This window comes from Hippoglossus hippoglossus, chromosome 14 (assembly GCF_009819705.1).
Source record: "Hippoglossus hippoglossus isolate fHipHip1 chromosome 14, fHipHip1.pri, whole genome shotgun sequence".
In the NCBI taxonomy this organism is placed as follows: domain Eukaryota; kingdom Metazoa; phylum Chordata; class Actinopteri; order Pleuronectiformes; family Pleuronectidae; genus Hippoglossus; species Hippoglossus hippoglossus.
The window spans coordinates 24116187-24342441 of NC_047164.1; the positions used below are offsets into that span (position 1 = coordinate 24116187).

The 226255-nt window shown below is 39.8% G+C and overlaps 2 protein-coding genes across 37 annotated transcripts; both read right to left on the reverse strand.

The window, feature by feature from the left end:
* Window positions 1–10207: 10207 nt before the first annotated feature.
* On the reverse strand, window positions 10208–198595 carry dlg2 (discs, large homolog 2 (Drosophila)). 27 transcript variants are annotated; one of them, XM_034605663.1, is made up of 28 exons: window positions 197353–198587; window positions 196456–196587; window positions 161016–161167; window positions 154450–154518; window positions 107006–107089; window positions 105701–105862; window positions 103838–103897; window positions 55676–55729; window positions 54655–54705; window positions 52541–52665; window positions 46185–46354; window positions 45674–45810; window positions 44334–44478; window positions 43450–43615; window positions 40772–40831; window positions 39467–39622; window positions 33519–33675; window positions 30395–30497; window positions 22530–22644; window positions 21856–22032; window positions 21264–21339; window positions 18814–18910; window positions 16832–16882; window positions 15360–15461; window positions 12762–12934; window positions 12547–12656; window positions 12218–12309; window positions 10208–11126 (listed from the first exon to the last, which is right to left on the reverse strand). In XM_034605663.1, the coding sequence occupies exons 1-28, from the start codon at window positions 197369–197371 to the stop codon at window positions 11020–11022; spliced, it is 3102 nt and encodes a 1033-aa protein (XP_034461554.1). In that variant the 5' UTR covers window positions 197372–198587; the 3' UTR covers window positions 10208–11019. The 27 variants fall into 27 exon arrangements, with proteins under 27 accessions (XP_034461554.1, XP_034461553.1, XP_034461556.1 ...); XM_034605662.1 differs by having other exon boundaries at window positions 105701–105865; window positions 154450–154515; window positions 197353–198586; XM_034605665.1 differs by having other exon boundaries at window positions 43474–43615; window positions 105701–105865; window positions 197353–198490.
* On the reverse strand, window positions 196123–219388 carry sytl2a (synaptotagmin-like 2a). 10 transcript variants are annotated; one of them, XM_034605653.1, is made up of 21 exons: window positions 219361–219388; window positions 215596–215907; window positions 215230–215384; window positions 214697–214820; window positions 213737–213809; window positions 213268–213376; window positions 213100–213138; window positions 209091–209675; window positions 208252–208326; window positions 206281–207393; window positions 205290–205382; window positions 205066–205113; window positions 204853–204941; window positions 204528–204632; window positions 203935–204104; window positions 203641–203743; window positions 203276–203540; window positions 203079–203184; window positions 202265–202470; window positions 200338–200577; window positions 196123–196134 (listed from the first exon to the last, which is right to left on the reverse strand). In XM_034605653.1, exons 2-20 carry the CDS (start codon window positions 215694–215696, stop codon window positions 200429–200431), a joined length of 3708 nt encoding a protein of 1235 aa, XP_034461544.1. In that variant the 5' UTR covers window positions 215697–215907; window positions 219361–219388; the 3' UTR covers window positions 196123–196134; window positions 200338–200428. The 10 variants fall into 10 exon arrangements, with proteins under 10 accessions (XP_034461544.1, XP_034461546.1, XP_034461541.1 ...); XM_034605655.1 differs by lacking the exon at window positions 209091–209675 and having other exon boundaries at window positions 206281–207915; XM_034605650.1 differs by lacking the exon at window positions 213100–213138 and having other exon boundaries at window positions 206281–208326.
* Between the last annotated feature and the right edge of the window lie 6867 nt (window positions 219389–226255).

Consider the following 226255-nt stretch of genomic DNA (forward strand, 5'->3'; position numbering starts at 1 on the left):
GCTCGAGGTGAGGCTGCAGCTCGAGGTGAGGCTGCAGCTCGAGGTGAGGCTGCAGAGGTTGCTTTCTCTAGTAGGATTTAGTTTTGTTGCAATTCCCAGGGATTTTTTTTTGTGGTACATTTTAGTTTATAAAAAGGAAAAAAAAAATTTCATCTACTCCTCCTTCTCAGTTATTGCTTTTATTTTTCTCAAGTTTTCAGAGCCAAATAGTGTCCTCCACACCTATCTGGGGGGGGTAACGGCACTACACACCTGTTTACTCAAGGTTCACTGAAGCTCAATTCAGTATGTAGAACACCACACTGGAGAATCAGTTGTTCCTGCTGTTGTGAACACGCCCGTTGTCAGGAAGGGGATGTTGTTGTGTTTGATGTTGCTTTTTGATGAGTCCTATAACTGCCACTGGTACAGAGCGCTGGTCACCTGTTTATTCAAAGTTTATTAACATTGAACATACCACGTGTCTAAAAGCGTCAAAAATTAATGGTTATAAAGAACAAGAATGGTTCTCGAGATTTGCGTTCCACATACATGCAGACACAGACCGCTTTCCATATTGTGAATAATACTACAATTTTAGAAACGATTACTTCTTTGATGTACTCTGCAGCCAACCTCAGAATTATTACTTGACATTAATGAGTCCTCAAACAGTTACTACAGTAAACTGTAACTTTTTATTGTTTGTGTGATGGACACTATGTTCAGAGCTTTTCATATTGGCAGTGAAGTTGGAAAATGTTGCTTTCATCCCACCTGATTCATCTGCAGCGAAGTCTCTGTGTGTCCATATTCAACAAGATTCTACTTTTTGCATTGATTTTGTTATTCATAAAATTGAGTTTGCTTCATTACTGTTCATGTCTTTGGCTTTCATAACTTTGAATATTTTGCAGAACTGGTGGTGTGTTTTCATGCACTGCATTTAGGCTATTTCAGATGTATGCCATGGCAATCGTCAGACTAAACTTTTCAAAAAGAAATGCTCTGTAATTCAGCTTGATATAAAGAACACAAAGTTAGTGACATGTAGCATTATTTTGGTGTTGAGCCTGTTGATAAAGGAGAGATAGTATACAGTCTATCAATCAGATGTTTTTATACTACTGAATATGATTAACACACAGTATAAATTGTTCTTCATGACTTGACCCTGGTGGTGGACGGGTCAAGTGGCGATTGGCATTAACTGCAATGGTGGTTTAAATGGTCTTCAGCTAAATACGTCAGTGGATGCTAGGAAAGCGCACTCAAAGATAGAGGTGGAGCCTCCGTGTGATGAGTAGAAATGGTTGGCTGACATTTGTACTGATTGAACTCACACTAAAAAGCTCTATCAGAACAATAAACTGAAGAAAATAAAAAAAAAGAAACAATGATAATATCCAGATACAATACACAGTGCATTGGGCTGCTGTGGCTAAGGAGGAAGAGGACATTGTCCACTAATCGGAGGTTTGGGGGTTTGATTCCTACACATAAATGTGTGTGTGAATAGACGAATGTCAGCTGTACTGTAAAGTGTTTTGAGTGGTTATTAAGACTAGAAGAGTGCTATATAAATACAGTCGATTTACCATTTGATACATACATTCACTCAATTGCGGCTAACAAGCATACAACTGCTAAAAAAGACACAAGGGGAAAGGTCACAATATGAAAATGTTACTTCTCTAGCTCATCATCCTGAATTTGTGAGAGATAGAGGCTGTTGTGATATGATGGAACTCGTTCCACAGCTGTGATACCAAGTATCTGACATAGAGCTGAGACGGAGCTGGTAGAAGTAGAGAGACACACACATGGAGAAAGAAACCAGTGGACTGATCTTAATAGGTTTAATCTAACAAACATGGAAAGTCGGATGCACTTTCATTCTGCTACCTAGGACAAGATAACTGAGCAGCAACAAGGTTAATCATTTTAGATTCAATTCAATTTAATATGTACCCTTTTATAACATACATTATCTCAAGGCACTTTACATAGTAAGGTCGACCCTTGTCAATAAAATGCACATTTGTGGGAACTGTTGTGTTTCTCTATTATAGAGAAACACAATAGCAAGAAGAAGTATGTTAGCGACTGGGAAGAGAAAAACTCATCATTAACAGGAAGAAACCTCGAGTAGAACCAGACTCAATGTGGGCGGCCATCTGCCTCGACCGGTTGGGGTGAGTGGAGAAAATAATATGGTTTGTGACTTTCTACATGGTCGGGCAAGTCCAGTTTTTCTCTTCTCTTGAATCCAGGTAAGGTGCCTGCCCGCATGGATGGAGTGGCTATCTCCCTCTCGTGCTCTGCAAACAGTGGTGGTTAGTAACCATACACACATTGAAAATGGGAGAAACTAGGGGCTGAAGACCAGTCATGTGGGTAATGCTGATTCAATAATATGAAAGGAAATAGTCCCTAAATGGTTACCTGCCATGGAAAGGAGCCAGCCAGCCAGGGTGTGGGCTTCCAGGGGAGAAAGAAGGGGCTCAAACTTCAGCTACAGTCCTAATCCAGGAGACTGGGTGGGCATGAGTCAAAGCTAAGGAGGGCTGTGCAGAAAATCAAGGTCAGCTCACCAGTAACCTTCCATCCACCGAGGAGCTTTGACTTAAGTTAAGGGTTCTTGGAGCAATTCAATTATCTAGTTACTCTGTTTGAGCCAAATTTTTAAACAGCATAGTATTCCTGTGGCGCACTGATGATACTCAGCTGTATCTGTTCTGCAAAGCATCGGAATCTGCAGAGTTATCCTCCTGGTATAATTGACAAAACATTAGATAAAGCCTGTAACTGACTTCCTAGCATTGTCCCATCTGTTTGCCATGACTACTCATTTGGTAAAATGAAGAAATGTTGGAACAGCACTGTCTTTTTTGATTGTTTGATGGTTAGTTAGAATATCGTGGCAAACCTTTTTCTTATCAAGGGTCATTCAAAATGTTATACATCCTTTGAGGGCCATACTAAATTGTTGAACACACCTATGATGCTAACCTCTCTAATGCTATCTACTATGATTTGTCTGATGAAAGATGGAAGTGATTATGAAGGTGCTGGTTCTCCAGGTTTGGGTTAATCAGTCTTGATCAGAACCGAGAATTGGCAAAAGCCAGAAAACTTTGGTACATGTCTCAGATTGAGAAATTCCTCAGGACGTACAGTTGACAGAGTTTTATCAGAGAGAGGTTGTTGTAGATACTCTCACTTTTAGCTGGTTGTTCTTTTGGAAGCTCCAGCATTTTGTTTTGAAGATTCCACATTGAACAACTTAATAAATTTGTTCAGTTCCTTTTTATTCACTTTTTTCCTGTCCATGTCCTGAAACTTTGATAAATGCCTGAAGGAGTTTTAGAAACAGCATTTTTAGAAGTCATTGCAAGCTTCTATTCTTGCAAAGTAGGAAAATCTACCAACTCAGCATTTGCACACGATACCTTAGGTCTAGCATCTCTGCAGTGGCAACAAGACTCCTTCACAAATTCTCCTTCTAAAAGGTTTTAGATTCTTAGCTATACGAGCTCACTCACCACACACTTTTGCGGGTTTTTTTTCAAGATTGTCACTGTCTTAATGTGGTCATGTAAAAGATACTTGTTGGACACCAAATCAATTTTAAGAGCACTTGTCTTCACATCTCAGTTCAGCGGCACGTCTCCAGCAGGAATGGCACAGAGATTGGACTTTTCCATCACTGCGTGTTACTCCCTGCAAACTAGACACACTGGCTAGTCTTTTATTTCAGCATAAAAATAATCTTTACATTTAGGTATAATTTCCCTCAGAAAAGCACACAACATTCCACATCTACTTTACCTCTCAGGAGTCACAATGAATTATGCTTGTCAACAGGTTAGACAGTTACATTTCTTGGTTTTCTTAGTTTTTTGCTTTAGATTGTTGCCGTAGAGATATGCAACAATCTAAACTTCCCAAGCCACTGTGTCTTACTCAGTAACTCTTATGTTCAGGTTTTTTGCAGACCAAGAAAGGACAAGGACACACTTGATAAGAGGTCAAGGTGGATTTATTGGATTGTTGCGTCAACCTCTCTCTCCAATCTACTCATCACCAGTAGCACAAGAACTTCAGTACTCCATCCACTCAGAGCCTGATGGTCAGCCGTACCACTGTGGCTGCTAAACTCTTGGCCAATTAGATATAATTTAATCCACTGTAATTTTATTTTAATGAAATCTATGAATTTGAGAACTTCACATAATATTGACCATTAGAATAATACTGTTAATGTAGCATCAAAGCTAAATTTATCTACTGCCACCCACAGTATTTTAAGACAAAAAAATTTGTTTTTTGGAAATTGACAGGGCTTCTGAACAATAGTCTGTGTTTAAGTATTTAGTAAGAGGTATAGAATACAGGGTTTGAAGAGAAGAATGCACCATATGATGCTGATTTGCAGTGAGTATTAGTTTGCAGTATTAGGGAAATATGCATTATTTATTATTCAAGGTATATTTATGCCCTCTAGTGGGCTGATGGTGACACAGTATGCAGCGCCTGGTTTTGAGTTTGTGTAGTGTGATGTCATTGATCACAATATCAACAAGTTGAAAAACACTGATATTTCTAGATGTAGCATTTTTCTAGATCTAATTAGTGTCATTTGAGTGAAGGAAACATTCATTTAAGCCTTTAGTCCTTTAGCCCCCTCCTTTCCAAGACTATACTGACAGAATACCACTTTGACGGACTGCTATCCTAGCATTGGAACCATTTGATATTTCATACATTATTGTTCACTGTGAGGTAACACTTATCTTTTTTTTTGCACATCATACAAAAAAAGTCTGAAGATTAACTGCTGCATGTCCCGGATCATTTATCGTGAATAATATAAGAGTATAGAGGTTGCCTGTCTTCAATATTACCCAGTTTTCACCAACTTTCACAACTGTTCCTTTGTGGCTATATGATCATTAAGGAAAGGTCTTGTGTGTGTCCTTCTTAGGATAAGGAATGTGTATGTGGGCAGATACATTTCACAAACTGATGAAATCAATAACACAAAACTGCCCTTCTTTTAAAAACTAAGAAGGGATCTGTATCATTTATCTTTATCCACAACACACTTATTGGCAAACTTCCTCTATACCTGACAAGTCTTTTAACTATTTATTGTTTCAGTACGGTGATTAGTGAGCAGAGAAGATGGTCCTCCGTCATGGTGCAGTCAGGATAAACCTGCCTGATGATATTTACTGGTTTGGTGTGATCTAAAGCTGTAGGGAATAAGAATTTGTGTAGTTGGGCTTGTAACATGATGAATGGTAGATGACAAACAGCAGCATTTCACAAATCAATCCACAAATGATTGTGTTCAATATTTTACACTCTGCAGACCCACTGCAGGTAAACAGCATCCCTTCTTCTCTGCTGACATTAAATACCGGGCACAGCGCACATTAGGGGCCTAATTAATCATAAATATTGAAATAATCTGTGTCCTCCTTCCCAGATAGAGTTGAAATGGTCAAAAGTGACCAACCTATAGTTTTTATTAATAACAACCAACTTTTTGATAACTAAAGGAATGTTTTATGGTTGATATAATAAAGCAATTGCATCTTATCACAGATTGAAACTTTATTCTATAAATTATGGACACTGCATTGACTGCTTATGGTACTTTGCAAGCACAGAGTTGAATGTGAAAGAAATTGTCAGCACACTATACTGAATACAGTTCCTGTGGGAGACATTGTTATCAAAACTCTTTACAAGTATAGAGATAAAGATGTAAGTTAATTGAAATACTGAAAGAAAGTATAAGTGGCTCAAAATTAGGACCTGGGTGAATGTATCCACTGCAGTGCCTTTATATTGTGGTCAACACAAGTCTGTCCATAACAAGGATGTAACCTCTCTAAGAGTGTAATTGATAAATTAGTTTTACTTTGCTACAAGTCATTATACATCTGGATCTTTGTGGAATTTAAAAGCACGTATTTCAGACATAGAAAGTCAGGGGATTTAACTAATGTATTGGTTTAATGTGAGGTTCTGTCAATAAAATATTTCTTTACCTTTTGTTTTTTCTAATGAGTAGTGAAATATTATTATTACATTGATTTCTCCAAAGCAATACAGATAGATATGGAACATCAGGAACAGATGAAACTCCTCCTGCAGACTCTGCCCTGGAGTCTAATAATGATCATTTTGCTGTTAATGATTAAATAAATAGCCTAACAAGCCCATTGCAAATATGAGGATCAATACTGCTGTGGCAGACTGATTTGTCCACTATGGCCATTAAAATGGCCATTAAAAGTTAAAATTTGCTCGTCATGTTTATAGACTGAGGCGTTTGGCAACACGTGGGGACCTCTGCTGGTCACATTTCAACACTATTGGGAAGAGGACACAGACTATTTAAATATATATACAATTCATCAGGCTACCGATGCGCTGCATCAGGTATTTTATGTCTATATGGAAATAAAAGAGCATAAAAGCCATTCAAATGTGTTGTGTATGTACATATTTATTGACACATTTATTAATCTATCCATCTATCCTACTCTTTGGGCTTTATTTTGAAATATTTACTTAAACTCCTGGGTCATTTGTTGGCCTTCTTCAAGCATTAATACAACATGGAAAATGAAAAGAGGTCTTTACAATAATATAAATGTTAATTGTTTTTTCGTTCATTTTTGACTTCGTGCTGAAGAAGCAACACTCGCTATCCAGGGACACATGAATATGAATTCAGCAGGTTATAATATAATGATTCAAAAAGTTGCAGAGGAGCAGAATAATTTATTCACTGACTCTGAGAAATGCAGTTGCGCATTTAAATTTCAAAGCATCACCCTTTTAAATTTCTTTGACATAGCTGAACACACTTGTGGCCTGACTTCTACAAGGGAATGGAACATCGTTTAGAAAGATCATCTGCACACCGTGGTCACAGCTATGTGTTGAACTTGAGTCCAGTTCCTTCCAAAGCAGCTCCATGAGGGTGAAGGTGTAGAAACTGTGCTGCTCTTCTAATGTTGTGGCTCATTATGTTTCTGTACGATGAACCTGATCTGACCAACCAGTCTGTATTCATCTGATAGACATATCAAGTTCTACTTCCTGCAGTGCAGTATTGTCCTAATAATCTCTCTGAGGGTCTATCATGACAGTTACAGGTTCCAAAGCTATTATTAATCTATTACTTGATTTGAACTGTGAGGTGTCTTTCTTGTTATATAAGAACACCATTGATTGATAAGTTCGTGGAGGTCTAGGTCCAGCGGTCGTGGAGCCTACAGATTCCTTCTTTGTGGAAACTGGATCTTGTCTCTGACCGGCCTCATCTTCCAGGCTCTGCCACGTTTCCACGTCTTCACTAGGCTGTATAGGGACGCCCCCTCATGGTTGCCACCATTTCCATGAGGACCTCCTTGTGTGATAAGCCCTTGAGGCCGAGGTGGTGGACGACTGCATGAAAGAAATTGTTGTCCATCTTCCCGAACAGTTCTGGCTTGCAATTGTTCAATAATCCGAAACAATATTTCCACAGAAGTTATTCTCTTCAAACTTTCTGCATAAACACACACAAAATACAACAGCACGTGTAACGAGTATAATAATAATATAATAATAATTCATCTCCTTAGGACTTATTAATCACAGCTGAAGGTTTAAAAACAAAACTGAATAAAAGCAGGAGGCCCAAAAAGACTCATGTGCAGAGCAGCCACCATGTTGAAGTGTTGAAGTGTCAGTTAAATCAAACTTGTTTCCTCCAAACAAAGATTTGCTTTAAAAAAGTATTTTTGTGTGGTATATAATAAGAAAATCATTATTTAACAATTATTAACAACTAGACTTTAAAGGGTATATAATAATTGGGGTAACCAAAACACATTGCTTGGACACCACCTCTTACAACAGTGTTTTTATTTGGGTTTAAAATAGACACAAGTCTGATTGAATGTTTAAAATCTGCAGTTGGATCAAATCTTAAAAGACAGCAGGTAGGCTACCTCAATGCTCCAGTTGTGTTGAATATTGCACATCCACGAGACACAGAAGACTGTTGCAACATGCATAGGTCAGACATCCTTTACATTTCCACACAAAACACCCCACTGGCCTGTAAAATATCACGTGTTAAAGTTTTCACAATGACTTTGGAAGTATTATATTAGTTTTGCATTAGTATCAAGCCAAGATATATTTTCTTTCACATGTAATATTGCTGGCCAATAAGACCTCTGAAAAACACAAGAGCCAAAATATTCAGGTGTTTCTCGAACCCCCATTTTAAAATGCGTTTCTTGTTGTGACATGAATGCAAATTTTTCTGATAAATTTACAAAATATAAAATATCTCTTCAGTCTTTTAACTTTACAATTTCAAGACGTTCACCCTCAGCAATAAGACATATTTTCAATTCAGCTTCTCTCACTCAATTGTAGACGTGAAGGAAAATTAAATACAATTTTTCATCCTCAAAGGAAAAGTACATTTATAAGCATTCAGCTTTGATATATATATATATAGAGTAAACCTAGTCTGTTAAGGCAAGTGGTGACCAATATACGTTATGGGAAGTTTGCAAAAGAATGACGGCAGATATCTGGAAACACAAGCATTGATCTACACATATCACAACTGAAAACATTTGCTCCATCAGCCACAAATCTCAAGCAGTTTATGAGAAGGGAGCAGAGAAAGATCTTATTTGTACATAAAACTTGAAAGTCCACGCTCATTTCCTAAACTGAGGTGTGTTTTCAGTGAGTCTTATCAGTCGATGCCAAGTACAGTATATGGTCCATACAAGCAGGTCAGAGTTCAGTCTCCTCAGGTGTCACTGTGCCGTCTCACACAATAAACAACGGATGTGATTTATATTTGTTTTAAAAGTTGTATTCATTACTTTTAGCATACAGTGCCCATTTCTGTCACAAAAATCAATAAGTGCACTTTAGAAATGTCCCATTGATTAGAAACATACCTGCAATAAATGTAACTAGGATATTTACTAGGTAACAGGTTGGGTGAAACATGCTGTCTAAATCAAATAGCAGTAATACTAGAATATATATCACACACAAATTGTGGGAATCTAACAGCCAGTGGCGTTGCAGCTAAACAAAACAGGGAGGTCATCACAATGGTTAGATGCATTAGTCATTCCAAGTGCTTAAAGTACATAATGGATTTTTATTTTGAATAAAGCGAGGTACTATATTGTATGCCCTTTCAAACAAGGCAAGCAAATGGTGAGTAAACACATACACAGTAAACATACTGTATCGTGCTGGGTCTGTTAACCATCTGCTCATCATCATCAGGGCTCATCCACTTCTAAAACAAATAGGAATAAATGTCAGACAGCTGTATTCAGGTGTCTGGGGTCTGTGCAGCTGATTCAGGACCGGGTCTATCATCCTGTCAGGTGTTCAGCTCATGGCTCCAACTTATACAGCTCAGACAAGCCATGACTGAAGCGTTCAATAGGTTCACTGTCAGGCCACCGACAACAACTTGTTAGTACCTTGTTGCATTATCAGTATCATTAGTTACATTTTGGTCCATCTTAAAACAATAGTCAGGTTCCCAGATGAGCATTGAAACTGCTTTTCCTAGCCTCGTGCTCACACTGGCCATTGAAAGATCTTATGGAATTCAAATGTAAGTGATGAGACAGAATCCAGTCTCCATTCTGTGCAAATATATGTTCAAAGGTTTATATTAATATGAAGCTGCAGCCCTCCCTTCTTCTGTAAGTGTCCCTCCACCACAGCTCTGTAGGGAAAAACTATGGGAAAACACCAATATATATATTTTTTATATATTAACGGAAGAGCAGCTTCAGGTCATTAGACCAGATTGTGTGTTGGGTTGATCAATCTGTATGATTATAAATCATTATGATCAAATATTTACCAAAGGGTCTTTGGAGCAACCTGCCTGTGGAAACCTTTGAATCACTTCCTCTTCAAAAACTCACCTTGTTTAAATATTTCACTTCCTTATTTTCTGTACAGTGGTGCTACAGAATACTCAGACTTATCTGCGTCTTGCTGTTAGTTTCGTGAGACAAAAACGTGTGTCGGTATTAACTTCAATCACTGCCCTCTCCTCTCCAAGTCTTCAAAATTCTGGAACGTCAAATGTCTCTTTCAGCATTATATTCCCATCCATCCTAACACAGTCACAACATACTACATCACTCCATTAAAATATGCTCTGTAAATGACCTTTTAATCAAAGTTATATTTTCAATAATAAATAACTCTGTGCTTTTGTGCCCTCTAGCAATTTAAGTAGCAAAATATAGTGGTACATCTCCAATGCAGATAGCAGCTTTCTCCCTTTACTTATAATTGTCAATGCAACAGCTGAATAAGAAATGTCTGCTTTAAATAAAAAAACAAAACACATGAACATTTTACAGTGAACAAAACATTTTCCTGACACATGCTCATGTCAAGTCAGAGAAACAAATACAGTGATTGAAAGAAGGAATGGCAGTGTAAACGAAGACAAAAGCTGTGTTCAGGAAATGCACAGAAAATCTGACAAAACATTGAACTTTATATGAATATTTGCAATGTGAAAGGAAGGGGAGAGTGTTGTAGTTGGAATACCGAGTTTCCTTCCTACATTAGCAAAGCAAAGACATTTGCATTGTATAAACCACCTTCAGTTTCCTGCTTGAAATTGTACACAGTGCCGTCACGGACACGAACCCATATTTATTTAACTTCCTTTACATTTCTTTTCCTTTTTCTTCAAACAAAAATCAGCAAATACACAAACAGTTGAAGTTTGAAGAACTAACATTTTCTAACACTCATTTACATTCAGGAACATTCATGTTGAGTGAAAAATGAAGCAGTAACCGAACAAAAGAGAAAAATAGAATAAAATAATAATAAAAAACAGAATCAGAATAATTATTTATGAAGACTATTCATCGCCATAAATTATTGTATGATACAACGTGTTACTATTTTCTAGTAGTCCAGACTCCTTTCCAGAGTGAAGAGTTATTATAGTTTCTCCTTTGAGGGGATCCAGATATAGGGTCCTGAATGTTCCTCTATGACCTGTTTGCAGTGGTTATAAATGTCCTCTAAGGTGTCTCCTTGAACCAGGGCTGCAAAGCAAAGGGAACCATATTGTGGAAATTTGTATGGAACAGGTACGTCAAACATAGTTACAGCCACACATGCATCTATACATTCATGAAGCCTCACATTTGTCAAATGTTAGTGTGTAGGATGAGATTTCTGGTGGTAGAGTAGAATAAGACCCTGTGAACATGCTCATCCCATGTTTAACACTAATTGTCTGTTTTCGGTGCTGTGATCACATACACGTCATGTCTTTAACACGAGCTTACCTTCCTCAACATTAAAGGATTTCATATTTCTGTTTGACTATTAAGGGATTATGATAAACACATGAAATGCTAATTCCCCCCCCATATGATATCTTGACGAAGGCTGACGCAGGTAATAGCTCAGTTCTGGTTCTGCTTGATCTCAGTGCTGCGTTTGACAAGGTGGTCATAGTGTTATGATTGAAAGGCTGAGGACCTATTCTATTTTCTCTACTTCACTGTCTGTTTTAGAATCATCTCTAAAACTTACATTACATCACATTTCATTTAGCTGCACTTTCATCCAAAGAGACTTCCAATAAGTGCATTCAACCATGAGGGTACAACCCAGAACAACAAGAATCATGTAAGTACATACAAAGTGCTACATGTAAGTGCCATATACTGTATAAGTGCAACTAACTTTTATTTTTTTAATTTAAACACCAGAGTTGACAATGGTTATTCGACCATCATCTTCTTAAGGTGTAATTACCAAATGGCTTTTATATGATTGTGTTTAGCTATTACTTATGTTTCTCTTATCCTTTTTTTGAGCAATATTTCAGTTTCTTGTTGTTGATGTTTTGTATTCTTCTTTTATTGTGTCCACTTTGTGAAGCAATTTGTAATGGCGGTTTTGAAAGGTGCTATATAAATAATGAATATTATTCTGCATGGCCTGAGTTTCTGGTGTTAGGGCGGCATCTAGTGGCCGTGAGTGTCACACTTAAAACATTTAACAATAGGTTTCCTTAGAATTCATTCAAATTAAGTTATTCATATACACTACTAACCATCTCAAAAAAGATATATATAACAATCCTTAAACTCATTCCGTTGTATGGTAAGTATTAATATCATACCTGTGAAGAATTCACCAAACTCCTGCTCCAGCTTCATTGCCCTGTCAAATGTCTTCTTGGCTTGATCCTCTGTCAGTCTCTTATTTATGTCCCTGCGCAGGGAAGAGGAAACAGAATATCACAGACCCACACATGATTCTGTCTCCAACAGCTTATACAATGCATACAAATATTTAATAAATATCCCTAACCCAACACACTGCTGCTTCAACTACATTACAAAACAATTTACAGTTGTTTATATGCTGCCTATTAATATGTTTTTTAAATATTGAATATAGAAAGAAATGTAGAGTGTCATAAGCCAGTTAACAAATATGAATACTCACATTAATGAATCAATAGACTTTGGTTTGATGAAGATGGCGATGGGATAGAGTTGTGCTACTTGTAGTCGTTTGATGGCATTTCCAGACACATCCAGAATGCAGTGTTTACCCTGAGACAGAGGCAGCACAATTTCAAACAACACACAAAGCACTCTAACAGTGATCTCTCAGGTTACAATGTGAAAGCTGCACTATGCATGCATTGAGAGGCTCACCCTTTCAGCCACATATTTCACAGACTGGACACTTGTTCCATAAAGATTATCATTGTACTGTCCCGCCTCAATAAACTTGTGCTCTTGGATGTCCTTCTCCATCTGCTCTCTGGACATCACAAAGTGGTAGTCTCGCCCGTCCACCTCGTAGTCCCTCTTCGGCCGAGTGGTATCTTTGGTGCAAGGAGGGAAATATGTATGTATTATTAATTAAACTAAATTAAATAATTAATATGTATTACAACTTGTAAGTGACACACCATACGAAACCAGCCGACACGTTAAATTATCACTTTCTATAAAACACATATCAGTGTTTAAAAGTCTTTATATATAAATATTAACATGTACATTAGTTGTGATAACATTTTGTAATTATCACAAACAAATACAACAATGGTAGAAATGATTTGTCACATCACTGATAATATCAGAGTGAATGTTTCTTGAAGTCGACACCATGTGTTCCAAAAAACCTGCAACTTTCCTCCATAACAGGATGTTTTACATGTAGTTAGGACAGTTCTGTTCTGCACTATAGGAACTGATCCTACTGATCCTGACTGAGCGGCAACCACAGCCTGGTCATTTTTTAGAGCAAAAGTCCTGAATACTCAAAGTAATGTTTACCTTTAAAGATATCAACTCACATGTTAGATGTTTTTTAAAGGACAGAGGGGAAATGGGACATTAAACGATGTCTTTAAACGTATGGAAGCACCTAAATTCAGGGAGGTGAAGTGCGGTGGATTCTCCACTGTGCTACAAAAACACTAAACAGGGCAGGGTGAGGATTTATAAGTATTTATGGGAAGAAATTACTCATTTTCTAAATGAAAGGATGAAGGAATCTATTCAGCTTATCCACTCACCTTGGTACCCTGAACTGAGAGCAGCTTTATATGGTTCAAAAGGCAAATTGAAATAAAAGAGATGGGTAAATCATAACATGCAAAATAAAAACGTTTTTGGCTGATGAAGAATGTGTTACACAATGCACAGAAGAGTGAGGGGAGGCTGTCTGGATGGGTCACAGTGGGTAAGATGTAGATGCTGCCGTAGCACACACACAAATACACCAACCAGAAAATCAGTAACTTCAGCAAAGGATGGTCCCTCCATTTATACAACTCTGGCAGCATTACATCAAGTTTCATGGGCAGGTTTGTCTTGTGCGTATCGCCAACGAGGCTGAACAGTGCCCTTCTCTATTCTCTGAGAAATCAATGTAATGTTGAAAAAAGCTCGCAAGCTTGCAATGTTATAGAAAGTGAAAAATAAAAGTCCTGGATCTGCCTCCCTTTCTTAATCTACATCAAAATTGAACAGGTTCTTCCTTTGGTCAAGCTCGACCCCTCCACGACATTTCATGGAAATCGGCTCAGTAGTTTTTGTGTAATCCTGCTAAAATAAAAATAAGATGATAACATAACCTCCTTTGGTGGACGCAAAGATTAAGTTCCACAGTGCACCTGTTTGTTCCATTATTAGATACAAAAATGTAACTAATAATATTAGATAATGTTCAAATAATAACTTAAAAGTAAAATATTAAAGTCAATAATAGTTAGAGTTTGAAAAGTGACGTGAACATGTTAGTCTCTGTATAATACCCTGTAAAACCCCAGTAGCAACCTAGAACATATGTGTACTTTACAATAAATCATATGTTATTCTTTAAATTGCAATTATATTTCTGTGTCATCAGTATTATATTATTACCCCAAGATTTTCTTTACATCCGCTGTATGTTATAGAGACTGAGCATCTGCATGGAGGAAGGTCAGGAGGCAGTAACAACTAAAAACACATTACCTGTTTAATATTCCTGTATTATATCACACATCAAGATTGATGCTCAACATACTCCGTATCATACCTAATATGTTTGTATGTGTTTTCTAACAATAAGAAGTAAAATATGATATCAGACAGTATAATATTATAGTGACAATGGTCTCCAGTTTCTCATGATAATCAGGAAGAGGTTTGACTGTCAGGTGTCACAGGTGCTGCTGCAGAAGTGAAAGCTGAGCAAAAGTGGTGGAATATAAACTGGCACCCCCACATCAGGATCCTTAGCAGCGATCGCCAGTGCACATCAGTGTGGCATCATCATCAGTGTGTGCAGTTGGAAACCAGATGCCTGCGTCTAAACACATTTATGGCTTATGTCTGCTTCACTGTTTGGACATAAGGTAAAACCACGGCGGACATTAGTTTTCATTATAAGGTGCAAGTGAGCTTTTTCTTCTTGGATTTTATGAAATTCTGTAATAACAAATAAATATAATAACAAAGGAAAACAAAGCTCTATAATCTAATTTAACATGTTTTCGCTCAATGATGACACAGTAACAGACATATGAGGAAACACTGGTGGGATGAGTGAATGATGTTAATCAGCAATGAAACTTGAAATATCCCACTGACTACACTGGATATGATCACGACCACAGGTGATGAAGTCAGCACATCAAAACAGTCATTTCCCCATTTCTACACACTGTTAGTGTCACATTACACAAGTACAATGCACTAGAATAGTACCTGTGGTTCACTGTTGTCCTTTCAAAATAAAGTCCTGCTATAACTTACGTGGTACACAAGAGCCAAACTTGTCTGGAAACTCTGATATTAGATCATCGTTGATTCTGTCCTTCATCGGTCCGAGGATGATGACAGGTCTGGCATAACTAACTGCAGGCAGAAACAGAGACAGACGATATTTCTTACAAATGTCTTCAAAAGCCAACACTTGTGTTTTAAATGGTCTTTAATTGTAAATTGTGCAGGTGAGATGCAGCTACTGGTTGTGTACAAAGGTACAAAACAGAACTATGAATACCAAGTATGGATAATAACACTCAATATGGACAATAGTCTGTGTCATTCTGTACCAGCATGCAGCGTCATGTATGAAAGAAACACACTACTATCTAAATGGTACCCTTCTCATGGTGAAGCTTTTCTTTGGCCTCATTGGTGGGACTCAGTAAATATATTTAAGGATTTATTATGTAAATATAATAAATTACTAAAATGATGTGAAAGCTTCTTTGGTGATGCTCTAGTAACTGACGACATTTACTGCAGGTCTGTTGCTTACCATGATACTCTGAAACAAGTGAAAATATGATTTGAGATTCAAGATGTTTATTGTTACACCGGCTATAACCCTGTGAAATGATTTTGTCAGAAATATTAAAATAAAGTTCAGTGCTGACAGTATATATAATTCATCTCTCTGCATAGCGTATCTGATCAATCATTCAAAGTTATCAAAAGAGACACTGTAGTTATACAACAAAATGAAAGTTAATAAATGTGATTTAATTCATACATGTAGTATGAATAATGATTTTTGGCAATATGTTTTTTTTTAGGATAGTTACTTGCGTTGATTCAGATATTCTCTTTTCATTGCTATTCTTTGTTGTAACTAAATGGAGCCTTGAGCTCATTTAGACAGACATGGGACTCATACACCATCCAATCATATAAGTCCATGACCTATATCTCTGAATATTGCTGCTCCATATTAACATGCACATTCCTCCCTGCTGCCACACTGCTGCCAGCTTTCAAACTGTTTTCTTTTCACATTTTTAGAGATTAATTCATGGATCTTGATTTTGGGGCGGATCTGGATAAACGGGCAGATCCAAGACATTGTTTTAACGTGGTAAGACAGGGTTAGCCTTGGTGGAAGCATGCACTCTGCGAATACCATTCGAGGCTATTAATGATTTCTTAAATGCATGTGATCAGGTTCATCTCATGCTGGGGTTTGTGTGTGAGCTCATGGGTTGTCTGTGTCGAGCTTACTCAGATTTGTTACAGACCATCACATGAACAGTGCCACGCTGGCAAACTGATGCTCTGCTTCGAGAAACAGTCAAAGCCTTGACGTGAGAGACTTGAATAAATATAAATAATAAAAATAAAATAAATATTTCCCTGCCTGGAACTATGAATTACACAGGCCAAAGCAGAGTATGAGCTTTTCTGTCCATGAGTATGCTGAGGGAGGGCTTTGATGACACATTCAGTCAGAAATGAAGACTTACTTTCTTGCCGCAACACAGGCTCATATGAGAGGATCACTTCATCTTGACTCCCTGGTGGGGTACACAATGGAAAACATTATTACAGTATTTGGACAGATACTGATGAGTGACATAGACAACATGCCTTGTTGAAGCCACATGCATGGCAGCATATGAAACAGCACGTCTCTGTGGTCTTTGGTCTATCAACCTGATGTCTTATTATATAACAGTTTAATAATATGGCCCTGATGCAGCTCCTCTTCTAGATAAATGAATCAGGTGCTAAACTGTCAAAGCCAAAGAATTTACCAACTGTTTAGCATTTACCTCTATGTGTAGTTTAGTATCACCAACTTCTCCAGCTTCCCAATTTAGTAAATATGACACTTAATATGGGATTCAAAGATTATAAGATATATAAAAATATATCACACTAAGCTATGTGATATTTTTGTGACTCCACTGTATACATTAAGCAAATCATGTGTTTTTGTTGGGCAGTTGTGATGTTCAAAGCTAATGATGTTAGGTCCCATATGGCTTCAGTGAGAAAAGCTCATAGTGGGCAATTCGAAAAATGGGAATCCAAAATTAAAGCTGATTGGTGGGTAAGGGCTTTTTGTTTGAAATGAAATTTTCACTTCAATCAATATGAAGATACAAATAAGCAAATTAAAAACCATGTAGATATTTTGAAGGGGAATGAAGTGAATGCAACTAACTACTATCTTCTTTGAATATCTGCCTCTATCCCAAAAGACTGAAAAGTTCACAGTAAAGAACACATTAGTGTGATCTGCTCCAAAATCTGCTTCAAACTGACATGCTCACAAGCAAAGACAAAAACATTTGAATTGTTTAGGCCAGCATCATGCAAACGTGCATTAAACATCGTAATCTGAGGACACAGGTCAGTCATGGGTGGAATTATAAAAATGTTAAACATCTATTCAGTCTGAGATATAGGTCTGGGAGGCTCCAGTACGCAGGGACTTCTCTGGATGCTCATTAACCAGCGTGTGAAAAGCCTTCAGGAGGCCTGAGAGGCTGTGCTGCTTCCCTCGGATTAACCAAACAGTTAGTGTGACCACCTCATTCTACCATCATTACAGACCAGGCTCTCACCAGCACTAACAGGTATACAAATTATCTAATTTACTACCATGCTCCACTGAAAATAAGAACCTCTTCTAAGTAAATCAATATTCTGCCTCATTCTAAATTAATGCCCGTGCCTAAAGATTAATCCTAGTTAGAAAAAACTGTAATCTCTAAGAAAATCCGTACATGACGTGTATTCCTTGTGACTATTTAGACTTTACCCACTGTGATCCAAACCTTGAATTTAGTGAACCAGCTCAAAACAGAGGTGAACACTGCAAACGGAGAAGCATGACAAATCCAACAGATGCAGCATGCAACAATGCAGACAAGAGAAACATGTTCAGACAGGAAACAGTGAAGAGGAAACTGTTGGACCAACTTACTGAATGTCTTTGTCCCATACCCATCATCACCTATCCCCAGGATGTCCTAATGGCCATCCACAGAGAGCCAGAATAGAAGAAAGACAGGAAGGAGGACAGCCGCAACATAAGCAAAAGGTTCAAGGCAGTGAAAGGAAGGAGCTGTGGGCCCATTGACGTGTCCCTGTCCAAACCCTGAGCAGCCAGCAGGGGGAACCAAATTCACCATAATAAAACTAGGGCTGTTGAGATTCAACCTAAATGATCCCTGAAGGAAAACTGGGTCGAACAATATTACCATATGGTAACATATCACACAAATGAACAGCATTGAGCTTCCCTCCTGCAGACGGATCAGCATCCGAGCCACAGTGTCTCTGACTGCGGTCCAACAAAAACACGATGGGAAAAAGAGGAAGCAGAAGGAAGCTCTACCCTTGAAATGCTTAACCCCCTGTTAAGACATTTTGACCTCACATGTGACCTACACTGACCTCTGCATGTACATACATGTGTGTCTGTGAGCTTACTTACGGTCTGAATCACTGCCATCCTGCTCACCCTCTTTGTTCTTGTAGAATGGGAACTTTCGTGTAAAGATGAAATTCTTTTTACGTTTATCATTGAATGACTGTGAAGGGAGAGAAAGCATGGGGCAAACAGGTACATCTGTCACGTTCATGCAGACAAAACAACTGCTTGCAGAAAGTGGGACGTCAAGAAGTTTTCACAGTAAAAACTGACACATTCCTGAGACTTTTAGATGTGATTTATTTTTTACTGGATTAAGTTGGTGACGGTTTTGTGACATCATAAAATGATGCTGATCAATTAGACCATCATTAGAAAAATAAATATTAGATTGAGAACAGATTTTTCTTTCAAGTCAAACAAACAAACAAAAATGCTGGTTCCAGTAAAATGAATAGATCAAATAAAATGTTCACTTATGTGAACAAATATTCATTAAAATAAAGCAGGCAATTATATCAGTGGTTATCATTTAATGGATAAAGTAAATAATATAAAATCCATATTTTTGGATTTAGCTCCCTTATTATAAATCATATGGATATACATTATTTATAGAATCTCCTTGGAAGTTTGTCATATCTGACTTGACTGGGTTGAGAGGAATACAACCAGAACTCATTACATATTATTGGGAGATAAGCCAATAAGATAAATGATGAGGAACAATGATCTTTCAGCTGTTGCAGAGATTTGTTATCTTCAGGTGGTTTGCTTTCCCCTTTGGTATAACTTATTTGGGCAGGTGTGAACACAGCGAATTAGGACCAAAGCATCCACACCAAGACCATCTCCTCTAATGGGTCTCTGTGAGGTTTGATCGTGGTAGGAACTACCAAGAGTACCTGGCAAATTAGAGATAAACAGCCTCTTTAGCCAGGTGTGCATTGCATTCTGGGATGCAATAGAGCACGTAAGGAGAAGTGCCTTCAAGGCGTTATCATGTAATAATGTAGTAAAGACTACTGAGTACTAACGTGATAATCCAGTAAAGACTATGAGTACTCAGTCCTTCATGCATTAAAGATTATACTGAGTACTCACTCCTTAATGTAATAAGTACTACTGAGTACTCATGTCATAATGTAGTAAAGACTACTGAGTACCCATGTAATAATGTATGAAAGATTACTGAGTCCTCAAGTCATAAGGTGGTAAAGACTATACTGAGTACTCAGTCCTTAATGTACTAATGATTATATAGAGTACTCATGTAATAATGTAATAAGCTATTCAAGACTGTTGAATGTTGCTGTATTTGTTCCTGTTTTTCTCTTGTCTCTCCTCTAGCTCCACCCTGATTAAACCGATCAGTCCTCAATGAGGTGCACCAGTGGATTGAGGTTCTTTAAAAGCTCCTGTGTCAGGATCAGAAGAAAGGCTTCCAGTGTGTGGACTGCTGGTTTTGCTGGGCCTCAGCCTGGGTTTTTAACATGTGTGTATTGTGTTGCTTGTGGCTGTCTGTTGTGCTGTCGTGTCAGTGGTGGTCAGTGATCTCACATGTTGTATGCCCCATTCTTACTTCTTGACGTACCACAGTTGCAACAGAGGCATTTAAAGTAAAAGCAAGGTGAGAGAAGCGTTACCGAGGACATGCTTTGAGAGACATAACATAACTCAGGTTAAGTCATAGTAAAGACACATGCAATGACAGAATGAAAAGATGGAACTCAAGAGGATGAGACTTCAAACAATGAATATGATGTTACTTCATCATTTGAAAACAAAATGAACCTTCTAATGTGTAATATTTACACAGTTTTGAGAGCTTCACATAGAGAGGCAGGCTAAAGTGTATTAACAGCCCCAGTTTCAGAGCCCATCGCTTACTTATGTTAATTAAAAATCCAGTTTGTGCAGTAGATGTGATGGAAAGAGTACATTACTTATACATATACTTGCACTTTAACACAACTCAATGAACAAAAAACCTGAGTGTAAAGTGAAACATGGTTAAAACCTGGTACAAAAAGTTTGACCTCTGGAAATTTAAAATCAATGATTGTCCAAAAGGAGGTCTAAGAAATTGTTTTACCCTCATTTTTATCTTTGTAAATGAACACTAGAAAGAGGAAACTGGCTACTTCCTGTCATTACATGGCTTGTAGAAATGTGCTACTGTGTCTCACGGTTGTGTGATGTCTTTGATGGATGTGCTCTATATGGACACATGATGAAACTGGCTGATGTTCTCCGTTGAATCAATGAAATCTCTCCCTTTTCAGAGTAAGTTGTGAATATCGAACTGCAGTTAGAACATTAGAGCTAAAGAACAAACATCTAATGGTGAAAATGTGGTTATACAGGAAGCCATACACTCGGTCTAAAGACTTGAAGAAAGAACATTTTCTTTTGCACAGGAAGCTCACTGTTACATATGAGCTGCACCATGAATCATCAAATTAATGTGGTAATATAAATTGCCACTCGGCAGATCTCATAAAGGCACTTACCCCTTTGGAATCAAATGACCCTGGCTTGGCATTGAATTTCACAGTCTTTAGACGCGCCCGCTCCTTCCTCTCCACCCTGCAGAGCAAAGAGCTTTGTCAGTTGTTTACCACAGAGATGGGATGAAACTGCTCCTACTCACAATACACTCTGAGGAGAACAAGTCCCCAACACTTGTACTCTAAATTTCTGCTCTTCTCAAACATCACTGATGACTACAGAGTATCTAGAGAAATACTAATAACTTGTCTAATGTGTGCCTGCAAGTATGTGAAGGTTTCATTGAATTAGACTATTCCTTCCCTGTGCTCTACCCTTGTGGAAGGTCATATTTTTCCTTTTTTTCCTCACTGGGTGTAGGGACACTAAGGCCGCTCGTAATGACAGTCTTTCTCTTCCTAAAATAAAACCTTCATAGAGGAACATCAAAAAGCTGATGTCTGGGTTTCATCACGTTTTTCCTTCTCAATCACAGAGACCCCTTTTTCCTAATTTTATTCCTCAATTAGAAATAAAGGATCATTATTATTCTTACAAATCATCAACAGGCTTTTTGAATCCCCTCAGCCAGAAACATTTTTATCTGCTGCTCACCGTCTCTTGCTGGGGATGACACCCATTTCCTCACTGTCCCCATGCGGGGTGACGCGGCGTGCCTGCCACCACTCGTCATCTGAGGCATTGATGACGTGGAGGATGTCCCCATACCTGAAGCTGAGCCCCTGGCTGGGAAGGCCGCTGTCCTTTGACCTCTCATAGTCAAACAGGGCTCTATTCAGGGGGAGATACAGTATCAGGGCCATCAGCATTATTAAAGCAAATGCACTGGATTCCTGTTAGTTTCACCATTGCTCCTCCTTGTCAGTTCTTGTCTCATTTAGTTAAAGGAATCTGGACAAAGCTTACCAGGTCAGAGAATAGTGACTGTTGCTCTATAGCAGTTATAATAGGAAATATTTAAGGCACTTATCTTAAACCAAGGTTTACCTGCATATGTATGTGTGTCACTCTTGACATTCAGCAAACACTTCATGTTACACAAATAAACATCCTGAGTAGCATTCTTTTAATCTTCTTCTCGGTCATTTGCATGAAAATGAAAAGTAAAATACAGTATTCTGATCATTTTATCATGGTGTTGAAGTAAATCAGAGATGACATCACATGGAGGAAATTGGAGGCATGAAGTGGGTGCCTTTTTATTTTCTAAATTGTCCGAATTCATCTTGAACATCCAAAAATGAGGGTAAAATCCAGGACAGACCAACCTCACATAGAGCGATCTCTTTTGATTGGTTCGCAGGGATCCTGACCCAGAGCTCATGCTGTGGTTCATCATCTGTTCCCGCAGGTCATGGATTTTGGCCTCAAAACGCCCATATTCTGTAAAACAAGATTAGAATGGATCAAGAGTGACAGTCAGGTCTACATTCAAGAAGAGGGGGTCGACCTAGTGATGCTACTAAAGCTGAGTGTGTCTCCTGTTACATGAAGAAGAACTTATATAAATTCATGATTATTCTCCCTGCAGAAAGAAACAAAGGAGGTGCACTCAAGGAAGATTTGCACTTAAAATATGCTACTGTACATCATTTTCACTGTAAACTCCACACAGTGTACTGTAGGCAGATTTGACTTATCCAAGTCCATATAGGTACAGTGCCTTGTATAAGTATTCACCCCCCTTGGACTTTTCTACATTTTGTCATGGTATAACCACAGATTAAAATTTATTTCATTGTGATTTTATGTAATGGACCAACACAAAATAGTGCATCATTTGGAAGTGGGGGGAAATATTACATGGATTTCAAAATTATTTACAAATAAAAATCTGAAAAGTGTTGAGTGCATATGTATTCACCCCCTTTACTGTGAAACCCCTAACAAAGATCTGGTGCGACCAATTGCCTTCACAAGTCACATTTGCAAGTCACATAATAAGTAAATAGTAAACCTGTCTACAATTCAATCTCAGTATAAATACACCTGTTCTGTGAAGGCCTCAGCGTTTGTTAGAGATCATTACTGAACAAACAGCATCATGAAGACCAAGGAGCTCACCAAACAGGTCAGGGATAAAGTTGTGGAGAAGTATGAAGCAGGGTTAGGTTATAAAAAAATATCCCAAGCTTTGAACATCTCACTGAGCACCATAAAATCCATCATCAGAAAATGGAAAGAATATGGCACAACCGCAAACCTACCAAGACAAGGCCGTCCACCCAAACTGACAAGCCGGACAAGGAGAACATTAATCAGAGGAGCAACCAAGAGGCCCATGGTTACTCTGGAGGAGTTGCAGAGATCCACAGCTGAGGTGGGAGAATCTGTCCACAGGACAACTATTAGTCGTCTACTCCACAAATCTGGCCTTTATGGAAGAGTGGCAAGAAGAAAGCCGTTGTTGAAAGTGAACCATAAGAAATCCCGTTTGGAGTTTGCCAGAAGCCATGTGGGAGACACAGCAAACATGTGGAAGAAGGTGCTTGGCCTCAATGCAAAATGCTATGTGTGGCAGAAACCCAACACTGCCCATCACCCTGAGCACACCATCCCAACAGTGAAACATGGTGGTGGTAGCATCATGCTGTGGGGGTGCTTCTCTTCAGCAGGTACAGGGAAACTGGTCAGAATTGAGGGAAAGATGGGTGGAGCTAAATACAGGGCAATACTTGAAGAGAATCTGATGCAGTCTGCAAAAGACTTGAGACTGGGGCGGAGGTTCATCTTCCAGCAGGACAATGACCCTAAACATGCAGCCAGAGCTACAATGAAATGGTTTAGATCAAAGCATGTTAATGTCTTAAAATGGCCCAGTCAAAGCCCAGACCTAAATCCAATTGAGAATCTATGGCAAGACTTGAAAATTGCTGTACACAGACGGTCTCCATCCAATCTGACTGAGCTTCATCTTTTTTGCCAAGAAGAATGGACAAACCTTTCCATCTCTAGATGTGCAAAGCTGGTAGAGACATACCCCAAAATACTTGCAGCTGTAATTGCAGCAAAAGGGGGTTCTACCAAGTATTGACTCAGGGGGGGTGAATACTTATGCATCCAACAGATGACAACTTTTTTGTTCTCATTATTGTTTGTGTCACAATAAAAGGTATTTTGCACCTTCAAAGTACTATGCATGTTGTGTTGATCAAATGGGAAAAAGTCTATTTGAATTCCAGTTTGTAACAGTACAAAATGGGAAAAAGTCCAATGGGGGTGAATAATTATGCCACCATAATTATTACCACCCTGACACACGAATAGAATCATGTAGAGGGGATATATTTGAGACTGAAGCAGCTCTCTGTGCTGCCACGTTTATACTAATAATACACAAACACGTTGTTTCTTTTGTTTACAACAATGCACTTTGAATGAACCACCATGCAGTCAGTGGCATCTGATGCCATGGACTGAATCGCTCCGAGCAGAGTAACAGGATGAAAAGCTGTCACTCTGGTGACAAGTATGCTCTCCCTGACAGCACAGTTACTGTGATGATAAAACAAACTGATGTCTTGAGGCATGGCAAGCTTATCTGTCACTTACAGATTGTCCAGTAAACAGAGTTGAATTGACACAGCCAACTACTGACTGCACAACCTGTCTAGATATCAGGGCATGAAAAGAAAAGGAAAATATATCACGAAAGAAATTTAGCTCAAATCACCAAAATATGTTCTAATTTTACTGTATTTTCAGTATTGTTTTGCAAGAAACCATGTTTTACAGTTAGAAGCCTACAAGCTGCCACACTAGCTGGAAACTCTCACATGTCTTCTCAGATGCTTATGTGCCTTTAATCATAAGAGTTAGGCTACCAAAGACATGAAAGGGCTGAGCATATCAAATAAGGAACTTAAAACATCACTTATTCAGATATTTACCAGCAACAAAATGCAAAATCACAATCTATTTCAGAAACTTAAATTATTTTTTCTCTGCCAGTCTTAATCTAAAACACCTTTCACATACCTGTCTGCATGTTTACTTTGATGGTAAATCTTCTATGGCTGTGGTCTCTTCCTTACACTGTGTTCCCCTTGTGTTCCTTCTCTCTGTTCTCTACACACAGTCCATTTCTGTGACTGAGCCGAGTGCAGCACTAGGTAGTGAAAGGGAAACACCTCTCTCCCTCTCCCTCCTGTCATTGCTTATAGCAGCTCAGGGGCGGAGACAAGTGTAAACGGATGCACAAACAGGATAACTGTTTTTAAACCCCATTTACTTGAAAACCCTTCTCCCTTTTACTTATGTCTAACAATGTATAGACAGTTATATCATAAACATGTTGTTGGTTCTTAGCTAGTGATTAGAGAGGATGTTCTTGGCTTTGGTTGTAAAAATGGCCACTGGCTATTGTAGGTGTTCTTCAATTTTAGTTTTTCTGAAGCCACTTTTCCTAACTCCACACTAAAAGCTCATTCAGAACCATTAAGAGCCACAGACTTGCCACCATCAGACTATGTGAAAATTGTCTCACTGAGTGGAGCAGAGCAGGTTACTGACAGGATATTATATTATTATAGATTATAAAACACTGACAGAGGATCTTTCTTTTTGGCGTGTAATGAAACAACAGAAGATGAAACATATTCTGTTGTGCGTTAGCGCGTCATTTAGCTGCAAAGCTACAGTAGGTACAACAAGCTCTCTCTGCTCAAGCTGTTTAAACCATCTGAGGATCCCATTCTGAAGAGACATGAAATTAAGTTTACATCACCGCTACCATTTGACATCAGATGCCTCAACAAGGAGAAGCAGTTCCAGCGATTGCATTAGAGAGGTTAGTGTGAAATATGTGTTCAATAATTTAGTATGGACTTCGAAGGATATTATAAAAATTGAATTGACCCTTGAGAGGAAAAAGGTTCCTCATCCCTGCTTTCGCTCATCCGGCCTGTATCTACAGAACTGTCCAACTTCTGCTGCCAACTACTAAAGAAGAATACATTCTTCCTTAATCTAAAAGCATTTCAAGGTTCTGAAGGACTGAGTGTGATACAGCATCATGGCACCCAGCACTCTCTGTCTGCTCTTTCCTGTTTCTGAAGGCAAAGGTCTTATGGAATCTTTGCTTTTTAGATTTCCTTGCAGCAGCCATCACTTACGTTTCAGAAAAGAATATATTTAACCCAGGTGGTATCCAGGCATTCATGCAATGTAGTTTTGCTTTATTTTTTTGTGAGATATTCACAAGAATGAATAGGATTACTGGTGGGCAGTTTGCATTTAAACTGAGCTGCAACAGAAGAGTACTGTGTGGTAATAACCTCCTCAAAACACAGCACATTATAAAAAACACACTTTCACAGGGGAAGATGGGGGACAGAGTTTGGAAGGTCACAACCTGGGAGCACAGGAACAAAGGGTAAAGGGTTGAAACACTGTGGGGGAGTGAGAGTCAAACGGGTGGGGACAGGATCAGGTGTGCTTTGGTGGGAGTGAACAGGCTGTCTGTGATCACATTCACTCAGTGACTCTCACTTAGCCGAGCCCTGGTGAATAAGGCTTAAGCTCAGAGCAGCAACAGGTGCCAGTGGCACAGACCTGGAGCAGGAGCATGGGCCCGTCGTGGTGAGCAAAGAGCAAGTTCTGATGAGTAAGAAGAAAAAGCACTTGTTAGTCCCAGAGGAGTTCAGAGCCAAGTTAGCCATTTGTAAGATGTCACCTCAGAAGGGAGATTTGGGATTTCAAAATCATCCCTGAATTAAAAATACTCTTGTTTACAGACTGAATGTGATGCCATTCATTTTGGCTGAAGTCTGACGAAGGTTCTCAACATAAATCTGGAAATACTTATGAGCAGTATGAACTGCTTGAATCGAAGAGAAAACAACCTTGATTTGGACACCACTGATCTCAGTATAACAAGGTTTGGACAGTTTGTGAGTTTGTCACCTCAGAGACATTGAGAGGTCTTCAACCAAGAGTCACTGCGTTTGCAGCCCTAGAGTAGACACCGCTGTTGTTGACCCTAATCAGAGTAGGCATGCCACCACTCAGAGCTGTCTGATCCATTGCATGTTAACTCACAGAAGGTTTGCAGGCAGTCTGTGGTAGATCTGACTTGGCATGACCATGTCTGGCATGGACTATTTCAAATGACATGCTAATTTTACAGGGCAAAGAAACCACAAAAACAATATATTTATACAAACAGGATGCTGTTTTTTTCAATCAGACAATATAATTACTACTGTTTTAAGAAAATGTATCAGTAAAGAAACCGTAATTACTTGTAGAGTAGAAAGTACCAGAAAACACAACATGTGATCTCTGGCAACGGCACCATTTAAAGACAATGAAGTAGGAAAACAAATTTGGTGTGATTAAGCTGTGACGTATAATCCGCTCAATTCAAACTGCTTCCCATTATCATCCATTCAACAAATTGTGGAAACGCCCAGAGGCCAGCTTGGACAAACAGGTTTCTATATCTATTTTAGAGAATAGTAATTCATGATGTCTGCTGATGGATGCTTTAACTGAGGCTCCTGGTGCTTTTATTTTAAAGGTAGAATCAGACAAAAATGAAGTGTCACCTTGACACTTAAGGGGATAGTTTGGATTATTTGAAGTGGGGTCATATGAGGTACTCATCCATAGTCAGTTTATTACCTGCAGTAGATTTGAGTTGGCGTGGTCCCAGTTAGGAGATGGAGGCGGGCGTACGTAGTACTGAGTACTGCTGTGGATGGGGCCAGCAGCAATACCATCAAACAGCACTTTCCTTTGGCACTACATTCTTTCGACCAATGTACTTACGTATTCCTACACATAAGTGCACCTACTCTATGCACCATAGTAAGCTTCAGATAAGCTATTTAGGTCACAGTTCCAGTGATTTGAGGAAAAGAAGACAAAAGAAAATAAATTGAGTGGTTTTGACAGTGATGATGAGATGGAGTTCAGTGTGGGCACAAGAACGAGCCCAAGCCACCTGGGGTGCAGATGTGTGAACTGTGATCAACGCCCAAGGACCCAGAGAGCTACTGCTGCTATGAGTGGGACTTGTTCAGGATCTTTCTGAATGGAAGAATACCAGTGCCTCACATTATATCTGGCAGACCTTCAAATTTCTGAAGCTAAATTGGGAAAAAAAACTTCCCAGACCAGATGTTTGTAAACCAAACATTTAAAGGCAATAGTCTTATCAACATAGAGAACTTAGCTATATTTTAGCTGTTTATTTAGCCAACTAAGCTGGAATCCAAAAATCTAAAGCCACTGGTGGACTGATCTAACAGCAACCTCAATACATAAATGACCCACATTTCACCGTGCAGTGACGATATGAGGGATGAATCTCATTTCCACATATGTGTGGTCAACTGACTGATGATATATATTCTGTGATGGGATATAATGTCCCAATTTTGGACATAAAGAACATGCTTATAAAATTGTAGGGAATTTATTTGCCCTTCAGCAAGTGTAGATCGTTCTTTTAATCATGGTTTTAAATAATCCTCATCAGAAAAGTGAGGACTGCAAACAACATTACATAAGGACTGTCATTGCAAATAGACACAACTCAACAGAAGTTGGTGACCAAGTGACCTCTTTATCAGCCAAGAAAAACACCAACTCGCACCATCTTTAAAATCTTAACACAAGTGAAGTTCAGCTCTGTCTGGTGCAAACTGCTGATCTGCAGCTGCTACATAATTCAGTGGGCAGTGAATGCACTCATGTATAGGAATATAGAAGAACCATAGTTAAAAATGCAGTGCCAAAGAAGAGGGCAGATGAAGTGGTGAAGAGTATTCAAATGATAGTGTACACACTTAAACTGATTTTCCTTTTTTTTGGTGGCATTTTTTGAAGTGGCTAAAAGGCATTTTTTGCTGCTGGCTAAGTCCACAGATGTACCAAACTGGGAGCATGACCTCATAAATCTACGGCAGAAAATAAACAAACTACAGATAAGGACCAAATACAACCCAATTTCAGATAATCCAAACTATACCTTTAATTCAAATCTCATCTGAAAGAGAACTTTGTAAGAGTCCATTGGAGTCAAATCCCTGCCCTCATGTGAGGTGAAAAGAACACGGAGGGTACAGTATGTACGCAGCATATTATTGAAAATTTGTATCAGCCATTTCCAACAAATTGGAACAAACCATTTAGTATTTTATGAAAACTACATTTTTATGCCTCTGGCATTTTTACGCTGCTGGTTTTGGGTTGTTCTTCCATCCGTCCATCCCATACTAGTGAACGCTGTATCTCAAGAAGGCCTTGAGGGAGGTTCTTCAAATTTGCGACAGCACAGATTTTGGTGGTCAAATGTCACTGTGGCCACCCACAGCACAATTATTTCCATGTCAATGTGATATCTCCGGAACTCCTTGAGGGAGGTTCTTCACATTTGGCACAAACATTCACTTGGAACCAAGGATTAACTGATTTGAATTTGGAAGCCAAAGTTGTTGTGAATGTGATATGTCAGGAATGACCAAAGGTAATTTAATTACATTAAATTATAATCTGGCATAATTCACCTATGGATGACCTGATTAGAATTTGGTGGTCAAGGTCACTGTGACCTCTCAAAATACATGTTTGTCTTGTGAATAAGATATGTAAGGAAAACATTATGGGAATGTCTTCAAATTTTAATCAGTTGTATCTTGGACTCAAATATTCACCGATTAGAGTTTGGTGGTCAAAGGTCAACAGCCAAGATCACAGTGGCCTCACAAAACATGTTTTGGCCTCTTGAATGTAATATCTCAAGACGGCCATGAGGGCATTTCTTCAAATTTAAAGGTCACAGTGACCTTATATGAATCTAGAAAAGAAATGTGTAGACAGAAACTGCACTGTGGCTTAGGCATATAGTGGTAATTCTAGTTTTTTTCTTGTCTTCTTCTGAAAGTCTTCACTATATGTGGAGAGACAATCCTGTGGGCTGCTTTTACTGTGAATGTTGAACAGAACCTACATTCTTGAAAGAGCTTGGTAGTATTGACACATCACTTGTTCAGATAATAAATAAATAATAGTGTGGAGGGTGAAGAACACCAGTGTCACTATTGCCCTGTGTATTCCTTTACTGTTAAACAGGACATTTAAACCACAGGGCTACAGCTAGTACAGTCATTTGTTTGTCCTGACTCACCCTCTGGTCTGTACTGGGCAAAGATGGTGACCACCTGTCCAGCTCCTTTCAGTGCCGCTGCTGCTTGTTCATGTGTGGCCCCTCGTAGGTCAATGCCATTTACCTGTTTTAACAAGGTAGAAAATTCACAGGATTATTGTTATGGAATTTCTCTTTTATTCTCTTTTAAAGTACAATGAACAGCACATCACACCAGAACAAGTACATTGTATTCTTTAAACTGAACAACATATGCAATTCATTTTATTTTATTCTTTGTGCCTCCAGGCCAGTAACAGCTGTCACCAGAGGCATTAACGTTTCACATTGTCTGTCCATCTGTCCATTATCAATGAGCTCATTCTCATGAACACAATATCTCAGGAACACTTTGAGGGTATTTCTTCTGATTTGGCAAAAATGTTCACTTGGCCTCAAAGATACAATATTAGATTTTGGTGGTCAAAGGAACAGATCACCTGGAAGCAAATTTGCATTTCATCTCACAGACATCCAATTAGACTCTAGGAAATCAAATCTTTTAGACAAAAGTGTAATAAGAAATGACGACATTTATATATCCAAAAGGTCAAAGGTCAGCTTTGGTGCGACATCATATAATTCTGCAAATGATGTTTCTGGCCATTATTTAACACCACAACTCAGGAACAAGAAGGAAGGTTGTGACAATATGTCCTGACGTTTGACTGGTTTAATGGTGAATTGTATTTTGGACCTATTTATCCATTTCAGTATGACATTGTACTGATATTATGATGAGAATCATAATGCATCTTTCTGTGTGTTTATGAATGGATGCAACTAAACACAAACACTTCAGTCACACAATGATGATGATATTATTGGTGAATTGGATTCTCATGTTTAAAGACACTGATTACATGTGTTTTTCTCTGCATCTCACATTACAGTAACATAGTGTTCCCCTACGTCACATTATTGAGTTCCTGTACAAACCAGATCTATATTCCAAAAGAGGGAAATCAGAGAGGGTCATCCACTAACCAGAAGGTCGGTGGTTCAATCCCTGACTCCTACATTCTGTCCCGAGGCAGGATACTGAAGCCCTAATTGCTTCTGACCGCTGTGCTGGCAGTGATGGTGTAAAAAAGAAAAGGCATGGCATATAGAAGTGCTGTATGGATGTGTGTGTAAATGGGTGGAAGTGACTTGTACTGTGAAGTACTTTGAGTAGTCGATAAGACTGGAAAAGAGGTATATGAATACAGTCAATTCACCATTCACCATTACACGCCTCTGTGTTGTTTTGTGTGTAAGGGCAACTGAACACTGGCAACAGACTAACGAGCCCAAGTGTAAATTCAAAGAGCCACAGAATAGGGACATAGCGTGTGAAGAGACTGAAGAGTGTGTGCTCAATAGGTGGGAAGAGACAGGTCAAGTTATTGTTAGACTTCAAATCCAGGCCACTGTTGGAATGCTAACTGGCTGCCTTCACCAAGGCAGACCGTGGTGCTGATTGGATGCAAGTGAACAGCCAGATAGTGCCATGCTGATTAGATTTTCTCTGGGCTTTACAATAGCACAACACTAAAGTGGTATAAGAAAGAGTAATCTGTTGAACTGAGTGGCATCAGTGTGGGAGGCCAGCTATTACAATTAGCAATGATGAGGGAGAACGATCACTTCCTGCGTGCTACTGTCCACAGTGTAAACTGTTTATTACCTCAGTCAGTCATCATCATACCCTGATTATTGTTACTTGTTACACAGCACCCGTGAATACAGCCAACCAAACAATGCAGGAGGAGCAAAAGCTGCTGCTTTTACTGTTATGAGTGATATTTAGCATTATTCATGTTTGTTTATTGGACTCATTCAAAGTGATTGTAACAACCCTACCTCACAATTTCCTCTCATAACAAAAGACTGTCACCTTAAAACCAGGAGTATTCTTTCTATAACTGGGGCATCTTTTTAAAGAGAAATCATATTAATCACAGGATTTATTCTTAGAAGCTAAAATAAGGCCTGTTACGCTAAAATCTTCCACGGACTGAATCAGAGCACAATTATATTAGACGGAAGATTTGTGCTGTCATATGCTTAAACCAGTCTGTCAATCTGGTTGGTATCACCTTCATTTTTGAACGTTACAGTGAGCAAGTCTGATCACATCATGTGATATCAAGTTTTTGCCATTCCATGTAAGGAAAGGCTGCCCAGATGAAGTACAAAATCTTACATGTGCCTTTACGAAGAAGAAAACATGTTATATGAGGACTTCACTGGAGGTCATTAAAGATTTCCTTAACACAACACAACATCTAGACACAATTTAACACGTTAAACAATATCGCTGACTCTAAAGCTCTTTGAGGAAACTTAAAAATGACTAAACTGCGTTTCAGTAATTACATTGCAGGACTGTTTTTCTTTTTCTTTCTCTTTGAATGCCCAATTGCTGACTTTGCATATTTGAGTCTGTTTTGCATACAGTGATATCTCACCTATAACTTTAAAGATGATGACCCCTGGCCATTAATTTGATCAGTCCAAGACCCAAACATATTTAATTAACACTCTTTGTGTATATACAAGACACAAAAGTAGTAAAACCTCACATTTACCTAAAGCATTAATTGCTTACCCAAGTTGTTGCAGATACATTTTAAATAGTTGATTAATCAACAAATTGTTTCAGTTCCAAAAGAGCATATGTCTGTGATACCCAGGCCACAGTGGATTGTTGTTATACTGTATGTACTATTACGAACCACAGATATACTACACCTCTGTCATAATACTGGAGAAATGCAGGGATAGAAAAATAAAAGACCAGGTTGATGTGTGTGACCCTGAAACAGAATCTGGGCCAGTAGGACCATTACACTCTGTTAATATGCTGGGGAACACACAGGTTACAGGATTCCACTGTTTTGAAATTAGATCTATACCTGCAGTGACGGAAACTTTAGTTTATATTCATTTTATATTTTGGGTCTTTCCATATAAAGACTATTTATCACCAGGTAAGCAGATCTGTAATCTATAATTAATTTGAGCTGTCGTACATTGCTTCTCCAAATCCAGACAGTAATATGTGAGGTTATTCACTTCTTCGAACCTGTGTGTTGTGCTGAGGTGGTTGTTGTGCACTCACCGATAAGATCTGGTCGCCTCGCCGCAGCTCTCCACTCAGATCGGCGGGCCCTCCGGCCAGGATGAAGGACACAAAGATTCCCTCGCCATCCTCGCCACCCACAATATTGAAGCCGAGGCCTGTGGAGCCTTTGTGGAGCACGACCTTCCTGGGATCCCTGTACAAACAGTTCAGATAGTACATCAACTCGGGGGAGTCAGTGGGTCTCAACATCTTAAGCTCAGATGGTGGAGGACAGAGGAGTGGACAACGGTCGCACGGTGCGCTGATGGAAGCCTCAGTGATGCTTTTCTCAGGAAACAGAGCTCAAAGACTGCTGGAGCTCCACAGGGGGATGGTGCTCTACTTAGGATCACTTGTCCCCAATTCAGTTCTGACGGAGAGGGAACCTCATTGCTTTCTCACACTCACACACAGGCTCTTTGTTTTTCTCTCTCTTACACATGCCAGATAAATGCATAACACACATCAAATAATGCATCAAGGCACAGACTTGAAAATAAACATACTTCAGGGCCACAGACTCATTGCACCCCAGATGTAAATACTGTGTAGTTTAGCACTGAATCGGTGTCTACAGTGTACATGGAGATACAGTGGTAGGAGAGCAACCTACTGAATGATGCCAGGAGTGATTCTTCTCAGAGTCAAACAGGACTGGTATCTTGCAAACAGAAATCAGAAGATCTCAGATGTTGCTATTTTATACTTAAAAGTGTTTCAGAGGGCGACCAAGCACAGTATGATCATTAATGTATTAGCAGCACACTGCCATCTATTGGTGAATGAACTGAACATCAACTTCAGGCACAAATGAACATCAACTTCAGGCATGAAGAGGCAGAGTCATTGATGGTAGTGCGTACTAGAGCTCCTTTTCCTCGAGCCTTGTAGACTAAAAACTGTTTTCAAAACAAGAATTTGTCCTCTACTTCAGTATCTCATTTAGTTTCTCACTGTCAACAAATAAGCCCTGATATCCAGCATCACTTCAACACTTAGAGTTTCTGGCTTTAACACACACTTGGTGGTTTCAACTCTTCTCCAACAAGCCAAACATTTTTATGCTAAACTGGGAGATATTTTGAAATCTAATGAATGTAAACATTCATTAACACACAGATTCAGGCAATTCTAATGGAGCACAGAAACTGATCACAATCCCCCCCCCCCCCATCACCTTCAACCATCCTAGTTACAACCTTGACTAAAACATCTTCTGGTTACACAGCACTCCACTGAATGAACTGACATTTTGTCTATGTTATAAAAGGAAAAGACTAGAAGGCAGCAGAAAGCTCCTGTCTTCCTGGTGGATGAAGGAACCAGTCAAGCAAAGAGCAGTAGAGGCTTCATATGCAGAGAATGTATCTTTTCCATGTGTATATCGTTACTAGCCCATTGTCTGTGAATAACCGATCATCGCAAAACAGGCGTTTGGTGCCTGTTATCGTTGCATTTCCATACCATTTATATTTATAGTTGCATGCTTTACATTAGACACTTAATCAACCATCTACGGTGAATGTATGATCAATCATGGACCATTCTGCATGTGAATAATAAGTTTGGAAAAGATGAGATACAACAAAGTTAACTATAGTAGTACAACTTGTGAATGATATTTCTGAAAAATTCGTCTGAGCTCCTGTGTTTGTCAGAAATAGTCTTCTGAGTCCCAAAAAGATTCTTCATGTAGTTTTATAATTTCGTTTTAACTAGCAGAGCCATTTTGCCCATATGATGAGGCCATAGTCCTCATCTTAGCATTGAACCTACATCCTAATATAGCTCTCAAATTGTGGTATGCTGTAACCTTCATGATCATTTATTTCTCAAATAATTGACATTACAATCATAGCTTTGAAATAATAATAAATATAATAAAGAACTCTGATGAACATATTTTCCTATTATGACCAACTGGTCATTTGTTTTGATATATTAAACCTCCTTGCATTCAAGCTGGTTTGGAGTGTAGGTGAAATGTGGTGAGGCAGCAAGGTAAGAGTAAAGAGTTGATTCTTTGGTCCTAATAAAGAAGCCCAGGCAAGGCCTTTAGCTACAACATGGAATGAGAATACACAATTACTGTCACACAACACAAGCCAACAAGTGTCTGACAATGTTGTTTCATCTATCAGTTCAAAAAGTCAAGCTAGAAATGTTTGTTATTTGTATATTACAAACAGTAAATAGTTGTTTTGAAGGCAATAAACTGTTTTTTTTTTACAATGTGATACATGTGACAGAGGAGTGGTTGTTGAATTTTCCTATTATTGTTAGTATTATTCTTTATGATTTTACATCCCTATCAAACCGATCTCCTTGTAAAAGCCCTTTTACGCTGGTCAAAAAACCCACTAACACCCACCAACATCAGGCTTTTGTCTGAGCGCCTCAGTTGTTGCTGCATTTGTGACGTCAAACATGACGCATGAAGGAAAAGAAAAGAAAGGCAAACTGCTCTGGTAATGGAAAAGAAGTCAATAGGCTTTTTATAGTGGGTTTGCATGTGTTTAAAAAAACACTTACCTGCTAATTTAGGTGTAATAGAGGTATAAAATGTAACATGTATCTGTTCATCCAGCACAGGATTCACTGTGACATCTACCATGTGATTAAAAGTGAAATTACTATTCATAATAATGAATAACCATTCACAAGAGGTGAACACTTCAACTGCCACTACTACATCACTACTACTGAATACGTACTGTGCTCTATACACAGCCCCTCAAACAAATACAGTCAGATATGAGCACGATGCAAGGTGTGTGAATAAATGAGTTCATCAAATATTTTGTTACTGAAACAAATAATTCTAATGAAATCGCAGAAAGTTGAATCTTACAACTGAATAGTATCAGAGTGGAACTGTGATAATCCCAGGCTAAAAATATCTATTTCTATTGGGTTGCTTTATCTTGCATTACAAAGCTCAATTATCCACTGAGACGTTTAAAAGGTTGTTGCTCATCTAATTTAATGCCACAGTTCATTTTAAGCTCAGCTAGGCTTTGCCAAGGGCTCAGCTTGGCTGCTGAATGACTCGGTCTTCTAGCTGTCATACAGGCTCCTTATTTCATGACCCTTCAGTGCACCCTTGGTTGCCCACAATCTCAGAGATGTGATTCTCTCTTTATTGGATCAGTCACAGGAAATATGCGTTATAGCTCATTTTTGAAGTAGCAGTGTTACCATGGTAAAGACAATCTGGTTATCAGCTGGAATTGCTTTCACAATAAAAGTGTTTTGTTTCATTTATACAAGCAGAACAATACAATTATGCTCAGACATGGCAGGCAGCTACATGCTCTAACACACACATTTAATAACTAATAAAATTACTCAATACAGGACAATTATTCTAATTCAAACTATTTTTTTTATGAATGCATGTATAAGCACAGAGAGATCATACAGTATGTGGTTAGTGTTAGTGATGGTAGTAAAAGATTAAAGGTTAGGCTTGTATGAATGAGGTTAGTAAAAGCATCCAAATACAACAAACAAGGTGACTTGTTACCAGGCCACATGCAACACGACCAAACCACGAGTGAGGGTGCAGTCCATTTGTCTGAAATGGCCTCTGCTTCTCCCCCTCTCAGCTCCTCCTTGCATCTTTACAGTAAGAGGATGAAGGGATTGCATTCACCAAACGGGATGTGAAAGCACAGCATCTCATCTGCTGTATGACTGACAGTTTGAAGGAAAAGCACCTTAAGTCGTATGACTGCTGTTCCAATACTGACTATAGATCTACTGCTGTGTCAGGATGCAGGGCAAATAAATAACACAAATAAGCAATAGTATCTCCTAATTTGGGTTGTTTGTGAGAATCTGCATGTATCGTTTGTTACAACCTGTTTAGGCTCAGGCTGATATTGTGAGACTAATATTGCTGTATAGAACTATTCAGACCCCATTTTTTCTTTGGTGATCAAAATGTACTTGTAATGGAAAACAAAAAGAAAGAAAGTTTCAAAATTGTTATTTATTTATTATTATTTATATTATGTTCGCAGTCAATTGGTAATTATAGATCTAAGCTAACCAAAAATCCATGTGGGGTTCCTCTAGGGTCCATTCACGGGCATCTATATATAACATCAATATAATCCCCCTTATGGAATATTATAATGATATATCTCTGATCTGTTTGAATGGTATGATGCCTGCAGACCCCTCAGGTCAGATTTCTTTACTGTTCTCAGAATCTGAAACAGTCAGCTCATTTACATCTGGCCTTAAAAATCTATTTTTTGATGCAATATACCAGTAAATGACATATGTAACCACTTTAACTATTTATTCAGTTACTTAAAGGGGACATAGCATGCAAATTCCACTTTGTTAGTGCTTCTACAGGTTAATGTGGGTATCTGGCATGTCTACCAACCCAAAAACTCTGGGAAAAAAACACTTGCGTGTTTTGTTATGGTTCCTCTAAGTCAGAAACGTCATGCTTGAGTGACTCGAATGAGCTTCCTGGGTTTTGTGTCGTAACAAGGCACTGGAAGTCTCCCTACAACGCCACACAGCCAGCAGTGTGGAAGACTTCCGCAGTGTTCAGCACTACTGTAACACTGGCACACACACACAGAGCCCCCCCACTCGTTACGCCAGGTTTACACCGGACGCGGAAGCGCCGCTGCGAGGCAGCGCAGCGCCGTTCTCAAGCGCGCAGCCGCCTGGCTGTTCACACGGGACGCGCATTTCTCCGCGCTGGTCAGCCCCATAGACTGTATATATAAGGTCAGCCCGCGATTCTGCTTTCTCCGCTTGTTGTTGTACCCGTTGAATGTCGGGGTTCGGGGGTAAATGATGGTCTTCATAGCCCCCCCCACCCCTCTCTTTCTCTCTCTGTCTGTCTGCTTGTGTGCTTGTAGTGGATGGGCAGAGGGGGACATTTAATTATGTGATTGGGAAAATTAAAACTCCAGGACAACAGAAGGGGAATACAAAGTATGGGATGCATATTTGATAATTTATATCATATAAAATATGTAATTTATATTGTTTAAAATCATGGGGGGAGAGGGGGGAGGTGGCTCATTAGCATTTAAAGGAACAGGCACTCAAAACAGGTCACTCTGTGGAGGGCTGTTTTATACAGGGTAAAAAGGGTGCTGTTTGAAATGATCCTTGTGGTATTTTGACCAAAGTATGTTACAGACATTTCATTAAGACCCCAAGGAACCATATCAACTTGTGGTAAAATGGGCATGCTATGTCCCCTTTAATATTAAATTCAGTTTTATTGTTTAATGTCTTATATCAAATGTTTTAATTATCCAACACCTCCGTAAAACCCTTTGAATTTCCTGGGGCCTGAATGGTGCTAATAATCATCTTGCCTTAAGTACAGTAACAATCATGCAATAATATCAGTATTGCTGTAATGGTGCTGTTTCCACAGCAGCTGGCACTTAATGCTCTTTTCCATCAGATCAGCTCCACATTAAAGTCTCTACTGTTAAACACATTGAAAGGACTGGAAGATTATACCATGGAATTATGGGAAGAAGCTGAATTACCTGAATGGAAAGCACCTAATGGTTATACTCCATTCAAAGAAGCCCATTACCTGCATATTGTAATTTCCTTCTCGTGTATCACTTCCCTTCGTAATGATAGTGAATGTAACTTAAGACCTACAGCCAGAGGTGTGGCACAGCTGCTTAACATGACTTAATTCTTACACACCACTTTAGTTCTTTTGTGACTGGCATTGAGTTCCTCTGTCTGTGCTACAAACCAAACTTTGATTGAAAGTAAAAATGTTAAAAACTCAAGACTCGAAAGAAGTGCAGAAAGACGTTGTTGCCAGGGGCTTGAAGGAGGGTGCAAGCAACCGAATTCATGAGAAAATATGGGAATATGGCATGCCATCTACACGGTGGGATGGGATGGGACAGTGGCGGAGTGCAGAGAGGTGGTGGTACCTGTGGATGTCCGAGTCAGGGAACAGGCCTAAGTGATAGTTTGGGAGGGGGGCGGAGTGTAGGAGGCTTTTGTCGCACTCCACTGGGGAATAGTGTCGGGGGGAGGGAGCTTTGTCACATAGTTTGTTCACAGTGCTGTAAACTGGCTCAGGATGCCTACAGTGGAGTGAGAGACAAGAGCAGAGGTTAGTGTCCAAAGACCGAGGTGGGGGTGAACCGACTGGGATACACACAAGTGACAATGAGGCATAATGACGAAGGACAGGAGGAATAAAAAATAAATAAAGAAGCATTGGATGTGGTGGAGGTGGAGAAGCCACTGGTACATGAACAAGTCACCACCTTCTTTAATGGTCAGAGAGCAACAAAAGGCCTGAGTGTGATGGACTGAGCAGGGCTGTGCTTTATTGCTCATAAAGTCAACTCTTTAATTAATAATAATATAATATCATATAATAATAATGTAATAAAGTGTGTGTGTGTTCTTTCTCAGATGTTATATAGTCTTGCTTTAAATAGATTATGTGATACAGTGATTTATTGGAGACACTTTTTAAGAACAAACTTGAAATTTCTAATGTGAACAGTGAGTAATCTGTTTTCTACAAGCATGCATGATAACTATTTGAAAACTCATTATTCATTGATGTTTGAAAATGAGAAAGTTGATCTCTGAGAAGAAACAAGAAAGAGAGAAGAAAGGCAACTTCAGAATATTTACAAACCATTTGGTCAGGCAAAAACAAAATGAAAAGACGTCATGCTTAAAAGCCGCTGTGATGACAGGTGCATGGTCGACTGATTCAGCTGATGAACAACAGCTGATGGCTGATGTGTGATCCTGATATTACTTTGTTCTTTTTAAATGTTGCATCTCATAAAAAAAACACAATTTGATAATAGTAACAAATTAGCCTCAATTCCCGAAGTTGATGGTACATTTATTTAACACTTGTGTATTACACTGCTAAACGCAGTAAAGCATTTAAAAATAAAAATAAAACATGTGCATTGTCTCCGTTTGCTTAAGTAGATCTGTACTCTTCTTATTATTTTGAATAATACATCCACAACATATAAAAAAAACTTTTACTTTAAGGCCTGCAGACTGTTTTCAGTTTTGTGATTGTTAATCAGCCAATACCGATTATCTGAAATGCCAGATACCAGCCAGATTCATCAGCTGTGAGTTTAATCTGTGTAACACGAGAAATTTACAATGATCCCTTGCAAGAAAAAAGAAAAAATGCTGTAACAAACATGCAAGTGCATGCAGTAGGCGACGGAGCACAGTAAATACCTCACCTCAACTGGAAGTGCTGGGAATCAAACCTGAGACCCTCCCCATCATCTAGCGAAGGATTTCTAATAAGATGGAAAGAGTAAACTTTTGATAACCAACCACTGAAAACCTTCCTATCATGAAATGCTGCAATCTATTTAAATGTATTCCCCTTATTTCTATTAAACATTAAGACACGGATCAAAGAAACACTTGGAGGCGTGTTACACACAACAAACCAAGACAACTGAAAACAGAAAAAGAAACAACCTTGAAATAGTGATGTGAATGTTGCATGCCAGAGATTTGTCATCGACCACATCATCACAGAACATCATATTGTGCATTATGTTCGCTCTTACACAGTACGCCCGCATGGAGATGCAGAGCTAATCTGCTGAGGATGCATCGCATATTCATATTGTTCGCTCAACATTGAGTAAACTCTGTGTGTGCATCCCTGCTGTTTGTGACCCGACGTGGATTCAAGTGTGTTTACTGGAGCATGCAGGAGTCATTTATACATAATGTGTGTGTTTGAGAAACTCATGTGTGTGTGTTAGTGTAGTGAGACTGTAATGTGAGTCTTGTAGTCGTACTACTGCAGACAATTAAGAGTAGATGGCTGTGTAGACAGTGTGTAGGTCTATACACACACACACACACTTAAGCATGAAGAGTTTCACATGGACTGGTGATTGTGGCATGACGTCACTGTTTGGCCTGCTTTACATACTGCAGCACGACAACAATAACAACAACACTGCAATACTGGTCTTGTCCTTGTCCTCCTACAGCTCTCTCTCTCTCTCTCTCTCTCTCTCTCTCTCCCTCTCTCTGAAACTCTGTCCCTTCTCGCCGACTTATTACAGAATGTGAAGATCCACTTGGCTTTGTACTATCCACACTGTGTGTTCTCACTGTATGTGTGGAACACAGTGCACAGTGCTACACTGCACGGTAATCTCAGAGGCTATTAGTGATGCACCTTCTGCAAGAGCAAACAGTAAACCTCTTATCTCCAAAGAGAATGGACGACTAATCCTTCACTCAACTCAGGGGTCCTTCAGTTATCCTCTGAAACGAGCTTTTGTTCTCACTCTGCTGCAATACTTGCTAAATGCAATATGACAACACAGCATAAATATCAGCACAGCACGCAACAATGGCCTAATCTAACAGCCCTTCCTCAAATGCTGTGACATACGAAATAGACCAGCTGAGACGGCCACTCACACCAAACCTTCCATGTGACAAGCCGCACAAGGAGCATCCAACTGCGGAAACATTTGCTGACCAGACAAACAAAAGCTTTACTCTTAGATCTGACTGGATCAGTTATTTAGCCCATTTTGTCCCGAGCCTTATGGCAGCTTGCTTTGGGATTAGGTGTTAGGGTAACTGAGGTGGGGCGTTGCTAATGATTGGCTGTGATTCTGTCCTAGAAGACATGTTAAGCTTTCTGCTGTTTGGACTGGGAGCAGCTGACGAAAGAGGTAGAAAGATACAGCAGGCAATCTAAAAAGACAGAGGGATTAAACAGAGCTGGAGCATTCAGAGATTGTGCACTTCGAGAGCCTGATTTAGTTTCCACTTCCACTGCTAACTAAGAATAAAAAAGATCAAAGCTTTTATTTGTATTGAATATTTCTGCAAAAATATGAATACCAACATTAATGATCCTTTAGAACTTTGTTGGACTGTACACTCTTACTGCTGTCAAAAATGCTGTAATGCATAGTTTTTAAGTTCTCATATCTGACTTATGCCACTGGTTAATAGCATTTTCACACACACACACACACACACACACACACACACACACTCAAACAACACACACACACACCACTGCTCGGTGTGCAGTTTCACTTTTCTGCACTGCTTCATGAAAACTGTTTTTTGTTGCACCACCTCTTGTGTTGCTCCTAACGAGTGTGGCTTATCTTTACAGATGTGCCAGAGAGATTCCAAACAGACACACCAAGTTCCAACAATGGGTATGGGCCATGATTCAGCTTGAGTCATGTGAAAATCCATAAGAAAACACAGATGAAACAGCAAGAAGACTTCTGATGCCGTCCCACAGTAGCAGGCAAGAGGGGCAGATCCCCTTTTACAACATTACAAAAGCCTTTCTAAAGAACAGCTTGAGCCACCAACAATAAAACACTACAGAACTATGGCTCTGTTATGTTGAATTGTAGTTAGTTGAAACTCGGAGCAGACGTAAGTGACAACGGCACCAAACAACAAGAAATCATAAAAAAAGACATTCAGCTGCAAACACAACACAGCAAAACATAAATGCTGGACTGCAGCAGACCAGTGGTTTTCAAATAGCTGTTTCTGTGGACCCTGTATTTCATAAATATGTGATTGATTAAATATGATGAGAATATAATGTTGCAGACCCTTGATGGGGATCAAGGGAGCATTTTTATCCACCCAGAACTTTTTTTTGAGGGGCCATCTTTGAAAAACACTGAACAGAGACACAGACTTTGGGATTAGTGGGATTATACAAAAATAGCAGGTGATCTTTTCAAATTGCAACATCACTCCCCTTGGAGTTTTGATTGCTTTTTGAATTGTAACACGAACACAAATCAGTCGGGATGAGGAGGAGACAGGAGGAGACAGGAGGAGCAGGGTAGACAACGCTTCTACCTGTAGTTCTAGTTGTCTGGTAGGAGGTAATTACCGTAAAAAGGAAAAACCATCCAACCTGTTTATATCCTCTTCCCCCAGTAAGTGCTTAGGGAGGGGGGAATAACTCCCTGGGGAGATGGGGGGGAGACCGGACTTGTACTCCAGAGTTCCACTGTTGATGGGGGAAGAGATATGATTTTCCATGGCTGGAGAGAAGGCTGTGGGGGTAGAGTGAGAAGGAGTAAAATAAATTATTTTGGGATTAATATCTGCATTTATATCAAAGTTTTCTGTAACATAAAAAACAGACTTTTATCAAGAAGAAATAATAAAGTGTGTAAACAAAACTCTGACGGTTCAGCTTTTGTCCAAAGAGATTTCATATGTGAATTACACAGTAAAGATAAAGTGAGGGTTATAAAAAGAATTCTACATGTTCACAGGAATGTGTAATTCCAAGTAAATGAAAGCGCTCGAGGCTGATGGTTGTTTTAGTGGGTTTAACAGTACATTTACAGTAATGTTCAGTGTGGGTGCTCTCATCACCCCAGCAGGCAGCGGCACTGGGTGAAAACACTCCACAGTGGAGAGCTAATGTGCACATAAATCCATAGTACACTAGCAATGAGTTCAAAGGAGATTGATTATTGGATTTACATCCATTAAGTGGCTAAAACACAACATCACATGTGCTCTGTGTCTGCCTGACATGTAGGTAAGAATAGTATGTGAGCCATAGCAACTTTATAAAGTAAATCTGGAGTGTGTGCACTGAACTTTGAATCACGGAGCTTGAACTTAAGGTTTTGCGAAAGAGGTTGATTCCCAGTCGTGCTCTGAGATATGGTTTCTGCTACAACTTTCTCTTCAACATAGTCAAACTTTTCTAAAAACAGACGACAAATCAACTGATAAATACAAGAGACGGTGACTTACAGTGTGTGATATCAGGAGGCCCATAGGGATCTGATAGGTAGACATTGGTGGGCTTTCCCACCTTTAGGTAGACCACATCCGACGTGTTCTTCAAAATGGTCACAGCCTCTTCATGAGACACTTCCTCCAGACTGTAATTGTTCACCTGTCCAGACAACGAGAAGTCTCTGTGTGTTTAGTTAGTCGCTTTAAACGCTGCCCCGTGATCCCTTCCTGCTCACTTCAGCCTAGCTGCTCCCTGCCTCCAGGGGACTGGATTATGACAGATGGTGAGAACACGACAGTAGGAAGGTAATTAAATTAAGTGCTGGTCAAGACGGATGCCCTCCTCAAGAGGAAGCTTGCTGTTAAAGTACTGAGCCGCTAGGTTTCTACATTGTTGCTGTCATTTAGTTTGAATGTTTACAGCCGCAAACACACTAACAAATTAATGTCCCATAAAAAGTATTACTTTATTCATGGGATTACCATTAGTCTCAATGGTATCAGTCTGTATAATTGAATAATTTGTCTTGACAGGACACAGATTAGATCAGTGTCCTTGAATTTTTCATTCAACTCTCATATTTGAATTCTCAGAACATGAGTGTGTCTTTCCATATCACATCTCTTCAACAATGTCACCTACACATATTGCAGTGGCAAGGAAAACAATGTGAGCTCTTTGGAATAACATGGATTAATGCAATATGTAATAAAACATGATTTGATCTTCTTCAGACAAGACCAACAAGAAATTATAACCATTCAAGTCTTTACTAGAGCTGTGTGTTCTCCACAATCACTTTAATCTCAGTTTGATCAGTTCACAAAACATTTTCCCAGAGTTGTGGAGAGTTAAGGTGCGCTTTAGTAAACTTCATGCTTCGGTTTGTTTTGGTAATCAGCAGTTTCCTCCATGATATTGAGCTATGGAGTCATGAACAGAGATGTTATCAAGCTCCAGTGAGTCCTTTAAGCCTGTTACTCTTTTTACTCTCATTGACCATTCTGTGTTGAGCCTCCATTTACTGTAGTTCTTATTGTGTTTGTTAGGGTTATTCAAGAACAATACAATGGTGTATGTGATTACAGTAGATTGTTTGTTCATAATCGTCACCAAGGTGAAGACCTAAGGAGGATCTTGATTTTAAGAGAAATTATATTGTATCCACCATAAGATGTGTAATTGCACTTTTTCTTGCCACTGTGGTATGACATGTCATAATCTTATATGAGATTCAACTTTATGTACATTTGTTGTGTAGTTTATGTAACTGGAAACAACCTGTGTATCAAAACCATCTTCCAAAGGCTAAGAATGGGACTCATGTGACATTGCCAGCATACCAGGTACCCACCATTAACAATCTGTCTCCAACTTGTAGCCGCCCATCCTTCTGTGCTGCCCCACCTTCAATGATTTTGGTGACATATATGCTGTTGTCACCAGGGATGTGCTGGTTTCCAACTCCACCTGCAATACTGAAGCCAAGCCCTGTGTGTGTGTTTGTGTACATAAAAGCAGCTGGTTAGTGTCTGGGTTAGGTGTCTGATAGACATTAGGCATGAGGCAAAAACACATTTACAAGATGACATGCATCATGACATACCAGCATATGGATCCACATATCTTTTATAATTAGAATGTTTTTATGTAAATATGTTTACCACCTGCTGTAGTGCTTTCTTTGTGTTTTGAAGAAGCTTTAAATGTGATCTAAGAATGTTTAGTTGTGATTGATATGAATTACTTCCCTCACAGGTAACTTTCATTAGCAGTAATAGCTTCCCTTGCAACATTGTGTGAGCATCTATGTGTGTGTGTGTGTGTGTGTGTGCGTGTGTGCGTGCGTGTGTGTTTGAGCACACCTTTTGGTCCTTTGATGAGTTTGATCTCAATGATGGTCTCTAACATTGGCCTCCGGCGCCGTACATATAGTCGGACAATAGAACCTGCAACCTTCAGGGCCTCTACTGCCTTACTGTGAGAAACCTCAGACACGTCTGTATCATTCACCCGCAGGATGCAGTCGTTTACTCTGGAAAAGAAACAGGGGGGAATTGGGTTGATCATGATAATTCAAAATAAAGATCAAGGCTGCACTCACATTTCATACTTTAAAAACTGACAGCATGTTAAAGTGTGATGGGAGTGTGTGCAAGGCAGATGTACAGCAGCATTAGAAAACATTTTGAGAATCAAACTCTTACATATTTAGTTGTAGATCAAAAATAGTAAAATCTTCAGCTTTGATTAAATCACACAATATTAATTTTACCACAATTAAGATGAAAGATTTTGACAAAACCATGAAAAATGTATTATTATCTAGAAAGCAACTTAGAAACACACAAATACGGAATGGATTGAATTAAACAAGTCACAACTTTTGTGGAAACAACTAACATGCTCTCAGTCAAGAGAGAGTTCACACACACACAAACACACACAGTCACATCTGGCTACAGATGTGACTGTGTGTGCTTGTTGGCAGTAGATCATGGTGACCCATGTGTCTCGACACCGCTTTTGGATTGCAGCCAACATTGTGCATATTAAAGACTTATGTCTGTGATAAGTGACAACGTGGGTTAGACTGTGAGTGGGTGTGTGCATGTGGGTGGGCACACAAGTGTGTGATAATCAGAGTCAGCAAGCGGCTCAGTTTGAAATCCCATGAGGTGTCGACCAAAACATTCATGCCCTGGGACTCAAGGACACAAGTCTCCTGGGGGTGCTCACAGCAACAGCTGTGACCCAATGGGCACACACACACACACACACACACACACACACACACACACACACACACACACACACACACACACACACACGTAAATGATGTTCTCCCTTTGCCTCTCGCCCTGTCACTCTTCATCCAGCTCCTTCGCTGCATCATCATGTTTTGTACCAGTAACCTTCAGACAGTACCAATATAGCAAGGTATTTATGTAGCTTTTTTCCTATCTTTATTCAAGAGCGTGGTCTTTCAGTTTGAGCGCATGACTTGTTGAATTTATGTTCAGATTGTGTATTACTTTTCATCAAAACCCTGCCCTTGCACTCAAATAGCCCCAAAAAGCTCCATAGGTATTATAAAAATGACTGTAGCCAGACAATACATCTCCACTTTATCCCGCTGTACAAACATGAGTCCACACCCACATCCTGGTGCAGGCATCTTGCACTGGAGTCAATTCGAGTCTAGTCGTGATGTGACGCTGCTGCATCAAGGTCCTGCCAATATACTTGACCAGCAAATCATGAGTCAGTCTTAATAGTAAATCATGATGTCTCAACTAATTAAACTCAGCAGAAACATCAACACTTAAACAGACTGTACAACATTGATATATTATTAGTTGTATCTTCAAAGTAGTGTCGGTCCACTACATTGAAGTAAAAAAAAGATTGGCCAACAACATTGTTTCTGATCACAATCATGAATGTAGATTGTTACCATCTGACCAGAGATACAATGTTCCAAGATTTAATAAGGTGAGACTAAAAAACTCCTTTGAGCACCAGTCAATCCTAAAATGAAATATGGAACTTAATCCCAGACCAAATGTACGTTAAATTGCCTTGAGCATTATTTCCTTTGTTTTATAATGTTAAATGTTTGTAGCATTGTCTTTTGTGTTAACTTTTTGTGATATTGATGTTATGTTAAATGTTTTTGTTTCCTGTCTTGATTTATGTTGCCTGCGATGTTATTAAAGGAGCTGCTGTATGATACTAAATAGATTTCAAATGCGTTCTGACAATAAAGTATCATCATCATCATCATCATCATCATCATCATTTCTACTAATTCCAGAGATCTCTGTCTGCCTGTGGAACGCATTTCTAAAGAACCGTTCATGTGTATTGTTAAGGACACAAGGAAGTGCAGTGTCAGATTTAGTATAATTTGGACACCCGATACATTCAATACTAATAAACTTAAAGTTGTACCCTGCAGCATATTATCAAATTGTACAGTTAACTAGTGCAGTGCCCATTGTAAACCTGCCAGTTTGGAATGGGCCATTTGCTTGGCCTGTGGTAAAACTCTGGAGCTACTTCAGAATTATTTCTTGTCGTTAGTGATTCCTCCTCAAACAGCTCTACAATAAACTGTCACTTTGTAATTGTTAGTCTGCTGGAGGTTGTGAGTATTATATTTACAGTCTGTATTGCAGAGTGAAGTTAGATAACTTTAGGTTCATCCAACCCGGTTTCTGCAATTAAGATTTTATTGTCACTGTTTTTCATAAAATGAAACTGAATTTTCTTTATTACTATTCACGTATGTAGCTTATATGTAGGTTTGAATCAGTAGCTTTTTTGCACATTGCATTGGGGGGGCATTTCAGTCTGTTTAGCAATCAACACAATCTTCAGACGCAAGTAAACAACTTAGAACAAATAAAGCTCTGTAATTCAGCTCTTTATAAAAATTGCAGCAACCAAACAAACGTTGTGCCTTTACTTTGAAGACAAATTGCCAAACAGGAAGTGATTATATGCATGTTGTTGCCATGACAGAGGGCAGCACCTGCGATACCCTGACTGTTTAATACATTTTTTATGAAAATTTGACGTATGGTGTGTAAATAGCACCAAACTCGGAACTGCACTTTTACATTACATTTCATTCAGCTGACGCTTTTATCCAAAGAGACTTACAATAAGTCCATCCAACCATGAGGGTACAAACCCAGAACAACAAGAATCAAGAAAGTACAATTTGCTTAAAAAAAGCCAAACTACAAGCACTTCCCTTAGCCACCACAATACACATGCCAAATATGAAGCCGATAAGATGAACGGTTCACGATATATGCATTCCACAGACAAATGGACAGATAGACAGTTTGTGGAATTAATAGGTAGATGTTTAAATAACCACTGAATTGACAATAACCAATGATAATAACAATAATTATTACAATAATAATAGTAGCTCTTGTGAGAAAGGTCTCAACTGAGAAACAACAAATGCAAACAAATTAGTAGAATTTGTATCATGAATGATTTTATGGTGCTTAAAATGGTGGAGCTATTGTGGGTTTGAGCAGCCTCCATGAGGAACACTTATAATGCTGCAAGCAGTCCCTTAAGCCAGGCCAGTGCATTAAGTATGCTTAGTGCTCTGCTACAGTGTCCCAGAGCAGTGACAGGAAGTGTGTCTGGCTTATTTAATGATAGAGAAAAACAAATCCCCATCAGGCCTCCTTCCTCACGGAGATTAGACCTCCACTCCATCCATAATGCATTAAGTCTCACTGCCCACCTCAGAGTGGGTGACCATCAATTAGGTTAACGGTTACTTATGCCCAGCCTGTTTCTCCTGTGAGCTGCTCGGGACTGATGCTGTGCACGCATATGACTGTATAACTTTAGCCTCTGTGATCTGACAGCAACTTGGACTTGATAACTTTAAGATAACTTGAAAGTTGAAACAAAAGGTATGTAGAGCTGAAACCATGAGCAGTGATTGACTGAGAACTGAACTTGTGTGATTGCAGTTATGTAAAGTAACATGTACAGGCTCTATTGATGGACATAACTGTCATGCTGTGAGTGTTTCTGCATTGTTATAGTCTTGGTATAATTTTGTTTAAACAATTAGATTAGCCACATTGAAGGTGACAGGTGCTGTTTCTCAATTTGCAAATTTCATGAATTCCCTTTTCTTTAATGCATTAAATTCTCAAATAACCCAGGTGGTGCATTCAAAACAATAAGTTGAGTGTGAAACAAAGACATTTCCAATCCTCACAGCTTGCTGTCTTGGTTGCATAAAAAAAGAAAAGGGAAGGGACCACCAACCTACCTTTAAAGAAGTGACGTCCCTAATTACATCACAGATGGGCACACAAAAGTAAGGAACACTTTTATGTTAATTTAAGTGAGCAACGCAGCCGCAAGATATTTTGGTGAGTGACAATTACAGCCATATGTCGAGTGAGGTCACAATGGCCATGTTTGATTTGGGAAAACAATACTGCTGCAGCTTTTAGTTATGACTGGGTACATAAAGTTAAGTATCTGATTTGAGACACAAACCCAGTTAGAATTCTTAATATTTTATTTTTAATGACTTTTAAGTCTTTTTAAGTTATCTATCTAGTTTGTAATTACCCTTGAATGAACTGATTCCAGCAGTATGAGCCACTGCTGACCAATCAGAGCTCACTTTCACCAAATGATCACTGAACATGGAAAGTTCCCTCGCAGTGAGAGCATCTTGAACATTTTGAACATTTTTGCACTGCCTGAAGCATATGTATGATTATTTTGTACTTGGTTGTTAAGGGTTTATTCTGCTGCATATTTAGTTGTCAGTTATCATGAATACTGCTGCATTTCTAAACTTTTTAAGCTATTCATAATTTTGTTGACATTCATTTATGTACTGTTCTGACATGAATTGCTATGTTATGTTGAATTGTGTTGTGTTGTACTGTACATGTGTTGCTACCGTGGCAAGATATTTATTTCTTAATAAACAAAACGCAGGATTCATTATGAATAGTGATACACAAGGATAACATATCAGATGTACACAGGCCATTTCATATTCTCATGCTGCTTGTTGGACAACAGTAAAACTGCTCTGGAAACACAGCAGGTGTAGATGCGGTACAATACTTCACCGTCTCATACACATTTGCATTACACCAGAAATGTTCTAAGAAAACTGTTATCAGTCAAGCTGTGACTCTCCAGTTTCACACTTGGGGTTAAAGTGTTTATGTTTATTATTAACAGGCCATGATCCCAGGTGTCAGCTATAAAATGTGTTTTCCCTAGAGTCAGCGTTTACTCCAGTTATGTAATGAATGAGCTCAGGTTGTGCAGTGTTGCCTCCTTAACAAACTACTGTAGCAAATGATGTGATGGACTGGATCCATACCCTCAGTACATTAGGCTGTTACACAAATAAAACTGAAGCACAAGACTTGAGTTAAACAAAGCAAACGTTTCTGAATGTCCGATATGCTCAGCAAAACCAAATTGTACCAAATTATCAAACCTTGTGCAAATAATGGACATCTGTGTAGCTGGCTCCCCATGTGGCCAGGATATGGATAAAACTATTCATTTGTGCATTAAGAAATTACATATGAATGCATGGGCCGATTATGTCAGCATCACATTAACCGCCAACTGACTCTAATGTGGCTTCATTCATTTGTGCACAGATTTTGCACATTTGTACAAACAACCCTGGGAGGGCACTGTGTAGGGCACATACCTCTGCAAATGATGCCCAGTAATGTGGCTGCATTTCTTTCTTTGACATTTATTACTAGAGCTGCTGTATTTGTGGTCCTCCAGAGCTGCTTTAGTGACAAAAGCTTAGTAAATCAAGACACACATCAATAATGACTCTAAGGTCGTTTATGGTTGTGTGCTAAACAGAAAAGCTGCACCCCCTCTACTGAATCCTCTAACATGCTAGCATGCCTAACAAGCACTTATTTCAGTCTTTACATGATGATGATTGAATAGAGTTAGCACTTCGTACTTTGTCTCTCCTCTCGTACCGAAGTGTTGGTATTGTTCGCTTTGATTAAAACTCCAGAATGAGTAAATGTTCATTGAAATGAGATTATATCAGTTGAGGCTTGTGTAATATTCCATGGCAATTAATGTAAATGCTAAAGTAGTTACAAAAGAAGAACTTATCACTTGTTAATAAAGATGAAATGAGCTTGCAGGAGTAAACACAGGGAATAAACAGCCAGGTCTCCAGATGAAGGCTGTGGGTATGTTCATTACAAACAAATAAAGGCTTTTATAATAATTTATAATAATTACAGGAAATGTTTGTATAAACTTTAAAAAGGGAGGCGAGCAGAAAACAAAACTAACCTGACCTATGATCAGTTATAATTATAAAACAGAGGGAATTAGACATAAAGTCCTGCTTCATATAAATGATCTGCAGTTGAAATAAAGGGGCTGAAATCTGGTGTGAGGTATCAGTGGAAACTTTTTCTATATGATGCAAAACTTTGTGAACAGCTTGTGGTTGTTTGAGGTAAAGGACAATGAGAGTCATTATAATTGTGCAAGAAAGGGAATTTTTTTTGGTCCTAAATCCATTTAAAAATTCTCTCAAAAAAAACAAAACCCAATGACATTGTTGAATTTAATGCTGTTTCTCAAAAAACTTTTTTCCAGTTTGGTCTGAAAACCTGTCGTCTCTTAACACCTGTAAAGGACTGACCTCAAGCGCCCATCCTCTGCTGCAGCACCTCCAGGGATGATCTTAGTGATGAAGATACCAGGGTCATCACCGACGTGTGGGTTATCTGTTCCTCCAGCGATGCTGAAGCCCAACCCTGAGTTACCCTGTAACCATGGAAAGCAGTGAGTGACAAAGAGGTCAGCGCAGCCAGAACTTATTATATGTAGTGTCCCTAATGGCCAACGTATCAACGGAAACATGGACAGTTGAACCTACATCAGTGTGATAAAAGATACCTAAAATGACAGAAACCATTTTCCAGATCTTTCCCATCCATTAACATGGTGAAGGCAAAATGTATGAACTGCACTGCAGCCAGCCAACGGGTGTCAACTGAAATGCTTTGGCTTCACTTTTGGGGAACTGTCCTCTCATTAATCTTTATATACATATGTATTTGATTCCTTCTGTTGTGATTTGACTACACTCATTGTTTGCTCCTGTTACACTGTAATATACCTTTACCTTCATTTACAACCATCCCTGTCAAGCGACACTATTCTGTCTATATCCCCACATCACTGTCAGATGAGCTCCTTCATTAATTTTAAAGTGTTGATTAGAAGCGATTCTAAACTAGATGTCATATGTATTCAAAAAATATTCATAATGTTACAATACTTTTTACGTATAAGATATCATCCTTGAAATGACAATGTTTAGGCTTGTTGTCCTTTATCAGGTAGGTTGGCTGACATGTCCTAGAGTCGACCTGCTGCAGCTTTTAGTTTACGGGTTATTGTGATATTAGCTACATTAAATATCAGCATCTCATTTATCTATAGTTTTCTAATTTCTAGAAAGAATCTTATTTGACAGTACTGTGCCAACAACTATAAAATGTCCTCACGGCCATGCATGTATGCATTCAACAGACAGGGCTTTTCAATTTTAATCTGTTGAAAAGCACAAGTAATAATTTCTTTAACAGTAAATCAAATATCGTAACTTAATGCTTAAGGTCACAGCTCTCAGTATGATTATACAGTGGTCAGAGGCTTTAAGTCTTCAGCTTGCCATTAAGAAATGACCATGTCGTTCTACTTAGCCAGTCACAACCTCTCTCCTGAGGTAACCTGGCTCTTTATTATTATTATTGTGACTTTGCTAAGAAATATTACATTTAGACGTGTCGGCTCTGCAAATACAATCCCCTGGAAGCCCAATCACAAAATGAAAGCCGAGCTTTGATTAAGTTGTTTGCTGATGGGAGCAGCAGCTTCTCTTGATTACAAAATCTACTGAGCGTGCCTGCAGGCCCTTGCTGCCTGGAATGCTGAATATAAAAATGTCCAGCTCTCCAGGGTGACACAGGAACCGGACAGTGCTTCTCACCATCCTCTGATGGCAGATGATTAACATGGAGTTCATGGACTACGGATGGAGGCTGCACTGCTGTTTGAATCTTAGCTCCAGTGCAGGCTTTGCTGTTGGTCTGGCTTTTTCTCTGCTCCTCATTGTATAGAAGTGATCCAAACTCCACTCTGCTCCTTTCTGTGCCCACTGAGCTGGTTCTTCCATCTCAGTGACTTGGAGATTCATTTGCAAGCTCACCTGCCACATCTGCTTTAGCCCGCAAACCACTAAAGGGTAGTGAAGGATAAAATTGTTTTGTGCCATGTCAAATATCGGAAAGGAAGTCATTTTCAAGTCAAATCACTTTCCAACCACATTGAGATGGGGAGCTGCAAAATTAGACTTCAGAATTACTGCATGTATAAGCCATATTAAAGCTCGCTGTCATTCAATTTCTTAGGAGCAATAAGCTTTTTCAGGTCAGGAGGCGAACAGTTTAGTCTTATAGGTATGCAGTTTAATACTTGTCATTGCATTGATAGGGTGGAAAACTGAGCTAGTCTGGGAATGTAAAAGTGCTTCATTCCACATTCATTTTAGACTTGAGCTCAGATATATACACAGCTCAGAGAGGCACGCGCTGGGGGCAGACCTTTGGTGAAGCAGAAGGAAAGTTCCCTCTATCACATCTCTGCAGTTTATTTGAAAGCCTCCAGGAAACGGTTTTACTCGACCGCAGGCACGTTCTCATAGATTTTTCTGAGGTCAAACACAGCTGCCGGATCTGAAATACTCACCCGCTCCAGAGTGATTTCCTCAAACTCATATTCAATTTCTGTGCCGTTGACCTTAGGAAACAAAAATAGAAAAGATTAAGCAGAGAAAGTCACTCAATTTCTGTAGTCCTTCAAATGTTGCTTTTAAATGAAAATAGCTGCCGGTGCTGTTGAAATATGTTAAATTATTTTTATAAAGGATGATGTTCAGTTGCTCTAAGGCCAACTCCACATACTTAAATTGAAGTGACAGGTGCTTTCTGTTTTAAAAAGATCCCTCCTCAAGGGAAACAATTTAAGGTGATAGTCAATTAAAGTTGTTCTCATTCTGTATTTCACAGAGATGATTAATTACCATCTTGTGCTTCCGTCATTATGCATTTACGCAGGTAAAGCACATAAGCATATGATGCTGCTATTCAGATTCCCAGTTTAGCATCAGATATTATCATCAGAACTGCATATCATCACGGAAGCAATCAAGACCCAAGGACTAAATTAGCCACAGCAGGAACAGTGCAGACAAGTTTATCGGATGCTACTTTTGATAAGTTTATGTCCAAGCTCTGCCACATCAAACTTTTCAATAAGAAATGTTGTCTGGCAGGAAAGAAACAGTCACTGGAGGATGCAGGTGCTCTCCTGTCTTCAGTTCTTTACAAATCAGAAAAGTGTCTTTAGCTGTTAACATTACTGCCAACTGTGACAGTTTCTCATCGATTCCAATCTGTTTTTGGGGAAGTATTTGTTATTAACTCAGCTTCTGGATGGCACCAAAGCTCCATTTATTTGTTTTGATGTAAAATACTGTGAAAAGTGTTTGATATGAAGGTCTAGAAAATCTTGTGCTGGTATTTTATTCATGACAAACATGAATAATTGAGCACTGCGACCTCATTTGTTTTTTTGAAATAAGTTACACGATGATCTCACCTCATTCACAATATTGGAGCATGAAGGACCGATTCTGTGTGCTTGAAGTATGGATCTTTAACAAAAAAAACTAATTGGCACATAAAAAGGCACAAAGATTCAAACTCACGTAAGGAACTGACTCCAAAGTGTCTGTGTTGACGATTATTGGGGCAGGGCTGGCCTGTAAGAGAGACAGAGAGAAGGAGGAGGAAAGAGTGAGACCCACCACTGTCCTACTTTCAGGGTTACAAGCTCGTGGATCTCTGTATCATCAACAATTTAACACACTTGCATTTGCTGGATGGCACCATGAATACTCCTTTCTCATGCATAGTGCTCTGATAGAGTGAGTATCGCTGAATGGGTTTAACAAGAGAGGGAGATGAGAACATGGGTAGTAAATGAATGGATGTGGTTAGTTGATATTGTTCAGATGTGTAAATCTGTAACCTTACTAATAGCAAAGATACTGCACAAGCATGGCAATTGCAAGTTCAGATTCCCACAGGGCTGCAGCTTGTGTAGCCTGGAAATCTTCACCAATGGTCACATTCAAAACCTGAGGTTCAAGGTGTCTTTCCTCTGCACCTGTCATGGCTCAGCTGTGGTGCTCTATAGTGTATTGAAGGTTTGACCTCCAGTCAGGTAATAATATTGCTGTCATAAATTGTGCAGTATGAAATAAAACCAATGTCACACAGCACACACACAAAATGTGCTGGCCAGTCAAAAATGAGCAGATGGTTAAAGGCAGGAATCTCAAGAGAGGGACTCTTGGCCACAGTATGAATGGACATTAGATTAACTGTTCAGTTAACAGAATGTAAACAATGAGCCCAATGTATGAGACTCACTTTAAAAATGATGCTCAAGATCCAGGTAGAGATTTTTGTGAAATTTGTCCACACAAGATGAATAAATCTCAAACATTCAAGGGCAATAACAAAAGAAAGGCCCAATCATTCTTCTTTGCACAATTAGAATAAACAAGAATGCAATGCATGTCATGCAGTATCGTGTACATGTGTGTGTGCATACGTGCGTGTAAAAGAGGCTCATATGGCCACATACTTCCTCGCTCTCTCTCACACACACACACACACACTCAGTCTCTACTATTGTGACATCTCAGAGAGCCTCATAGACTGTGTACTTGCTGTGCATCTGACTGACATGCTGCTTGGTCATCAGTCCAGTGACAACAAGCTAAGTGTCATTGGCCAGAGACTCAGCCTGTCCACTAGTGTCTCCATCACCACGTTCATACGGCTTAGACCACTAGGTGCAGAGCAACATACACTGTAGGATTGGCTCGTTCTTTATTTACTCACACACAGTTAATAAACTAGCGATCTTCTATAAATTGTGAGACCCTTGTTTGATAAATTAGCCATGTTTATACACAGTTGTGATATCAGTCATGCCTCTACTTCTCTAATGCTGCTCAGACTGAGCACCTTTGGCTTAATTTCAATGATCCACCGGACAATCAATCAATTGTACTAATTAACTGTTGTCTTTGTCAATATTTATGTTAATTAACTAAGCTTAAAACTTTAAAATGTGTAACAATTCACACAAAATTTTAAACAAATAAAACCAATTGTATTATTTCCGTTATCCGCAAGGTTTGTGAGTATCTGCCCACGTGTTACCGTTTCACAATTACTGTCCTGACGTACAGTTTTGGTCTGAAGTTTACATGCATTTATTATGGACACGAATTCCATGGCAATATTTGATTTCATTTACTTCTTTTAGCTGTTCATACATCTTTAATAGAAAATATGGAATAAGTTAATTTTTTTATCAACACATCACAGCACAACAATTTAGCATATAGGGTCAAACATGTAAATATAATATTTGGTTGAATGTTCTTATGAAGTTGCACCTTGACCAGATCACTAAGTTTCAGTTCCAGAACTGAAGAGGCCTCTTGGTGAGGTGAAAGGTCTTCAACATAAGCAAGTCCAGTTGCCTACGTACACCTGTACAACTTCTGAAGATAGAAGAATTTATCTTTTTATCAACTAAAAAAAAGCACCGTTCAAATTGCCGATTCACCTTAGTAATGAGCGACTACCATAAAAGATGTAGACAAACCCAAATAAGAGCAACAAAAAACAAAATCAGTTGAGCACACACCTCCACCAAGGCCCAACAGTCCCCTTAAACTAAATCAAGTTGCACCAACTTGCACACATGCACATTCAAAATGTGAAAAGGTACCCTTTCTGTGATCCTGATCTGCACCAGAATTAAATGGGTTCTCCCCTGACCTATTCCGCATCCTTCCACCAAGTTTCATAGTAATCCATTCTGTAGTTTTTGTGCTGCTAACTAACAGCGAACAAACAAACGCTGATGAAAATGTAGCATCCTGTGTTCTACCATCCTGCCATGGAGCTGAAGTCAACCTGTGACGCTCTGGAGTATTTTAGCATGCACATAGTTCTGGTTCTCAATAGCGAGTCGAGACAATATATACTTGCATATTATTATATCACCCGAATGTGATGCCAGTATATAAATTAGCTTCTGTTTGTTGTTTCTTGAAGAGGAAGATGGGCTGTGAGTTGTGCCTTTCAGTTTGTGCAGCAGTTAGAGCGTGGAAGGAAATGTGCAAATATATGTGGTTTACACATTGAGACACTGAATGTAAGTCCTCCACTCACCAGCACCAGATCAAAAAAATCCTGAATCCGCCTGATTATCTGAATCTTCTTCATTGGGTTCTTATTTAGGTCATTCCCCTCCCGTCCACAAATGTAATGGGTATCAGTTGAGTTCTTTTTAAGTACTAACAAACAAACACAGATTGGCCAAGAACTCCTTGGCCGAGGTAATTTCCAATCCACCACAACGGAATTCACAGGCCACATCATTAAAACAAGTGCAACTGAAAAATGAAAAATGTCAATGATTACTCAGATTGAGGAACTTTACCAGTGTCTCCAGCAAGAATCATACAATCATTTCAAAGGTTAATTAAAAAAAATGATCCTCATTTTCAAGTCAAATGAATAGTGGAGATCACTCAAGTAATTCCATTAACATTTTGTCATGCTTTATCTGATTCTATCCAAATGAGCCCAAATTAATTGATTAGTATTTTTGAAAATTAAGAGAATACAAAGTGGATCTCAATCAGATTCCGGGTTATTTTACACACTTTTCAGTGGACATGAACAAACACAGAGTGTATGTGTATGTGTCTTTAAATCTACCCCTGTGTGTTTTTTTCCCTGAATTGTCACAGGTCTGGTGATGTATCTGTTAACATTATGCTCTATTTCTATTTGGTTATGAATTCTATGTATTAATGTGGCCCATTTAAATAAGTGAGTCTGAATTGTGTGTGATTCTGAACATCACAGACTCAGACAGACTGTGATTTTAACAAAGGGAGAAATATTAGAGTTTTCTGACTCTGCAGAGCCGCAAAGTCAGACACTGGCAGAAGGACCATGGTGTTGTGAGAGGAATGATAAGAGGGATTAAGATGTCTTTGGCTTGCTGTGCACGGACACTAATCATATGAATGACTTCATGGCTATTCTCAGAGAGAGCAGACAGAACTCAATTGTGACTCCAAACAACACAACATGACGACATGGGCAGCCTGCAGTGTATGCCTTTTACTGTCATTTACTGCCAACATTCTAAATAATCACTCATTTAACTTAAGCAGCACAAATGTTTGTTCAAACCCTAGCATATAGCCTCCTATCACATACAGTACATCCACTCATAGCCACTGATCTGTAATGCTTCTCACATCACGTCACAGAGAGAGAAACAAACAGACTCTTGTACAGCAAATTTACTTTTATTATGCAGGGGAGCAGGCAGCTCAAAAATAATGTGATTGTAGGTCAATGGGTCTGTCATTAATCTTATTTCCATCGCTGGATGCTCTCTGGGGACCATGGGATGTCAGCTCCCAAGCAGCAGGTCAACAGTGTGGTATGGCATGCCAACATTGTGAGCTGTACCGCAGTGATAACAGGTAGGCTTCAATATACTACCGCATAGTGGGAAGATGGAAGAAGTATAGTAATTCAAATATAAATAAATAACTTGGATACTGCTGCCTACCACAATCAGACCTCATGTGTGCACACACAGACCCCCAAGAGGTAGTGGCTACTCAACTGAGCACATAAATGGCATGCATAACTGCACTTAGGCCCATGTATCTTCTTGTTCATGCTCACTAACATCACCACGTGATCAACTGCTCCCAGCAGCACATCAAGCCAGTGGTCCAGCAACATTACAACACCGTGCATGAGAAGTTAACAGTCTTTCACACAACTATTGACTATACCAGTGATTAGGCAAGAGATGTTAACGGTGTCATGGTAGACCATTGTAGAATTTCTGACAGTATCACAGTTTAACATTTCAATTAACAAATAAAACCAGTTTGTTAACTCTACGTATTGTTGAGCTACTGTTTGTTTTGTGTGTCTGCAGACTCTATCCACCCACACACAATAACACAAGTTCAATCTCCCAACCTATATATATATCTCAATTCTGTCATAATCTCCTTAAGACTTGTTTTATATAATTTGTGCATGAGGATATTGCACAATAATTGTAACATTATTTCAGTGTGTGTATTTGTACACATCTTTCGCATGATACTATGCTAATATTGATTATTATAACTATTATAATTGTGGTCACTATTATCATCATATTCAATTTTCACAACATTATTGTCGCATTCAATTACAATATTGAATTATTACTTACATTTCTGTCAGTAAAGAAGAAAAGAAAAAAAGAAAAAGTTCAGTGATATATAGTCAACATAAAGGCTGAGTGCAGAGTGAGACAGCTTTTTGATGCTTTCAGACCAGCTGCTCTTCTACATGTTGACTCACATTCACCACCGTGTTTTGTCTGTTTGCAGGGAGCTACAACTGTGTGTTTTATCTTTTCTTATTTTCTTCTTTTACTCTGATATTGTAATGAAGAGAAGACAAGTGACATTCATAAGCCAACTGGATGATGAAGAAGGCGTAAAGCATTATTCGTACGATGAAAAGCTGCTGAAAGCAACAGTGCAACATTGGACACTTTAGATGTTACAGAGTGAGTTGGTTGTCCTTCTTCAGCAGTCTTGTGCTCGGGTTGAGTTTTGCTCAATAATTCAGCAGCACCTCTATGTGTAGTGGCTCATGAAAACAGGGAAGTGTATCAATAATTCACTGGCGTCTCGTGTAAAAATAGTCAACAACACAACGTGGGATGTGTAGAGTAAGGGAGGAAAGATTGAGGAGTGTGACAGCTAAGCTCGAGAAGCGAGGGGATGTAAAATGTGACTGAAACTATATTCCAAGTGAAAAGTCACTGGTCCATATTTCTGGCTAGCAGAGATAACATTGATGGATTCCTCAGGGCTGAATTAGAAACAATGGATCATCAGTTATCCATTCAAATGTGGCAAGAGGAAGTAATAACGAAGAAAAATAACATTTGCGGCAGGCTTTAACAAGTGAATTGAGAACAGGTTATTTTACAGAGTATTGTTACTACTGCATACAGTCTGAAATATGTTTGCTTTAGTATTATAATGTATTTTCCCTCAATCTCCTCTTGTCTTTACACGGGACCTGTGATCCAGCTTATTCTCATTGTCCAGCTTTCAGTATTTCATAGAGAACAGGTAATGCTGTGTGCTGCCCCTGTGCAATTTCCCTGCCTTGCATTTCCATCTGTTACATGATGGATGGCCTCCCATTACACACCACTGGCCTTGCCTGAGGCAATTTCATTCGCGCTATAGTTGCACAAACACCACACACGCAATTAAATACACAGTCATGATTTACTTTGTGGTACAACAGTTTTTAAACAATACGGATATTTCCTGAAGGAGAACACCCACTGATCAGTCACTCAGCTGCTGTTAACTCTCCAGTTTCATCTCATCTGGAAACACTAGCTCAGATAATAACAAGCAGCCAAGCTTTTAGTCAATTTTACAGATTTACAGCAAGACTCACGGACACACAAAGACGTTAACAAAGGGTAAAACACCTCCATACAATGATCTAGAATATAATGTCAGTAATGAGGGGATTTCTGCTCATTGAGCCTTTAAGTGAGATACAAATCATGTAAAGAAGCACTTTGTCACCATGGCTACCTTTAAAGCCAGAATAATATATAAAAAATAAAAACATATCGGAAGAGCCAATATCTAATGTCGGCTTTAGTTCCCTTATCACTTGTATGCATCCATTTTGTGAAAATAGGTTTGAAGAGACCTATGTTGTGCAATATACATATTTCTCACAGTCCATGTTTATTTGGTTGGTATTTTTACAGCAAATTAAAGGGATCATTGCTAGTTAATACAACTAAATAGAGCTTGATCAATTTGCATGTAACACATATCACAGCTCACATCTGTGTCATCATATGTATGTCAGCAGCTAAGTAACAAGAACGTGTATTATAGAATGAATGAATTGATTACTTGATAAAGAATGATAAATAAATCTGAAATACTGAAGTCAGTATGTGCCTCTATACAACACTATTTCTGAATTCTGCATTTATTCACAACCATCTTTAATACGTCACTTACTTTGCAGATTATGTTTTCACATAATCAAACTATAAAACAGCTGCTGTTTTCCAAAAACTGCATTTAGAAAAGCTATTGTTGGGTTTTCATGACAAGGTGAATCACGTTGCCTATTGTCAATCAGTAAGAGACAAAGCCAAGCAGATATGTAACCGTCAGTTAATGATGTAGTAAGTTTGCTCATTTCATACTGTACTTCAAGAAAAGGACAATAGCTCGCTGAGCAAATCATTAAATGGCAAAAGGAAAAACATACCAGGACAATGCCTGTATTTCTTGCCACACCCATATTTTTCCCCAGGACTTGAGAATCTAGCATCTTCGTCTCAACATATGATTCTGCTCTAGTGAGCAGATGCAGATTACAAGCTCTGATTACTGATGCATGACGGACTCAGTTCACCCAGTCCCCCTTGAAATCAATTTTATCAATGCTATCAAATTACCAGATCCACCCAATATTCAGAAATTACTGGGCGTGTAGATGATGAATACGAACTAAACTAACTTGTGATTGTAATGTGAGTGCAAAGTATTGGTAGAGGAGCAGTTCCACCTTTTCACCTTGTGCTTTGATCTGAGGATGCTTTCCCCCGTCCGTGTGTTTAAAGGGCAGTTTCTTGTGTTTGGCACAAAGTGAGGAGAAGGGTTGCCAAAGCTGCCGTGTTTCAAATTTTACTATTACAGGTTTTATTATTGACTGTTTGTATGTTTCATGACTCTGTCATAAGAAGTTGTCATATGTTTTTATTTCACTGGCATTTTGTCCATACCCTGTATTCCTCTTGACTAAATCATGTGAAATTAAATATTAGCTCATGATCAGATGCACATGTTAAGTACTTTTATATCTGTGATAGAATGAAGCAACATTGATGTACTACTTCAATCGAGACGCACATGTAACTAACAAAACACTTTTCTTGACAGAGAAATCTGTTCCAAAATGGCATTAACACTGAAGCAGCTTGTCAGGACATGACAAGACATCAGGCAACTCCATACTATGGAAGCCTTGTCTTTAAGTTATTAAAGAAGGAAATAAATTAGGCCATTACGGGGGTTATCAATTTAATAAAACATTTCTATATCCCCTTAACAAGCCCAATCAGGAAGGTCTGGAAACTTCCAGATCCCCCCCACAACTTTGGGCAGATGCACACAATGTGTGATTTATGTCTATTTTAGTGTTTTTTTTAACTTAGGCTAGACAGGTTGAAATGATTTTACAGACAGACCCTCTGAAGATATAGGTCTGTACTGCAACTAACAAAATGACGTATAATAACAACATTTGTTTCCTTCATCAAACAGCAAAGAAACTAAATTTATATCACAATTTTCCATCATTCGCAGACTTCAGCTCTGTCCAACATTGGTCCTCACGGTCATGGCTGCTGATGTCCTCTGAAAATAGCATAGATTTACCTGATAAGGCTCCTGCCAGCTTTGGACACAGCCACACTCAGAGGGCCACAGGTCACAGCTCCCCCCCTTGGCTCTGACTGCCGCCAAGCGGCTTGGACTCCTGGAGGACATGCTGTCTAAATGCCAGGCCGCCATGCGACCTCCCTTTCGAGGAAGGGTGGCACCGCCAGGGATGGATCCGTAATGGTACCGCTGGCATGGCTGATGCTGATGGCGATTGCTGGGGTGCTGATGATGCCAGCTAAAGGAACATGGCTCCTCTCCACAGTCCCCCCTTCCATCAAGGTCCGCAAAGCAACTCTGCTGCTTGTTCAGGTAAAGAGTCATGCTGCCGCCACGCTGCTGCCACGCAACACTAACCTCTGCTTACTTAAACACTTCCTCTTTTGCCTCTTCTGTTGGTGAACTGGTACAGTCGCTAAACACAAGACACGGTCCTGCCTGATGTATGAGTGGCTCACTCTGGCAAAAGGAATGATGAATGAACCAACGGGCTGGCTGGCTGCTGTAGCTGTACAGGCTACAGAGGGGTGTGTGTGTGTGTGTGTTTGTGTGTGTGTGTCAGAGCTTCTGGAGTGGGAGAATGATAAATGAGAGGGAAAGAGGGAGGGAGAGAGAGAAAGGGGAGGGGGTAAGGGGGAAGAGAGATAGAGAGGGATAGAGGGAGATACAGGATGAGAATGAAATTGAGTGCAAGGGAGAGAAAGAGGAGAGCTGAGTGAGAGAGGACTTGGGGTATGAGGTAAAGGAGGGGGATGAATAAGAGCATGATGGGAAGGAGAGAGGCAGATAAGAACAGCAGGAGACAAGAGAGAGAGAGAGAGAGAGAGAGAGAGAGAGAGAGAGAGAGAGAGAGAAAGACAGAGTGAGAGAGCGGGAGAAATTAGTGTGTTGGCTGCCAGCCCTCTGTCAATAAATGACTCAACTGGCAGTGCTACTTGACAGCATCCGCAACTCCAAGCAGAAACAAGGGATGTGATGCTGCTGGGAATTGAAGGCAATGGGAGCTTGAACTACAAACCCCTGGACTGATACTGCAGGAGTGGCTGAATTTGAGAGGTCAAACACAAGAAGCTAAATAAATCTCTGCTTGAGTATTCAGACATCTGATTTTTTTAAATAACGCTTAGCAACCCCTCTAAAAAAGTGAATTTCCTATACTGACAATTTAATCTCTGATTTAAAATGTATAATATTTGAGGTTTAAATAAATACAGTATACACAAATAAAAAGAAACGACTTCTAACAGTGAATATTAACAAAGTTTTCGAAAGAACACAATGGGGTCAATGCAATATCAGCAACCTCCTAAAAGACGTGGCTGCAGGCCTTATGTTGTGGGGGTTTTCTGTCGGGCTGTTCCATTCACACACACATTCATACAATGCATCTATGTGCACTGTATGAATGTGCTCAGCCATCAGGGGCACGACCTCCCCAGGTCAAAGGTCAAAGGTCGCTCTAACATTTCAAAGCATATTTTGTCCATAATTCTCAAGAATGAATTTGTTAATTCTGAGACATTTTCAGAAAAATGTCTATTAGGATAAAATGTTGAAGTAATGTCAACCTATATTCAAAAGGTCAAAGGTGAACTTCACTGAGACATCATAATTATCTACAAACACTTTCCGGGTCATTATTCAACATCAGAAATAGAAGCAGAGATTGTGACCATATTGGTTGGTTGAAGCAAACAGCTGTAAGGCAGGAGTTCTAGTTGTTTACACCACAGTATTTCTTTACTTTCTTTCAAAAACTTCCTAAACACAAAAACAAATAGGAAGAGGGTAAAAGTTCAATGACTGGCACAAGCCACTAGCCCGCACAGTGATCCAAACCTTCGATAACCCAGTCTCACAGCTGAGGAGCACAGCAAACAAAAAGCACGTGAGGCGTTGAAATTACAGGAAGCATGCTAATTCAATTTGATCACAAAGTGCATTTCTTGACTTCCACGTCACCCACTTCCTCAGTCAGATGAAATCAGGGTCAGAGGGACGCAAATGCTGCTAAAACATCCAGCTGCTTTAGCATCAACATCATCTGTGATGTGAGAAAGGGAAATAATCTGTATGCCTCACAGCACCTGAAATACACAAATATACTCTGTTTATTCTGAATCTTCAATTGGAGATGATGTCACCAACCATTAGGGGTTTAGCTCCAGAGAGATACCTAGTTTTTCTACACCACGCATTGCTACCGTCACATGGTCTGTTACGTGATGCTTGAGTATGTGTGGGTGTTATCATTACCCATTCCATCTACCAGAGGCGACAGCCACAAAACAGTCAGTGATGAAGAATAATACCTCATCAGAGCCGACTGAGGCAGTGAACAGCATGCCCTCAGAGAGAGAGCATCAGTGGGCAGCCTGAGTGAGTGTGTGTGTGTGTCACACTGTTATGAAAGATGGAGAGTGTGTGGGCAGCAGGGGGCATGATCGGATGGATGGTTGGTTAGTCAGAAAACAATGCACAAATCAACAAACACGGACCTCTCAGCGCAGTCGCCCTTTCTGACATCCCTCCTTCACCCTGTGTATTGTCAGGTTTGCCTGTGTCTAATTTCATTATGTTGTGAAGTTGCTGCATTGCTGGGCTCTTCACAGTCCCATTTGTTGAAGAAGACAGTCAGCATTAACTCACAGGATACAATATGACCATTAGATTGTCAGATCAACATGATAAGAAATGGAAGAAACATACATCGCAGATCCAGGGCCGCGGCTGTGGCTGTGGCTGTGGCCACATCATGGATTAGGATCTGTGGATCACGTATCAGAGGTCGTAATGGTGGATCCAGTATGGCGGATTCTGTATCGTGCTGGCTGATCGTGATAATAAAGGCAGATCCTTTATCGTGTTGGCATCAGATAATGGTGGTGGACCACGACCGAGGTGGCAGCTGATGATGGATCCTAATGGCGGCAGTGGACAATGACTGTGGACTATAGTGGCATCCGATCTTGATGGTGGATCATGATCTTGCTGGCTGCGGACCATAGACTATGATTGCAGCAGGACTGCTCGATACATAGTATTTCTCCTCAGACACTTGACCATTAATGACATTAATCCACCAATTCACTGACCTTCAGTTATGCTTCAAAATGTTTACCGTTCTTTTTACCCTGTTTTTTAGTAGTTTTTCCTTACTCTTGTTGAGGGTTAAGGGCAGAGGATGTCACACCTTGTTAAAGCCCTATGAGACAAATTGTGATTTGTGAATATGGGCTATACAAATACAATTTGATTGATTGATTGATTGATTTTTGTGGGGCTGAAAAGGCTAAATGTGTTACATGGTATTTATTGACATTTATTAACAACATGTATGTCCCGAAACACCATTAAAACCTGACACCAGTAACCAGTTTGTGATATAGAGGAGTAAAATCCAACTCACTTCTAGTGGGATTCAATCATTTCACTTTGATTTCCTGGCAATCGAAAATTATTCCCTGTATCCCCATGAATGTAAACCAGGTGAAAAGACTGTTGTCTGAGAGATAACCTGCTTTTCAAGCTGTTATACTTATACTTAGTGCCAGTGCTGGATACTGTAAAGGAGTAACAGTGCTTCCCACTCAGCTGGAGACTAAAACTAAAATATGAAGCTAATGATATCACGTGCTGAATTTATTCCTCAGAAACAGAGTAAGGTGTTGGAGGCTGGTTTGATATTACGATACAGGACGTTTGATGACTTGTGCATTTCCCCTCAAGTTGTAGTGTGTTTCTATTTATAGCTAGTGAAAAAATTCATAGGGTAATTTTTGATTACAAAGCTACTTACTAAGTGTAAAGTTTATATGTCAGTGTGTAGTTGGGCAAGATAATTACATTTCCATGTTTAGATCTATTTCTTTCATTAAGTCTTATTATCTTCTACTGCAGTCTTAACTGTCTAGGCCTTTCTTCATCAGTACGAATCTGCACAAGTGATTAATGGTCTGTATTTAAAAAGCACTTTACAGGACAGTTCTTTGCCATTCACACACACACATTTATACATCAGCACTTTATCTATGAGAACAGCACAGCCAACAGTGAGAATTTGGGGTTCAGTAGACTGGGATCGAACCGCTGACCTTCTGGTTAGAGGATGATCCGCAGCGGTCCACAAGGCAAGGTAACAATGAGGTAACTTAAGTCCACAACTGCAGTGTAGGATAGTTAGATAGCAGATACCATAGCAACCCAGGTTGATCAAGAGAACCATATTGATAACAAAGAAAGGTCAACAACTATGAGCTGTTAGAGGAGAGGAAAGTAAGCAGGAGGCTACTGAGGGAAAACAAAAAGGAACCATTTGAAAAATGACAGGACGACACATTATTGCTCTTGTTTCCTGTGTTGTGGGGCCGGAAGAAAAGCTGCTGTAAATTAACTTTATACTATGTGGTTAAATGTGCTGCAATATAATTTTCTGCTGCCACTAAAGCTTTTCATTGTGTGAATTATTAGGAGATTGTATCACTGTCCCTTTCAGGAAAGGCTATTGTCCCTCTCCCTCTGTGTGTGATAAAATACTGCAGCAGATTTCACCTGCTTTTCTCCGACAATTTCAGACAGCTGCATCTACTAAAGTGGTCAGTCAGGTTTAATGGCTATTTGTTCAAATTGTCAGACTCATCTCAGATTTTTTTGCCTGTTACATATTACATTCTACACACAGATGCATTACAAATGAGCTGCAGACCCTAGTAAATGTCCCCCTAGTGTCTAACTGACAGTAATCCTTTCGCCTTAGGGCTTCCACAGAATTAATCTTTAGTAAGAGCTGAGCTCTGTTTGTATCATCTAAATAACACAAGACAGAGACAGCCACGTGTAACACACAACACAAACCACACAAAAAAACCAGCCCTCCATACAACAGACATATTGTAAACATCAGACAAAATGTGGGCTGTTTCCTTTGCTCCTCAGACTGAAACCTCATTACTCATATCTGGGCTGTGGTCTGTATCTCTCAAAGAAGATTTGATTACACTAATTGACGCAGTCCTCGACAACAAAAGGCACTGTGTTGTCTCTGATCTACTGCCCTCACCCTGTTTGGCCATGAATCTTAACTGAATCTGGCAGCAGAGAGTATTTGGAATAGACATGATTTCTTTTCTCATGATGGTCGACACCTTAACATAGGTTCCTACTGGTGGTTGGTTCTTTACTGAAAACTATGACTAAATATCAATATACTTTTATTCATTACAAAGACAAGATGATAACGCACTGCCTTTTAACAAAAACTGCAACTATATATTAACATGAAATATTGTTGATGGAAAAAAGTTCAAATGTAGCTTTAAAAATGAAACTTTATTTTAATGGCAAAAAAAAGAATACACCGGTGAAGACTTATGAGGTTTTTCATTAGATAAGGACAAGATAAAAATGTATGTGTTATAAGTTTGGCTAAAATTACGTAAATATTACTTGATTTGGTTGGACTGAAGAAAATGTTCATTAAAACCAGACAAAATGTTTCCAACTAAAAGAGTTATAGTTAATCAGTGATTCTTAACACCTTAAGAAATTATGCAGTATTTAAACATTTCAATTGATTACTGAGTCTATCAACTCCGATCCAAAAATCATAACAGATCCACATTAATAGATTTTATCTCAATCAATGAAAGTAATAAAATTGAGTAGTTATATTTGAAGGAAACACAATATGGAACTGCTGTCAAAAGAAATCTAAGTGTTTTGAACTGATCCTTGTCATAGTGGCATTCATTCTACCTCTGAGATCCCTAATGCTGAAATTGTTGTATTAGATTATTTCTAATGGTTAAACATGCACCTTTCAAAAAGCTTGTGAGGCGGAATGCTCAGCTATACTGTTTAAAACCAAAAACAAAGCATGGTCTCTTGTTAGATGCTGAGGGACCCATCCAACTTTCAGGCATTCCTTTAGACAAAAAAAATGCACAGCTTATATAAGGACAGCTAAATGAAATCTGTTTGACATTATTTACCATTCACATGTCAGTTAATTCTATGAGAGCGTGTTCTCTGACAAGAAAGCAGCGTGCTTATAACCTTGAACTGACTGAATTTTTCTTCTTCACATTTATTTTGCTGCTGCTGATCATTTATTCATTGAAAAAACCATGTCTGTCAGTTAACATTACAACCAGATGCTGCTTATGCATAACAAACCATTCATGCCAGGAAATCTACTCAGACAAAATAGATCCTTTCTCTTTAACGTTTTGCACAATTTTTTCACTGAGCAAATAACACACGTATTTAATCTTTGCGTTTCAACAGGTATAATTCCTCGTATCTGGAAGTCTGCTCATGTGGTTCCTTTGTACAAAGGGGGACACACGACACCGATCACAATAATTATCAGACAAGATCCAAACTTCCCTTTCTGCCAGAATCCTGAAATCACTGGTGAATAACCAATCCCAAATATTTCTCTAAAAATATATGAACCCTTACCATCCACATTGTCGTCCTTCCTGTTATATCAGTTGGACATGATATTGTTTCCTGTGCAACAAAAGGAAGTTCTGTGCTTCCGTTTTCATTGACAAATTGTTAAAAACATTCAATACTGTAGATCATTGTCTGCTTATTAAGTCTTATTAATTTGTCTAAGCTGGAAACATCCAATCAGAGTATTTATCATTATTAAAACATATTCCACAAGTATTTCTTCTGGTCCCTGCCTTGTCTACTATTTAGAATATATTATATTATAATATTGCCTCTTATCTAACACACTGTGACATTATTGGACCTTCACCACCATGTGACATCTTTGCTGAACTGGAACACAGGACCCTAAACTTATTCTACTTACTGACTTACTTGTGCTTCAAGTCCCACAGCTTTATTCTGAACTCTGAACTTTTTGTGAACATATAATTATCTACATCACACGTACAACATCAACAATGTCACTAGCACTGGAAGATTGAAGACCAATATTTCAAGCCAAACAATTGTTTACACTGCATGACTTTATCCTCTTTTCTATATTTTGTATATCTGTATCTTAACATTGTTGCAAATAAAGAAAACATCAATAATTTCTGGTGCTTGAACATAGTTTCGTAGAAATATATTAATAGATTTGACTCATAATTTAATGGCAACATTCTGTACAGATTTAAATATTCACCTCAGTGAAGGATATCACAGTCTGTGTGACCTCAGATGAGGTTGAATACATTACATATTGTAAATTTGTGCATACTATTACTTGCTGTGCTATTAGATTGTTTAACACATGTACTATCTCCAGGGCAGTATACAGTCCAGTCAACTGGGTGTTCATGCAGTCTCACACAAACCTGGGATGGTTGTGTGTGACTTTCATTGTCAGTGCATCCAGGAACCATTTGACCCCTGACACAAACTCGGGATGAGCTAATCAAAATCTGACAGGTCATTTAGTGTGACGGTGCAACTGGATTGAACAGCTCTCAGCCACTCAGGCGTCTGTCACGAAGGAACACAATCGTCATTGCAATGAGGAGGAGAGCTCATGGTAGGAAAGTTGAATTGCTTTAATGGGCCATTTTCTCTCCTGTTCCATCAACATGTGGCCTGTGGCTATTCAAGAAAGCACCATTAACCAGTTTGGGCTGATTGCTCCCACAAATCATTTTACAGGACATTTTCCTAATATAACTCAACATTGCAGGTGCATCGAGTGATGTCCGGAGCAATGCTTTTATGGAGGTATGCAGACCCTCTTGTCTGACAATAAGATAGCTGGCCTACATAGACATGTACTGAACATTGAATATAAAGTGTAAAATGCATTGACACATTTTGCCACACTGACAAGAGAATGTAAATGATATGCATCAATTGTACAACTTGAAACAGAAGCAAGAGCCTTCTTCAATTGCCTATAAACTTAAGGTGCAGAAAAACCTTTTCTGACAAACATTTTAGTGCACTGACAAGCATTGAATTTTATGCAATACATCCAACTTGCCACATGGTGGCACTTACACTTCAGCTTTAAGCTGTAGGCCTGACCAACTAGCAGCATCTACTAACTTAAGCTAATTTACAAAAAAATCCACTGCCCTTAGTTGGTGGATTTGTTATGTTATTCCTCCTTCATAACACAATGGTAATGGTAATCTACACACACACTTTTTCTTTTATCATTTTGGAGTGGGCATGTTCCACTCTGGTGGCTGGTGGGCATCTCCAGCTTTAGCAAAGATACAAACAATTTAAATCTATTTCTAGAACAACAAAAACAACAACAACATTTTAGCAAGGGGATGAAAGGTCACCTGCAGTAGCACTGACACAAAAAGGAAGACAGACATTTGTCCCCTGTTATTCTGGATCGGTGTTTGTGTGTGGGTCTGTGTGGGTCTGTGTGTGTGTGTGTTTGTGGTCTTTAAGTAACAAATACCTCCCTCTAGCTCTACTCAGTATAATTCTGCTTTTGATTTGAGGGCTGGCAATAACAGGCAGACAGCAGTGGTCATTTATTCTGAGTGAGTCAACTCAACAAACTCAACAAACTGACTTTATGCTGCATTCAGCATGCTGGACAGAGCAGTTACCTGGTACACATACAAAGTACAAACCAGGTAGACATGGTTGACAGTTTCTATGATCCCTTAGGTACCAAGATGAACACATCTGGCTGTGCAAAACATGTTTACGTGTCTACATCCAACTGAGATAAGACAAAGAATGATGGATGATGCAGGGATGTGAAGCTGGAACTGACACCACATTGTCTCATAAATCACAATTTGGCACAGGGCTCCCATAGGCATAAACTGAAAATCTTTGATATGGCAGGCCCACAATGTCACAAAATTATGATAAGACCAGTTAACCCGCTAAATCCCACTTAACTGACCCCCACTTCTCTCATTCCTCATAACTCTACCAAAGCCAAATCTGTTGCACTTGCATGTGTGGCCATGGAGGGGAGTTTGAAATCACCCAGCCTTTTGTTCCTACGGTCTACAAATAGAAAATCAGTTTGTATTAGTGACCTGCAGTAAAGTCCATTGTATCTTGCCTGGTACCTTAAGACACACTGCTGCTGGAGTTTAGCACAATACATTTAGTAGTGACATTTGATAGAAATACTAACAGAATAACTACAATTCTCAGTGCCAATGTTTATTTCACTCTCCAGATCAGTTGCATTCATTTGAACATTTTTTTTTTCTGTGATGCAAACAATGCATCCCCTCCAACTCCTTCACAATAAAAGAGTGAAGTGTTGTACTGTGAAGCTGCAGTGGATATTTTAGCCATGGATGATGGTTTGGCTTATGTCTTATGTAGGATTTAAACAAGATTTTAAGTTGTTCAATTAATATTAAGACACATGGAATTTCTGCTGCAATAGGATTTTATATTCTCACATTGTTCCCTGTCACACTATACATTTATATCTATATAATCTGCTGTTTACATAGAATCATTATTGAAGAGGCAATTCCCTCAGGAAACTGTATAGAATTACTTTGAAAAATTCACATTAACTTATTTATACAAATTGGTAAAAATTTACCAGACTAGTCGATGTTAATATTTCTGTGCATTTGTAACTTTCAGATTCACTTTATCACCGTGACATTCTTTCTTACAGACAAGCCAACATACTACTTACTTATACTTATTGACAGAAAGTTGCAATACACTTGTCTTTATCATGAGACATGTATAAAACAGAGCAACCTTAATTTCTTATTTGAACTCAAATGCCATCACTTAAATAACATTTTGACCCAAACAGTATTTAAACCCATTTTTTTCTAGGAACTAACATATATTTTCCGACACTGCATGATCAGGCAAATTAGCCTCACAAAAACTCACGCTGATCACCATATACAACAATAACACCACATAATGTGATGTTTCTGTTTCCGTCGGGATATGCTCCATAAATGTTTGACGAGGCCTGGACTTTTTGTCAACTTTTTTTCGTATACTTAAAATGATCTCTTTGGAAAATGTCACGATGAATAAAATATTCATGTGGCAATCTGCCTTGTCAATGTAATTAATGATATGTTCCTTTCCAGGGCAGGGTTAACCACAGTCAACCTTCAGTCATACTTGGAGACTGTAGTTAGAGACTTGGAGAATATGCATGATTATTGCTACGCTAAGTTAATGGATTTAAAAATATCCTTCAACTAAAAACAATGGTTTTGGGAAAAACTACAGCACCAATTTACAGTAGCCCTGCCATAGACAGCAATCACCATGAGGAGTTACACAGAGAAGAAAACACCTAAATGTCCAATTAACAGCTACTTCAGAGAGGGCAGCACATCATTCACACTCAGTCATATCCAAGCAACCAACCAAGGGACTGACCTCACTCTGCTGTCAGCTCAACAGTTTCACTTGCTAAAACATCTCCATCTTTGATCAACTGTGCACCAAGTACATACTGCCATGAAGTCTGAAAACATATTCTCTTATCCTCCTACAATACTCTTTGCAACCACATCAGCCCTAGAGTGGCTTAAACATCAACCTTGACTAAAGGGTGGAAGATAGTGAACACATCAAATTATACAGTAAGCTATTTATCATGTTATTAATGGCACAACCCAGAGAGCAGTGGGAATTAACCAAATCAAAAGCTACTAAAAGCCCCAGTGGCTGTTGATGTGACGGATCACTAGCCAGCGACTCCATTAAGGGATACAAGTAAAGTCTTATAGGAAATATCTGCTATTTAATGATTCCATAAATCTAAGAAACCTATTTGATGGAAAGCTACATTCAGTATTACATGGAATGTAAAAGCTTTAAAACCAGAGGAGAAGTTGCTGCCTTCATTACTGTTGCATAAGTGGACACTCTGTGTGTTCACACTTGAAGAATGAAGGATCTTGTGGCAGTCACTAAGGAGCCAACTTTGTTTAGACAAGATTATCATGAGCCTGATGTTTTGATACTGCACTACTGCCCTTTGCACTGTTAATTTGAAGTAATTATCCCATATTAATAAGTTGAAAGCCTCAGAGAAGATGCAACAAAAACTGGAATATAAAATAATATATAATTAAACCCTTCTAACACCGAGATGTCAGTGATATATCGGTCTCAGAGTTTTCTACCTGTGATTCATCCTCAGTGCCATAGTGTCTCTTCTTCAGCTTCTCTGACAGGGTCTGTTTCCATTTGCAGACAGTAACAAGTGACGGCCACTTCACTGGGCTCAAATTGAGATTAAGACCCATACTCAGGCTCCCCAGATCTGGGGCCCAGCCCCGCAGGGTGTCCATGGACAGTCTCTTCTTGAGGGTTCCCATGCCTTCAGAACGTGGAGGGGGCAGAAGGTTCGGGACACTTCCTCCATGGAGGGTGTAGCCCAGCGAAGAGTTGTTCATCATGCTGTCCCACCGTCGCTTCCCCATGAAGCTCATTGTGAACGGACTGTACATCCAAATGAACCCTGAGCGACTGAGGTTACCAAGCAGATCAAACCTCTTCTACAAAGAACAGGGCATCTTGTTTGAATAAAGACATCCCAGTGAAGATACAAAGTTCAGTGACTTCCCACATCTTCAGAAGTAAAATAATCCATTCTAATCCAGTTTACATTGTTATAAAATCCACTTCTCACCCATTAGCTGGAGTTTGGGTGGATTAGAGGCCCTGCGCTGGACACATCTGCCTATCTATGTGCAGCTGGGAGACACAGTGCATTCTTTACATAGGAGGACCACGGATGGGTGATATTGCTCTAGGGGGGTGTAAGCCAGGGGAAACACTTGCGACACATACTCAATATATCTGATTGGGTGAGAGCAGCAGTGGCCGGGCCAAAGAAGTGAATGCGATTGGATTAGGCAGGGCAGAGTGCTGGGTGCTACAGCCCACTGATATAACTCACATGGAGGCATAATTAATGCCTGAGGGAAGTAAGCTCTGTCAGGAAGCCAAAAGTAGATTAGAGACAGATCAATGGAGCACGTCAGGAAAAGAGGTGGAGCCCATGCCACAAACAAACACACACCCATCAAAACACAAACACACCATAATGAGCTCAAATAATTTAACTTAGTCACTGCAGTGGGAGCTGAATCAAACACAAGCGAATTGAAAATTATAGGAATAACCTTTTGTTCGACACTTTTGTGATTGGCACAATCAGAGAGAAGAGGCTGAACAAGAAAAGAGAGAGATAAGCAGCCTCCTCAACAACCTGTCTGTCTCCTCCCATTCTTCCTCCTCTCACTTTGTGTTCTGTCTCTTTCATTTGCTCGTTTGTCAATGGCCTCTTCTCTTTTAACCAGCCCATGGCCATCTCCCTCCCACACACAGGCTTCTCATTTTCTCCCTCCCTGTCTTCCACTGGGTCAGGCTGCAAGAGGATGTACGGATGTTAGAACAACTCAGGCCTCAGGCCCGGGCTGCCTGGAAGCAGTGACGCTCTCTGTTTCAGGACTGGATGACTGCAGGATTAGACTCGCCCTTCGTCACACTGAAAACAACTTGTAGGTAAGACAAACATAAATAACGGTAGAGGGTAAGCAGAATGTGACTGCAGACATGTTGGATAGGCTTAAAAATAAAAGAAATAGTCACAAAGATAACCCCATCACACACTACCATTTTTCACTCTGTTCTCCAACTGCTTGACATTGGCCCTCTCAAAAACCCACTCAGCCATCATGCTACAAGAGTGCATATCCATTATCGCAAGGGCTGGTTCCCACACAGCAAATGGCTGCTTTGCCACTAGGACATCATGAGTGTGGGAAACGTAAAACAGGCTAAAGAGGGAAGAGAGAGAGAGAGCAAAAGACAAAGAGAGAGGAAGAAAGAGAGAAAGAGAGATAATTTATGTCTTTAAATACTTAGTTAGAGTGGCAGAGCCCAAAGGTTTTATGCTCAAATGAAACAGAGTAAAACAACCGATAAAGTTTTTGTGAAACAGATGTACTGCACCTAAATTATATTTAAAAAAAGTGTTTTCTCTGGATTCAGCCGAGTATTTTGGCACTCAGCTGTCAGTTGCTAATTGGACTGTCTCTGATTAGAAACTGATTGATTGATTGATTTTTATACTCAATAACAGGCAAAAAGAAAAGAAAGGCTTTCCTTCATGTTTCTGTGAGCTGAGCTAATGATGAATCCAGTCTGCGGTGATGAGAGTCACTATTCAGCTGCCAACAAAGATGAGTGAGAAGCAGGATGGTTCATGGTGATGCGGGTGTTTGAGGAGGCAAAGGGGAAATAGGGGCTATTCAGATGACGCTGACAGTGAATCCTATTCAAACGGGACTCAAATCATTCAAACTGAGATGTAGCTGCTTCAAACCAACCTCAAAATTCCACAACAGTTAAACACAGCCTACAAGCATTTCCAATTTATGTTCATAGATTGAATTTTACCGCACTGTGCAGTCAATCTCAGCAGTTTGTTTACAGCAAGCTTTTGTCAGCAGATTACCAACACTGCCTGCTCAAAGGATAAGCGTGAGTGTTGTAGAGATGTTGTGGTACACTGCTGTCTCTAACTCTTTGACTTGCCAGTATCTAGTGATGTTCTGCCTTTAAGTGTCCATTACACATTATGACTTTGACTATGACTTTTTCAAGACTCAGTTTTGGCTTGTGGGGTAGTCAAGGACTTCCTGATTGTAATTACACAATTCATTTATAGAATGCTGCACATGTTCTTTGCAACTGCAGTATTACAAAAAAACCCTCTGTGTCTTATTTATTTAGTGTTGTTGGCTTATTTCTGTGGGCTCAGTTTGTAATTATGATATCTCTGACAGCAGACAGCCATTCAGCAGCTGTGAGGGTTGCTGTGATCCGTGCTAAGTCCTTTGAAATAAAGCACAGTTCACTGTGGACAGCTGTAGAAACAGATTAATTTGGGATGTTTGGAGAGCAAGTTACCATTTGAAGTGGAGAGCCAGGTAAGGTAGAGGCCTGAATGGCTCTCTGTGATAAAATGACCAGAGAAAACCACTATTGTAATGAATTTATTTTGAATACTTTCAATTATTTATGTCAATTTATATATTTTAACACAGTAATTTTTTATTTGAAAATTACCATTTAACATATTAGGGCCAATCACATGCTTACGTTTGGAGATATGTCATCTATCTTTCTCTTTAGCTCAATGAGCTATATCTTCAATCCCTAATCCATGTCCCCTCTCCATGTGTATGGAGGTAAACAAATACTACATCATTCTATGAATTAATGTAGGCTGGTTATAGTTCAGCCTTTCACCCGTCTCCATTGCTTCATTCAACAAGGTAACAGGTACAGGATGACTGCACCAGGATGACTGCACCAGTGTAAATGTGACTCAGTTTCATTTAGCAGATTTGTTGTGGCAGGTGAGATTATCAGGTGTGTGAGAAAAGTATCAGCAGAAAAGTGTGTAAGCCATTAGTGGTAGCCAAGTTACTTTAGTGAGCCATAAAGCCTTGAAGGCTGATGTATAGTAACTGAAGAGAGGTGCATTGTCTCACCTCCACCTCAATGTCTGCATGAGTGAGTCATCCAGGCGGTGGATAAGATGACTGATTGGCTGAGTAGATTTTTTTTATTTTTTTGGCAGAACTACTACCACAAAATGTTACCAGTGGAAACACTGTTATGATACCACTAATGTGCTGTCACATTTTTACAGACTCTCTTAGCAATTGGCGACATCATCATGCATCGTGGTATAGTGATAGGGCAACCCACTAATGGTGACTAACGTTATATATTTTATTTCACTACATGTATTGGTATCCTGTGAGTGGCTGGATCTATTGAACCCTGAGAAAATTTGCACATGCCACTGTCCAGAGACTAAAGTGACAAACAATATTGCTGCAACGGATAAGTGTTAATTTCATACAATTTCAACAAGAGAGTAAAGATATGCAGCAAAGGTCCCCAGCACACATCAAACCAGAGATGTTTTGGTTATGCAACATAACCAATCAGCAACAAGGACGCTCCAATATAAAGAGCTTTAATAGAAACCTCCACTCTGGCGTACAGGCAGCTCAAAGCACAGCATGATAATTGTTTGAAGAGGTTTAGGGGGAGTGGGTGTTTACTATCACCACTATAAAAAACAGTTGACGGTGATTGTAGACAATGTGATTTTAAACTGGATACAAAAATGGCCAGCACGGTATGACCTTATCCTGTTAGGTAAAACCCATCCTTTGCTTCATGTCAGCCGGTGACTCATTCCTGACCTCACCAACACTGCCTCGCTCATCCCACTGACCAAAATATAACCTGAAATCTGTGTTACAAATTTAGACATGGCCTTTAATTCCCTTTTTGCCCTTGCATATCCCATTTATTACCAAAACACTATCACTACATAATGCATGTGCTCCAAATGGCTGAAACACAGCTTTTATCCAAGCCTTTTTGGAAGACACTGCAAATAAACAATAAAATAGAATTTAGAAAATAGCAGCAAATCTTTACATATGTCTTTTTATACAGTAACTCTCCATATGATCCACCTTGTAAGCTTCTCTGTTATGTAAAATGTGCTCAAATGATTTCGGAGAAAATTTCACAGACAAACTTTCTGTTTAACTCGAAAATTCAATGCAACAGTAACAGTGTGCAGTGGAAATATGTATCTTCAAATAATTTAGAGAGAGGAAATTACAACAAGTTCTTTTCTGGAGATGACACCTGGCTAAATTTAAATGTGGCATGGATAGTGTCCCATTATTAAAGAATTCTTCCAATTTGGTTTCAAAGCACTGCTGCATGAACCTGTTCTTCTAGATGTGAGGTGTCTGTTTGAATTAAAACTGAATAAAAAATCATTTGTCCTGGGAAAGGGACACTAAAGGAGGTAATGTCTGCTTATTCAGAGCTGATACTGAAAATAACTTGAATATCAGCTTGCTTTAGTCTTATCTTATCTATTGTATTCACTAGTTTGAACTTGAACTCTGTGGCAGGGATTTAGAAAAAACATTTAGGAAACAGTTGTCGGAAAGGCATTGCAAAGACAACGATTCAATTACTTCAGTCTACCTTAAAGCAGAGATGGGGAAACAGAATTTTTCCCAACTGGGAAGCTTTCAGGTGCTGTATGTACAGGCCATTCCGAAGAGAGATGAAATCTGAGAGCACGTTGGTTTAAAATATCACACAGCTTCAATTAGTTGCTTCCCAGCTGAGTGGAAGAAAGTGTCCTCATGTATTACTGTATTCATACACTCACATATACCCCCAGAGCTCCATCACCTTGTGACACCACAGTCCGACCAGGTCATTTAATAAAGACCAGCATGGAGACTGGGAAAGAATGGGGTGCACATTCTGCCCCTTAATCTTTGTATGAGAAATTCTAAAACCTCCAATATTTAGCTTTCAAACTTATTATTATTGTATAAATTCCACCATATGAGGATGTAAATCTTTTCAACAGTCAATAAGTTATTTCACCAAGATGTAAAAGGGAAGAGTCACATTGTAATCCTAATCCTTCTCTTATGCAAGTATAACCAGTCATGTCATTAGATGTATACAGCAACATATGCATATATGCTTAATGGATATGCAGTACATGTATCCCTGAAAGCCCTATATTGTTTGCAAAAGCATCATCTCAATATATTATGTCCATTACTGGTTCCATTTACCCAGTACCTTAGGCAATTAGGTAAAATACAAGCACTTTACTGCAGCATCTGTTAGCTTCCACCACATCTTTTACATTTGACTCACACCCATTTGTTGGTAAGCAGCATAGTGCTTTTTGTTCACTAAATGTGGCCTTGACACACTCACTGCAGGGAGTCACAGATTACGTATGTAGCTAGAGTATAATCAGTTGGATTGATAGTTAGATAATTGGTGAGCTGGTCTAACATTGGAAGATGTTGGCATCAGACATGAGGACAAAAGTGGGATGAGTGTGTCAAAGTGTGAGAAAAGACAAAAGGAAGGAACCTGGGGCTCGTAGATGGTGTAAAGGCCAAAAAATTGGCTTGTGGCCAGAGCTATTTCTCATGTTGAGGAAAAACAGCTGCTGGACGAACTTTGAGTATTTAATGGAAAACCTATTTGCAATGAACTACAAGGTGCCTTTGAGCAAATATATTCCTTTGGTCCTCCATAGAGTGTAATTTTGCTGATTTTCTACCACTAGCTGAATACAGAAGAGTGCTGCCCAATCAGGCACCCCCCAGGCACCAAACTGTAAGTATGGATGGAGGGCTTTAGAAAAACAGGATGATCAGCAGTCCTTGAATGAGGAGCTGAACCCAGTCTTTGAGTCCAAACAGCAAAGAGGCCATGGGTTGTTTGTAGATGAACATATGATGTTTAGCACCACACTATCACAACACTGAAACGTCAACAATCACAACATTTTTAACCTGGTCTGCCCATCCTCTCTCACATCCTCTGCCATGCTTCTCTCAACCTCTCTACACTTAACATGGTGTCGTCATGCACCACATTTCAATACCTGAACACGGCATTAATACCTGAACACGGCATTAAATGTTTCATGGAGGTCAATAGTTCGAGGAAAAGTTGATTTTAGTTCATTTTTGATGACACAGAGATGTTCTTGGTCTATGCAATATTGAAATTGCATGTCTAGTAAGAAAGTGTAGTAATGATAAAAAAAAAAGCATTAGTAGCCCCTTGAGACAGCACAGCTCCATACATCATTCAGTACCAAAATGTTGGCTGGATGAAGGTCATCTGTTAATGCACATCTGAAGGGTTCATCCACTTGGGAGCATGAATTTGCCCTGAAAATTACTTTTAGATTATGGGATAGCTTCTGTCCTCTGTAAATTTCATTAAATCTGAATAATTTGTTTGAAGACAACGGAACAGCATGAACATATTAGGTTTATTCCCAATTAATATTCACAGAATATTTTGTAATTGAGACAAACATATGTTACCTTTGTGTTGTCATAAGAGTAAAATCAGTGAAATTTCACCTGATTGTGGTTCTAAATGAAAGGTCATGGAGCCAGCAAAATATTTGTAGAAAATCTCGAGAAAATGTGTCCAGTAGTTGTGAACTGTGGACTGACCATCATTCCCAGCCTGAGGCTATAAAGCAGATGTCTGACTAAGTGCACGTCAGTATTTGTTGCCATTGGGAAATATACATTCTTTTTCGTGTTGTGAATATGACAAAACAGCAACACTGTGAAAAAAATGAGCATCCAAAGGCAAAAGAGAAAAGCTCCCTGTCTAGAGGGTTCATAGATCAGAGGACACTGAGAGAATACGCTGGTGAGAGCAGAGTCTGCAGTGTCAAAACTTGGCAATTCTCGAGGCAGATGGTCCAAAAGATGTTGGGAACAGAATAACTGAAATAGGTGAATTTGTCATTGCTTAATACGTTGATGTGGAGTGAGCCCCTGAGTTCCATGTGCAATACAAGACTTTCCAGGCAGCAGGGCCTGTTTTACCACATTGTTTATCTTCCCTCTCAAAGGAGACGGAAAGTACGTCACTGAGCAAAGTTAATTTCCCCCCAAAGTCAAATGGCTAACGTCAGCATCAATGTTAATCAAGTAAATCAACAGGTGAATTGCAGCAGGATTACCGGCTGCAGCACTACCCAAGTCACATATTTAGTGCATAGAAAGCAATTCATTAAAATGTCCATATCAAAGCAACAGTTAGTGCTCAATGATGAGATCAGCAGTGTGTTTGGCACAGATCTGCCATGAAATTGCATTCTCAACCTGTTTAGTCAAGCCAGAGTAAATCAGCAAAGCAAAGACAGTAGTTAACCTACCTTGTCTTTCAGCATCTTAGCTTTCCGGCTGTTCTGTACAAGTCGTCTCCCTAGCTTCTTGGCATACCAAATAGAGGCAAACATAGCGACAGGTGAAATTATAATGTTTTCTGGTCTGCAGGGACAGCCCAAACGGCTCTATCTGCTGCCCATCTGGAGTGAGTGCTCCTTATCAGCAGAGTATAGCGCACAGGCAAGAGCAAAAAAGAGGGAGGGAGGGAGGGAGGGAGAAAAGAGAGGATGATGCTGAGAGAGGGAGAGCGTCTGCACAGCAAAGTCAGGTCTCCGTCAGCCATACAAGCAAGAGCAGGGAGGGAGAAAAAGAGAGACAGAGGGAGAGAAAGGTTAAGGAAGAGAAAGGAAGGAGGGACCAATGCTTTCCACGTGGAAACAGCATCTTGAGCACCAATTGAAATCTGCTAAGAGGTTTCTGGCACCTCCCTCTTTCCAGAGGTGCGGGTGGAAAGGAGTGGGTGATGTGCTGCTGTCACGATACCTACGCCAGCAGCACTCATTATCCTAAAGCCAATCACAGCACTGAACAAAAACTGACTGAAACATCACATCTTTACCACAATATGTATACCTGATGAAAAATAACCTTTAGATTTCTATCATAACAAACCCCACCTTACTACATACTGTGTGGACAGCATTTCAACAATAGCCATTCAATATATCTGCATCGCTTCACTGTCTTGCTTTCATGGGAACAAACTGCGTATTGTCTTGCACAGTGGATTCACAATAGACAATGCACATTCTGGATCCTGGAGTGTGCACGGACTATGTGGAAGACAACATGTGATCATGAGTTAAACTGTTCGATGTGATAGTCTGAACATTGAACCGTTGTTTGGCAGCATTCACAGATGCTGCTCTTCTGCTGTTGCATTTCCCACAGTGGGTCAACACAGGAAGTGGTTTTGAGTCGGCTGTCTCATGCGTGTTTGACGGTACAGATTCACTCCTATTTAAATCAACCCAGCTCTCTACGCAGGCCTCAACTCACCTTTTGCTCTCGCTCATGAATGTGAAATGAGACGTTATTATATATTTTTTTTAAGTCTCTTTTCCTTTGTGTTATACATATAACTACAGCAATTTTGAACTGGACTCTTTTCCTGAACGCCTGATGCTGCTCCGACATTGTGCCATGCCACACTCATGTGTAGACAAAGTGTAACAGACTAAATGCTTGAGGTGCAACTGCTTCCCCCTGTGGTCAATGCACGCATTATGTAGAACTGAACTCTGAGAGCTGTATGACCACAACAGATTTGACATACAAGTGCTTCCACATCAACTAGACCATTTAAGAAAGATAGGACTTTAGCCAAGAGAGAGGAGCTGAGAGCTGGGGCCTGGAAGCTGCCAGATCCCAGGAGCAACAACTTGTAGAGTTGGTGTCAGAATGCAGTATGACGATGAAGAAGGAAGATGAAGATGAAGAAGGAAGGGAGGAACAGTAGAGAGAGATGCACCATGTTTTACTGCTTGTGTGACCCCATGCAAATCTCATCAGTCAGCAGTGTGGGTGTCCGTGGCCCCAGCGGTGGGGAGAAAACTGATGACATGTTTGAAGCTGTAGACTTAAAAGTAGTAAAAGTATTTTTGCTGTATTAGGAACTGAAACTGTTATTTAGTGTTTATCTATTGTAAATGGGTTTTATTTATGTGATTTTTTGTGTAAATTGTGTAAACCCTTATTTATATAAGTAACATACTGTACTTCAAACTGGTGACGGTAAATGTGTTAAACCAACTTACAATTTGCTTGAGCAATAAAAAGGTTTTGTGTTTTGTATTGGAAAAACAATACAATTGGTTCTGGCATCGCTTAGGAACCAGTATCGATTTAGCACCAGTATCAGAAAAAAACAAAACGATACCCAACCCCTGTCCCATAACCAAACAGCAGATTACTGCAGTGCAATGGCCAGGTTTACGTCAGGTCATTCACTGTGACAGGCAGAGGGGATCACTGTGAGCACATAGTGCACACTGATGTGTGGACGCCTTCCTTGACATTGTCCAGACAACAACATAGCCTCATAAACTCGTAGCGGTAACAAAACACCAGCTGCCAATCTCAGTGGTTTATGGTCCCCATGTGGCATCTCCGTCACCACCATAACCCCAATATGTAATTACACTGCATAATAGCCTAGTCACTGCAGCGAGGCTGTCACCCCTCACCACTTTAAAGGAAGCTTCGACTATGGGTCTGGAGACAGAAATAGATGCATTCAAAGAAGTACAGTTTACCAGAGACAGGATCAGTGAATTGTAAACTACAAAGATCACAAGTTAAAGATGTGTTTCATTAATGTGCTGGTTGCTGACATTACACCTCATAATGAGCCATATTAACACTGCTGCATCAGCCTCCTCTTTCTCTGAACCCAGACACTGCATTTTACCTCTGGACCTCAATTCAAACCTCTCTCATCACTTAGTTGACTTGCTTTGCATTCAAATTATTCTGCAACAGAACCACGAGGAAGGCACAAAGGCCTGTTCCTCCCACTTTAGTGTGTGTGTTGACAGCGTATTCCGGACCAACGTCCCATAATAACACGGCTGCCCTTCTATCACTAAAGAGAGGGAGAGCTGCAGGCTAATTGCCAGGAAAGATGACACCGCACAGCTGAACAATGATAAACTACAGGGTGGATACAGGGGAGGTGACGTGGCTGTGTTTTTCTCTCTTCAGCCTCAGACTGGCTCATTCTACCCTGGGTTGTCCGATAACAATTTTCAGTTTGGAATTACAACAAATAATTGGGATTTAACAGTATACATATTTTTTTTTTATCCAATTTTTCTTTCTAGATCTAAATATCTAAAAGAGTAACAACAATTTATTTAAATGACAACTAATAAACCAAATAAACCAAACCAGATTATTGTCTTTCAAAATGGTGATAGCAACCCAGAAGCTTCCTCAACAGTTTTCTGCAAGAAGAGTACACACAAAGTTATTATGTCTCCCCACAAATAAGAGAGCTCCCAGGACAAAAACCAAGGCCAAGTTATTGTGCAATTCCCAGTTCCATCAACATAGTGGTGGCTGTGAGAACATTCTAAGCTTGTTTAAAGTATCTACCATTATGTTTCCTGTGGAGACCGTCTGACTGACTTTATGACTGACTGATTTTATTTGCAAAGCCAATATTCACAAATCCCAACAAGGTGCACCATCCTCTGTCCTATACCTTCGACTAGTGTTGACATTGATTTAAAAATATGAAAAATGTTTGATATTTACATCAGAAAGCCGCAATAGCCAATGAGAGGGAGCTGACCGGGAAGTGTCAACAACTGGATGTTGTGTACCTGTGCAGCTGCGACTAAGAACAACAATACATTTCCAATCTCCAGCTCAAACGGCCAAATATTTAAAGGGATGGTTCACCGAAAGATGAAAATACACCCATTACCTATGTGAGGAGAATATCAGTGGACACTTTGGCTAAAAACACGGTGTTAATGACACTGTTTCAGGTCACATTTGAATGTTGGGGCTTACGGACACTTGGATGACACCACAGTGTATGTATGCGGTGTGGAGGCATGTCATGTTTTGTTTTCTGTTATTTGTTTTACGTTTGAAGACTTCAATTGTATTGATACAGTGTTTTTCTATTAGACATACACAAATAGTACATTGGGAGCTATCTGGGGTTCAATGTCTGCTGAAAGATATTTTGAAAATCAAACAACTTCACATCTTTAATCCACAATTCCTCAACCCCATCCTTTTTATTGTTGTATTTTATTGTAACCATGACAGATAATAACCTGTAATCTAGGGGGAAAATGTAATGTAATCCTTTTATTCACATGCATATGGGTCATTGACGTGACGCCTATATTTTCTGTCCGACTGCATTTTCTTCTGTTAAAAAAAGGTTTAAATACATAAAGAAATACCATATATATGTAGTACCTGTCCTGTATATGTACACACTTTAAATTTCCAAAAACCATTAGTTATTTAAATGTTTCTGTTTTTTAAAGTGTCAAAATATCATGTGGTGCGACCGTCCGGCCATGACTGCTGTTGTGAAAACTTCTTGGAAATTACTCAAAATCTATTCAAATTTATTTTCTGCCATATTTGGCATGATTTCCAAAGTCTTTTGTAATCCTGTACAAAATTGCAAAGCATTTGCATTTATATTTCCATCATAGTATACAAACAAACTTTGTCCGATGATGTCCATTTTATGAAATATCATGTGGTGCGACCATCAAGAAATGACCAATTTGGGACTTTGATGGTGAAATCCATTCAAAGACAGGAAGTTGCATCATAAACCATTTTGCCAAGGACCCATGGAAGCAGCAACAGGTTTGTAACTCTCTCTCAAATTTGGAAAAAAATAACCTTTTTCACAGCTGGTATGTAGTTGCCACATTTGGATATCATGTGGTATGACCTCAAAAAAACTATGAATTTGTAGTTATTTCTAAAAATATATATTTTGATTATAAATGTCATAGCGACCTTTTGTGCTGACCTAGTTTGTTTTCTTTAGGTGGCCAATTCTGTGGCTGTAAATTTTGACTGAACTAGAAAAATATCATGTGGTGCGACCAAATGTGGTGCGACCATTGCAGAGTGTTTTACATGATAGATATATGTCCTAGATTGGGAGTTTTGGGGCTTTTTTAAATTCAATTAATGATTTATATACATAAAGTACTTTATTTTAATATTATTTGGAAAATATTTCTATGCAATTAGAGTATTTTTTCCTAATATTTCAGAAACAACGGTTTATGTTTAATTTTTGTACAATATCATGAATAAATACCCCAAAAATGTAACATGTAATTTTATCTCGGTGATTATGAATTTATTAGTAATTTATTATTTATTTATGTGTTTATTTATTTATAACTGTTTAAATTTATTTTACCAGATGCCACTTCCAAGCAAAATAAAAACCGCTCGCCATATGCAGCGTGTTAATTCTGACCCTGTAGCAAGAGCGGAGAACCTTGCTCAGAGAAGAGAAAGGTATGTTAAAACATTTTAAAAATGAAAACTACAAATAAAGCAACATGAAGTACATATTGCTCTTATGTGTTTTTCATTACTGGACGAAATGCATATTTGCATTAAAATGTTCATCTATCATTCTATCATCTATTTGTGTTCATGAAAATTCTATGAAATTTTAACAAAATCTGGTTTAAGTCAAATTTTTGTATGGAATTTATTGTTTATTGATCTTTTTAAACGATAGGAGGTTTTCATATCATTTGGAGCGACCACTCATCATGTGGTGCGACCAATAATACCAAGACCTGTATTCAATTTAAAGTAAAATATAACATTTCTGTGGCTGAAATATTAATCACTGATACAGTATGCTTAAATGAATGGTATTTTTTAAACATTTTTATCAATTTTATGCACTTTACTGGAAAAATAAGTGGGGGGAGGTGGTGAAGGTACATGGAGTGGTGAGGTTCCCCCTGATATTTTTACACTGCACATATCTGTAATCAGGGACATCAAGCAATAACCACGTTTGTCAGGGACAGGGCAACACAAATTCAGTGCAGCTATTAACTGTGCTGGGCTGGTGTCGCTTTCGGACAGAACAATGCAGCCCTCAGTGCACTCTATTCTTGATGTCCACTGAAGCACTTAACCTCCTCCAGCCGGATGTGTCTGTCTGTGAGCAAAATGACACATAAGCGCAGGAGGGTCAGTCAGATTCACTGTGTCTTCTCTTGCATGTGATTTTGTGACTAAACGTAGTTTGAGGACCAGTTGAGGGGTTTCTCCTTGTTGAAGATGGTGTAGTGTGTGAGCCCCCCCTCAGTTGTGTAGTCTGAACTCTGCTCTAGAAGACTTTTTGTTCGTACTGTGCCTGTCTGAATATCACAGCATGAATAATTATCAACACTACATTCCCCAAAGTTGGCATAAGGATAGTAAGTGATTACTTCCTTTTTATTGTAGCTGTGTACACCACATTGCAGACTATTTAGATAAGACACAGCATCTTATAAATTACCTAGAAAAACAGGTAACACCTGGTGGTAAAGAGAAGAGGGTTCTTGCTTTGCAAATACCTTTGATTAAGGTGATTTCAGACCTCCGTATATAGGTTAGATTACCTTAAGGCAGCTTCTCAATCGAAATATTACAATGTCAAATAGGGCTGATACCTTGAGAACTTGCTCTGGAGGGGTTGTTATATTTGACATTTACCTGGCAAAGCTGAACCTATGAGGGAGCATTAACGATTACATTTCCTCTGCTACACTGATTACTAATCATGTGTGTTTAACCTCACTATTGCAACACATTTTGAACTTTTGCTGTATGCTTCTTATTGCTCATTCAACACCATTGCCTCATTTGAACTGTTATGCAGATTCATTTATACATTTCAACAACAACACAAGCTGGTTAAAACTGTTATCTTAAGTAAACTAGAATTACCGCACTGCAGTTGTATGCCAGTGTAGTTTGGGTGCACATATTTCTACATATACATTTTTTCTAGATTCATACAACAGGGTTCTTGTACAATTTTTAAAGCCAAATTTAATGCTTTTTAAGACATTTTTGAGAACTCAATGATTATAATTTAAGAGCCATCTTTGTCGTTACTCTTGTTGAATAATTATCAGTCTGTTTGTTTATTAGTTTGTTTGTTGTACAATGTTATGTCATGTCTGCCAATAAAGCTTCATTGACTTGAACATAAAACGGGCAAATTATGTCGGGCAAAATTCAAGTGGTCACTGACCCTTTACATAAACCTCACAAGCACAAAAGGTAGTTCTGATTCCCCACGGCGGGCCGGAGGGATAAAAACAGGCTACCTACCAGAGGTGCCAAGGTAACGTTAGTGTCCATAAAAGCGAGCCAGCAGTACTCGTAAGCTAACTTTAACATCTGTGTGCTGCAACAGGCCGATCTGTTTTCCTCCTGTGTAACGGTGCTGTTTTCTTTAAAACTACAGTGTAGCCTAAAGGAATGTAAATGATACATCACTGTGTCTAACTGCTTGTTTGATTGTGTTAAGAAACTACGTGGTTGAATGGTTCACACACTACAACTGCCATGGAGAGACATTACTTTCAGGAATTACAGGGCTGATTGCAGTTCCGTAGCTGACCACTGATATGAACCATTGGGAATTGTGTGGCGCTGTGTCGTGCTCTGCCCACATTTATACTTAACATTCAGCGTGGTAGAAATAAACACCCATCGGTATTTTGAGATTAGAGAAATAAAATAGGCAGTGTCTCAGTACTATATTTTTAAAGACGTTTTTATGGTAGGACTCTGTGTGTGACAATTTTCCATTCAGCCTTAAATGCACTGCCTGCAAATGTAATACTTTGCAGCCAATTTACGGTCAATTTAAGACCTTAATTTCATAGATTTCAATTTGAGACTTTTTAAGGAGCTGAAGGAACTCTGCATACGATTTATTTTTTATCTTTGACAACTGAAATGTAATCACTTCATCTTTGAGTCCAAGAGACAAATGATGAAAAGTTGAAGACATTCCCTCAAGTCAGTCTTGAGATCTCACATTAATGAGGCCAAAGAAATGTTTGAGTTCACAAGAACAGGACGGACGGAAAAATGGAAGGACATACGGACAACTAATAAATATAATGCCTCCAGCCACTGGCTGTTGCCGGGGCAAAGTCATAAAAATTTAACAATGTCAAGAATTTAAGACATATATAAATTTTATTTATTACTTTTAATCAAATTAAACTATAAATAATAACAAATCTACAAATGCATTTAAGTATCAGTCTGTGTAGCACGAGAGGGAATACGCAATGGCTATCACAGAGGGAACTTGTATATTGTTTTATTTTCCATCCATTTACATTCCAGTATTGTATATTTTTGTGTCTGCTGCCGAGAGCTTGAAGTGTCAAGGTTAGATAGTCCAGGGAGGCTGGATCCTCGCTTACTGGGGAGAATTGTGAAAGGCTGTCAAGCAGGGCTGGGAGAGGCTTTGGCCATCTGGAGTGCAGGGTCCTGGTGTCTCAAGGGTCTCACTCAAGTTGTGCTCTGCGTGTGTGAATGAGTTTGTGTGTATGTGAGACAGGACTGTTTGGTGGGAAGGTGAACACAGTGGGGATAAGGTCGATCTCATCAAGCCACCCTTAGCCTCCTGCATTTGCATTTTCTTAGTCTCTTAAAACACATACAAGAGATTGAGAATATTACCAGATACTGTACCTCAGGGAAAATAATGCAAGAGATTATTTATGTTCACAGGAGAAATGGGAATTGAAACTGATTTTTAAATATATATTCTAATTTTCAGGTTTCTATGCATATGCGTTACTATGCATTCAAATTAATTCTGATATATATCTACAAACTGTAACTGCAATGGCTGCTATTCACAGTGCACATTTAAAGAAGTACTTGCAATAGTATGTTTTTATCACAGTAACACATGTAGAAGGAGTAAGCTTATAAAAGGATGTTATGTATGTGAATTTCATTAAAGCCAACACTTAAAGTTGCAGTGTGTAGAATTTAGTGACATCTAGTGGTGAAGTTGCATGTTGCAGCTGAATACCCCTCACCTTACCCTCCCCTTCTAAACATGACAGAGAACCTCTGCTAGCCTTCAGTTGTCATGAAAACTCAAAAGGTGTTTAGTTGGTGAAGTTGGGGCTACTGTACAAAACATGAAGGCCTCCGTAGAGAGGACCTGCTCCCGATGTAAATATAAAGTATTTAAATATAAAGGGCTCATTCTAGGGTAAAGAAAACAACAATTCATACAATTTAGATGAAACACACTAGTGAAAACATCAGAAGGGTTATTTTATCTTCAATTTCTGCCAATAGATCCCTTTCACCTCAGTCTTACACACTGAACCTTTAACTAAAGAAATAAAAACTGTATTTTGGACAACCCACTTCAACTCAGACCTCAAAATGTTAAAGCAGAAATACTCTAAGTGAGAAATAACTCAGACGTCTTCAAACCGGGTACATTTTCAGGTGAATATGCATTCACTAATGCAAAGCATATTGTCAACCTGCCTAATGGTGTGGGTTGTTTGCTTGTCCTGTGGTAATGCTCCTGAGCTACTTATTATTATCCTTGTCATTAGTGAGCCCTCCTCAAACAGTTCTACAATAGTAGAAAAATAACAGTCTGCACACAGCATCCAGCACACAGTCTGTGGTGGAGAGTGATGTTTAAAAAGTCTGTATTCATCCTTCCTGGTTTAACTGCAACAAAGATTTTATAGTCACGTTTTTGCATAAAATGAAACTGAAGTTGCTTTATTATTGTTCATGTGTGTGGCTTATACAAGTTTGAAGTTTGATTTACTTAACTGTTGTTACGGTTATTATTTTTTCATGCATTGCATGTTGGCAATTTTTTAGGTCTGTTAAGCAATTGACAGAATCTTCAAAATCTTCAAAATAAAAGCTCAGTAAATCTGTTTAGTATAAATCATTAAAACAAAAACTGAATGTTGTGCTTTTAATTTGAAAACAAATTGCCAAACAGTAAGTATATATGGTGTTGCTATGACAGAGATCGAGACCCATAGTGGGTCTGTCTGTCTTTTGTCAGTCTGATATGTAAAATGTGCATGATTTACATTAGCAGGGAGAGCTGCTGCACTAAACCAAGCACTGCAAATTTATCCTTGAGTTGTTTCAACAGATGTCGAGGCAGCTTTAACCTAAATGAGGAGCAGTGCACAGAGGGGGAGAGGACCCAACACATCAATTATGTGTATGAGAGAAGCATACATATAAGAGCAGCAGTGAAAGAAAGGCTTTTTGGGGAAATTAAACCAACGACAAAATAAGAAAATTAAAGAGACCTCACCTATGACGGTAAAGAAGCACAAATACTTTCCAATACAACAGTTCCTGGTTTATTTCCCATACTGAGTCCCCTTATTCCTGTTTTTCTCTGTCCCTTTTCACCCAGTGTTTACACGAAGTGTTCGGTTTCTGTACAACATTGTAAGGTCTAAACCTCACTTTGTGTCAGTGTCTTGAGATGCATGTTGAGATGTTGCAATATACAAGTAAACCTGAATTGACATACATCTTACACCATTTGTCAAAAAATATTGATGTTCTACTGTGAGGAACTGCTCTGAAAGCAACGTTTTGTCAGGGTTGCAGCACAACAAATTCAAACAACCGACCTCAGAATGTCCCCGAAAAATACTATGAAGCTGTCAAGGCTACACAAACAACTGCCTGAGCATCTGAAAGCCTTTAAGACCAAGTTGAGCTGAGTTCTCTCCTTTCACATTTAGTTTGACTCATTTGGCGCACACATCTTATATGTCACTTATACACACATAAACATCTATCATCGATTGACCACCACATAGTAGTGTAGTTTTCTATATTTTGAATTTGCCTTTTATTTTTTTGTTGAAAGAAATCATGTATTTATAATAAATGCCCTGAACTTGTGTCTATGTCTCTTTTGCCATGGCTCTAGACACAGCTCATGGACAACATAATAAGATTTGATTTTAAAATGAAACTGTGGATCTAATTCAATTCAGAATCCTGCAGCTTAAAACTTTAGTCTCATCACTTCTCTAATCCAACTGAATTGATGAGCAAACTGCAAAACACACATGACCATATGTGTGAGTACCTGCTTTACACTCATATACACAACAAACACGCACAGATGCGAACATACACATAGTTGAACTTGGAGAGCTGCATGCTGACCCAGATTGACAAATTGAGCCAGGCCATTGACCTTGACTTGCTGAATGATGTGCCATAGGCCAGCACACATTAAAACGCACAGACACACAATCACAGATAGATACACGGTTCAATAACTACCAAGTGCATATTATTATGGTGCTACACAGCACCAAAAGTTTACACTATATACATATAAAAGACAAATAAAATGTTCTTGTTGATGAAACCTCTAGTTCATGTCCATGTAAGTATGAACTAAACTACTAAATGAAACTAATGTTTGATGATGTAACCATTTGAGAGGGTCATGTTTGAAGGGGGGGTGTGTCAAAGTTTTCCACTTTCACCCCACCAGCTGCAAGGCTGATGACTGAAGATGGTGCATGCAGCCCAAACCCGTCTGTAAGAAATTGGCAGCTAAGCTTGGAATTGCATGGCCTGAAGCTATCACCGAGACCACCATGCCCTGCTATGAGGGTAAAAGGCTCCTCAAAGCAAAAGCCTCCACCAAACAGCTTCTCCCGGTTTTTCCCGAGTGCCTAGAAGAGGCAACACGGTCCTGGAATAACCCACTCTCTGCCAAGAACCCTTTCCGGGAAGGGTCAGCTTTGGACTGGGTCGATATGGAAGAAAAAGGCTTCTCCTCCTTCCCCTGGTTGAACCTTTACTGGCATCTCCACTCGACTCAAAGGTCCACCATGACCTCAGCCGGCCCCACCCTGCCCTCCAAAGCTGACTGTTTCCAGTCGTCGCTGCCAGAAAAAAGCTTCAAGGCGGTGGCCACATCAATGAAAGCTCTGAACATGTCATTGCTGCTGCATGCCTACCAGGGTGAGTTGGAGGATGATATGGTGACTTCACCAACCCCGGCGGTGTTGGATGAGCTGTGCGTGGTGACGGACCCCTGCCTGCTTCTGCACACGTGCGCTGTCCAGGCCTCTGGAAGAGCCATGGCCCTGATGATCACCCAGGAGAGAGCTCGGGGGCTCAACTTATCTAGCCTCTCCTAGAAAGAAAATGCCCAACTTGATGTTCCCGTGGACCCAAAAGGCTTATTCAGCCCAGTGGTAGCTACCATGCAGAAATGCTGTGAGGAGAAAAAGAGAGAGGGGGAAGCACTGCAGCTTTGCCTCTCCAGGAGAGCACCACCTTCTCCCCCAGTCGCACACTGGCAAACATTCGCCCAAGCCGTGGCACGGACAGGTTTCCGCATCCCGAAGCATCAGACTCATCCTCAGGCTGGCGGCCGGTGCCAGAGCACGCCAGACTTCCAGCGTGACAACAGGAAGTCCAACTGCCCCTAGTTACCAACTGTTACCTAGTGCGCTTCTTCATGGAGGCTATTGCCACAGCCTATAATTGCAGGGGATTGTAACCCCCCCATAGGTCTGGGAGCTCATTCCACTCGCAGTATGGGTGTTCCAGGGCGTGTCTTTTGAAGAGATATGTGCGGCTGCCAGGCAAAACCTCATACCTTCACCAGATTTTATAATCTGGATGTTACTGTACCTACATGGTCTCATACAGTCCTGAGTGTGGGTCCAGTTACAAGTGTGCCTGTCTGACTGACTGTTGGTCTTCGAGGTAAGCTTATCTGGCAATACGGGAGTCGCTATATCCAATAGTGAGATACCGAAACAAATGTTGAAAGATAACTCTAGGTTAGGAAATTAACCCCGGTTCTCTGAAATGAGTGAGGTTATGAGTGAGGTATCTCTATGAGTGAGTTATCTCAGCAGATCACCCTCCTTGCCTGGAGCGAGGAAGAGGTGTACTTACTTATTTGACTGAGGTGATGACGTGCCGTCAGGTTGATTATAGTAGGATGAAGTCCCTCCTCTAGTGACAGATGTCACGTTTGCCTGCCAGTCAGGACTGGTGTAAAATTGCTTCTGGGGGATAGCACGGAGGGCATGTCGCATAGTGAGATATTTCACTCATGTTTCAGAGAACCGGGGTTAATTTCTTAACCTATAGTTCCACACTGTTTATTTCCTATTGTAACTAAATCTAGTCAACAGGACTTTTACTATAGGTTAGCATGGATATCATGTGACTAACATCACATGACATCATGGCAGTGATGTCACAGAAAGGGGTGGAATAGGTGTCAATCAGGCTCCCCCTTGGTATTGCATGACAACGTCAATGCCAAAGGATTCTGACAAGGTTAATGTTAATAATATAAATCTGTCATAAATAACACAGTGTTTGTAATTGTTATCAAATTATGTGTCTGATGTATTCAAGCAACAAAATATGCATTGAGCTGTTTAAAATGTGTTTTTTTCAAAAGAAATGTATGTGTCCCACTTTATAAAACATGATTGATAATGTGGGACAGAAGGCTTTGGGTAATCTGTGACAGTCATTAAAGTTCTCTAAATGGGGGAAATATGCATTAAGGGACTCCCTGACGTAAAACAAAATAAATAAATAAAGACTAACTAAAAGATGTAGCATATGGTCTGCAGTTGTCCGACAGGATTTAATGGTAAATGCAGTATGCCCCTGTCTGTTAAAACTGATTGTCTGGTTAGCTAACTAGCACATAATCAGTTAGCTCTCTAGGACAGAGATGATCCAAAAAGCACAGAAGAGATTAAGTCCTGTGGTCTGCAGCCATTGGTTTCACGATACATGTGAAGACAATGGGGTGGTCGTCTATGATGGGTCTCTCACTTGCAAGGACTGAAGGAATAAACTGTTGTTGCTATTTTTGTTTGCTGTTGATTGATTTTTCAAATGTGATAGACCTTTAATAGAAGGTTTTAAATAAATATGATAGGTTTTATATTTAAGATAGGATTCTTTATGAACAAAATGTGACTTGTATATGTTAATATAAATAAATGTATTATTTTTTATGATTAATATACATTTTGTAAAAAATTTGTCATATTGAGCTTAGTATGCATAAAGCAGGGTGACTTGGTCTTGTTTAAAGCCTAATACAAGTGTCCCAGATTACAAAGCGACCGGTCCCAGGCAGGATTGTGTTTTTGGCACAAAGAACACTAAAAGTGTTCTGAGTATGATATGTCTATTCTTTCTTCAGGTGTGGTTAGAAAACACCTTGAGGATTACAGAAAGATATAACAAGTTGATCTAATGTGTAAAACAGATATCAGAACAAGTCACAGAATTTAAAATTGCAAATAATGTTGCAGATTACCCGAATTCAGCCTAGAAGCAGTAGGGTCCAAATCTAAACAAAAATAAATTATGATCCCCATTACACAATAGCTGATCTATTGGTCACACTTCATTGAATTGAATAGATTGATAAGACAGTGTCATGGCATTGTAAGGACACTCTGCTTGCCATTGGTTGACTTGGTCTCTTCTCCTTTTTTTCAGGAAGAACAGAGTGGATGTTGTTAGTAAGAGCTGCGGGGCTGGGACAAAAAAGGTTGGCCTGCTGGATCTCTAATTCTCCCAACACAGACCCTGCAGCCACAGGGGTTAAAAATGTGCCCTTGCTATGGCCCCATTTACTGCACAATTAATTATGAAAATGTGCTTTGCAGATAAAAGCGATGTAACACATGCCAGAGGGCACTTAAATTTGATTAAAAAATTGATGTAACAATGTGATTTAGCAAATGTGAAGATACCATATGGGTAAAGCTCCAAAATCCCAGGTCCTGGACTTCTAATAATGAAACTATTAGACCCTTTGTCTTTAATAGTTAAACTCCCATGTCCTTTAAACTTCACACATCTATTTTTATAAGACAATCTTTCTGTTGTACGACTGTGGTCTCCAGGACCAACCTGACATCACTAAATGAATATCGGTTGACAAATTAAGTACAGAGGATATTATGAAACAATTTTAGTAATGAAAATAGGCTTTGACATTTAAATTGGTAAATCATGTCACGACAAGCAGTGCACATTGGGCCAAGCTCTCTCCACTGTTTCCATCACCTGATATTCAAAGGCTGTAGATTTGTAAATATTCTAACTGTTTTTTTTTGTTTGCTCAACTATTAGTTGTAGATACAGTGTAATAACTTTTTCCAAAAAAATCATAAAAAGAATGACATTACATTTTTATAAGAATGCGGTATAAGTTTGCGAAGAGACTGTTGTACAAGTTATTTTTACTATGAATCAACTCTCAGTCTGTTGATTCAACAAACAAATATTTAGAGCAATTCTTTGATAAAATGTGCACTGTTTGCTTTGACTCCACTCACATTTCTTAAACAGGTATATAATGATTCACATGCATTTTATTCACCTTACTTAACACAGCAGATTCATGTTGGAAGCAGAAGCTACTAAGTTACGTGCATTAGTATGCACATTTAAGTGCTTTTGTGCTGTTCAAGGTGACTCATTTTGAATTCAACAGAAGCCTGCACTACACCATTGTAAATGACAGCCTAATGATGAGTTAACTCGATGTATTCCTGAAATTTGCATGAGATGTTTTAAGCAGTGAAAGCACTGGCTGACTTATGATGATTCAACATTAGAATCAGAAAGACTATATTCAAACGACTACAGTCACAATGTGCAGCCATTTTTTTGGGCCGTTATTTGGGTAGAGATAGTGAAGAAGAGATGGGTGCCCATGTGGTACGCACCCTAACCATTGGGCTGCCCACATACAGCTCTAGTCTGACTGTTTTTTTTTGTTTCTAAAGTGTCATCTTTCCAACATTAATTTGATGGGAGGTTGAATAAAACTTTAGATATAACATTAGATATTCATTGTAGCCACTGCTGATAATGATGAGGCCATACCTCCCTGTCATATTATTACAAATAAAACAAACAAAAAGAAATTATACTCTTTGAAAGCCTAAAGTAATAAGAAGGGTCTGCTCACATCCAGCATGTCCCACATTAGACCCAGCCTTCGGCTAAAGTCAGACTCCATCTCATGATCTGAGAAGGTACGACAGCACTCAGTAAGCACTAATGGCTGTTTCTGTTTAATGGCTTTCCATTTCCCTTTCCTCTGTTTGAGAGCTGACCTCTTTTAAATGCTGTCCCATTTTTTTGCAGGATGTTCTCTAATGACAATATAAAAATGAACTGTTCACTACACGTCTTATTTTTTTATCCTCTGAGTGTTGTCACCACCTCTAAATCGTGTTCTGGTCACTTTCATTTCATTCAAAGTTGGGTTTTCCATCAGCAAAGAAGAAATATCTATTTTAAGGAAAAATGGTTAAAGTGCACAAAATTGACCTCTTACAGAAAAACCGCTAACAGCAGATCAATTTTGGAGGATCTCATAGTGTGTCTGAGTGCAGACAGGACTGTATCTTTGACAGAGATGGAAAGGTTATTTGCAGTGCATCATTATGTTCAATCTAGGTTTGATAGGTACTCGTTGTGAACAGACCATCAGCAGGAAAGGTCATTCACACTTTGCATGGCGTTTTGACTCCTAGTGTTTCCCTTATTTGCTTCCTGATTTGAAATGATCTTTATTCAGGCATTGTCAACACAGACAGATGATGATGGACTGCACATATGCACTTACAAAGGCCGTCTGTGAATGTGCAGTGAAACAGCTAAGATACCACAGCCTCCATGTTTTACATCACCATCACTGAAGACCTCACCCAACAGAGATAATAGGCATTATCACTACAGCCTACAACTAGCAGTGGGCATTCTGACAATTTTATGTAATGACCGATCTTATAATATTACAACAACTCTACTCGGTCTATCCTTATGATGTAGATCCCAGCTACTTCCACAGCCTACATGGCTGTGCTGATTGGCCAATACACATCATGTGTCTCTATCATAGGGTCTTATTCATGTGTGACTCAGCTGATGCCAAAAGGACTCCAGGTTAGTATGGCAGTGGGTGGATGGGCTCTGCAAAGTCAATGTTTCACACAGCAAAATGATCTGTAAACTGATGGGACATGTCAGCACCTCCAGAGGTAATGCGAGAAGGTCGGTACAATCCCACTCATCTGTATCTCACAAGGTCCTGAAAAAGAAACTATTAACCCTGACGACACATAAAATATTGTAAAAAAGTAGCAAAAGATCTCAAAAGGTGATAGGTGGGAGTATTATGGTGCTGTTAAAAGCTGTGGACAATGTGGGATTAAACACTTTAGATGCCATAGGCATTGGGAAGATCTTCTTTTTTAGATTTTCAAGCCATTTTGTTTGTTACAAATGTCAGATGTGTATTTATGTTACAGAATGCTTGGTTACATTAAAAACAAAGGTTTTCATACCAAAATACCTGATCATTTGTAGATGATAATGTAAAAACATTCTATAATACTTTATTGTATTATATAAATAATACTAGTAAGTAGATTATAAGTTCATTATTCTTTCTTCCAACATGAAAAAAATGCTGTCATGGTGATATTTAAAGTATAATTTTGAAAAGAAATAAAAGATTAATTCATACAAAAATACTTAAATACAGTGTCTGGTAGGCTTCATATTGACCAGGACTATTAAACTCTGACAGCAAAATATTTGAGATCTGCTCTCCGATAAAACAAAACCTAATTAATATTATTAGTTTTATTTTGCTTTATGGGAGTTGATTCCCTACTATTGGGTATATATAGGCTAACGACTTATAAAGAACACTTTCATTATTATAACTTCAACAATATAATTGTTCAACCATTCTGGTTCAACCCTTTAGTTATTTGATATGTATATAAAGTCCCCCACAGAAATTGTACTTGAGAGATTTCTGTTTATTGTCCCCCCCAACAATGAGATGAAGTATCATGAACATGAATTGTATACATTTTACCGATAAATGTTACAGTATGCACTATGCAAAGCAGAAGTGAAGACAATAACATAACAGAAAATACAAGTGTTACTGAAAGAATGTATCATTGGTCATCAGAACCGAATCAAAGGTACCAGTATAATATCGGTTCAAACATGAAGAGTACCTATTTGGGGAACTGGGGTAAATGGGTTCATCAACAGGAGGACAGGAGACATGTTAAGGAATCTCTTTGATAATGCAAGTCTAGACAGTTCCTCAGACCCAATTAGAGAGCCTAAACAGTTCTTTTTGATCAGCTGAGTAATTAATACTCATGCATTTGCTCTGATGAATGGACTATATAATTTAGTTTAAATGAAGCTTCACCACCAAAATGTTTGCCATCTCAGTCAATATTTGGGTCTGACTGATTTGATTAGCAGGTTTTCCATTGTCCTAATAGAAGGTGCTTTATCCCTTAATATAACACTTAGAGCTATAAATAAAGCTTCATTTTGCATTGACATGGCCAAAAGGCAATACAAATATATTGTAGGTCGGCAAACCTCACGCTAAGGGTTATAAACTGACAATCTGACACAAAGAGAACTTAAAGGTCCTATAGAATGGTCTAGCTTCTGCTAGCACTAGAGTGATGGAATTGTATCCCTATTGTTGGAGTATTCTGCCATTACAATATAGTTTCAAGGACATGGTTTGCCCTGGTATAAACAGATTCACCACCTAGAAGACCCCCCTTTCTCTTCTTGTCATTCTAACATAAATAAACTGTTATTAAAATCACTTTGTTGAAGCGTGGATTATATTTGTATCAACTCATAGTGAACTACTATCCCTGACCCCATTATACTTAAGCATTAAGCAGTTTGATTTGTCTATGCTATAAAGATAAACCCTGACCTCAACCCTGTGAACGTGATGTACAGATGAAAACAACACGTCATCACAAAGTGTGTTTTTACTGAGCTGGAGAGAAAACAATGCTCCTATCTTTATTGTTGCACTGTTGGTGGCACTGCTGTCATCCACGTCTCCACTTACCTTCAGTGGCCTGAATTGCCAATGTGAGAGATTTTACGAAGCAATCGGGGCCTCCCATTGTGTGAATAAGAGGAGAGTGGAGGAATTATGACAGCAGGGAGTGGATCAGAAAAAGCTACCTCTTCCAAATGGGATGGAAGTTTGTACTAAGAAAGCTAAATATTGATCTGACCTCTGCTACTTGATGCTGGGCATGACTGCTGCAGCCTTCCTTTAACTGCTATTTATTACTCACAAACATCACCCTGAATGATTGTCAGAGACATTATTGCTGCCAAAGAAATGCATGTGGTTTTACAAGCTGATATTAGCATAGAAAGAGACTGGCAATCGATTAACAATGCAGCACTTAGAATCAATAATGTCTACGCTGAGTCACACTCTCAAATCGGTGGGGCTTGATTTGGCTAGTGAAAGAGGGGTTACACTTCCTTAGGTTATTGACAAACTATAATTCTTGCCTCCCTGTTGCCTCAACAATTACACAGGCTGTATTAAAGTGATTTTTCAATTAAAGGTCCCAAGGCTGAAAGGAAACAAAAAGGCTGAGGACAGTGTTTGTACTCCTGGGTCTGACCATGACTCCCTTAAATACTGTCTTACTCTGCCATCCCCATACTCACATTAAGCATAGTCAGGAGGAGCCAGCCTACGCCTGGATGAGAGAGCCAACCCACCAGGAAATTACACCAGGAGAAAGTCAATAGTTATCTGAGAGATGTATGTGTGTGAGAACTTCCAGGACAAAATAGCAGAGAAGTGACACCATATACTTACTATTCATTTTCAATATTGATTAATCTTTCTGTTATTCCGTAAATTATCTTATTGATAAAATGTCAAGAACAATAAATAATTAACATGAACACTCACAGAGGCACAACGTGATGTGTTAGAAATACTGAGAGTTCTGCAAGGATCAGAGATGTGTCCTCTAAAGACTCTTGTCCGATATGTTTTCTATGAAGTTCTAGTAAAAGTGAACAATAATGCTCATGGTATCTTATTAATTGTCTTTGAGGAAATCTGGGATACGGAGTATTTCATTAAATTTGCATGTCATAGCCATAGTTACATTGGCTTGCTTCTTTTTGGAAGACACCCCAGTTATCAGACACACAAAGTGCACAAATCCTAGTATAGCAGCTACTTTCTGTGGCTGCTAATGTCTATTTTAACTTGTAACACATTGTTAAACGTTGAAAAAAAGACAATGATATTTTTATATATTTGTACATCATTATCACATTAAGTAGAGCATATAGGATGCATTGAAATATCAGATTGGTTGTCATCATTGCTGTCAGTTGCTCCTGGTTAGGATTCCTTCAATTATCCTCAGGGGCCTCCCCCTCTCCAAACAAAGAGAACAGCTGATTAAATCCAGTAAAACACTGAATAAAACAGCATCATGTTTGAAATCAGTGTTACTCTGACGCTGTTTGTGGTCACAGGACGTTTCCGAGGGGCTACAAGCCGAGCTGCCGCTGACGTTTTCTCAGCTTGTTTCTATGATAACTTTACTATGCAACTTTTACCTTTAAATAGCAGCATTACATTTAGTTTGATGGCACACTGACTTGGAATAGTACTTTGTATACACTCCTCCCCCTGAACGCCTGTTCTTGCTCTATGTAACTTTGGTAAGCGGGTACAATCTCCAGCCAGAAGGGTGCAACTAACTGAGCTTAAATTGCAAGAATCAGGTCCAGCAAGTGCAAGAGTAATGGGGGGGCTGTAGACCAGTTAAAACTTGGACTTAGAAACTTAGAAGTTAATTGTTTGTGAATTCTCCACAGAGTATGGTGTATTTGCTATAGAGGCCGCGCTTCTGGGTCAGGAATCCAGGGATCATGTGGAATATCCACTCTTCAGTTGTGTTTCAGTTCAGTGAGCTTCGGTCAAGAGATAAATAGGCTTTGATTTGAATTTACATGAAAACCACTTAATCAGTCGGACACAGAGCCCAACGTAATAAATAACCCCATGGGCTGCAGAGAGGGCTGTTGCTCAGTAAATGGATAGTAGACGGCTAAGATCCTTCATTTGGTTCAAATATATGGTTACAAACCATTGAGATTCAACAGGTGTATTGTAACAATTTGACTTACACTGGAAAAAAGTCAGTTTTGACACTTCAGGCAGACAAAGACAACGACACCACTGACAGGCCACCAAACATACACAACATTGCCTAAGTAAAATGAAATTTCTCTAAGTTTAAAAATGACTGGGAATGTGGGATAATGTAATTAAAATACTCAACAACATATATCCCAGACATTTGAATGTCTGAAATTACCTATTGTACCTTTAAACCCAAGTGTTTGGGATAGGAAAAGTCCACAAGTAGGTTTTTGGTGACTCAGACCATACTTACTGATTATGTGATGACTCCTGTCCTTATTAACACAGCGTGTGCCTTTAGAAACTCTTTGCATGCTACAATCTTATAAATAGAACAAACTATGTGAATCCTTGACAAAATGAGAGCACATTTTTTCCCATTTGAACATTACAATCAAATATATTTAATAATTATGCTTCATCATCCGAGATGAGAGACACAGTACACATGCTGTAACTGTGCCTTAATAATGACCTGATCTTTGGATATCATTGCTTGTTACATCTGTGTAGGTAGAATTCAAATAAGGGGATCCTAAACACACATGATTATATAGTGACAACTTTACACCAGATCACATTAACACCACAACAAGCACATGGAATTTGATGGCAAGCAAAAGGATTCACAAACACACATGGGATTATTTTAGTAAAGTGTGTGTATGACAAACAACGACCAATAAGAAAAGAAAGCCAGCTCCTCCAGATAATGGATCGAAGACAACACCAAAACAAAGTCCATGCATCATTTTTCTGTGCACAGGGACCCAGAAATAAGGGAAGAGTGGACAGAGGTTCCCCTGAAGTGAAATAAAAATGAAATTAAATAAAACTTGCCATGTAGTTTGCTGTGGTCACACTCGGGTATGCAAGATCAAAACGGGTAACCAGTGCAGGCTGCAGGTAAGAAATGAAAGACAAAATCACTAGCCAGTATACTTGGGTAGAGAGAGAGAGAGAGAGAGAGAGAGAGAGAGAGAGAGAGAGAGAGAAGCAGAAGCGTGCCTAATGCATCAGGATGAAAAAGCATTAGTAATAGTTACCCAGTCACATGTTGGGCAGAAGAAGAGGGGGACATGTTTAAATGGGTTAAGATTGGATGAGGATGATGGGTAGAGGATCACTGTGGCCTCCTGTATTATTTCTGTTAATGAGGAAGAGCCACTCACCAAGCGGGAGATTTTCCCCTCAGACTGCACATGAGCAAAACCACAGAGGATCACTGCTGCACTACTCAGACTCAAACTTACTTCCAAAGGGAAAAAGTGAATATCTGACTGTGTTCACATGGACAACCCTGGCTGTAGAACCCCCAACTGTCAGCACTCACACAACTTTCTTAACCAGTCTTGAAAGTATGATTCCATGTGATAATCAACAGCAGAGAGAATATATCTGTCCCCACCTGCTAATTAACATAAACAATGATAACATTCAAATAGATTTAAGAGATGTGATATATTTTACAATGCATGACAGTGGCCAGGCGTGACTGATGAATCTGCTGGATTACATTTCAACATCAGAGCATACAGCATCACTTTATGGCTCGACACAGTGTGCAGAGCTAAAGCAGTCCGACAGTAGATGGCAGTATATACACCAGCTTCTAACATGTCAGTGAAACAATGGTAGGATCTTGTCTTATATCTAAAAAACAAAAGCATTATTATCATATATATATATAATATATTATAAGTTCCTGCTGTTATAAAGGAGGTCGCTTGTCCAAAGCTGTTCACTGAATCAAATCCAGGGTAAAGCGTCCAATCAGATGCTTTCTAACCAACATCATTTAATACACAGTCCAACTGCAAGGTCTTAAAGAAGAAGGAGCTTATAAAGTCTTTTATACCAGAATAAGTTTAAGATCATTTTCCACGGATAAGGTTTACTCATGACATGCCCACATATATTCTGGCCTAAACGTTTTTTTAAACCATCACTACATTTCATACGAAATATTTTGTAAAACTACCCAGGCTGAGAACATTACATTTACATAAACTATACAATCTGAACAGAGATCTATCTGCAAGTACTACTCAATGATCTGTGAAGTAACACAGAAGACAGAAGGGTGATTCACTATGTATTCATTGAAACAACACATGGTTTCAATCTGCAGACTCAACCAAAACTGGTCTTCTATTCCAATATCGCCCTCTGCTGGCTCAAACCTGAGCAGAAACCCAATTGACCAACAGTGTACTGTCGGGGGCCAGGGCACTTCACTGTCACTTCATGAATCCAGACCATGCACAGGGAAAATGTGTGCAAGGAATGACAAAGGCAGGGACAAGGAGGGATGTTCTCTTCTAGTTACACAGATAAACTACAAACTAACAACAAGATTACTAAAAACCATTTAGTGTTCCCATGGGTCAGGAAAACATAGCAGAAGCTGAAAGAGAGGAAACTTGTTAGATCTGCTAATATAGATCAAGCAAAAATAACTGCACTGTCCTGAGTTTAACTACAGTCTAATATAACCATATATATAATTGATCTGGGTGTTGTGTATTCCCTCCTTGTTCTCCTTATTATTCAATTATCATCATGTTACAAACAATGCAAGTTGTCGTTTTGCAGTTTTCTTTTCTTTTTTAACTGAACTAACTAAAATAATATGAGGGAGAGACCATGTTGGCATATGTTCATGGTGCTGGATTGGGGGGGGGGGTTGTATTAGGGTTGTACCTTGAGAGGAGAGATGTGGGAGTGGGAAACGTAGCCGTGCACATTCTCGATCTCAGACAGGTTCTTCTCGGACACGTGCACAAGCTCAGGGGAGCGCACCTCGTTGGTAAGTCGTGGGAATCCCTGGTCAAGAGGCGGCGAGTCGTCTTCTTGGTAGTGGTACTGCTAAAAGCAGGAAGGGAGGGAGGAAGAGAGTGAGAGAGAGAGAAGGCGGACATGAGATGGAAAGAAGACCATGGACAAAGACAGGTGAAACCATGCTTCATGTCACTGTTCTCGTGATATCTCAACATCATGCTAACAAATTCATAGTCATTATTAATGTTTTATTTTCTTGGTTCTGTTATTGTACAGTACAGTGCTTGAAAATTCCACATTTGAAAACAATAATGTTAATTAAGTTTGACAATCAAAGATGACGGCGTAAAAAAAACAAAGCATCCAGAGAATCACCAAGTTGTTTTGATTTAGACTGAATCTGTTGTTATGCGATATCGAGTATTAACTATACACAGTCAGTGTCTCTAACAAGTCTTAGTGTATTATTACAAAGTTACTTCTGTCGATACTAAATAGGTTCTGTTGAAAATACAATATTTTTGGACAAAATGACGACTTAAGTTGAGATTTCTGAAAGATGATGAATTTCAAGTGAACAAATAGTTAGTCTTTGTGTATGAAATTTATTTATTTTACACTATGGCAACAAAATGTTAATTATATTATAAGTATAGGTTTTGGGGTTTCTTTGCCTGGTTTTAGACTCAGACTATTTGGTTAACATGATGTTGTGCCCATCCCCTGCTCTCTAGCATTTATTTCAAGCTTGTAAACAAACATTTTGTATAATTTACGAAGTTTAACTTCATAACAATCTAATAATATTTCTCAATCCTGATATTTAGCAGAATCTGCATTCTTCCATGTTGTGGGTATTGTATGTTAAATGAACATGTCTTACTTTCCCAAACTATTAGATTCAGTGATAAGTTAAAATCACTGCTACTACAAAATGGACCCTTAGTTAACAAACAACCCCAGCGTTGACATGAATAATGAAGAGTAATGCATTTGAGATGGTCATGAGAGTGTGAGATGGCCCCATGAACATGGGGTGACTTGCAGATAATTTCCCATTACAGTGCACCAAGATGATGAAATCTCCTTTTATCTTTGAACAAATCACATATGATGTCAGTGAATACTAACACAAATAGACATGTCCTTGTGTGGTTGATTGCCAGGATGATATTGAATGCAATTTGGATGGGGTGAAAACAAGCTAAAAAACTCCCCCCTTCTCACCCAGGGAGCGTTCATCAAGGCAGGGCTCATGCAGGGTGGGGTCTGGCCGTTGTGGGGGGACCCCTGTACTGCTGGTGGCCTGTTCTGGAGAGAGCAACAGGACCATATGTGACAACCAACAGTAAACAGAGCAGGTGTGACATAAGAAATGTTCAGAAACAATCAGTCACATCCAGGATCTCAAGCATTCATCCAGCACAACCATACAGAAGCACCCGCAGGAGGCTGATGCTGTTACCCAGCACGGCTGCAGTGCCTATGATATTCTGCTCGAACACATCAGATGCCACCACATGCAGGACACATATGTTTCAGGTGATTACAAACGGAAACACAGACATAGTAACAGATGAAGAGACACAGAGAAACAATTTTCGCATCACCCCATTACATAGTTATATGCTTCAGCTAAATTACATTGTTGGCAGTAGATCTGTGATATGAAGTGAACCCTAGGCATTGTTATGGCCGGGGTGTCTGAAGGCACAGCCCTGAATGTTTTATAAATAGCTGGTCATTGAAATGATAACGATAACTGATTAAAAACGCAACTGGATTTTGTTTCCTGTATGTGTGATTCAAGCAGCAGATCTACTTCACACTATTTGGCATGTGCACTGTTTGTATGAGCGAGAGAGTGGAAGCAAGAGAGAGAGACAGAGCATGGATACTTGGCATGTTGGCATGTAGTGGTAACTCGAGAGCTAATTCACTGACTTGAAAGCTGTGGATACAAGAAGTTTTTTCAAAAAGAAAAAGGAAGAGGGCAAGCGGTGCGGTTGAAGCTACAGGAGGCGGAGGCTGCAGCAGCGGATGAGTCAGGACGTGAGAACAAGCTCAGGGTTGTGAAGAAGAGGAATCTTCAGGTTGCCAATCTGGTTCAGAGGTTATCAAAGGTTTTTGTCACAATGTTCACCATTTATGAAAGTGTTATGATTCAAGCTATGTAAATCCACTGTTTTCAATGCAAAAAAAGTAATAATACAGTAAATGTTGATGATGTACGTCTGCTGAACGTTGATCTGTAGCTGTATCCAATAGAGTAAAAACTGATCACTATAAGTGGTTGATTACTATTAAAGAACTGTGTAGCTTCTGTATGATTGTCCCCGAACTTGACAGAAAGGTAACAGCAGATTTTAAGGACAATATCACATATCACACCCGACTCAACTGATGTGTCTGACCTGCTACAGTTAAAATGTTAATTTGTTCGAATTGACCACCACAATATCAACACTGATAACATAATGATCGATACTTTTATAATAAGTAAAATCTTTCTTCATAGCTGCATCTTCATTTATTCAACTTGTCTCTCGCCGACTCACACATACACGCAATCACACACACACGCAATCACACACACACAATGTCTTTTGACCCATGTGCAAACTCAACTGGGTAAGAATTAGTAAACCTAGTTTGGCTCGATTTGATTGAAGGAGTTTGGTAGAGGAGCAGTAAATTACTGACAGAGCCGTTAAAAAACTGTAAAAAAAAAGCAGACCACTTGATCACTATTACTAAATTATTTAAACAGCATTTGTATAGGAACCATTCGATCCCAAGCTTTTTGATCCATATAAATGGTTGAACACTAAATCTGTGATCACTATATCGGGTTTCCACTGTAATGTACTATACAATTTTTGTCAGGAGGTGGAGGCAGCACGACATTTGATGGAGGTGACCGCTTCGCAATTCTCTTTGCAGGAAAAATCCTATTGGTTGGTGTGTTCAATTGTTATAAATATTATAAAATAATTGGCTCTGTCTATGTGTAAAATAAATAGATCAAAATGATATGATTATGATCTAATCATTACATGACAGCTTGCATCTCTTTTACGAGCAGGACAGGAGATGAGGAGTGAGACAGAAAGATGAGACACTAGAGACAGAGATACTGGAAAGGTGAAGAAGAGGAGGGTCTCAGACAGACACAGAGTCAGTCACAGTTCAAAAGGAGAACTGATCACACAAAACAGACAGAAGCTGAGACCAGTAGTCAAAAATGAACAATGCATAGTAAATACAATCTGAGAAAGCCTGCTCAATCAGTGTGAAGGTTCATGTTTTATCTCAGGGTTTTACTCTGAAAATAAATGAATAAATGTGAAAGTTGAATAAGAACTCATACTGCACTAATTCTGTTTATTTTGATTTCATGGTGATAAAGCCTGACTGGCACTTTTTTGTAAAGCACAATGTCTCAATTGTAATATTCAATTTACTCTGAAAATTCAAATGTTTCCTGTGTTTCAAAATCCTCTAGAGCGAACTGAAGCATTAATTAATAAAACACTTATTACAGTGGCACTCAACGAATCAACGATTTCGCAATGTGAATTTAGAGATGGAACCTGTTGTCAAGGCGACATTTGACCAAACAAAAGAGGAAGGGCATGTCTATACATACTGGGAGAGACTGAACAGAAATCAGTGGACGCATCAGACTCAGAGAACAAGGTATTTCACACATGGAAGTGATCTTCAAGCAGAGAGTGTATCAGTGATGACAGCTATTTTCAGCCAAACCACCACTACTACAACTAGACTGTAATCAGTCTACTGAAGAGATAATTATCACACAAGATGCTCCAAACCAGTGAGAAAGCAGCAGCTGGGCAACTAGCAGCCATTACCCTGCAAACAGGAAGTAGTCCTCTCCTCAGTCCTCGTGTTAATCAAGACACTTGGATTGGATTGTGTCTACTTTTTAAAATTTTATTTCGGTCTGATGAAAGAGCAAACTTGGCAATTCATGTTGCTACCAGATCCCTCATTAGATCACACAATTATACTTGTATGTTTGTGAGGCCACACATTATCTCCACCATGGAGGTTACGTCTGTTTTCATCTGTGTTTATCTGTTAGATTGCAGCATTTCACAACAACTACTGGACAGATTACCACAAAACCTAACTGATGGATGGGGTATGGGTCGAGGAAGAACCCATTCAACTTCTTTGTGGATGGGGGGGCAGATTTCGTCAACATTGAGAGATAGTTTTCAACACTTTTGTTTCTCAGATAAAAATTTTTTTATATTAGCACTTTGCCTGTCCTTGGTTTTAAATGGACAAAAACTAGATTTTTCTTAGTTTTTTTATCAATAGTACCCTAATATACAGCAAAGTTTATTAAAAGACATTTTTGAATGAAGTATCGATCTTTATTGTCTTTATTTTCAGTCATCACATGCCGCGAACAACCTGAACCTAAATTTAAAAGCTGATGGCTAAATAAGAGCAATTGAGAATTTGTGTGATTCATAATCCGATTAGTCGATTAATCGTTTCAATAATCGATAGATTAATCGACTATCAGAATAGGCGTTAGTTGCAGCCCTATACCACATTAACTGTTGGTTGGTAGGTTGGATCGAGAATCTTTGCTGTGTTTCCCACAGAATTAATTTAATTTAGGTTGTAGTAGAGATGCATGTATAATTTCATGAAATTTGGTGGATTTTGGTGGAGGCATGACCCAAGAAGGTACCCATTCAATTTTGGAGTGGATCGGGATCTGTAGTTTTTTAAAACTTTCTTTAACATAACGAGATAGGGCGTAAGCTATGGCGGAGGTTTACACTCTCCGAGCACCCTTCTCGGTGACATAATGTATTACCTAGCCCATAACCATAACCTGAAACATCCCAACCTAATGCCAAATCATTACCCCAAACCCAATTCTAACCCGAAAGTTAACACAAAGTCTTAGACCTTAAACAACCCTTTGAAGGTGTGTCAGAAAATGAGGAGCGGCCAAAATGTCCGCACTTCGTAAAGTCTAGTAGTCAAACCCGTCCTCTCGAAGTATGTGTGTATACAAACACACACACACACACACACACACACGTATTCACTTGTTCTCAGCTGTACTCTCAAGAGACGAGGACATGAGGAGGACATGAGGAGGCCAGAAGCAGTGTCTTTCTGCTTAAGGGCTGTATAGGCAGTCCCAAACACTGGTGTTTTTACAAGGGGATGGAGGCAGGTGTCTGCAGCTTCCCCTGCTGTATGGCTTACTCTCGCAAATTCAATGGGAGGGAGAAAAGGATCTAAACATAGAAACTACAAGCACACTATGTCTGATATTACAGTGTAACAGTCTTACATAGTCAGCAGTTCAGGGAGTATGATCCGTTTTGTAATCATGTCAGTGTCAATTAAATTATCAGTGAATTTTGAGTCTCACTGCATCATATATATCACCTTGTATATACTATTGTTAATCTGTTGTGTATATCCTGATATGTTGTCAGGCATTCTTGTAATTTCCCTATTAGGATGAACAAAGTATCTATCTATCTATCACTCTAATGATCCCCTAGTACAGTAGTGTGCCAGGGATCCCTTTAACTCTTACACACAACTGCCATTGAGGATGCACAGCACACTAATAAACAGCTACCACAAGATGGAATCTAACCATGAAGACTTTTTCTCAACAGCTTCAATCAGTATTTAATAAATAAAATAGTAGACATGTATCATTGCCAGTCAAGGGTAAACCAGTGGAAAGGTTTTACCAGCAGGAGGAGCTGGAGCAGACTCATGTCGCTGTATGCGTTATCTACTTTCTCCGTGAATAAACTTTCTCAATGTCATAACAATGGGCCAAAGTTGTGTCCAAACATTATCATCAGCATGAAGCTGTTGTGCAGTGGTAATAACTTCATTGCTATGATGTACCATTAAATGGACATTAGCAAGTGCTTTACCCACCCATTAACACACACACACTAGGGAGATAGCAGGTTGAATCTGTCTCTCCACACACACACACACACACACACACACACACACACACACTTATGTAGCATATATGCACTTTTCTATCATACATCTTTCCCTTTAAGACAGACTACATGAATTTTACATCTGCAAAGACACGTGTGCCCACATGAGAGAATCATGTGAAAGTCGTGTCAAAATCATGTGTAATTCATGTTTTTTTCTGAAAAGAGTTCTGAGAGTGGCTAGTGAACAACCTGTTCCACCTCCTGAGCCACAGCCACCCACTTCCCCAGTTATCCAAGTAACTTGAGAGCAATCAAAGGAACCATAAGTGATTTAATGAGCTATTTGCAGTTTCTACAATATGTTTTAAGTTTGTTTAGATGGTTTAATACTTGAGACAAGCATATGCTTTGCTCAGGCCTGTAGCCAGGATTTAAGAAATACTGAGGTCCACTTTCCGGGGGCTGGAGGGCAGCATCCCCAGAAGTTCTGGGGGGATTTCCCCGATCTAAATATGCAAATGTTAAGATGTTTGGAGAGCAACAATTGGATAACAGTAGCTTCCATCTGCAGCGATGGTTTCGGCGTCTGTTTTATTTTTTCCCGCTTGCCGCGAGCAAATTGGGCCAGAAAGCACACTGAAAATCGATTGTAAACGATATAAATGATTTATAATTTATGATATAAATGATCAAATATTCATCCCATACTTTTGATTTTCCTGCTGCTCTCCTGGAGTTTCAATTTCCCCGATTTTACCCCACATGAGGGAATTTCCCCATCTGCCTTGTTTCTTGTTTTGTTTTATATTTATGTACTTACACATATGTCAGTTGTGTCTAAACAGACAGACACACAAGCACACAAGCAGAAAGACACAGAGACAGGCTTGCGTAGGTCAGTCCCTTGTGAGGACCACCATCATTTACCCCCGAACCCTACAACGAACGGAGCATACAACAACCAGCGGAGTAAGCAGAATCGCGGGCTGACCGGCGCGGAGAAATGCGCTTCCGGTGTGAACAGCCAGGCGGCTGCTCGCACGGGAATGGACGCTTCGCGGCGCCTCCGCCTCCGGTGCGTCCCGGGCGTGAGCCCACGTTACCTGCTGCGGTAGGTGTTCTCCCTCCATTTGGCGGGTTTCTTGTCCGCTGGTTGACTCGGAGCTGAGCCTACCCGAAAAACACCGCGTTGACCAAAGATTGTATATTTACGAGAAGATGATCCACTCCAACGCCTACTCACTCACCCACCGCCCACATACACACACATGAAATGATGGTGCTGATCAGACAGAGGAGCACTTCGTGTTTTGGCGTGGTACAAGTGATTTTAAGGCAGTTAAATCACCTTTCTTTTTTTTTATAATACCTGACCTCGGTGTCCTCAATGGAAGCTATGACCATGGCTATGCTGTAATTTCGACCAGCAGCCTTCACTGCTACATTATAAGATGACAGCAATTAATTTAACTATACAGTCGGTGAAATACCTTAACATTGGTGATTTTACATTCCTGCTGTTGATGACAATTCCTTCTGGTATGATGGGTGTGCTCATTTAGCAAAGGTGAAGGTGTAATTGTTTTTGCAATAAAAACTACAGGTCTATTAATAAATAATATATCTGGCATAATTTCATTTTGTGCCACCCGCCCCATTTATTCCATGAATTACAGGTGTACTACAGCCTAGTGGAGACAGCTAGATGTAACTGCAACTGTGACTGATGCTGCAGGAGATCACCAGTAGGTTTTCTGACTGCTCCTCCCATCTGACACACTCCACACACTCCACAAACAGTCTCAATGATTATTTAGGTTATCCCAATGGTAGTACTGCAAGGAAGAGTACAGTGGATACAGCACTCAAAGGGGGCCAAAGACAATCAGGGCACAAGAGGTGAACAGGAGATCAACTTGACAGAATAATCTGACAAGCATTGACCGGAATCTTGTTGCATAATACAGTTGACTTAAATTCGAAAAAATTGTACATTGGTCAAATGTAGAGACAAGCTATCAAGTGACAAAACATTTGGTGTTGTGGGCTGATGGTTTCATGATCTACATCATCTACTTCCATTGCTTGCTATAGTTATCCTAACGTAAATCATTTTTATATGGAAGTGGTGAGAAGGATGTGGTTCTATTTTCAAGAAAAAGAAAATCCTGACCTGGAACAAAATAACCTCTTTAAATGTTCAATGTGTAATAAATGTGGTTTTCTACAGTTTTTTTCATCTGAAGCTGTCACACACTCAATCTTGAGTCTCACTTTACATCCTTGGCAATTCTGCTCACAATAGTAACACAGACATGTACAATATCAAATGTAAGGGGCATGTATAGTCTTCTGCAGTTAGTGTCACTAATTCATTGTATAAGGCCATACATGATACACCGATAAGCCCCTAACAGTGGAGTTGCTATAATGAGATGAAACATTAAATGATAGCTCTGAGCTCAAGACCATATCTACTGCACTCGTACCAATCCAAGGCCATTTGACCTCAAGCCTGACAGAAGCCCAGTGACCGATGATAAACTGTGTGAGCAGCATTACAGCACTGAATGAAAACCACCCATGCTCTGGTAACACAACCATGTGAGAGGAGTGAGGAGCACTACTGGAGCATTACGTGATGTGTATGAAGCCTCAAAAGGAAAAATAAATGATATTTGTTCTCATTTCTGAGATGTAACAGTGTGGTATAGGGACTCAACGTTAAAGATGGAATAAGTCATGAAAACTACCAATAAAGCAAAATAGCAGAGGCACAAAGAAGTTCCAGTAAATGAAAAACATTGTTGAAATAGTGGCATGGTAAAAAATTTATAGGCTGAACGAGAGAGTAAGCAGAAAAACTAGATTACTTCAATGTTTGTTTGTTCATTATATGTAGAGGCTGAATAAGGGCTTTTAGTGTGCATAGAAAACAAACAGAAAAATGCCTTTAAAGCAAGTCATGGTTCAGCTCCCAGCTACAGTGCTGGCTCAAGACTAAAGGTGACCGGGCTTTTGCAGTCAGGGCCACTCAGCTTTGGAACTCACTGCTTGAGGATTTGAGGCTTGCAGATTCAGTGACATCTTTAAATCACTTCTCAAAATGCATCTTTTTAGATACGATTTTTATCAATTCCTGTTCACGGTTGTTCTTTCAATATGTCCTATCTGTTTCATTTTACTATAAATCTAAATTATTATTGGGGGTCGTTTTTGATTTTGTATTATTGACTGATTTTATTTGCCTCTGTCCTGTCATATTTTATCTTGTTTTAACTTTTATTATTTATTTTATTTTTTTAATCTTATTATTATTATTATTATTATTATTATTATTATTATTATTATTATTATTATTATTCAGGGTACAGCAGTTTTTTTCTGATGCCTCTCTCATGCCTCTTTAGGTGTTCCACTTTTTGGAACACCACTGTGCTCATCAATGTCACTTTTCACTCACAAGAATCACAATATCAACACTTTCAAAAATGGCTGTTACTCTCAAATAAATACTTGAAAAAACTGCTGGAGGATATCTTGCATTCGATATTCAGTACAGTAGCACAAGTTAGCTTGTTTTTTTAAGGAAAAGTACTTTTACATTCAACATTTATTTGCCATATTTCATTCATCACTGCTTGACTATTTTATACTTCTTGGTGCTCAACAGCCACATAAAGTAGTGTGAGTAATTTCGTTAAACATTGTAATTCCCTTCCTGTAGTCCAATCCTCAACATGAGAGTAATAATATGCGGTAGCTTTGGGGCTGACTGGGCTTTGCTGTGTGCAAATCATTACTACTCACGTGTGGTGTTGTCATGCTCCACTGAGAGGAACCCGCTCTCTGACGTTCTCATACAGCCCTAACCACCAGAATCATGATGAGATGAAAATGTGTGGTGGCATGGCCAAGGGCAGATTCAGAGCCTCTGTGCAGATTTAGTGTGGAATCTCCTAGTGGTTGTGTGCACTGACCTCTTTCTGTGGCTTTATATACCTACAGTAAGGCTCTCTTCCCCCATTCCCTGATTAAGTCCTGATTCCTACAGACAGTCGGAGGGAGAGCTGAACTATGTGAAAATGAAAGAGCACCTTCCCTCTGCTATTCTTTCTTTTGCAGTCAAACATACATATTTTGTTGTCATAAATACTTTTCTTTGGCTTTACAGTGTCAGGGTCTGTGACAGAGCTGAGAAACCCCCTTCAGAAATTTAAGCTCTATGGATAATACTATTTTTTAGTCTAACTGTTATTACTGTAGCCAATCTTCTAATCATAACATGTTCATGTTATCCTGACGTACCTTTTGTAATTGGTACGTCATTTTGTTGTTTGGATTAGCTTTATTGAACGGTGGGGTTAGTAACCCTAACCCCAATTGAAATAATTACTAATTACTTAATCTGTCTTTGTGTGTGATGAACAAGATGAGAGGCTGTCATTGTAAGAGTGTAAATATACCAACTGGAGGGCATACCATTGTTCTAAACATCTTCCTAAATTTTTAAACACTGGGGTGACAGAGGGCATCAGTGCTAAACTACATTTGAGTATCTGACTGTGACCTAGCAATAGCTCCCCAGTGGCTAGAAGAAAGCTGGTTGTTTAGGCTTGTGTGTTTCCTATGTTTGCGGTTATAAAACTTTATCTAACTGAAAGTGTCTTCACTGAGGTAGTAGACCAGACTTATCTGTTACCACTATTCCTATCCTGCAGAATCAAGTTTAGTCAAGCAAGCCTAAATATTGAGATGCAAGGGCTTAGAGGCTCAGGAGCTCGAGGAAGGAAAGGATGTTGAGGACCTCATAGAACCAAACAGCAAAGATCATGGTCAAGAGAAGTAAATTGACCAGTTGCCCAACATTGTCAATGATGTATCTGTAAGAGTAAGGAAAAGTAACTGGCTGGATATCAAACCTACACTGTGCTCTCTGGAAAAGTAGGAAACTAGGTACTAACCCTAACCCTAGAGTAGAGTTTGGGTATCAGTGTCTTTAAGCCAGTGTATTCTTAAAGCCTATCCTACAATCATAATATCTAAGCTAGCAGTCCACTTGCCTATTGTAATTTTTGTTTCGTTTGGATTATTGTTGGACCTGTTATTAATTTGTCTTTCTATGAGAACCATGATTGCTAAGTGACAGTGTTGTCATAGAAGACAATTGGCTGAAAGTGAAAATTAAGTGACTTCTAGGAATTTTACTATATCAAGTAACTAAGAAGAGAGGTGCTTTAATTTGATCAATACGAGAATTAGTTTGACTTGGTTGATTGTTTTTTTCGGGTTCTGATTCATCAGCACATAGTAAACAAAGTCCAGGGTTAGGGTTAGCGGACTTTAAGGCTTAAAACACAGTGTAAATAACGGTGTTTCGAGTCGACAATGAATGTTGGGGCTTCCGGACTCTTAAAACTGGAAACGGAGAACAATTGAACACAAACCAAATCAATACCCAAGAAAAATGTCCATTATCAAAAAGTTTCCAACAAAATCCAAAAGTTATTTAGTTACATAGAGCTCAGAGTCATGACAGTGTTCACTAACAGCAGGTGAATTCGATAGCGTGGTACCATTGCTTCATTACAAACTTGTGTACTAGAGATAAACCCTTATCTGATCTTACCAAAGGCCCTGTTCATAATGGGCATCAATTCCTGGTGAAAATGGACAGCTTGAAATACAGGTATAAAAATGCAACCAAGACACATTGAGCAAGACATTGTTTCCAAGGGGAAGGTTTAGCCATCAAATGGATAATCAACACCTTCTAGTAGCGTCTAAGAGAAATCCCACAGCTCCAAAAACTCATTTTGACAGAAAGGATCGGGGAAATCTGACTGTTTAAAATCCTAGTACAGTCAGCAGAATGAGAAATTATAAGTATATAATTGTCAATTTAAAATGTAAATTCAAATCAAATTGAAAACAGTATCAAACAATTTCTACTACATGTATATGCCACATAAGTCCTGCTCCAGTTCCTTTGCTTGGTACTGTTACATACTTTTAAACCTCCTCACCAAACCACTACAGTAGTTGTGTGAATCAATTAGCTCACAACAGCAAATAAAAAGCAAAACTGAGATTTATGAGCTGCTGACTCTCACCCAGAGAATTTAGTTACAGACAGTTTCAGAATCTAAATGGACTCCACTGAAAATGTTAGATTCATTATTGACGAAAGTAAAATCATCCAATATTTAATTTCTGATTCATCTACATCTTTTTTTAATTTTTTAAAGTAATCCTTCATGCCTGACTCATGGATACACAAAAGTGATGGAACAAATCCAGCAAAAGTGGATATAGAGGAGAGTTTGACATGTACAACAGCTTAAAGGCAGAGGAGTAACTGACCTGTCAGCATGATAAATGAAGCTTGACAGTACAGGGATGCAGAAATATTACAGCAGCTATAAATATGCCCTCATTAAACCCCAGTACCCATTAACAGAGCTTCAAGGATTACAGAGAGTCAAAAAAGCACTGCTTTACATAAAATTTAAAATTGTCTGTATATAGAAGGAGACATTTCACAGTGTAATCTTTAACACAGCAGAGACCCAATTTATAGATTGCACCACAGGATAATACTCAGTACAGTACTTTGAATAATAATCACTAAAAGAAGTATATCCACTGCCCTACAAAATAAGTACCTGTCAACATCTACAAGCTGCTCTGCACAGAAAGTGATCTGCAACCTACCTTACATCCAAACATCAACGACAAAGTGTTGTTGGTGCAGCCAACTTTGCAGTGGCACAACACTGGAGTGCACTCTGGGCTTTTCACTATGGGAGACATTCCTGTAAAAAAGACCGGCTGGATAGACTCCATGGTGGCTCTGAGCTCGCTGCACAAAGACGAGAGGAGAGAAGCTACAGTAGGACTAGACCACAAAGATGGAAAGAGGCTTCATAAGAGTGAGGTTCTGCATATGAGCTGTTCCTTAACAGCGCACAAACACACATACCTCTCTCTCTCTCTCTCTCTCTCTCTCTCTCTCTCTCTCTCTCTCTCTCTCTCTCTCTCCATTCTTCTCCTCTTTTGATAATTTCTGTGGAAATGAGACTATTACCAGAATAATCAGTCGTATTTCTTATCCTCATTTGCATGTAGAACATGCCGAGTTAAGCTTTTGAGTTTTGATGTCCTAGTCCATGGGTATGCAATTATATTTCAGAAAATTTCTGCCAGCAAATATCCAGAACATCATAATGTCTAGTGTAACGTTGTGATTCAGTGCAATATATATTGAAATATTATACATTTCAATATATAGTGAAATGTATATATATTGTGACAGAAATGTGAGATGTTATTACGTATGATGGTACATGTAAGAGAGTTTAGTAGTGTGTGTGAGAAAGTATGATGGTACATGTAAGAGAGTTTAGTAGTGTGTGTGAGAAAGTATGATGGTACATGTAAGAGAGTTTAGTAGTGTGTGTGAGAGAGTATGATGGTACATGTAAGAGAGTTTAGTAGTGTGTGTGAGAGAGTATGATGGTACATGTAAGAGAGTTTAGTAGTGTGTGTGAGAGAGTATGATGGTACATGTAAGAGAGTTTAGTAGTGTGTGTGAGAGAGTATGATGGTACATGTAAGAGAGTTTAGTAGTGTGTGTGAGAGAGTATGATGGTACATGTAAGAGAGTTTAGTAGTGTGTGTGTGAGAGAGTATGATGGTACATGTAAGAGAGTATAGTAGTGTGTGTGTGAGAGAGTATGATGGTACATGTAAGAGAGTATAGTAGTGTGTGAGAGCGTATGATGGTACATGTAAAACAGTATAGTAGTGTGTGTGAGAGAGTATGAAGGTACATGTAAAACAATATAGTAGTGTGTGAGAGCGTATGATGGTACATGTAAAACAGTATAGTAGTGTGTGTGAGAGCGTATGATGGTACATGTAAAACCGTATAGTAGTGTGTGTGAGAGCATATGATGGTACATGTAAAACAGTATAGTAGTGTGTGTGAGAGCGTATGATGGTACATGTAAAACAGTATAGTAGTGTGTGTGTGAGAGAGTATGATGGTACATGTAAGAGAGTATAGTAGTGTGTGTGAGAGAGTATGATGGTACATGTAAGAGAGTATAGTAGTGTGTGTGAGAGAGTATGATGGTACATGTAAGAGAGTATAGTAGTGTGTGAGAGCGTATGATGGTACATGTAAAACAGTATAGTAGTGTGTGTGAGAGAGTATGAAGGTACATGTAAAACAATATAGTAGTGTGTGAGAGCGTATGATGGTACATGTAAAACAGTATAGTAGTGTGTGTGAGAGCGTATGATGGTACATGTAAAACCGTATAGTAGTGTGTGTGAGAGCTTATGATGGTACATGTAAAACAGTATAGTAGTGTGTGTGAGAGCATATGATGGTACATGTAAAACAGTATAGTAGTGTGTGTGAGAGAGTATGATGGTACATGTAAGAGAGTATAGTAGTGTGTGTGAGAGAGTATGATGGTACATGTAAGAGAGTATAGTAGTGTGTGAGAGCGTATGATGGTACATGTAAAACAGTATAGTAGTGTGTGTGAGAGAGTATGAAGGTACATGTAAAACAATATAGTAGTGTGTGAGAGCGTATGATGGTACATGTAAAACAGTATAGTAGTGTGTGTGAGAGCGTATGATGGTACATGTAAAACCGTATAGTAGTGTGTGTGAGAGCTTATGATGGTACATGTAAAACAGTATAGTAGTGTGTGTGAGAGCATATGATGGTACATGTAAAACAGTATAGTAGTGTGTGTGAGAGCGTATGATGGTACATGTAAAACAGTATAGTAGTGTGTGTGAGAGAGTATGAAGGTACATGTAAAACAATATAGTAGTGTGTGTGAGAGCTTATGATGGTACATGTAAAACAGTATAGTAGTGTGTGTGAGAGAGTATGATGGTACGTGTAAAACAGTATAGTAGTGTGTGTGTGAGAGAGTATGATGGTACGTGTAAAACAGTATAGTAGTGTGTGTGAGAGAGTATGATGGTACGTGTAAAACAGTATAGTAGTGTGTGTGAGAGAGTATGATGGTACATGTAAGAGAGTATAGTAGTGTGTGTGAGAGAGTATGATGGTACATGTAAGAGAGTATAGTAGTGTGTGTGAGAGCGTATGATGGTACATGTAAAACAGTATAGTAGTGTGTGAGAGCTTATGATGGTACATGTAAAACAGTATAGTAGTGTGTGTGAGAGCGTATGATGGTACATGTAAAACAGTATAGTAGTGTGTGTGAGAGAGTATGATGGTACATGTAAAACAGTATAGTAGTGTGTGAGAGAGTATGATGGTACATGTAAAACAGTATAGTAGTGTGTGTGAGAGAGTATGATGGTACATGTAAGAGAGTATAGTAGTGTGTGTGAGAGCGTATGATGGTACATGTAAAACAGTATAGTAGTGTGTGTGAGAGCGTATGATGGTACATGTAAAACAATATAGTAGTGTGTGAGAGCGTATGATGGTACATGTAAAACAGTATAGTAGTGTGTGTGAGAGAGTATGATGGTACATGTAAAACCGTATAGTAGTGTGTGTGAGAGCTTATGATGGTACATGTAAAACAGTATAGTAGTGTGTGTGAGAGCGTATGATGGTACATGTAAAACAGTATAGTAGTGTGTGTGAGAGCGTATGATGGTACATGTAAAACAGTATAGTAGTGTGTGTGAGAGAGTATGAAGGTACATGTAAAACAATATAGTAGTGTGTGTGAGAGCTTATGATGGTACATGTAAAACAGTATAGTAGTGTGTGTGAGAGAGTATGATGGTACATGTAAAACAGTATAGTAGTGTGTGTGAGAGAGTATGATGGTACATGTAAAACAGTATAGTAGTGTGTGTGAGAGAGTATGATGGTACATGTAAAACAGTATAGTAGTGTGTGTGAGAGAGTATGAAGGTACATGTAAAACAGTATAGTAGTGTGTGTGAGAGAGTATGATGGTACATGTAAAACAGTATAGTAGTGTGTGTGAGAGAGTATGAAGGTACATGTAAAACAGTATAGTAGTGTGTGTGAGAGCGTATGATGGTACATGTAAAACAGTATAGTAGTGTGTGTGAGAGAGTATGATGGTACATGTAAGAGAGTATAGTAGTGTGTGTGAGAGTATGATGGTACATGTAAGAGAGTATAGTAGTGTGTGTGAGAGCGTATGATGGTACATGTAAAACAGTATAGTAGTGTGTGTGAGAGAGTATGAAGGTACATGTAAAACAATATAGTAGTGTGTGAGAGCGTATGATGGTACATGTAAAACAGTATAGTAGTGTGTGTGAGAGAGTATGAGGGTACATGTAAAACCGTATAGTAGTGTGTGTGAGAGCTTATGATGGTACATGTAAAACAGTATAGTAGTGTGTGTGAGAGCGTATGATGGTACATGTAAAACAGTATAGTAGTGTGTGTGAGAGCGTATGATGGTACATGTAAAACAGTATAGTAGTGTGTGTGAGAGAGTATGAAGGTACATGTAAAACAATATAGTAGTGTGTGTGAGAGCTTATGATGGTACATGTAAAACAGTATAGTAGTGTGTGTGAGAGAGTATGATGGTACATGTAAAACAGTATAGTAGTGTGTGTGAGAGAGTATGATGGTACATGTAAAACAGTATAGTAGTGTGTGTGAGAGAGTATGATGGTACATGTAAAACAGTATAGTAGTGTGTGAGAGCTTATGATGGTACATGTAAAACAGTATAGTAGTGTGTGTGAGAGCATATGATGGTACATGTAAAACAGTATAGTAGTGTGTGTGAGAGCGTATGATGGTACATGTAAGAGAGTATAGTAGTGTGTGTGAGAGCGTATGATGGTACATGTAAAACAGTATAGTAGTGTGTGTGAGAGCGTATGATGGTACATGTAAGAGAGTATAGTAGTGTGTGTGAGAGCGTATGATGGTACATGTAAAACAGTATAGTAGTGTGTGTGAGAGCGTATGATGGTACATGTAAAACAGTATAGTAGTGTGTGTGAGAGCGTATGATGGTAAATGTAAAACAGTATAGTAGTGTGTGTGAGAGAGTATGATGGTACATGTAAAACAGTATAGTAGTGTGTGTGAGAGAGTATGATGGTACATGTAAAACAGTATAGTAGTGTGTGTGAGAGAGTATGATGGTACATGTAAGAGAGTATAGTAGTGTGTGTGAGAGCGTATGATGGTACATGTAAGAGAGTATAGTAGTGTGTGTGAGAGCGTATGATGGTACATGTAAAACAGTATAGTAGTGTGTGTGAGAGAGTATGATGGTACATGTAAAACAGTATAGCAGTGTGTGTGAGAGAGTATGATGGTGCATGTAAGAGAGCATAGTAGTGTGTGCAAGAGTACTCTCTCTCTCTCTAATGAATAATGCAAACAGGTAAAGAGTATAGTAGTTTGTGTCAGAGTGTATGATGGTACATGTAAGCGAGTATAGTAGTGTGTGGGTGTGTGTTATTTCTCATAGGGCCTCTCATAGTCAACAACCTACTGTCCACTCAAAAAATTACAATTGTAATATAATACAGCACATAACAGAGAGTTATGGTACAGAGCCCCTGAGGGTCTGTATTTAGTGCTTTGCTAGTCTTGATGACGACTCAAAGTGCTTTAACGAGATAATAAGTCTTGGCTACGAGTTATTAAGTCGTGGTTACGAGATAATAAGTCTTGATGGCCACTAGTTATTACATTTTGGGAACAAGATAAAATTACTTGTGGTCACGAGATACGAATATGTTTTTTACTGTCAAGGCCTGGTGAAGAAGCCTCTTGGATAAGAGATGAAATGTTTCACTTAATCACATAATGTAGCCTCTATAGTGGGCTTTAGTTTGACATTCAGCACTGATTCTGATTGAGGCTATACTGTGGTGGAAACGTTTGCAATTACTAGTCAATAAAGACATAGGGCCCAATTTTGGTGCGCCATGACCAATCAATACAAAACATTGTTCTATCTATTTTCCCTTCCTTTTTAAAGACTGGTCTGGCCACTCTTTTGAGGGTTCATCTATTCCTAGTATCAATTAATTACTTAAATAAAGATGAATTCAAATATAACAGTGCTCAACATAATATGACATTTTATCTTCTTATCATGGTATTGAAAGTGGTATTAATGAGAATTTTAGTTTGTATGTTAGTACTGTTTTGAAGTCTAAAATGTTGCTATGTTGAATGACAACCCTATTGCAACAAAACTTTCCTTACCCCATCAGGAGTGTGTAACACATCCGCGGTAGCTGCTGAATCAGGCCAAATACAAATATCTTAGCGGGCACTGTGTGAGCTCTGCATCCTGATTCACAGCATATAACCCCTGGTACGGTGCTTATTGTAATGAACCACTAGATGGAGGTGTCACACTGAGAGTATTGTGCTGTTCCCAGGAAAGGAGCCATTAACTAAAAATTCAATCACAGCCACTTTAATAAAAGGTAACTGAGGTCAGTGAGGATTAATTAATCAGGGAGCCTGTTGGGAAACAACTCGACAGCACATGTCATACAAATAAAAATGCACATAAATGTAAGGCACACACAGGAACTTCTTAAGTATTGTTTATATGAGCATGTACACACTGTCTACATCACAAATACATACTGATATTGTATATATTGCTATTGATCTTAATCTTCATATAATTTCCATCCTGAAAGAAATATTTTTATATTAAATATACATCTGAATACTCCCACGATTCAGATACAAATAGCATGTGGACACTTAATTGTGAACTGAGGGCGCTCTCCGGCTGACAGATGATTTTTACACACATCACTTCCTCCACACTGGGGTAATGTTCCATTTACAAACATATTCAAGAGGAACCATGCGTGGTCATGCGTCTACTGATGCAGCCATGTTCTTTCACACTGTGCAACACATTGATACATGTCCTGTTTGTGTCTGTTGTGTTACAGGGAATCAATTTATCACAATGTACCAAAGTGTGTCATCATTAGCAGGTTTTGGACAACAGTGTATTTAACAGAAGAAGAAATATATACCATGCTCTAGATACACACTCACTGGTGTTGGTCTGTACATGGTGTTTGTTGACAGTAAGAAAATACCAAAGGTATGGTGACATTCAGAGAATGGTTGGTGTCATTTGTTATCAGAACTGGTGAGCAAATTTATCAAATTCTTTCATTTGAAGAGAAAACAGTCATGATAGTACAAAGATAATACACTGCACTGGGGAAAAGATGCAAGTGAAATTGTGCAGCACGTATTCAATATGTTTGCATTGTAACACAACAATGTAAAAAAGTCAATAATTACATATGACATAAACACGAGCTAAAAGACAAAGATGACTCAAATGTTGTGGTTTATTTTTCTATCGCTTCATGGGAACTCTCTTTCCTTCTGTTTCTCCCACAATTCTACCTCGTAATTTTACCTACATCCAGTCCAGAAAACTAAGGGGCTTTCCCCTCCAAACAATATGAGCACTTTGACAGGACAAGCCAGAGACAGAGGGCAGGAGAAGACAGAGAGGCAGCCAGAGAGAAAGCATGGATGGGCCAGAGGCCACTTTAGTGGCTCTCACAAAAGGAGGCCGTGGGACAAAAACAAGTGGAGTCAACATGCTTTCCCTCTCGTTATCACAAACTGTTCCCAAGCACAAATTAGACAGAAGCGGCTGGCTGGTAAAAAGACAAACTGTTCCCAAGCACAAATTAGACAGAAGCGGCCGGCTGGTAAAAAGACAAACTGACTCTGATTCATCAAGATGAAAACATGTCTCAAGCCATTATTTAGTTATATAACTAATAGGGCAAATTATTGATAATGTTTTGACAAAAAGAGTGATTATACAGAAAAAGACGAGACAGCATTCCTAATGACCCAAATAAAGAAATAACAAAAAAAGAGTGACAATAAAATGCCACATCAACAGCAAAAACTTCTTCTGCTGTTCACATACAATGTAACCACTGCTACAAGGTGACTATGATAAAATATGCACCTGTCCAGGTGGAGCCTCACTTCACACAGTACATCCTAATGCTCCTTGGTGTGACAACATGAGACTATAGTTGCCAAACATCCTCAGTAGAGGATATGTGATGAGCAAAAATCCTGCAATGTTCTGTTGTATCTGGAACTGATATTTTATGCAGTGACATATAATCTGTCCAAAGAAAACAACAGCAGCAGCATGTGACTCACCAGTATCATTCATAAATGAAATCCCTTTCATTACACTGCTTCAGTGTTTTATGATTATTTACATCATGTGTAAAATACTACATATATAACAGAGCGTCTTTAATCCTCCATCTGGAGATGAAACACAAAATAGTTTCACAATAGTTTTACCAGGTTATTTTTTTAAAGGGCAAAAAAAAAATCTTCACAGTTGTGGCCATCAGTTCTATCTTAACAGGTGAAGAAACACATCCCGACAGACAGGTTATAACCAAAGTGTAGATTTTCTATCATTCCTATTTCAGAGAATGCAGATTTTTATATTTTAGATATATTTGTAGTTTTAAGCACCAACAATTATCTCAATGTTGTTTGACATCTTGTCCTGTCTCCGGCTAACCCTCCACAGCTGCTAGAACCTCAATGCAATCCGGTGCATTGCCAGTCAGGGGAGCATGCATTGCCGCAGAATGACTATCAGGGATATCAGGCAGGTGGGGGACCACACAGCCGCAAGAGCAAGATTGGAGTTTGGCGAGTATGGCTTTCAATTCCTGCCGGACAGTGTGGAGTTTTAACCGGGATTGACTGGAGCTGCCGATTAAAGCCTGGCAGCTGTGTTTAGTGGGAGGAAGCACGGCAGGAAGAAAGAAATATGGCCAAAATACAATTTAACTGAGCAGCAAGTACGTAGACAAAGCCGCCGGGACGCTGATCCTGTTTTCAGAGTTCTGACTCCAGGAGGTGGATTTCATCCCTCAGCTGTGAGTAACTTTAAGTTTGCAGTCAATCCACACAACTCATAAATCAACATTATACATGAGAGAGCAAACTTAAATCAGCAAGAAAAAAACGATAAATAATCATTGGTAGAATAATGGTAAAAATAATCAAAGTTGTAGAAAATGGAAAGGTCGCACAAGACACTAACAGGAGGATCTAATAGTGATGGACTAAAAATTCAGCAGATTTCAGGTGTACACTTAAACACACACAAATGTGTAAGGTGGGTGCAGTGAACTGTGCTGGGGGCATGGCTGGGGGCTGTGACGGTTTCATTATGACGTCACAAAGTTATAAGTCCTGACAGCTTGTTGTAATACCTGCTGGGTGCATTTCTCTGTGGAACGAACATTTAGATACTTTGATAGTATTGATATCGGCACATAGAGCTGTTCTGCTTTATAACAGAGTTAGATACAGCTACTTTCCATATGCAGTCTCTGGACATGTAAATGCAAACACTACCAAAAGTTATGTGTTGTAGTTCCAGTATATGAAATGGAAAATCCCCATTTCAAAAGTTTTACATATCATAACTATTGTAACTTGAGCCATTACATGATCATCAAGTTCAGCACCTAAACATATACAGTGCACACGCTACATCCAACTATAGCTCTGTCTAACCATTATTTTTATTATTGATTAACTTCCAATTATTTTTCCATTCAACCAAAATGTCAAAAACTGTGAGAAATTACTTTTATAAATTACAAGACTCTACTGTATGTGACACCTAAACACACATATACACGTACTGTAAAAATGAAGGTAAAATGTGTAACCACCACATTCAGAAGCCGTACATCATCAATGATGAGTAACATATTATCTAATTGCGAGTGATGTCGTTTCAGCCTGTTGACTAAGCAACTCATTTTGGTTTTAGCACAGCATCCTTTCTTATAACATCAGGTGTTGTGTGTGTGTTCAGTAGATAACAATATAACAATCTGCTGCTCTATCGCACATTAAGCAGTGTTTAGTACACAAAAAGATCTAAAGTGCATCACAACTGACATTTACATGCATGAATGATTCCCTGGTTGAGGTCTAAAAAATGTATAGTTCAACCTCACAGTGGCAAGAAATCACTGACAGACTGTGCTGCAGTTTTCTGCTAGTTCCACCTCCTTACCAGCCCAGACTGCAGGCTGAGCTAGCAGCGAACGTAGACACACACAGACACACACACATACATACATATGCATCGATATATATCTAGAGTTTCTCCCTCTCACTCATGTATCACTTGTAAAGGCTAAACTAAGAACGGCCTTAGAGTCTTTCCTTACCTCCACACTCTTTTCCTTCTCCTCCTGCATGCCTGTCTATGAAGCTGTGTGCGTGTGACAATCTGTGTGTGTGTGCGCGTGTGCGTGTGCGTGTGTGTGTGTGTGTGTGTGTGTGTGTGTGTGTGTGTGTGTGTGTGTAGAGAGAAAGATTCAACCTGCTATCTCCCTAGCTGGGAAGTGCTCTCTCCAAACTACACTCTGTTCGCTGGGCAGCACTCAGGCTAACTGCTCATCGTGCCGTGTGTGTGTGCGTGCATGCAAGTGTTGTCAGTGTAGTGGGACAGCAATGAATTGCTTCCCCATCGCAGCATCGGCAACTGCGGCAAACAAGTTCCCTCCCACACCCCACCCCTCTGAAGGGACAACGGCCAAGAGGGAACCACAGGCTGGACAGACGCTGCTGTAACACGGAAACTTCTCGAGGTTACACACACTCGCACACACGCACAAACGCACAATTTGACTACTGAGTATAAGTGTGAATTGTTATGTTGTATCACATAGTGACGAGTGAGTAAGATATAAATCTTGTACAAAGTTGTGCCAGTACAGCTGCTGCATTGTCTGTTTAATGGTATTACTCTGGCAAAAAAATACATATCCTAATGCCGCATTCACAGTGTTTGAGTGGGTAGTTGACAGTAAAGTGTATGTTCATTGTTTTCAGTAGGAGAATGCTAAACTCTGCCAGCACTTATATAAATCCATCTGCTGTGCCTGTACATGAAATTTGCCTACAAAAGTTTCTTTCTGTCATCTTCTCTGAGTGTAGTGAAACATTTCTAACAGTGATGTGTCAAAATCTCTGTTTCATCCCCGGCAAAGCCATGACTATACTTATCTTTGTCCATTTTTTATTGTTTTTAATTGATCAATTCTACTCAGAAGTATCTGAAGATCAAAATCAATAAATAAAAACTGACCAATAGCAGGTGCACACACAGCACTGCTGTTACAAAGAAAGATCTCTGGCTGCGGAAAATGCATCCAAGTCCATTGTTGTGACACAATATTATGAAGTGGGTCTTGAGACTCTCTCAGATGAGTGTCTGAAGCCATTACAGTTGTTAACCACAACACCACAATGGAGGAGAAAATGTTGGTGTATTGTTTCAGTGTGAAAGGAATAGCACAGTACATCACCTGCATCCAGGCCTCTCCAACTGAAACCACTAAGTATATCTAGTCTCCCCAGCTTCATCCCAAAATGCCCATGCAGAAAAACCACACAGTGTGGTTCAGTGTAATTTTGCTTGTTGCCAAAGACATTATCCGGTAAATAGCTGCTCTGTTGGACAACACAGGAAGCACAAAGGGAAGCAGCTCTGGACACATTTTAACTTTTGAGAAAGGTAAGAGCCTGATCACAAACTGCACAACTGAGCAGCACTGTGTGGCAAAGACGCACTGTTGTACTTCACAAGTGTACTACTTAGGTGGGAATGCAGTATACTGTGAACACACACACCTTGTAAACTGATATTTGGTCCTGATGTGAAAACAGTACGTACACAGAACATAACACTTGGCCTGTCATGATAATAACGTTATCAACTTATCGTACGATAAATGGATATGATCATGATCATTTTGCGGACCTCAATATTGCCTGTTTGTTTACTGTAGCGACCAGTGTTGGATCATGTCACCGCCCACCTATCAGAGAGTTCATTCATTCATGTTTTCCACAGTCACACCCACAATCAGTCAATAATCCAATCACAACCCCAGACCACAGCCAAGCAGATTCTGAACCACTATACGATGTGACTAGAAGGCTGCAGAGCAATGAGTGAAGGGGTTGGAGAGGAGAGTTGGAGAGGACTGTCTGTTTTACTATTGCAGAAGCACTCTGCTAAATCCGCTTGTTGTCGGAGGAAATCACCTGGTAGATTGTTTATTGCAGGGGAGTTTTCCTGGAGCTATACCGGCGTTGGCGGAGTTAAAGGCTGACGCCGTATGCCCGACTGACTGACCAACTTGACGCTCGACAGTACCGTGAGTGCCCTGTAGATATTGTATATTGAAACACTGTTGTATTAAACTGTGACACGGTGAATGCTCTACCGTGAATGCACCTTGTAGGATTCACGATATTTAGGCTTAAAACTTGATGTTAATGAGCTCGATTCGAGTTGAATATAAATGTCGGGGCTTGCGGAAACTTGGATGACACCACACAAGCAGTATGGAGGCATGTTATGTTTTTTCTGTTGTTTTATTACGTCGGAAGTCTCGGTCACCAGTTACTTCAATTCTATTGGATTCTGCTGCAACAAAGTTTACTTCAGAGACTCCAGAAGTGTTTTGCGGACTCAAACACTTTACCCACCCCTCAATCGGCATAGTGGTGAGTATGATGAGTGAATTTTCATTTTTCAGTGAACTATCCCTAACACTTCATATACCAATAAGTTTTTTTTTTAAGTGGCCAAACTTCAATCTGCTTTACAGGTCACCTATTATGATTCTTCCATATAATCTGTCATCCTCCTAACTAGTTTTTAAGTTTTATTCCTGTTCCAAATAAGCCTTATCTCAGCTGTTTTTATACAGTCATCTATCTGCTCCAGACACAGCTCGTTCTCCCAAAACAGTCAAGGTGAGTAGAATTAAAGACATTTAATGTACTCCAGCACAAAAATAACTGACGGAACATAAAGATTGGGACTGAAAAATGTATTCAACTGTTATGGCAAAAATAAGAAGGTAATGGGTGTAATATATGGGTGAAATAAATGTCCAATCTCATTCTTAATCAGTCAGGTTGAATCTGAATTTGCTTTCAGAACCTTCAGAGGAGGATGAGGCGATGCTCACAGTGCTTCTTTTGAAATGTTTTTAAGTACACATGTTACAGCTTTTGTATCAGATGTCAGTGCCTCGAAATAAATAAATAAAGTTAATAATTCCCTGTTAACTTAGGATGTGCAAAGTGACTGACGGGACCTTTTACCTGCAAGTCAGGTACCAAAGTCACAGTGAGGAAAGAAGAATCACTGTATGGAAACACGTCCAGCAGGAATATCTCTATCCTGATCAACATTACTGATTAATGTGGGTTTGAGCAGAAATGACTGTGAAACAGGGCCAATGGATCACTCACTTATTGATCACACAACTCATGGATGGGCAGTTTAGAAAGTGAAGAGGAATGGAGGGAGTAGAATGGGAACATTGCTGATTCTAGCTCCTCTGCTGTGGAGGGAGGCCGAAAACAAAGGGAACGGAGGGAGAACTTGTTAAATGTGATGATTCATCACCATCCATTGCAGCATTAAACCAAATTAGCTTCAAGGTCTGCACTGATACTTGCATTTGTCAGGTCTTGCTGCTAGGCTGCCAGGAATGTAATGATTGTGAGTCTGCACACGGCAACCAAACTGCAAGCCCAGCCAGATAAAACTGATCCATCTCATTCACATCTACTCTACAGTATGTCACCTGTGGCTCTGTTGAAACCACACTTAAATGTCAATACTTCCTCTCGACAGGATCATTTATCTTATTCCACTTCAGTTCAATCACAAAGACAGAATTTATAATCCTGATGCATATGCACCTTCCAAGAATTTATAAACATGTATAACAATGCTCAAACATCACACCAGGGGCCTGTACCTCGAAGCGAGTTCAACACACCCAGGATATCTTTCCGTTTTCTGGCTGAAATTAACCTAACAAACGCAACCAGGTTAAGTGGTGACACGGTGTTCGTTATCAACTCAGTAAGAAAACCCAGGTTTTCCTATTCTAAGCATCTGTACATAAAAGGGGCGGAGTTTACTGCTGATGATTATACGATATACATGGAAGTGTACTGACAGCAGAGCCACATATTTCACCATCAGGAGCAAACGATTATATTACAAATATACAAGGAGTACAAACACATTATCCAGGCTAAAAGAAACACAGTTGCAGCTGCCAGATGCAGGAAGGACAGCTGCTAAAATCCCAGATTGTGTGAATGCATATAAGTCAATGTAAAACTGTCCTTTCATTACAGCCAGAGTAGATCTGAATATAATGTTGTTTGTGTTTCCTTTACATCATTGGGTAATTAACATATCATCTTGTTGTGTTTATGACAGTTTTAGGGATACTATTTCATGAGAGTTCATAAAAAGAATATACTCTTAAGCAGTAAGTAGGCAGATTTTCAAATCTTTACAATACAACACTTTTAGTGAAGTAAAATACCAAAGAGCTAAATAAAAATGTAAACTAAAGAAAAGACATTGCTGTTATGTACAGAATAGATGTAAAGTGGACTGCGTACAGTGTTTTTGTTGAGCTTCTCTGCATCACCCATAGTGAACAGGTACAAGTAAAGAAACGCAGTGCGACAAAGGTATATCATTCCCTCCAATGAGAATCCCCATCTTTCATTATAACACTCATCGGAGTCTCTGAAGGCCCTTGCCCTCCTCAGAGACCCTTTAACAATCTGCCCACTGAGCCCCACAAGATCTTCTAAGAACAGTGATGTCATGTTTCAAAGGAATTGATCGGCCAGTGGGCGGTGCTATAATACGGGATGATCTCTTATCTCAAACTTAGCTAACTCAGGTTAGTCGTCAGCATAAGTTACCATGGTGATTTACCCAAATAAAAAGTAAAAGTGCTTTGCAGAACTGAAAACTCTGAATTAAACCTGAAGTTACCACGATAACCGCAAACACTGCTTCGCAGTACAGCCCCCAGGTGCCTACAGGTGTTGTTGTTGTTGCTATTTTTTCCCACACTCCAGTATGAAGGAGAGCTCAGGCCACAGCCTCATGTCCCAGGTGTAAAAGAGATCCCTTATCCCAGGTGCAGTTGAACATAGCTATGAAAAAAAAAAATCACATTTCTGTCACATTTCTCTCAGGAGTCATCAGTGGAAAATTTGTGTTTTAGTTCTGGGTTAACGTTTTACATGAGTCCTTTAGAAGAGATTAAGTAGTGATTCTTACACTCTTGGTAATCACACTTACCTCATGGAGATTGGTAAGCTCTGTATGTATGCATACTGTATTCTGTATGCAGACTACTTCAAAATTCTCACCATTATAACAGTAAGTTATTGTGTTGTCATGGAAGCTTGAGTATAGTGTCTATTTTCAGGAGCTTTTTACTTGAGCTGCTTAGAATTAGAAGAATAATTAATCAAACAGACTTTTTTCGTAATGTTTTAACACTGTTTTCATACCATATGCTATGCAAAGTAACACTCATGGTTCACATCTTTCTCACTATGATGTGCAGATTCAGAATCTCCCCAAAATCTGCTAATATAATAGCGTTTAAGGCACAGCGTCTGCTTATTAAACTTCCTAATTAATCAGTGTGCTTTGCCAGAAGATAAAAAAACAACTTAAATGTGATAGTATCTCAAGGGCTGGATAAGCAGTGGTATGACTCATGCCAGTGCCGATAGAAAAGACAGTAAAATTGCAAGTACACATCACATTTTGTGCAAATATGTAACCTTGTTTCATGCGTTTCTGTCTCTGACACAAGAGTCTATTTCATGACGGCAACTGTACATTCCATCCATTGCAATAGCTGTTGTCATGGACGCTATTTCCATTGAGCTTTGCAGTAGTGAGAGATCAAAGCTCAGACTGAGCCGATTTAGCAGGCTGCATTAACTCCTGCTGTTAACCAGCCAAGGTTAAAGGTGGAGGTGACTGCAGGGCTCAGCTTTGTGCTGATGGGTACGATGTTTGAATGTTGTAAGGTGAATGAAAGTGAATGAAAACAGGATAATCAAATCAATACTGTTAATGAATCAACACTTAATAAGCATTACAATCTGGAGAAGGGAGTAAAAATATTTATTGTACAAGCTCTGTTGTTAATCAATTGTACTCACACAGCCTTTTAATTTAAGATCAAACATAATAGCCAATGCAAATAAAATAAATAAATGCAGAAAGCACCATCTAGTTGAAATATAGCCCCACAAGTTTGCCTCCACTCACACGCAGGGCTACACATGGTATTACATGCACATCCTCCCCATCTCACTCCCCCCTTGACACACGCTCACACATGTTGTTGGAAATCCTTACCTGCATGTCTGATTTCAGAGCACAGTAGCATGCAAAAACCATGGCAGTGTTGTAACAACATGAAGCCGTGAGGATAATTGCTAAATTTTCTTCAAGGATGAGAAGCAAAAAGCAACGACAGAAGCAATGATACAAGATGAGACGGAGGTGGCAGCATCCCAGAGTGAGAGAACTATTACTCTCATTGTACCACACTGAAGCGGCATGACCACTTTTTTTGTGGAGACATTTAAAACACCAATACAAAAGACCCTTCACTTGATGCAAAGCTCTCTGGCAAGCAGGTGGGACTAAACTGTCAAGAGGGGGAGTGCAAATGTGCGTCTCACATGGAGAAGAAGGAAGCAGGCGGAGGAAAGTGAATGTGGCTGAATGTGATCGGCTTGTGCAGGAATCACCAGGATTAAAGGAAGATCTGAGAAAAGTAGAACAAATGTGTGTGTGTGTGTATGATATGAGAATGTGACGTCAATGATGTTTGGCACGTGTATGAGTAATGTGTACTGTACATAATGTGTGTGTGTGTGTTTGTGCTCAAAATACACATGAGGGTGCAGAAAATATTTGTATACACACCATCTTGGATGAAATATTTTTTCCTCTTAATGTATGCAAACTTCCTCTCTCTCACCCTCACTCCCTCACACAAACACACAGTGTTACATAACAAGCAAGCAGTACTCCACACTGTCACTACCACAGTGCTCTGAAGAAAAGCACTAGCAAAAGAGTAACAGCTCACTATTTCACTTATTCTGACTTCAACAGAGAAGGAGTGTTTCTTCTGAGACCAAGGAAATGTCAAAACTCTGAAAAATACCAGTGTGTGAAAGAGGAGAAGAGAGAGGTACTTACCCACTGTGACAGTGGGGCTGTTATTGTTTGCACCTCTGGTGTGTGTGTGTGTGTGTGTGTGTGTGTGTGTGTGTGTGTGTGTGTGTGTGTGTGTGTGTGTGTTTGTGTCAGTCTGTCTTGTTGAAATGTGGTCCTGAAGACACCTACTGTTGCAGGTTTTCAAGTGGGATGAATAATGTCGCAGTGAATTCTAAATACTTGTGTAATGTAGTATTTAATACAGAGCACTGTCATAACCCAATAACGACTACAGTGCACTCATGATAATGTAGTCATGGCCAAATGATAACTGCTTCTAATGTGTCCTACTGATTACTCATTAATAATGTAGCAGTGATCAATGATTATTCATTACAAATGTAGTAATGACCAGCTGGACTTGCATCAAGATTATCTATTCAATAGTTATCAACACAGGCAGGTACAGCTTGATACAATCTGTGGTTGAAGCCACAGTATGGCAGCCTGACGGAGCAGTGCTGTAGTTCTACATGTCAAATTATTACAATGCCATGTCACAGCTGCAGCACCGGGCTCAGGTTGTCTTGCTGCTACATTAGCTTTGTAGTTGGCTCACACCTGAGGTCACATGACCTAGCTCATGGCAACAAATTGGACAAATTATACTAAGTGTATGTTTTAAGTTGAAAAAAGGAATAATTCACTCAAATAATATCACATTGAAGCTCTCCTATGCCGTGTTGCCACTTATATTATGTGCAAGCTGCAGTTTTTACACCTTTATTTGTAATGTAGTTTTTCACAATAATTTGTTATTTGGAGTTACAAGGTTTCCAGCCCGCTTGCATCCTGCTTCGGGAAGTGACTTCACAGTGGTGTATGTGGGAAGATGCACCAGTCAGCAGACTGAATGTAGGGGGAGGTATAAAAGATGTTGTAAAGAATATATTTTTGGTGCCAGCCTTCCTGTTACCGTGGTAACTGTCCATCGATTCAGCAGCATTAGTGAACAGAGAACCAAACCAATCCCCACCAACTACATTCCTTTATTTATTTATTTATTCCTCAGAGAGTGTGAAGTTGAGCTGGGGGAGTAAGAAAAGGAAAATGGGGATACAGACGATGAGTGGATAAGAAAGGTGGAGGAGGAAATCTGGGGGTGGAGGTGTTGGAATGAAGATGAAACAAAGTAGCATTCTGAACACAGCACACACTGACTTGGCACTGCTGAATCGACAGGATACCAAGCAACATGGTGTACCTGATGAGACCTTCCCCTGTAGGGGAGGAATTCAGAAGCCAAATACTGTCCAAGCTCATCAGCTTCAGGTAGCTCTGCTGATCAGTTAAAGCCACTGAATTCATCAGAACTGCAGCGGTTCTGTCAATTCGTAACCCAACACACCCTCCATAGGGATTTTATTTCTTTATGTAACACCGATCTTCCTTTCAGCTGCACAACTTGTCGGCATTTTCTTACATAATAATCTTAAATCATTTCCAGTTTTCAGCCGTACAATTTGTCCTGCTTTATTACACTAAATTTGTTTCATAAAATCCAATTAATTTCTCTGCGCTGTTCTGACAAAGGACTAAGGGAGTTCAATAATAAGCCTCATTGACATTCCCGTCAGAGAAGGGTGGTACCTAAGCTACATCAACACTGATACGCTTTAGTTTTAAAATGCCCTATGTTAAAACTAAAACAATCTCCCTCTAAACATATCATAAATATTTTATAGTTCTATATTTTATATTTGTAGCAGAATATGAATGTTGAAAAGTAAGGGATTTTGTTTTCTTTTGTTGCACCAAAGACAAGATGGAGCTGTTACAGACGTTGTATTCATTATAGGTAGTCGGGTCATGACTGATGAGACCGAAACATTAAGAGAATACAGGTGAAATAATTTCCAAATGTCTTTTTCTAACGTCGTTGGGTGTTTCACTATGGAAGCTCCAATGACACCACATCTGTCCTTGACAGACATGTCAACCTGTGTGAGGGGACAGCCCTCTCATATTATCATTTAAACAGGCACAGCAGCATTCCCACAGTTCTCCTTTTTAGGGATTGAAAACTTGAAAAAGAGTCCTGTGGATGCCAGGCATCAATGAGCAGAAGTGATACCTTTTAAAACTACTTACCTATTAGTGTGGATTTAGCCTGAGACCACAGATGTAAATCAGCCACTGTTCTTCTGCATTTGCATCACTATACCACATATTCTTGTGTGATGCCTGGCTTTTTTGATTAAGGTAGGTGTTTTTTGTTAAAAACCTAAACTACTTCTAATGGAACCACATTTGTTTTATTTTACAGACACAAACTCTCAGAGTGATCCTTTGGTAAAATAACGCAAATAGTTTTTTTTTGTATTTAAAAGGGTCTAGTAGAAATTGAGCTGAATGTGATACTGTAGCTCACTTGATAAAATTACATTGCCATATATTTTTAATTGCTCTAATTGTTACAAATAATTATTGCAAGTGTCACTCCCTTCCAAAAAATGATCAAAGATCAGTTTCATCAATATTAATGTGAAAACCTGAAAAACTCTAAGTGGATATGATGTAGGAGTAACTGTTGTAACAGTTAACAGGCAATAGACAGCAGGAGGTAAGACAGAACCTGTGTCAGATACTGATTTAAAGTAACAATCCCTGACTATATGAATTATTCCACAGAACAATATCCAAGCTGGCTCATGTGAATCCCTGGAAAAACTGGAAGTTCTGTTGATATCTCTGGGCTTTGCCAGCTTGCTTGTACCCGTGTCTCTGCCTGCCTCAGATAATCAGCCAGCTAATTAGTTTGCCTGCCTGTCTTCCCGGCCTGAATCCTGCCTGCCTGTCTCCTGTCCGATCATTGTATGTCAGTTTGTCCATCGGCACATACGCCCTGTCACCAGCCAATCACTCAGTGGGAGCCCACCGGGATTCATCAACAGCAACGCAGCCGAGCTCCGCCACACGATGCGGCGCACCATGCCAAACACATGCACCATGCCAGAGACTTACTGAAACAATCACCCATATACTGAGAGTCGTTGTCCAAGTAATGCATTTGGGTCCAGTTCCTGCTCCGATCACAACAACCTCTTTAAAATGGCAACAGATATATTTTAATTTGGTCTCTGTGAAACCACTGCTTGGACTGTTGGTATATATGCCTACACATCATCCTAATGCACAGTCATGAAACACACAAAACAATCACCCACTGGTTTTGTTTTATTCATTTCGTCCCACAGCTAACTAAAAGAGACGTTTGATGAAGGATGTGTGTAGCAGGGCTGCCATGAAGCTTGAAAACATTGACTATAAAGATAAACAACATGTGTCTACTTCCTCCCACTACCCAGAAATGAAGCCAAAATATCCCAGATAGGAAAGCTGCCAGCTGATGCCTTTCAATGAAGTGCTGAAAAGTCTTTGTCCACAATACATTACAACACAGGTTTAGAACCAGCAGTGCTGTAAAGATTAACTGATTAATGAATGTACTGGAAAGTCAATAGTACGTGATGCAGCTGTACTAGTTCAAAAGCACAGATTTAAAGACATTTCTGTACATAAAATCAATGTAAACCTCAAAGACATGATCTATGTAGGTTTCTTCTTTCTTCTTTCTATGTGTACCCTTCCAATGTGTGTGTATGCATGATGCACCCACCTCTGCTTAAGAGCATCCAGTCATAAGCCTACTTGTAGCCACACAGCTCCTTGCCAAAATATTGAAAACAAAAGAGGTGATAACTCAACAGAAAGACCAGCGTAATACTTCAGCAAAACAGCACCTACTAGGTTTGCTTTCCCACAGGCTGCCTCAGGATTTGTCAACATGCTGGCACAAGTAGTTGCTCCTGAAAAAGTTTCACCCGGGGTAATCCATGCATCATCTCAGAGGTGAAGGAAAAATCCTGGAAGAATTGTGTATAAATAATGTTCTGGTAGTCATGTATGAAGGTAATATAATTATGAAAAATAATTGTCACCAAAAAGCCAAGTGCCAGGACCCCTCACATCCTTGCCAAAATAGACCATATACTCAAACAATAGCATGTTAGAGAAAATGTGAAGAGAAAACTGCGAATCATACACATATAATTTGGATGTGCCCTATATTGGATAACTTGTGGAAGTTTGATCAACTGGATAAATTATTTACGTTTTAACTACCCAGGGATCCATTACTGTCTACCATTGGGTCCATTCCAGAAGCAGAGACAAGCAGGAAATAGATATTTAAGACTTATTCTTCTAGCAGCAGCCATGAAGGCAATAACACTGAGCTGGCTTTAAAAGAGATACTCCAATAAATGACTCATGGCGGTCAGTGGTTAAAGGAATCTCCACAATCGAAAAAATATCCTTTATACTGAGACTGCAAAATGCATAGTTCACAGACAAATGGTCACCTTTGTTAAAGGTGTCAGGGGAGGCAGGGAGCTGGGCACATCCTGAAAATTGTCATGGTTCATCAACCTATCTTGTAAGTAGCTTTCTGATGATGTGTGGGCCTCTTGTGGCTGCTAACATCTCTGCTATGGTGTTAATGGTACATTTGGTGTGTATGTTGCATATATGCTTGTTTTGCTTGTTTGTTTTTTCTTTCTTATTTCCATTATTTTATTTTGTTTCACTGTTGTTATTGGGTAACTAAGGGTTGTATAAAAATACTTTCCCTCGATAATAATGTCCTGCCAATAGAATTGAGATGATGAAGGGACAGAGGGAAAGGGAGGAGGGTAGAAGTGAAGGTGTGTATGGAAGGGTTGTACAGTTTGACATGTGCATGGATGAAAGTAAAGGTGAAGGGGGGGTTTAAATTGGGTGGAGAGAGACCGGGAAGCAATATCTTATATGAACAAATTTCAATGTTTTTATGTTTACAATGAAAAGTAAAGTAGAACAAAAAGTTGAGCGACCAAAGGAGTTTTAAACAAGTGAAAGAGGAGACCTTTTTAAATCAACTGGAGTTTTAAACTGGGAGCAGGTTGTGAAGCCTTCTGGAGACACTGTACTATAACACTGTCTAAGACCATCGCCTCAAAGCCCCGGCCTGTCCGTCATAGAAAAAGAGCAGATTAGAGACAGCTGATATCGTGCAGGATCAGCAGAGGCCACAGCCTGACAAGATGCTGATCCTTTATTTCACACACACTTTCACTCATTCTCCTGTCAATCACACAAACACATGCATAGATGCACGCATGCACGCACGCACACACGATCACACACAATCACAATCACACACCCCCCCCAAAGGAATCAGGGTCAGGGTTACCCTAACCCTGAACCCTAACCCCTAACCCCTAACCCTAGGAAAAGCCTATAGTGCAGATGCTCCTGAACAGGGCCTGAACAGAATCAACAGCAGGTGAAAACCAGAATCAACCAACTGCAACTGCGTTCCCAGAAAGGTGCAGTTTCAGAAGACACTGATTTTTATACTCTCTGCTCACAAAAGAATCTGAATTCAATGGTGTCATCACTCATTAGTAGAATTTACATACAATCATTTTTTTGTATGTTTATGTGTGTTATGACATTTATATGAACCCTTCTCCAGACAAGCTGGAGGCTTGTCTCTAAAGGTTTGGAGACACCATGGAAGCAAAGGAGAATCCTTCTTTTGTTTTCAATTAGTTCAACTTCGATCCACAGACCCGACCCTGCAGAGAGCACGTCAGGAGGATGGTGCTTTTTTAGTGTCATCTTCATTTCTGCTCAGTGTGTGTACACTACAGTTTCTAACAGGTCCGAACAATTAACAATCTGACAACTTAACTGGAACAATTATACTGCTTAAAGATGAAACACAATGAAAAGAGTGCAGGCAGAACCAGTAGACAGCTGACTGTTTGCCCTTTCCAGAAAGTCTGTCCTCCTCGCCCCTATAGAGAAGCAGTGCTGTTTCCAGGCAACACAAAGGATCTCATATCTTCCAAGCAGGCTGGCCTGCAGTGGGAGGAAAGTTTTAACATTGATGCAGAAGCAAAGGTTTCTGCTACTACTAGGCTATGACAAAAAGGAGCCTGCGATAGATTATTACATCTCCATGTTTTCTGAGTAATGAAACAGGTCAATGACTCTGGCATGTGTTCTTGTAAAAACTAGATTTTAAGTTGCTAATCATCTATGTCCAAATTAAGTCCAGTGTTTCTTTACATCACTCAGACATCATTGTATCCTTAATGGTAGAAATACAATGACCATACAACACAAAGACGGTCCATTAAGTGAGGCAGAAATAGATACAAGGTGCCAGAGATCAGCAGTGACATCTTCCGGGGGGAGAGGTCCTGTGTTAGTAAAGGAAGCATTTAGTGAAGCAACTGCTCCTGGACCAGATTACAGAGGTCGAACAAGCTCATCTGCAGGTTGAAAAGGAGACAGGGCTTCAAGCTACATCAGGACACAGTTATCAGGTTTATGGGACAGAGAAAAGTCTCTTGCAGTTGTTAATGTTTTAGTGTTAATTATTAAGCAGTTGCAATCAAGTATTGCTTTTGGTGTCATTAAACCTCTTCTGGTAATGAGGCTGTGAAGAAAAAGATGTTTCATTATTCATTATCTATCACTTGTCCCCATGTGGAAATTATCTTTATGATCAGCAGGACAGCAGGTTACCTTTTATTACTATTACTGAATCCTTAAAGGTTACAGTTAAGAGCTGGGACACTACACATTTCTCTTATTGTAGCATTGTGTGATTCTAATAATTATTAGAACTATTCTTATCCCTGTTAATCTAAAATAAGTATTTTGTATTTGTATTTTGTTTTTTTCAACTACAGAATATTACTCTTTTAAATATAGTAGCACATGAAAGTATACACACATATACATGCACCTAGGTTATAGAAGGGTGTATGGATTTTCTTATTTTTATTAAAAAGACACTACTATTTATTAATAATAATAATAATAATAATAATAATACATTTGAGCTATTCTTTTATGAAGATGTTTGTCAATTAGGGTTGGGCTGATGGACGATGCCATCGTCATAAATATAAATGTTTGCCACACTTTCTGTACCCGTTTCAAGATAAAATCACTCCAGCATTTCTGTTGACTGAAAACATTAATTTGTATAAACACGGCTTCGATTGTTATCACAGGACTGAGAGATGCACAGCTTCACACCGTGTAGTGTCCTGGTATTTAGTAGAGTACATGGCCCGACTTCTATTCAAGGAAATATAGTGGTTACAACCACAACCGCAACATGAAGCAGAACCACCGTGGAGCAACCGCAGCCAGTGTGGCCGGGCATGAGAACACAAAAATGAAGGATCGGTTTATCCTAATTATTAGCCTAATAGCTCCTAGCGCCTTATTTTTACATAAGAAATGATTTTTAAATCCTGCTGGTTTGCACCTGCCTCTAAGGCGGCTATTCCCATCTTAAACAAATAGCATCCTTGTCATTATATTGTTGTTAATAACCCTTTTTCACAATGTCTTGCAAGATCACAATGTCAGCCCTTTGCCTGGTGGTGACAATGACTATTTTGAGATAGTGGTGAGGCAGCAGCAGGAGGCTTCAGTCTCTGTAGGGTGCTAGAGGTCAGTGTCTTCAACAGAGGTCACACTGCTGACCTCATAGTTCTGTGGTAGGTTTAGATCAGCATGAGACTTCAACTTCAAGTCTTTTGGATAGAACCCAAACTGTGATATTTTTTAACAGAATTCAGAAACAGTAGGCAGAGTGTTTCATGTCAGTGTGGTGGAAATAAAATGTGTTTTCACACAGAGAGGGGATTTCTGTCGTGCCCCCCCCCCTCACTCGTGGTGAATCCTCAAGAGGATATCCTTCTGTGTTCTCATATCGGCTCCACTGAAGTTTCTGTGGACTGAATACTACGGGCCAGGCCGAGAAAGTCCACAGAAACTCCTGAGGCTCTCACTCGGACATTTGCATTGACAGATACAGCCAAGGAGGATCTATGGAGTTCAGTGCATGTCTGAAAGTAGCTTTAATGATTAGAAAGAGAGGCTCTGTGAGTGCATAGTGTTTTAGAGGAAAGTAAGATCACGGCCATTTCACATACAGGTCCAACTAAATGATGTGACAACATCAGAAGGAGCGTACAGTCCGTCTGTGTTATTTACATCAGGTGACTTCAGAAATTGATGTTTGCCTTATACGTGAGCTGATGTTAAATTATAAAGCAGATGATAAAAGGAGCAGGAAGTGAAGGGAAGGCTAACACTTAATGGTTTACACTAGACAACAGGACTGGGTGTGATGGTAACCTGACTCATGGGTGCATAGAGATTGGAGGAAAATAATTAAATGCATTTCATCTAATAGATAACATTTTAGCTATTGTAGTTTCATATAGTTTACTTTTCTTAGTCCACTGTTACTTTACATATAAATAAAAACACTGTCTGTTCATATTTAAACTGCAAATGTTGAAAAAAGAGATTTCAATAACAATCTCCGTTTGAATAAAGGACAAAATCAAATATTAATATCAGCTGGATGAGTCCTACTTGATCGAGATCGAATTCAGAGATTCAAATGATGGAATGGTTTGCCAAAATGTTTAACTACAAGATTAATGACCCGAGTCATGAAATGCTCTGAACCGTCTCTATTTTGTCCCCCTTTTCCATATTGTGAATAATAAATTGAGAATTTAGATTTAGAATTTAAATAATTTACAGAATGACTGGCTTCTTTGAAACGCTCTGGAGTGTAAAAATGATTGGACAATAATAATTTGAGCGCAGAGTGATGTGAGCTAAAGGTTAATGTTTTAAGCAAACAGGCAAGTCTTTTTTAAAAAGTTTTAACAGGAGATTTGACAGTGAAAACAGGGCATATCAAAAAGAATGGGGAGAAAACGTTTCAACCATCCAACGGGTTTTATGAATGTAAAGCCAGTGTGTCTCTGTCAGTCAACAAAGACATGCGTCCATGATCAACCAGATTCGGTTTGTTTTGCACCAATTTTGTCATCAATGTTTTTCACAAAACAAAACTGAATTGCTTAAAATAAAGGTTATACAATTGATCCTGGTCTCTCTTTCTTTTTTCTACACCCACCTCTCTTCTCTCCCTTTTTTCCACTCCTCTCTCCCCCATTTCTTTCCTCTCACCACAACCAGTCGGGGCACATGGCCGCCCACATTGAGTCTGGTTCTGCTAGAGGTTTATCCAATTAATGAGGGAGTCTTTTTCTCTCCACAGTCACTGAGTGCTTGTTCATTATGGGAACTGTTGGGTTTCTCTATAATATTGTACGGTCTCAGCCTCACTATGTAAAGTGCCCCTGAGATAATGTATGTTGAGATGTGGCGCTATACAGATCAAATTGAATTGAACTGAATTGAATTGAAAAATTGCTACAGAGGAAGTGATCATGAATGCTGCTGCCATGATGGATCTGCATGTGAATGTTTGAATCACTCCGATGTTGTACTCCATATTGATGATGATCATTTAAACTACAGCTCGCTCTCTCTCTCTCTCTCTCTCTCTCTCTCTCTCTCTCTCTCTCTCTCTCTCACAGTGACCACACTCTGCCCACTCTTTTACACAGTGGTGTTTTCCTTTCCACAAAACCATCTTTCATGAGATCATCAGCTGCTTGCTACAACATTTTGCTCAGTCTTCTCTAAGCTCCATTTAAAATCACACATATTGCAGTTTGAAATTCAAACTCATTCAAATTGCAGTTTCAGTGTATCAACATTGATTGTTCCGTCCTGACTGAAGAACACAATAGCATGTTTGTCTAACAGTATGTCGGAAGCTTCTGCTGCACCACCTCACCAAACAAGTGCCACAATCCAGATGAGCGAGATCATCTAAAAACAGCAACAATGGTGGAGTATCAACTCACTCATGCAGGAGTCATTTCCTCCTTTCCTCCCTTCTATTTTCCTCTCATGTTGAACTACAGCACGTACTCAACATGCCCCTGAAGCTTTACATAACATAGCCATGGAATGAGAACTGCATATCATTACGTTGTGCGCATTCATTATGGAGAGCTGAATACTTAAGGTAGTAGAGCAGAATATAGCATAGTGTCATTCAAGATCTCATGACATAAACACTAAGAGGGGGTGCTTTTAATAATACATTCATTTTGATGAAAGATACTTAGAGACTCCAGAATGAGTAGCTACAGTAGGAGAACGTATGTCAACTTAGATAATACTGACACTGAGAAGTAAAAAATTCTCACTACAGTGCTAGTCACGGCTGCTTTTTTTGCATTACTGAGAATATTTGGATATGTTTCAAAGATGGACAGAGATCTAATGTTAGGTTTAGCATTGTGTGGGCTGAAGTTAGACCTTATATAAATCATGTTAACAACGCTGCCATGTTCTCTTCTGTTCCACTGGACAGTATGTTGTATTCTGCCATAAGAATTTAATAAAACCTGATGGTATCTCACAGTGGACTTACATCAGAGAATTTTGCGCAGAGTAAAATGCATGTTTTTCTTTTGATTTTGCAGTTAGTATCATATCTGCACTTCCATTATTCCTGTGATTGTGGCTATTGGCTAACAGCATGCATCATGCTTGTCTTCCTGAAAAAGGTGATATAATCTATTTGGTTCAAGTGGTCTGATATGTTATCCCTGTATCAGATTGGTAATCTCTTCCCCAATGCATGGTGGGACAGGCTTTAACCCACTGGCTGAAAGCAGCTGCATCTGACAACAATGCTGAGAATCCATCAGCACAGAACAGTGTAGACCTGCTTATTCATGCAATTATCAAATCAGCCACCAACACCTTTTGGGATGTGGAAGAACAGGGGGTTGACAGCATGAGTGTGTGGCTGACAAATCTGTGGAAATGATTAGATGTCAACACGGAGCAGAATCCACGACACCAAGAACTGAGTGTTTGAGAGCGGAGGAGGAAACCACCCAGCACTGCTCTATTGTTCAAAATAACAATACACTCAATAAGTGTAAATATTGAGTGCATTATGGATACCACAATTACATGGTGAAAACACAAATGGGACAACTCTACCAGTGAATGAGACAATGAACCCTTGAATCAGTGGCTTTAAAGACATCATTCTGTTTATCTCTGACATGTTCAAATATAGTATAACTATAAAGGAGGTCCATAAAGTTAGCATATTTTGAAAAAAAGGCAGTTACACAGCATCAAACCTAAGTTTTCCTTTTAGCCACCATTAGCTGCACTCATACAGACCAACTGAGGCTACAGCAGCAAAACCCCCTGAGTATATCAAATTCGGCAAATATGCATTTCTTATTTATGAATATAACTTGTAAGAGGAAGACTATGAACAGTGAGTTTCAAAACTACTTTTGTATCAAATTTTACAGTGTTGAAGAATGAAGTCACCTACTCACTTCATACTGTGTGGGTGTAGAAAGAAGAGTGAGGCTGACGAAGATGGACAACATCCTCTTATTCCTGAATGTATCTGGACTGTGGGAGGAAACCAGAGCCCAAGAGAAACTCCACACAGAAAGACCTGAGCTGGTCAGCCACTATGAATCTTTAAACCTGTGAGGCAACAATACTAACATTCACCGAGCTGCGTGTGTAAAATAAATCACTACCCCCATCAACAACCTCTATTAAAGTTACAACACTTTCTTCTCACATGAGGTGAGTACACAGTATGAGGCACTCATGAGCGGAGGGTAGCAAAGTAATACTGACTTGATAATGACTTTAGTGCAAAAGCCAGGGTGAATATTTTACCATGGCTTTTAGGGATTCAACAGCCTCAATTACCAAAGGGGTCTGTGCTCCTGTCACATGTGTTTTCTACATCATACACGGAGGTGTCCATCTTTAGCATTTCCAGTCAGGCGGTAGGCTGTCTTATTGGATGTAGACTATTTCTATACTTAGGCTTCAAACCACTCAGTGGAGATTTTCCGCATAAATGACGAGGAAAGCTCTGTCAGGTTCACTTAGAACAGTCTGTGCAAACGTCAGTGTGACCTTAGTGTGATGGAAATAGTAGGGGAGTTGCTTCCAAAGGAGTAACCTGTTCCCTGTTGCTTTTACTGTTGCTACCTGCAGCACTGTTAGCTTATATGATAAACATATTTGATTAACTTCTAATAATGAGCATTGCTTGGATTTTCTGTTCACATCAGGTTAGTTTTGCAGGTATTTTGTCAATAACTATGACAATTCTGATCTGATGATGGTATTGCATAGAAAGCTATTGTTATTCACCTACTGGGCACCTGTGCAACAGTGGTGGACCATCCGCCTCAAACCCTGTATGGACGAGCAACTAAAGTGATAAAAAAGTGTTCAAAATAAAGGACATCACTGCACTTGCTGTACCGTACTTCAGTATAAAAATAAATGTATCATGTTACCTACTACAACCTTTGTTGTAGTTATCAATGTGATGTGCATATCTATATCACATACAATTCAACAGGAGGTGTGAAACAATGACATAAGGTTTATACCTTAAAGTGGGTATAGGAACCTACTTAACTAACATATATAAAACACCAAGAATTGAGTAATATCTGTATAAGAAATGCTATTTAAAGATCATACTCTTACAAACAAAAATATCATTCTTATATCTTTAGGAGAAAGTGAGAAGAGTCCACTAAAAAAAAAAGAACACAGGCATTTTGTCAAATAGAATACTTCAGTTCTACGGCTTGCATTAGAATTTCTATATCATGTGTTGTTTCTAACTGTTTCAAAGTGGACTCATCCAACTGCTAAGAAGTGCTCATGTGCTTCGTGAGCAGAGGGCTGCAGAGCCCAGAGCCAGCTGACAGAAGTTTATCCCAACTTCTGCAGCCATATCTCAAAATACAGGCACCCAATCTCGGGTGTTGACTGACATGTATACCCTATAGTTAGAGAAGAAGTGAATCATTCTCTCACACACATTCACACAAAAAAATACAACTCACCCTGTCAGGAGATAATAGACTGCCTGCTCTAAGCAACTAAGAACGGTGCAAAATCATTTATTCAACTCTTTACCCCAGAGCCCAAAGTGAAGAGGTGATAAAGACGATCAGGACCGTGATGGAAGACGAAAACATACATGCACACATTCAGAAACAGCCCACACACAAACACAGCCTCATTTCTCCTGCTTCACTGCATGCCTCATTCTCGCACAGTGCTCAGTCCAGGTCTCCCTCTCACCCACTCTCTGGTCTAGTGAATCATTCATTCCTTCTGTGTTTCTTACCTTAGTGGTGACAATGCAAAGACAATCCATGCTGGCCAGGCCAAAAATGAGCTCTCAACCTATACTCAAAATCATCACCACTAAAATCAGCACAGGAGGAAGATGGAGAAAAAGACACCAGTGTGAAGATGCAAGGAGGAAAAATAAAAAAGGTAGGAGTTCCTGAAGAAGACGAGGGGGAGGAGGAGAGGAAGAGAACACACGCACGCATCCACACACTCATACACGCTCGGGAGGGAGAGAAGCCACGGCGGACAGACGTTGCAGCATGTGGGCACCTTGTAAGGATTGGGATGCCTCCTCCACAGAGCTCAAGGCAATCAGGATTCCTAACGCCATCTCAGAGCGAAGCACACGTCATCAGCCAACACACACAGTAACACACACATTAAATATGCCCAGCAGCAGGCCTGGCCTCCTCCAGCAACCCAAAAGCATCCCTTAGCTTCTCTCCCTCTCATTCATCCTCTGCCTCTTGTTTTCAGTTCAATGTCTCCTCCTCCTCTCTCTCTCCTGTCTTTGGGCTGAGCAACCGAGCAGTGCTATGATAAGAGAGACAGAGAGAGAGCGAGGGAAGCTAGTAAAGGACGAAAGCGTCAGCTCAGCGGAATGAATTACGTTCCCATGCTTTCTGTTTCGCTAGCAATTAGCTGCAGTGGCAGTCTGCTGGAACTTAATAATACCACACTCTCTTTACGCACAGTCTTACTTTACCCCTCCCTCTGTTTGCAGCAGCTCTCCCTTTAAATACAACCTCTCTGTGTGTGTGTGTGTGTGTGTGTGTGTGTGTGTGTGTGTGTGTGTGTGTGTGTGTGTGTGTGTGTGTGTGTGTGTGTGTGTGTTTGTGTGTGTGTGTTGGTTTTACAATTATTATGCAGAAAAACTGGTAACCAGTCACAAACACGAAATGGTATCTTCTGTTCTGTTGCAGAAACATCATGATGAAACAGTGAAGTTGACCTTTGACCTTATACAATGACATCACTTCATTATTGAATACTATTCAATATATGTGTAAAAGTGTGTGGTAATTAGCATAGTCTTTTTTTGAGTTATGGCTTAAAATGTGTTTTGTGAGATTACAGTGATGTTGACCTATAACAATTTAATCAGTTCATCCTCGAGTTCAATTGGATGTTTGTGCTAACCTGACGAGCCATCGACCATCTGGGGAGGGTTCAAAACTGTTCGTAAAACGGCAGACCCTTAAAAAAAATATGATTGCATGATCTACTGCTTTTATACAGGCCAGTTAGGAGAAGAGCGTAAGTCTTTTGTGAATGAGGAAATGCTTGAGTTTGCATATAACTGATGTTATTGCAGCACCTACGCTCTCTGTGAGCTGCCTATGCTCTATATTAAGAACTGCAACCGTAGCTGACAGTAGTTACTCCCATGCAACTGAGGTTCAACCAGAAGCAAAGCACTACCTGATTCCTGACCCTAACCGTTTAAAAAAATGGGAGAGGCATGCGGTCACAGCGACCTTGACCTTTGACCAACAAATTCTAATCTGTTCATCCTTGAGTTCACATGAATGTTTCTCCCAAATTTGAAGAAAATAAAGGTGTTCCCTACATATCACACCCTACAGAATGTTACAGACATCCGTATGGACGGACAACCTGAAAACATAACGCCTGTGGATGTGACATAGAAAACAATGATTATTGCATGAGCACTCAGATTCTACTAGCGGCTCTTTTTAACATTGCTGCATAATCATACTCCTCTTACCATAATGTTGATGCGCCAAATATGAGTCACAGACAAAAGACTGCAATGTACTGCTGATGAGAGCAGTAATGACAGAATGAAACAAAATCACTTAACAGCTTCTTATGTAACAGTGACAGGTCTTGACTTTGTTTGTGTGTGTGTGTATGTGCGCTTGAGCGTGCGCGCGTGGGTGTGTGTGTGTGCGCGCGCGCGTGTGTGTGGGTGGGTGTGTTTGTGTGCGTGTGTGTGTGTGTGTGTGTGTGTGTGGGTGGGTGTGTTTGTGTTTGTGTGCGTGACAGCAGAGAGAAGTGGCAGCAGAGCTAAGATTCAGTTCAGGGTTTAAGCGCTTCAATCAGCTGGGTGAGCACATGTACATACATCATCCATAACATAAGCAGCCTGTCAATCATGCTACAATTTGAAAACTGGTGAAAAACATGTGATTGTCTGCCCAAGAATACAACACATGAAAAAGCAACTGTCACTGCACTGCACAGTGATTTATCAGCAAAATAATAAATCCAGTTTGGTGCGATAGGTTTTCAAAGAGAAATGCAACTATATCTAGTCTAATAGTAACAGACTAGGGCAGCACAATATTAGGAAAACATGCGATAGGCGTTAACCTATTTGAATATTGCTATGATGATATGACTTGCGATAAATAAACAAATGTTTCAGTAAAGTCTTTCTGCTTTGGTTTCACTGCTAACATAGACCCCATACAGCAAGTAGCCTATGCAAACACTGAAAATTCCACCTGGCTACGGGCACAGGTATCACAGACAGCTCCACAGCCCGAGGGAGGAGGCGCACAGCCCGATGGAGGAGGCGCACAGCCCGATGGAGGAGGCGCACAGCCCGGCCACAGCGCCACCAAGTCTGGGGCAGACACCCGGGGAGCCATGCACAGCTCCACTAAGTCTGCTTACTTAATGCCATAAATAAGCCATGTACTTCTTTTATATAATCAACCGCTAGTGATGAATTTTACCCGGGACAAACCCTATCACCAGAAGTTTCCACAGTAGAATGGCAGGAGGCGGAGCGAGATTTGATGGAGTCGCCTCGCAATTCTCTGTTCACTCTCTATTCTCTTCTTATTCTTTTGTTCAGACAATGATTAATTGATGAAAAAAAACCATCAATGATCTGGATATCTTCATTTCTTTATTCAGAAATGCAGATTGTGAATGCATGGCACATTGAACACCATTCATCGCAGTTCAAGCAGTCTTTTGTGATACATATCTCGCACATGTTGATATGGGGATGACGATAACTTTTCGACATATCGTGCAGCCCTATCACAGACACATAATTACAGTAAGTAACAGCAGTCCAGGAGCCATTATGTAAAAGCATGAAAAATGATTTGTGTTGTTTAAAGGCAACACTGATGTAATCTTTGTTTCTTAGAGGATAAAGGATTAAACGTGAAACACAGCTGTGCTTCAGTTACAGGACACCAGCTTTACTCATGGAATGCAAGAGAAATTTGATTTTGATTAAATGCAAAAGATGACAATATATGTTTTATGGTGACATGGCTTTTAATTTTCAACTGGTGTCAATCAGTTTCACTAATACCAACTGTCACAGAAATGTTTTTTTGACTGCAGCCGAGGAGTTTTTTGTGTTTCAGTTCATTTTCAGGGGAGCTCCACATAAATTGAGCCCGAGTCCCACTCTAAGCAGCAAGAGCAAGTGAAAACATCTGTGAAGGATCTTTAAAATGCAAAGCTGTATCTCTGACTATTACCGCTCTTTATTAAGAATCAATAATCTACCAGCTCAGCCAGTTCCGATATCCCAAGCCTCAGGTAACCTTAACCAATCCAATGTCCAAATCCCCTCTCTATCAGCCTCTGAACTACAGCACATGCCCCCCATCTTAACTGTGACAGTACCTGTTTGCTGGAGCCATCCTGGTGAAGAAGTGTGTTGCGATATTTGACCGTGATTATTGCTTTCATTTGAAGACAAAGCACCTGTAGACTCCCAACCTCCTGTTGTCCTCACTGAACACATTCACAAGCTCAGACTCCCTCTGCCAGAGTGACAGGGTTAATCTTTTCAGGTGATGCAGCTCAGGCAGCTCCGACTTATTGCATTAGAGAGAAGGAATGCTTTAACCTCATTTGTTAGGGCTGCCACAGACTAGGTGTGACAAATTTGGACTGCTCTGTGTATGTGAACAACAGTGCTAACAACATGCTAGACGGATTTACTCAAATGCTTGTGTACTGTTCGACCTTGAATCTGGCCTATGTCTGACCTACACTAATGTTCCTCAGTCATTTCCTGACATGGCAACTATAAGTCATCAGACCTGAGAGTAAATTAAATTAGATAAGGACTTTATGCATATTAAGAACATTTATTCATTCAATGAAATACATGAATGGATATTACATTAAAATCTCATCTCATTTTTAATTTGAGAAGATTATAATCAATATTGAATGAACTGTGTGGAATATACAACCCTTTAAACACATAAAGCCCAAAGTTAAGGGGTTGACAGTAACTGGATGGATTGAAGTGAAATAAGATCATCATAATTAACATTTAGAGGAAAGTCATCTGCAGTCAGTGACCCACAACATCATAGAGATATTCCACTTCATCAACCTGAAAAGCTCTTTGGTTGTTTGGGTTGTATGTTTAGGATCATTGATGATATTCAATCAAATTCATGTTGATGCATTTGACTGAATGTGAGCAAAGAATGCTCCTGTACATTGCATCCATCCTACTGCTTCAGTCAGCAGTGACATCATCATCAAATGTCACCAAAACAAACAGCACAGAGTACCTGAATGCACTGACTGACAAGGCAATCCATGGAACATATTGTATGGCAGGACCTCATTTCATCAGTAACTTCACGCTGCACCTATCGATTCATTTTTTATCAATTGATGTATTATTTTTTCGATTAATCGATTAATCTAACAACAAAAAATAGCCTAGTCTGAACTGCCAATCAGCCTTTTACACTCCCATACATAATCTCTCCAAAATAAAATTGGTGCAAGACCTTGTAAAAGGAATATATCAATCTACATTTAGCTGTCCAACAACAAAATAAATGCAAACCAAAGTAAAATCCAAATAACTTTCTGGAGGAATATCAAAGCACTGTGTAAATTCAATAACAATAAATTTAATAAATAAATAAAAAAAGAGCTTTTGAAAAAGGTATCTTAAAATAAAGTGCTTAATTAAAAAAAAAATAGATAAAAGGATTAGGTTTTTGTTGGTTTTGGTTTGAGTTTCCCATTTTCTCTTAATATATATCTACATTACACATATAAACAATCTCAACAAACATTAACCACTAAACAGCTTTCACACTCTTTTCTCTTTGTTCCCACTTTCTCCTGTTCAGTGAGAGAAGTGAACTCTACTGTGTGCTGCCAGGATTTACTACCGTAAAGATGGAAAAAGCTGTGCAGGTTAAAATAAGACTACCATAAATGTGAGAAAGGGTGCGCAGGTTAAAATAGAAACGCTCCATCACAATCTAATAACAGGTCTGGCTCCGTGAAGAGCGGCTTCTGGGTCTAGAGCGGACCGTGGTTTGACTATTGGGAACCTATGCTAGATGATAGTGGGCGATTTTTTCCGCTTCAGCGTGCTCTTCAGGTGAGTCCATGCTTTGACTGTGCGCAGCCACCTTCCATACAACTCATTTACATAATCGATGACGCCGATGACGTCGATTGCGTTGACGCGTCGCCCCAGCCCTACTCCCCATCTCTTGTACAAACAGAAATAAATTAGCTTATGTCATTTCAATAATATCATTATTATTTATATTAAGAGAACAGGAATGCTTCTTTCTGGTCGCCAACCTTTGAACCACATCCCCCTCCCTCGATTAAACCTCATTTACTTCAGTGAGCATGTTGTTTGGATTACAGGACTACCAAATGCTTCTGAGGAACCAAGTTATATTGCTGGGGAAAGATGAACTGACACTGGCCAGATCACCTTTTCTATTAACATAATGACGACATGTTGCAAACATATTTTCGCAAGTTAGAAAAATGTTGATACTGAATTTATGTAAAATTATCAGATGATACATTTTTTTCAGCAGAACGTTAGATGTTGCAGCCAAAACTCCACTTCTCCTGACTCCAGCATGAAGAGAATGTTTTATGGTACAGTTTCACACAGCTCTTGGTTCAGAAAATGTTAACAATGACTTCAGATACAACCTGTTTATTTATATGTGACCAAAACCACAATTTTTCACTGACCTTAACCAAAGTGTTGCCTAAAACATACCATAGACAAGACTCTGGTAACTGTTTTGTACAACCTCCATCCGGCGCAACCACCTCCTGGTAAGACCTTGCCTCTGGACATAACCATTAACTAACAAAACATATTTGCTGTTGCAGTTGTATATAAAATAAATCTCAGGGAGACACAGTTGTCCAATGCAGATTTAGATCATTGCCATTACTGATGATTAGGTCAAATCAAAATATTACACCAAAGAGTTTGATGGACCGCTATGGATGGGAGAATTGGTCCCTGATGAACACCAAATGTAAGACATTCTATACACAAACACAAAAGGATGTATTGCCTAGAGAGAGAACTCACCTCAGAGGACTTGGTGCTGCTCTCTCCCTGCTCCATCCCACTAGGATCTGAGCTGCTCTGTTCCCTCTGCTGGAAACAACACACAGGTGTAAGTAACTACAACCTCAAACAGTAACACACTGACCTGACAGAATCTGGAGATTAGGGATAGGCCAAATGCAAACCCTTTGTAAAGGTTGGTGTACCGTACCATAGCTTAAACGGAATTTTGATTTGGGACAGTAAGCTTTTGAATTCTTAATAATGTCTACCGTACATGCAAAATGCTGAAAGAAATTGATTAAACATGGTTATTTTCTGGCATTTCCTGACAGTGTGTATGTTAAATAAAGTGTTATTTCAACTGGAATTTAAAAATGTGTTAGTTCATTATGTTGAAAAAAAACATATGTAAAAGCACAACAATAACACGATGCAGTTGTAGGAGTTATGCAACATTTGGCACTGATGTAGACGTTGGCTAGTGTGTCTGTCTGTTGCTGTGGATAGTCTTTAATTAGAGGCCTAGATGGCGTAAGCCTATATGTGCCTGTGGCAACCAAAAATAAATCCTTGGCACATTAAGACGTACTACAAACGCTCAGTGTACGCAGGCTTGCTTTATCACTTCCTCTGTTTATAGCAGCTCTCACGTAAAATGCAACCTCTCTGTTGATAAATTCTATTTAACAAATAAAGATTGTACAATGTTCTCTATACATACAGTACTATAAACAAAAAAGCTGGGTCATTCTGCTTGCTGGGCCAGTAATACAAAATGAGACATCTGTCTTTTTTCCTGTATATTAATGCCTTGTCGCAAATAATTCGTTATATCATGATTAAAGATGCTATATAGCTGATAAATATTTGTAACACTGACTGAAGGATTCTAGTATGATAAACCAGCCAAAACCTAAAGATTACATGAACATCATTTTCACCATCCATAGACACCTGGTGAATTCAGAAAGTAACTCACTCACGATTATGAAATTGATGTCCGTAGCAGGATGCTGGGGATGTTGCTATTGATCAGCAATGCTATAGGGGCACCACCACACATTCACTCTACTGGAGCAGCCCTCAAGTCGCCTTTGGAACATGGAACCATGTCTAAAGGCATAGTCACACCAGGTCATTCAGTTCCTCCCCTTAGCCCTGCTAAAGTACAGCGTGGGGCCTCTTGCATGCAGATACAAGTGGAGAACAATATAGAATGAATAAATCTAATACCCTATAAACTTAAAACAATTGTTGATACAATTTCAATAACCCCTTTGGACTCTCTTAATTAATTTGCATGGTGCCATCTGCCATCACATTGTTTGACAGGACATTTTGCCTAATCGTCAGAGGGCTGATTGTGGTAACTCATCATGGAATATAACAGCAGTGTCCTGATGACCTCACGCTAGGGTCATCAGTCTCTGAGGACTCTTCTAATCCCCTTCACTTATCCCTATCCTGGTTCTACTGGATGACCTCAGCAAAGTGGTTCAAGAGCTCCTGCTGTTACACTACTCTGCTATTTTGGGAGCTATAAAAACATTGTACACATGATTTGTTTGGAAATGTACATTCATGACCCTTATGACAATTTCCTTACTGTTATTGCAGAAAAGGTCAACTATGACACACAGCTATGACTATTAAAACAAATAGGATTACTAGTGGATTACCAAACTGGTTGGTTGCATTCCAAGTCATACATGCATAGGAACATGCCTGGTGTGCTCAGACCCACAGGTCCACACTGGCCATTCTAACATCAAGCACTAACAAAAACAGCATCATCCTACTTCTTTCTTTGAGTAACTGCTCAGTCTAGGAAGAAACTATAAGGGAACAAATATTTGAAGGAACTTGTTTTTTTATGCTTAGTATTTTTTGGTGTGTGCATAGACTGTATTCTAATGAGGCTGACCTTCACTGAATCTGAGGTTTCACTGAATCTTTGCTTAGCGACAGTTTTTTCTTAAAAATACACCCTATACATCAAGGGTGGGGACCCTTTTTTCTTTCGAGGGCCATACTAAATTATTGTTTATTATTAATCAATTCTGATTCACAAGGTCTCGATTCAATTGGATTCAATATCTATTCAGTTAAAGATATTTCATTGTACATTACCAAATTTGCTTGGATATGTGCAACTGTGCAAGGAAACCTCTAACTTAGTGCATTATGAAGAATAGGGTCACGATAACAAATTTTGATGGAAGATATATATTAAAGCATAATCATGCAAGTACACCCTTTCAAAGAGCAATGAACTTAAATCTAAAGAATTGAAGAAGTGTCTCACAAACTCTGGAGCGAATCAAACAAACACAAAGTAAACTTCAGTCCTGTTCAGATCCTAATGACGTGTGAATAGTGTTGGTGTTTATTGTTAAAGTATTAAGTGAGCGCAGGTCAGCAGGAGTGTGGAGGGAGGACACACAGACATGAGACTCTGACACGGTGCAAACCAACCGCTGCTCCTGCTCTGATCATAAAGCAGTAGCGCTAATAATTTATCACTGTCTGTCGTGGAAACCCTGTATTCACATTTTTGTTGCCACTGTTCGACATTTATCACCTCGTTCACGTCAACGAGTTCTCCTCTCTTGTCTCTGCTTCACTGTCTGTGTGAGTGAGAGGGGGCGGGCCCCGGGGGCCTGTGTGTGTGAGCGTTTAAACTCCGGCTTGCTCCCAGACTAAAGCCCAATCCATGCTTCTGCATCAAAGCTATGCCGTAGCCTACATGTAGACGTGTACCCTACGCAGAGCCCTACACCGTATCCTGACATGCACCTTCACAAAACTGTAACTACTACGCGTCGACAGGATGCAGACCGCAAGAGCTGTGATAGATCCGCTTGATAGCATTGCATCTCCGGCAGACTCGCCGCCATTTTTTAATTAAGTTGAAGTAACGAACATGGACGACATCTTTCTTTTCTTCGTTGAAGTTCTTCAGGAAAAAGTAATTACTCTTAAACAACAAACAGGTTCAACACAATCCGCTTAGTAACACCCGTCATTGATGCCAGAAAATCTGTAAATAAGCAGAAGACACTCAACGCAGCATAGAAACTCTACCGCAACTAGCGTTTTGGCGGTGCATCTCATAGACACCTACGCACAACTATGAATGCTCGGCCCCATGCGTAAGCTATGTGTGCACCTACGCAGTACCTTCAACAAAGAAGCATGAATCAGCCTTAATGGAATAGTTTACAGAAAAATGAAAATTCACTCATCATCTAATTACCACTATGCTGATGAAAGGGTGGGTGAAGTGTTTGAGTCCACAAAACAATTCTGGAGTCTCAGGGCTAAACTTTGTTGCAGCCGAATCCAATACAATTGAAGTAGCTGGCGACCTGCACCTCAGACGTAATAAAACAACAGAAAAAACATAACATGCCTCCACACAGTTGTGTGGTATCCTCCAAGTGTCCGCAAGTCCCGACATTCATATTCAACTCGAAACGAGGTCATTTACATCGTGTTTTAGGCGTAAATGTCTGCTGATATCTTCCTACGAGGTGCATTCATGGACCCTTGGACACACCATCTTGTGTTTATGTCCGCTAGCATCGCCACTTCCTGTGGACATTAAGGCTAAAAACACGATGTAAATGACCTCGTTTCAAGTTGAATATGAATGTCAGGGCTGGCGGACACTTGGGTGACAAAAGTTTTTTGTGGGCTCAAACACTTAACCCACCCCTTCAACGGTATAGTGGTGAGTAGATAATGAGTGAATAACCTTTTTCCTTTGAACTATCCCGTTAAGGAGAGAGGAGATGAGAGACAGAGCAGCTAAATGCAGGGGCACCAGTGTGACCAAAGAATGTTTCGTGGCACTACACGGTTTTAAAGTCACATGTGTATTTGTGTGTTGTTTTCTTTTGTATTTATAAATTGCCTCGCAGGCCTGATCAAATAATTTTGTGTGCCACATACAGCCCATAGGCCGAAGTTCCCCACACCTGCTCTATATCATGATTCAAGAGTAATTGTATACATTCTGTATGATAGCCGGAATTGTTATATGAACTGTCAGCACAAATTGACAATTTTATGTCTAAGCTTCACTTCAAAGATTTGTGCCACTGGAGTGCTTGTTCTAAAACCTGCCTGTTTCTTTCCATGTGGTAATATCTCTGAGCCTACTTCACAAGTATTCCTTGTCATTAGTGAGTCCTCCTTAAAAAGTTCTGTATACACTGTCAGTTAATGTACTGGACGTTATGTACAGGTTTTTTTATATACATTCTATGGTGCACAGTGAAGTTAGAAAACTTTGCATTCATCCTACCTGGTTTATCTGGAATAAAATTTGATAATCAATGCTTTGTATAAAATTAAACAGAATATGCTTTAACATTGTTCATGTTTGTTTTTGAATGTTTTACAGAACTGTTGTTTTTTTCACATGTGTATATACATACATACATGCTATTTCAGAGGTCTGTTAATCATTTAACAGAATTCACAGACCCAAGCTCACAACTTTTCAAAATGAAAACTCTATAATTCCATTCGATATTAAGCAGTACAGTTAAAAAAATGTGCTTAAACTTCAAATATAGATCACCCTAAATCAGAATATCCCCGATCAACCACATAGCACAAAGATCTATTATTATTACCTTTTGAGTTCTACTTTGATTAAGACAGGAGGTGGACATAAGCAATGGGCCAATGGTCGAGGCCCAGTACAAAAGTAAGTTGATGTTGTGTGAGGACAAATATCATGAAACCACTGTCTTGAAGACAGTGTACAACAGCTTCTCATTAACAAAGAAAAGGTGAGACTGTTTGTTTGCAAGGCCCTGCCCTCAGGGGAGCAGATTATTGCTTCTCAACTACAACTGAGCCCTTTGAAAGAAATACCGCAAAGTACAACTTGGAGGCTTTGAAGCACTTTGCTGCATGAAGCTGGTATAGGAGCAAGCAACAAGATTAATGCAGAAACACGTTAACATAGTGGTTAAAGTTTTAAGCTCTCAAATCTTTATTTCTTTCATCTTTCTTTCTACTTTGCTTCAATGGCGGAATGTTTGCCAGATAACCCTCAGATTTTAAGAGGCTGTTTCCAACAACTCTTAGTTAGCTAAAGTAATGAAGAATTTAAATACTGTAGTAGGGACCTAACCTTAAACCTGCCTCAATGCAGCACAAAAGTGTTGCTAGTTTCAGACTGGCACAGTTTTCATTGTTCTTTTCCAGCACATGGGTGTGTTGGTCGTAAAATGAGGTGTGGTCAGGTGCATCGTTGGTACATAAGTCAGTTACCTGGACAGAAGTCAGTTACACAGCATTTCAGTTATTTTAAGACTGCAGAGAGAACCATGCACCTGTATGGTGCAGCAATCTCTTTTCACTGTGAGGACAGAGTACACTCCTAAATAAACACACTGAAAAGACAGCAATTTATGAAATTATTCAATTTCTAAAAAAGCCTACTGCAGCTTGTTTTGAAACAGTTGGAGAGGTCTGTTACATGTGCCAGACAGATTTGTATTGATTTAGTTCTGCTTCTATTCATCTAAACATCTTGCTCAAAAAACGTGTGTAGTGAAAGGTGACTTTTTTAATTAGGTGGTATTCTTTTCATCATACAGCAACAAGCAAAAATTAATTCAACATTCTCTTACGTAGCAAAAAGCTCTCCCCAAAGATGCATCAGTTCAACCCTTTTGTTTGCTCTGAATACAAATGATTTAATCTGCCCAGGCTTTTCAATTTGTGCTGTGCTTCTAGTTGACACTGTTAGCGTCAGTTTATTCACAAACACCTCAGTATAAGAGCCAAGATAGAAAATGTTCCAGGAATGGTTGTGATCAGATTTGTGTACAGTGGACTGGTGTGAATAGCATCAATGTAGTATATACAATGTGTTACATCCCTGATCAATTAGGATCAGTTGCTACTGTTGCTAGTCACAGGTCATGCATGGAGTTCACATTAATACTTTGGTTAGCTGCGATCATGTTGTTGGTGACAGTGAGAGACCATCAGTGTCTCCATTCCTTTGAAAATTCACTGGTCTGGAAAGAGACTCAAATATTAGGACAACTGAGACCAATATTCTGTTCAGCACACAACCACGGTCCCTGAAGTCTGAGTATGTGACTGACTTGTGGAAAGTGGTACCGGGTCTCCCTATGTATAACCGTTCTAAACCTTTTCTATCCCAATTGGTGAAATGGGATGCTCCTAGAGATTAGACGGGGGGTTGGGGGGCAGTCAGAAAACTGCAGGTTTTTCGCTGACTGCGTGATTGTCTCATTGAAATAATTCAATAACCTAAACTTTGAGATGTGTGTGCAACTTTAAAATTTTCAACAGACTGAATGGTAATTGGTCATCTTATTATTTTTATTTGTGTTCTTATTTAATTTGTTTTTACTGTGATTTCTATGGAGCAATTCCCTAACGCTTAGACTTTTGTGAATTGATCTTTGATGTTTGCTGATTCATGGTTTGCTTTTGTTCTGGCCTTTTCGAATGGCTCTTGTGATATAGAGATAACGCTGCAGTCTATGTATGTCTGAGGTATTGCTGGGCTGACATCACATCAGACTCACCTCCTCCACTGGGCAGGCCGAGTGTGCAACATCAGAGTTCTGTATGGAAACACTCTTCTCCCACTTGTCAGCCATGTGGTTGACCTCCTCAAGCTTTTGTTCACAACTCTTCTGTGTGTTTAGCAGCGTCACTTCATAGAACTCCTGGATATCTATGGAAAAATGGATGTTACATGATCAGGTGCTCTTCAATTCTCCACAGACAACACAGTTATTACATTTGCTACCAGTTTAACCTGAATCAGTGTGGCATCAATTATACAAAGAACTTTGTCATGAAAAAACTCCAATCAGTCCCTGGCTTCAACGTGAATGTCAAGGAAACCTTTACTGTGCCCTGCTATCAGACAGTGTTCATCTCCATTTGTCTCAGTTCCAACCAAATAAAACCAATCCTCGCACAGCGTATGCAAATTAACTTTCCAACAACTAATATGCTTGTATTCCTTTAACATACACTACTTCCACTCAGCAGACCCAAGTGGCTCAAATCTGATCCCCCCCCCCCCACACTTGTGACCCAGATCTGATTGTTTCATGACAGTATGAACAGTACAAATCACATGGAATTTAAGCTTTTCTAATCAGATTTGGGCCACTTTCAAAAGTGGTTCTAAATCAGATGCAGAACAGTTTAAAAAAAATGCAACCTCAGTCTGAACAGCCATGTGACCCTTATCAGAATTCAATGCGACTTTTACATCACTCTAGATCGACATTCCTCTTATTTTTGCACAGGAGAAGGGCCGGGAGTCACCCGGCGAAAATAAACATGGAAGACAGCCTCGATGGAGGTCAGTGGAAGGACAGTGAGGTTTTAGACCTCATAAGTACTTGGGGTGACACGTCTGTGTAAGCAACACTTTAGGGGTTGTGTCGTAACCGGTCTGTGTTTGAAAGCATATCAAGAGAAAAATGGAATCGTAAACGCTCACATCTGTGGCCTCCATGTTTATTAACAACTTCTTCTCCTTGTTTATTTCTGTACACAGCGTGCTGACATCTTGTTGTTCTTCTGCGTATGCGGGTCACATCAGGGCCATGACCAGTTCGCATTGGAGTCTGATACTGGCCACATTTTAATAGATAATGTGAACAGCTACATAAAAAAATCGGATCTAGAAAAAGAATCTGAATTGAGCAATAAGGCTTGCAGTGGGAACGTAGCTCAATTGTTTCATTATATTCAACATGGCTGGTAGGAGGCAAAAAAACACTCACTTAGAGAGAACATCCAAATTCTACAAAGAATACACCAGTGACCAAACCATAGATTGTATATAAAAACGCCTCTCCACCTTCTCCCACTTTCCAGAAATGAACACTGAAATATCCTGCATACGAGCACTGTCATCTTGTGTATTTGGATACACAAGCTTGACCAATCAGGAGTCAGTCTCAGCAGTCAATTATGAGGTTTTCACCCCATTTTCTAACATCAAATAACTTGAATAAACACCAGTGTGATAGGAAGTGTCTAAAATAAAAGAACCCATCTTTGCAAAAAATGTATTTGATGTGCAGCCTACTTTCGTAGGGCTGAGCATTCATAGTTGTGTTTAAGTGTGTGAGTCGTGCTGCAATTAAACCGCCGGACTGCTAATGGCAGTAGAGTTTCTATGCTGGAGTGTTTTCTGGTTTGTGGTTCGCATATTTACAAATTCTCTGTTTACTTCAGAACAACGTCGAGTGTTACTAAGCAGATCGTGTTGGAGTTGGAGCTGATAGATGTTGATTACTTTTCTGAAAGAACTGCAATTAGTCTGCCGGAGATGCGATGCCACCAAGCGGACCAATCACAGCTATTGCGGCCTAAGTCGCCTCAATGCGTAGTTAGATTTTTGGGGAGGTGCATGTCAGGTTATGTAGGGCTCTGCATAGGGTACATGTCTACTCGAGGCTACGGCGTTGTTTCGACGCAGAAGCATGAATTGGCCTTTACTCAGGTGCATAGCAGGTAGGTTGTTTAGAGCATCTTGGAACATTTGCCTCAGTTGTTATGTGGACTTCAGTCTGTCTTCAGTCTTCTCTTAATGTGACCCCACACTATCTCCATGATGTTGACATCAGAGCTGGGATGGGCAGATCATCTGCTGCGGGACTCCTTGTTCTCCTTGTCTCTAAAGACAGTTCTTTATGACTGGCAGTATGGTTAGGATCGTTGTCCTGAAGCAGAATTAATCTGGAGCCAATGAGAAACCTTCTGATAGGGCCGGTGATGGATATGAATCCAATGTGCCTAAAACCTTCTTCTCTACCTCAATCCCTAGAAAATCACACAAATATGTCAATCAAGTGACTAACCCTAAAACTGTAGCCAGTCATTTCTGAACAAAAGATGTCTTTTAGCAAGAAGATGTCACTGAGTTAAGCCTCACCTGAGAGAGGTCAGATCTCACAGCAAAATCTGATCAAATTAATAACAACAGCTTTGTTGTTGTAATGGAAATTTGAACTGTCTGTGATACCTTGTATATAATGTCTTTCAACTCCATGAACTTTCCTTCACCTTTTTGTGCATGAACCTTCCTTGAACTTGTAAGAAACAAATGCAGATGCGACCAACAGAACTGGCTTTGGTCCAGTACTGATTGCGCTTACGGAAGTATCATTGTGCAAAGTGTTTCCTCTATCTGACAAGAGAATTTCATAAATATCTGAAGGAGTGAAATCCTCTTTGTCAGACTTCTGCATCACATTGTGGTGTTGAGAACTATGTCCTATTCTGCTGAATATAGACTGATATATTCTGAAAGACCCTCGATTATATTCTTAGATATATTCTTTTGTGATTTTTTGTTATATTCTCTATAATTATCCTAAAGCTATTCTAGCCTAGTCCGCGTGCTGGAGTGTCCTTGGGCAAGATACTGAACCCCAAATTGCCATAGAGAAAAGTGCTGCACAAAGATGCACTATATGAATGTGTGTGTGAATGTAAAACTGTACTGTGAAGTGCTTTGAGTGGTCATCAGGCCTAGAAAAGCTCTATATAAATAAGGGTTAGGGTTAGGAACCATTTACCATTCACCATTTTTACACATACACACACAGAATACCATAGCAACAAACCTTGCCTGAATCTTCACATCAGCATGACTGGATGATATAAATATGCCAAACTCCTTGAATGTTTCAATATGTTTGCAACATCTATGGAGAAATTGTTCATCAATCAGAGATGTTTTTCACTTTTTTCACTAAACGACAACTAGTGACTGTAGCTGTGCAAACAAGGTCTTCTTAGACTGAATGTCAGCATGAGTCAATGCTATATCAGCTTCACTATGTTGGTCTTCTGGAGCAATGGACTCAACATCTGTTGCTGCGTCATTACAACATCTACCACTAAGCATCTGCATTGTGCAATGAGCTCTTTGTTTGACATTCAATTCATGTCCTGTTTTTTCTGAAATGCAGACCCACTTTTGAATGGCTATGTTTTACAGAAGAACCAGACCCTTAACAAGTGATCTGCCATGGCAGCCCAATGCCTCGGCTCTGCACATAAAAGGCATATTTACATTTAAATGGATGTTAATAAAAACAAGCTATTAGCATTAACCACCAGACTTGGCTCATGCTTCTGTCCCAATCCTACACAAATGACCCAGTGCATTTCTGTTTTCACAAACATGAAATAAACTTACTGATTTACTGAGGGGTTTTTTTGTAAAACAAATGAGAAAAATGGTCACAGTTCAATCTTTTTCTAATTCAAATGAAAACAGGCTATTAAGGACAGAAATGAATACAGCTAAATTTATGCAAATCCCTAGAAGCTGTTGAATAGCTGGTGTGCAGCAGGGTGAGTAAACGTGTGTGTAGGACTACATAGTACAAAACCTGTGGTTGTTAGTTGTCACTCAATATTAAATTACAAAAAAATTGTACAACGCAACACACACTTTGCACTACAACACACAATGCTGATGTTTTCTACTTTGTACTTAAAAAAAGTAAAAAGCATTATAAATACTTAAAAACAGATTTCTCTCTATAAACTATCAGACAAACATCAACAGTGCTGACCTCCATATTGGTATGTCAAGCACAAACACGCAGTCTCAAATTAACTACTATATACACTGAATTACACCGACATATCAAAACTGTCAAAAGCTATTCCTTAACGCAATGGTAAGGAAAGTTCAGTTTCATGAACACAGTGGTGGAAAGTTGCCAAAAGTAACTCACAATGCAGTAAAATCCCCCTGCTCTCTGCGGTCATGTTGCAGTGCTGCTGTCCTGTGAAACACTGTGCTCTGTGCGGACCAGATGCCTGATGGCAAGCTAACAGCTAGCCTAATCCTCAGACACAGAGGCCGCCTGTTCCCTTCAATGCAGACAATGACCTAACACTCTGCATAGCTGATTTCTAATTCAGCTCTCCCTTGGGTAATGTGCTTAACATAGCCAGCAGTCCTTTCCAACTCTCCTCTTAATGAACAAAACTCCACTTCTCCTGTCAACAGATGAAGTGGTTCAACAACCCATCAACAACCAGGCCTCCATTCATCCACCCACTCTAAAATCATATATCATAGTCTGCTTCCTACACCGTGGAGTGGTTTCCTCATGTTGTGTGCAAGTTCAGTGTGAGGCAATAAGGACTTGACACAAACTTAGTAACTATGAGCTCTGGAACGGTCCATTCACTTTTTGTGCTGCTGAGCTGCTTTAAGGATGGCAGCTGCCACGGTATTTAAAGCACATGGCTTGCATGTAAAAGGCATTGTGAGCCGGGAAGAGAAACACTAAGTGTATCTTGTGCAGAGCATGCATGTGTCTAAGACAGTATGTCCTGGCTGAGACTTTGCACTGATGAGGGTGATTCCCTGCGTGAGACACTGTAAGGTCATAAACCTTAATGGCAGAGAGTCTATCCAAAGGGTTCAACAATATGCTATAAGTGTATTGTAAAAAGAAATCAGTCACTACTGGCATTCTGTAGTGCTGTTCGACTACTTACTGAGAATGAATATATCCTATAGTATTCATAGTATCACGCAGGGCATTGTGAAAAGTAGTGGACATACGAAGGTCACTATCCAAGCAACATTCCAGCACACGTCATGCATGCGCTCAATGAAAGCAAAAATGACAGAGAAACGAGAGGAGAAAATTGTGACCTGTGGTACACATGTAACAGCATTTCTGATTAAAGAAGAATTTCAGTATTTTTCAACCTGGGCCCTGTGTTTGAAAAATATGAGTGTGTAAACAAATGGTACATATAAAAAAAGAATTGAAATCGGTCCAGTAGATCACCTCTGTGACATGCGATGGCTATGCAGTGTGCAAAATATCCACTCAAAATCCCACTCTTTACAGCATTCATTCTTCCTTTGTGGGCATATAGGGTCACATCAGCCACAGGAACACCAACAGCTTCCAGCAGCTAGTTGTTCCTCCTCTCTCTCTCTCTCTCTCTCTCTCTCCTCATTCACTCTTCAATTTGTAGGAGCGCTTCTTATGTGTACTTCAGCTTAAACAACTGGGGATGGAAATCAAAGTCAAATACTTCATCAACATTGTCTATATTAGAAAAAGATTGAATCATAATAGTTTCTCTCAATAAAAATGGAAAATGAAAATCCTCTCTCACTCTCACTCTCACACATGTTTCCACCTCCGTCTTCCTGCATTAACCCTTGTCTTACAAGACTTGGGTTAAGCTCATTGAGAAAGACGTATAATGTTGCCAGACTCATAGCAAAGACCCAGAATTACAATATGTCCCTCATCATGGACTTATAATTGAAGATGGAAAAAGGGAAGTGATTCCTCCTGGTCAAAGATGTGTGTCCCTCTGTCACTAATCAGTTATGCAGTTTGTTAATCACAAATATTTTAACATTCACAAGTTCTGAAGTGTGAACAGTACAGCAGTCCAATGACTTTGAATGTTATGCCGTGTGAATAAGGCCTATAATGTGTATTCAATTCAACTGAATTGTATTTGTATAGGGCCAAATCATAATATACATTAACTTAAGGCATAGTAAGGTCAAAACCTTAAAAATGATAGAGAAACCCAACAGTTCCCAGCATGAGCAGCACTTTGGCGACTGTGGAGAGAAAAATGTCTCATTAACAGGAAGAAACCTCTAAGAGAACCAGACTCAATGTGGGCGGCCATCTGCCTCGACTGGTTGGGGTGAGAGGAGACAATGGGGAATAGAGGGGAGGTGGAGGAGGTTGGAGAGAGAGGAGAGAGAGAGTAGGAACAGTTGTGTAACCATCATGTTTTGGCTCTGACAGACTAGGTGATATAAGGAAAACTATGAGGGTGATATTTATAAAGATGTTATTAATGATAGCAGCAACAGTTATAATAATAATAATAATAATAATAATAATAATAATATATTAATAAACATTGGAAAACTGAGAAAAGCAGCAAATGCTCACATTTGTGAAGCAACAAATTGGAAATTCCATTGATGGACTTCATTATTGAGTATGACAATACTCACTATGATAAGATAGCAATATCAACCTAACAATTAAAGCGATACAAACCAAAGCTGTATTTATTTTTGAGCGCCTTGATGCAAAAAATATTTGATATGAAGTGTAAAAGATGTATTTAAATTATTGTAAAGGAAAATTATCTCAAAGCAGAAACTGGATTGACCCCACTTACATTGTTTTTTACAACCACTGCAGTTTGCGTGTAAATACTTTTACATACTTTTGTCCCATATTCATAAAAGGTCACTGTGACATTCATCTTTGAGTCCAAGAGACAATTGATCCAAAGTTGAAGAAATTACCTCAAGCACTCTTGAGATATCACATTCAAGAGGTTAAAAACATGTTTTTGAGATCACCATGACTTTGATCGTTAAAAGTTTTGCGATTCTGATTTAGATTCTGCTGATCGATTCCGTTTTTTATCGATTCCCCATTTCGATTCCAAAAGGGTTAAAAAAAAGAGGTCAAATGTTTAGATAACAAAAATATCTTAATTGGACTGGACCGATGCACAGTAGCTGTGCTTCATGTTACTGCAGCAGTAGTGCTAACGCCTTTTGGAAGACAGGCAACATTACAAAAGAAAACCCACACTACTAATCTCAGAGCCTCATCAGACATGCTCAATGTCTTAAACCCAACTGTGTCAATTAGTAGTAACTGAGATAGAGGCAATTTTGAAACATTTTGCCTTGAAAATACTGGTGTTTAAATAAACCATCAACACAGCTCTACTGGAGGTGCTAGCAAGGTGCTACTAGCGCTAGCTGAAGATGACACACTCGGGCTCGGAGATCGCAGGGCATTAAACACTGTACAGTCAATCAGATCTACGCCCTGCTGCCTTAAATGTTTGGTGAGCTTTCCACATGCATTTGCTTTGCCTTGTCGTCTTTTTTAAAGTGAAGCCAAACTTTTGACCGTTTATCACGGATCATCTTAGCCACATTACGCCGGGTTTACACCGGACGCGGAACCACCGCGGCGCGCATCCACCGCGGCGCGCATCGCCAAGAAAAGCCAGGCGCCCCCGTTACACAATTGTGCTGTTCGCCGAGGGCGCCTCGCACCGATGGTTTCGGCGTCAAGTCTATTTCTTCCGCTCGCCTGGAGCGTATCGCGCCAGGAAACACACTGAAAAATTTTAAACGATATAAATGACATATTTTATATGATATATATGATCAAATATGCATCCCATACTTTGGATTTCCCTTCTGTTGTCCTGGAGTTTCAATTTCCCCGATTTCCCCCCTCTCATTATTAAACACATTCTATTCAATTCATCCTCGAGTCCAAATGAGTATTTGTACCAAATTTGAAGAAATTCCCTCAAGGTGTTCTTGAGATATCGTGTTCACGAGAATCAGTCACTCTGTTTTGTCTCTTGTTGGCAAATATATTACACTCAAAATAAAACAGACATTCATTTCATTTAAAAAATAGCATCATTATTTATATAATATATTCATGTGTGTATATTAACATTATATCAATATTTCATTGTTTAAATATCATGTATTTGATGAAATTCAGCTTTTATGGGTAAGGCCTGGCTGCAGAAAACATTTCCTGTTTAAGCAAAGATCACAGTTCTCCTCCTACTGCGATTATTTGTCATCACAATAACAGTATTACCAATGAGCTTGAACAAGCTGTTAGAATTCAGATTTTTCAACTGACATTGTATTCTTTTTATCTCATTTTATCTTGTAATTTCTCCAACCTAAAGTGTCAAGCTATGTCATACATACACATACTGCATACTGTACATACTGGCACATGAATGCATAGACCAGAAATTCAGCAAGTTATATAACAGGATAAATTGTGCTTGCTAAAATTTTTAATCATGTAATTATACTTTAACAGTGGAAGTATCTGTTAAGCCCATGGCATTAACTGTTAATCCATAGGCTTTATCAGAAAATACAATGACCCAAAATCCCAATCTGGTGAATATTTTAGTCAGCAGGGCCACATGCCCTGTGAAGGCATGGACTCGGCTCTTCTGCATAGACATGCAGTATCGCTCCATTCAGGAGTACATTGGAAAATCAGGATCACAACTTTATAAGAGTTTAAGTGAGATATAAAAAAACAAATCCTTTTCAAAATAGTCAGTATGACAAGAACTGTAAGAAGCATAAGAACAGGAGCATCAAGTCAAACATACTGGTGGAACAAAATGCTGTATTTATATCTGTTAATGTCACAAAATTGGAATAAACTACTGAACATGTGGCTTATACTTAAGTTGTAAGAAATCGTGTAATTGCTTAATTTTCTGTATTGAATTGTTTTCTACAATGTACTGTATACTCATCTTATAAACACAGTAGTACCTAATTACTTAAATAGGTAATAAACCAAATGTTAACAAATTATTGGTTATTTGAACCGTATGGCAGAACAACTAGAGCAGGAAATTACAACTAAGTTCATGTTTTTGTTACCTAGAGGTTGTATATAAGGAGAAAGATTTTTTCTTAAATTCGAAAAGCTTCCTTGCCCTCTAGTACAACTAATCTGGTGAAAACCTGTTAGAGATCATTAAAGGGGACATAGCATGCCCATTTTACCACAAGTTGATATGGTTCCTTGGGGTCTTAATGAAATGTCTGTAACATACTTTGGTCAAAATACCACAAGGATCATATAAAACAGCACCCTTTTTACCCTGTATAAAACAGCCCTCCACAGAGTGACCTGTTTTGAGTGCCTGTTCCTTTAAATGCTAATGAGCCAGCTCCCCCCTCCCCCCATGATTTTAAACGATATAAATTACATATTTTATATGATATAAATTATCAAATATGCATCCCATACTTTGTATTCCCCTTCTGTTGTCCTGGAGTTTTAATTTTCCCAATCACATAATTAAATGTCCCCCTCTGCCCATCCACTACAAGCACACAAGCAGACAGACAGACTATGAAGACCATCATTTACCCCCGAAGCCCGACATTCAACGGGTACAACAACAAGCGGAGAAAGCAGAATCGCGGGCTGACCTTATATATACAGTCTATGGGGCTGACCAGCGCGGAGAAATGCTCGTCCCGTGTGAACAGCCAGGCGGCTGCGTGCTGGAGAACGGCGCTGCGCTGCCTCGCAGCGGCGCTTCCGCGTCCGGTGTACCCCGGCGTAACTACTGTAACCCGGCGTAACTACTGTAACCCGGCGTACAGTAGAGCTGAACACTGCGGAAGTCTTCCACACAGCTGGCTGTGTGGAAGACCGCTGCGAGGCAGCGCAGCGCCGTTCTCAAGCGCGCAGCCGCCTGGCTGTTCACACGGGATGAGCATTTCTCCGCGCTGGTCAGCCCCATAGACTGTATATATAAGGTCAGCCCGCGATTCTGCTTTCTCCGCTTGTTGTTGTACCCGTTGAATGTCGGGGTTCGGGGGTTACAGTAGCGCTGAACACTGCGGAAGTCCTCCACACTGCTGGCTGTGTGGCGCTGACACAAATTCCAGCTCACGCACGGGAGAGCGAGCGGTCGCTCCCGAGCAGCTGCTGCAGCCTCCCAGTCCCAACGATCCAGACAAATGCCACATGTGAGTGAATCGCGGGCTGACCAGCGGAGAAATGCTCGTCCCGTGTGAACAGCCCGGCTGCGTGCTTGGGAACGGCGCTGCGCTGCTTCGCAGCCTCGCTGCCTCCGGTGTAAACCCGGCGTAGCGAGTGTGGGGGGACGGGGGGGGGGGGACGGGGTGGGCCAAGACCATGTAGGGAGACTTCCAGTTCCTTGTTACGACACAAAACCCAGGAAGCTCAATCGAGTCACTCAAGCATGACGTTTCTGACTTAGAGGAACTATAACAAAACGCGCGAGTGTTTTTTCCCCAGAGTTTTTGGGTTGGTAGACATGCCAGATACCCACATTAACGTGTAGAAGCACTAACAAAGTGGAATTTGCATGCTATGTCCCCTTTAAAGAAGAGTGTGGCTGAATATTTCAGTATTGAACTTGAATCTAAGCCTTTCGACTTTATGTCTGCAATTTGACAAAAAGCATCACAAAAGGTCAAGCGGCTTCAGCTTCTATTCACAAAGGTCAGCCACGTTACACTGAAACCAAGGTCTGGTGATATGAGAAAAAATCTGATGCAGTCATGAATATGTTTTTCTCATTTGAATTCTTAACCAATTGATGGATGTCTTTCCTTATGAAAATTGTAAAAAGGTGTGTATGATGTATATTTTGAATATGAAACAAGATCATCATTATTATCTGAAGCCCCTTTCCAGACTCACTTTTAACAGGAAGAAACCACAAAATAAAGTAGACTCGTGGTGGATTATGCTTCGACACTGCAATATAAAAAAAAAATAACATTCAATGTGCTAAATTCAAAATTTTACTGTGACAAACATCAAAAGTAACAACACTTATCAGGTAGAAATACAGCAGATATGTTGCTCTGTGTTCTTTCTATACTACAAACCACTGTTCTAGCAATTTAGTGGCCAGCACAGTACATGAGCGCTGTAACAACTGGGGCAATATCAAACAGCAGAAAATTCAAAGAGGTTCAGCAGTTCGGAGATGTAGGTAATTCAGTCAGACAACTCACGTTTACAAATGTTTATTGCAACAGTAGAGTAGGTTAGCGTCTAAGCTTCGACTTCATCAGTGCCCAAGACATGATAACACAGATATGATGGGAGTGATGAGCAAATACTTATAACCCCCCCCCCCCCCCCCCTTCGGAGCCTACAGGTGGATGTTGGGGTGGTGGAGGGGCTGAAGCATCTGGCAGCAATACTGACGCAGCAGCGGGGCAAGCAAAGGGAGGGATGGGTAATTGTCTCTGCTTAAATAGACCGCCTAATAGGGTGGGTGCGTATTATAGATGATTGTGGAGAGTAAGGTATGTCACATGGTGTATGTCACATGATTGAAGCAGCATAGCTCAAGTTGGCTGCCTGAAGCAAGCATTGCTCCATTTATTGTGCAATATATCTGGTAACCTTCTATTAATTCCATTATCGTTTTCAGGTACTTCTATTTCCTGTAGCCACATCTCTTCTTATGACAGTTTGCATGCTGCTCTCACCCCTTTTGGGTTTCCTAGGCAACCCTGCAGCGGATCTGAGGAGATTTGCATCCACTTTGACACATATGTTCCATATGTGGCTGGTAGATTAATTTAATGAGTTCAAAATTCCACTTACACAAGCAGTGAGCACACATACACAGTGTCACAATGGTGATCTGCTTTCCTCATGCTTACGTAACGGGTGGGTGGAGTGGGCTTGGGCTCACAGTGATGGCTCCTGTGAAGCTGTGCTTCACTGGGGAGTGATTATTCCAGCTGCCTCCCCTCCCTAGAGCTAGCCCTCCTCCACACTGACTAAGGTGCCAGTTAATCCTCCTATCTCCCAGCACACACAAGGTACCAACTACTGGTGCACATCACTGCTCACTCCTCTGGCTCGGATCTCCCTTATGGAAATAACAGTGAATAGTCAGAGCGGATTGTTAAAATGCAGGAGAGCAGTTTTATAAAATTCAAATGCAGGGTTTTGACAAGAACACAACTCTCACAAGTTTAATGAATGTGGTGAATAGATCAGACTTGAATCACTGATTGAATATGATTGAAGGTTCAGTGTGTAAGATTTAGGAAAAGGGATCTTTCGGCAGAAATTGAATATAAAATAATTCCAGTGATCATCTAAATTTAAAGAATTGTTGTTTTCTTTACCCTAGAATGGGCCTTTATATTTAAATACTTATATATTTAATTCGGGAGCGGGTCCCCTCTACGGAGGACACCATGTTTTTTACAGTAGCCCAAACTAAACACCTTTTGAGTTTTATGACAACTGAAGGTTTCCACAGGTTCTCTTCCATGTTTGGAAGGGGAGGGTGAGGTGGGGGGTATTCAGATGCAACATGCAACTTCACCACTAGATGTCGCTGAATTCTAACCACTGAACCTTTAAGTCTTTGGACAAAATTAACAGGACATTACACTACTACAACTTATGTAGTAAGTGTACACTGTATTAACTTGACGTGATAATGAATTATTGTCTTTTGGATTAGTTAAGTATTTGACTCTGAAGAGCTAGCAGTTGGTGGTAACAGATGTGACAGCAGTAGAAAATGGCAGTATCTAATGACTCAATCTGAATACATATGTTGTACATTGAGAATCTGTCCAAGAGCATGGTAAAAACAGCTATGAAGGTGATTGGGAAAAAGGACTATCCTTCCCTTTAGACCAGTGATTCTCAACTGGTGGGTCGCGACCCGGACCCGTTTTCAGTTGGTCGCGGGCCTTTGCCTGGGCAAAAAAAAAGTTACGAAAAAAATCCTGTGCTTTTATTTTGAAGGGGATTTTTTTATGCAGCGGACTCCTTAACAGTATTTGTTAAGATGTGTTCAAACTGCACCATTGAAATTTTTCCTCGATTTGGGTCGCGGCTTGTCATTAAGGGGTGATGGTGGGTCCCGAAGCCAGACCAGTTGAGAACCACTGCTTTAGACCATCTATGAAGGTTCTATGGTCAGACTTGCACACAGGATCCTCAATGACCCGTCACACATACTGTTCCACGAATTTGACCGGTTACCATCAGGCAGACGTTACAGAGCCTTTAAGTGTAAAACCAACCGCCTTAAGCTCTCATTCATCCCAAAGTCTATCACACTACTCAATAAGGAAACATGTTGATTCTGTCATGTATATCAATAACCTTTGCACTTTGTCTGTTACATTTCACACTATGGTTTTTTTAAGTTTTAATGCCAGCTTTTGTTTTTCATCTTTTATGACTTATATCCTTTTGGGGTTTTATCATTTTAAGTTTTTTTAGGGCAGGTGCAATATTCAACTGACTGCATAGCATTATTATCCTCAGTCTTACGTGATATGTCCTTGCTTACTGTTTTTTGTTGTTGTTGTTGTTGTTTGTTGTACAATGTACTGTTCTGCAGCTGCTGTAGCACTTTGGCCCATGAAAAATGTCCCCATGGGATAATAAAGAATAGTTGATTTGACTTGACACCCTAATGACACATTTCCAGACAACATTATTGTAGGTCAAGAGCCTGTCCAGACAAATTGAAAACCAAAATATTGACAATATGAATAAATCTATCAAAAAATAAAAACCCAACTACAGGTGAAAGAATAAATATGACATGAAATACATAATCTGAAATAAAATCTACAAAGGTAAAAAGAATATGTAAAAAATCATAATTGCAGAGAGCGAAAACTAAGTCTTGTTTGGCAAGTATACAAGTTTCACAGCTGTGGGCAGAAAAAAAATCTAAATCATTCTGCGGAGCATCCCAGCATTCTTAACCTGATAATGAACACACTTTCACTCTCTCCCATCAGTCTGCTTTATTACTGACAGGAATAGTGGCCAAAACTCTGACGATGAGACCACAGTTATAATAACCCAGAAATACCCTTTCAAATGTCTTCCTGTAGCTTGTCAGTGACATGCAAATCTCAGACTGCTTCTCACACCCAAATGATACCCAGTGACATCTGCCTCTGAAAACCACTGATGTGAGACTGGAGACTTAAGTGTCTGGTTCCTGACACGCTCGAACTTTGATCAAAAGTCCCTCTCTCAAGTGAAGCTTTAATGAAAGCAGCCCTTGCATATTAAAGACCAAGAGAAAAACAGATAACTACAGCCACACAGTTGTGCAACTCAACCAAGTGAAAACTTTGAAGGAAGTTATTAAAATGTTAAAGTCTATTTTAAAATTGTTAGCATATAAACTCTTGAGGTGTGGCCGAAAACATGTTTTATAAGAGGGGCCCAGGCGCCATCCTATCCAGGGTAGGATATAATAGGAAAAGAAAGGAAGGGGAAAGCAGGTGTTGAAATGTGTTGAAATTGTTAGAAAATTGTCTGAGACTGCTAAGTGAAAATGAGTTCACAAGAAAAAGAAAAAAGAAAACTTAATTTACACTTATTTTTGTTTATTTTATTTACTTGACATAAAAAAAAGAGCTTTCATTTTTAATATAGTACTTATTTATAATCCCTCCAGTTCAATTTGAAAACTGACAATAACTATATACTAAATTGATTTGTGAGTCAGTTACACACATTACACACAGTCATTGATACATCAAATGATTCAATATATTATTATAACACTCGTTGGACATTATGATGTTCTAGACCTTTGCTTGCGGACTTTTTCTACATCTGGACCTCTTTGAATTGATTAGCCCGGTTTTATAGGGTAACTATGACCTTGACCTTTGAGACCTTTGACCTCCAAAATTTAAGCTGTTCAACGTTTGTGCCCAATTTGAAGAAATCTCCTCATGGTGTTCCTGAGATATTGTGTTCACAAGAACTGGATTCATGACACAACCCTGTCATCAGCACGGGAGCAACAACAAAATATAATGGCTGGTGGGGTTTGGGGAGGTTTGAAATTTGATGTTTTTAATTTGTATTTACTTTTTTATTTTTAATTATATTCAATTTGTTGTACTGAAAGTAATTTAATCAAAAAACATGTTTGATATTTATGAAAATATATGTGGATTAACTTAATTTACCCATTACAACAGAAGTGAGTAAAGTTTGATGTTGAAATCATTTCTCAGTAGCAAAAACACACATATAGCCTCTGTAAGGTGCTTTGTGGTTGGTGCAGCCCCTACCTGTATATATTGTGGGTAAAACACTGATATTATTTGATATTATTGTTTAGAATTTGTGATTGCTGATTAAGACACTGCAATGATTGCAACAATACAAACATTTTGATCAATCCACCCATCGATTAGCCAACAGTTACCCAGCCGACAGTGGCTAAGAGCTGTGAAGCAACCTGGACAGATCGCCTGTCAATCACAGGGCTGATAGATAGAGACCGACTCCATTCTAGCTCACAATCACACCTATGGGCCTTTTAGAGCTAACACCAATTAATCTTGGACCGTGGGAGGAAACTGGAGAACTCAGAGGCAAGGAGAGAGAAGATTCACACTTCACCAAAGTGAAGTTTACAGGGATTTTGATGTTAGACACCAGTTCATGCTAAACCCTGGCTGATGCTAATGGTATTGAGAGTAACAAAAATCTAGAGATGATTTTGTTTCTTAAGTGCAAAACACTGTATTAAATGTTTAATATATTGCAATAAGTTAACATCAGCTAATAAATGTGCCCTGTCTAACCATTGGTCTATATCTATCACATATTTAGTTCTGTAGTTCATCTATATCATGCACTTACTTTGACATTACTTAAATGCATATAAACCAAAAAAAACACATGATATCACTGACTGAGAAATAACCCAGCACATCATGACAAATACGTGGGCCAAATGATCTTATAGTGGAGCTAGATCTCATTTGGTAAATACAGTAATTGATGAATCATAACCCACAGCATTATGTTAATTCCGTGCCTACACACAACCTCAAGCAATAACACATGGCTCTAATGCGTGTGTGGCTGCAGTTTCCTATGAGGTCAACCACAAGGCTGAGGTAAACGCGCAGCCCATTGCAGCAGGGTCAGCTACAAGTGTGCATGTCTTAATGACCTCACATGTGCGGGAGGAATTACTTAGCTGAGAGTGTGCTATAACAAAGCTCGGATCATTTGTATCAGCTCTTGCTATGATGAGCATGAAGTACAGCAGATACACAACAGCTAACTTCACATAAGAAAGACTATTCAACTTTAAACTTCAAAGATCTAGAAGTTAAAATCCCACGTCTGCCTCGAACTCGCATCATTATTAAAAACTGACTCACTTTGGTTTAGTGGCTGAGGGTGGTTACTGGTCTTTAGATCACAAATGTAGACATGATGATTTATCTGAGAAAACTCAGGTGTAAGCCTCTTTTCATCACTCTGGACAAAGCAGGATGTAGAGCAGTGATATATATATATATAAACAGGACAACAGTTGTCTGGCTCCCTCTACTGGAGCGCCAACGTTGCCTAAAAATACTGATCATCTGCATTTATTCACATGTTCATATAACTACATCTCAATTTAGGACTTACTGTCAAACTTAGTATCAAGCAGATTAAAAGAATACATACAAATGTAGCCTGAAACGTTGCTGAGAGATATATTGTGTCGTGTAGACACAGTTATCAATATTTGACATTTCAACAAACTTCATTATTATCGTGTTACTTTTTCCTGTAGCGACATGCTCCCTCATACAATCCCTTTAACTGCTGTTAAACCTAATGAACACAAGCACTAACCCACATTTCTGCTGTGAACAGAAGCTCAAAATGTTTACGGCTGGTGATATGGTTGAGATCAGGTATTTCAGGGTGTGGGGTGTAATTTGAATGAGTGACACAAAGGCCTATCTCAGAATGATCAAATCTGTGCTAGCTGTGGCTCTTTCCATCTTGGTTTGGTGCAATAACAATAAACATTATATAAAGAATAATATGATACGTTTATAAAAAAATATATTTTTCAAATATATGTTAATTTAACTCTAGGTTTAAAAGAAATGAATGATGAGTATCAGACACAATTTCAAATATTTCCTCCATTCATCTACATCTCTGATGCACATTGTAAGATTATTTGAAGGAGTTCTGCTCAAAATGCTTATAATTTTGAATTGTATGTGGATCTGTTTTCATTGTTGATTATTTTAGACTAAATTATTTTTAAAAGTACTTGCAAGGCTTGATGCTATATATAGTTGCTTGTCTGAGAGAGTGTATGTCTATCAACGGTTCATATTAAAGACCCCCCCAAGCATCATCATTCTCACTCAGGCTCCCCTGATAAGCACCTGACCTATGTGCATCTCACAAATGCAAAACAACAGCCAATGTGCATGCATGGGGTGACATATGAAAACGTTCATAAGACAGGAGACAGGACTTGTCTAATATGAATCATGTCTCCCCACAGGATGGCAGCCTTGTCTACATCAACGATTACTGAGCTGTGATTATCCTCCCATCTGATCTTCCACTGTTCATTGATTTAAGAACATAGGGAAATAATGCAGTTGTTACATTTTCAACAAGTTACACAAATGCTCACACTGAAGAAAAATTGAACTATATAAAGAATAATGATAGCTGCAATTACAGACACGGGTCCAGTCAGTGTAAAATTGATGGCTTTAAAATTAAGACAAGCCTCAGCGCTGTTGTTAAGCCTCCATTGACAGACAGAGAGAACATATACAAACAGTAGTAAATGATTTTAATGTGCCCTGACTTTAACAACTGCTCCAACAGATGATCCATCTGATCTAAAGCACGAGAGAATCCATTAAGTACACATGAAACCCTTAAAACCTACCAAAGACACTCGCAACCTTTGACATGGCTTGGAACCCTCACACTAAATCACCTTAATAAAAGGGGGGATCAATGCTGAGTTTTCTACAATGTTTTGCTGTCATTTATGGTTTCACTAGCTCCTTCTGTCTTTTTCTCTGCCTGTTTGACGCAGGGTGGAGCTCAGCTGTTATCTTTAAACTTACACAGACACACATGCACGTACAGACACTCTCTCACACACACACACACACACACACACACACACACACACACACACACACAGCTGATAGCATCAACGACTGATATTGATATTATTAATTTATTTATTTATGTATTTATTTAGTTAGAGAGTTTTCTTTCCAGTGAGACAATTACGGTGGCCCTGAGAGCTCAACGCAATGTAACTTAAGAAAACACATGCAAGTAGACAAAACACAAGCAGAGTAAGGAAACATCTTCATTAATTTGACAACACAACACAATACGCACAAGACAACACAATACGCACAACACATTACAATACACACAACACAATACGCACAGCACAACACATTACGCACAACACAACACAACACATTACACACAACACAATACGCACAAGACAACACAATACGCACAAGACAACACAATACGCACAACACATTACAATACACACAACACAATACGCACAGCACAACACATTACGCACAACACAACACATTACACACAACACAACACAATACGCACAAGACAACACAATACGCACAACACAATACGCACAGCACAACACATTACGCACAACACATTACGCACAACACAACACGCACAACACATTACACACAACACAATATGCACAACACGATACACACAATACAATACACACAACACAATACGCACAACACATTACGCACAACACAACACATTACACACGACACATTACGCACAACAAAACACATTACCCACAACACAACAAAACACATTACAAACAACACAACACATTACACACAACACAACACATTACCCACAACACAACACGTTACAAACAACACAACACATTATACACAACACAACACATTACACACAACACAACACATTACACACAACACAACACATTACACACAACACAACACACTACCAACGACACAACACATTACACATCACACAACACATTACAGAAACAAGCTGCAATTACAGAAAACGACAACGGAAGTGTTTCCAGGGGACGTTAAAAGTGATGAACACGTCTGGACACGGTTGTTGTTGCCGCGGTTTGACGTTGTTAAAGTCGCGTGTCTGTCAGTGATGTTGGAAAATGAGTGAACTGCACCTGCTGCTCAATATTGGTCAGAGGCCTCTCTTCCACCGCCCCCCCACCTGTTTTATTATGAGCTATTTTTTCTTTTGTTCTTCTTCTTATGTCCTGCCATCTTCTCTGTATTTCATCGGTTTTTGTTTTACCCACAGCATTTACTTTCTCGCAGATACTCTCCCATATCGCTTTGAGTTATATTTATATTTCTTTGCTGTAGCTCAACAACATGTTTGTTTGCCTCTTCCACCAACACCTCCAATTCCATTGTGTTGTGTTGTGCGTAATGGGTTGTGTTGTGTGTAATGTGTTGTGTTGTGCGTAATGGGTTGTGTTGTGCGTAATGTGTTGTGTTGTGCGTAATGTGTTGTGTTGTGCGTAATGTGTTGTGCGTGATGTGTTGTGTTGTGCGTGATGGGTTGTGTTGTGCGTAATGTGTTGTGTTGTGCGTAATGGGTTGTGTTGTGCGTAATGTGTTGTGTTGTGCGTAATGTGTTGACTTGTGTGTATTGAGTTGTGTTGTGCGTTATGTGTTGTGCGTTATGTGTTGTGTTGTGCGTAATGTTGTGCATATTGTGTTGTGTGTAATGTGTTGTGCATAATGTGTTGTGTTGTGCGTAATGTGTTGTGTTGTGTGTGTTGTGTTGTGCGTAATGTGTTGTGTTGTGCGTAATGTGTTGGGCGTAATGTGTTGTGCGTAATGTGTTGTGTTGTGTGTAATGTGTTGTGCGTTATGTTGTGTGTAATGTGTTGTGTGTAATGTGTTGTGCGTTACGTGTTTTGTTGTGCGTAATGTGTTGTGTGTATTGTATTGTGTTGTGTGTATTGTAGTGTGTTGTGCATATTGTGTTGTGTTGTGCGTGTTGTGTTGTGCGTAATGTGTTGTGCTGTGCGTATTGTGTTGTGTGTATTGTAATGTGTTGTGCATATTGTGTTGTGTTGTGTGTATTGTGTTGTGTGTAATGTGTTACAATCACCAACAGGTTTTGGGACAGCCTACCCCTACACGTGAACACACAAAACGAAAGGGAAGGGCTAGAGTCAAGGGGTGAAATGGGACTGGGCCTAAGTGTACGTAGGGAACAGGACTTGCTTGTGTTTCTTGAAGACGTTTCATGTGGCTGTCCCAAAACCTGTTGGTGATTGTAATATCTTCAGTTTATATCATTTCAATATATTATGGTCACTTTCTTCACAACAACCTTAAAACAAAAAATCACGGCCGCGCTAGCGACCTTTTTTTATGCATGATCAGTCCCGTATTTTAACATAATTTCATATCGCACCCCCCCCCCTCTTTGAAGACCCACGATGCACTTGATTGAACCCGATTACAGCAGCGATGTTACTGAACTAAACTGCTCTTCTAACAACAAAGCATCCTTGCAGGGTTGCATACAGACCACTGCTAGCAGTGAAATAATGCAAAGCATCCAAGCTTTTCAATTTCAAATGTCATTGGTTCACCTTCAGTAGCACAGATATTATTTGGATATTATAGGTTTGTCACTTTAGTAACTGCATCCAATAGCATTGGTTTATTTAAGATCTCAACAAAGTTATTACAAAGACATCCCGGCAAAACTGTCTCGTCTGTTTACATCGACGACTACTGATGGGGTGTCGGGTTTTCGCGACGACTACTGATTATGTAACAGCTTCTTGAAGTCCTAATTCATAGGGGAAGATTTCAACCACTGCCCCTTGTGACTCCGTTTCAAGGGGCAAGATAACCCTCGAAAACAAGGGGTAGGGGTTGGGCTAAGGGGTGAAATGAGATTGGGCCTTATTCAACTCCTGAAGATACCATGACCTTGATGACCTAAGCCCTTTGAAACATTAGGAAACCCCTACAAAGAGAGCAACTCAGCAGTGATTTAGAATTGCTTTGTAATCAATAATGGTGTTTGAGTTTAGCTCATCACTGTGGGGAGCAAGCAAGCAACTGATATCTGTCCCTGAGTACCATTGTTAACCTTTCTAAAGCACTACTACGTGGACGGTGGTTTGGATCTGGACCAAGACATATCTGGTCCCGGACCTATAACTGATAAATCATTGAGAATTGTCTTCTTCTTTATATCTGAAGTGCTGAAACATCAGCAAATGGAATAAAAGTCTGTCTTGCATAACGATCAATGTGCTCCTGCCTCTTTGCCTGTTTGCTGTCTTCAGACATTTTGGTACCAGGTTCACGAGCTGCCTCCTCTCTTTGAGCTCAGTTTGATGTTTGATGTCGGGCAGATCCTGTATTTACATTAACGTGATATGAATAACTCCTGCCTGCACTGCTGTTTAAAAAGTGTAGCTTCTCTCAACTTCTACCATGGCGCAAAGCAAACAAAGTGAAGCAACTGAACCAGGAACACAGGCTGGTGTTAACCTCACCGCTGACGTAGGACCAGAAACAGGGGCTGGCAAATTATACTTAGCTGTGCCAATGAACTTCCCTGGTCCAGCTGGAGGTGCTCTGATAAGAGTTACCTCCACATCAACTGGAGGTGCTCTGCTGAGCCACGCCCACATGAAGCAAAACTGATTTGTAGAGTCTTGGGCAGGCTTTGTTGAGAGATCAGAGAACCTCATTGGTCAATAAAAATGTTTTTTGTTCTTCATCAAGTTTTAATGACAAGGTTTAAACAATAAATTCCTTTCTAGATGTACAAATGTAATTGTCAGAGGTGTTCTCTGTTGTTTTGCACCCATAATATCTTCATAGTTCACATTTCCATTTAACATAGTTGCACCCACGTGCTTACACATTACATACATGTTTATAGTGACTTATACAGATGGAAAAAAGTAGTTTATCTTCTGAATCCATGCTAAATCATCTATCTAACAGTCCTGTGGTTGAACTGCATTGCTACATATGAACCACTGAAGTGCAACTGGAACCAATCTAAGACCACCGAAACCAATAATGGACAAATGAAATGTCAAATAATAAGGCATCAAGCATCTGAAAATTCCAAATGAATTAAATAAACCAATTCTTCACAGAACAGAAATTCAAGAAATTAAAAAGTAGAATATTTTCTTGACTGCATACAAGAAACAATGCTGAACAACATTTTCCAAACTGTTAATTTATCCTGATGTTGGTACTATCAGTTTGACTCTGAAAAGATTAAATTAATGCTGAGAGTAAATTAGAGAAAGTAAAGCCTTGTAGGAAAGGATCTCTCAGGCAGCACAGCACAAAGACACATGTCATAATAAAAAGACTGAGCAGAGTTGTTCATCAGACAAAGACAGATAGATCTCATTAAACAGCTTTGTGGGACATTTTGGAAGAAAACAAGATCAGAACCCTTTGTGTCCCACCTGAGCCAGTTCAGTGATGTGAATTTTCTGATTAAAATCAATTAGGTTGTTTCTCAATTATCTAGTAAAATGTTTTTACAGACCATAATTGTTTACCTTGACCGGGACATTTGACCAATCAGCTCCAAAAGTTAATTATCTGGACATATTGGTTACACAGCCTTTCTGCCATGCAGGATAAGGTCCTCTGAGCATTTAAGCTTCACAACAGAAGTGATCTCTGTCCATTCTAACAAATCTGAAAACACCAATCGCATTGTGACTGAGAGTGTTAGTATCACCACTGGTACTCGAGTCATGACTGATAAGACCCAAACCATATGCAAATGTGGGTCCCTGCGTCATCATTTGCAAACATCTCTGTTTCTGCTCGTCCAAAGTAAAAAACTAAAAAACAAAACAGCAGTATTTTCCAAAGTTCTGTTCCATTCTCGTTTAAGGACTCTGTATAGATGCAGAATAGATATTTAGCTCAGTACAGTCATCATGAATAAAAGCAACTTGCTGGCTTGAGAATATTACATGAGATTTTATGAGATTGGCACTTGTGAGAAGTGCATGCAAAAGGGATCACAGTGTTCATTGAATCAGTAGGTCAAAATGTGAAAGGCACCATCTTTCTGCCGACAATCTGGCTGCCCACGGATTAGGTGGCTTTTCAGAGTCATTCAAAGCAGACTATGTTTGCAGATTCTGTATGGCCACAAGTGAACAGTTTCAAGAAACTGAGGTCAGAGTGGAAAGGTTTGTTAAGAGATCCAAAATCAGTCATGACCTTCATGTAAAACACATCCTAGAAAGTGACACTATTGTTCCCGCTGAATTTTCTCTTTGCATTAAAGAAATGAGTGGACTGAAGTAGATTACTGTAGAGTATTTTTTAACCGAAAGATATCTTCCTTTCCATATCACCACACTCATAAGTAAGACCTAAGCCTATTCCTAAGACATTCATGACTCAATGTTCATGAAAATGCAACTCTGCTCAGACTACTGCCATTAATCGTAGGTAGTAAAGTGCTAGAGGGCAATACTGTAAGGGGCGGTTTTGATGGAAATAAAAGAAGTGGTGGAACTAGCATTGTACCTTGGACTATTTTGTGTGCAAAATCAGTAATCACTGACAGATACTGCATGAGGTTTTCCCTGACTTTAGGCTTCGTGCTAAACATCAATATGTGGAACATTATCCCACCCTTGTTAAGTGCTTTGGGCCCCTGATACATGTTTGGACCATGCGATTTGAGACCAAACATCACTTCTTTAAAAGAGTGGTGCATGACTCTCAAACCTCTAAAATATTTTAAAGACACTCACAATCCGACACCAGCACATGATGGCATATCATCTTGGTGCAGCATAATTTTTCAAGCCAAAAACACAAACATCAAGTGTTGGAACTGTCTTGGTTTCTGCTCTACCAGAGGACTAACTGCTAATGATACAGTCTACCATACTTTAAAGGTGACCATTGATGGCATCGACTCAGTGTAATGTTTGTGTCAGTTGGAGTTTTGCAAATTTTGCAAACTACCACAGATCTACCTTGTGAGTCACAATGTTTGATATCTCTGTTGTGATTTTGACTCCTGGTATGTAGAACACCTTCTGTCCTATGAGCTGTCAGCCGCACAGACAAGCCTGTCTATCCGCCAGCAATCTGACTTCAATGATACAGTCACACTCTCTGCATTCAAGATAGATGGCTGGCTGCTGTTGACTTCAAAGAGGTTCATGAAAGTGAAACAGAATTGAGACTACTCAACGGTAAGTAATTCTCTATGTATAATGCCTTTTTTTAATAATGTGTGCATCACTCAGTGCATAGTCTGTATTTTGTAAGTGCAATCTTTTAACCCCTCAAATGTTTCTTCCTGCATTAGTGCAATGGCAGCTGAAGCTCCACAAAACATGATCCTCTGTGTCATTGAGGCAGACCGAGTTAGAAAATGAAAACTCAGCTCTCGGCCAAGCCCTGTTGACGCACTAATCAAGCTTTTGAAAGACCATCTAGAATTGGACCATGACTTCAGCTTACAATACGAAGATCCAGACTTTGATGGAAAACTTACTTCCCTTGTTGACATTGCCAAGTTGCCACAGAAAGCTGTTCTACATATTTCACTTGCACACGATTCCAGTTCTGTTGCAACAACTGAAACACTCTCAGATGAGTCATCCACATAACGTCTAAGCAGATAGGCTTCAGGTCCTTTTCCGATTCCCCATGCTTAGAGAAGGGAATAGTGCATTTGGGAAGAATGGAAGACCTCTTCAGTTGCCAAAGGACCAAAATTATGATATTTTGGAGAGACTTGCTTCTGCTATATATGGTTATAAGCGATAAAGAGTTAGCTATGGCAGCTGAAGCTCTTGTGGCCAAACACCCCTGTTTAAAGGAAGCACGGTCAGGTTTAAAATGGGCAATTACAGGACCAAGATGACAAAGGTCGGCTGTCAGGTCACTGTAAATGCTGGAAAAAGAAGACAATGAACCTTCACACTCTAACATCAAAAGGCCCAAGCGGGCAGAAGTTAACTTTCTGCCCAACTTTCCCCAAGGAGAGGCTCCCTTAAGTCTTGAACATTTGAGGCAAGCCATTGTTGAAGAAGTAAAGCAGACTGAGAGAAACCTACCTCTTATTGGTAAGATGATGCAGACCACATTTGCCCTGTGGCGACATGCCATAGTGATGTCATGCCCACCAGTGAAACAAGTCATGGACCTCTGGCCTTCTCTTCATATGCAGTCTGAGATTCAAGATTCAAGATTCAAGATTCAAAACTATATTGTCATGTGCACAACAATTACATTTAGCAGTCGCCTGGCAATGAAATGCTTAGGTCACAGGCTCTCTTCTAGCAATGCTCAAAATATTACACAAGCAAAAAAAAAAAAATAACATATATATATATATAAATATACACCTAAAAAAAGTAGTAGTAGTCTGTCCTGGTGATGTGCTGAACAGACTTTACCACCCTCTGTAGAGCCTTACGGTTCAGGGCGGTGCAGCTGCCATACCAGGCGGTGATGCAGCCAGTCAGGATGCTCTCTATGGTGCACCTGTAGAAGTTGCAGAGAATCCTGGAATCCATGTTGAGCCTCCGCAGCTTGCGGAGGAAGAAGAGCCGCTGTCTGGCCGTCTTCCTGATGGAGTCTGTGTGGTGGGTCCAGGTCAGGTCATCACTGATGTGGATCCCGAGGAACCTGAAGCTGCTGACTCTCTCCACCGTAGTCCCGTTAATGGAGAGGGGGGCGTGTTCTTCTCCCTGTCTCTTCCTGTAGTTCACGATTAGCTCCTTTGTTTTGAAGGTTGTTGTCCTGGCCCCAAGATGTCAGGGCTCTGACCTCCTCTCTGTAGGCCATCTCATTGTTGCCGGGGATCAGACCTGACGATCGTGTCATCAGCAAATTTGATGATGGTGTTGGAGCTGTGGGTGGCCAAGCAGTAATGCTTGAACAGGGAGTACAGGAGAGGACTGAGCACGCAGCCCCACAGAGGGCGATGATGAGCACAAGGTCTCTGAGCTTGGTGACTAGCTTCAGGGGCACGACGGTATTGAACGCTGTAGTCAATGAACAGCATTCTCACATATGTTTTCCTCTGGTCCAGGTGGGAGAGGGCAGTGTGTAGGGTTAGGGAGATGGCATCTGCATTCAACCTATTTGGCCTGTAGGCAAACTGAAGTGGGTTCAGTGAGTCAGGGAGGGAGGAGGTGATGAAAGATTTGACTAACCGCTCAAAACACTTCATGATGGTGGAGGTGAGTGCTACTGGGCGGTAGTCATTCAGGCAGTGGGTTTTTGGTTTTCTTCGGAACAGGGACAATAATGGTCTCCTTGAAGCATGTGGGGACTACAGACTGGAGCAGTGACAGGTTCACAATGTCTGTGAACACATCTGCCAATTGATCTGCACACACCTTTAGAGCTCGGCCAGGGATTCCATCAGGTCCAGGGGTCTCTTTTATAAAACAGTGCGTGGGATTCATTCTAAAAGTGTACTGTACGTGCGCACAAAAGCCGGAAATGGCGTACGCAAAAGAAAATACCAATTTATAAAACCGAGTGCACGCACACCTAAATGCAATGTTCACTTTATAAATCACAATCAAACGTTCGTACTTGGATCTGCCTCATAACCCGCTCTTTACATGCCCACATTCAACCATAAATGGTCAACGCAAAGCACCTCATGAATATTAAATTGTCCTGCTGACCAATGGGTTTCCACCGTGAGTCATGACAGACTCACAGCATGAAGCGATGAGAAGAGGAAGCGAAACTTTCTGACACTGACATCGAGGTGTTTGTTAGTGAGGTGGAGGTGAAGAGCAGTGATGTGATTAATAAAGAAAATACACTGATACTCTGCTGCTGCTGTGGATAATACAGTGAGTGAGAGTGAAGACGATAGAGAGAACGGAGCCTGAAATCAAAAAAGATCCAATTCAAAGGTGGGGGCAAAAAAAAAAAACTGTCAGAATGTGGGGGATTTTGTTGCAACTCGTGTTTTAATTATCCCAAACTGCAGGATTATTAAATGCAGAGACAGCTGTGATGTCCTTAATCTATAGAATTTAACTGAATTATTGTAATATGCTTGTGTTTGCACTGGGATGGTTCGGTTCCGTCAGTCAATCTGTGTGATACTGGACTCAGTTAAGCACAAAGATCACAGATCTATAGAATCTATATCAGATGATCAGTCATCATCATGGGACAAAAATCTTTTCCCATCTTTTCTCGTTTCCTCCTCATTCTTCCATTCGCGTGCATCCATCACGCAGCATTACGCATCAGAGTCACAGCAGTATTTATTTATTTAGAGCAATCAGACCGATTACCTCACATCAGTGGATCCTAACCCCCATATTATTTTGAAAGTGAATAGTGTTTCTTTATTTTTTGAAAGTGATCTCCAGTGCGCTCTGTGTGCCTGATGGCACAGTCACGTTCACTGCAGAGATTTGATGATACACGCACAGTCTTAGAAGATATTATTAAAAACTGTTAATGACTCGGCTCTGTAACTCCGCTGTTTAATGGAATCTGAACTAATTAGTAATGTCGCGCGAGCACAACTAAAGCTGTTGACTTTAATGTCAATGATGAAGTGGATCAATATTCGGGCTCCAAAAGGTTCGTACGCATGGGTCAGAGTTTTCCTGGAAATGCACACACTTTCCCATCAAGTTTGTTTTTATAAATCCAAACGTAATGGTAATTTTCGGCCTGATCTATGCACTACATCTCAGCTATCACCTTTGAATTCACTGAGAGAATTTTACTTGGTCTGGATGAATATAAATTGGCACCCACACACACACACACACCCACAAACACACACATTCATACAGTTAGCAGCACTTTGTTGTTCTATGAGGGGCAATTCGGAACTGCCGACCTTCAGGTTGGAGGACGACCGCTCTACCCCTCAGCCACAGACGCTGATCCACAACATGCATATGTTTTACTGTCTGTGTTAACTGTTAACTATTTCACAGGGTTTTAATGTACATTTGACGTTTTAGAGTTATGATAAGTTGACAAGCACTTAAGAATTCTTAAGTTGCTGCCCTACATTTTTGCAACCTAGATGGCACAGACTGTATTTATGCCATATTTGTGTTTTAAAAAATCATTAATTGTTAATATTTCTTTTTTTGTTACAGTCTATGCTAAAAAGCAGAGCATGGACAAAAACCATGCTGACGCCTTCCTGGTTATGTTTGGCCTCATCTATGCATCACAACTTAGATATATTGCAAAGAACTGACCAACATTTATGTCACTCTGAAGTTGTTATTTAGTGTGGCTGACTGTAGCCACAAGTGTTAAAGAATAGAGGAGTGTCACTGTTAAGAGCCTCATCCAAAACGTGTCGACTACTGTTCAACTGTTGATGTTCAAATTGCTGTACTCTTGGCTTTCAGCCACCTTGCACAATGTACACATTGCCTTTGTACTTGTAATTTTACATTTTAAAGTGAAACATTGCCATTTTTACCGTAGATGTTAAGTCAGTAATGATGGTAAATGTTGTCCGTTGAAGCAATAAATTCCTCAGTGCTGCTATATTGATCGAGAAAGAAGGAAGAGGTTAGTACTTCCGCTCACACAGCCATGCAGGCTGTGCTCATGTCAACAACATCACTGAGACATCACTGATGCGGGAAGAACAGATTTAGCAGCTAAGTCGATATGGCACACACTGAGGAATGTATTGTACCAATTGACTACATTTACCAACAAAACTGATTGGACATCCAGTGGCAGTTTCCTTTTAACATTGTTGTGATATGTAGTGTTATATTAAGAGTTATGTAGTTGTTGGTAGATTTAAACAAAATGTACACTGCACACTGCCTTTGCACTGTTGATGGTTTCAGGGTTATGAAGTGCTGCTGCTTTACAGGTTTACAAAATGGTTTACAAGATGGCTCAAATTGTGCCATTTTGTTGCAGTCTTTGCAAGACAACCTTTGAATAGAAAAAAGACAAACTTTGAATTTTATGTTTTCAAGTTGGTAGTAATCAATTCAATTAAGGCAATCAGTTGGCAAAAATATTTTAAGTTAATCAGTAATTTAGTAACCATAATCAAAAAGTATATTTACCTTAAACTCCAAATATTTAAGCTCTCATAAACTCAAACTTTTGAACTTGTGGCAACTGATTGCCTCAATTTCTTTGAGTACTGCTTACTTATTCAGGTTTACAGTGCAGTAATAGAGTTTTAGGCCTATAGTTTGAACCATTAACACAACACGACAAAAAGTTCGGATTTATGTCCTTTTCCTAATCTCTAAAATTTGAACACATTCAATATTTTTGCAATAAATAATGCACTTCAACAGTCAGCTAAGTGTAAATCCAGTCATAGCACAAACCCCCGTAATTAATTTCTACATGTTTTAATCTCAACGAAACACATATCGTATTATGACTCATTAAAAAACATTCATAACCTTTCATTTTATTGAAGTCAGTGTTTATTGACCATGATATATAAATCATATAATACACTTCAAAGTATAATCTAATTCACAGATGTCTTAATAAAGCAACTGCACACTTACAGTGGCTTACAACAATTCACCTGGAACTTTATAATATATGTAATATAAATTGTATTATCATCATCATAACAACCAGTCTGGTACGTTGTATAATAATATATATATATATATATATATATATATATATATATTATAATAAAACAGTAAATAAAGCTCTCGCTCTCTCACACTCTGAAGCGATGAACATCAATCAGTGCAATTTACAGATTGTCAAAAACACTAAAATATCCACGCTTCCAGGAATGAAAATTAAGAATCTTTTGGAAAAAACATCATCTTGTTTCCATGTGAATCAAAAAAGTATGAAGCTCAAACAGATCAGTAAATCCTTCAACTGGGCAGATGAGTGAATGATGGGTAGTGGGGATGATGAATGGGTTAATCCACACATAGATCCACTCTGCAGTGATGGGGTTTAGCAGCCCATGCCACTGGCCAGATTAGACAGCACCTAATGCTTTGTAAGATGATTACATCTATTTCAGGAGGCATGTATTCCATCGCAGCGTTGTAACTGTGTTTGACTGCATTCCACAAACCTATTGTCCCCCATCACTGCCAAAGGAAATGTCAAGACATCTACGGTCCATTTTTGTTGTGTCTAGTAACGGGTGTGAAAAACAACTGCAAATGAAGCCTCGCAATGATTCATAAAAAATCTAACAAAAGGAAAACATGTCACTCCTGTCTATCCCTACATCCTAAAATATCCCAGTGAGAACCAATGTTCTCTGATGAATGAATGACATTAGTTAACTAAGTGGTCAATGATGAACGAAGATCGATATTGGTAATGACAGCTTGTGGTCAATGGAACAAGGTTTTTATAAACAGCATTTGAGTGCAAGATATAAAATTGCTCCTGGAGAACATCTGTTACAGGACGTTATGTAAGCATACTGGCGTACTGAAACGTACCGAAAGATTAGACATAAAACATAATCCACATATTAAAAGAAAAAACTAGTCCTCATGGAGCTTTTCAACAATAATGTCTTATCACGTATAAATATATTGATTTTGAAATATAATATGTGTCAAAATGTGTTTACAGTAAGACGCAAAAACACTGAGCAGTAGTTGTCTGATGGGACCCAAATGAACCTCTACCAAAGTGAAAGAATGTCCAAAAGTGTGGAGAAGAAGGGATCTGCTCATTGTTCAGAACATACAGGCTCATCTGTGAAGCATGGCTGCTTCTGAAAAAGGCTCAGTAATCTGTGTTGATGACGTAACATGATGATAGCAGCAGAAGGAATTCTAGTCTACAGAAACTTGTCTACCAGGCTACGGAAAAATAAATCCAAACTTCATCATGAACCAAGACAATGACCCCAAAACACTGCCAGCACCACACAGGACTTCATCTTGTGGTAAACAATCAAGTATGGATAGTGCTGTGATGTCAATGTGTCACATGCAGTTATTGCAAGCTGAACCACTGAAGTTACTGAACCACATGTCAACCAGGTGTTATCTAAGTCACTATCTGTCCCTTTACTATTTAACTCCCCTTATTCCTAAAATGGGGCAGTGCTCGGACACTAAATGAAAATACCAGGTTTTAAAAAAGGAGATATTCTTTGTCTTTACGTACAACAACGACAAAGGAATTTGCAAGGCTGTTACAATAGTTTTTGGAGGGACTGTATCTTGTTGTCTTTTTATAAGTACTAGTGCAGTGGCCATTCTAAACATGTCTGTTTGCTTGACCTGTGGTAATCATTCAATCCCATTGAGAGATATATGAGAAGTGCCAAATTCATTCTGCAGTATGCAGGAGTCCAAACAACCAGGCGTAACTCATTTAGAACTATCCCCAGAGACTAGAAGAACAAGGAGACCTATAATAGATGGTCTGGCCCCAGCGGAGCCCTGATCTCAATGTCAGGGTGTTTCATAAGATTATTTGACAATAGATGGAAGATAGAAAACACTGAGGCATTCTAAATCGAGAAAGAGAATTGCCCGTAGCAACCTACATGCCGGGAGTGTGTTTGGAAAAGAACTGTTGCTGTTCAACTCAACACGCAAATATTGACGATCTGGCTTTTCCTGTTCACTGTAATTTGTACTGTGTGCAATTGATTGACAACATAAAGCAGTACTTTTTGAAGGAATCCGTACTCTTCTTGAAATGGTTAAAACTGCTGATTGTTGATGCTACATGGGCTGGTTTGACTATTTCAGAAACATCTCATCTCCTGAGAGTTTTGCACACAACCATCTGTAGAGGTTTTACTTTGCAGAGGACAAAGATTCACAACACTTGAAAGTTCACTTGAAGACTCAGAAGCTCACCATTTGGCATTAATAGCCTTAATCCATGGATCCAACTGCCTTGTATCAAACATCCTGACCGCTGAAGGTGATGTAATGGTGTGGGAAATGTATTTTTGACCTACTTTGGGCCTTTTATATGAATTAATTTAGGTTTGAAAGCCACAGGCTCACTCGGAGTATTGTTGCTGACCATGTCCATCCTCTTAATGGCCACAGGTACTTCCAGCAGGATGATGCTCCATATCTAACATCAATAAACATAAATTGTGACCTTTTTCATAAATTACACCTCCAGCAAAAACAACAAACCAAGAAGGAAAGACTTTAAACAGGCTCTGATGAGAGTTTCCTTTAATTATTCACCATGGCTGAACATGATTTTCACACTTAATAACATGAAAGATCTGTTTTCTGCCAATGCTTCAGTAGAGAACTGTGTAAAGCGTTCTTTACCCGGCTGTCGCTCTCTCTCCCACAAACACATTGCCTGGTCTGTCACAGTCAGTCAGCCATTGTCAGCAACAGTGGAATCCTGACATTTTGGTGGCCACAACACTTTTACCATGCACGACAGGCAGGCAGAAATCAACATCCATGAGTAGTTTCCACTAAAGCTGTGTGCATGTAGTTCTCAGCAGGCAAGCAGACCTAACCCCTGCTCTGTCTGTGTACCTGTCATCCTGGTGTGAATGAGTGAATATGCATGCTCACTGGGCAATCACATTAGTCAGCCCTGACTTTGATTAGCTGCTGGAGATGTGACAGCTAGTGACAGTAGTGAGACTAATTTATCATTCAGAGCTTGAACAACTTCACAGTCTTTTTGACTTGTACATAAGTAGGATGAATCCAGGTAATATGGGACCTTTTTTGCAATTTTGACTTCTGTGACTAATTCTGATATCTGTTTTACACATTAGATCAACATATTATATCTTTCTTTAATCCTTAAGATGTTTTCTAACCACACCTCAGACACTCCTCTGATATCCTCCTACGGAGCCACGCTTGCGTAAATGACCTAAATGACCTTGTTTCAAGACAAATTTGAATGTCGGGGCTTACGAATACTTAGATGACACCACAGGAGCAGTATGGAGGCTGTTTTTCTGTTATTTTTTACGTTTGAAGAATTGGTCACCATTTACTTCAATTGTATTGGATTTGGCTGCAACGCTTTTTAACCTTGAAACTCCAAAAGTGTTTTGTGCACTCAAATACTTCACCCACCCCTCCATCGACATAGTGTTGAGTAGATTCAGTAAATTTTCATTTGTGGGTGAACTATTCCTTTAACTCCTGTCAGCCAAATGCAGACCATATGCTATATCTCTTAAGTTGATCATTTTTTTTACTTTGGTAAAAGTTCCTAATTGCATATTTTCCCATTAAGGGAATTTAAATAACTGTCTCAGATTACCCAAAGCATGCTGTCCCACATTATCAATCACATTTAATAAAGTTGGACAACTAAAAAATGTTTGAAAAAAAAAAAACATTTTAAACAACTCAATGCACTTTTTGTTGCTTGAATACATCACAAACTTAATTTGATAATAATTTGAACATTGTCTTATTTTTGACAGATTTATATCCTTAATCTAGTCCTATGTCATTGAACTTGTCATGCAATTCCAAGGGGGGAGGCTTCTGCCTATATATATATATATATATATATATATATATATATATATATATATATATATATATATATATATATATATATATATATATATATCCACTCCAAGCTGCTGTACTCTGTCCTTTACTCCGGCTCCATCTCCTGTCATTGATTTAGGTTTTTTAAATGCCGATTCTAAAGCATACCATAGGAAGATGGTCAGAACTTTTAAGCAGCCTGGATATCCTGAGGTCAACCCACAGTGCCTGGACAGCGCTCGACCACTGTCAGTAAGTGCACTCTAAAATCAGGTCTGTAATAAAGCACAGTTTGAACACATCATGGCCTTTGGAGGATGGAGGATTGCTATTGAGTGGTTCAACATCAGGCTTTCTGATAAACCAGTGACTCCATTAACGGTATTTGTAGGAGCCATAAATAGAAGAATATTATTATTATTTTGGTTATGATACAAGGTGTAATGGGTTTGTATTATTTGTTATCTATTGTTTAGGTGTGATTTGGCAAGAAGTAGGTCACATAGGATATGGGTGAGGGTTATAGTTTACATGAGCACCTGTTCACCTGTGTGTGGAAGGAGAGAGAGAGGGGGAGTGGGGACGCTGTACTTTTCTTTGACACGCACACACGCACACCCGCACACCCGCACACCCGCACAGGAGAAAAGCAATACCCTGCTTCCGGCTACGCTGGTTTGCAATGTAACAAATGAGGGCAAATTTGTACAATGATGAGCCTGAATAATACTGTACTTTTATGTTATAGTTTGTGCCTTTATTATATATTTATGATGTAATCAGTGGTCTTTTATTTTAATTGGTAGCCTCTTTTATTAGCTTGGTGTTTGGACAATATGGAACATATGTAAATTTTTCAGTATGAGATAGAGGCAACCCATTGGCTCTGAGAGTTGTTAATGAAGACAAAGTGCCTGCAGAAATTCCCTTTTGAAAAAAAATAAAATGAAATGCCTCCATACGGATCCAAGTCTAAGCCCCGATATTCGAATTCGACTCAAAACGGTGTATATTACAACATGTTTTTACCCTAAATGTCCACTGTGATCCATGCATGAAAGTTATAAAATTGTGTCACACGGTCTCCATAAAAAGTCGCAAAATGGAGCGCAAATTGCCCCTTAGGCTGAGCCATCAGTAGCTGCAGCGGGAGGTTCTCTGCACATACGTGTTCACAACAGCAACAAATCCTCCGCATTATTCAGGTGAGAGGTGGAGCAGCCGGGTGCAGCAGGCAGAGACAGGAAGTGACTTATTAACTCCGCTGCGGAGATCACATGACTTTTCTTCACAACTCACAGATACCAGTGTCGGCTCTTATCACCACAAACTCTCTTGACATCTTCGTCTGTGTCTACTGCAACACTTTTTCACCGGGATATTATTTTTGCATCTGTCGCGCATTAGAAATGTCATCAACCCCCCACCCCACCCCACCCCCCACTCGCTTGCGGTGAAGCAGGGGATCGGATCCCCCCGCTGGATTCACGCATCGACTTCTCCTAAAATATACTAGGAGGTCAGGTGGAGAAAGTCCGTAGAAACTCAATCTGCCATTTGCGTTGAAACATGCACCTCCTCCAGAGAAAGTAGTGAGGAACAGAGTTCAGTGCATGTCTGAAAGCAGCTAGGTGTGTGATACAGAAAGTGCTGCACATAGATGCACTGTATGAATGGCAAAACTGTACTGTGAAGCACTGATCATCAAGACTAGAAAAGCTCTTTTTAAATACAGACCATCTACAAAGTAAATTAATGAGAGTTAAACAGTGGTGCTGGCTGATATTACAGTTCTATTGCCCTGTTGTGCTCATTGTTCATCACAAGTTTTCAAGTAAGTTATTCATCCAAACAGCACTTCACCATGCCATGACCCCATGTTTGTCAAACTAAGAAAGCCAGCCAATCACAGACCCCTTTAGTACTTTAGTTTAACACAGTTTTTCTTAGAACCACTACAATATGAACTTCAGCACATATGAAGTGAGAACAGCAGTTGCACAATTAACTGGTTGTAGTCCACTGACTTACCAAGAAGGGCTTCAAACAGGTTGCTTTTGAAAATCCCCATCACTCTCTGAATGGCAGTTTTGAGCTGCTGCTCCTCCGGCTTCCTCAGTTTAGTGCAGTACTCCTCCAAAAGCCCCAAGGCTCGAGCTGTGTCTGCACAGGAGGGAGCAGATAACACACGTGTTGCTTGGGTTCATTTACTTCACATAATATTACGTACATTCTTCATACACTGATCAGGCACTATATTGAAACCAATAACTGCTTCTAATATGGCTGATCAGCTCAGTGTGTACAAATGTAAACAATATGTATAAACAAATATATAGCACCAACATTGAATAATCTGCCAATTAGAACTATAGGTACAGGTGCATAAAGATAAATGAACTGGGCTCAGCAGTTGCCCTCCTCCTCCAGCTGAACTCACACCGTGCTGCAGAGACAAAAGACCCTATTCATGAGTCAAAAGGTTTCACTGGAGATTTTGGAAGCTGGCTGCAGGGATCTGCTTCCATCCAATCACAAGAGCAGAAGTATGGGTTGAGGTGAGGGCCAGTTAGGTTCTTCCTCACCATATGGATGATCAACTTGTTTGTGGAGCTGGCTTTGTGCACAGGGCTTTGTCAGCTACACTCAAGAGAGGCACAAACACTAACCGCTGCCACAAAGTTGGAAGAGTCAGAGTCTGTGAGAGAGTTTGCAGGGAGTCATATCCATAAACACTTCCCTGCACAGTCTCATGCCACTAGAAACCAAATGCTGACTTACCAAACAGTTCAGACTGCTACTCAAATCAAATGCAACAAGGTGATGTGACAGCAATACATCAAGGTCTCTCACATGCAGTATGTACAGGGTTGGATAAAAGCTGGAGGAGGAAAACTCTTTTTACCCGTGGCACATTCAGTGGCTCACCTTTTTTTCTGATAGGCATGGCTGACTCAGTGTAAATCTGACTCTCGGCCTCCAGCTCGGTCTTCAGTGCATGGTGAAAAAGAACAACAGAAAACCAGAGGACACTTTAGGGAAAGAACTTAAACCAGTGACTCTCGAAGTGTCTGGGCACCATCAGCGGGCCCCTGGGGGGTGTGCAGGAGGTCTGTGCCCAGCAAAGTAAGGTGGTGGTGAGGGCAATAATGTAATGTGATCCAAGATGTCTGTCCCGGGGGACAGTGCCCACTGAAGTCCACGAGAGGCTCAGCTGAGGTCCCGGGAGGGATGTGTGTATGTACAGGAATGTAAGGATTCCTGGTTTAACACATTGTGCACATGAGGCTGAGCATCACTTCAGCCCGTGTCCACTTCACCACAACATCCAATGACTGCAGAGGTAACACAGCCCAGAAGTGCTTTGTCATGACTGGTTCCGTGCTGGTCCAGACCGCCTCCAGCCGACACGCAGCTGGAGCCGCACAGTGGACACTCAGGCTTCCCGGTCCACACGGTGGATGTGTGCGGACGCCGGTTCCGGTGTGAGGTTGTCCTGGGTTAACGCTCTCTGCCCCGGCCACGGGGACACGCAGCCGGCTCGGTGTGACGGTCCTGTGTCGGTCCTCTGCCTGGAGAGCTGCTCCTCATCCCCCGACACTCACACGGGAAGTTTCCACGAAGAGGGACGCGGGCTGAAAGGAGCCATGTGACGTTCCACCCGCCGCCGAGTGGATGAGGACTTGGAAAAAACAAATGTCAGCCGTCTCCCTGTTTCTTTTCACCGCGATGAAGTAAACGTCAGCCCACACGTAACGGTCACGTCAGAGTTTTTCGTGTGGAAGTTGTGAGTGATGGAGGAGCGTGTGTGTGTCCCATGAGGCGGGTACTGACGGTTCATGACATGCAAACAAGGGCCGTCCACGCTACGTGTTCAAGTTGCCTCTACGCACGGATATAAACATGCGTGTTGTCCATTAGTGAGCTAGCCTCCATGCTACATCCCCAGCAGGGAAAGGATGCTTCCCCACTGCGACGCCTGGCTGTGGGAAAATACCTGCCTGCCAACCGAGGGAGAACACGCGTGGCGCTCACAGGACTCCATGTATTTTCACATTCCGTCAAATGGAGCCTGGGCGTGCGGAGGGAATTGGCTCCGGCAGAGAAGCAGCAGCGCCCTTGAGCTGCCACATCTGTTAGTTGTAGAAGCAGGTGCAGCACCGGAGCGTTAGCATGAGAAGTGACAGCCTCACCAACAGTTTGGACCCGGACAAGACGGCCATAATCAGTACAGGGAGTTCCGTTCAGCGCTTTCAAAATAATACACATTAACCGGATCCTCTCCTACAGACTTGGATGACAAACAGTGTATACATGTCTGTGTATAAATGTGTATTTATGTGGTTATTAATATGTCATGAAAAGACCCGTGGTGATTAAACTAAAATGCTTTTGTTCCGATTATTTTGTATTTGCAAGGTGTATGTTCCAAGCAAGAGCCACACGTCTTCTACATGATGATAAATGATTCAACATAAGTCAGTCTACACAAATAAAACAGGCCCACTGTGGCTCATGTGCAATGGGATTTTAATGGGGGAACAAAGTCCCTGCATTCTGCTATATTCAACTTCCTTATTTGTGAAGGGATCAAAGCACTGCGAAATTTAACTGAGCGTAAACACTCATTGTTACCTCTAACTACGGTTTCTGTACAAACAGACTTACAGAGAGAGATCGGCAGTATATTTAAGACAAACCAGCATCATGTCACAAGGTTACCTTTGTACGCCATCCTGTCATCGAGCCCTGGTTTTACACAACATATGTGACTGAGTTGCAACTCCATACTTTTAATTTGAAAGGTCGATGGCCTGACTTCAGAGGCGAACAGGGCGAACTTGACGCAGCTGTTAACTTACCTTAGCAACGCAGAGGCAGGAAGCTGGTTAGCGGCTCCGGCCGCGATGGACAGACCATGAGAGCCAATCATAGCGCGGGATTTATTGTCGCATCAGGGTGGATCGACCAATGAGAAAGCTTTAGACCTGGGCGAAGGTGAGAGGTGAACTATTGCTGCATTGAATGTACTGTAGGAAATGTCATTATTATTATTATTATTATTATAAGGGCTTAGATCTCAGGTAAAATACATATAAATGTAGTTTACACATATAATTAATACTGATATAAGTGCAGCGGCTGCTGCTGCTGGAGATGAATGCAACCTGAAAGAGTGAACATAACAACACCTAGACAAAAAATACTTAGAATAAACAATAAAATCAAAGTATAAACACATACTGAGCTGTAGTTAGATTATGTATTTACTGTGCTTCCTGACCCCTTGCAGCCATTTGTCTGTCTTCTGTTTTTCTTTAAGTCTTTTGAGTTTGTGTTTAGAACATACCAGTATTGCTTCTTGTTGAATGATGCTCATAATTTTCAGTTATCATGAGAGAAAATCACAAATGTCAGGCTGGCAAAGAGGGGCATGACTGTTAGTTTTACACTGTTATACTGAGGTACAGATGCAGCAAAAACTACAAAAAATCTGGGATCATTGCTGCTTCTGAGGTAAATATTTATGATTACATCTATCATCTGCTGCCAAAAGCTCTGCTGCATCCAAGTGTTGACTTTCTAATATGAAACAAACCTCTCAAATGAAACGGTTAGTCATCTTAATATTCTGTTTATTGAAGATGCTTGAGGCACTAATTACACAAACAAACAACAAAACTTTATACAAATCACAAGTGCTCAGATTGGATGTATCTTCAGATCACAACAATTTTATAACTTTGATTGTGTCTTCTGCCCTATTTTGTATTATTTCTATAAATAATCATTTTGAGATGACAAATTTAACATGTGGTTTAGCCTATATAAACCCAAGTGGTTTATATCATTAATATTTCTTTATTCGTATAAATTTATCATACAATGATCATCTGTCATCCAGACTTTCACTGCTTTCACTCGAGGTTTAGATCCAACTATCCAACTGTACATTCAGCGTGCTCATACGAGGTTTCCACACATCTGTCAACACACTCCACTCTCACTTTGACGTGCTTTTTGCCAACACAAACATTTTCAGAGGCAAAACATCCTCCACCCATTCACCATCAGACTCTAACATCCTCTGCCATAAATCTGCTTCGGCTGCAGTCGAATCCATCCAAACCACCTCCACCCCGTAACTCTTCCCTGCATAGAGAGGAGGCAAAGGAGGTCGTTTTTTTTACTATGCAGGCAATCATGGAAATCATATTCTAACATGAATTATAATAATTTGTGATAGAATAATAGATTTTTCTTTGTATGTAAGGGTGAAACAAAACAAATTACACATGGTATTAAAACTGGTATTAACAAACGGAGCAAGACTTGATGCTCTACACACCATCACTAGAGTGTAAATGTGATGATTGAAATTAATATAATAACATTATCTGGACATCCACAGTTCTAGTCTTGACCTGACCACTGACACTGTACACAGGAAGTGGAAACTGTGGGCAACCATCAGTACCTTAGTGTTTACAGAATTCTGACAAATTACGTTTTGGTGTGAACACAGAGAAAATGTGCAAGACAGGATAAAAAAGACAGTATTTTCTTCAGGTCAGTGTTTTAATGCCACCAGGAGGCTGGTGGTGTTACTTTACAGATACATTGTACACTCTGTTCTGAGTTTGTGAATTTGAATAAACAGGGATCAACAGAGTCTGTAGTAATATCAATGTTGGAAAGCAGCTTAGTGTCAGTTACTTCTTGTTACAGACAAGTCAGTCCAAAGTTAAATTCTTCTCTCTGTTCAGAGATAAATGTTGTAATATGATCAGGCTTTGGATTATTCTTCATACAATAAGCCCTCTTAATTCTGCCTCTAGGTTCCCTGCACAGCTTAGTCCTTTATATTATCCCAGTGCAGTTTTTCTGTGCTTTCATCACATGGACCTTTTATTGAATTCTGTATATTTAGTATTTCTTCAGTTGTCTTATTGTAAGTGTCTTTGTGCTGCAAAGACAATGTCCTCCTGTGGGAGAGTAAAGATCTGAACTGAACTGATGAGAATTTAACTGCATGTAATCAGATTCAGATCAGGCGGACCTTTAGACTATTTTTCAGGATCTGTCCCTGTTCTGACCTTAATATTACTTTGTGAATTTCTTGAAACTTTCTGTTATCCTTGTTTTTGCAATTGTATAAAATGGTAAATGGTTTGTATTTATATAGAGCTTTTCTAGTCTTGATGACCTCTCAAAGTGCTTTACAGTAGTTTTTGCCTTTCACACACTCACACAGTGCTTCTATGTGCAGCACTTTCTCTGTGAGACGATTTTGCTGTTCAGCATCTTGCTCAAGGACACTTCAGCATGAAGAAAGAGGAAGACTGGGATTTAAACACTGAGCTTCTGGTTAGAGGACGACCGCTCTACCCCCTCAACCACAGCCGCCCGTACAGACTTTCAATTGGCATATCAGTTCATTAGTCCTTGGACTTAGACTTTGGATTTGGATTGTTTTTAATGTATTTTGGTTGTTTTGATTTTGGATTTGTTAAATCCAGTTTAAATTTGAAATATTTTACCTTGTGTGTCTATCTATTTTTTACTTCCTGTCTTTGTGTGGTTTCCGTCCTCTGTGCTTGTCATGGCTGCTTGTGTATTTATTCTCTGTTCTAAGTCGAGTGCTTTGTTGTTGGTTCCTGTTCAGTTAAATCTGGTCATTCCCTGGGTTTTCCTTAAGTTTTAGTTTAGCACACATTACTGGGATTTGAATTACAGTTTGAACTGTAAGCCAGCAAATTGAATCACATTTCCTCACAGCTCCTTTCTGCCTGAATTTGGTTCCTGCTTTCTAACAACCTAACAGTCAGTGCAATCGTACCTGTCCCTAGCCCAAGCCTCAGGCCGCCGATGTAGTGGCTGCTCATTCTGTCGTGATCCCACACTGTGATCTCCACACAGGCCTCTCTGAGGTCTTCCGTTCGGAAGCCATCATACACCATGGTGTGGTTGAACATGGGGTTGGCTGTCCTCTTCACCACCCGTGTCTTCTGGCGGCTTTTCCTGCTTGTGTCAGGTAGTACAGTGCTGACACAGGAGGACAGAAGGAAGCAGTTTAAATGTGTTCGTTCATTTAGGCAGACCGGACAAAAACTGGGAACACTAAGAGTTCCAATCTGAATAAATAGAGCAGTCATTATGAAATAAATAATCACATGAATAAATGTGTCAAAGTATATTAGGCCTTCAGCTAATGTTGAATGTTGACTAATCGACAGATTATAATATGTTAATCCTTTAAAACAGGAAATAGTGGGAGGTATTACTTTAGTTTACATTTACATTACATTAGTTTTCAAAAGGGGGTCACACAGAATAGCATAAATGTATTTGGATAAAGAATTCAGAGTTACAGTCGTTTTGTGAAATTTAACAATTTGCTCATTTTCCCAGAAACAAAGAAAAGCCTTCGAACAGATCTTTTGTAGGTTTTTCCATAGTCAGAAATTTGTATTTGGCATCTTTGATCAACTATCGAGACTTAATTCAGACTTTAACACAACTTATCACACAACTGACAATGGATTGAAATAAGCAAAAAGTGAAAAGATGCCTGATACAATCACATTTCTTGGATTTATTTCATTTTGAACCCTTTCCATAGCAGTGGCCTGACACATTAGAGGACATCCTACCATTTGACAAACGGGTCGATGATCACTCCTCTGACTGAAGGGAGATTCTTGCAGTCCTTCACCCAAATCTGCACCTCACCAGTCTCCATCCTAGATGTTCTCTTACCTGTGGATGCAGTCAGACCACAATAAGTGATAATAATAATAATTTTAATGAAATGAGATGATTTACAGAACTTGGGGAGTCATCAGCTCACTGTGGGATGTCTGTGGCAGGAATCTCAGGGCCACTCTCATCTGTCCGCTGCTGTCCATCAGATGGGAGGGAGACGGGTGGTTTGAGGATTGTGCTGACATTACCCTGGACTTTAATGTGTATTCATTTATCTGTGTGTTGCTGAAGTCCCACTCTGACAAATCCAGGTCCACTTCACCCAAGAAGCTGTTCCGCCCGAAGGTGTCGTTGTGCCACACGGAGACATTCAGATTCTGTGTTTTCAACGCCTCTATTATGATCTTAAACTATTGAAAGAGAAGAGAGCAACAAAAAAAAAACCATGATGTAAAACATGGAATAGATGTAGAGAGAAATTTTGAAAGAGACTAAATATGGAAGTCTTACTCGAAGGATTTCATTGTAGTTGGGGTTAAAAGTCTTCTTTTTTACTGTGGTTTTTCTCTTCCCCAACTTTGTTTTGTCAGGAAGTAGATAACATTTCACATACCTGAAAAAAACAAAACAGTATTACTTGCTCCTATTATAAACAAGAACATAAAGTGCAATGAGAAGAGGGCAACTTATACATGTCTCCGCCTCTTTAATCTCCTTCCTCCAACAGTCATATCACAAACATATCACTGTATAATGAAACATTTGTCGTCCCTCTAACATTGTGAATGGGGGGGAATCACTTACGGGTCGGAGCGGCTCTTCTTGGTGTCGGCCACGGCCAGTTCCCTGCAGTGCACCACAAAGATGTGAAATTCTCCCAGCTTCTGGATGTAGTTCACAGCAAACTGGATGTTTCCCTGGACTTCAATGTCACCGAGGTCTCCAGGGAAAATGCTGCTGGTGCTGCCGCTGACCTGATCATTCAAAATATGACATGAGAGAGAAAACACCCTCTCTGGATTTGACTCACTGTCATGTCACAAGAACTGTATCAAATTACTACACCATTTCTTCCCATTCCATTCTTCTTTCACCTATGTTAGCAGGAAAACATGTCAAACATCTTCTAAACACTACACTGCCCAGCTGTCTCAGTAAATAACTGTTTTTGAAGATTAACATCAAAAATTAGGGGAAGGCAGACAGTAGGAAAGAAGTAATACATTTGGTTTGGTTTTGGACTATCACCAGGCTCATAATAACAAAGTATCGTAATCTAATCAATAACTTTAAAAAATAATCTTAAGGCAAACATTCAACTTCCAGCTGGTGTGGCTCATTGTGTATTTGTCTTCATCAGAAACATAAGCTATGTAGCAAACTGCGTGGGGACATACAGACGACATGGAGGCCATTCCTGAGGAGAGACTGATGTTCGATGTGGAGCTGCCTGTGTTTCTTCTCCAGCCCAAGTTCGTCTCAAAAGTGCTGTCACTGTCTGTCTGATGATGTCGGAGAAAACCAGAAAAGCGTGAATGAAACACAAACATGAAAAAATCACTGACAGAATGAGAGCAAACCAATAATTAAGCTTCTATACGAGAAGTAGAATTGGTCAATATATCGGTTGAGTAGGTGTAATGTAGATGTTGAAGACTAAATATTATATAATATTATACTTTGGTTGTGAGGTCAGTTGACTACTGGTGTGGAGTGGGTTACCTCGTCCTGCTGGAGAACAGGCACTGACACACTGGTCTTTTTCTGCTTTGAGTTGGACAGAGTAGAGGCTGAGGGTGGAAGTGATGAAACTGGAGGAAAGATATGACTTCAAATCTCTTACTGAGTTTCCCCAGCATGTGCATGCAATGACATTACATTTAAAGAGTGGACTTAAATGTGTTATATTATCATATATTACACTTTTGTTTTTACCATCATCCACAATTTGCTGTCTTGATTCATGTTTTGTCATCTCTTCTCCTAAGAGGAAATGATACAGGACATTAGACATTATTATTTAAACACTTCTCCCGTATAAAATTATACTAAACAACTTGATTGAGACCTTTGTTTTGTTTCACAGGAATAATGCACTGAAAGCTTTTTGCCATCAACTAACACAGGTGCAGTATATGAAGTAGTAAGAGTTGTGTTACTTGGTTGTGAGGTGAGGTTTTCCAGACTTTTGGACGAAGACATCCTTGAAGATAATCGTTTCAGAGCTGACCTGATGGGACTCTCATCATAACCTGGCACAAATGAAACACAATCAGTTCTGGAAAATATACTCCACACAGACGGTGCATGGTCTCTGATTTACAAAGCTACCAGTGGAATCTACGATGCTTCTGCTTCTAAAAGTATATTGCCCACGAGTATCCTGGATATGAGTCTTATCTGATTTCTCACCATATCAGCTATGAGATGGTTCAGAAATCTGGTGTTTTTCATATGCCACAGTATCCTGGTTACTAGTACTGCAGGTATGTCCAGATTTATCAAAACCGTGACAAGGTCTTATCCAGATTTCTGAACCCATGATTAGCTGTTTATACACAAAGATACTCCTGGAACCTGGATCACTCAAAAACCTGCTCACACCCAGGATACTACAAGGCATGTAAAGTGTAAGAAGTACTAGTTCATTTAGGTCAAGTCCTTACTAAATCCATTGTGGATATATAAAAGATGCTATCATCACAGCGAATCACTTTCTATTGTTGAAGGTAACACCAATTCTCATTATTACAGTAAAGTGATTATAGCTGCTTCTTACAAATCAACATCAGCTGATCTTTAATCTTAATCATACAACATTTAACTGAAAAATAAATAGTTTTCTACTGATTAAAATAGTTTAAGGACAAATAACATCTAAACACATGTTATACAGTTTTGTACAGATACTTTTTAAGAGGAAATACAGAAGAGAAATCAAGGTCAATGTGCACAGATTGTAAAAAAAAGAGCACACAAATTTTGAATTTGAAGAATTTGTCGGGGCAGGTTGACTAACTGCAAGTCGAATCAGACTCACTGTGATGTTAATGTGTTAATGTGATTTGTTTAAAAAAACATGACTGTGGTTTCCATTTCCCAATCATTATCTTGAAGAAACATAAATGGAGAGAGAATTCAAAAGCTCACTGCCTGAACTTGCCCGAGACAGGGAACAGGCCCTGGTTGTTGTGTCTTGGCAGGAGTTTCTGTCTTTATTTTGCACAATCCAGGAATTGCTTCTGGGACGATTCCCCACAGTGGAATTGTCACTCTGGTTACCTACAAAATCTCTGAGGAAACTTTGTGTTCTGTGTTCCGCATCATTCTCACCAGCAACTTCTTTCTCTTGGTGAAAAGGAGGGACATGGGCCATCTTCTGTGGCCCGAGGTAGTGCTGATAATCCTGAGGGATAAAAGATCTGGCAAGGCGTGTAAAGGTCCTCAGTTTGGACTGTGGTGAATTAGAGGAACTTGAATTACTTTGTTGTGTGTTTATGTTATCATAGTAATCCTCTCTGTCCTCTGCATGTAAGGGTAGAGGACATGAGGGGATGTCTGTGCTAGGTTTATTATCTGTTAATGCTGTTTGCTTTGCTCCATGTGAAGGACTCTTCCTCTGTCTTGGCACTGGTGATGGCTTCCTCTGTTGCTCTTCAGAAGCCGTAGTTTGAGGGTTGATGTCTATTGAAAAGGTTTTCAAAGGAGAATCCTCCAGCCTGGATCTCATAGGACTGGAGGATTCTCTTGGTAGGACCCTTGGGTGGCAGGTCTTAGATGGACTCATCCTGACTTCTTCATCCTGGTCCATTGATCTTGACATTTGGGACTTACTGGGACTGAGGGGCCTTTGTTGAGACTCTGCATCAGCCTTGACTGGTTGTTGGTGACAGGTTGACTGTGCATCCCCAGCACTGCCAGAACCCCTCAGCTGTGGCCTTTCTGGACTCTGAGTAACAAAACCTTTGTCTGTGACTTTCAAGTTGGTTTTACATGGAGACTTTGGTTCTTCTCCTTCAGACTTAGCTATGTTATCTAAAAATGTTCTTTGATCAGACTGAGTGGAAACCATCTTGGCACCGAGTATTGAGCTGCTTGAGGCATTCTTGACAATTGCAGTGTTTTCCGTGGGTCCAGTATATTCTGTCTGCCATAAATTCTCAAGCTCAGTGATCTTGGCTGGCCTGTTCTCTAGAGGACTGGAACTGGACTGTCTGGGAAGAGAGACTGGAACACCCTCTTGCTGCTTTGGAGCATTAAAAGCTAAAGAGGAACATACAGGAAGGATTTCCTGTGACTCTGTTACTGAACCAGTTAAAGAGTCATCTGTGTCTTCATATATGAGGACTGGATTAGCTCTATATGTGCCATCCTCGTTCGATAAAACTACAAGGAGGCTACATTCAGTTTGTGGTAACAAAATATTTTCTTGGGACCTGCCAGCTGTATCGTCAATTGTATCGTTTTGAGCTAATATATTGTTTAAGCTGTCCACATATGTCTTAGGGCCATGTGAAGTGTCTGCTCCTGTCTTGGAGATGTCTCCTTGGCTTTTGTCTTCTCTGAGAAATTTGATTTTGGGGCCAGTGTTTTCTCTCTCCCAGAAAGCTTTCAGGTTGGAGAGTCTCTCAGCTTTGCCTTCTGTTGCAGTGTCTTCATCTACTGTGGCCACTGTCTCCTCAAATGAAGTGTTCTGCAGTGCTGCGAGTTGTAGTGTTCTGACCTCTGTCATCTCTGTGGGTTTAGCTTCATGTGTGACGCTTAGAGTTTTGTCCATAGTTGTATCTGTAGCACTGAGGGAGAGATTTGGTGTGGTGCCCGGTTCTTTCTCCTGTATCAAAATGCCTTCTTTCTGTGGACTCTGCACTTCAGCTATTTTCATTTTCTGTCTTCTAAAAATACCAAGCAGTCTTTGTCTAGGCTGTGGTGAAACAGCATGAGATAAACTCCCTGAGCTGACACTATTTGGTGGCGTGGTATCTGAGGTGGCGTCAACAGAAATGTCAGTGCTTTGTTCAGGCAGGTTTTGATGATGAATGTTATGTCTGGTTGGCCAATCTGTGGGCTGAGCCTGAGAGTGACGTTCCTCTTCAGGCTCTGTCTCCAGGTGAGCAGGCTTACCTTGCACCTGCTCAGCAGAAACAAAGCTGGACACAGCTGGGCCAAGGAGCTCCGGGTGACAGTGCTCAAAGACACCTGAAAAGACAGTAAGCACCTGTCAATCACTCATGTATATACCAGTACTGTATGTCTACACTGCACACACAGCAGGCCTATAATAGAATTACCTTTGTAGCATTTATTGCTGTCAGATGAATTGGGGCATTAGTATTGTCACCACATTCTACACGTTCAAAGTGTTATTTCGGATTTCTGGAATTTTAAATGGCTCTCTGCCCTGCAGTAAAAAGGTGTGTGTGCATGGACTCAATACACATTTGTTACATTTTGTAACCCAGATGTTTTAATTACAAATCCATGAGCTCTAAGTGTGGTGGACATACAATGAGGAGATTGTCAAGGCTGTGGAGGCCCCACTGATATCCTCACACTTCATCTAACAGTAATATAATGTACAAATAAAAAAAAATTTAAATCCTGGACTGGGACATTGGTGAAAAAATTATAAATGTGGAAATTAACAAAATTCAGCACAATTGTGGGACATATCCAAAATCAAAAAGAAAGATGCAATAAAGCCAAAAGATAGAATCAGAATCGATGCTTTCTTTTTTCTTGCTGTCTTACCCACTGGTCTCTATAAGCAGTCATGCAGTACATGCAGCAATGCACTAAGGCATGACAGAAAATTCAAAAGCAGGATGAGTGTGAACGTTAGTATTTATATGCATTTACATGCTTGTCTGATGTCAGAATGCAGATGAAGGTGTAGTTATTGAAGTCATTGGCTGGTGGTTTAGTTGTTCAGTTGACTCATTGGTTTTAAATAAAAATCTTACCACCAAGGACCTGCTGTTGTCCAGCTTCTTGCTCTTGCAGGTTTGCCTCATTTCTGAAACTGACTTCAGCCTCCTGTGAATCCACTCCACACTGGTTGAGTATCGGCCTGTGTGTGCCAGAGGTGGTACAGACAGTTTTCTCAAGGTAAGAGTTATTCACATGGTTATTTTCCGTCTCAGAGGGAGTGATGGAGTCCAAGTCAAGCAAACTGTGCTCTCCCAGCTCCTTCCCATTCTGCCACTCCACTCCGCTCTGACTGACCATGGAGCTGAACCTCACCTGCTTCCTATCTATCCAGATCTCAGTGGGAGAATCCAGAATAACTGGATTCTGCAGGTCCAGGGGAGATAACAGAGAGTCTGCAGAGGTGGAAGTGTACAAGTGCTTGAGGATACCCCTCAGAGCACTAGAGTTAGGCTGTCTACCTACTGGTCCATCTATTTCAGCAAAATAGTCCTGAGAGCTGGTGCCGAGTGCTGTGTTTTCAGGCATTGGCATAGGAACAGATGCATTCTGGGTGACCAGGCTCATGTCTTGTCTAAGGTTATCATAAGAAATTGAGCAGTCAGATGATGGTAAAGGCGCTGAAAAAAACCAACAAAAATGATTTAAGTCAACAACACATCAGCCACGCTTTTTGTCATAAAGGTAACTATGGACCAACAGCAATCAATGGTATTCTTCATCAACTCCACGTCTAAGGAGTTTCCTACAGACTGTTCTGGTCAAATTTTCATTTTCTTTTTGACCCTTTGAAGGAACCACTTCACAAAAATACATAACTATCAACAATGTGATTAAAACTATCTCCACCTGTAACTCTGTCTCTTAAAAATTACGTTCCCAGAAAACTCAACTGCATTCTCAAAACAGATAATGTTTGTTTTTGACTGATAACAAATATGTTTCTACTCAACCTATCGTTGCAGTTTATTCTCATGCTTGCTTTTTTGCACTTCGACACATTTGGCTTTTACTAATGTAGATCTCGGCTTTGCTCTGCTGTTTTCACTTTGTCAGTCTATTTGTTAGTTAGCAGGATTCCGTAGAATAACTGGCCATATCAACACAGAACTTGGTGGAAGGATGCTTTATAGAACAGGAAAGAATTCATATAATTTTGATGCAGATCTGAATAAATGGGCAGATCCAGGAACCTCGCTTTTGCGCCAGATTTCAAGTGACAGGTACACAGACTAAAGAGTGAAAGACCAATTTAATGCATAAGAGAGACAACTGCATTGATGCCACTTGCAGGCACACAACTGAAACTGAAACTGTAAGGTCTGACTGTCTGCGTGTGTTAGGACCAGGTTTTCTACCTCTTTTCTTGCTCTGCGTTTTCCCTCCCCCCCTCTGTGTCTTGTTGCTCTCCTTTCATGTTTCCTCTACCTGGAGCTGGGCGGGGCCTCCTGTTTACTACCTGCTCAGCTGAGCTTCATCTCCTCATCAACTCCACCTCTCAGTCTACAAAACCCCAGCTCATCTCTCCTGTCGTCGCCAGATCGTCCGTTCACCAGTGTGTTAACCTATCTCGGCTTAGTTATTGAACGTCTATCCTCTAGTGTGTGTTTTGTGCCTTGCCTTTTTTCCTGCTTATTTAACCCATGCTCCTTTTTTTTGTCTCAGAACCAGCTGCGCAGCATCCACCTGTTTGTTTACCTTCATCTGATCAGGCTTCAACACCTTTGGATCTCCACTGCCTACCACCCCACCCCAGCTCCAGCAATTGAACAATAAACCTTTTTTGTTACCATCAATCTGCTGTGTTTGTGTTCTGTACTTTGGGTCCGCCAGAAGCAAATTATACCAGCGTGGATGGTAACACCAAGTGGCTACCCACCATGACGTCAACCATTGGTTTGTGAACTGCTGTTTCCAACCAGAGAGTTTGAATTCTGACCAGCGCCATCTTGGATTTTTGGAGTCAGAAGACCACAGGGTGGAGCTGATGAGGGGCAAGGGGTGGGTCTGAAGTCTACAGGGAAATACATTTATGGACAATAGCATGTGCTACTGAGCATGTGGCTACTAGTGCTGCAAATAGTGCTGCACACATTCATACAATTCAGCGACGGAGCAAAACACCTAGTTAGACATATCTTATGTGGCCTTAAGAACATCAACCAGGCCATGCTTCCTGGTGGGCAGTTCCAAAGACAACATATGTCCGTGAGGGGGAACAGGGACAGAGAGGGCCTCCTCCACTGACCAGGAGTGGTCAGTTGGAGAAAGCCAGAGAATGGGGGATGTTGGTGGATGTGGGCCAATGGCTTACAGTCCCATCACATATTGTCACTTCCACCCAAGACCTGACCTGATACTCTGGTCCAACACCCTGCGAATCGTCTACCTCATAGAATTGACAGTACCCTGGGAGGATGCTGTTGATGAAGCCAATGAGAGGAAAAGGCTGCAGGGTGCAGACATGACATTTGAGGCAGAGCAAAGAGGCTGGAAAGCAATAGTTTGCCCTGTGGAGGTTGGCTGAAGGGGTTTCCTTGCAACATCCACCATCAGGTTGCTCAAAGGTCTGGGGATCCATAGAATAAACCTTACACAGTTTGGGCTTGCAACTTTATTTTCAAGAATAAGACAAAGTCAAGTGACGTACATACATCACATGCTAATTGCATTGATGCAGTTATCTATGGAGAAAACTTGCATACAACCCAGATAGTTAATAGTTGAAATGTAACACTGGGTCTTAAGGGTCAAGCTTGTATTTCCTCCTAAAAATAAAACACGATCCATGGAGCTATAGAATGGTTTTGGATGGTGCACAGTGCCTCAATTTCACCAGTTTTGAGTCCCTTTTTGGCTGCATAGTGCTTAACAGAACAGTCCAAGGCTTATTGCATGGATTATAATTATACAGTATATTAATCCTATAATCAAAATGAGTCAGATGGAAAGACCAAAATTTGGGTTGATAAGCGATCATAAATCAGTCTGCACACATAAGTATGTCAGCGACAGGCCTCTCTACAATATTACTGCTCTAATTCTTGCTTCACAGACATAAACGAGAAGGGCACTCAGAGAATACCAAGGCCCAACAGTCCCCTTATAAAACCACATTTGATTCTGACTTTTCATCTGTGAGAAATCAACAAAACAGTTGAAAAACACCTTTCTCACACTGTTATAGAAACTGAAAAAAGATCCTGGATCTGCCCCCTGATATGGATCTGAACCAAAAGTTATTAACTTCTTTCCTGACCCATATTGCATCCTTCCACCATGTTTCATGATAATATGTCCAGTAGTTTTTGCATACAGACAAACAAACATAATGCCTTGCGCTGTCTAAAGGGAGAGTATAAACAGCAAAGATAGGTAGATGTAGATTGTAGATAGGTAGATGCCAAACATTTTGGTGATATGTAAAAAACAAATGTAATCTGGGAGGAAATGTGCTCCTTATGCAAACATAACTGAAAATGCAATTTTGTTGTGTGGGAACATACTTTTGAGGAGACAGGGTTGGCAGCAGAGTAGCTACAACAATAAAAAATAGTGGTGAAACTGGTTTTCCTCCCATCATATAATTTTGCCGACAATAACATTGTTTTCTTGGCTGCTGTGAAATATTTCCAGCGGCCACAAGTCATGCAGTACAGATTAAGGCTTTGGAATGTACTCTGTGTAATCCTCTGGTTAGTCTGGCAGCCTCGTGTATTTGGACTAACATTCACTTTGACGACCTGTGGGAAAAGCCGGGTTCCTGATCAATGGCTAGTTTTGTCACTTGTCTGCCACTTTTCCTTTACCAGTGTGTGAAAAGGCTTTTTCATTAATTGCAACAACAACAACAACAAACAAAAAAAAACTGATGGAACGAATCCTGATTATAAAATTGTTAGTAAGGACAAGCGAGTACATGCGTTCAGCTGCCATGCAACCACTGCTCATGCCAACATGCTGTTCACAGCAAAGGTTGAAACAGCTGCAGCCCGACGGACCCACACACCTGGATGCCAAAACCATTTTTAGAACCAGACTTACATTGGTTTGTAAAGTAACGGCTTTCACAGTTTGTCCATAGCAGTCACTCAGTTCAAAACATAGCACAGGATATATCATTAGACCACAATGGGAAAAATCTTATTCTCTCCCTTATTCTCATACATATTTCAATCGCACTGTTCACTTTACATCGACGAACAAACTCACCCTCATTCTGTTTCTGGGTTTGATCGACTTCTCCAGCCAGCAACTGACTGTTCTGGTCTTCAAAAAAGTGATGGGCATTGAGATCACTGTTGAAAGGATTTTTCCTCTGCTTCAACAAAAGAGAAAGATTATTAGATTGCTAAAATGGGACTGTTTTGGTAAATGATTTGTATATTTCCTATATTGGCATGTGAGGGAGCAGGTTCCCCCGGGAGCTATGAAACAATGTTCTGGTAAAATCAAACACAGATACAGATACAAGTGTATTTCCATTATTTCCATCTATTACTTAGAGATGAATAAAGGCTGGAATGACTTTTGTTAAATGAGTCAAACGTTTCTGTCTCTCATACAAGTGGCCTGATTCTTTATTTAGTTTTAGTTTGAGTGATATTGACTGGGGGTGCATTCAGTTCTGTGTGGACATTTAACCTTTTTAATTATATTGTATCTCCAGATATGTTCCTACCTTTGTGGGTGACTGTACGACTGGTTTCTGTGTATCAGGTGGTGGGTCATAAGGGTTCTGGTTGTGGTACCTGTTGAAATAAACAAAGATTGTATTATATGTATGTATATGTGCTATTATATGTTGAAACGTTCTGTATACCATATCTGCCCTTATACATATAAAGATTATATGTATATAGGCAGATAAGGAATACACGGTGTAACCTGCAAACATTTGGACACGTCTATTCCAATATCTCCTTATACTTATGTACAAACACCATTTTATACAGGCTTGTGCAATCATCCTGTGCCACTGCACTTTACACTTTTCATGTTTATATTCTCTTGTCTACCTCATTGTGATTTGCCTGCTGCTGTAACAACTTAATTTCCCCAGTGTGCGGATCAATAAGGTTTAGTCTTATCTTACTTTCTCAGTCTTTAAAAATTAATTAATTTAGATTTATATTAAGAAAATCTGGGCACTCATCAAAGTGCATTACACTGGGTTCTTTACAACAGACTTGTTTTGGTCAGTGAAATCACCAGCTAAACATTGTTTACAACCGTGATCGCTCCAGTGGAAAACAGGAACATGTGAGACCTGACCCTCTAAGAAGATTATTGAGGGGTATGGGGCCAATGTGCACAACTCCACTCACTACGTTCAGTCACACAGAAATAATCTGCTCTACCAGAGCCACATGTGATGGAGCTGAAAACAGACAACACAGATCATATGTTTGGTTTATACTTTGCTGAGTTAAAGTGTGGGGAACTTTGATCATACACTTGCTTTACTTGAACCAACATAGTGTTTTTGGCATTACATTATGAAGGCAATACAGAATATAACATGTCATTTCCACTTAGAGCGGTCTCTTCAGCTGCTAAATGCTAAAAGTTGGGGGACAAAAAACAGCCCAGTAGAACTTATTTGTGATTGAATGTGTTTGCTTTGGTTCTGTGGACTCACCTTCCACTGCTGAGCTGCGGGTGAGGCTCCTGCAGGAGTCCACAGAGAACAGGTGGCACAAACACTTCTTTATTCTCACTGCTGACAAAACTGGACTGCTCAGGCAATATCTGAGAGAGCTCCACTGCAGCACACAACACACACCGTTACACAGAGTTGACCATTGGAACACACACTGCATTGTTTATAGCATTACTTTGTCTCCTCTCATGTTGTAAATATTGTTATTTTGTGGATGTGTTCATCTACACGCGACAACTATTGCACTTCTGTCCGTCCTGGGAGAGGGATCCCTCACATGTGACGCTCTCTGAAGGTACTATGTGTTTTTTTCCTGTTAAAATGTATTTGTTTGTAGTTTTTCCTCATGCTTGATGAGGGTACAGGCAGAGGATGTCACACCTTGTTAATGAGACAAATTGAGATAGTATGGGCTATACAAATGAAATTGTATTGATTGACTGATGATGGCATCATGCTCACTTTACAATGTTCTTGAAAAAAATGAGAAACGCAGAATGTAGCAGACTCACATATAGTTAGTGGTTTATGTGTGTGTCTCATGGAGGCCCTGATGATGTCCGAGCCATGGATGCGATCCTGATGACGAAGCTGCTTGGTCTCGTAGAACCATTCTCCAGTCAGGTACCTCAGCTGGCCCGTGTCACTCACCCTCCTCTGTAGCTCCCTGTGTACAGACAGGTCAAACAGAAATGACACGACTCCATTAGGCTGAAGATACATTTCTAAATTTTTGGTATAAGAAACATGTTTGAAATTTGCTATGCTCGAATGTGTCATTCTCACCTGCAGGTAACTAAGGTAACAGATACATAAGCTTTCTATAGTTGAATTAGCGACTCTACACAGAGCTGTTAACGTGCACCAAGGGAACTCACAGGACACGGTGCTCGTCAGCCTTCTTCAGCTCAGCATCTCTTTTCAACACTGCCAGGATGGTTTCCTGCTCCTCCTCTGTCAGGTAACTCAGGTCGATCATGGTGGCTGCTGCTGGAAGCTCCCTGGCAGGCCGCCTCTGGTCCTCCAAGTAAAGTCACTGTCAGTGGTTTACACAGAGTGGCTGATATGTGCTTTGCCCATGGTATGATATGGTGAAAGCACTTCTTATTACATTCACTCTTCTGGAGGTTTCGCTTCAGCTGGTGTTGTTCTCTGTGGCCATGTCTGATTCAGTTTGGACCAGTTTGAGCCTGAAAGAAAACACATGAATCCATACTTAGTTTCTACATTATCACATTCCTGCACAGTGGTCATTTCTACATTATCACACAAACACTCGGTGGTCATTTCTACATCATCACATGACTGCTCAGTGGTCATTAATACATTATCACATGCATGAGCGCCCAAAAAGGGAAACATTGAACGTGCTCCTGTGAACAGTTTACTGGACAGGTCAGTTTGCAACTGTTGAATGTGAACGCGAGCCTCGTTCACTGTCTCTGGACCAAACAACATTTTATGGCACCATGTAATGAAAGACAACATTTTACAATTTTTGAGAGATTATCCCTATGAAATAATGCAGTTGTAGCCCAAAACCTCTTGTAATGCACAATATAACATCTGAACATTACCTGAGCCCCATTTTATTCTAATAAAGTGAAGCAGAGCAAAGTTAAAGGTTTTAGTAGTGACCGCCAGTGATCCGTCAGAAGAAGAAGAACAACAGGTGGCAGTATGCACCTTGGAGTTGACTCAAAGTGACACATAGACATTGATTAAGTGGCTTTACAAGAGATATGGACTAAAACAAAACTTATTGTGACAATAGATCAGAGGTAAGACGTAACCTCTGTATGTCGCTCTTTGATGTAAACTTTTGCTCTTGTTCGGCTACTGGTTCAGTGAGTGTTGGTTGTAGAAAGATGACAAAGATATATTAGAATCTGTGAGTCTGGGCTTGTTGTTAGCATGAAGCAGCATGTTGGACACAGTTTGTGTGTTTTGATGACATGCCGATTTAGTTGCATGGTGTTCTTCTACCTTCTGTAATGAGGTAGAATGTCCACAATGATGATTTTATTCCATTTATGTTACCTCGTCTGTTATGTCCACCAGAGACCCTGGGGGTTTCAAGAGGTTAAAAAACGGAAGATGAATGTGAACTTGTTCATTTGTGGCTTGTGAACTTAGTTCCAATTTCTAATTTATGAACTATGAAGGTGAACTAGTTTATTCTAATCTTCATGAACTGAACTTGGCGGTAGCGCTCTTTAAGTGTGAGCTTACAAAACACTGATCACATGACTGCTCAAAACTCATGGGTTCCCAGATTCCACCCATGTTTGAGTCAACTGCACACATGTAATGTTTTGTGACAGTATCTTGCACAGACAGACAGACAAAAAGACAACAGACAAACAGACAGACAGACAGACAGGCAGATAGATAGAGAGACAAACATACAGACAGAAAGAAAGAAAGACAACAGACAATAGACAATAGACAATAGACAATAGACATATGTACAGCCATACAGACAGACAATAGACAGAGAGACAACAGACAATAGATATACAGACAGGCAGGCAGACAGACAGACAGGAAGACAGACAGATATATAAACACCTACCAAAGTACTAAAAACTTTCTCTGTGGTTTTTCCTGCTACAGGCGGTGTCTCCAGGACTCATCTTACATGTAGGTGCCTCCTGTCCACAACAACATGTTATGACCTGCTACTCAAGCCACCACAACATCTTGATCAAATATGAACACTCCTTTTCTTTAACTTGTAATGCTCACACTTTGCTGACTATTCTTACTCAAAACTCTTTCCCACTCCTTCCTCCCCCTGACTACCTCCATCTTCCATTCCTCTGTCTACTACTAAAGAGGGGAGTAACAAACAAGAGACACATCAACTGGTCTGAGTGTGGAAACTGTTGTCAAGTCAACTGTCAAACAATAATATACATTTCTGAATGAAACAACTTGGGTTTGTGCTTTTTTTACTCTTGCAGAGCTGCTGTCTTTTCTTTAAGAGAAATTAGAGGGAACAGTGGGAACTTGTCAGAAATGTCCCTTGATTGGTTTGAGGTTCATGTTAAAAATGCTTCTTTGTGTTAAAATGACCACAATTAAATTTGCTGAATGTTCTTACTAAAGAAAGTAGTAACATCTTTCAGCAGCTGAGGATAAACCTAGTTATTTAACTTTGTTTTAGTAGGACTTGTGCTTGCACTGTGTTTGGCTCTCATTGTTTATTATTTATCCAAGAAAGGAAGTTGTAATTGCCTTGTATTCTTGACAGACTTAAAACTGAGCTGTAAGAAGCCTGGCCCAAAAATATAGAATTTTATATTCTCACAGAGAGGAATGTTGCATGTCCATTTTCTCTGAAAGGGGCAATGTCTGGGCCTTAATTCCTGATTGTTTAAGCTGTGACTTCATCACTATCAGACTTCCTTAAGGGACCCCAAGATTTAAACAGCTACATGACTCTGATTTGCAAATATATTTTCTATGAAACTTATATTTTGACCTTGGGTTCTTATCCTGTTTTAATATGAAATGAGTGCCGTGTGTGCTATTCTCTAGCTCCTGAGTCTTTCCCTGTGGTTTGGGGATTTTCAGAGTTTAGTTTTCACCTGTTTATGTTCCAGTGTTTGCACTGCAACTACCTGCCTTTGTGTTTTTCTGCATTTGTGTCCTGAAATGCTTAAACTGTAGCATTAAGTGACTAATGACAATAACCAAGCACATAAACAAACTTGTTTCTGTTTGGTATTTCTATTTAGAAAAAGAAAACCTTTAGGAAAATGAATGTCTGTCTCTGTAGCAACAGATTTCAAATTCTAAAAGCTGGAGTTGATGCACTAACTGAATACTAAATGGAAAGTACGCTGTTAAAATAGCAGCAGTGAGTTAAAACTGGTGACAACCAACATAGTGACTTATAAATCACTACTAAGCTGAAGAGCTTGCTATGGAAGATGACTGTGTTGAAGTAGTAGCACACAGTGTGTCTTCAGCAATCCCAGTTTGGGTAAGACCACACGACATAGATGCAGATATCTGGTTCATATTTCTAGACTTATCATATTCTATGTCACTTATAGCTCTCGTATTTTACTACCATGTTGATATCAGTTAACATGACTTCAAATTCTACTAAGAGTCACAACATCAAACGTCATGTTCCTGGGCAGCCACTGTTACACAGATGGGATCTGAGTTAAACCGGATTAAAAGGATAACATGGATTTGAATTTCATTATTAGTTGTTAAGTAACTAAAAGAAATTAAAGCAGGAAGTTATACAAGGCCGCCCCAAGGTCCCTTCATAAAAATCTACACCAGATTCCACACTGGGAGTATTAACGTCAGTAAACTCAGTTCATGGGCCTGTTAGAATTGTGCAACACCTGCTACAGCACCAGCCGAGCTGACAATAACATAGTTTCACTGTGATGAAGGAGTGAAACAGCTCACACCTTCAGAGGCTCTTATAAACATCACTGCCCATTAGAATCAGAAAAGAAGTGTTTCCCCCTCTGCTGTCATTTCCACCTCCTCCCAAACTGCACTGACAGTCCACAAGAACGATGTTCTCACAGCACACAGAGGAAAGTGCAGCACATAACCCACAGAAAAGACAGAGTTAGTCTGAGTGTAAAGTCAGAAAACAGTCTGCTCACCTCGGCCTGCCGCTCCTTGCTCAGTAACAACTTCACTACAACAGGATCCCGGTCTGCTGCAGGAGGGAGGAGCTGCAGATCAACCAACCATTGGTCATCATATATATGTTATAAGTAATGTCATGATGATTTTCTGTTTTAGGTTGTCATGCATCTCAGCTGCTTCCACATTAAACAGAGTAACAAATGTGTTCAGTTCCCTATGTTTACTTTTCCTGCACTGAAACTTCTCGGCACATGCCTGAAGGAGTTTTACAAACTTATTCAAATCAGGCAGCTGTTCTCACAGAGCAGGGTAATGCTTGGCAGGAAAGTGATACTGTTTTCCAGTTGCACTTGCCACAGCACGCAAGACTTACAAAGCTCCCACACTCATATCAAACTCAGCAGTGATCCCACGCACAAATTAGACTATTTGACTGCTGCTTCACTGCAGCTCGGAAAAAAGAAAAACTGCTAATTTCACCAGTGTCCTGTTTTTTTTACAATTCTCCTTCTGAATGAGGTTTCCACCTCTCAGCTACCAGCTCGCTCAGCACAATACCTGTCTCACCGAAAACGTTTGTCCATTTCACCCTGAACATGACCTGACAGGTATGCAGACAGAAGGGCCCACCCTGAACAACATGTTAGTCTGCTGATTTATTGAATTCTGTTTTGTTGCAGGGAAAAATAATTCCTGTCATGATCATTTTTCGTATTTTTTAATTGATTTCACATGAGTGATTGCGTAAGATAGTGAGTTGAGTTGGTGCCACCAGTGGATGAATGATGTGTGATAGAGAAAGGGCTGCACATTGATGCAGTGTATGAATGTGCTATAAAGCACTTTGGGGGCGGCTGTGGCTGAGGGGGTAGAGTGAGGGTCATACTCTAACCAGAAGGTCTGCGGTTTGATCCCATTCCACATGCCGAATTGTCCTTGGGCAAGATACTGAACCCCAAAATGTCCCCTTACCATAGAGAAAGTGCTGCACATAGAAACATAGATGCACAGGATGAATGTGTGGGTAAATGGCAAATGGTCTGTATTTATATAGCACTTTTCTAGTCTTGATGACCACTGTGTGAACTCTGTGTGATCATTTTACAAATACATCACAGCACAGCTGTTGTTTTTAACTTCTGTGTCCGATAAAACAGAGTCTTTCTAATCTACTGCTGCACAGTATTATTTCTCTCTGTGTCCCATTATCAGTGGTCCTCCCTGCAGAAGAGGCTGAGTAGTACAGTTTGATGGTTGTGTGGTGCTGCCTCAGTCTGCCACTGATCAATCACAGCACGTGAGGCTGCAGAACATCAGGTCGGACACCATAGAGAGCAGCACAGGGGCACCTCAGGGGACTGTCACCCCTCTTGTTCACTCTCTACACCTCAGACCTCAGATACTGTTCACAGTCCTGCCACCTCCAAGTTTTTGGATGACTGTTTCAGCAGTGGAGGAGGCTGAGTATAGACGTGTGGTGGACAGGTTTGGGGAGCGGTTATGGACTAAACCACCTGCCACTTAACATCACAAAGACTAAGGAGGTGGACTTCAGGAAGTGAAGGATTGTTCCGAACACAGTCACCATCAAGGTATCAGTGGTGGATGTTGTCAAGTACCTGGGCCTCCATGTAGACAATCAACTGGACTGGTCAGGAAACACAGACACCACACAATGTTTTCAGAACCATGCTGCAGATGTTTTATCACTCGGTGGTGGCCAGCGTGATCTTTTACACTGAAGTGTGCTGTGGCAGCAGGGTGAAGACAGCTGACACTAACAGACTCAACAAGCTCATGAGGGAAACTTGCTCTGTCCGGGGAATGGAACTTGAGTCTGGTGGAGGTGACAAGAGGAGGATACTGAGGAAACTCCTACAAATTATGGACAATGCCTCTCACTCCATGCATGGCTGGTGTCACACCACACCTTCAGTGGCAGCCCACTGCAGCACCACAGAACCATCCAACTGTACTACGCATCCTCTTCTGCAGGGAGGACCACTGATAATGTGCAATATTACTATGGTTAGCATCATACTAGCTTCAATATCAATATTATTAGTACTTCCATATGAATTACTCACGTTATAATTCTTATTATGACTCTCTATTGCCACTTTAGTTTATAATTAGTTTACTGTCTGGCAAAACTTATTTTATATTCTTTTTTTATGGCTATTTCCTTTTAATTAATTAGCACGGGTTCTGCACTGTCTCTGTATACACTTAACATTTTTATTCTCACATATATTGTTTACACGTAATACTCTTAATAACATTGTTTTAGTCCATTTACTATATTGTTTATTTTACTCTTATTGGGAGCAAGCTGGCACAAACATTTCCTTTGAGATGAATAAAATCTATCTTATCTCATCTTAGGAGCAGTGAGATGTTTTACACTGCACAGCCTTTAAAAGCTGAATAGCCTAGTTGTGTTGCAGACGCTGGTCACAGATCCCAGTGTGAGTACAAGGTGTCTGTATCTGGGTTATTAGACCCATTCTTCTTCACAATTAAAGCATCCCGCTCATTTGGCGATGGAACACTTTTAATGTGAAGGAGAAACAGCAGGAAGTATTGTGTTTTCATTAGCAGCAGCTTAACAGAGCTCCTAACTAATAAGGCTGATATTTGAAAGGAGCACAGATATAAAATATACATTTTTATCTAATTGTGTTCCAGTTCTACAATATGATTAAATCCATGCCATCATAGGTATGCTTCAGTGGTCATAAATAGTAAAGATGATAATTATTTTTGCACTCATATTTCCAATAAAGTTGGACATACAGTTGCAGTCATGTAATAAAAGTTCTGCATTGACTGTGGAGGTGCAGGAGGACCACAGCCGATCACACCTTCCCTGACCATCCTGGTCCCCATGGTGACCTCTCCCCCCCCCCCTGTCCTGTCCCGACTACACCTGAACACACCTTGCCTGACCCCACCTGGTCCCCCCCCTGTCCTGTCCCGACTACACCTGAACACACCTTGCCTGACCCCACCTGGTCCCCCCCCTGTCCTGTCCCGACTACACCTGAACACACCTTGCCTGACCCCACCTGGTCCCCTGGTTACTGAAGGTCAGTGAGAGCATGGAGGAGGAGAAGACCCCAGCGGGAGAGAAGAACATGGCATTGATGGAAAAAGAGTTGGAAACTAAGTAAGTACATAATGTCATTTAACTAAAGTCATGTTGGAACTTTGACCAACACTGTGTTTTATACAATGTGGAGCACCACATGGCTCGCTAATGCTAATGCTAATGCTAATACTAACCTGGCCTAGCTGGTTGCTGCTGGGTATTGAGACCTATTCTTAGCAAACTAAGAATAAGAGCTGGTGTTTCATGGTGTTTCAGGTCGCAGGCTGTATTTTACCAGCTACATTAGAACGTTTTACACTTTGAAGCAGGCAGGTGCTATTCAGAGTGAGGTCCAGGGATCAGGAGAGCTGCAGGCCTCTTCTACATGCTTCTGCAAATGTGCAATAACTTGTGAAATGAATTCAACTAAAAGCTCAGAGGCCGAACACAGCTGAACAAGCAGCTGAGAACTCCAACTGAAGCTGGTGAGAACATGTTAATAAAGAAAACCCTTCATTACCTCTCCCATTCTCATTAGTAGGCCTGGTATAAGCTTCATGAATTTACATTTTTGTGTGTCTACATCATCTTTATAACAACTATACAGGAGTGTTTTTTAAATATTTTTTCAAGCATGGACTTGATTTGCTTAATTTGTTTCCATTAGAATTTAGAAAATGGTGTGTTTCTTGGGTCAGATGTAGCATCATGCGGATTGGTTTGTGTTTAACCTGCAGACAGAAGAGTCATATCATCTGTTTCCATTCACGCATGGATCGCCTGAGGGAGCACCACGATAAGTGCTTGGACAGGCACAATGAATACATGAAGGCTCAAACAGAGGTAACATCACTGCAGCCACCGCCATGAGGTGACAGCTGGGTATTCAGTTGTGATACAATATTTAGACTGCAATGTTTAAATCCAGTTTTGGTGAAATGTGGGAGATCTTGTGAAAATAGCTGGGATATTGATTGTTACTTTGGTGGGAATAAAGTTTAGATACATTTAACTTTATATAACTTGTACTGAATAAACACTTGTATTGTAGGATGTTGATTTCTTATTAGGTAATTATTGAGATTGTCAAATAAACCTGGAAAAGCATGCTGCCTTCCAATTATTTTTGGGAGGTATATAAATTGTTACTGCAATATTATAAAACCACAAAAAACATAGACATACTGTGATTTGATATTTTTAATACATTCCTCTTATAGTAGTAATTAGTTATTCCTGTCTATGTTGTTTAGCCCCCAGGAAGTCCAATCCAAGAGGGGGAGAGCTCATCACCATCAGGACCTCCAACCCAGCAACAGGCAGCTACATTCTTGGTGATTGTCAAACACGGCTTTTTGATTGTTACATAACAAAGAATTCCTAATAACTCCTCCTCAAGTATACACACATGGAAAAGGAACAACAAATCTACCAATGTAAAAAGAACCCTGAACACAGAGTGTGATCGTTTCTCCAAATTACTGATTTGTGAAAATAAAACCAGGCCTATGGGGCATTACATACATTACTGCTATCTCAAATATCCAGTATAATTTAAAACCAAGGATGAGCATTTTATTGCTTTCTCATAAGATTTCATCCAAATGATTTCCTGCTCAAACTATTTTTAATGAAAATAACAAGTTGTACAAGTAAGAACGCAGTTTTACAGAATGTGTGTCTGGTCTGACGTTTAACATTTAAGCAATAAAAGAGGATAAACTATAACAAAAATGCAACATCAGCAAATCAGGTGCAATCCAACTCATGAATAAGAGTCAGTCAGAAGGTACCCTGTACTACAGCCTTATAGCCTAATAATGTTCAGTTCAGTGAGGATAGTGGCAACAAAGTGCCGTGTTTATTTTGTAATTAGCTTTTGTTTTGTTACACAGTCAGTTGTTTAGCACACCGTTTAAAAAGATCAAATAGGTTTGTATAAAACATATTTAAAAACTTTGCACACAAAGCAAGTGCTGTCCAGTATTTACTACAAAGGAAATTGAACCGCCTTGGAAAAAAACATTTCATCATCTCTATTTCATCAACAAAAATGAAGACAGATTTTGGTAAAGTTTAGATTTTTTTTAATTACACTTTCATCTTGTGACAGTCACAGTTTTTCATGACATCAGTGCCGTCTCATCATTGTCTCATTGCACTACAACTAAACATTAACTCAATAGTTGAATGAAAACTGGACCAAACCTAAAACTACATACAGTAAACAATTGTCTTCCTGTGTGCAGCCCCTTATATTTTACTTTGCTTCTGTTACCAATAGGATGAACTACTACATTTGTACTGTAAGCATGTGTCTGCCCTTGATATTTGCTTGTCTCCAGCTCCATCTTTTTAATGATGTGCTGCATTGTGTCTAAATGAGTTGAAGGTTAAGCTAAGTCATCGTTCCAACACACAGAAAAACTAGCAAACATGGTTCTACCTGTAAACAGCATTGCCGCAGAATCCAATACTGAATTGAAGTCAATCGTGACCTCTTCTTCAGACGTGATAAAACAATAGAAATAACTTAACATGCCTCCATACTGCTCATGTGGTGTCATCCAAGTGTCCGCAAGCCCTGACATTCATTAGTTGTTTTAAGCCTAAAAGTCCACTGGAAGTGGCTAAGCTAGCAGACGTAGCAACACGATGGTGTGTCTGAGGGTCTGTGAACGCACCCCTGAGACTCCAGAAGTGTTTTGTGGACTCAAACACTTCACCCACCCCTCCATCACAGTGGTGAGTAGATGATGTGTGTATTTTCAATTTTCAGTGAACTATCCCTTTAAAACCAAGTGAGTGGTGATTTGGCAAGATAGAAAATTGGACCTCTTGTAACAGATATGCTTGTTTTCTTCACTCTTAGGAGCATTCCGATTCTGACTGCAGTGCGGATACATTCATCCTTGTCCTCTCCTGCTCAGATGATGATGATGATGACCCAGATGTACCACCCCTGACAAGAACTGACGGTGTAATTGTAAGTTTGCATGATGAAATCAGCAGGACTCTTGACTCTTACAAGAAGACACAAAGTTGACCGTCATTAACCTCTGACTAACATTTCTTGCCAATAATTTGACTATTCTATTCTTTTATATTTTATTTTCAGTTCACCGAAGAGCACATTGAATACATCTCCAATGTGTTGGATGCATCAGAAGCCTCTATGAGCTGCATTGAAAGCAGTGGTGATGCATGTGCTCCATCAGAAGACTTGATGCATGAGAGCAGCTCAGAGCAACCTGAGGGTCCTCAAAGCCAAGTTGAGGAAGAGAACACTTGCGAAAGCACTTCTCCAGATGAAGGCAAGAGGAGAGCAGAAAGTGGAAGCTCTGATGACACCCACCCCGGTAATGTTTTAGGAAAGTACAAAGAAAGAGAGGTGGTGCCAGAGTTTAAAGTTAGAAGCATCACTGTCTGTTCTGCCCCCAGCAGTGCCTTAAAAATCGATCAGTTTTCCATTGAAATCATTAACAACAGCAGTCACGTTTTAGGTCCAAACACCATAATAAGCAGGTTTACAGCAGTTTTTAAATGAAATTACCTTTGGTTCACTCTGTTGTTAACAGAAGAGCAACTGTCTTTTCATAAGCTAACCAGTTACTAATCCATCTGGGCCAGTAACTAGTCAATGACATTGCTCGACATAAACATGTATTGGCCCTGGACCATCAGATATATCAAACCCCAATGAATGTTCCCATCGTTCTTTATTTTAACAGGACCTTCCGGATCAAAGAGAAGACGGCAGCCTGACAGGGACAGAGATTATGACCCTAAAAAAGGTATGACACATTAGATGCAACGGA

Excerpts from the sequence above, each read along its gene's own strand:
- dlg2 (XM_034605661.1), bottom strand. Across the intron at positions 105,866-107,005 it reads CCTTGATGAACGCTCCCTGG|CAGTACCACTACCAAGAAGA; the intron begins GTGAGAAGGGGG and ends TCCTGCTTTTAG. Across the intron at positions 15,462-16,831 it reads GCCTGTGTTGCGGCAAGAAA|TTAGTTATGCCAGACCTGTC; the intron begins GTAAGTCTTCAT and ends TTCTGCCTGCAG.
- sytl2a (XM_034605650.1), bottom strand. The coding sequence starts at position 215,696 with ATGATCGACCTGAGTTACCTGACAGAGGAGGAGCAGGAAACCATCCTG. Across the intron at positions 204,633-204,852 it reads CTGTTCTCCAGCAGGACGAG|ACAGACAGTGACAGCACTTT; the intron begins GTAACCCACTCC and ends CGACATCATCAG. Across the intron at positions 203,541-203,640 it reads ACTACAATGAAATCCTTCGA|TTTAAGATCATAATAGAGGC; the intron begins GTAAGACTTCCA and ends CTCTTTCAATAG.